Source organism: Scyliorhinus canicula, chromosome 13 (assembly GCF_902713615.1).
Source record: "Scyliorhinus canicula chromosome 13, sScyCan1.1, whole genome shotgun sequence".
NCBI lineage: Eukaryota > Metazoa > Chordata > Chondrichthyes > Carcharhiniformes > Scyliorhinidae > Scyliorhinus > Scyliorhinus canicula.
In genome coordinates this window covers 96,755,204-97,043,561 of record NC_052158.1, presented here as the reverse complement: position 1 = coordinate 97,043,561, position 288,358 = coordinate 96,755,204, and positions in this window count along the sequence as shown.

Below are 288,358 nucleotides of genomic sequence, written 5' to 3'. Positions count from 1 at the left end.
GGGTGGAAGAGACAGTTATATACATGAGGTAAGAGCCATACTTGATGGATGTTGTTAGTAGGTGTGCGGTTGTGGTGTAGTGATAAGAGCAGTGCCTGGCACTAATGGTGCAGATGAGAGGAGATGATTAGATTTGAAGATGAATTCACTGACTTTGTTTCAGTTTCTCGATGAATGACTCCTGGCATTGATTACCATGATAATCTTGTTCCACTGCATTCTGAGTATTTGTTTGAAGAGCCTCCCGGCCTGCATAGCTACACCACTCCCCCGCCACACCTCAGACCACTCACACACCTCTTCTACCAAGAGGTCCAGCTGTGCATCATTTCAGAACCTTATAGCACATTCCTATTTTTGAGCCATTAATCAGTGTTTTGTTTTGTCACTCTGATTTGTGCAGGGATTTCCACCACCTACTGCAGCCACCTCCCCATGAAGTGCTGCCGATTAGCGTTAACCTGTGCTAGCCTCCCACAATTTTGATCCCTCACTGATGTGTGCAGCCACCCAATAGTGTAGTTATCGCTGACTGCACACTACAATCATGTAATGAGCAAACTGCACAAAATTGGCATACTGCCTACACACATAGTACAGGGACAAGGTAATCTAGCATCATGAGTCCAGTGTCTGTTTCCAGGGGCTGTCCTGTTTAGCCCCCATAATCCTTCAGTTCAGTTCATCTTCACTCGTCCATTCACAGAACTTGCATAATTTGAATTATTATAGATTCTGCCTGAATCATTAAATCTTCCAAGAGCGGTGAACAGAAGAGGTAACACTTACCAGACGATAAAGCTCCGAAAGATTCCTCTCTGGATCTGTAAGACAATGCAGCAAAATACTAAAATATTAATTTAGCATTACACTCAAGTGCTGCTCAACTGCAGCCAGCTGCATCTCTCAGATGCTATTTTCATAGACTCTGCAGAACATTCGTGATCATTTACCACCATTTATTCTTCAAAATTATCCCATTTTGATGAGATCTTCAGCAATTTTTTTAATGCTAATTAACAAAATATTAACTGCTCATTTTAAAACACATTACAATATATTTATTATTTATATATTTATTGCTCTGCAGAGATGAGGTATATTAAGCTTCAATCTCATGTAAGATTATTAATTTTGTAGTTGCATCCTTCAGTTGTGAAATGACAAATTAAAGTTACTATGGTTGTAAAGCATTTTAAAGACTGTGATTACACCCCTCTTGATCTGCTGATCTTCTACAGAAGTCCAGTTATATGAGTGTATTTCAATCCCCTGCTGCAATTTTTGCAGAAGATTAGCAGAGACGCTAGAATAATGGTATAAAATTGTAGGTGAAAGATTAGGTGACCACTTGTAGAAATTCTACTCCACACAATTTAAAGTCCTAGAATCAACCTTACCGTCCCCTTCAAGCGTTTTACAGTTCATCATGGTGCTTATATATGGTTGCAATAACATATTTTTAATTAACACCAAGTCTTCATTATACATCTCAGCTCTGGAATACGGTTAGATTTATCTACACTGCATTATAATTTATCCTGCTTGCTTTTAGTTCATTAGATTACTTTGTCTAAAACCCCTTTGAATGTAATCCGTATTCCCCACTGAAGTATGGCTCAGCATCAGTAGCAAACTACAATATTACAAATAGCCTCTTCCATTAGGGTGTAGAGAAACTCTAATGTTTATTCCATTTTTTCCACTTCCAGGAGTCTTATTCATTTATCATCAGCTTTTGCTTTCTAATTGCTTTGTCAGGTTTCAATGCATCCAGTTAAATTGTCATTGTGTTTTGAAAGTCTCATTTGTATACCCATTGACACCTGAAATCCCAAGATGATTGTATCCATTAGAGAGCCTCAGCCTGTCAATCTAACTGCTCAAGAATTCCTACAGATTACATGAATTTTCGCTTTCAAAATCAATGTGACTATTTCAGTGCCTATGCTTTAGGTGAAGGTTGATACCTTTCCATAACAATTTCTTAGCACCTTCCCTCCCACTGATATTAGACAAACTACCTGATGTGGCCTTTGTCATGATAGCGTCGCTTTAAGAAATGTTTGGCTGCTCATGTTACTGCAGTGATGTCAGAGTGTGGGTGGAGCTGAGCTTTGAGAAAAGCTTGGGTGTGCCTGTGGTTTTTTTTTGTTTCGTTTTCAGTGTTGGAGCTGAAGCCAGACAAAGCAGGTGTACTGTTGATCTCTCTGCCATGAAAAGACTATCTCTTGATCATTTGGTGAATTCAGAATTATAAATGTTTTCCGTAATGAATGTAAACCAGATGTGCTTCTGTTAAAAGGTGTTTCTTTTGTCTTCTGGATGTTGTTTGGGAAGTTATGAAGGATTAGTTAGTGTTTTATTCTTTGGGGGTTGTATTTGAATTAATAGTTGCTAAGATGTTCACTGTATGTTTTAAAAGGGTTAACTTGAGTTTTTAGAATAAACGTTCTTTTGGTTTAAAAAATACTTTTCCATTTCTGTTGTACCACACCTGTAGAGTGGGCCGTGTGCTTCCCATACACAATCTATTAAAAGTTGTGGGTCAGGTGAACTCCATGATCCACTTTGGGGTTCTCTAAACCCTGGCCCATAACAAATTGGGGGCTCGAGGGGGATAAAAGTTTATCTATTGGATTAGCTTAGTGAACGTAAAGACAGTGAGGGTGAGCAAATGGTGGATGCTTTTCAGGTGTGGTATTTTAGGTTAAGGAGGGAGTGTGTAGTGGACAATGGCTCTTTCAGAGGCTCTGAAGTTTTTGTGGGTGGAGACCGGCACACACAGTACCTTACAGACAGAGACTAAAGGCAGTCTGTTAGAGTTGTCAAAAGCATTGCAGTTAACATTTCCTGACAAAATGTGAAAAAAGTAGGTAATTATGGTGGTGGCTAATCATTTAAAGTTGCCTGAGATACAGTTTGACTAATTGGAAATGGCAAAATTTCAGTTACAACTTAAACAAATGGAACATGAGAAAGAATTAAAGCAGCTTGAATACGAAAGAGAGAGAGAGGAAAAAGAAAAGGAGAGAGAAGAAAGGAAAAAAGAAAGAAGAGCCCAAGCAGAAGTAAAAGAAAGAGAAAGGGAGATACCGATCAGGGAAAAAGATAAAGCGAGAGAGTTTGAACGTCAGAAAATGGCCATGAAACATGACAGACAGTGAAAATTGGCAGATGTAAAGGGAAACGTACAGTTGGATGATAGTGATGAGGATAGTGAGAAAGAGTGTCATAGTCGAAGGCTTGGTGGGAATCTATTTAAATATGTCCAAGCATTGCCACGGTTTGATGAGAAGGACGTGGAAGCCTTTTTCATTTCATTTGAGAAAGTAACTAAACAAATGAAGTGGCCACAGGACATGTGGGTATTACTGATTCAAACAAAGCTGGTAGGTAGGGCTAGTGAAGTGTTTGCATCACTACCGGAGGAGGTATCTGGGACGTATGAGGAGGTGAAAAAACCCATCTGAGGTGCACTGTGCCTGAAGCCTACAGACAAAGGTTTAGAAATTTAAGGAAATAATTTGGTCAAACGTACATGGAGTTTGAAAGGCTCAAACAGAGTAATTTTGATATGGGGATAAGGGCTTTGAAAATAGACCAAACTTATGAAACTCTCAGAGAAATTATACTTTGGAGGAGTTTAAAAATTTAATTCCTGATGTAGTGAGAACTCATGTGGAAGAGCAGAGAGTTAAAACTGCAACGTGAGCAGCAGAAATGGCAGATGATTATGAATTAATTCATAAATCAATGCTTGGTTTCCGACATCAGTTTCAGTCTGTGAGGGATAGAAACTGGGAACATGAGAAATACTCAAGTGGTAAAGGTAAAGGTGATCTGATGGGAGATAATAAGGGAGATAATAAAAAATAAATCCAGGAGGATGGAAAAGAAATGAAAAGTTTCAAATGTTTTCACTGTAATAAATTAGGCCATGTGAAGTCACAGTGTTGGTGGTTGAAGAAAAGCACTGGGAAGGCTGATGTGGTCAAACAGGATAAGACAGTGGGCATTGTTAAAGTGGTAAAGGAAAGCCCAAGTGAAGCAAAGGAGGTGCAAAAGATTGTACAGCCTGATCAAGAGGTGATTGATAAGAAGGTGCCAAATCTCTTCAAAGAATTTACTTGTGTGGGTAAAGTTTACTCACGTGTATCAGGAGGAGCAGGTAAAGAAGTCACAATTTTAAGAGATACGGGAGCTAGTCAATCTTTGATGGAAAGAGATAAGGAGTTATGTAGTTTGGGATTTAGGGTGAGAGGAGTAGTGTTATATGAGGTAAGATTGGAAAGTCCAGTGAAGAGTGGTGAAGTGGTAGTAGGGGTACCACCTAGAGAAACTATCTTGTCCAGGAATACAGTTTATCTTGGGTAATGATATAGCTGGATCGCAGGTGGAGCGATGCCTACTCTGGTTGATAAGCCAGTGGAAAATCAGACAACTGAATTGTTGAAGGACGAATATCCTGGGATTTTTACAGATTGTGTAGTAACAAGGTCGCAAAGTCACAGGTTAAGACAAGAGGAGAAATCAAAGAGTGAAGATGAAGTCGAAGTGCAATTATCAGAAACGATTTTTGATCAGATGGTAGAAAAGGAACAAGAACAGGTGGAGGATAAGGCGGATATTTTTAGTTCAGGAAAATTGGCGGAGTTACAACAGAAAGATATAGAAATAAAACGGATGTATCAGAAAGCATACACGGAAGAGGAATCTGAGTGTATACCAGAGTGTTATCACCGTAAAAGTGATGTCTTGATGAGAAAATGGAGAACTTTACACATGCAGGTGGATGAAAGGTGGGCAGAAGTTCATCAAGTAGTATTGCCGGGAGGGTATAGAAAAGAGGTGTTGCGAGTTGCACATGAGGTACCAGTGGGAGGTCATTTGGGAATAAGGAAAACTCAAGCTAAAATACAAAAACAGTTTTATTGGCCTGGACTACATAAAGATGTAGTTAAATTTTGTCAATCATGTCACACATGTCAAGTGATGGGGAAATATCGAGCGATGATAAAACCAGCGCCCTTAATACCCATTCCAGCATTTGAGGAACCTTTTACAAGGGTCCTAATTGATTGCATAGGACCCCTTCCTAAAACGAAAAGTGGGAATCAATATCTTTTGACTATAATGGATATGTCTACTAGGTTTCCAGAGGCTATTCCAGTACGTAATATTACAGCTGAAAAGATTTTGGAGGAGTTACTCAAATTCTTTACTAGATATGGACTACCCACAGAAATACAATCGGATCAAGGATCAAATTTTACCTCAAGGTTATTCAAAGAAGTTATCAATAGCTTAGGAATAAAACAATTTAAATCAACTGCGTACCATCCAGAATCGCAGGGAGCGTTAGAAAGGTGGCATCAGACATTAAAGACAATGTTGAGGGCTTATTGTCAAGATTATCCAGAGGATTGGGATAACGGAATTCCATTCGTTCTGTTTGCAATTAGGGATGCATCTAATGAGTCAACCAAATTCAGTCCTTTTGAACTAATTTTTGGTCATGAGGTAAGAGGACCACTAAATTGATGAAGGAAAATTTGGTGACTGAGAAATCAGAAATTAAATTATTGGATTACATGTCAAATTTTAGGGAACGATTAAATAGAGCTGGTGAATTGGCTGGACAACATTTAAAAGTTGCACAACATGTGATGAAATGGGTAGTGGGCAAGAAATCTGAAGTTCGTAGTTTTGCCTGTGGAGATAAAGTTTTAGTATTGTTACCAGTGGGTTACAGTGTTACAGGATTACTTAGTGTTGTATTCTTTGGGGGTTGTATTTGAATTAATGGTTGCTAAGGTGTTCACTGTAAGTTTTAAAAAGGTCAACTCGAGTTCATAGAATAAACATTGTTTTGCTTTAAAAAATACGTTTCCATTTCTGCTGTACCACACCTGTAGAGTGGGCTGTGTGCTCCCCATACCACAATCTATTAAACATTGTGGGTCAGGTGAACTCCATGATACCCTTTGGCGTTCTCTAAACCCTGGCCCATAACACCTTGAGAATCGGGACACCCAGCATCGATAAGAAAGCCTGTTGCAAGCTCAACACATCTGTCATTGACATTTTAATGCAGGCAGCTCATTATGACTTTGCTTCCCAGTTTGGTATTGATTATGCAGCAGCAACACAAATCCACATGATGCAAACTCAACTCCAGTATTTTAAAGGGCCAGTCCAAAAGTTAAATTTGGAGAAGGCGTGGTTGGAAACAAGAGATATTGAGGGGGTGAAAATACATTCAAAATAATCGAAGTCTTTGGCAAGCTTCAATGGCATTTCCCTCAATGTACTACTGGGCACAGTGAGGAGACAGACAGAGCTGCACTTCCATCGCAACAAAATGAAGAAACTAGCTGCTGCTATGAACAAGGTATGACTGGAGGTGGCCCATGAAAGCAGCAGCAAGATCATTGTGCTCCATAATTGCAGGAAGTAAGTGAGTGACTTAATCAGCTCAGGAAAGATTAATGCAGTTGCATATTCATCTACGTCCTGTGAATGTGTGCATCACTCCATCCCCTCACTCTATCTTGTCAAGTCTACGCCATCACAAAACTCCTCATGCTCACTTATCTTGCAATGTACCCGTCCTTCCCTTTTAAGCAATTTCTTAGCTCCATTTCTATCTCTCCACCATTCTCACTCACACTCTGCCTTCTGATATTTCCTGCAACTCCCTGCTAATCAGTTAGTGTGCTGTGCATATGCTATTACAGTCAATCATATGTGTGCTTTTCCACTTCTTTTAGATTTTCTTGCTATCATATGAGGAGGAGGAAATGTTGGAAATCAGAGGCTTTTAGGTATCCCAGGCCCTCAAAGAAGGGAAGGTGGGAACCTCATCTGGTGACACAATCACACATCTGCGACCCGCATGCCATACAACACTCAGTTAGATTAACTTGATTTCAACAATGAGTAAAAATGAATAATATTTACGTGATAAGTTAGAAATTACTTACCTGCATGATAATTATTGTCTTTTTTCTGCACTCGGATTCTCATGCATGTGTTAACATTCTTGGGCCTCGTGGGCACTAATTCTTGGAGGTGCTGGTACTCTTAAATGTGCATTTTAACAGGCTCTTCCTTACGATGGATTAGCTTATTACTCATACATTGGTGAGACAGATAGTTGGGCTTCACCTGGTGACTCACCTTCTTCAGTGAGTAAGAGCAGAAAGTGATAGCAAGGGCAGCTGTGGAGAGTCCATCTGGAAGGATGCAATCCTCTCCAAGCTCTGAGAGTAAACTTTCAAAGGAAATAAAAGTGGACTGTAAAAGGCACGGAAGGGGAGCACAATGGTTAGCAGGGTTGCTTCACAGCTCCAGGGTCCCGGCTTGGGTCACTTTCTGTATGGAGTCTGCACTTTCTCCCAATGTCTGCGTGGATTTCCTCCGGGTGCTCCGGTTTCCTCCCACAGTCCAAAGATGTGTTGGTTAGGTGGAGTGGCCATACTAAATTGCCCTTAGTGTCCAAAAAGGTTAGATGGGGTTACTGGGTTACGGGGATAGGTGGAGGTGTGGGCTTAGGTCGGGTGCTCTTTCCAAGGGCCTGCAAAGATTCGATGGGCTGAATGGCCTCCTTCTGCACTGTAAATTCTATGATCTTTCATAAGCATGTAAGAAAGAAAAAGATCAGTGAAGACAAATGTAGATCCCTTCCAGTTCAAATTGGGAGAGTTGATAATGGGGAACCATGAAATAGTGGAGCAATTAAACACTACTTTAGTCTATCTTCACAGAAAAAGACACAAATAACTTCCCACAAATGCGAAAGAATCAAGGGTCCAGTAATAAGGAGGAATTGAAGGAAATTAGTATTAGTGAAAGAATAGTGCTGGAGGAATTAATGGGACTGAAAGCTGATAAATCCCCAAGACCTGATTATCCACATCCTTGGGTGCTAAAGGAGGTGGCCATGGAAATAGTGGATGCATTGGCTGTCATTTTCAAAAATTCTGTAGACTCTGGAATAGTTCTGGCAGATTGGAGAGTGGCAACTGTAACCCCCCACTATTTAAAAATTGAGGAAGGGAGACTGGTTAGCTTAGCATCAGGGGTAGGGAAATTACTGGAATCTATTACAAAGGATGTGATAACAGGACACTTCGAAAATATCAACAGGATTAGATAAAGTCAACATGTATTTTTAAAATTGAAATTGTGTTTGGCAAACCTGCTGGAGTTTTCTGAGGATATTACCAGCAGAACAGATAAGGCAGAACCAGAGGATGTGATATTTTTGAATTTTCAGAAAGCTTTTGATAAAGTCCCACTATAGGGGTTAGTGTGCAAAATTAAAGTGCATGGGATTTGGGGTAATATATTGGCACAGATTGAGAATTGGTTAACAGACAGGAAACAGAGTAGGAATAAATTAGATGTTTTTTCAGAGTTGAAACAGGTGATTAGAGGGGTCCCGCAGGGTTCAAGTTTGGGCCCCCAGCTATTCATAAAATATATCAACAATTTGGATGAGGGAATCAAGTGTAATGTTTCCACGTTCGATGATGACACAAAACTAGGTGGAATTGTGATTAGTGAGGAGGATGTTAAGAGACTTCAAGGTGATTTAGACAATTCGGGTGAGTGGGTAAATACATGGCAGATGCAGTATATTGTTGATAAATGGGAAGTTGTCTACTTCGCGAGGAAAACAACGGCAAAGTATTATTTAAACGGTGACAGGTTGGGAAATGTTTTTTTTTTTAATCATTTTTATTGAAAAATTTTGAATTTGTACAACAACATCGAACCATAATAAAATACCAACAATAACAATAATGATAGCAATCATAAACATTCGCCCCTCCTCAATGAACACAACATATTAACAACAACTTAAATTAACACAATACTAAGTTACATAACCGTAGAAAAAAAATAGAAACTATAATAAGGAATACCCCGCCCCCAGCCCCCCCCCCCCCCCCCCCCCGCCCCGGGTTGCTGCTGCTATTGACCAAAATACTTATCTTTGAGCCAGGAAGTCCAGAAAAGGCTGCCACCGTTTATAGAACCCTTGTATTGATCCTTTCAGGGCAAATTTGACCCTCTCCAATTTTATAAATCCCGCCATGTCACTGATCCAGGTCTCCACACTTGGGGGCCTCGCATCCTTCCACTGCAGCAAGATCCTCCGCCGGGCTACTAGGGACGCAAAGGCCAGGACACCGGCCTCTTTTGCCTCCTGCACTCCCGGCTCCACCGCAACTCCAAAAATCGCCAGTCCCCACCCTGGTTTGACCCTGGATCCAACCACCCTCGACAAAGTCCCCGCTACCCCCTTCCAGAATTCTTCCAGTGCCGGGCATGCCCAGAACATATGGGCATGATTCGCTGGACTCCCCGAACATCTGGTGCACCTGGCCTCACCCCCAAAGAACCTACTCATCCTAGTCCCGGACATGTGGGCCCGGTGCAGCACCTTAAATTGGATGAGACTAAGCCTCGCACATGAAGAGGAAGATTTGACTCTCTCCAAGGCATCCGCCCAAGTCCCGTCCTCTATCTGCTCCCCAAGTTCCCCCTCCCATTTAGCCTTCAGCTCCTCCACTGACGACTCCTCCACCTCCTGCATTACCTTATAAATATCAGACACCTTCCCCTCTCCGACCCACACCCCCGAAAGCACTCTATCCATCGCCCCCCGCGAGGGCAGCAAAGGGAATCCCTCTACCTGTCGCATAGCAAACGCCTTTACCTGCAAGTATCTGAACATGTTCCCTTGGGGCAGCACAAATTTATCTTCCAGTTCCCCCAGGCCCGCAAACCTCCCGCCAATAAACAGGTCCCTCAGTTTACTGATGCCCACCCTTTGCCACCCCCTAAATCCCCCATCCCCAGTCCACAGGACTGCACCATATATGAACTGGGAGGAACATGAAGAGTAAGCTTTCTAATTGCATGAGGGTATGCAGATCAACGTATGAAAAAATGTTTAATGGGATGTAAGCGTCGCTGGTTAGGCCAGCATTTATTGCCCATCCCTAGTTGCCCTTCAGAAGATGGTGCAGTGGTGCCTTATTGTGGTCAGTGACTTGGAGGGGAACCTCCAGGTGGTGGGGTTCCCAGGTATCTTCTGATATGGGCCAAGTACTTTTGCTGCTTCTTTGAGGTTTAAACTGAGGCAACCGAAGCAGCGACCATCCCAATATGATTCCAAAAATTTCTAAAAGGTAGAAAATGATCTCTCAACAAGGGCAACGTGAACAGACATTTTCCCAATACTCCTTAAGAGTGCAGTTGCATACTGACTATTTTTTGATGTATTTCCATTGGATTGAATCAATCACATCAATTCTGTTGTGTTCCTCCTTGCGTCCACTGGCAAATTTCAGGAAATCTGGAAACGGATAGATGCAGCATTGATGCTATGTTGAAATATCACTCAATTTAAGCAGTCATAACATGTTAAAAGATACCCTGTGTGGGATTTCGCAGGCCCGTTAACCGTGGGTGAAAATCCCTTCATTGCCGCTAAATCACACACAAGACCAAAAATGGCATTTGTGTTGGTGTCATTTCCAATCAGGATCTTCCAGGGCCCTCCCCAATGATGTGATCAGGTTCACACCCAGGAAAGGTGCAAAACTAATTAACATGAATTTTAATCCAACACCATGGACATAGCATTGTTTATTTTTTTTAAAAATATTTTATTGAAGCATCTGTAATTTTCACAGTTTAACATAATGACATTTCTAAAACAACCGTGTGGGTGAATGCACAAAATACCCTAAAATAACAACCAACAATAAACCACGTACCCCGCTTCTTCCGCCCTATCCCCAATTGCCCTCATGCTAAATTTCCTGTCCTTATTTAACATTACCATGCCTCCTATTTCCACCCCCCCCCCCCCCACCTTTTTCCCTTCCCCTCTGAATGCTGACGTTCAGTTTTTCTTAAAGAAATCGAAGAACGGCTGCCAACTCCAGGCGAATCCCTGTATTGATCCTCTTGGAGCGAACTTGATTTTCTCCAGACTGAGAAACCCTACCATATCACTGACACACACTCCTGATTTTGGGGGCTCCGAGTCCCTCCATCTCAACAAGATCCGTCACTGGGCCACCAGGGAGGAGAAGGCCAGGATATCGGCCTCCCTCCCCACTTTGCCCCGAATCTTCCGACACCCCAAATATTGCTAATTCTGGACTCGGAGTTACCCTACCTTCTAGGACTTCCGACATAACATCAGCAAATCCTTGCCAGAAATCTCTCAGTTTCGGACATGCCTAAAACATATGAACATGGTTGGCCAGGCTTCCCCCACACCGTCCACATCTGTCCTCCACCTCCTCGAAGAACGTACTCATCTGAGCTACCATGTGGGCCCAGTGGACTACCTTGAACTGAATCAAGCTGAGTCTCGCACAAGACGAGGATGCATTTACCCTTTTCAAGGCTTTTTCCCACAGTTCAGTTTCCAGCCCCCCTCCTAGCTCCTCTTCCCACTTCCTCTCCACCTCTCTGACCGGGGCCCCTTCCCACTCTAACAATTCCCTGTATATGTCCGAAATCTTCCCACCTCCAACCCCTGATTTTGACAGCCAGCACTTTATCCTGTAGTCTCCTCAGGGGGAGGTGAGGAAAGCTTGGGACCTGCCTCCGTACAAAGTCCCGCACTTGAAGATACCGAAACCCGTTCCCACCCGGCAAATCAAACTCCTCCTCTAATGTCTCCAAGGTTGGAATGCCCTCCCGGGTGAATAGATCCCCAAACCTCTCAATCCCTGCCCGTTGCCATACCGTAAAGCCCCCATCCAGCCCCCCCAGAACACACCGGTGATTGTCACAGATCAGTGACCACACTGACACCCCCTCCAGTCTGTTGAATCCATTTGGGTGGAAATCAGGAATAGTAAGGCGAAAAAGTCACTGATAGGAGTAGTCTATCGGCCACCAAATAGTAACGATATGGTGGGGCAGGCAATAAACAAAGAAATAACTGATGCATGTAGAAATGGTACAGCAGTTATCATGGGGGATTTTAATCTACATGTCGATTGGTTTAACCAGGTCGGTCAAGGCAACCGTGAGGAGGAGTTTATAGAATGTATCCGCGATAGTTTCCTAGAACAGTATGTAATGGAACCTACGAGGGAACAAGCGGTCCTAGATCTTGTCCTGTGTAATGAGACAGGATTGATTCATGATCTCATAGTTAGGGATCCTCTCGGAAGGAGCGATCACAATATGGTGGAATTTAAAATACAGATGGAGGGTGAGAAAGTAAAATCAAATACTAGTGTTTTGTGTTTAAACAAAGGAGATTACAAGGGGATGAGAGAAGAGCTAGCTAAGGTAGACTGGGAGCTAAGACTTTATGGTGGAACAGTTGAGGAACAGTGGAGAACCTTCCAAGCGATTTTTCACAGTGCTCAGCAAAGGTTTATACCAACAAAAAGGAAGGACGGAAGAAAGAGGGAAAATCGACCGTGGATATCTAAGGAAATAAGGGAGAGCATCAAATTGAAGGAAAAAGCATATAAAGTGGCAAAGATTGCTGGGAGATTAGAGGACTGGGAAATCTTTAGGGGGCAACAGAAAGCTACTAAAAAGCTATAAAGAAGAGTAAGATAGAGTATGAGAGTAAACTTGCTCAGAATATAAAAACAGACAGTAAAAGTTTTTACAAATATATAAGACAAAAAAGAGTGGCTAAGGTAAATATTGGTCCTTTAGAGGATGAGAAGGGAGTTTTAATAATGGGAAATGAGGAAATGGCTGAGGAACTGAACAGGTTTTTTGGGTCGGTCTTCACAGTGGAAGACACAAATAACATGCCAGCGACTGATAGAAATGAGGATATGACAGGTGAGGACCTTGAAAGGATTGTTATCACTAAGGAGGGAGTGATGGGCAAGCTAATGGGGCTAAAGGTAGACAAGTCTCCTGGCCCTGATGGAATGCATCCCAGAGTGCTAAAAGAGATGGCTAGGGAAATTGCAGATGCACTAGTGATAATTTACCGAAATTCACTAGACTCTGGGGTGGTCCCGGTGGATTGGAAATTAGCAAACGTGACGCCACTGTTTAAAAAAGGAGGTAGGCAGAAAGCAGGAAATTATAGGCCAGTGAGTTTAACTCCGGTAATAGGGAAGATGCTGGAATCTATCATCAAGGAAGAAATTGCGAGGCATCTGGATAGAAATTGTCCCATTGGGCAGACGCAGCATGGGTTTGTTAAAGGCAGGTCATGCCTAACTAATTTAGTGAAATTTTTTGAGGACATTACCAGTGCAGTAGATAACGGGGAGCCGATGGATGTGGTATATCTGGATTTCCAGAAAGCCTTTGACAAGGTGCCACACAAAAGGTTGCTGCATAAGATAAAGATGCATGGCATTAAGGGTAAAGTAGTAGCATGGATAGAGGATTGGTTAATTAATAGAAAGCAAAGAGTTGGGATAAATGGGTGTTTCTCTGGTTGGCAATCAGTAGCTAGTGGTGTCCCTCAGGGATCCGTGTTGGGCCCACAATTGTTCACAATTTACATTGATGATTTGGAGTTGGGGACCAAGGGCAATGTGTCCAAGTTTGCAGATGACACTAAGATGAGTGGTAAAGCGAAAAGTGCAGAGGATACTGGAAGTCTGCAGAGAGATTTGGATAGGTTAAGTGAATGGACTCGGGTCTGGCAGATGGAATACAATGTTGACAAATGTGAGGTTATCCATTTTGGTAGGAATAACAGCAAACGGGATTATTATTTAAACGATAAAATATTAAAGCATGCCGCTGTTCAGAGAGACTTGGGTGTGCAAGTGCATGAGTCACAGAAGGTTGGTTTACAAGTGCAACAGGTGATTAAGAAGGCAAATGGAATTTTGTCCTTCATTGCTAGAGGGATGGAGTTTAAGACTAGGGAGGTTATGTTGCAATTGTATAAGGTGTTAGTGCGGCCACACCTGGAGTATTGTGTTCAGTTTTGGTCTCCTTACTTGAGAAAGGACATACTGGCGCTGGAGGGTGTGCAGAGGAGATTCACTAGGTTAATCCCAGAGCTAAAGGGGTTGGATTATGAGGAGAGGTTGAGTAGACTGGGACTGTACTCGTTGGAATTTAGAAGGGTGAGGGGGGATCTTATAGAAACATTTAAAATTATGAAGGGAATAGATAGGATAGATGCGGGCAGGTTGTTTCCACTGGCGGGTGACAGCAGAACTAGGGGGCATAGCCTCAAAATAAGGGGAAGTAGATTTAGGACTGAGTTTAGGAGGAACTTCTTAACCCAAAGGGTTGTGAATCTATGGAATTCCTTGCCCAGTGAAGCAGTTGAGGCTCCTTCATTACATGTTTTTAAGGTAAAGATAGATAGTTTTTTGAAGAATAAAGGGATTAAGGGTTATGGTGTTCGGGCCGGACAGTGGAGCTGAGTCCACAAAAGATCAGCCATGATCTAATTGAATGGCGGAGCAGGCTCGAGGGGCCAGATGGCCTACTCCTGCTCCTAGTTCTTATGTTCTTATATGCTGCCTCCTTTGCCCCCACACCCTCAGGGCTGCCACCTCCACAGGACTTGTGGAGTACCAAGCCGGCGAGAATGGCAAGGGCCATCAGTAAAGCCTCCAGACTCGTACCGTTGCAGGATGGTGCCTCCATCCGCTCCCAAACCGACCCCTCCCCCACTACCCACTTCCTGACCATCGATATGTTGGCAGACCAGTAATCAAGCTCGGGAGAGCCAAGCCCCTTCCCCGCGGGCCTGTTCCAGGAGTGTCCTCTTTACTTTTGGGGTTTTACCCGCCCATATAAACCTCGATATGAATATGATATATTCATACTTCTGAAAAAAGCCTTTGGGACAAAAATCGGGAGACACTGAAAAAATAAAATCAATCTCGGAAGGACTGTCATCTTCACCGTCTGCACCCTCCGTGCCAGCGTCAGTGGGAGCCATCTACAAAACTCCCTTCTCATTTGATCCACTGCTTTGCCCAAACTTAACTTGTGAAGCTGCCCCCAATCCTTGGCAACTTGAATCCCCGGATACCTAAAGCTCCTCCCAACCACTTTAAAAGGTAGCTCCTTCAGCCTCCTTTCCTGCCCCCGTGCCTGGATCACGAACATCTCGCTCTTTCCCATATTTAACTTATAGCATGAAAATCGCCCAAATTCTCCTAATACCTTCATGATTTCAGTCATCCTCCCCACCGGGTCCGTGATATAAAGCAGCAAATCATCTGCATAGAGAGAGACTCTGTGTTCCACCTACCCCCCCCCTCCCCCTCCTCCCCCCCCCCCCCCCCCCCCTCCCCACTATACCCCTCCAGGTATTCGCTGCTCTCAGAGGCATTACAAAGGGTTCTATGACCATAGAAAACTGTAATGGGGAGAGCGGGCATCCCTGCCTTGTTCCCCGACAAAGAATAAAGTATTCTGACCAAACTCGGTTACTTCTGACATTTGCCACCAGGGCCTTGTACAATAGCCTGACCCACTCCACAAATCCATGCCCAAACCCAAACCTGCCGGAAATATCCCATAGATACTTCCACTCCACTCGGTCAAAAGCCTTCCCCCCGTCCATGGTAACTACCACCTCAGCCTCGCGCCCCTCCGCTGGCATCATAATTACATGAAGAAGCCGTCTAATGTTGGATGTCAGGTGCCTGCCCTTTACAAATCTCTTCTAATCCTCCCCAATTATCTCCGGGACACAATCTTCTATTCGAGTGGCTAGGATCTTTGCCAATAATTTGGCATCTACATTTAAGAGGGAGATTGGCCTGATCGATCCACAGCTCTCCGGATCCTTGTCAGGCTTCAGGATGAGAGAAATTGATGCCTGTGATAATGTTGGGGGGAGGACTCCCAGCTCCTTGGACTCATTAAAAGCTTTAACCAGGAGCGGCTCCAGTAATCCAGAGAACTTCTTATAAAATTCCACTGGGAATCCATCAGGTCCCGGGGCTTTACCCGATTGCATCGCCCCCAGTCCATCTATTACCTCCCCAAGCCCAATCGGGTCCCCCAGGGCCTCCACCAGCTCCTCATTTACCTTCGGGAACTCTAGCCTCCCTAGGAATTGATTCATGCCCTCCTGCCCAACCGGGGGTTCCGACTCGTATAGCTGGCTATAAAATTCCCGGAACAATTCATTCACCGCTCCCGGGTCCATCACCGTCATTCCCCTCAAATCCTTTATTTTCCCTATTTCTCTCGCCGCCTCCTGTTTCCTCAGCACCCTGCTAGCTTTCTCCCCGTGTTCATATATTGCCCCCTTTACCCTCCACAGCTGACCCACCGCCTTTCCTGTGGAAAGGAGCGTAAACTCCATTTGAAGTCTCTGACACTCCTTCAGGAGCTCCTCATTTGGAGACTCTGAATATCTCCTGTCCACCTGTAAGATTTCACCTGTCAGCTGGGACCGCTCAGTTTTCTCCCTGTGGGCTTGAATCGAAAGACATTCCCCTCTAATGACCTCTTTCAGCATCTCCCAGACCATCCCAGCTGCAGTCTCTCCCGTGTCATTGATCTTTATGTACCCCAGAATGACCTCTCTCACTCACTCACAGATCTCCTCATCCGCTAATAGCCCTGTATCTAGTCTCCACCGTGGGCGCTGGGACATTCCCATGTCTGCCCGTAGGTCTATCCAGTGTGGTGCATGATCTGAGAGCACAATTGCTGAGTACTCAGTGCCCTCAACCCCTGCTAATAGTGTTTTATCTAGCACAAAGAAATCTATCCTTGAGTACGCCTTATGTACATGGGAGTAGAATGAATATTCCCTGCTTCTTGGTCTCTCAAATCTCCACGGATCCACTCCTCCCATACGCTGCATGAACCCCCGCAGTTCCTTTGCCATTGCTGATAGCTTCCCTGACCTAGCACTCAACCAGTCTAACCTCGGGTCCAGGACCGTATTAAAGTCACCCCCCATGATCAGCCGGTGCGACTCAAGGTCTGGACTCTTCTCCAGCACCTTCCTGATAAACGCAACATAATCCCAGTTTGGGGCATATATATTCACCAGCACCACTGCCATTCCCTCTAGCTTCCTGCTAACCATAATAAATCTGCCTCCAGGGTCGACCTCTATCTTTCCCCACCTCAACTGTCACCCTTTTATTAATCAGGATAGCCACTCCCCTTGTTTTAAAGTCCAGTCCTCAATGAAACACTTGCTCGCCCCATACCTTCTTTAATCTAATTTGGTCTCCCAGCTTCAAGTGTGTCTCCTGTAACATGGCCACGTCCGCTTTTAACTGTCTCAGGTGTGTGAACACACAGGCTCTCTTAACCAGCCCGTTCAGTCCACGAACATTCCATGTAACCAATCTGTTCAGGGGGGCTTTTGCCCCCCTCCCCTGTCGGTCAACCATGACCTTTCCTCGGCCAGCTCCAAGTCCGTGTTCCGCACCTCACTTGATCCGCCGGCAGCGACCACCATCTGATCGCCATCTCCAGTCTCCTAACTGTCCCTTATCCATCAACAGCACCCCCCCTCCCACTCCCCCCCCCCCCCCACTTCGGCTTTCCTCAGCTCTCCCCCCACTTTGCTCCCGTGAACCAGCTATCCAGCTAGCTCAGCATCGCCCACCCTCTGGCGTCAAAAAACCTGCTGACTGCCAGATTTGATCACACCTAACAATAACACAAAACTCAACACAGTAACAACAATCCCAAAAATCAAATAAACCATCCCTGACCGCACAGGCAACGAGGCAAACCCCTCACCTTGTAACAGTTTATTTTGAGTCCCATCACCTCCAAACAGAATCAAACACAATAGAGGTTTTAAGCAGCTTAAGCAAAATTATTTATGCAAGAATCAACCATCTTTCTTGCAGAAACTAAAACACCCCATTGCATCTTAAAAGTTATTTCCTCTGTAATCCAGTACATAAAACAATAAATCAAAATCAAATTACACAAGTTGGCGAGAGAAAAGAAAAAAATAACACCAAAACACGTTTCTTCCCGAACATTGCAACTTAACTCACAAAATTAATAGACCAAAATTTTAAACAAGACAAAGCAAAACACAGAACCATTTTTCTCTCCTCCCCGCCACCTCAAACTCAGACCACCACAGTTTGAGTTTAAAAAGTCGTTAAACCAGATTGCCAGATTGTACCCCTACCCCTTTGACCGATTCTTATCAGTCCCATCACCTTCAAAGAGAATCAAACACAATAGAAGAAACTTCACGCGGCTTAAGCGCATTGTTAACGCACATCTTCAGCCCTCATCAAATTTCCCACCAGCTAGGGGTGACATCACGCCGGTGTGAATTACGACTGCTTTTTAAAATGGGAACCAATCGCCATAGACATAGAACATAGAGTGCAGTAGGAGGCCATTCGGCCCATCTAGTCGGCACCGACCCATTTTAAGCCCTCACTTCCACCCTATCCCTCTGACCCAATAACCCCTTCTAACCTTTTTGGAGACTAAGGGCAATTTAGCATTGCCAATCCACCTAACCTGCACGCCTTTGGACTGTGGGAGGAAACCGGAGCACCTGGAGGAAACCCACGCAGACATGGGGAGAACGTGCAGACTCCACACAGACAGTGACCCAGCAGGGAATCGAACCTGGGATCCTGGCGCTATGAAGACATAGTGCTAATCACTACACTACCGTGCTGCCATGACCTAAGCCCGAGGGAGTCCAGAGGGACAGAGCCCACTGGCCAGCTCAGGGGATGGATTACCCAGGGGGCTCAGGCGTGGGACATGTTGGACAGGCTGTCTCAACCTCTGGAGTAGCTGTCCAGTAAGCTTAGGTGTTTCGGCATTACAGCAATGAAACCACTGAATGAAGCAGCCTGAATACGGAGGGTTCATATTGCTCTGTCTATCAGTGAAGCATGAAGCACTTGTGCCATCTAATATTCCTGAGACTCATGCTCTCTCGTTAAACAAATTGGCCATCAAGAGTTAACACTTCGCAATGTCAGCTGCTCACAGTCTCAAAGTCAAGGAATCACATGAATAATCAGGGTGCGGGCTCAACACTTGGTTGCGTGGGATCAAGAGGCACAGGACTTGCTTCTCTGCTAGAGCCCCAATGCCTGCCAATGATGAACCAGTCTCCCCCAAGGCAGACATCACAGTCCAGCTGACCCTGGCAATTCTGGAGGAGCGAACATTGAACCCTCCTGTACGTTGTGAGTACGATTGTTCCCATCTATTGTGTGCCATCATGCCCTGAAAGTGTGAGGGCTGAATGTTAATGATAGCACCACTGGGTTTAGATGACGTGCCTCTCACGGCTGAGTACCTGGAGGAATGTAGAGGCATGGAGAGGTGGGAATGAGATTTACAAGTTTGGGAAGTGTGAGAGGATGAGGTAGAATATCTCCATGTTTGGCATCGATCCTGAGTGCCGGGGAGTTCTGATGGATGAGCGATAGAGGTGTAATACATTGAGCAGTATGGTGGGTCATGCAGTGGGAGGAGATGTCGTGTGAAATTCATTCAGTGAACTTGACCACCTACGTGAGATCTTCTTGTGACACTACTGCCAGATTCTCCAATCCAAATGCCAGCAGTTCTCCCCGGCCACCTGCTCCCCATCCCTTTTGTGGGTTGTCCTCAAGGGCATTCTGGCCCCTGTGGGCCTATGTCCTTTCTCATCCTGCTCACTTTTACCAATGTCACATCCATTCACCCAGGAATCCTCCCTCTGCCCTTTTATTCCATTTTCCACATTTTTTAATGCTCAATGCGATTTCCCTTTAAGAGGAACAGATTGCCTTTAAGAAGAGCAGGCTAACTGTACCATGTGCTATTAATACATGGCCGATAGGCCCTCTCCTGAGCGCAGAGGCAGCTGGCAGTGAGAAGAGGCATGAACAGTGAGTCAGACATTCAGCCTGACACCTCAATCAATGTAGTGGAGGCAAGAGTCCAAAACATGCTTCCCATCTCCAAAGCAAGCAGGGGCCCATACCTGAAAAACAGCGGAAACCCATTTTTGTCTCAGGTCCCTAAAATAAGCTCACCCATTTCTTCATTTATTCCTTCAGGATTCTCAGGGACCACTCAAGAGCATTGTAAGATTGATTTCAGACTGACATTTTGCCTAGAATTTAATTCACCGTTATCTGGTAAATAATTTGCAGGCCTCAAAGGTACCCAGGACACCAGCAGTTTATGTGATTCAGTATTAGTCAATCCATTATCCAGCAAACACTAATACAAGTATGACGGATGTCAGTTTGACAGGGGTACACTGGTATTCCATGAAGCATGTATGAGTGAGAGGATGTGGTTAAGGCAAAGAGTAAGCAGAAGATCACTATCCAGGGTGCAACCATGGGTGTAAATGGGGCTTGCATTTAAAAGAAGGATGATATGAAAGGATCGTTATATGCTCTAGTCATTGGAGGCCATGCCAAGCACTCTAAATCCCACTGATGCTTATGAAGGAGTCCACTCCAGGGCCTGTGTGCTACCATTCAGCAGAACTACAGTGAGGTACAGAACATGACACCATCTTCTGAGAAGCCCCATGTCCACAGAGACCTTCAACCTAGTGAAAGACTCTCATAGGAATGCTCAGGCAGCTGTCACAGAGGTTTCAGCTTCCAAGTGGTTGCATGCTTGTTTCAACATGATGAATAATTAATATGAGATGCTTTAAGATGATTTGTGCTTTATTTACTGTGATTCCACTGGCTGCATCTGATTTAAGTAATCGGCACACTGCGTCATTTGCTGATGTTTCAGAAGACGCAAGGGGTTTTGACTGAGAGGGTCTTCAAGATCTTCTACAACCATGTGCACCTTCCTTTCTTTGTCTGGTACTCCAGGTTACATTAAAATAGTGGTGTCATGGCAGCTGCCCAAGAAGAGGGTATTCGCTTGCGTGATCCTGTTTTAGCGATCACAGCCAAGTGCACATTTATGGAATGGAAGCCCTTGCAGTTTGTGAAGGGCACACAATTGCTTGCAGGGATCCAAGATGCCAGGCAGTGACAGCAATGAATTTTGGGGTTTCTGTCAGTCGAAAAATAATTGCACAGTCCTCTTATTCTGCTACCATTTGCCATGGGGAAAATGAAGTAATTATTTGTCTGGTAAGCAAAGCCTCAGGCTTGATACATTTTTGAACTGCAGATTGGCTGATACAGCTGATCTTTCCTGCAGCGGTTTAGAATGAGCTGGATGAATAAAAGTTCAGAGTTGCAGTGACCTTGATGGTCACAGACAGTGCAATCCCTTGTTGCAGAAGTTGGCTATTTGTCAGATTCTGGTGACTTTACAAGTGTAGCACCTCCCTGAAGAGAAGCTGCAGTTTTTTTCTCTCACATTTCAAAATGGATGTTTCTCAGCCTTTCGTTGTAGTTTTGTCTGCAGAAGAGACCAATTTGGCTTTAGCCTACCTTCCGCCGCCTTTTAATTCTCTTCTCACTTCTCCCAAAAGGCAAACATGGAAGAATCCCTATTGGGAGGCTCGTCTACAAATGGTAAATCAAAAACAAATAAAAATCTGATCGTCAAAAATTCTTCGCAATGCTGTTTAATATTGACAACAGCACAAAGGTACAGAAGATGCCACTTAATTTATTTTTTCTCAAAACACAAGAGACTCTCCTTTAAATGCTGTTTACTTGTGACCCCAGAACTATATATGAAGACATTCCATGCAAATTATATTACGAGGAAAAATAAAAGCAAATTTTTGTGTTTGTGTGTGTGCGGGGGCAAATATATATCCATTAAAATAAAATGTTGTATTACATTATTGCTCTGTGCATTGCTGAATGTGTAGTGATCTGGTGATATTTAAACTCTGATAAATTTAAAGTACCCAGCACCCAATCCACACAGGCCACAAGAAAACTTAACTTTTAATCTCTTGGGTTTCTCCACATGACATAATTTATTGACTTTTATTAGAATTGCAAGCATGATTGAATTCTCATTTAAAATCTGAAAAATGGAATTGTCAAGTGAGGCCATGGAAGAGTCAGACAAACATGGGGGTGCATAGCCAATGAACTTTGCCTTCAAACCAAAAAAATACTTCATTGGTTCAACAATTTCACAACAAGGAAGGCAGAACAAATTTGATTTATCATTTAAATTCTGATTCTGAATAGATTTTCACACTGACTCAAAATGGCTGTCTAACGTAATCACACCACACAGAAAGTAGTAATATCTTCAAAATCTCCGGCAGAATGAAAATGTTCTGCGATTTTAAGCTTACCGATGGTGGAGACTAATAAACGAGTGAGTACATTCATTGCAAACATAAGTGTTGATGACAACAAAATTGGCACATCAGATTATTTATCACAGTTTCAATTGCTATTTAATTTCACAAATGTATGCATCTATAAAATTATTTCTTACATGAGAACTTTACCTCCTTTCTTTAATGTCTAGTTTTCCACCCCTTTCTGCTGTCAGATCTTCTGATCCTGCCGATGGTGACTCCCTCATGGTGTGTTCCCCGGCGGCATGGCCTATGGCAATCCACCTCTGCCATTGGAATAGGTGCCGTGGAGGGGGGGAATTCCTGCCTCACATTTTCCATTCATAACATTCCCTGCAGATTCACAACAAGTTTCAGAAATAAAGATTCAATCAAAAGATCTGCAAGTCTCTACCGGCACCGGTTGTGTTCACTGTTGTATTCAGTACCTGTCTGCACTGCAGCTCGTTTCCAAACAATAATACTTCCACTTCACCTGGTTTGATTCTTGTCTATCTAGTCGTAGCCAGAGTATCACTTGCAATGGCTTATTTTCCTGCTCCCTCCCCATAATGCCCCAAGGATCTATTCTTGGCCCCCTTCTATTTCCCATCGACATGCTGCCCCTTGGTGGCCTCATCCTTGAGTGACCAGTGTGATATTCAACAATGGCAGTTGTGACATTACACAGCATGTAAAGAGTTAATGTTAGGTTATGCCTAGCCACTAGAGGGAGCTAAGAGACAGTGCTATATATTGCACAGGCTCTTGGAATACTGGGGGAGATTAGGTTGGAGTTTGAGGAGATTCGATTCATAGTGTATTGCAGAGCTAGTTAAAATATAATTGTTATAGTTAATAGATGTAGATAGTGTTAGTGAGTGTAGTTTAATTCTTATGTGTATGTTTGCTGCTTGGAATAAGTGCCGAATTCACATTTAAAATATAGTTAGTTTAGTTCTTTAAAAAGAGCTTTGTGTATCTTTGTGATAACTACGTCTACCATTCTGGAAACCCCTCACAAAGATCACCACAGCAGTGTTGCAAAAATAGACAAAACCAAATCAGCAACCCCTTTCTCACCCACTGACTTTCACTTCCATTGACTGAAATTCATTGGGGTTTAAAGCTGGCTGACAATTCGTTATCACTGCATTACCATGGAAATAGATTGTCACCTGCAATAAATCATCAATTTTTATCAAGAAAGCATGGCTGCGTTTTTAAAAAATAAATATTTTTATTAGAATTTTCCAATCTTAACAATTTAACAACTCGACAAATAAAAAACACAAACTTTATAGAGTGAGACTCTTCTTATGTACAATTTACATGTATCCCTTTCATCGGCCCTCCCCTCTTTCCTTGCTCCCCCTCCACCCACCATTCCCTCCTCACCCCATTGATAGTCGGGTTCCATCTTTCACCATGAATGTGCATGTTTATATTCTTTCTTTCATTTTGTGGTTGTTGCAGTTACCCCTATGGCTTTGCTGGAGGGGGCTCTTTGCCCGTCCCTTGCTCCTTTCCTATGTCCATTCCTGATACTTCCCTGGGTTCCTTCCTTGCCACCTCCCCCCCCCCCCCCCCCCCCCGCCCCACCCTTGTTCCTATCTCTTCTGTGTCATCTTGTCTGCCCTCATTGATCCACCTTCACCCTTTTCTTCCTAATCACTATTGGCTTCGAACAGGTCTTGGAACATGCTGATGAATAGCCCCATGCTTTGTGGAAGCCCTCGTCTGACCCTCAGATGGTGTATTGGATCTTCTCCAGGTGGAGAAATTCTGTCAGGTCTGCCAGCCAGTCTGCAGCTGTGGGTGATGCTGCTGATCACCAACCGAGCAGGATTCTCCAGCGTGCGATTAAGGAAGCAAAAGCAAGGACATCGGCCCTCTTCCCCATGTGTAGTTCTGACTGGTCCGACCCCGCAAAGACTGCCACTCTCGGGCATGGCTTCACCCTCACCCCCACAACCTTGGACATCGCCTCAAAGAAGGTTGTCCAGAACCTGACAAGTCTGGGGCAGGCCCAGAACATGTGGGTGTGGTTGGTCGGGCCTCCCTGGCACCGTTCGCAACTCTCCTCCACCTCTGGAAAGAACCTGCACATTCGGGTTTGAGTTAGGTGGGCTCTGGGCACCACCTTCAACTGCATGAGGCTTAGCCTAGCACAGGAGGAGGTGGAGTTGGCCCTTCTCAGTGATTCGCTCCAGAGTCCGTAACCCACTTCCATCCCCAATTCGTCCTCCCATTTTCATCTGGCTTCATCCAGCGGTAGTCTTGCCCGATCCAATAACCATCCAGAGATGTTCCCACAGTTCCTCCCCTCCTTACTGTTCCTGTTTATTAGTTCCTCCAGTAGTGTGTCTCTCGGGTCCCTGGGTATCTTGCTGTCTCTTTGCAGAGAAAGTGTTAAATTTGCAGGTGTCGGACTTCCTGTCCTGTTGGTAGTTCCAGGTCTTCCATCAGTTCACCCAAGGTCGTGAGTCTGTCTGCTGTGTAAAAGTCCCTGACCGCGAGCATCCCCCCATCCCGTCTCCATGTTTTGAAGGTGGCATCGAGCATGACTGGTGGGAATTTGTGGTTTCCGCAGCTGGGGGCCATGGGCGACATTTTGGTTATCCCGAAATGTTGCCTCATTTGGTTCCATGTCTTCAGTGTGGCTGCCACCACTGGGCATGATGTGTACTTTGTCAGAGGGGATGGGAGCGCTGCCGTGGCGAGGGCTCGGAGGGTTGTTCCATTGCAGGAGGTCTCCTCCAACCTCACCCATGCCGTGCTGGACTCACGTATCCATCCCCTCATCCTCTCAGCCGTAGCTGCCCAGTGGTAGTATTATAGATTCAGCAGGGCCAGACCGCCCATATTTTTTCCTCCTTTGCAGTGTCGATTTAGGGATCCTGGGATTCTTACCCCCACACAAACACCATGTTCAGTTTGTCTGCCTTATGGAAAAAGGCCTTGGGGATGAAGATCGGTATGATCTGAACAGGAAGAGAAACATCGGCAGTACGTTCATCTTGATTGTCTGCACCCTCCTCGCATCCCATCTCTGCAGGTCCTTTTTAACGTCTTCCGCCAGACTGGACAGATTTCACTTGTGGATACGTGCCCAGTCATGGGCTATCTGGATCCCCAGGTAATGGAATTTGCTTTCGGCTAGTCTGAATGGTAGTCCCTCCAGCTCCGCCCCTCCCCCCATTTGGGCTCACTGAGAGTGCCTCGCTCTTGCCCAGGTTGTGTATGAAGCTCGAGAAGTCTCTGAACAAGAGATGTATGATTGCTTTCAGGCCATTCTGTGAATCCGGAACATAGAGGAACAGGTCATCCGCAGAGAGTGAGACTCTGTGCTCTCTCTGTCCTCCTCTTTGAACACCCTTACAGCTTTTCGCATCTCACAGAGCAATCACCAGGAGTTTAATTGCCAGGGCGAACAGGAGCGGGGACAGTGGGTATTCTTGCCGTGTGCCTCTGTGCAGCTGGATGTATAAGAGCTGGTGGTGCTGGTCCATGTGCTCGCCTTGGGGGACTTGTACAGGAGTTTCACCCATGAGGTGAACCCTGTTGCAAGCCCAAACCGCTTGAGTACCTCAAAGAGGTACTTCTACTCGATTCTGTCAAAGTCCGTTCTGCGTCTAGGGAGATGATCACCTTTGGTGTTCTCTCCCCGGGGTGGGTCATTATTACATTCAGCAGCTGCCTGATGTTCACATTTAGCTGCCTCCACTTAAATCCTGTCTGGTCCTCTGTAATCATCTCCAGTACACGGTTCTCCGTCTCTTAGCCAGGACTTTCGCGAGTATCTTTGTGTGTATGTTGAGCAGCGAAATGGGTCTGTGTGATCCGCATTGTGTTGGGTCATTGTCTTTTTTGGGTATCAGCGATATTGTGGCCTGTGTTAGCGTAGGAGGCAGGGTGTCCCTCACTAGTGAGTCTGTTAACATGTCCCTTAGATGTGGGGCCAGAGCTAATGCAAATTTTTTATAGTGTTCACCGGGAACCTATCGGGTCCCGGTGCCTTCCCCGCCTGCAAGGAGCTGATGCTCTCCATCATCTCTCCCAGTCCGATTGGTGCTTCCATTTCCCCCTTGCCTATGTTCCTCCACAACTGGCATGTCCAGCCCATCGAACAACCATTTCATATCCGCGACCCCGTCGGGGGGCTCGGAGGGCCCTCAGTAGAAGGTCTTGAAAGCTTGGTTGACCACTTTTTGCTTGGTTACCAGTCTGCCTTTACTATCCTTCACCTGGTCTGTCTCTCTCGTGGCTGTCTGCTTTCTCAGCTGGTGAGCCAGTACACAGCCAGCCTTGTCCCAGTGTTCATAGAAGGCCTCCATGTCTGTCGGAATTGATGCACTGCTTTCCTGGTGGATAGTAGATTAAATTCCATTTGTAGCTTTTTCCTCTCCATCAGAAGCTCTACGGCCGGGCTCAGAGTACTTTCTGTCGACATCTAGAATGGAGTCAGTCGATTGTTGCCTGGCCGCCATCTCTTCCGTGTCTCTACGAAACTTGTAGGCTATAATCCCTCCCCTAATCACAGCATTCAGTGCCTCCCAGGACGTGGAAGGTGAGACTTAGTTACATACTCGCCTATTGCCTGTGATGTTTTCTGGCAGAAGGCCTTGTTGGCCAAGAGGTCCGTGTCCAGCCTCCTTGTGGGGCATTGGGCACAGCCTGCCTCCAACATCACATCCATGTAATCATAGAATCATAGAATTTACAGTGCAGAAGGAGGCCATTTGGCCCATCGAATATGCACAGGCCCTATGAAGGAGCACCCAACTCAAACACACACCTCCACCCCCATCCCCCTAACGCAGTAGTCCCACCTAACCTTTTGAACATGAAGGGGCAATTTAGCATGGCCAATCCATGAAACCTGCACATCTTTGGACTGTGGGAGGAAACCGGAGCTCCAGGAGGAAACACACGCAGACACGGGAAAAATGCAAACTCCACTCAGACTGTCACCCGAGGTCAGAATTGAACCCAGGACCCTGGAGCCATGAGGCAGCAGTGCTAACCACTGTGCCACCGTGGAGTGTGGTCAGAGATTACTATCATGGAGTATTCCGCCCTTATTATTCCTCGAAGCACCAATTTCCCCACTGCAAAGAAGTCTATCTTTGAGTATACTTTGAGCACTGGCGAAATGAACGAGAATTCCTTCTCTCCGGGGTGCAGAAACCGCCATAGGTCCACCGTTCCCATCTGCTCCAAGAATGTTCCCAGCTCCATAGCCATGCTTGTTTTTTTTTCCCCATTCTGAGTTTTGAACGCTCCGTCAGAGGGTCCTGTACAAGTTAAAGTCGGCCCCCATGATCAATCGGTGTGTGTCACCAATGCCGGGGATTTCCACCATGGCCTTCTTTATAAAGTCTGTGTCATCCCAGTTGGGCGCGTATACATTTACCAATACTCCCGGTATCCCATCCAGCCTGCTCCCTACTGTCTGAAGGCAGCCCAAGGACCAACTCTATTTTCCCGTCCTGTTCCTTTGGTGTTCCTTCCCCCCCCCCCCCCCCCCATCTCCTTCCTCTCTGCCTTACCCCATCCCTAACTCCCCCTATGGGTTCCCCTTCCCTGCCCCCCCCCCGCGCCCCCCCCCCCCCCCCCCCCCCCCCACTCTCCGGCCGGGCACTCTCTTCCTGCTGGGAGGTGTGCAATGGCCCCTTGCTGTCTGTCTTCCCTGGCTAACTATCCCTGCTACTGTGGTGGCACTCCTCTCGGGTCTGGTCTAGCCCCTAGTTTAAGCCAGCTGACTGTCCGTTTTCCCAGCCTGAACCCTCACTTGTATTTCTCTGTCCTCACTCTCTCCTGTGACCCGGTCTTTTGGATCAGAACGAGGCAGTACAGTCCTCTGCAAACAGGATAACTGTCCACTGAGTCTCTCTTTCTTCAGTGATCCTCCTCTGTTCAGTCTTCATCGCTGTCTCGCCTGTCCCTTGTCCAGGCCGTTGGTCTGCATGAATTTGTTTACCTCCGCCGGGGTATTGAAATAGTGTTCTTTGTTCTGGTACATCACCCAGAGCCTGGCTGGGAGCAGCATACCAAATCGCACCTGTTTTTATAAAGGGCGACTTTGCCTGGTTAAACCCAGCCCTGCATTTTGCCAGATCTTCCACCAATATCTTGGTAAATACGGATTCTGTGCCCTTCCCAAGTGCTCGCTCCAGCCTGTCTTGCCCACCGCAGGATCCTCTCACAATCCTGATATTGGTGCAGCTTTGTGATGATCGCTCTGGACTGCTGCCCCACCTTGCGTTTCGGCCTGAGCGACTTCTGATCCCTGTCGAGTTTTGGCGAGTTGGGGAAGCTGTCTCTCCCGAAAAGGTTGCCCAACATTTGGGCAATGTAGTCCGTCGGGTCTCTACCCTCGATGCCTTCTGGCAGGCCCACAATCAGAATATCCTGTCATCGGGACCTGCTTTACTGGTCCGCAACTTTCCCCTTTAAACTCCCTTGGGCCGCCACCAACCTTTTCACTTCTGCCCCCAGGATGACAATCCTGTCGCTCTGGTCCACTGAGGCTCTCTCAGGTCATGGATCGTCCTCGTTTGTGCCTCCACTCTCTCCCCAACCCACCGATTGGCTTTTGCAGGTGACCGTCGCCTCCGTCATTGCCACCTTGACCGCCACCTGGATTTCGATCCTGATCGCCTCTTTCATGATGATCAGCCGCTTCATGAGGAAGGTCTTCAATCCATCTCCAGATGGTGGAGGGGAGGCTGATGCTCGGGGTGATGGCCTCCCTCTCTCCTGGGTAGCCGGGGCCCCCTCTCCTCATGGGTTCACTGGCTCAACCGCCTGCTGCTTGTGGTCCTTTCTGCCATTTCTGCTGTCGCTTCGACCCCTCGAGCTCCCATTCACTGGCATTTTCGTGTGGTTGCTTTGTTTTCGCTGTTGAGGTTAATTTGCCTTCAAATATTCGGGCAAAATTCACCTAAATGTGCCTATTTGGTTCTAAGCCTGGAAGAGAGTCACCTGATCTGCAACTGCTCAGCACATCACTGTCACTGGGATCTGAACATAGCTGCTTATTAACTGTTATTTAATTTGTGATTATGGGCTGATTAATGATGGAAAGTGATCATAGAATGCAAAAAAATGCCATCAAAAATTTTAGAATTTAATAACGTCAAGTTGTTCAACCTGTTTTGAGGGCATTATGATTAAGTGACATATCAAATTGAATCCCTCATTCTACAGGTTCACAGGTAAAAACGTATGTTTTATTTGATGTGGCAGAAGGTCAATGCCAAAGGTTTGTCACTGGATTTGAAGCTCACAGATACCTCTTTCTTAGCTGTCCTCCAAGAGTTGGGGAGCTTGGCTGAACCTACCCCCCTGCTACTGTGGGCTTGTGTCTGTGCTGTGACCACCAGGTTGCAAGACCAGTGCTAAACCCATCGAGGTGTATGTACCTGAGCTGGTGGAGAGTACAAGTGAATGTGTATCTGCCCTCTTCGCTCTGTCCTGGCTCCATTTTGGGATGTAGCTGGGAAGGGAGTTCTCTTCCTACTCCTCTGGTCTTCCGTCGCTTCCTGGAGGCACCTAGAAGTGAGATAAGAGAGCGCAAGTGACAGCATCAGCTACCTCCAACATGGAGGCACATTCAACCCTCAGGTTTACATTAAATGGATAAATCCTGACTAGGTGGACACCCAAGCCCAAGTTCCCCATCGCCAATGCTTCTTTTGTGCTCAGCTCCTGTAAGCTCTGCGCCCTTTCCTTAAACTCTGTGAGCCCTCCGACATAGTCGCCATCACTCCTGTCTTCTCCCATTCCGCATGGTTACATTGAAACTTCTCCTGCTCAAAGAAGAGAATGCTTGAGGGGAGTTGCATGTTATATCAGTTGGGACATTGGAATTTGGTTCATTCCTCATTCATCCCTTCATGAGGCAGCCCAATTTGTCTGGCAGGTTATCGCAGAGTTATGAACTAGCTCCCTCCAGAGTGCTGAACAAATCCACAGACAAGGGGAAAGCTCATACATGCAGGCACGTTGGGGAGGCTGCCAGTTCCCTCTGTGCCTAAGCCTGGTCCCTCTCTTTTCCTCCACCCACCCTGCCACCCGTGTCCATGCAGTGTCTCATGTCTGCAGAAGGGTTAATTAGGCAATGCACTGACGTTGGGCTTTGAGGCAAGGCATGCCGCTGCCACTGATCCCTGGACCATGATATATTGGATTCTTTGTGGTTTCTCCGATGATCAATGAGACTTACCTTGGCAGAGCGAATAATGTTGTTCATCCTCTTGTGACATTGAGCTGCTGACCTCCCGTGAAGCCCTGGGCATTTACGGCATCCGCCAGCTGTACCCATGCTGCATTTGTATCCTTGCTAGAACTCTTCCTATCATCAGCCAAGTAGTGAACATCCCTCCTGACATGGACATGGTCGAGGAGGGCGCACAGGGAGGCATCACTAAAGTTGGGTGTCAGGCCTTCACCTCCCCTCCCTGACATATCAATAGCTAAGTGTGACAGTAAGGATTCCAGGTGCCTTTTACATAAATTGCCTGGATATGATGGCAGGGTACGTGTCATCAAGCCCGCCCCGCCACGGAAGATGGCGCCAAGCCCCGAAATGCATAATTAATGTGGGTGGGGCGGGACAATATGGCATTGTTTTCATTGGTCCCTGCAGTGGGAATCATTCCCTGCCCCATCACTCCAAAGGGATTTAAACTCAGGTGGGAGAATTCCGCCCATAGATTTCATAGATTTACAGACAGAAGTCTGCGCCGGCTCTTGGAAAGAGCACCCTAACTAAGCCCACACCACCACCCTATCCGCGTAACCCAGTAACCCCACCCAACCTTTTTGGACATTAAGGGGCAATTTATCATGGACAATCCACCTAACCTGCACCTCTTTGGACTGTGGGAGGAAACCGGAGCACCCGGAGAAACCCACGCAGACACGGGGAGAACGTGCAGACTCTGCACAGACAGTGACCCAAGCCAGAAATCAAACCTGGAACCCTGGAACTGTAAAGCAACATTGTTAACCGTGCTGTCCAATATGCGTGCAAGTTATTTTAAGCCAGGTTGGCACTTTTTCAGATCCGAATTTGCGTTAGTGTTGGCTTATTTGGATGACCTAAGTTTCAATTCAAAATGATTTTCAATCCAGTAGGGTTTACTTATTCTGTTTTTACACAACACAATGTTATGGAGCACTTCATCAAAGTGACAGAATTTTTAAAAAATACAATAAAAAGAGCTATAAACTGTTCCTTAGCACGGCTAATGCTTGTAGTTGAATTTACTGAATCAGTAGAGTTATATTTGCAGGACAAATAACAGAACGCAAGAATGCTGGAATTTTTCCATAACACTGGAAGTTGCTAATTAGGCTGTAATGAATTGGAGGCCAAGAATTTGAATAGGGTGTCATCACCACTTAGAAGTGCTAGCACCTAAATCAGTCTCTCTAATAAAAACCACAACAATCCATTTTAAACTGCTTTCCCCATCCAAGAAATTAAAGGAAGGGAGAGGTGATGGCAAGAAAGTATTTTCTTTAGGTAACTATTTATCTAAACTCTAATTTAGAGTTTTAACCACAAAATAACATTAAAACAGAAGTGACTTCAAGCTGTTTTTAAAAAGTTATAAAAATAAATAAATGGGGTAAGTACATAGAACTAATTCATTAGATATAATTTTTTTTAAATAAATTTAGATTACCCAATTCATTTTTTCCAATTAAGGGACAATTTAACGTGGCCAATCCACCTAGCCTGCACATCTTTGGGTTGTGGGGGTGAAACCCACGCAGACACGGGGAGAATGTGCAAACTCCACACAGACAGTGACCCAGAGTCGGGATCGAATCTGGGACCTCAGCGCCGTGAGGCAACAGGGCTAACCCACTGCGCCACCGTGCTGCCCCTTCATTAGATATAATTGAAAGAATTTCTGTTGATTTAAACGCAGATAGGAATTTGGTAGGATCAGAGTCGTGTCTGATGCACATGGGCATTCATGATCTGGACTTGCCTAGACTCCTGTGACATGAATACTTCTCTGTGTGATGTACAAATGTTGCATTTCTTGAGCAAAATGTAAGAGTCACAGGATACATATTTTAGCATTTGGGACGGAGTACGCTGAAGAGTGAATTATGGAGGGTTCCTCGGAGCAGAAAGTCAGGTGAAGACGACTGAGGACTGTCAGCAGACGGAGATAGAAACTACAGGTGAGGGTAGGAAGGGAAAAATCTCTGGAATTGGAATTGTTACAGTGAGCAGACCTATTTAGAAATGGTGATATGGATGAAATGGGTCACGAAGTGGAAGATAACCATGGTCAGCCATGCGGCACTGAAGAGAAGCTGGTTACCCATGGGGCAAATGGCACAGCGAGTAAGAACAGGTGAGTGCTGAGAGTGGGCTTCAACAACGACACGGTAGCACAATGGTTAGCACTGTTGCTTCACAGCGCCAGGGTCCCAGATTCAATTCCCAGCTTGGAGCACTGACTGTGCGGAGTCTGCACGTTCGCCCCGTGTCTATATGGGTTTCCTCCCGGTGCTCCGGTTTCATCCCACAGTCCAAAGATGTGCTGTTAGGTAATTTGGACATTCTGAATTCTCCCTCTGTGTACCCGAACAGGTGGCGGAATGTGGCGACGAGGGACTTTTCACAGTAACTTCATTGCAGTGTTAATGTAAGCCTACTTGTGACAATAAAGATTATTACTATATAGTCTGGGGATTGATAGTTTCTGTGGTAGACATGATCCAGGGTCTCAAATGGCGCATTGTTTTCCAGGTGCCTGGATTCAGGAGGCTCTGTAAAGGATAGGCAATGCAGCCAAATGCAGTCATTCATGTGGGAAATTATGACATTAAAGTAAGTTCAAGATAGTGCAAGGGGATTTCAAGCTTTTAAATTCCACATTAAGAACCAGCATCTTCAGGGTCGTAGTGATTTCTGGATTATTCTCAGTGCCATGCATATGACCAGACATTTTGCTTTGTTAAAGCGTTGCTGAAAAGGTGATGTAATAGAGGCAGAGGCTTCAGATTTTTTTGAGAACTACAATTAACTGAAGGTTGCCTGGGTAGGATGACCTTTACCTGAAGCAGAAAGGCACAAGTATTCTTGCAGAACAGGAATGAAATTGGACAGTGGAGAATGACAATGGCAAGAGAAAATCCAAACAATGGTATAGAACTTGGTCATCGAATACTGAGTACTTCAGCAGAAACAAGTATCAGGGTCAAGTCTGAGCTACGACCATCTGCTTCCTTCTAATGTGAGATAAGGAATTTCACCCTCAAAACTCTTACAAAAAAAAGGACACGTGCCTCTTGAAACGATTGAAAATTGTAATTAATATCTTTTTAATCTATTTTGGATTGAACAAAGCCCAGTGGTCTACCTTGGATGATATTAGTTTGGTAGTGAGCTACTTCAGTCTCTAATCTTTTACCAGTGAGGTTTAACCTTTATAAACCATTAATATTGTTGACAGGGCTTTTCTCTCCAACAGAAGAGGATCTAAATATCCACCCTTGATTTTAAACCATTGCTGACTCCCCTACTATCAACATTCTGGGGATTACCGTTGACCAGAAACTGAACTGGACTAATTATATAAATATCGTGATTACAAGAGCAGGTCAAAGGCTGGGAATCCTGCAGTGAGTAACACACCTCCTGACTCCCCAAAATCTGTGCACCATCTACAAGGCGCAAGTCAGGGGTGTGATAGAATCCTGTCCCCTAGCCTGGATGAGTGGAGCTCCAACAACACTCCAGAAGCTCAACACCATCCAGGACAAAGCAGCCCACGTGATTACCACCCCTTCCAAAAATATTCCATCCCTCCATCACTGGTGCACAGTGGCAGCCACGTATACCATCTATAAGATGCACTTTAGGGCCTCACCAAGGTTTTTTAGGCAGCATCTTCCAAACACATGACCACTACCTTCTAGAAGGACAAGAGTAGCTGGGGACACCATCACCTGAGGGTTCCCACCAAGTCTATCACCATCCTGACTTTGAAATATATGATGATAATAATCACTATTCCTTCACTGTCGAGGGGTGAAAATCCTGGAATTCCCTCCCAAACAGCACAGTGGGTATACCTACACCTCAGCAACTGCAGCGGTTCAAGAAGGCAGCTCCCCACTACCTTCTCACAGGCAGCTAGGGGTAGGCAATAGATGCTCGCCTAGCCAGTGATGCCCCCATTGGCCATGCTAAATTGCCCTTAGTGTCCTAAAAAATAAGGGGGGGGGGTTGTTGGGTTACTAGTATAGGGTGGATACGTTGGCTTGAGTAGGGTGATCATTGCTCGGCACAACATTGAGGGCCGAAGGGCCTGTTCTGTGCTGTACTGTTCTATGTTCTATGTTCTATAACAGATTTTTTTTCAAAAAAACTGTTACAGACTGGAGAGAGAGATGGGGTAACTTTTTCCCTTTACCCACCTCTCAACCGGTTGCAGCAAAACATATTTCAAAGTGTTTAACCCCTTGAGTACTATACATTGAGATCTGATACAAAAGAGGTTTTCTGATAAGTTTTAAATCAAACAAGGGAAAATGTATGCAACAAATACCAACTCCGCATGCGTGCATGCATGCACACACGAAAAGATGATTTTCAAATATGTAGCATGTACATAGATTACTTAAAAGTGCCAAATGTCAAGATGATGAGGGGGATAGATAGAATGGACGTTCAGAGACTATTTCCTCAGGTGGATGTAGCTGTTACAAGGGGGTATAACTATAAGGTTCAGGGTGGGAGATATAGGAGGGATGTCCGAGGTAGGTTCTTTACTCAGAGAGTGGTTAGGGTGTGGAATAGACTGCCTGCTGTGATAGTGGAGTCGGACACTTTAGGAACTTTCAAGCGGTTATTGGATAGGCACATGGAGCACACCAGAATGACAGGGAGTGGGATAGCTTGATCTTGGTTTTGGACAATGCTCGGCACAACATTGAGGGCCAAAGGGCCTGTTCTGTGCTGTACTGTTCTATGTTCTATTACTCTTTCTCCATGAAAGCCATTGAAAGCATTGCTGTCTGAGAAATCTCCTTTTAGCTCGCTGAGGGAGGGAAATGAAGGTCAGAGGTTTCTGGTGATAAACTCAAAATGATACTCAAGCAGTAGTTTTTTAGTCAAAATTGTGGTCGAGCCTCTAATGGAGACTATAATCTCGCACATAAAACAAATTAGTCCCACTTCTGTGCCCATGATGGATTTTTCAAGCCGTGTCCTCTTTTGTGCTGGGAGAGATGGCTTCCCTCTGGCATCATATCCCAGACTAATCTACTCTGGGTTGTCCTTAGAATAAATAAGATATTTGCTATCGCAAACCAGTTTCTGACATTTTCTTTGATGTTTTCTGTTGTCCACACAATGGGTTAATGGCAAATGTAATTGTCACACAATGAGGGATGATGAAATAATTAGCGCCTACGTGTGATAAAGGGAATCCTTTGTAACCCTCGTTGTTAGATTTCAAGTCTGCAGACACCAAATCTGGGGCAACAATTGTATTTAAGTTTCTGTAATTATCCAGACAATATAACTATAAATACCACGTGATTTTGCATCTTGATACTCTTCAATGTAAAGTGCTCCATCAAGACATTTACATGGGCTGGACCCTGTGTTTGGGAGAGTATGCTCTCCCACCAGAGCTGAATCACTTCTGGCTCGTGTTGTCTCTGAGAGCAGTGCCCAAAAGCGATTCACTCTCCTCAGCCATGCATATTTATGCATGGTGGGGGATTGCAAGGGATTCTGGGCCCGATTACTTTCCTGAGCCGCTATTTTGAGTGGGCCGCCTGATCACCCGGTCCAGCACCCACCTCCCGCCGCAACACAAATCCTCCCATCCCCACTGATGGGTAGGGGCATCCACCACTCCTACCCCCACCCGACCACAAGAATTAATGGGTTACCTCCCCTACAAAATGCTGCATGAGGATGACACACAATCCCCCATGACCGCCCACCAGAGACACCCACCAGAGACCCTCTCGCATTTCAGAGAACCCCCAAATATCAGAGAACCCCCCATAACAGGGAAGCCCCATAACAGACAATCCCCATATTGGATTGGATTGGATTGGATTTGTTTATTGTCACGTGTACCGAGGTACAGTGAAAAGTATTTTTCTGCAAGCAGCTCAACAGATCATTCAGTACATGGAAGAAAAGGGAATTAAACAAAATTCAAAAAAATACAAGAAAATACATGAGAATACATAATAGGGCAATACAAGATATACAATGTAACTACATAAGCATTGGCAACGGTTGAAGCATACAGAGTGTAGTGTTAATGAGGTCAGTCAATAAGAGGGTCATTTAGGAGTCTGGTAACAGTGGGGAAGAAGCTGTTTTTGAGCCTGTTCGTGCGTGTTCTCAGACTTCTGTATCTCCTGCCCGATGGAAGAAGTTGGAAAAGTGAGTAAGCCGGGTGGGAGGGATCCTTGATTATGCTGCCCGCTTTCCCCCGGCAGCGGGAGGTGTAGATGGAGTCCATGGATGGGAGGCAGGTTCGTGTGATGGACTGGGCGGTATTCACGACTCTCTGAAGTTCCTTGCGGTCCTGGGCCGAGCAGTTGCCATACCAGGCTGTGATGCAGCCCGATAGGATGCTTTATATGGTGCATCTGTAAAAGATGCCTGTATCTTTGCACCAACAACTGTTGTTGATAGTCACCAAAAAAATAGTCACCTGTAAAAGATCCATATCAGAGAACCCTGCCTCCCCGCCCCCCTCCAATCAGTCACCCCTCCTGGAAGCTAAAGAGCAGTCCAAGCAGAAAGAATGGAAAAGGAAATGTATTGTTCACTTGAGCAGCAGTTTGGGACCCCAAAGAAAGTTTTATCAGCTAATATTATTTGAAAAAAAAACATCTGACACTTAATATGTTGAAGTGTTAAATTTAAAAGAAAGCCAGTCATCAATTTTACACATCAAACTGTGGCATACAGACTGCCTCGAAAATCATTCCGCGATCAGAACGAATTTTCCTATCACCCATTTCAAATATTTCACCATCTGTTTTCCTTTTAAGAATTTTACAGGTAATTCAATTTATTTTCACAAATGTGCCTGAGTGTGAGGCAATCATATTTCCCTCCACTTTCCTTTGATCAATGTCTTTTTAAGCTTCATCGATTGCAAAAAGGCCTTTTTTTTTATTAAGCAACTAGTTGGTACTGCCTAACATGTCAATACGCCCGTCTTTTCAAATCATTAATAAATAAACAACAAACTGTAGATATTGGAAATCTGAAACAAAACCTGAAAAGGCTGGCCAGGTCTGTCAATATCTGCAGGAGAGCAAATCAATTGGCATTTCAGGTGTAGAAATCCTTATAATTGGAAGAAATGACAGATAAATGACAAAGAAACAGAACAAAAGGAACCAACCCACTACATTCACACGGGCACTCCTGGGGTGACGCAGAATCGTCTGTAAATGTTGTTTAAATGAGAAACCTTTTGGTGAAGTGGCTAGAATTACTGGAAAATATTGTCTTCTGGTTGACGAAAGATGCTAAAGCTGTAGATCAAATTGCAGCTCCAATGTTCTTGAGATAAAAGCAGGTATCACACTGTTCTGGGATTCGTAAATTATGCAAATCTGCAGTTACGCATCCACCGCCCCCGCGCTTGCACTCCCACTCAGTTCTGAGCCTGCCAGCTGAAAATGAAGGCCGGTAAGAGCGCGACCTAGTTATCTTTTACAAACTCTAACATGAGCCAACAGTGTTACGGCGCTACTGAGAACAGGCAGTGCGTGTTAGCACAATACTCGGCACTGCTGTGGAAGTGAAGTCTCAAACACAGCCTACTGCACCAGCTGACAGTTCTATTCTTTGTCACTTCATACCAGCCTTTTCGGAGTTAGGGCTGTCAAAGTGGGTTACTGTTGGGTTGAAAACTCATGTCAGTTGGTAACTGGGCTGTGACTGCAAGCATTCCGCATCCTTAGCAGCTGGTCATGGAAGTGGATAACTATGTCGGGATTGAATTCCCTCTTGTTAATGGGTCTGTGTGGAAGAAAAGGTATATTTCAGCTAATTTATTGGTAAAATTAGCAATGACACAAATTACACTCTCCCAATATGTTTTTTTTTAGGTGACTATCAACAACAGTTGTTGGTGCAAAGATACAGGTATCAACTCTGGTTGAGTTGTCTGATTGCATGCTTTGTTACTTAGCAACCTGCAAATGTTGTCAGTCGTGTTATTCGTGAAGAAGCCTCCTTTTTACAACCCTTGTTGATGATGGCAAGCACCACATTTTAAAATTGTTGAACTTGGGAAATACCTTTCAAGCTGATCCATGAGTGACAGGAAAGGAAATTCCTGCAGTTTCAGAGTGCAAAGTTTATAATCTCCTCGTGCCTGGAACTGCTAAAATGACAGAAGCACTTCATATTCACAAATGCAATGACCATACATTGTTTAATTTCACAAATGTTCTATCATCAGCTTTCGATAAGCACACACCTAAATCTGAGTGCAGAATTTAAAGTTACAGAACCACTTCACACTGTCTCCCATATTGTGAAAAAAGGTCTGTTTGAGGCCCAGCAACTAAACAGAAAATCCTGATTTGAACATCAAATATTCATAAGCTATCAAATTTTCAATAAGCCAAACATGAAATGCAGTCGCTCCATTAGTATACTTGACAATATCAGCACTGTTTAGAAAAAAGGAATCTGCACAACGTTTGTGTTCATGTGGATTTTTAAAAGGGGCTCCTGTTTGTGTTTAGATTGAAATGTTTAAAGAGAGGGCCAAGTAGCTCACAACACACATAATTACTGTTTTTATCGGCAGTTTGTAGAAATCTTGATCCTCGGACTAAACTAATTTAAGAGCCAATTATGAATTTCTCAGAACTTCAACTGTTTGCAATTTTGAAGCAGCCAGCCTGAAGACAGCAGAGGGAGATTTCTCACCAGCTGTAATGATGAAATCATATCGATTTGCAAAAATGAGAATTATTTTTCCTGCTGGTAAAAGTTATGGATACAGATATTGAGTTGAGGTCACCTCCTGAACGCTTCCAGTTCCTGCGGTCATTGCGCGCTGTACGAACAAAGAACAAGTAAAAATTACAGCACCTGAACAGGCCCTTCGGCCCTCCAAGCCTGCGCCGATCCAGATCCTCTATCTAAAACTGTCGCCTATTTTCTAAGGATCTGTATCCCTCTGCTCCCTGCCCATTCATGTATCTGTCTACATACATCTTAAATGACGCTATCGTGCCCGCCTCTACCACCTTCGCCGGCAATGCGTTCCAGGCACCCACCACCCTCTGCGTAAAGAACTTTCCACATATATCACCCTTAAACATTTCCCCTCTCATCTTGAACTCATGACCCCTAGTAATTGGGTCCCCCACTCTGGGGAAAAAGCTTCTTGCCATCCACCCTCTCTATACCTCTCATGATTTTGTAGACCTCAATGAGGTTCCCCCCTCAACCTCCGTCTTTCTAATGAAAATAATCCTAATCTACTCAACCTCTCTTCATAGCTAGCGCCCTCCATACCAGGCAACATCCTGGTGAACCTCCTCTGCACCTTCTCCAAAGCATCCACATCCTTTTGGTAATGTGGCGACCAGAACTGTACACAGTATTCCAAATGTGGCCGAACCAAAATCTTATACAACTGTAACGTGACCTGCCAACTCTTGTACTCAATACCCCTTCCGATGAAGGAAAGCATGCTGCATGCCTTCTTGACCAATCTATCGACCTGCGCAGCCACCTTCAGGGTACAATGGACCTGAACATCCAGATCTCTCCAGGGCTTTTTCATTTACCGTATAATTCGCTCTTGAATTGGATCTTCCAAAATGCATCACCTCGCATTTGCCTGGATTGAACTCCATCTGCCATTTCTCCGCCCAACTCTTCAATCTATCTATATTCTGCTGTATTCTCTGACATTCCCCTTCACTATCTGCTAGTCCACCAATCTTAGTGTCATCTGCAAACTTGCTAATCAGACCACCGACACCTTCCTCCAGATCATTTATGTATATCACAAACAACAGTGGTCCCAGCACGGATCCCTGTGGAACACCACTGGTCACAGTTCTCCATTTTGAGAAACTTCCACTACTACTCTCTGTCTCCTGTTGCCCAGCCAGTTCTTTATCCATCTAGCTAGTACACCCTGGACCTCATGAGACTTCACATTCTCCATCAGCCTACCATGGGGAACTTTATCAAACACCTTACTGAAGTCCATGTTATATATATGTGTGTGTGCATTATGTGTATTATATATATGTGTATTATGGCAGCAGGCCTGCGGGGTATTCCGAGCATTTTCACTTTTGAAAGATTGGGTGAAAATTTGTGCCCTCTCGCGTGGTGAGCTTGCTGCTTGGAGGGGCATTTAATCAGGCAGGAGGTTGGGACCCCGCTGCCTTCCCGCCTTCACCCTGATTAAGACTGTGGCAGAAAGGGCTGTGGATGGCTTTCCTGCCCCACCACCAATTGAAGCCCTTATGTGGCTATTTAAAGCCCAGTTGAAAGCTTTGTCCTGTTGCCGCAGGCATTAAATCTGCCGTGGGTAAGAGACTCTCCATGCGTGAAGCGTGACAAACAAACATGCAGGCTCGATGTGGGAGCTGCTTGTTCAAAGGCACTCGGTGGCTGATTCAGGGACACAGCATCAGGAAGAGGGGGTGAGGGAAGCTGCTGAAAGTCACCCCCCTGCCTTTTTTGCCGGCCCCCTCCACACTCTCACCCAACCTCAACTACTTCCAACTACTTCCTTCGTGGCACTGCCATTCAATAGAAGTGTCAGCCTCTGCCGAAAGCTGCCAATTAAATCAGGTGAGATTTCTGCTACCAGGGGACTTGATCGCCGTGCCTACCACCAGCCTGCCAAGTGCCTGCTTGGCACACAATGCCGTGGACTTTCCTGAAAGAGGTGACATTGGGCTCTCGCTGGTTCTCCACCTGGTAATCGAGATTCAGGGTCACCTTCCTCTGCAAAATTCAGCCCTTTGGTCTGTGAAGAAGCAGATTGATTGCAGTAGCAGAACCAGGAGCAACCTTTCCTCTTATTTTGTCTTTGTTGGGCGAGGTCTGTTGGTGTCATGGTACATTTCAGGGTTGCTGCACAGCTGTGAACTCATGCAACCAGTATTGCACAGATGGGCGGCATGGTAGTATAGTGATTAGCACTGTTTCTTCACAGCACCAGGGACCTGGGTTCGATTCCCAGCTTGGATCACTGTCTGTGTAGAGTCTGCACTTTCTCCCAGCGTCTACGTGGGATTCCTCTGTGTGCTCTGGTTTCCTCCCGCAAGTCCCGAAAAACAAGCTTGTTAGGTGCATTCTCCCTCAAGTATCCGAATGGCGCTGTAGTGTGGTGACTATGGGGTTTTCACAGTAACTTCATTGCAGTGTTAATGTAAGCCTACTTGTGATAATAAAGATTATTATTATTAGACTCTTTCTACAATTTTAAGCATTCATTAACCATTCGCCATTTTGTCACCTTTGGTGCCTGATGCACGATCAATAACTCCCGAAGCGAGATTGTAGGACAATTGAAGGCTTTATTGAACTAGATGTTTCCCCCAGCAGCGCAGGTACAGAATGCAGCAGCTGGGGAAACACAGACTCTGAAACTCCGCCTTACTGGGCGGAACCAGCAGGCAGGCTTCACCAATGATCTTACAGTATCAGGTACCTCCAACACCAATGATCTTACAGCATCAGGTACCTCCAACCTAGGTACCGTAATACCCCTAATACCAACTACCAGAGTGCCCAGTATGAAAATCAACCAAATTCCAATAAGTTGGTGTGGATAATAATGCAGAGGCAGTATCTGAGTGGGGGACTGGAGTGATAACAGGCGTGAAACAAAGAACAAAGAAAGGTACAGCAAGGAACAGGCCCTTCAGCCCTCCAAACCTGTGCTGATCATGATGCCCTAACTTAAAAAAAAACCCTTCTGCCCTTATTCAGTTCATATCCCTCTATTTCCCCCCCTGTTCATGTCCCCATCCAGATGCCTCCTAAATGTTGCTAATGTGCCTGCTTCCACCACATTCTCTGGCAGCACGTTCCAGGCACCCACCACAGAAAAACTTAACCCGCACATCTCCCTTAAACATTCCCCTCTCATCTTGAACCTGTGCCCTCTTGTAGTTGACACTTCCACCCTTGGAAAAAGCCTCTGACTATCCACCCTGTCTATGCCTCTCATAATTTTGTAGATCTCTATCCAGTCACCCCTCAGCCGAAACAATCCTAGTTTATTCCACCTCTCCTCATAGCCAACACCCTTGAGACCAGGCAACATCCTGGTGAACCTTGTTTGCATCATCTCCAAAGCTTCTACTTCCTGATAATGTGGTGACCAGACCTGCACACAATCCTCCAAATGCAAGCTAACCAACGTTTTATACAGCTGCAATATGATTTCCCAACTCCTGTACTAAACAAGGAAGATCGTGGAGTGTACAAAAAAGCCCACTTTTGAGAGAGACCTAATTATTGTTATACTTGCATATGATGTAATTTAACCCCTGGATCAATACAAAGATCATCTTAAAAATAGACACATCTATTCCCACATCTAAAGATGCAGACAAATCAGTGCTAATATCTGTTTCCATACCTAATTTGTCCTGGAACAGGTCGCTAATGTCAGAGGCTTTAGCTTGATGGGCACCACTCCACAGCAAGCATGGCTGACCTGCCCTCAACATTTTTCATGGGTGTATCAGACATTTAACAGGATGATAATCAACTTGTTTGGCTGCTTTATGAACGCAACTGCCATGGCCATCAAGTCCTGAGGTGGGATTCGAAGCCAAAGCTTCTGGATCAGAGGTAGAGGTGCTAACTCCTGCACCACAAGTCCTGCATTTTAAAGAGAAGAGAGGAAGAAACATCAATTTTGGGATCAGGGCTCCCATGTCATGTTCCTTTGTGGATACTTCACAATGTATCAGCAATGCACATGTGTTGCAATATTAATTGGAAATTAATTTCATTGGCCCAGTCATGGTTGGCATCAAGTTGGCAGGTGCAGGAAGGAGGTGGTACACAGGACGTTGCTTGAAAATAGATTTAAAGGCCTAATTGCAGCCATTGTGGCTGTTGCCATTCAATGGACGGAGAAGCTGAACAGAGGGCATTGTGTAAGGAGCGCCCCGTGCAAGGGTAGCATTCTCTTTTTCTGATGCCTCACTTGAGATCATTTATGCTGGAAGGGATAAAATCATTGAGGAATGGCATATTCCCTTCCATGACAAAGTGACAGGAGAAAGACTGCAAGGTAAAACAAGAAGACTGGGCTGGAGGTGGCTTGTGTGGTTAGCAGCAGGAGATGAGACAAAGAATTGAGTCCAGTGCAGGAAACATTTCAACGACCAGATTAGGTCTAGTAATGCAAATCGAAAGATACCCAGATGGCATGCCTCCTAGTGCAGTCACCAGAATGCAAAAGGGAAGGGCATCCTGAGGGCACATAGATTTCTCCTAACTACTGAAGCAGTTTTGATGAACAATGAAGTTAGTTCATTATTGAAGTGCTGTAGGCTGCAGTGAAAACTGCTGCTTCAGGCACATGAAGAGCTGAAGGTGGCTAGGAGAGGCATTGTCCTGGCATCTTTCTTCACCTCACAGGTCAAAGAGAGAAAAATGGCATGTTTGGATAGTGCATGTTTGGATCTCACATTACTGACACACTTTGAGGAGCTGGTTTAGTCAGAGTGGCAAGGCACTGGGATGTTGAAGACAGAGAAATGGTCGTCTAACATAGACAGGAAATCTCAGATCTCCAGGCTAAGGGGATACATGGCAATCCTCCCATGAAATATGCTGCCAATGTATAAGAAGTCATCTCATTTTAAGCAGCAGTGGCATTTTTAGACTGCACTAATTTCTCATCAGCATCAACTCCCACAGGGCCGACTGCAGATGGGGATGAGTTTTCCGATGGCCAACATGTTCTGGAGTAGTCAGATGAGGAAGAAACATTGGAGTTTGCACCACCACATCTTTATTGTGTACCCTCCACCAGTGCAGAAACTCACATCTCAGTGGGTCCTCATGCAATGTTATAAATTATGGCACAAGGTGAAATGCATATTATTCAGAGCTGGAGGATTCAGTGAGGCATGGTTAGCTGGAGGCACTCCCCTCAGACGATGGAGGACAGGTACTCAGTAGGGCGAAGTCATGAAACAGGAAGTTCTACCTGTTGAACCAGTGTGTAATATGTGCCCACATAATAATAATCTTTATTGTCACAAGTAGGCTTACATTAACACTGCAATGAAGTTACTGTGAAAAGCCCCAGTCGCCACATTCCGGCGCCTGTTCGGGTACACAGAGGGAGAATTCAGAATTTCCAATTCACCTAACAGCAATTCTTTTGGGACTAGTGGGAGGAAACCGGAGCAGCTGGAGGAAACCCAGGCAGACCAAGGGAGAACATGCAGACTCCACACAGACAGTGGCTCAAGCCGGGAATCGAACCTGGGACCCTGGTGCTATGAAACAACAATGCTAACCACTGTATGCAGTTATCTGAGGCACGGTGGAGTAATGGGGTGAGAATGGAAGAGTCCATTCATCTCATATGTTCCACAGTGTCTCAGTGCTTTGAGCGTATGAGCTGCTCCATTAAGAGAGTGGCCAACCATATGGAGTTGTATCACTCAATGAAAAGTCATTGACGTTATCCTGTTTCACTCTCCATAGATCCTGCCTGACCAGCTGAGTATTTTCAATTTCAGATTTCCAAAATCTTCTGCATTTCACTTTTGAACCTCTGTCTAAAACTGTGTTGTGCCAGTTAACAACTTGTAGTTGCAGGCTTAAATAGCGTGGTTATACAGAGGTAAGGTGGTTTGATGGCAACAGGCAGAAATAGTGTAAATGTTTTGGATGACATATTGGTTTACACATTGGTCAAGACTGAAAAAAAAGGTGAATCTCAAATTGCCATTACAATTTTTCTATAGAATCATAAAATCCATACTGTGCAGAGGGAGGCCATTCAACCCATCGAGTCTGCACTGTGAGGCAGCAGTGCTACCCATAAGAAATGTAAACGACATTGTGTCTGTGCAGATAAGAAGTCAATGGAAATGCCAGAATAATGATCACGAGGGACTTCAGTTACTTAGACACTGACTGTAATAACAGCAGTGTAAAACCTAAGACATGGTGCTTGTTCTTAGAGACAAGTAGGATTGCATCCTAATGCAATTTGTTGAACAGCTAATGAAGTCAGAAGCGATTCTGGTCCCAATCTTTGAAATAGGCCAAGTACAGAAAACAAAGCTGAAGCATGTATCTGCAATCCAATGACTCATCTGATTTGAAATGCACATGAGGTATAAATGACAATAGTACAAAGAGATGACACATCAAAGAGCAGACTTTGATAGAATACAAAATGAGAGAAAGAAAGTTGATTGGAACCGAAGAAGGTACTCGAAATATAGGGAACATAATTTGAAACCAAGGAAATGAGAGAGCGTATGGGAAATCCAGGTATTACTTATTCACACAAAGAGGGCCAGATTCTCCTCTGGCGGGATCTCCATCGCCGCGCAGGCAGCGCTCTCACGCCTGGGGATTTCCTGACGGCATGGGGAAACCCCATTGGCCGACTGGCGGGACGGAGAATCCCGCTGCTGGCGGGGGGGCGCCAGGGCGGAGAATCCCACCCAACATGTTAAATTCAGCAGCTGTTTCATAATTTTAACAAAAATGTATTTTTATTGAAGATTTTTTCATTTGAACTAAATAACATAAAATATAAAACAGATGCTTCAAGTTTCAATATACAAAGAACACAATCAGCAAACAAAAATACATCCAATCCTAATCCCGCAACAATAAACAAAATCTGAAAAATCCCTTAACAGCTGACAGTAACTAGCTCTTTAAAAAATGAATGGCTGCCATCTTCGGTAGAATCCTTCTACCGACCCCCTAATAGTTTACATGACCTTATCCAAGTATAGAAACTCAATGAAGTCACCCCAAGCCGAGGCACTGGGCTGTGTTGAGGACCACTACCCAAATAGAACTCGCCTCCAGGCTATGAACTGGGCAAAGGTGAGGACATCCACCGTCATCCCCGTCTGCAGCACCGGCGAGTCTAATCTCTTATTTAATGAGGAAGACACCAACATTTTCTTGGTCTTTCTGATGCCGCGATGAAATTGCTCTTGGCAGAACAGTGCTCCAAATAAAATAGCAATCAGACTACAGTAGTCCCCCGTTATACCACGGGTGTTGGGGTCCAAGACAGCCACCCGCATTGCATCCGAGCCGCGGATAGCCTACGAAAATTTTGAAAGAGCAACACATGGCCAGATAATGTTCTGCTGCGGGAAGTGAACCTATCAGGGTAGTTTCAGGTATTGTGGATGTCATAGCCTTACAATGTAAGAATGGAAGGGCGTTTTAAATAAAAAACATCAAAGCTCTTTCAAGTTTTAAATTTATTAAAAAATACCACTCAAAAATATATACAATAATACATAAAATAGCACTTACAAGCATATTTTAAAAAATCATTAAAATCACATGAAAAAGTCTGTGAGTTTCTTTTGGCACATCCCCTTCCTCATCTTGACTTGTGCTTGCCTCTGGCAGATCTCTGTTCACCACTGATGGTAACTGCACCTATCCCATGTCTTTTCTGGAACCGATGGAGCCAACCCTTGCTGGCTACGAAATTGGTGTCCTCTGGGTGGAGCTAGTGATGGAACTTCTCAGCCTGAGTCCTGATGATCGGTCCAGATAGGGGGGTGCCACCAGACTGTTCCTGGACAAACCAGGCGAACACAGCCTTCTCCAAGTTAATGTCACTAGCGGTCCTTGCCTTTTTCCTGGCAAGCCCTTCACTCTCAGAAACTGTCTCAACATAAGTTCTCAAACTGTCCTCATCTTTCTCCCACCCACGGAGGGTTGACTCTGGCACACCAGTCTCTCTGGATAATTTTGCCTTTGTTTCGCCGTTTCTAATACGGTCTATCAAATTTATCTTTTCCTTTACTGTGTAAGACTTGCGCTTAGGCATTTTGTATTTATACGCTTTAATTACAAATCATCGCGGCTATTTATCGCGGCTAATCGGGCTAATCATCGCGGCTAATCGGAATGACAAACAAGTTCACCGGCTTAAAAAGGTGTTGTTTCAAAAAGAGTGAAAAAAGTTGGGGTCCATAAGCACCCCCGCCGTATATCGCGAACCGCGGTATTGCGGGGCGCGGTATAATGGGGGACTACTGTATACCATTAAAATAAATAATGTAAATACATTCAAAATATAACTAGGTTTGAGCTGAATTAGATAGCTAATTAAGATGCGGGAATTGCAATACATGCTAGGTTAAAGTGACTAGTTAAAGATGCTGGGAGGTAACCCAAGGCTAAATGCACTTTCAGTGGCTGCACGCTTCAGCAGGGAACCCCAAGCTCAAGTGACACTAGCACTGTTGTGTTATGCTTCTTCACGTAGCATAAGCTGCTTCCTTGATATATACTCTGACAAAGCAAGGTTCGGACTTGGAGATGGTTTAACACATTTATTGAACAGTTAACAATTCTCCTACTTGGGTTAGACTCTCGTGCTAATCTTACTGTAGTAACTCAATCCAACTAACCAGTATGCTCTAATCCATGCGGAGGGTGTGATGCTTCCTGTTCTGTCCCTGTGTCTCTCAGTGTCACCTATGGAAAGAGAAAGAGTATGTGTGCCCTGTCCTTTAAATGGGTAGCCCCCTTGTGGTAGTGTCACCTCTGGGTGTGTCTTGACTGCCCATTGGTCGTGTCCTATCTTACTGACCTATTGGTTGAATGTCTGTGTGTAATTATATCTCTGGTGCTTCCTCTAGTGTTTATTTAGTTCTAGTGTATTCATATTAACCTCTTGTGTATTTACAGTGCCCTAGTGTATCTACATTAACCCACTGTGTATTTACAGTGATGCATATCACCACAAGCACCAGTTGAAGCTAGTCTATACTACTTAAAAAGCCAGGCTGTACCTCCTAAAGGTAAGAAGCATTCTGATGCAGCTAGGGCTGGAACTGGTTACAGGAGAGTCGCAAGAACATATAGAAATGGTGTTAAAAGTAAATTACTGCGGATGCTGGAATCGGAAACAAAAACAGAAAACACTGGGCAATCTCAGCGGGTCTGACAGCATCTGTGGAGAGAGAAGGAAGCTAACCTTTCGAGTCCAGATGACTCTTTGTGAAAGCTTGAGAGAACTGGACAAATGTCAGATTTATACTGTTTTAGGGATGTGAGGTGTGGAGCCTTGGGCTGGATCGAGGGGCAGCAGTAGGTGGAGACTGACAAAGATGTTGTGGACAGAAAAATAAGGAATGTGATTAAGGCTAAGAAGAGTGATGATAGTGACACATAAAGAGATTAGAATGTGTGAATGATAGAACAAAGGTGAGCAGTGTGTCAAAGGGCAACTAAGAACAGAGAACAGATGGCACAAGTGGGGTGGGAGGAAGGGGGGACAATGGAGAGGGAAAAACAGATCAATAGAAGAAATGAAAATAAATTGATAGAAATAAAAATAGACACATTGCTCACCTTTGTTCTGCCATTCACACATTCAAATCTCTCTAATTATTTTATTATTTAAAAAAAAAATTTTTTATTGAGATTTTTGAAAAATGTATTACAACAGAACAATAATAATAACAATAACAATAATAAACACCCCCAGCACCCATGACAACACATATAACGAACCCCCCATCCCCCCAAACCCAATAAACAACAGAATAAATTAAGTTAACATAAACAATGCCCCCCTAAACCGCCCCCCCCCCCCCCCCCGCCGGGTTGCTGCTGCCGATGACCTAGTTCCCTGCCTTTGAGCCATGAATTCGAGGAAAGGCTGCCACCGCCTAAAGAACCCTTGTACTGACCCCCTCAGGGCGAATTTCACCTTCTCCAGCTTAATGAATCCCGCCATGTCATTGATCCAGGTCTCCACGCTTGGGGGTCTCGCATCTTTCCATTGCAACAAGATCCTCCGCCGGGCTACTAGGGACGCAAAGGCCAAAACACTGGCCTCTTTCACCTCCTGCACTCCCGGCTCCACCCGAACCCCAAATATCGCGAGTCCCCAGCCTGGCTTGACCCTGGACCCTACCACCCTCGACACCGTCCTCGCCACCCCCTGCCAGAATTCCCCCAGTGCCGGGCATGCCCAAAACATATGGGCATGGTTCGCTGGGCTCCCCGAACACCTAATGCACCTGTCCTCATCCCCAAAAAACCTGCTCATCCTCATCCCGGACACATGAGCCCTGTGCAGTACCTTGAGCTGGATGAGGCTAAGCCTCGCACATGAAGAGGAGGAGTTCACCCTCTCCAGGGCGTCCGCCCATGTCCCCTCCTCAATCTGGTCCCCAGCTCCACTTCCCACTTAGCCTTCAGCTCCTCTACCGGCGCCTCCTCCACCCCCTGCATCACCTGGTAGATGTCAGACACCTTTCCATCCCCGACCCACATTCCCGAAAGCACCCTATCCCTTGCCCCTGCGGGGGCAGCGAAGGGAACCCCTCCACCTGCCGCCTAGCAAATGCCTTGACCTGAAGGTACCTGAACATATTCCCCTGGAGGAGCTCAAACTTCTCCTCTAGCTCACCCAGGCTCGCAAACCTCCTGTCAATGAACAGGTCTCCCAACTTCCTTATGCCCGCCCTGTGCCACCCCAGGAACCCGCCATCAATGTTCCCTGGCACAAACCGGTGGTTCCCCCGCAGCGGGGCCTCCACCGAGCCCCCCACTTCCCCCCTGTGTCGCCTCCACTGCCCCCAAATCTTGAGGGTTGCCGCCACCACAGGGCTCGTAGTGTACCTCGTTGGAGGGAGCGGCAACGGCGCAGTTACGAGTGCCTTCAGGCTCTTGCCTCCACAGGATGCTATCTCCATCCGTTTCCATGCTGCCCCCTCCCCATCCATTACACATTTGCGTATCATCGAGACATTAGCCGCCCAATAGTACCCAGAGAGGTTGGCAGCGCCAGCCCCCCTCTATCCCTGCCCCGCTCCAAAAAGACCAGCCTCACCCTCGGAGTCCCGTGCACCCAAACAAATCCCATGATGCTGCTATTCACCCTCCTAAAAAAGGCCCTCGGATTGAAAATGGGGAGGCACTGAAACAAAAACAAAAACCTCGGGAGCACCGTCATTTTAGCGGACTGTACTCTACCCGCCAACGACAGCGGCAGCATGTCCCATCTTTTAAACTCCTCCTCCATCTGCTCCACCAACCTAGTAAAATTAAGCTTATGAAATGAAAATCGCTTATTGTCACGAGTAGGCTTCAATGAAGTTACTGTGAAAAGCCCCTAGTCGCCACATTCCAGCGCCTGTCCGGGGAGGCTGGTACGGGAATTGAACTGTGTTGCTGGCCTGCTTTTTAAAAGCCAGCGATTTAGCCTGGTAAGCTAAACCAGCTTATGCAAAGTCCCCCAACTCCTAGCCACCTGAACCCCCAGGTACCTAAAACTCCTCACTGCCCTTTTTAACGGGAGCCCACCAATCCCCTCCTCCTGATCTCCCGGGTGTACAACAAACAGCTCACTCTTGCCCAGGTTCAACTTATAGCCCGAGAAACTCCCAAACTCAGCAAGAGTATCCATCACCTCCGGCATTCGCCCCACCGGGTCTGCTACATACAGCAGCAAGTCATCTGCATAAAGTGACACTCGGTGCTCCTCCCCACCCCGCACCAGACCCCTCCACCTCCCCGACTCCCTGAGCGCCATGGCCAGAGGCTCAATTGCCAACGCAAAAAGCAAGGGGGAAAGGGGGCACCCCTGCCTCATCCCACGGTAGAGCCTGAAGTACTCGGACCTCCTCCCACTTGTCGCTACACACGCCATCGGGGCCTCGTACAGAAACCTCACCCATTTAATAAACCCCACCCCAAACCTGAACCTCTCTATCACCTCCCACAAGTACCCCCACTCAACCCTATCAAAGGCCTTCTCCGCATCCAATGCCACCACAATCTCCGCCTCTCCTTCTGCCGCCGGCATCATTATCACCTTAAGCAGCCTTCGCACGTTAGTGTTCAGCTGCCTCCTCTTCACAAAACCCGTCTGATTTTCATGTATCACCCCCAGCACACAGTCCTCTATTCTAGTTGCCAAGATCTTCGCCAGCAACTTGGCGTCCACATTCAGCAGTGAAATTGGCCTATATGATCCACACTGCAAGGGGTCCTTATCTCGCTTCAGAATCACGGAAATCAGCGCCCGTGACATCGTCGGGGGCAAACCTCCCCCCTCCCATGCCTCGTTAAAGGTCCGAACCAACAAGGGGCCCAACAGGTCCGCGTATTTTTTATGAAATTCAACCGGGAACCCATCCGGTCCCGGCGCCTTCCCCGACTGCATGTGGCCAATCCCTCTAACCAGCTCCTCCAACTCGATCGGCGCCCCCAGTCCCTCCACCTGCTCCTCCTGAACCCTTGGAAATCGCAGCCTGTTCAAAAAGCTCTCCATTCCCCCCACCACCGGCGGCTCCGACCGGTACAGTTCCCTGTAGAAGTCCCTAAAGACCCCATTGACCTCTGCCCCCTGCCGCACTACATTCCCACCCCTATCCTTCACTCCACCAATCTCCCTAGCCGTGTCCCGCTTGCGAAGCTGATGCGCCAGCATTCTGCTCGCCTTCTCTCCATATTCATAGACTGCTCCCTGCGCCTTCCTCCACTGTGTCTCCGCCTTTCTGGTGGTCAATAAATCAAACTTTGCCTGCAGGCTATGCCGCTCCCCCAGCAATCCATCTCCGGGGCCTCCGCATACCTCCTATCTACACTCAGCAGCTCCCCCGCCAGTCTCTCCTTCTCCCTCCTCTCCCCCCTCTCCCTATGGGCTCGGATGGAGATCAGCTCCCCCCTAATCACTGCCTTCAGAGCCTCCCACACCATCCTCACCCAGACCTCCCCAGTGTCATTGGCCTCGAGGTACCTCTCAATACATCCCCGGACCCTCCTGCACACCTCATCAGCCAACAACCCCACGTCCAGACACCAAAGCGGGCACTGGTGCCGCACCTCCCCCATCTCCAGATCCACCCAATGCGGAGCATGGTCCGAAATTGCTATAGCCGAATATTCGGCATCCTCCACCCTCGGCACCAGCCCCCTATTCAGGACAAAAAAATCAATGCGAGAATAAACCCTGTGTACGTGGGAGAAAAAAGAGTACTCCCGAGCCCTCAGTCTCCCGAACCTCCAGGGATCCACTCCTCCCATCTGGTCCATAAACCCCCTCAACACCTTGGCCGCCGCCAGCCTCCTGCCTGTCCTAGAACTAGAACGATCCAGTGGGGGATCCAGCACCGTACTGAAGTCCCCCCCCCATGATCAGGCCCCCCCACCTCCAGGTCAGGAATGCAGCCCAACATACGCCTCATGAAACCGGCATCATCCCAATTTGGGGCATACACATTTACCAACACCACCCTCTCCCCTGCAGCTTACCGCTCACCATCACATATCTGCCGCTACTATCAGCCACCACCTCAGACGCCTCAAATGCCACCCTCTTCCCCACCAGGATCGCCACCCCCCGTTCTTCGCGTCGAGCCCTGAATGGAAAACTTGCTCCACCCACCCCTTCCTCAGACGAACCTGGTCTGCCACCTTCAGGTGAGTCTCCTGAAGCATGGCCACGTCCGCCTTCAGCCCCTTCAGATGCGAAAACACCCGGGCCCGCTTAACCGGCCCAGTCAACCCCCTCATGTTCCACGTGATCAGCCGGATCAGGGGGCACCCCGCCCCCCTCCCCCGTTGACTAGCCATAGCTAATTTTATTATTGATTGTTTATGTTATGTATATTACTTATTTGAATTAAAATGTTTTTAAAAATACATTTTTAAAAATTGATGTCAGAGACAATCATAGGACACAACTGTTTATTATTTTAACTTTTTCTAATTGGACAATTTCTGTTATCTCTGGTGTGTTTTTGTGTGCGTGCGCGTGTGTGTGCATGCGCGTGTATGTGCATGCGTGTGCATATGCTCCTGAATGACTACATAAGAGCTGAATGCTTGACATCGCATTTCTATTATTTTTATTCAGAGCTGGTGGTTAATAAATTTGCTCTTTTTTTAACTCAAGAAAACCTGGTTTGATTGGCTCATTGCTCACAGCCTAAATAGTGTTATACCCTTCATGAGACGCACAGGGACACCTCAATTGACATCCCCACGGGACTCGTGAACTACAAGCTCCTTCGCTGCCGGGTGGAGGCCCTCCCGACTGGGGCTCGTAAATCTGCCTAATAAAAGCCGGCCTGAACTGGGACCAGCATGATCGGCAGTCCCGGTTGGGACATTTGGACTCTAAGCCTTTACGTTTGTTGTTGAATTAAAATTCATTTGAACTTACCTTTCCGGGCCTCTTGAGCTTTTATACTGACGACAAGGAAAATAACAACTGTGATTCTGGATGTCCTAACCACACCAGAATACTTCAGCATAAGTGCAAGGTCAGCAATATTTTTAACATGCAGCTTTTTGGAAGGCTAGAGTCCTTTGACGCAGGCGTAGAAGATTGGGCCCAGTATACCGAACGGATGCGATATTTCTCCCAGGCAATTTGTATTGTTGGAGATGACCAGCAAAGGGTATTACTCGTGACCACTTGCAGGGTCCCAACATTCAGCATTAATCAAGAGCTTCTGGCATAGTGCGCACTTTAATATGGCTGGGCAAACCCCTGGGGGATCAATTACAGAGTTTTTGATGCGCATTCGCAAGTTAAACAAGGATTGTGACTTTGGCCCATCCATCCCAGGGATGTTGAATGATCATGTAGTGTGTGGTATTAACAATATTGTGACTCAGAGGAAGCTGTTAGTGGAACAAGCCTTGGATCTGAGGGTAATATTAAGGGTAATAGAACTGTTGTCCTCCCATGAGAATGTGGAAAACTGGGTCCAGGATTCCATGGCTTACGACATACGCAGCATCGGCCAGCCTCCATTCCGGCGCATGATGCCCCCCTCCCACACCCCCCCCCCCCCCATCCACCCCAAAGCTTACGGGGTACCAAGACCCGGTTGGCAACTTAAATCGGGGAATCATTGACCCTCATTGGTACCATGGTGATCCTGGTTACGCATGGGCAACAGTAGATTAGGCCAGGGTTTTTCAAACTGCGGTGTGGGTGTCGGGAGGGTCATGGACCGGCTTTTAATTTAAGAATCCTAGCCGCAACCGGCTTTTAAATATAACAATGCAGTCTTCCAACTAAAAGCAACGGCAGTAAGATGACAGTAAACAGGACCTTCCACTTACTCCAGGCTATGCACAGATGATTTGTACACAAAGTTGGCCACAGGTCACTCATTCATGAAGCTAGACATGAGCCAGGCTTACCTCTGGTTGGAATTAGATGCGGCATCACAAAGATATGTCACCATCAACACCCATGGGGGTTATACGAGTACACCCAGCTCTCAGTTGGGGTGTCATCAGCGTGTGCGGTTTTCCAGCGGGCATTGGAAAACATCCTCCAAGGGCTTCCCAGGGAGGCTGTCTACCTGGTTGACTTGCTCATTACTGGAGCCACCAAGAAGGAACAACTGGAAGTGGTCCTCCGACGGTTTTCCGACAGGGTGTCCGCCTGAAGGGGTCAAGGGCGTCTTTCAGGCAAAATGTCACAAACTTTGGATACCATGCCGATACAGACGGGTTGCAATGAAGGAAAACGTTTGAGCTATCAAGGGAGCACCAATGCCTGAGAATGTAATGGAGCTGAGGTCGTTTGTAGGGCTCGTCAATTATTACAGGAAGTTCATCCCAACCTAGCTACCTTGTTAGCGCCCCTGCACCCACTATTATGGGTGGCATGGCAGCACAGTAATTAGCACTGTTGCTTTATAGCACCAGGGACCTAGGTTTGACTCCTGGCTTGGGTCACTGTCTGTGCGGAGTCTGCACATTCTCCCCGTGTCTGCGTGGGTTTCCTCTGGGTGCTCCGGTTTCCTCCCACAAGTCTCGAAAGACGTGCAGGTTAGGTAATCTGGACATTCTGAATTCTCTGTGTACCCGAAAAGGCACTGGAATGTGGCAACTAGGGGATTTTCACAGTAACTTCATTGCAGTATTAATATAAGCCTACTTGTGACACTAATAAAGATTTATTATTATTTATTAAAGAAGAAGCTGAAATGGACGTGGAAAGCGCTTCAGTGGAATCATTCGCCAGAGTGAAATGAAAATTGTTATCATCCAAATTGTTGATGCACTATGATCCATCAAAGCCACTGGTCATCCTCTCCATATGACATTAGGGCAGTGTTGTCTCACTGGTGGGACGATGGGAGAGAACGGCTGATATCTTATGCGACTAGAGCCCTGGCGGACGCAGAGCACCACTATGTGCAAATTCAGCAGGGAGGACTGCCGTGCTATTTGCAGTAAAGAAACTGCATCAGTACGTCTATGGGTGATCACAGAGCATAAACTCTTACTTGGCATTTTTAAGGAAGACAAGATGATACCACCAATAGCTTTGGCCAGAATCCAATGATGGACATTGTAGTTCGTGGCGTATGAGCAGACCATTGAACGTGATCCAGGAGCACAGATCGCACATGTGGATGTCCTAAGCTTACTCCCACTGCCTTTAAGCCCCTGTCGCTGCCAATAGCACACAAAGTCGTATTGACATGGAATTTTATGAACACTCTTCTTTGGCTGCTACACAAACCTGCATGTGGACACAAAGGGACCCTACATTGGCAAAATGGTGTCATATGTCCTACATGGCTACAAGGGAAAGCCCCAGAGGAACTGCCTGGCTAAACAGGAACATCAGTGTGGAGGACAGCATCCTCCTGTGGAGAGCCAGCGTGGTTATCCCATGGCCAGGCCAGTGCGCAATCTTGCAAGATTTGCATAGTGGGTACCCTGGTTCCCAAAATGAAGGTGCTCGCAAGGAGTTACGTGTGGTGGCCAGTGTTTGATGGTGACATTGAGGGAATGGTGCTGCAATGTATGGCTCGTCAGGAACAGTGGAAGCTCCCTCCATCAGCCTTGCTCGACACTTGAGAGTGGCTGGGATTTTTCTGGTTCAGATTGCCTGCCATCATCTCCAGGCCCTTTGTGTAATCATGCTCCTTATAAATGCGCACTCAGGGCGGCATGTGGCGCAGTGGATAGCACTGGGACTGCGACGTTGAGGACCCGGGTTCGAATCCCAACCTGGGTCACTGTCCGTGTGGAGTTTGCACATTCGCCCAATGGCTGTGCAGGTTTCACCCCCAAAATCCAAAAGATGTGCAGGTTAGGTGAATTGGCCCTGCTAAATTGCCCCTTAATTGGAAAAAAAAATAATTGGGTACTCTAAATTTATAAATAAATAAATGCACACTCCAAGTGGGAGAATGTGCATTGAATGTCTTCCACCACATTGCAAATCACCGTTGAGATGTTGTGCCAATCCTTCAACACCCATACGATCCCAGAGGTGCTTGAAATGGACATTCATATCTCCCTTTACCAGCAAGTAATTCTAGGTGTTTGTGCACACCAATGGGGTGAAAGACATCTGAACTTCCACATACCACCCATCCTTCAACAGTCTGGTTCAGTGGGCAGTCCAGACATTTAAACAAGGCATGAAGAAAGAGACGGCAGGGCCCATCAAATAAAGTTGGCATGGTTTTTCAATTACCGAAAGACACCGTACATCACGACTGGGGCAGCACCGGCAGAATTACTGATGGGCTGACATCTCCGGACCCTCCTGAGTTTAGCGTTCCCAGTCTTGGCGGGAAGGTGGAAAGGAAGCAGGACCTCCAGAAGAAGTATCATGATCACCAACCGGGGGGGCTGTTCATGTTCGGAATTTCGGGGACGGCGCGCAATGGGGCCCAGGGACAATAAATAAATAAATAACCTTTATTGTCACAAGTAGGCTTACATTAACACTGCAGTGAAGTTACTGTGAAAAGCCCCTAGTCGCCACATTCCGTTGTCTGTTCGGGTACACTGAGGGAGAATTCAGAATTCTAAGTGCAGAGAATGGGACCAATTCCATACATGATCAGTACGAGAGAGCAGGCTGTGCGGAAGCACGGGGTCCACCTCAAGGGCAAGTTGCATGACCCACAGGAAGCCACGTAGATGAATCCGTATCTCAACCACCCTGTCTGTTGTCCTTTTGCCAAGAAGCACTTCTCACCAGGGACCTATATCCGGACCAGCAGGATATGAGATATTGACACAGAATCCTCAGGGCTCTCGGAGGACTTTGTAATCGGAGACGGGCCCCAGACTGGGCTCCTCCGGTATTCTACATGAGAAAGCCACTCTCTGACACGGTACATGAACCCTGACCCGGCCCTCCAGCTGCTAGAAACATAGCCACAGGTGAAACAGAGATGGAGACCTCCTATGCAATCTGTTGCAGAGGGGGCTTTGGGGAGGTGGGAAGTGAGATCGAATAACTCATGAGACACATGGGGATACCTCATTTGACCCCCCCCCCCCCCCCGACCCTCATGGGACTCGTAGAATACAAGCTCCCTCGCTCGTGGGGCGAGGTCTGCTCAGCTGAGGCTCGTAAACCTACGCAATGAAAGCTGGCCTGGACTGGGACCGGCGACATGATCAGTAGTCCTGGTGGGGCCTTTAGACTGTATGCCATATGGCGCCTTTGCTTTTGTTGCAGAATTAAACTTTGTTACTACCTTCTTGGGCCTCCTGAGCTTTTATAAATCGGTAAATACATTTGAATTCGGAAAAGGCTGTATCTTGAAAAATAAACTGAAATGTTTGTTATTACCAACCAAGGAGGTTAAATCGAGAGGAAACAGTTCACCCCAATTCTCACCTGGACATAACAGTCACCCAACCTCTTAGTCCTACAGTGGAACCTAAATTGATGTCATGAAACAAGCTGAGATTACTGACATTATGGCTCTGGGTGTCATCATTCAAAGGCCTTTACAGTCCAAAAATCTATCCTCTGACAGATTACTAGAATTGCTGTGAGTTAGGATATGAGTTAGGGGCAGGGTGGATGGGAGTTAGGTGTGAGGTGCGATGCTCGGATGAGCCCGAGACTGCTTTTCTCTATCTCTCTCTCTCAAGATGACACCATTCATGCTTCGATCTCTGTCAGTCCAATGTCTTTGTCAGCGCCTTTTAGGGGCCGGTTTAGCTCACTGGGCTAAATTGCTGGCTTTTAAAGCAGACCAAGCAGGCCAGCAGCACGGTTCGATTCCCATACCAGCCTCCCCGGAAAGGCGCCGGAATGTGGCGACTAGGGGCTTTTCACAGTAACTTAATTGAAGCCTACTCGTGACAATAAGCGATTTTCATTTTTTCATTTCATTTTGTCAGCCAGCTAGCTGAGGCTGCTCTTCCCAATGCTGAGGTGGCACAGTCCAAAGCTCGGTCTTCTCCAAAGAAGTTTCTCAAGCGCATCCTGCAAGCCATCTGCAGTAGCAGACAGTGAAATTCAGCAGCCTTTCACCAGCCAGGCTGCAGCCATTGGGTGGCACTAGGCCATGAAAGGGCACCACAAGACCAACAACAATCGAATGAAAAAGGGCGATTAGTTCAGTTTTACTGAATGCGAATGCTTTATTGGTAAATTTAGTATGGAAATGTTTGTTTGTGATGGCCTTTATTTCAGGAATGCCGCCAGGAAGGTGCTGTGACAGTTTGTAACTCAGGGATGGTAAGAAGGAGGAGGAGAGGATTTTGCTGGCACATCCACGTTCAGTACAGGCTGGCTGAGAGCACCAAATTCAATTCAGATTTCTGTGGATAAAACCCCAGATTTGCATTCACAAGCTGGAAATTTAAAATAGAAGCAGAAAATGATGGAAATAGGAAATACAAATGCTAGAATGCAGGTCAGGTTTCTCTGGAGAGAAACAAAGTTAACATTTCAGGTCGAGATAACCCTTGACCAGAACGATGAATGTGCATTCGATGGCTTGCACAATGCTCAAGCTCACTACATATGTGCTCTTCCTTCTCCTCTCTATTCTAAGAGAAGACGGTGAATAATAGTAATATTATTCCTGAGGGAGAATTCAGAATGTCCAATTCACCTAACAGCACGCCTTTCTGGACTTGTGGGAGGAAACCGGAGCACCCGGAGGAGACCCACGCAAACACAGGGAGAACGTGCAGACTCCACACAGACAGTGACCCAAGCTGAAAATCGAATCCGGGTCCCTGGCGCTGTGAAGCAATAGTGCTAATCACGGCACTACAGTGCTGCTGAAATTCTCCTCTCCTGCCATGCAGAGCACATACAGTAAACACGGTTTGTACATCATTAGCAGGCCCGACCTGGTATTCACCAGAGCCCCATTCCCCATGATTCTCCACCTCCAATGGACTGTTCCAGATGGCGCAGTTCACTTCTCCTTTTAAAAATCGTGAACCCGGCTGCTACCTGCCGGAAGGGCATCAGTCGGCTCACCCAGGACAATACCCACTGTAGCTCCTACAGGGGCCCCGGGTGGCAGACGCCGAGCGTATTGCAGACATCGGCAGCACCAGCCAATGGTACTGTGGCAGCAGGGATGTGCACCAGGGCCAGAGGTTGTGTGGGACATGAGTTAGTGCCAGGGGCACAGTGATGCTTCCTCACCCTGGCCGTCCTGAGGAGGTTGTGCAGTTTTTCCCAGCTGGTGGGTCCGGACGGTGTTGCCCATGGCACTGACCGCCTTTGACACCTGTGCCCAAGCAAGGCGAATGGCAGCGGCTGGTAGCCTCCTAACCGGGCCAGGGTGCAGGGTCATCCGCCTCTCCTGCACCGCGTCCAGGAGCGTCTCCAGCTTGGTGTTGGTGATGCGAGGAGCTTCTCTCCTCGCTGCCATCTTGTTGGCTGGGATGGTCTGTGTGGGGAGTGAAGTGTCTATATGTGGTTGCAGTTTGTCAGCCTCCTGAGTGTCAACCATGAATCCCGCAGTTTCTCATTGGAATCGACTGTGTTCCACGTGGCGCTGGTGCTAGTCCCTTAGCCGTCGCTGAATTGGTCCAGGTGTGGTGCTGGTTTAGGTGTAGTGGAAGTCCACGAATCCTGCAGCAGCATCAACACTTAGTCTCAGAATCCAGCCCATTATCTTTCGCAGTTGCAGGATCCATACCTGTGCCTGTCCACACCTAAACAGCCGACTGATCATTTTAGTGTGTTTTAATAACTTTGGTCTCAGAATTATACTATTAATAGCTTTGGTCTCAGAATTATACAATTAATAATAAACAAACTCACTTGGGTGTGATTCAATTCAAAATCAAATCAAAACAAAAAATAATGGACTGTGGATCAATCAGCTGAATGATTTGTTAACACGTTGTATGGAGCTATTCCTGTGGAAGGATCATTAGGGTGGCAGGTTGGCACAGTGGTTAGCACTTCTGTCTCACAGCACCAGGGACCCGACTTCATTTCCGTCTTAGGAGACTGTCTCTGTGAAGTTTAAACATTCTCCCCGTGTGTGCGTGGGTTTCCTCCGGGTGCTCCGATTTCCTCCCACAGTCCAAAGATTTGCAGGGTAGGTGGATTAGCCCTGCTAAAAATTGCCACTTTGGTAAGATAATGTAACCTTACCGAAGTGGATAGGGGTGGGGGGGGGGGGGGGGAGTGGGCATAGGTGGGGTGCTCTTTCAGCGAATCAGAGCTCGGACACTCAAATGGCCTCCTTATTGATTATATCTTACCTCAACTCAGTTCCAGTTAAGACACTTTCCTAAACCATTAACCTGTCTCAGGTGATCATAATCATGTTGTGAATTTCTGATATTTTACATTTCTATTACAGATTTCTATTCTTTTTTGTGTAATACCTTTGCCATATGGCGCGATTTAACGAGACAAAAAAACTGAGGGCGCGATTCTCCCAAATCGGGAGAAATCGTAAGGCTGCCCCTTCCCGACCGGGAACCGATTCTGGTCCCCGGTCGGGGCTAGCAGCCCGACGCCGTAAGCTCCGGCATCACGGGCTTAACGAATTTCGTTAAGCCCGCTTGCCGGAGTTAGCGCCGGCTGACGCGTCATATGACGTCAGCCGCGCATGCGCGGATTGGAAGACTCCAACCCACGCATGCGCGGATGACGTCATCGCGTATTTGCGCGAAACCCGTGCATGCGCGGGCCGGGATGCCCCTCAGCCGCCCGGCGAATGGATACTGCGGGGCGGCGGAAGGAGAAATAGTGCGCGGGCATCGGGCCCGCTGCCCGCGATCGGTGCCCACCGATCGCGGGCCCATGGCACCCTTGGCACGGCCGTGGTACTGCCGTGCCAATCGGTGCCATGGTTATAAAAAGCGAGTTGTTCCCGCCGTTTTTACGAACGGCCAGACCAGGTGTGTTTGCCGTTCGTAAAAACAGCGTAAAGGGCTGGGACTTCGGCCCATCTATCAGCTGTGAATCGCTGCCGGCCGTAAAATAACGGCGGCAGCGATTCGTGTCGGGAGTTGGGCGGGGGGGGGGGGGGGGGGGGGGGGAGTATAGCGGGAGGGCGGGAAAAATGTCGGGAAGGCCCTCCCGCTATTCTCCGACCCGTCGTGGGGGGTGGAGAATCGCGCCCTATGTCCCTTTTTGGGTGCTTTTAGCAGGACGTCTCTCAGCACCTGCAACAGCAAGAAGCATTGTGCTATTTAACAGCACTTTGCCGTTGTTTTTGCTTCGGCGAGGTACACCAGCTGAGGCCGGACTTACCTCATTTCCTGCAATGACGAGCACAGCTCACTAGTGCAGGAAGCCCGCAATTGGGGCGCCATTTTAATTTGCCACCCCGATCTTTCGATTCACCCCTCAGCCACTCTGGCCTCCGCACCCCTCCCACTGCACCCAACCTACTGGGGAGGAGGGGGGATGATGCCAACAAACTGCAAGCTGCCAGTGGCACAAGTATGCGCCTGCCCACCTTCGTGCTTGTCCCCATATTGGGCAAAAATCCTGCCCCATATTTCACTCCCATTATCTGTGCCTGAGCAGACATTCCATGTTTTGTAGGGTACCCCCGGCTACGACATCCACAATGGCTTTAAGCAAACTCAAGGCGTCATCAAATTTGAATGATTCTCATCCCTACTCACTCCCACACTAAAACTATGATAAATGCTTCAGTTTGTGCTCATTTCAGCCTTTGATGTTTCAGGTCTTTGCCACCAAATCAGGCTCACACACAAACTCCCATCTCTTTTCACTAGCTTTGTCATTTTCCGACAGTAAATCCCGTGGGATTTCATTATTTATACGGACAAATCGTCAACCCCAGCAAGAATGCAGCTTAAAGTGTCAGAAGCAAGATATTAAATAAGGCTTGCTCAACTGATTCTCTCTTGGGTTTTACATTTTTATTTGCCCGAAGGAAAAAAGGATGCAAAAGAATGAAAAATTATAAGGTCACATGAAATATTGTAAAAAAAACAATAGCAACTGCAATACTTACCATAATTGTTCGACATGCTTAATTTGAAGATTTCTCTCAATACCCACTGGCACAGTTCCAATATAACTTTGTGAAGACAGTACAACAACTAAAAAAAAATAGCAACTCACTATGGGATGCCAAGGTAAAAAAGGGTTTCTAACCAAACAATGAAAGAACAGTATTTTTTTAGGTCACTGCAGCATTTTTCCTAAAGTTGGTGTTCACTTTTTCAGGTTGCAAATACAGGCTCAATGTTGTTCTCTGTGCTGTCAGGCACTAAACTTCCATTCCAGGTAGGTCCCTGAGGTGGGGACCAGTCTCGGGTTGTGACATTGCGAGACACAGGCCAGACACACCCATGACTATTTTTGCCTCTGTCTTCACAATAGAGGATAATTTAAAAATTCCAAAACTGCACTTAATGCAGAGGAACTTGGTGCAATTTTGTCCTTCATTGCTAGAGGGATGGAGTTTAAGACTAGGGAGGTTATGCTGCAATTGTATAAGATGTTAGTGAGGCCACACCTGGAGTATTGTGTTCAGTTTTGGTCTCCTTACCTAAGAAAGGACGTACTGGTGCTGGAGGGTGTGCAGAGGTTAATCCCAGAGCTGAAGGAGTTGGATTACGAGGAGAGGTTGAGTAGACTGGGACTGTACTCATTGGAATTTAGGAGAATGCAGGGGGATCTTATAGAAATGTATAAAATTATACAATACTAAAAAAACTATAAAGAAGAGTAAAATAGACTATGAGATTAAACTTGCTCAGAATATAAAAACAGATAGTAAAAGTTTCTACAAATATATAAAACAAAAAAGAGTGGCTAAGGTAAATGTTGGTCCTTTAGAGGATGAGAAGGGAGATTTAATAATGGGAGATGAGGAAATGGCTGAGGAACTGAACAGGTTTTTTGGGTCGGTCTTCACAGTGGAAGACACAAATAACATGCCAGTGACTGATAGAAATGAGGCTATGACAGGTGAAGACCTTGAGATGATTGTTGTCACGAAGGAGGTAGTGATGGGCAAGCTAATGGGGTTAAAGATAGACAAGTCTCCTGGCCCTGATGGAATGCATCCCAGAGTCGTAAAAGAGATGGCTAGGGAAATTACAAATGCACTAGTGATAATTTACCAAAATTCACTAGACTCTGGGGTGGTCCCGGCGGATTGGAAATTAGCAAACGTGACACCACTGTTTAAAAAAGGAGGTCGGCAGAAAGTGGATAATTATAGGCCAGTGAGCTTAACGTCGGTAGTAGGGGAGATGCTGGAATCTAACATCAAGGAAGAAATAGTGAGGCATCTGGAAGGAAATTGTCCCATTGGGCAGACGCAGCATGGGTTCATAAAGGGACGGTCATGCCTAACTAATTTAGTGGAATTTTTTGAGGACATTACCAATGCGGTAGATAACGGGGAGCCAATGGATGTGGTATATCTGGATTTCCAGAAAGCTTTTGACAAGGTGCCACACAAAAGGTTGCTGCATAAGATAAAGATGCATGGCATTAAGGGCAAAGTAGTAGCATGGATAGAGGATTGATTAATTAATAGAAAGCAAAGAGTGGGGATTAATGGGTGTTTCTCTGGTTGGCAATCAGTAGCTAGTGGTGTCCCTCAGGGATCAGTGTTGGGCCCACAATTGTTCACAATTTACATAGATGATTTGGAGTTGGGGACCAAGGGCAATGTGTCCAAGTTTGCAGACGACACTAAGATGAGTGGTAAAGCAAAAAGTGCAGAGGATACTGGAAGTCTGCAGAGGGATTTGGATAGGTTAAGTGAATGGGCTAGGGTCTGACAGATGGAATACAATGTTGACAAATGTGAGGTTATCCATTTTGGTAGGAATAACAGTAAAAGGGATTATTATTTAAATGATAAAATATTAAAACATGCTGCTGTGCCGAGAGACCTGGGTGTGCTAGTGCATGAGTCGCAAAAGTTGATTTACAGGTGCAACAGGTGATTAAGAAGGCAAATGGAATTTTGTCCTTCATTGCTAGAGGGATGGAGTTTAAGACTAGGTAGGTTATGCTGCAATTGTATAAGGTGTTAGTGAGGCCACACCTGGAGTATTATGTTCAGTTTTGGTCTCCTTACCTGAGAAAGGGCGTACTAGTGCTGGAGGGTGTGCAGAGGAGATTCACTAGGTTAATCGCAGAGCTGAAGGGGTTGGATTACGAGGAGAGGTTGAGTAGACTGGGACTGTACTCGCTGTAATTTAGAAGGATGAGGGAGGATCTTATTAGAAACATATAAAATTATAAGGGGAATAGATAGGATCGATGCGGGCAGGTTGTTTTCACTGGTGGGTGAAAGCAGAACTAGCGGGCATAGCCTCAAAATAAGGGGACGTAGATTAAGGCTGAGTTTAGGAGGAACTTCTTCACCCAAAGGGTTGTGAATCTATGGAATTCATTGCCCGATGAAGCAGTTGAGGCTCCTTCATTATATGTTTTTAAGATAAAGTTGGATAGTTTTTTGAAGAATAAAGGGATTAAGAGTTATGGTGTTCGGACCAGAAAGTGGAGCTGAGTCCACAAAAGATCAGCCATGATCTCATTGAATGGCGGAGCAGGCTCGAGGGGCCAGATGGCCTACTACTGCTCCTCGTTTTTATGTTCTTATGTTCTTATTATGTAAATGGAAAGCAGATTCAAAATGCATCTGGGCAGTGGGATCTGAGTGCCTTTGTTCATGAATCGCAGAAAGTTGCTATGCAGGTACAGCATGTATTATAAAAGGCAAATGGAATGTCAGCATTTATTGCAAAAGGCCTGGAGTATAAAAGTAGAGAAATGTTGTTGCAATAATATAAGGTGTTGGTGAGATCGCATCTGGAATATTGTGTCCAGTTTTGGCCTCCTTATTTGAGGAAGGATGTGGTGGCATTGGAAGCAGTTCAGAGGACGTTGACCAGATTGATTCCGGGAATGAAAGGGTTGACGTATGAGGAGAGATTAAACAATTTGGGCTTATACTCGCTGGAGTTTAGAAGAATGAGAGGAGATCTGATCGAGGCGTATAAAATACTAAGAGGGAATGATTTAGTAAATGTAGACCAAATGTTCCTCCTTTCGGGGCAAGATAGAATGAGAGATTGAGATATAGGTTGAGAGACGTTAAATTTAAAACCGAGACAAGGAAGAACTACCTCTCGCAGAGGGTGATGAATTTGTGAAACTCGCTGTTCTATAGTGCGGTGCAGTCTGAATCATTAAATGGTTTCAAGAAGGAGATCAATATATTTCTGATAAGGATTAAAGGAATATGGGGAACAGGTAGGCAGGTAGATTATAGCAATGATCTGATTGAATGGCGGAGCAGGCTCAAAGGGTTAAATTGCCTATTTCTGCACCTAATTCCTATGCTCCTATGTTAACTGAATGGCCAATTAAAGGCAGGGAGACATCTTGCCATCCAGTCAGATATTCAGGTGCTTTTCACAGTAACTTCATTTGAAGCCTATTTGTGACAATAAGCGATTTTCATTTCATTTCATTTTTCAGGGCAGATTCCCCAGGTTGGAGAGCCAATGGGAAGCCCCCCAGCAGCCACATTTCAGCAGCCCCACTAGACCACGTGGAAGCTGCTAATCTGAATTATGGGAGAGAGAGAGACAGAGAGCGATGGAGGATGTTAGATAAAACGTTTAATTGTTTAGAAAGCAGCCACAACTGACTTTATGGGTGTGGGGTAATGTGGTGGGGTGGGGGATCCCTCATAGTTTCACACATGGTCCCTTCTCCTGACCTGGGCCCACCACGTTGGCCTGGATGCGTCCAGGAAATTGAAAATTCAGACCCCATTTCAAGATGCAGAACGGGTTCTCCATTTATAGAAGCATGATCCTCCTTCCTGTTGCAGTTTCAGTCTTTCAATGTCATGAGATTAACCTCGAGCGACCATACCACATGTGTTGATGAGTCATATGGTGACTTGTCTCAATTTGAATTCATCATGACAGCTGCTTATAAACAAGATAGACTTGCATAACCATGTGTTGTTGATTGAAAATGAGCTGAATGTTCAGAGAGTGGCATTGTGATCATTTAGATCGTGGCAATGAGCAATGGAGCTTGTAAGATCACGAGTACAACCGACAGTCCGCTGGAATTTCAAAACGCTTGCCACTTTAAAATTCCACAGACCTTTCATAATGCTGCCGTTTGTCCATTGGGCAGGAAATTAAATTATTTGCTTCAGCAAACAAGGTATCCATTACTAAATTTATAAATCTATACACTGCAGATTACCTAATGGAGTTGATATTGTTAATGGCACTTTGGAATGATCCCGTAGCATAAAGATATGTGATTCTGTGACATTCACAGTTACTGGAGTGTTATAGCAAAGGACGGGGTTTTTGGCTGCCGATTGCTTCCAGCATGTAATACAATTTAGTTACACTCTTCCTTGTGGATTACCACCAGTTCAAGCAATGTTTCTCTGATCTACTAAAGCACTCTAAAAATGTAGCTGTGATGTTACAAGCAAATACCTCTGAGTTAGAAGGCTTTGGTTTCAACTACTCTGAACACTTGAGCATATAATCTAGGCTAACACTACAGTACAGTACCGAGAGACTGATGCACTGATGAAGCTGGCGTCTTTCAGATGAAAGTGCCTCAAAGCACCTGTTTGCAATCTCAAGATGCACGTAAATGATTCCACAGCACTATTTAATGGCACTGTTTGAAGAGGTACAGGAGAGTTATCCCAATATCCTGGCCAATATCCCTCAGCCAACATCAGTAACGGTTTATCTAATGATGTATCTCATTGCTGTTTTTGGGACTTTGCTTTGCACAAATTGGCTGCCACATTTGTCACTAGAACAGTGGCTGCTCTTAAAAAGTATTTCTTTGGCTGTGAAGGACGTTGGGAAATCCCCAAGGGTCTGGCAGGAGTTATGTAAATACAAGTGCTTCCTTGATTTGCCTGCTGTTATGTCACCGTGGGCAAGTACATGGTCAATTCCAGCACCATGTGCCCTGGAGACACAACACAAGTGAATTAACCAATAATTTTTATAAAAATTCCCGAAGTCTTTCACCCTTGGCTGTCCAATAATTACCAGGTTTGTAAGTTGAAACACAGTTACTGTTTATTTATACCAAGAACTATCATGAAATGTGCAGTAAGTACAACTGGATAGCAACAAGATAATACCTACTACCCACTTTAATTATCCCACCCTCTCCCACATACACAAGACAGGCAAACACAGAGGGGTGGAAAGAGGTAAAAATTATAAGGATGAAAGTCAAAAGATAAAAATCTTTGCTTCAGGCAGCACGGTGGTGCAGTAGGTTAGCCGAGGTCCCAGGTAAGATCCTGGCTCTGGGTCACTGTCCGTCTGGAGTTTGCCCATTCTCCCCGTGTTTGGGTGGGTTTCGCCCCCACAACCCAAAGATCAGGGGCAGCACGGTAGCATGGTGGTTAGCGTCAATGCTTCACAGCTCCAGGGTCCCAGGTTCAGTTCCCGGCTGGGTCACTGTCTGTGCGGAGTCTGCACGTCCTCCCCGTGTGTGCGTGGGTTTCCTCCGGGTGCTCCGGTTTCCTCCCACAGTCCAAAGATGTGCGGGTTAGGTGGATTGGCCATGCTAAATTGCCCGTAGTGTCCTAAAAAAAAGTAAGGTTAAGGGGGGGTTGTTGGGGTACGGGTGGATACGTGGGTTTGAGTAGGGTGATCATTGCTCGGCACAACATCGAGGGCCGAAGGGCCTGTTCTGTGCTGTACTGTTCTCTGTTCTATGTTCTATGTGCAGTCTTGGTGGATTGGCCACACTGAATTGCCCCTTAATTGGAAAAATGAATTGGGTACTCTAAATTTATTTTTTTTAAATCAAAGAAAAATCTTTGCTTCAGATGGTGGTTCTTTAGCATGCTTACCTCACAGCTTGCTGGTTGTTCAAAGTCTGTTTGAATTAAAGGCACAGGCCACTGCTTCCATCTGCGTGAATTAAAGATACAGGCTGCCTTAAAGATTTCTGTCCATAAATCATCCATGGTTGAAAAAGGTAACAGCAAAAATAAAAGAAAGGGAAAATAAAGAAATACAGAGGGAATAGTCAGGAAAAACAGGAAGGACCTGTACACTGCTAATTGATCTTCTAAAAAATACAAAGAGAAGAGATGAGGAGAGATTTTGCAATCCTGGGTTCCATTCTTTGGAATTTGAGATTAGGGAATGATTTGGTTGAGGTTTTCAGAATAGTGCAGATAGGAAATAGGACATTCACCCCCCCGAGTTTGCTCTGCCATTCAATAAAACTATGGCTGATTTGATTGTCGCCTTAACTCTACTTTCCTGCTCCAATAACCCCTGATTCCCTTGTCAATCAAAAAGCTGTACAACTCAGACTTAAATACATTGAATGACTCAGTTTACACTGTGCTCTGTAGAATAGAATTACAAAATACTAACCACCCTCTGAAGGAATTCCTCCTTATCTCCAGCATATATAGGAGACCCCTTATATTGAAACTGTGCCTTTAGTTGTAGATTCCTGTAGGAGGGGATACATTCTCTCAGCATCTAGCCTGTCAAGTCATCTCGGAATCTTTTTGTTTCAATAAAATCACCCCTCAGACTTCTAAAATCCAATGACTGTGGACTCAACCTGCTCAACTAATGGGGAGGTGGTGGCATAGTAGCAATGTCACTGAACTAGTAATCCAGAGGCACTGCATAATGCTCTGAGGGTGTTTGGAAATTGTGATGAAATGAAAATGAAAGGAGCCTGTAATTGGGAAGACGTTTTGATGGTTGTATGTTTAAAAAACAAAACCTGTTTGAAAATGGAAATTAAGAGTAAGGTTGGCTGGGCTGGTGGAACTAATGTTATGATCTGATAATAAGCCTAACAACACAACTTCCGGTGGCGGCGGGTAGGAGGAAGACACATGTTGGAGGGCTCGCGCCCGAGAATTGATTTCTCGGAGTTTTGATGCCCCATCCCAGGAGCAATTTTTGATTAAACAAGGTTAGGGAGGCACAGAGCAGAGAGATGTCCAAATCTCGAAGAAAAACGGCTGTGAAAAAGGGGTTAATGACGGTCCGCCGGTGGGTGGAAAGGTCGGCTCAGGAACTGGAAGGAAGGTGGAGGCTGGGGCGCCGGGTGAGGTCTCACTGCTCACGGCAGAAAGGATGGCTGAGGTGATGGCCGTGGAACTTGAAAAACAATTCACAAAACACATAGAGGCAATGAGGAAGGAGATGGGTGAGGTATTGAAAGTGGAGGAGGCGATTGCCCCGGTGAGGTTGGCGGTATCGAGCGCAGCGGCTGAGGTGCGGGAGCGGGGTGAGACACCGAAGGACGTGGAAGAGGCACTATCGCAACACAGTGATCAACTCACCTTGATGGGGAAGGAGCTGCGGAGGGTGATAGAGACCAACAAGAGTCTGTGAGCCAAAATGGAAGACATGGAAAACAGATCCAGACGGCAGAATCTGAGGATCGTGGATCTGCCCAAAGGGGTGGAAGGCCCGAGGTTGACGGAGTATTTTGCCACGATGTTGGTGGAGCTATTGGGGGAGGGGGAATATCCCCCTTGATACGAACTGGATTGGGCTCATAGGTCCTGGAGGCCTAGTCCAAAGGCGGGTGAGCCGCCAAGAATAGTGACTGTTTGTTTCCGTAGGTACCACATGAAGGAGAAGGTCCTGTGCTGGGCAAAGCAGAAGCGGGAGGTGCAGCGGGCTGAAGCTAGTATACGTATATACCAGGACTTTACGGTGGAGTTGGCGAGGAGGCGGGCGGCCTTCGGCCGAGTGAAGACGGCACTGTATAACAGCGAGGTGCGGTGCGACATAGTGTATCCAGCTAAGTTGAGGGTGACTTACAAGTCCAAATACTTTTATTTTGAGACGGTGGAAGCGGCGGAGATGTTTGCGAAGACAGAAAGTCTGTGGCAGAACTGAGAAATGGGACTGAGGAATGGTCTTGTACTGAGGGTTGGGGGTTAGTATTTAGCTGTGTGTAGCTTTATTTTTTCACTGCATGTTGTTGTATGTACTAAATGAGTCGATGTTGTCTATTTGGACAAGGTAAGAGTTGTGACTGTCCTTTGCAATGATGATTCTTTGGGGCTTGTGTGTTTATGCTGGGGTTGTGTGTTAAGGGGGATTTCTTTGTTTTCCTGAGACCGGGTAGGGGGGAAGGAGACCCGGGCGGGGGCCTCCACGTTGGCTTGTTTAAGCCAGCCAGTGAACAGGAGTGAGATAGGGGAAGGGGCTGCAGCCATCAGAGCCTGGTGGAACAGATTTCGATGAGCCTAGCCGGGGTGAGAAGTTGGGGAAGGGACAATACTGGTTGAGGTGTTTTCGAGAGGAAGTGGAGGGGAGGAGTCTGGGAGGAGGGGTGGGGGGGCGTTTACAATTCATGGGTGTCATTCACGGTACTCTTTCAGGGATGATCTTTTGAATAGCATTGAATATTAGGGGAAGGGAGGGTGGCGTTTGGTGGGTGGGGGGGGGGGGGGGGGGCGGTGGACTATACATGTTTATGGTGACCATGGGCGATTCCTGATTCCTTTTTTGTGATTTTTTAATTTGATGCTTATATTGTCATGTGCGCTGTTGTGTGGGTATTGGTGGGAGGATGGGATCGTTGTTGTTAATAAGGGGTTTGACATTGTATCAGTTACCGTTTACTATTTATTGGTGGGGGTAAATTTTGAAGAAAATGTGAAAAAGAATGAAAACATAAAAAAAAAAGCCTAGCAACACTGTAAATATGTGTTTAACACAGGGAAGTTGATAACAATGAAAAATAGAATGTCAAGAGCTGTTAAAGCTGTTAAAAGTTCAAAGGAGACGATGGGAGTGTTGGTAGAACCCCCATAATCCCACGGGAACAACTTGGTTATTTTCCCTGAGCCTCATGGTGCACGAACTCTCCCGCTGACGGGCCTCTGATCCTCAGCCAGCTCGTTAATTCCACAGGATAAAATCCGGCTCGGGTAGGAGCAAAGGTTCCAGAACATTCCCAGCTGGGTCTTGGATTATTGCTTGTATATGCATTTCCTGAACCAAGAGTTGGAAGTAAACCTTTTTGACTTTCCTTTCCAGCCTCTTCCTTGATTACCATCAGTGTGCATTTCACAATTACATTCTAAAAGGTGATCTCACAAAATGGAGGTAATTGAGAGTGATTTCAAAGAAGGTTAGTTCGGTTAAGAGACGATCAAAAGGGAAAAACAGTATATCAGAGCAAATTCACCCAATCCAAGCGAGGTGTTTTAAGAGTACAACCCACAGCCATGAAGCTGTGTCCACTCTCAACAAGCTGTGTCTGGACAAAGGCCTGTTTGAAAAACCAATTTTCTAAATCCAGCACTGAGAAATGTAGGGCCTGGTACGGTTGCTATTGCTGGATTTTGCCTATAGTTTTTAAAACCAGTGAGAGGTTGTTTGGGCAAGTTTAGCTCTGATGTTAGGAAAAAGAGGGGGTTGGAGCTGGGTAATTTTAAAGATATTGCATGTAGCTATTTATGTAGTTAAGTGTTATGAGCCAGGGTTTATAAAGTCCAAAGTGTATTATGAAGTCCACCTGACCTACAAACGTTATGTTGAATTTGGCTAGGATGATCACAAGAGCCTTGCCTTCAGGTGTGATTCAACAATTTTCCGTGACACTTTAATCAACACAAATGTTATTCTAAGAACTTAGTTAACATTCATATAAACACACAGCAAGAATTTGTATCAATTGCAAACATAAAGACCCCCACAGCTACAGTAATCTATGTATAACACTTACTGAATTCCCCCTAACTGATCCAATTCAAAAACAAAATCCCATAAACCAAAAATCCTTTTCAAGGACATGGCCCCAGCACTCTACATTCTCACTTGAATAAGACTGGCTTTTACTGAGATTCTGATCTCGTCTCTCCAGCAGGTTTAAATCTTCCAGAAAGCAAAGTATATCTTTTAAGTTACCAAAGCAGGTATCTATAATCAATGTTTTTTTTTACTGGAACAGATATTTAAAATAAAAATAGAGAAAGACAGGCCAAACACCTCTTTTCTGTGTCTGAGTCCACAGCAGTGAGAAATACAAGAGAAACGAAAACCTTCACAGCCACAGCTCAGCTCTACACACAAAATGATATCACTGAAGCCATCTGATAAAACAACAACCTTTCTTAAAGAGACACTCCGATGACACCTTCCCCCAAGAAAAGAAAATACGCCATCAACTTCAACTTCATTTTTCACCTTTTCACTTGCCTATTCTTAACACTTGACAATGAACATACATTTTAAAACATTAAAACAGGAAAACATTTGTAATAATACAGTCCATTTTAGTTCTTTGTTTTCCACCATTGAACTAGCTTCTCTTCATCACATTCGTGACAAAGCATCGGCTATCACATTTTCGCGTCCTGCCACATGTATAAGTTTTAAATTAAATGGCAGTAATAATAAACTCCATCCAAACAGACTGGCATTTTTATTCCTGAATTTCTCCATAAATGTTGATGGATTATGAACAGTATATATAATGTATGAGTCTGTTTCAGACGAATTGCTGGTAACATAAATGTTAAAATATTGCAAAGCCAGCACCAAGCTCAAAGTCTCCTTTTCAATCGTCGAATACTTCCTCCGGTGATCATTTAATTTTAGGGAAAAATATCCAATAGGCCGCTCTATTCCTTTGCCATCTTCTTGCAAGAGCACAGCACCTATGCCCACATCACTCGCATCGATAGCCACCTTGAATAGTTTTGTGTAATTTGGGGTGGCTAACACAGTAGCAGTGGCTAACAAAGCCTTCAGGCCGTGAAATGCCTGGTGACACTCCGCCGTCTACTGAAATTTGCTCTGCTTCTTCAGCAAGTCTATCAGTGGAGCAACCGCGCTGCTAAAATTCAGCACAAATTAAGGATAAAAATCACTTATGCCAGAAAATCTCATTATTTACCTTTGTGCTGAGGGTATTGGAAACTCCCCAATAACCTTTGTTTTCACATCCCATGGAACCATTTGTCCATGTCCAACTGTATGGTCAAGGAGTGTGACTTGGGCTTTTCCAAACTCACTTTTGGCTAGGTTTATCACCAGACCCACCTCCGAAGTCAATCGAATAACTCATTCAGATGCTTCAAATTTTCTTTCCATGCCTGACCAAAAAACACCAGATCGCCTATGTACACCGCACAATTGGGTAATCCTGAAATGACTGCTGGTTAACCGTTGAAATATGGCTGGGGCGTTTTTCATGTCAAATGGCACAACTTTGATTTGGTATATACCATTTGGAATCACAAAAGCTGAAATCTCTTTCGCCCTTTCGGATAAAGGTGCCTGCCAGTAGCCTTTCAGTCAATCCAGTTTGGAGATAAAAGCTGATTTTACCCACCTTCTCAATGCAGTCCTCCAACCATGGGATAGGATAAGAGTCTGTTCTTGTAACTGCATTAACCCTTCTATAGTCCATACACAATCGTTTGGTACCGTTCGGTTTCGGTACCATCACTATGGGCGAGCTCCATTGGCTGCAACCCACTTCAAATATGTCATTTTTAAGCATACTTTCAATTTCTTTTTGAACCTGTACCAATTTTAGAGGGTTAAGTCGATATGGATGTTGTTTAATTGGAACAGCATTTCCCACATCTACATCATGTATAACTATTTTAGTACTTCCTAACATATTTCCACAAACCTGTCCATGTGATATTGTAACTCTTTCAGATCAGTTCGCTTTTCCTCTGGAAGGTAACTCAATAATTTATCCCAGTTTTTAAGAACATCCTTGTTATCCAATTTAATTTGAGGAATATCAAATTCAGAGTCATCTGGATTTGGTTCTTCATTTTGAGCTGGAATCCCAAAAACCTCCTCCTTTTGCTCTCCTTCCCTTTCAAAGTACCTGTTAAGCACATTCACATGACAAATTCGGTGAGTTTTCCTTCTATCTGGCATTCTTCCCAAATAATTCACCTCACTCAATTTCCTTTCAATCTGATAAGGCCCACAAAACCTTGTTTTTAAAGGTTCACATACCACTGGTAATAATACTAAAACTTTATCTCCCCTGGCAAAACTACAAACTTTTTCTCTCTTGTCCATTGCCTGTTTCATCACATGTTGCGCAACTTTAAATGCCATTGAGTCAAGTCGCTTGCTCTATTTCATCGTTCCCTAAAATTTAACACGTAATCCAATAATGTAGTTTCAGACTGCTTACTTACCAATTTCTCCTTAATCAATTTAAATGGTCCTCTTACCTCATGACCAAAAATTAGTTCAAAAGGACTGAATTTGGTTGACTCGTTAGGTGCATCCATAATTGCAAACAGTACAAATGGAATTCCTTTATCCCAATCCTCAGAATAATCTTGACATTAAACCCTCAACATTGCCTTTAACGTCTGATGCCAACTTTCTGATGCTCTCTGTGATTCTGGGTGGTGCAGTTGATTTAAATTGTTTTACTCCAAAGCTATCCATAACCTTGAATAACCTCGAGGTAAAATTTGATCCTTGATCCAATTGTATTTCTGTGGGTAGTCCATGTCTGGTAAAAAAAATAAGTAACTCCTCCACAATCTTTTTAGCTGTAATATTGCGTACTGGAATGGCCTCTGGAAAACTAGTAGACACATCTATTATTGTCAAAAGATATTGATTCCCAGTTTTCATTTTAGGAAGCGGTCCTACGCAATCAAGTAAAAGGCTACTCAAATGGTGGAATCGGTATTAAGGGTGCTGGTTTTATCACCACTTGAGGTTTCCCTATCACTTGACATGTGTGACATGATCCACAAAATTTAACTACATCTTTATGTAGTCCAGGCCAATAAAAATATTTTTGGATTTTAGCTTGAGTTTTCCTTACTCCCAAATGATCTCCTACTGGTATCTCATGTGCTACTCGCAACACTTCCTTTCTATACCCTACCGGAAATACCACTTGATGAACTTCTGCTCACTTTTCATCCACCTGCATATGTAAAGGTCTCAATTTTCTCATTAAGACATAATTTTTAAGGTATTTAAATGGGATTTTCCTAAAATAAAAATATCCACCTCATCCTCCACCTGTTCTTTTCCAACCATCTGATCAAAAATCGTTTTGATAATTGAACTTCAAGTTTATCTTCATGCTTTGATTTCTCGTCTTGTCTTAACCTGTGACTTTGCGACCTTGTTACTACACAATCAGGAAAAATCACAGGATATTCATCCTTCAACAATTCAGTTGTTTGATTTCCCACTGGCTTATCAACCACAGTAGGCATCACTCCCACCTGCAATCCAGCTGTATCATTACCCAAGATAAACTGTATTCCTGGACAAGATAGTTTCTCTATTATTCCTGCTACCACGTCACCACACTTCACTGGACTCTCCAACCTCAACTTATACAATGGAACATTACTCTTCTCACCGTGAATTCCACATATTACCACCGTTTCTAGCAATATAGAGCCATTGTCCACAATACACTCCCTATTTAAACTTGAATAGCGAAACATTTAGAAAGCACTGGCAGGATCAGTTAGAATCAGCATGGATTTATGAAGAGGAAATCATGCTTGACAATTCTGTTGGAATTCTTTGCAGCTGTAACCAGTACAATTGACAAGGGGGAGCCAGTCGATGTGGTATATTTGGACTTTCAGAAGGCGTTTGACAAAGTTCCGCATAAGAGATTATTGTGCAAGATTAAAGCGCATGGGATTGGGGAAGTGTATTGAAGTGGAGAGAAAACTGGTTGGCAGAGAGGAAACAAAGAGTAGGAATTAATGGGTCTTTTTCATATTGGCAGGCAGTAACTAGTGGGGTGCCACAGGGATCGCAGCTGGGACCTTAGCTATTCACAATTTATATTAATGATTTGGATGAGGGCACAAAATGTAACATCTCAAAGTTTGCAGTTGACACCAAGTGGGTAGGAACGTGAACTGTGACGAGGATGCAGAGATCCTACAGCATGATCTGGACAGGTTGGGTGAGTGGGCACATCAATGGCAGATTCAGTATAATTTGCATAATTGTGAGGTTATTCACTTTGGAAGCAAAAACAGGAAGGCAGATTACTACCTGAATGGTTGTAAATTGGGAGAGGGAAGTGTGCAGCGGGACCTGGGTGTCCTTGAGCACCAGTCGCTGAAGGTAAGCATGCAGATGCAGCAGGCGGTAAAGAAGGCTAATGGTATGTTGGCCTTCACTGCAAGAGGTTTCGAGTACAGAAGCAGGGATAGAACATAGAACATAGAACACTACAGCGCAGTACGGGCCCTTCGGCCCTCGATGTTGCGCCGACCTGTGAAACCATCTGAAGCCTATCTGACCTACACTATTCCATTTTCATCCATATGTCTATCCAGTGACCACTTAAATGCCCTTAAAGTTCGCGAGTCTACTACTGTTGCAGGCACACCCCTACTACTCTCTGAGTAAAGAAACTGCCTCTGATATCTGTCCTATATCTATCACCCCTCAATTTAAAGCTATGTCCCCTCGTGTTGGTCATCACCATCCGAGGAAAAAGACTCTCACTGTCCACCCTATCTAACCCTCTGACTATCTTATATGCCTCTATTAAGTCACCTCTCAGCCTTCTCCTCTCTAACGAAAACAACCTCAATTCCCTGAGCCTTTCCTCGTAAGACCTTCCCTCCATACCAGGCAAAATCCTAGTAAATCTCCTCTGAACCCTTTCCAAAGCTTCCACATCCTTCCTATAATGTGGTGACCAGAACTGCACGCAGTACTCCAGGTGCGGCCGCACCAGAGTTATGTACAGCTGCAGCATGACCTTGTGGTTCCGAAACTCAATCCCCCTGCTTATAAAGGCTGGCACACCATATGCCTTCTTAACAGCCCTATTAACCTGGGTGGCAACTTTCAGGGATTTATGTACCTGGATGCCGAGATCTCTCTGTTCATCTACACTACCAAGAATCTTGCCATTAGCCCAGTACTCTGCATTCCTGTTACTCCTTCCAAAGTGAACCACCTCACACTTTTCCGCATTAAACTCCATCTGCCACCTCTCAGCCCAGCTCTGCAGCTTATCTATGTCCCTCTGTATCCTACAACATCCTTCAGCACTATCCACAACTCCACCGACCTTCGTGTCATCTGCAAATTTACTAACCCATCCTTCTACACCCTCTTCCAGGTCATTTATAAAAATGACAAACAGCAGTGGCCCCAAAACAGATCCTTGCGGTACACCACTAGTAACTGAACTCCAGGATGAACAATTGCCATCAACCACCACCCTCTGTCTTCTTTCAGCTAGCCAATTACTGATCCAAACCGCTAAATCACCTTCAATTCCATACTTCCTTATTTTCTGCAATAGCCTACCGTGGGGAACCTTATCAAACGCCTTACTGAAATCCATATACACCACATCAACAGCTTTACCCTGATCCGCCTGTTTGGTCACCTTCTCAAAAAACTCAATAAGGTTTGTGAGGCATGACCTACCCTTCACAAAACCGTGTTGACTATCGCTAATCAACTTGTTCTTTTCAAGATGATTATAAACCCTATCTCTTATAACCTTTTCCAACATTTTACCCACAACCGAAGTAAGGCTCACAGGTCTATAATTACCAGGGTTGTCTCTACTCCCCTTCTTGAACAAGGGGACAACATTTGCTATCCTCCAGTCTTCCGGCACTATTCCTGTCGACAAAGACGACATAAAGATCAAGGACAAAGGCTCTGCAATCTCCTCCCTGGCTTCCCAGAGAATCCTAGGATAAATCCCATCTGGCCCAGGGGACTTATCTATTTTGACATTTTCTAAAATTGCTAACACCTCCTCCTTTTGAACCTCAATTCCATCTAGCCTGGTCGACTGAACCTGAGTGTTCTCCTTGACAACATTGTCTTTCTCCAGTGTAAACACTGATGAAAAATATCCATTTAACGCTTCCCCTATCTCCTCTGATTCCACACACAACTTTCCACTACTATCCTTGATTGGCCCTAATCTTACTCGAGTCATTCTTTTGTTCCTGATATACCTATAGAAAGCCTTAGGGTTTTCCTTGATCCTATCCGCCAACGACTTTTTGTGTCCTCTCCTTGCTCTTCTTAACTCTCCCTTTAGGTCCTTCCTGGCTAACTTGTAACTCTCAAGTGCCCTAACTGAGCCTTCATGTCTCATCCTAACATAAGCCTTCTTCTTCCTCTTGACAAGTGCTTCAACTTCCTTAGTAAACCACGGTTCCCTTGCTCGACAACTTCCTCCCTGCCTGACAGGTACATACTTATCAAGGACACGCAGTAGCTGTTCCTTGAAAAAGCTCCACATTTCGATTGTACCCATCCCCTGCAGTTTCCTTCCCCATCCTATACGTCCTAAATCTTGCCGAATAGCATCATAATTGCCTTTCCCCCAGCTATAATTCTTGCCTTGCGGTATATACCTATCCCTGCCCATTGCTAAAGTAAACATAACCGAGTTGTGATCACTATCACCAAAGTGCTCACCTACATCTAAATCTAACACCTGGCCGGGTTCATTACCTAGTACCAAATCCAATGTGGCCTCGCCCCTTGTTGGCCTGTCTACATACTGTGTCAGAAAACCCTCCTGCACACACTGCACAAAAACTGACCCATCTATAGTACTCAAACTATAGTATTTCCAGTCAATATTTGGAAAGTTAAAGTCCCCCATAACAACTACCCTGTTTCTCTCGCTCCTGTCGAGAATCATCTTTGCAATCCTTTCCTCTACATCTCTGTGATGTGTTGCTGCAATTATACAGGGCTTTGGTGAGGCCACACCGAGAATATTGTGTGCAGTTTTGGTCTCCTTTTCTGAGGAACAATGTTCTTGCTCTCAAGGGAGTGCAGCAAAGGTTTACCAGACTGAGTCCAGGGATGGCGGGACTGTCATATGAGAAGAGATTGACTAGGTTAGGATTGTTATTGCTGGAGTTCAGAAGAATGATGGGGATCTCACAGAGACTTATAAACTTATAACAGGACAGGGTAGATGCAGGGAAGATGTTCCCAATCGTGGTTGTGTCCAGAACCAGGGGTCACAGTCTGAAGATTCAGGGTAAACCATTTCGGACAGAGAAGAGGAGATATTTTTCTCACCCAAAGAGTGGTGAGCCTGTGGAATTCATGACCACAGGAAGTAGTTGATGCTAAAACATTGAATATATTCAAGAGATGGCTTGATATAGCATTTGGGGAGAAAGCAGGATTAGGTAATTGAGTTGAATGATCAGCCATGATCATGATAAAAGGCCTCCTCCTGCTCCTATCATCTATTTATCTATATGTATCTATGAATACAACATCTGAAAAGCAAACACAAATATGCTCACCCCTCACTGTCTTTAAGTTCACTCAGCCAACCCCAATCATGAAAGATAGACTTTTATCCCACAAGCCCCCAATTTGTTATGGGCCAGAGTTTAGAAACTCCAAAATATATTATGAAGTCCACCTAACCTACAACCTTTATGTTGAATTTTGCCAGGATGAGCACAAGAGCCTACTCTTCAGGTATGATTCAACAGTCTTCCGAGGCACTTTAATCAAAACAAGCTTTATTCTAAGAACTTAGTTAACATCTATATAAACACACAGCAACAATTTCTATCAATTACAAACATAAAGAGCCCCACAGCTACAGTAATCTATGTATAACACTTACTGAATTCCCCCTTAACTGTTCCAATTCAAAAACAAAATCCCATAAACCAAAAATCCTTTTCAAGGGCTTGGCCAAGCACTCTGCATTCTCACTTGAATAAGACTGGCTTTTCGTGAGATCCTGACCCCGTCTCACCAGCAGGTTTAAACCTTCAGGAAAGCAAACTATATCTTTTAAGTTACCAAAGCAAGTAGCTATAATCAATGTTTTATTTACTGGAACAGATATTTGAAATGAAAATAGAGAGAGAGAGAGACAGGTCAAAACACTTCTTTTCACTGTCTGAATCCACAGCAGTCAAAAACGAAAGAGAAACTAAAACCCTACAGCCACAGCTCAGCTCCACTCACCAAATGACATCACTGAAGCCATGTGATAAGACAGCAATCTTTCTTGAAGGGATATTCCCATGACATTAAGCACATTTCTAATCAACTTTCTTGTTGTGGGTTTTATTGTTTAACCTGGTGAAGCTGCAATGCAGGACTAATTGCAGGCCAAATAACGTAAGCAACACATGTGATAGACAGAGACAAATGATCCAATAATCAATAGCTCAGATCCAAGATCTGCACCCTGCCACAGTCAGTTGCAAATGTTGGTACACAATTAAACAACTAACAGGAGGAGGAGGTTCCAGAAATATCCCCATTCACAATGATGCCGGAGCCCAGCACATCAGTGCAAAAGACAAAACTGAAGCATTTAAAACCACCTTCAGTCAGAAGTGCCGAGCGGATAGTCCATTTTGATCTCCTCCAGAGATCTCCAGCATCACAAATACCAGTCTTCAGCAAATTCGATTCACTCCATATGATATCAAGAAAAAGCTGAATAAACTGGATGCAGCAAAGGCTATGGGTCCTGACAGCATTCTGGCAATAGTACTGAAGACTTCTGCTCCAGAACTAGTGGTGCCCCTCACCAAGCTGTTCCAGTACAGCTATAACACTGGCATCTACAGACAATGTGGAAAATTGCCCAGTAATGTCCTGTGTACAAGAAATGGGTCAAATCCAACCCAGCCAATTATCACCCTATCAGTCTACTCTCGATCATCAGTAAAGTGGTGGAAGGGTCATCAACCGTGCTATCAAGAGGTACTTACTCACCAATAACCTGCTCACTGCTGCTCAGTTTGTATTCTGCCAGCGTTACTCAGCTCCTGACTGTTATGTCCTGGTGCTTGGCCGGACAGGATTAGTGCACTAGAGAACGTCTCTTTCATGACTAGTTGAATATAAAACGTGGGTCAAAGAACAATACGAAAACTATCAAAATCTACTGACTACTAAATTACTATTTTTAAATTATTTAAGAGCTACTCAAATATGACTATCCACTACGACCATTATCTCCAGACTCCCCGACGTAACAGTGTCACATGGTTGTTCTTTACTGCCACCTGCTGGTTGGAGGTCGTATCTGTTAATATTTACGTGATTGCTTGTGCATATCATCAGACTGACCTCATTACAGCTTTCGTCTTTCGACAAAATAATTGAACTCAAGAGGTAATTTGAGAATGACTGCCCTTGACAAGAAGGCTGCATTTGACCAGGTGTGCCATTAAGAAGTCTTAGAAAAATTGGAATTAATAGGAATTAGGGGAAACACCCTCATACCTAGCAAAAAGGAAGAGGTTGGGTTGTTGGAGGTTAATCAACTCAGTCCCAGAACAGCAATGCAGGAGTTCTTCAGGATAGTGTTCTCGGGCCAACCATCTTCGGCTACTTCAACAATGTTATTACGTGCATCATTATAAGGTAAGAAGTGGGATGTTTGCTGACAATTGCACAAAGTTCAGGACCATTCATGTGTCCTCAGATACTCAAGCAGTCCTTTTCCCTCGCAGCAAGACCTGGACCATACCCAGGCTTGGTGTGATAAGTGGGAAGGTATATTCAAACTGCACAAGTGCCAGGTAATGACCACTTCAAACAAGAGAGAATCTGACCATCTCCCCTTGTTATTCAATGGCATTACCGTTGCTGAATCCCCTCGACATGCTGGGGATTACCATTTACCAGAAATTGAATGGGGCCAGCCATATAAATTATGTGACTACAAGAACAGGGTGGGGGTTAGGGATTCAGTGGCAAGTACCTCACCTTCTGACTTCCCAAAGCTTGCCAAACATCTGCAAGATACAAGTCAGAAGTATGATGGAATACTCTCTACATGCCTGGATGCAGCTCCAACAACACTCTAGAAGCTTGACACTATCGGACAAAGCAACCCGCTTGATTGTCATGCCATCTGCCACCTTCAATATCTACTCCCTCAGCCACTGATGCATTGTGGCAACAGTGTGTATAATCTATAAGATGCACGAAAGCAACTCACCAACGGTCCTTAGACATTACCTTCCAAACCCGCAATCTTTACCACACAGATGGACATGGGCAGCAGCAACATGGGAACACCTGCACCTTTATGTTCCTTCCAAGCCACACACCATCCTGACTTGGAAAGATAGTAAATATACTTGGCCAGTTGGTCCTCCACTGTCACTGGGTCAAAATCCTGAAACTCCCTCCCTAACAGCACTGTGGGTGGACCTATATCATATGGCATGCAGTAGAGGATCAAGAAGGTGACTCACACCATCTCCTGAAGTCCAATTAGGGGTGGACATTAAATTCTTGTCCATCCAGCGACACTCATATCCTGTGGAAGAATAAAAAATCTTGCCTCATAAAACAAACCCCTCATCACAGGTATCATAGAATCATAGAATCCCTACAGTGCAGAAGAGGCAATTCAGCCCATCGAGTCTGCACCAACTCTCCAAAAATAGCGCTCCACCCAGTCCTCACTCTCCTGCCCTATCCCAGTAATCCCACCAAACCTGTAAATCTTTGTACAGGGGCAATTTAGCATGGCCAATTTACCTAATCTGCACATCTTTGGACTGTGGGTGGAAACCGGAACACACCTGTTTGATTACTCCTTTCTTATTTTTATACTTTTAACCAAGAGAAACTACTTCTCAACGTGGAGACAATTGGAACCAGAACTTTCAAGAATTAAATTAGACACTCTTCTCCACCCAAAGGTTGGAAGTTTTGAACTATCTTTCATTGATGCTCGATCAATTGTAAATTTTCAATCAGGGATATATAAATCCTTTTTATTGAAAGGTGTTAAGGAATATGGGGCAAAGCCGGATATATGGAATTAGTGAATAGTGTGGACCAAGATCAAGTGGCTGAATGGTCTGCTCCTGTTCCTAATAGTACAATGGCCTTCTCATCAGCAAATCTTTCATGCTACTATTGGTGAACTTGTGGCCAGAATGCTGGTTCCACAAATGTTGTCAAAATAATCACTCAGCAGTTAAGCGAGAAGGAAGCAGAGAAAGTCTCAATTCTTCTATCGGTTTTAGGCAGGACTTTGTAAAAGAACGTGCACAGCAGCAGAGGCATTAGCAACCCTGGATTCTCATTATACATGGGAAAGCAGATGAATTAGCAATAACCAGGTGTCAACACTGCAAAATTGTAGGAAAGACATTAATAGTTCAGAGCTCATGTTGGAAGTTGTTAAGTATTATACTTGTTGGAATGAAATGCCTTTGGAAAATTGTTTTTGGTGCAAAATGGCCAGAGAACCCATAGGATAATTGTCCACTTAAATTTCCAGTCAGTTGCTCCCACTTGCATCCATTTTTTGTGCAAAATCAAATGGAATGTTGGTGCTTTGAATTTTTTGGGGACTCTTATGTTTATCATATCTTTCAGTTCTGTGCTGATTCTTTTAAAAATTTGGCAATGCTTATGAAAATTCTATTATGAATTTGTGGAATACTTTTTCGCTGCAGTTAACTATCGAGCCAGCAGCTTCCTCCTCCTCCTCCAGCATCACCACTTGCTTCTCTTCACACTGTATTGTGACTCACCTGATGCTACCTCCTCCTGCTGACTTAATGCATTTTTTGGGATGTGTGTATCAGCTTACTTGCAAAGGTTGCTAGGAGTGACACAGGGGTGCCTTGAATTGTTGTTTTTTTCCCCAGTCTCCTTGCCAGTGTTGGCAGTCTGCTGTTCCAGGTCTACTGAAAAGTGACTAATCTTACAATGCTATCTCCAGAAAACACATTGCAGCACAGTAAAAGCGTGAACTGCTATCGGATAGACTCTACTTGGACATTCAGCACCCTTTGGTGCAAAATGGTCAGAGAGCCCATACGATAATTGTCCACTTAAATTTCCAGTCAGTTGCTCCCACTTGTATCCATTTTTTGTGCAAAATCAAATGGAGTTTTGAATTTTTTTGGGATTTTTTTGAGAGAAAGATTTGGCAGAGAAGGCCATCTACCCTTTACAGAACTTGTTGGGGTTACCTTCCAGTTGTCACATTGGAGGACGCAAGCCGTGGCAATATTGTCTATAAAAGAGTATTGAGGAGGCAAGAGAAGGTGTGCTACAGGTTTCCTCCAGACGAAAGACCAGCTAATGGTGTCCAGTTCTTATACTTAAACACCTGCATTTTATTTTCACATAGGTGTGCAAACTTCTTCCTCTTTAATTCTCTGTCTGAAAGCAGGTCCTTGGTCATTGTTTGTGGAGGCAAAGCAAAGTGCTGTGATTTTTTTTCATTCTACAGATGGTGGAAGAGGCAGCTCCCCAGTCTATCTCAGCCAAAATGGGAATAAAACCTCACACTGCTAGTATAATGCTTGCTGCTGAGAAAATTGAGCGAACTGGACTCTCGTGTACAAATATACAAATATATGGGAATAGATTTTTGCTTTAACACACAGGCATTAAGATATAGCATACCATCATCTGTGTGTTCTGCCGTTTTGATGTCAGCATCGAAAGTGGCACTTGACCTTCCCAGATTATTTTGTAAGAAACATAAAGGTTGAGAAGATATCTTTAACTCTTTCAATTTTCCTCCACATAAATGTCGTCCATATTTAGCACTTAACATGACCACAGGATGTCCCATAGCACATGCAGCCAAATTAAGTTTGCAAGTTTAGTTACTGTTGTGGTATAGGAAATACTCACAAAGATATCAAGGACACTTTAAAATCGATTCCCTAAAATTAAACAGAATAGCAGAATACAAGAGAGCAGGCAGCGGTGAGGAAGTAAATGTGTCAGTGTTGATATTCACTAATCAGAAAAGAAGGTGAAATGTTCAATGACCCCTGGTGGCAGAATGTGAGTGCAGACATCCATTATCACAGAGAGTCTGACAGCAAGAGGAAACCTGAGCACAGACCTTTCATAGTGCCTTTGTCTGCAGATGGATGTTATTTCATAAAACTGTTAAGCAAGTGTAGAATTGGCACAATACAAACACACTGTATCAGTAATTTCAGCTCATTACAGCCATTTGGCACCTTCAACCTCCATCATCATAATTAAATAAATATTTTTCCAAGTAAAGATTGCTTAACATCTCATTAGTTGTAACTGACAACATGCGTGAACCTTCTATATGAGCTTCTTAATCATTGATTGGTGACTGAACTAAAAGCAACTTAATGAAGGAAATTATTTTTGAGACTGCTGTGCAGTTAGCCTGAAGTCATGCTACATGGAGCTCTGTGGCAGATTGCATCTGTCTCTGACAATTTACTACCTTCCAAGAAACATTTCAGAGCAAAATTAAGAATAACAAGAACCAAACTGCTGAACAAACAGGATCTATCACAAAGCTCAAAAAAGATTTTGAATCTCCCCCATCAGTGTCAGTCATGCAGTTGTTGGATTTATTTTAGTGGACATTATTTTTTTTTAAAATGTCTGCCTCAAACATTAGCAATGCAGAACAGCGTGGTTATTTGTTTGACGTTAAACACCTCAGTAATTTAAGCATTATAGTTTTGGGCAAATTTATTTTCCAGTTGCTTCGTTAGTTTACCAAACTTGTACTTACAGAAATTGGAATGAAGCACATGGGTGTTCTGCTGTGAACGTCTTAAAATCACCAATGAGTAATCTTGTGGCAGAACTCTTCAGGCAATCCATCACCGCTTCCAGCTGCAACATCCACTAAAAGCAGATTCTTTCCTGCCAGCCCTATCAGCTGCCTTAATCAGGTTGCTAGGTGCAGTGTCCTTGAACCCCATCTCTGTTAACCTACCCAAATAGACTACTACTGGTCGATTACGCAGCAGCAATTGAGTCAGGAGTAGAAGCCTTTCTGACCATTTTATTTCCTAGATGGCTGATTATTGCAAAATGATAACTCCAAATGAGAAAAATACAAGTCGCTTGTGGAATAAATTCTTTCCTTTTCAGGCAGTATTTTAAGATTCCAAGTTGAAAGATCCACATTAAGGCAGGCACTTCATGAAAGCCACAGTGTTTGGTCCAACTGGTAAACTAGGCTTTTTAGTTCTTTGAGGATATTTCCATTGAACAAAAAGAAATCCCTTTAAATATCAATAGATTTCACCCTCCTGCAATGAGGTTCTATCATATGTAGCTCAGAAGTAAACTTCCTGGGGGCTTCACCTGCTCCACTGCTTGAGCTTTGGAGGAAATTCAGTTGAAAGTTGGTTTACCTGAAACAGTGGCCAGGATTTTTCGCTCCTGTGTTTGCCACGGGCGGAAATGGCGCTGGGGGCACAAAATATTGCGAAAGCCAAAAATTGGGATTTAAGAAGACGAGATTTCCCACAGAAATTGTCCCATTTCCACCCCTACCCCTTACCCCCTACCTCCCCACCCCCCGGTGCTGGCGTAATACAGATCCTGCACAGAAAGGTCAGGAAACTGATTGAAGTTTGTGGTGGCTTGAGAAATACACTGGAAGCTTCGAGTAATTAACAAAGATGCGTCTTGATGAAAGGCAAAGGCAGTCAATTAACAGGCACAGAACACGGTGCAACAGGTCTTAGCCAAAACAGAAAATGCTGAACAATCTCAGCACGTCTCACCACATCTGGGGAGAGAGGACAGAGCTGACGTTTCGAGTCTGGTTGACTCTTTGTCAAAGTTGGAGGGAACTGAAAATAGGATGAGATTTATACTGTTGTGGGGTGGGGCTGGATAGGGGGCCAGCAATATTTTTAAAAATGTATTCATTCATGGGGTGTGGGCATCACTGGCTGGGCCTGCATTCATTGACTGTCCCTAATTGTTGTGAACTGAGGGTAGTTAAGAGTCAACCATATTGCTGTAGATCTGGAGTCACATATAGGCCAGACCAGACCAGGATGGTAGATTTCCTTCCCTTAATGTTCCTGAGGCACATTAGGGGCACGGTAGCACAGCGATTAGCACTGTTGCTTCACAGCACCAGGGACCCGGGTTCAATTCCCGGCTTGGATCTCTGTCTGTGCGGAGTCTGCACGTTCTCTCCGTGTCTGTGTTGGTTTCCTTCCAGAAGTCCTGAAAGGCAGGCTTGGAGGGTCCTCAGTCTTTGGCCCATTATCAATTCCGCAAACGCCACCCCAGTCGATATGCTGTGTGGTTGATAGCTAAACATGAGCTGAGCCAACTTTGTCTCAATGGTTCCCGCTTCCTGTTTCTTCATGCCTCTCTTAAAGGCCTGTACGACCTACTCAGCCAGGTTGTTTCAAGAGGGATGGTATGGGGCTGTCCAAATGTGTTTTACACCGCTCGACTTAATGAAGTGTGATAATTCCTCGCTCGTAAAATTATCAGTGCCGAGCACTTCAAGATGCCATGGATACTAAACAAATGGTGCAACTTGTCAATGGTGGCCCTTGAAATAGTGGACGGCATGCGGTAGATGTCCAACCATTTTGAATGGGCGTCAACGAATAGCAGAAACATTGACGCTTGAAAAGGTCTGGCAAAATCGGTGTGTAACCATATCCAGGTCCGGTCTGGCCACTCCCAGGGGTGAAGAGACGCTGCTGGTAGGAGCTTTTGATGATTCTGACATGCAGTGCACTGCTTCACCAACCTCTCGATGTCGCTATCAAGTCCTGGGAACCATACGTGGCTAGTGGTGAGCATCCTCATCTTGGACATTCCCGTATCCATTGTGCAGGTGCTGTCATATGGCTTTCCTGTCTTGGCCCAGGACCAGAATACAGGCTCCCCAGAGAAGAATGGTATCCTCTATGCTAAGCTCTTGTTGCTGAGTCGCAAAAACGTGTGTGCTTTAGGCAGTCTCCCCTGTTGTCCCTTGTGCAGGATGATGTGTCGTAACTTCGTTAAGGTCGGGTCCTTTTGTATCCACTCTCGAATCTGCATTGAGATCCTCCATGCGCATTGGGTACCTGTCCAACCAAGAGGCCTTGTTCATCATCAATTTGTAATCACTACACAGGTGGATGTTTTTGTTCCGGCTTTAGCACCGGGACTACAGGCACTGCCCACTCCGCAAACTGCACAGGACAAATAATTCCCAGACTTTCCAGTCGGCTGAGCTCATCATCCAACTTTGACAAGTTGGGAACTGGGCAGGCCCTAAATACTTTGGCTGGGGTTCTGGCTCTGTGTAGGTTTTGACCATGGCTCCCTTTATTTTCCCCAGACCATCCTGGAAAACTTCTGGGTATTTCCCTTGGAACTCGTACAATCCCCCAGAATCCATCTTGGAAATATGCTGCCAGTCCAGGTGGAGCCTCTGCAACCATTCACGGCCCAACAGACTGGGTCCATGTTCTCATACTACTACCAGCGGCAAATGAACAGATTGCTGTCCATAGGCAACCGGAGGTGTTGTCGTGCCCGTGATGGCCAATGGTTCTCCCGTGTATTATGCCAAATGTGCCTTAGCGTCCCTTAGGTCCAGTTAGTGGATCCCTGTGTGGACTTTCCGGTACGTCTGGCTCTGGTTAGGCGTGTCCCCCAACCAGGTTGACACATTTGCTGGAGGATCTGGTGTTCCTGTTCCCCACGGTTCCTCCAATCACAGCACCACTCTGAGTCCTTCCAAGGCTCATGGGAGATTTCTCACCAGGTTACAGAGGCCTTCGGCTAACATGTCTGGACTCCCTTCTCCACGTTTCTTGTGAGAGGGCTATCTCTATGGCCCTTTTCAGGTCCCAAGCTAGCAACTTACTTTGGGTCGCCATGTTATTTATACCACACACAAGACAGCCCCTCAGCATCTCTGGAAGGGATGGCCCATAATCACAATGCTCCGCTACCTTGCATACGCCTGTGAAGAACCTGACTCCCCCAGGGTTCTCCCGGCTATGTTGAACCTGCACCTTTGTACAATTATCTACGCTTTGGAGTATTCTTGCCCAACATGAGTGTTACCAGTTTGACAAAGGTTTAGGAATCTGGGGCCAGAGAGTAGGTCAGGAATTTGATGACGCTAAAGGTAGGGCCCCCAACGTGGTCAGGAGTATCATCTTTTTTTTTATAAATGTTTTTTATTCAGTTTTCATGTTTTATATTGAACAAATTACAAATTGTTAGAGAGAGAAAAAAAAAACACGCAAAAATTAACATATATATTTACAGGTGAGCATCTTCGTAGTAATAACTGTGGCCTCCCCCTCTTTGCCGGCATACATATTTTACATTCCCCAACATGTTTATTGGCATTTATTTAGTTTGGTTTTGGGCCTTAGCTAGCCATCAAACCCCCGTAACGAGCCCGTAGCCCCCCCCCCCCCCCCCCCCCCCCCCCTCCCCGCCGGCTACCTTCCCCCGACTATTCTTCCTCTTGTACGTTGGCCACAAACAGGTCCCGGAACAATTGCATGAATGGCTCCCACGTTCTGTGGAAGCCGTCGTCCGACCCTCGGATGGCGAATTTGATTTTCTCCATTTGGAGAGAATCCGAGAGGTCGGACAGCCAGTCTGCAGCTCTGGGCGGTGCTGTTGACCGCCAGCCAAACAGGATTCTACGGCGAGCAATCAGGGAGGCAAAGGCAAGGGCGTCCGCCCTCCTCCCCAGGAATAGATCTGGCTGGTCTGAAACCCCGAAGACCGCCACTATCGGGCATGGCTCCACCCTCACCCCCACCACTTTGGACATAGCCTCGAAGAAGGCTGTCCAGTACTCCACAAGTCTGGGGCAAGACCAGAACATGTGGGCGTGGTTGGCCGGGCCTCTTTGGCACCGCTCACATCTGTCCTCCACCTCCGGGAAGAACCTACTCATACGGTTTCTCGTTAAGTGGGCTCTATGTACCACTTTTAGTTGCGTCAGGCTGAGCCTTGCGCACGTGGAGGTGGAGTTGACCCTATGCAGTGCTTCGCTCCAGAGTCCCCACCCTATCTCCATCCCCAGGTCGTCCTCCCATTTCCTTCTTGTTGCGTCCAGTACGGTGTCGTCCCTATCTACCAGTCGGCCATACATGTGACTACAGTTCCCTTTCTCTAGGATACTTGCGTCCAGTAGGTCTTCCAGTAGTGTCTGTCGTGGCGGTTGTGGGTACGTCCTTGTCTCCTTTCGTAGAAAGTTTTTGAGCTGCAGGTACCGTAGCTCGTTCCCCCCAGCTAGCTGAAAATTCTCTGTCAGTTCGTCCAGTGTTGCGATCCTGTCGTCCGTGTATAGGTCCCTGACTGTCAGTGTCCCCCCGTCCTGTCTCCACCTTTTGAAGGTGGCGTCAGTCAGTGCTGGTTTGAACCTATGGTTGTTGCAGATGGGAGCCTTGTCCGACATTTTGTTCAGGCCAAATTGCTGCCGCAGTTGGTTCCAGGATTGGAGGGTGGCTGTCACCACTGGGCTGCTGGAGTGTTTTTTGGGTGGGGATGGGAGTGCTGACGTGGCGAGGGCCCGGAGGGAGGTCCCCATGCAGGAGGCCTCCTCCGCACGCACCCACTCGGCTTCTGGCTCCTGGATCCATCCCCTTACTCGCTCGGCTGTTGCCGCCCAGTGGTAGAATTGTAGATTCGGGAGGGCTAGCCCACCCCGGATTTTGTTTTCTGTAGGACCTTCTTTGGGATCCTAGCATTTTTACCCCCCCATACGAACGCCATGATAAGTTTGTCCAGCACTATGAAGAAGGCCTTGGGGATGTAGATCGGAATGGATCTAAACAGGAAGAGGAACCTGGGCAATACGTTCATTTTGATCGTCTGGACTCTTCCTGCGAGGGAGAGTGGGAGTGTGTTCCATCTTTGCAGGTCCTTTTTTACTTCCTCCGCCAGGCTGGTGAGGTTCCATTTGTGGATCCCTTTCCAGTCATGGGCTATTTGGATCCCCAGGTAGCGGAATTTATGTCGGGCTTGTTTGAACGGCAGCCCCTTTAGTGCTGCCCCCCCCCCCCCCCCCCCCCCCCCCCCCCCCCCCCCCCCCCCCCCCCCCCCCACCCCCCCCCCCCCTTGCTGGTGTACTGGGAAGATCTCGCTTTTGCTCATGTTGAGTTTGTAGCCCGAGAAGGCTCCAAACTCTTTCAGGAGCGCGATGATTCCGTCCATGCTGCTTTGTGGGTCCGAGATGTAGAGGAGCAGATCGTCTGCATAGAGTGAGACTCTGTGCTCTCTGCCTCCCCTTCGGATCCCCCTCCAATTTTTTGCTGCCCTGAGCGCAATTGCTAGCGGTTCGATTGCTAGTGCGAACAGCAGTGGGGACAGTGGGCATCCTTGTCTGGTGCCCCTGTGCAGCTGGAAGTATTGGGAATTGGTATTGTTGGTCCGTACACTCGCCATGGGGGCGTTGTATAGGAGTTTTACCCACGCGGTGAACCCTGTTCCAAGCCCGAACCGCTCCAGTACCTCTATGAGGTATTTCCATTCGACTCTGTCGAAGGCCTTTTCTGCGTCCAGGGAGACGATCACCTCTTGTGTTCTCTCCCCGGAGGGGGTCATTATCACGTTCAGCAGGCGCCTGATGTTCGAGGTGAGCTGTCTACCTTTGACGAAGCCCGTCTGGTCCTCTGTGACCACCTCAGTTACACAGTCTTCTAGCCTTTTGGCTAGGATTTTGGCCAGTATTTTGGCGTCTGCGTTCAGCAGAGATATGGGTCTGTATGACCCACATTCCGTTGGGTCTTTGTCTTTCTTAGGTATCAGCGAGATTGAGGCCTGTGCTAACGTGGGTGGCAGTGTGCCCCTAGCTAGCGAGTCTGTGAACATCTCCCGCAGGTGCGGGGCCAGCGCTGTCGCAAATTTTTTGTAGAAGTCCGCCGGAAATCCGTCCGGTCCCGGCGCCTTCCCCGTCTGCATGGAGCTGATACTGTCCATGATCTCTCCCAGTGCTAGTGGTGCTTCCAGGTAGGAGTATCACCTTTTGGCGGTCAGCTCCTATAAGGGTGGCACGGTAGCATAGTGGTTAGCACTGTTGCTTCACAGCGCCAGGTTCGATTCCTGCTTGGGTCACTGTCTGTGTGGAGTCTGCAGGTTCTCCCCGTGTCCACGTGGGTTTCCCCCGGGTGCTCCGGTTTTCCTCCCACAAATCCTGAAAAATATGCTTGTTAAGTGAATTAGACATTCTGAATTCTCCCTTTGTGACCCGAACAAGCACTGAAGTGTGGCGACTAGGGAATTTTCACAGTAGCGTCATTGCAGTGTTCATGTAAGCCTACTTGTGACAATAATAAAGATTATTATTATATCTGAAACAAGTAACGTTTCCAATCAGCATACTTGGTCCAGTCTTTTATGCTCACGTCTCAAGTCTCCTGAAGAACAGCATTGTAAAATTTGTTCTGACCTTGCTCCCTTGTATTATAATCACAGGAGTCCCAAGAAGGATTTAAACTTAGAGGTTTATTAAGTAAATAAATGCTAAGGCCACAAAGCGGCAGGCAGTACATCCAGTTCCAGCTGGGACAATCCGATGATGCTGGTTCCCATCCTGGCTGTCTTTTTTCGGTCCGATTGACCTCAGCCCCTCAGCGGGAGAGCTCATGTTCCATGACCTCCATGCGAGATCAATTGGGTCGTCCCCATGGGTCTCGTGGGGATTATTACTGGGTTGAGTCGACAATGTTCAGTTTCTTTCCAAGCAGTGCTTACAGTGAGAGAGAAATGGAGTCAGTAGAATTGGCTGTGATCGTTCCCTCTGTGAGACAACAAAAACAACAAAATCATTGGCATCTGGTTCTCCAGAGGCAGTATCAGAAACCTGAGGGGTGGAATGGCCTGCTCCACAACCAGAGGGGAGACCCCTGAGGGAGGTTGATAGGAGGCACCACCTTTGTGTAATCATATGCAGACATCTAACCAATGGATCATCAGAACAAGACACAACCAATGGGTAATCAGAACATCCAGCGGTGGCATCACCACAAGAGTGCACCATACGATCACTATAAAAGGACAAGACACACAGGCCCTGGGCCCCTTGCACCGGCAGAAACCTATAGAGCAAGACATGTGTAGTTAGCAGCACAGCCACACCATTCCATTAGAGCAAGTTCATATAGTTAGTCGAGTGTACTGTGTTACCTGAGTCAGATCAGTAGAGTGTACAACTCATTTAGGAGCTTTGTTAATCGCTCAATAAATACGTTCAACTTACCTTGAGGTCTGGAGTATTCTTCAACAATGCCTACTCCAAGTAGCGGCTTATGTTACTCAGTAACATAACAACACACTTTGGGCTAGAGTTTAGAGAAGGCGCCTAATTATTTAGGAGCTGTGAGGGAACCAGTGTTGGAGGAGACGCCGCATGTCAAATTCATTGCAGTGTTAATGTAAGCCTACTTGTGACAATAATAAAGATTATTATTATGTCAAGGGACATGGTCACTCACCTGCTCCAGGAGCTTGTATGCCATATGGTATTGCGGGCTCCCACTGCCTGCCACCCTGAAGGTGATTGCCATCCTGACCATTTATGCAACTGGCCAGTTTCAGGGCTCCACTGGTGACCTTTGTAGCATCGGCACAGGCCTCTGTGCATTAGTGCATCAGGGAGGTCAAGGATACATTGTTCATGAGGGCTCACAGCTTCATAAATTCAGACCCATGCCAGGCTAGCCAGGATGTGAGAGGCATGGTATTCTCACAGATAGCTGGCTGCCCATAAGTGCAGGGAGGCATTGGCTGCACATAAGTGGCTCTCTGATCCGTAGTGCATCAAGGAATCCCCTTTATTAACCGCAAGGACTTCCACTCCCTGAACATGCAGCGAGTATTCGACCACACAAAGCATATCGTACAGGTATGCGTTAGGTTCCTGGGAAGCGTCCATGACATCTTCATTCTTGGCCAAGTTATTTGAAGGGGCAGAGTGGCTAGTGAGATGGCACATTCGGATAAGGGGTACGCCGTGAGGATGTGGCTGATGGTACCTGTGTGGAGGCCACAGAGTGCAGCAGAGACCCAATATGATGAGGCTCATCTAGCCACTCACGCTTTGATTGAGCATGCTGTTATGATGTTGAAGATGTGGTTCCAGTGCCTGGATCGGTCTGGTGGAACCATGCAATACAGTCCCAGAGGGTTTTGTGCATTGTTGTTGTGTGCTGTGCCCTCCACAACCTCGCACTTCAATGGAGAGAAGAGCTGGCTAAGAAGGAGATGGATGCGTGACATATCTCCTTTGATGGAGGGCGTAGATGTGGTCAATGAGGAGGTAGCTAATCACAAAGACATGAGGGAAAAGTGGAGGTGGAGCCTAGCAGGGAAGACAGCTGAACAGCAATGGCAGGGGTTTTGGGGGGCTATTCGGGAGGCACAACAAAAATTCATCCCAAGGAGGAAGAAACATGGGAAGGGGAGGCCAAGGCAAGTCGAGGACAGCATAAAAGCAAAGTAAAAAGCCTAAATGTGACGAGGGTTAGTGGGAAACCAAATGATTGGAAAGCCTTTAAAAGCAAGCAGAGGACAATGAAAAATGCAATAAGGGAAGATAAAATATGAGTGTAAGCTAGATAGTAATATAAAGAAGATTGCAAGACTTTGTTTTGATATATAAAAAGTAAGAGAGAGGAAAGAATAGACATTGGACCATGGAAAATTAGGCTGGAGAAGTAGTAACAGGAAACAAGGAAAAATTGCATCAGTCTTCACAGTGATAGACACCAGTGGCATACCAGAACTTCAAGAGAGTCAGGGGATAGAGGTGAATATAATGGCCATCACTAGGGAGAAGATGCTGGGGAAACTGAAAGGTCTGAAAGTGGATAAATCACCTGGACTGGATGGACTAACCCCAGGTTTCTGAAGGAGATGGCCAAGGACATTGTGGAGGCATTGGTGGTGATCTTTCAGTAATCACTGGAGGCAGGGATGGTCTCAGAGGTTTGGAAAATGGCTGATGTAACACCCCTGTGTAAGAAGGGAGGGAGGCAGAAGATAGGAAATTATAGTCCGGTTAGTCTGGCTTCGGTCATTGGTAAGATTTTAGAATCTATTATTAAGGATGAGATTGTGGAATACGTAGAAGTGCATGGTAAAATAGGACTGAGTCAGCACGGATTCATCAAGGGGAGGTCATGCCTGACAAATCAGTTAGCATTATTTCAGGTGGTAATAAGGAAGTTAGACAAAGGAGAACCAGTGGGTGTGATCTATTTGGATTTGCAGAAGGCCTTTAACAATGTGCCTTACTGGAGACTACCAAATAAATAAGAGCCCATGGTATTAGGGGCAAGTTACTGGCATGGATAGAGGATTGGTTGACTGGCAGAATGCAGAGATTGGGGATAAAGGGATCTTTTCAGAATGACAGCCGGTGACTAGCGGTGATCCGCAACTGTCAGTTTTGGGATTACAGCTATTCACGGAAGGAACTGAGGGTATTGTTGCTAAGTTTGCAGATGAGACAAAGATATGTAGAGAGACAGGTTGTGTGAAGAAGCAGGGAGACTGCATAAGGGCTTGGGCAGTCTAGGAGAGTGGGCAAAAAAGTGACAGATGGAATATAATATGGAAGAGTGTGAGGTTATGCACTTTGGTCGGAAGAAGAGAGGCATAGACTATTTTCTAAATGGGTAAGGTTTTGGAAATCAGGAACACAAATGGTCTTAGGAGTCCTAGTTCAAGATTCTCTTAAGTTTAACATGCAGATTTAGTTGGCAGTTAGGAAGGCAAATGCAGTGTTGACATTCATGTCAAGTGGCTAGAATACAAGGACTAGTACTATTAAGGCTGTAGAAGACTCTGATCAGACTCCATTTGGAATATTGTGAGCAGTTTTGTGCCCTGTATCTAAGGAAGGATATGCTGGCCTTGGAGAAGGTCCAGAGGTCGTAATACTGATCCCCGGAATGAAGCACATATCTTTTGAGGAGCAGCTGAGGACTCTGGGTCTGTACTCGATGAAGTTTAGAAGGATGAGGAGAGATCTTATTGAAACTTACAGGATACTGAGAGGCCTAGATACAGTGAACTTAGAGAGGATATTTCCACTAGTAGGAGAAACTAGAACCAGAGTGCACAGCCTCAGACTGAAGGAACGATCCTTTAAAACTGAGATGAGAAGGAATTTCTTCAGCCAGAGGGTGATGAATCTGTAGAACTCAATTACCGCAGAAGGCTGTGGAGGCCAAGTCACTGAGTGTCTTTAAGACAGAGATATATATGTTCTTGATTAAAATGGGGATCAGAGGTTATGAGGAGATGGTAGGAGAAGGAGGATGAGAAGGGGGAATCAGCCATGATTAAATGGCGGAGCAGACTCGACGGGTTGAATGACCCAATTCTGCTCCTATGTCTTATGGAAGCACTGGAGGAGGTAGAGGAAGGCAGTCATGCTGTGGCGAGGGCTAAAAGGGGGTGAAGAGCTCAGGAAATCCTGATGGTCATGATGGCCAAGATGAGGTTGATTATTAGAGCCCCAACATGGGTATGGCCCTTGCTGACTCTTTGCTGGCTTCGCTCACTCAAACCAGATATGGCCCATGTCGTGAGAGAGCAGTGGTTTCCTCTCATCACAACAATGCAGGAGGGTGATGGTGACTTGCAGTGAGGACAGAGCATTGCTCCTGAAAGTGCTACTGTGAATGTTTGACTCCTGTTTGGCTGAAGGCAGCTCCCTGAACTCCCAAGGACCAGGGTGATTTCAGGGCAATATTATGCATGCAGATTCATTTCTCCTGATGCAGGCTCCTCTATAGTTATGGATGCCCCTGTGAATCAGTGCCACCGCTGCCAGAGGCACGGTTTGAGTAGGATCCAGACACTGGGATCAATGTGATGAGATCAAGGTTTCCCTAAGACTGGGTTGATTGATGGGCTTGACCATTGTGTGGGGTGCTCTGCACTACTTGGAGGACACTGCAAATGCTTATGTGCTGGGTCAGTGTGAGGGAATGTCAACCAACAAGCTGCCTGCATTGCAGAAATGTGATGGAGGAGACTCTGTGTGGGTACCAGCCTACCAACCTTTCAGTGTTGAATGGATGCAATTGTCTCAGCAGTGTTTTATGGAAAGATCTAACGAGAGCAGGGAGGCACAAATAAGGTGAGATTTAATACATTGACAAACGTGGTTTAATTCTTACATAAGTGCTCGTCATTTACTTTTTTTTTAAAATAATTTTTATTCAAGTTTTTCAATAACAAATTTTCTCCCCACAATTTAAAGCAAACAAGGCGTGTTTCCACACCAACACAAGAAAAGAACTCACCCCCCAAAATAAATAATAACAAAAAACCAACAGCAATACAAGAAAGAAGAAAATAACAACATAGCAAACCCACCGCCGCAAAAACAAACCCCCTAACCATCCCCAAACCCCCCCCCCCCCTCCAAGTTGCTGCTGAGACCGTCCACTCTCTACCCCTTCGCCAGGAAGTCGATAAAGGGCTGCGACCGCCGAAAGAACCCCTGTACCGACCCCCTCAGGGCAAACTTCATCCTCTCCAACTTGATGAACCCAGCCATGTCGTTGATCCAGGCCTCCGAACTCGGGGGCCGCGTATCCCTCCACTGTAGCAGAATCCTGCGCCAGGCTACTAGAGACGCAAAGGCCAGAATGCCGGCCTCTCTCGCCTCCTGCACTCCCGGCTCCGAAGCTACCCCAGCCAGGCCTGACCCTCGACCCGACCACTTCCGACAAAGTCCCCGCCACCCCCTTCCAAAACCTCTCCAAGGCCGGACAAGCCCAGAACATATGGGTGTGGTTCGCCGGGCTTCCAGAACACCTCCCGCACCTGTCTTCCCCTCCGAAGAACCGGCTCATCCTTGCCCTTGTCATGTGAGCCCTATGCAGCACCTTCAGCTGAATTAGGCTGAGCCGTGCGCAAGAGGAGGACGAATTCACCCTCTCCAGGGCGTCCGACCACGTTCCATCTTCAATCTCTTCCCCTAGCTCTTCCTCCCACTTCGCTTTGAGCTCTTCTACTGAGGCCTCCTCCTCTTGCATCAGCTGGTAAATAGCCAAGATCTTTCCTTCACCGACCCACGCACCCGAAAGCACCCTATCTTGCACCCCCCTTGGCGGCAGTCGCAGAAACTCCGCCACCTGCCTCTTAACAAATGCCCTGACCTGCATATGCCTAAAAGCGTTCCCAGAGGGGTGGTTCCACTTCCCCACCAGCTCCTCCAGAGTCGCGAACTTCCCATCCAGGAAGAGGTCCCCAAACTGTCTGATGCCTGCCCTGTGCCAACTCCCAAATCCCCCACCCGTTCTCCCCGGCAGTGATTGCCCCGTATCAGGGCCCAAACTGAGGCCTTCACTTACCCCCTATGCCGCATCCACTGTCCCCAGATTTTAAGGGACTCATGGAGTACTTTGCCGGGGGGCCCACAGAACGGCCCCTGAAAATCGGGAAGCCGGCGTCGGTGAGCCAGGGTGGGATTTGCGCCTCCCCCCACCTGAGGCCTGTTTAGGGGCCCATTGTATTCTTCTCTTTGAAGTTAAGGTATTTTTTGAGTCATCGGTTAGCTGAGGTCTGTATAAAAGACAGACAGACAGCGCACACAGTAAGCGAGCACTCTTCCAGGAGACTCATCCGTAGTGAGACTCATCCAGAGTGGGGGATTGAAACTTAGCAATTTGGTGCAGTGAGGTAATTCGGTGCAGAGTGTGAGGAGGTGCTTTTTAACCCTGGTAAGTGACTGGTAAGTAGTCTCTCTTTTTCTTTTCATTGTCTAATTTATTTATTTTTAATTTGAAATTCTAGCTGTTTAAGTTTACCAAGGGTTTAAGACATGGCAGGAGATCCCAGACCCGTGTCATGCTCCCCGTGTGCGATGTGGGAGCTCAGGGACACGTCCACTGTCCCTGGCTCCTTCACGTGCAAGAAGTGTGTTCAGTTGCAGCTCTTGTTAGACCGCTTGACGGCTCTGGAGCTGCGGATGGACTCACTTTGGAGCATCCGCGATGCTGAGGAGGTCGTGGATAGCACGTTTAGCGAGTTGGTCACACCGCAGGTGAAGGTTACTGAGGGAGATAGAAAATGGGTGACCAAAAGAAAGAGCAAGAGTAGGAAGGCAGTGCAGGTGTCCCCTGCAGTCATCTCCCTGCAAAACAGATATACCACTTTGGATACTGTTGAGGGAGATGGCTCACCAGGGGAAGGCAGCAGCAGCCAGGTTCATGGCACCGTGGCTGGCTCTGCTGCACAGCAGGGCAGGAAGAGAAATGGCAGGGCTATAGTGATAGGGGACTCGATCGTAAGGGGAATAGACAGGCAGTTCTGTGGACGCAATCGAGACTGCAGGATGGTATGTTGCCTCCCTGGTGCAAGGGTCAAGGATGTCTCGGAGCGGCTGCAGGACATTCTGGGGGGGGAGGTGAACAGCCAGCTGCCGTGGTGCACATAGGCACCAACAATATAGGTAAAAAACGGGATGAGGTCCTACAAGCGGAATTCAGGGAGTTAGGAGTTAAACTAAAAAGTAGGACCTCAAAGGTAGTAATCTCAGGATTGCTACCAGTGCCACGAGCCAGTCAGAGTAGGAATGTCAGGATAGATAGGATGAATGCGTGGTTCGAGAGATGGTGCAAGAGGGAGGGATTCAAATTCCTGGGGCATTGGGACCGGTTCTGGGGGAGGTGGGACCAGTACAAACCGGATGGTCTGCACCTGGGCAGGACTGGAACCGATGTCCTAGGGGGGGTGTTTTCTAGAGCTGTTGGGGAGGGTTTAAACTAATGTGGCAGGGGGATGGGAACCGATGCAGGAAGTTGGAAGGTAGTAAAACAGGGACAAAAGCAAAAGAAAGGGGAAAAGTGCAAGGCAGAGAAGACATAGTCAAAAATCTAAAAGGGCGACAGTACAAGGTACAGTGACTGAGGGGAGCTCAGTGAATAGGCCCAGTAATAACAATAGGAATAAAACTGGAGATGTTAAGATTCAAAACAAAGGTAAAAAAACCAACATAAGTGTACTTTACCTGAATGCTCGTAGTATTCGGAATAAAGTAAATGAGTTGATGGCACAAATCATCGTAAATGACTATGATTTAGTGGCCATTACTGAAACATGGTTAAAGGATGGTCACGACTGGGAGTTAAATATCCGAGGGTATCAAACTATTCGGAAGGACAGAGTGGATGGTAAGGGAGGTGGTGTTGCTCTGTTATTTAAGGATGACATCCGGGCAATAGTAAGGGATGACATCGGTGCTATGGAGGATAAGGTTGAATCCATTTGGGTGGAAATCAGGAATAGTAAGGCGAAAAAGTCACTGATAGGAGTAGTCTATCAGCCACCAAATAGTAACGTTATGGTGGGGCAGGCAATAAACAAAGAAATAACTGATGCATGTAGAAATGGTACAGCAGTTATCATGGGGGATTTTAATCTACATGTCGATTGGTTTAACCAGGTCGGTCAAGGCAACCTTGTGGAGGAGTTTATAGAATGTATCCGCGATAGTTTCCTAGAACAGTATGTAATGAAACCTACGAGGGAACAAGCGGTCCTAGATCTTGTCCTGTGTAATGAGACAGGATTGATTCATGATCTCATAGTTAGGGATCCTCTCGGAAGGAGCGATCACAATATGGTGGAATTTAAAATACAGATGGAGGGTGAGAAAGTAAAATCAAATACTAGTGTTTTGTGTTTAAACAAAGGAGATTACAAGGGGATGAGAGAAGAACTAGCTAAGGTAGACTGGGAGCAAAGACTTTATGGTGGAACAGTTGAGGAACAGTGGAGAACCTTCCAAGCGATTTTTCACAGTGCTCAGCAAAGGTTTATACCAACAAAAAGGAAGAACGGAAGAGGGAAAATCGACCATGGATATCTAAGGAAATAAGGGAGAGTTTCAAATTGAAGGAAAAAGCATATAAAACGGCAAAGATTGCTGGGAGATTAGAGGCCTGGGAAATCTTTAGGGGGCAACAGAAAGCTACTAAAAAAGCCATAAAGAAGAGTAAGATAGAGTATGAGAGTAAACTTGCTCAGAATATAAAAACAGACAGTAAACGTTTTTACAAATATATAAGACAAGAACGAGTGGCTAAGGTAATTATTGGTCCTTTAGAGGATGAGAAGGGAGTTTTAATAATGGGAAATGAGGAAATGGCTGAGGAACTGAACAGGTTTTTTGGGTCGGTCTTCACAGTGGAAGACACAAATAACATGCCAGCGACTGATAGAAATGAGGCTATGACAGGTGAGGACCTTGAGAGGATTGTTACCACTAAGGAGGGAGTGATGGGCAAGCTAATGGGGCTAAAGGTAGACATGTCTCCTGGCCCTGATGGAATGCATCCCAGAGTGCTAAAAGAGATGGCTAAGGAAATTGCAGATGCACTAGTGATAATTTACCGAAATTCACTAGACTCTGGGGTGGTCCCGGTGGATTGGAAATTAGCAAACGTGACGCCACTGTTTAAAAAAGGAGGTAGGCAGAAAGCAGGAAATTATAGGCCAGTGAGCTTAACTTCGGTAGTAGGGAAGATGCTGGAATCTATCATCAAGGAAGAAATTGCGAGGCATCTGGATAGAAATTGTCCCATTGGGCAGATGCAGCATGGGTTCGTAAAGGGCAGGTCATGCCTAACTAATTTAGTGGAATTTTTTGAGGACATTACCAGTGCAGTAGATAACGGGGAGCCGATGGATGTGGTATATCTGGATTTCCAGAAAGCCTTTGACAAGGTGCCACACAAAAGGTTGCTGCATAAGATAAAGATGCATGGCATTAAGGGTAAAGTAGTCGCATGGATAGAGGATTGGTTAATTAATAGAAAGCAAAGAGTTGGGATAAATGGGTGTTTCTCCGGTTGGCAATCAGTAGCTAGTGGTGTCCCTCAGGGATCCGTGTTGGGCCCACAATTGTTCACAATTTACATAGATGATTTGGAGTTGGGGACCAAGGGCAATGTGTCCAAGTTTGCAGATGACACTAAGATGAGTGGTAAAGCGAAAAGTGGAGAGGATACTGGAAGTCTGCAGAGGGATTTGGATAGGTTAAGTGAATGGGCTAGGGTCTGGCAGATGGAATACAATGTTGACAAATGTGAGGTTATCCATTTTGGTAGGAATAACAGCAAACGGGATTATTATTTAAACGATAAAATATTAAAGCATGCCGCTGTTCAGAGAGACTTGGGTGTGCTAGTGCATGAGTCACAGAAGGTTGGTTTACAAGTGCAACAGGTGATTAAGAAGGCAAATGGAATTTTGTCCTTCATTGCTAGAGGGATGGAGTTTAAGACTAGGGAGGTTATGTTGCAATTGTATAAGGTGTTAGTGCGGCCACACCTGGAGTATTGTGTTCAGTTTTGGTCTCCTTACTTGAGAAAGGACGTACTGGCGCTGGAAGGTGTGCAGAGGAGATTCACTAGGTTAATCCCAGAGCTGAAGGGATTGGATTATGAGGAGAGGTTGAGTAGACTGGGACTGTACTCGTTGGAATTTAGAAGGATGAGGGGGGATCTTATAGAAACATTTAAAATTATGAAGGGAATAGATAGGATAGATGCGGGCAGGTTGTTTCCACTGGTGGGTGACAGCAGAACTAGGGGACATAGCCTCAAAATAAGGGGAAGTAGATTTAGGACTGAGTTTAGGAGGAACTTCTTCACCCAAAGGGTTGTGAATCTATGGAATTCCTTGCCCAGTGAAGCAGTTGAGGCTCCTTCATTACATGTTTTTAAGGTAAAGATAGATAGTTTTTTGAAGAATAAAGGGATTAAGGGTTATAGTGTTCGAGCCGGAAAGTGGAGCTGAGTCCACAAAAGATCAGCCATGATCTAATTGAATGGCGGAGCAGGCTCGAGGGGCCAGATGGCCTACTCCTGCTCCTAGTTCTTATGTTCTTATGTCCTCTGGGTTTCTGTCATCCTGCGTGGTCTGATGAAGACATGTGTGCTGGAGAGAGTGGATGAGTGCACTGGACAGGGGTTTATATAGGTGGCTGGACCTTCAAGCCCGTCAACTGATGGTGGGTGGGTGAATTAGCTGCTGGCCTGCTAGGAGATTCCGAGCGGTTCTCGCTTGTGCATAATTAATGAGGTTCCAGGTGCAGAATCTGGCGAGGATTCCATGTTTCTGCCCAGCGGGAAATCGTCCGGTGCGAATCTGATTGCAATCTTCCCGCAGTTTGTCATTTTTTGGATGGCGGGGAGGGGGCATGTTTTGTACTGGAATTACGAGGGACTGAGCATAACTACGCCGGTAGGTCAAGGGTGCCCCGATCTCAAAGTTAAGTGACAGATTCTTCCCCCTCCAGGACATTGTGACCCACAAGGGTAATACCCCCAATCCTTGACCACACAGGGAATACTTAATGTTGCCACGAACCAACACAACCATCAACCTAGTTTGTTACTATCTTCAGAATAATGTACACTTCATTTAGAAGGAAAGGAACTTTTCATAAGCATCAGATTTATTTAACATAACACCACCCACTGACCCAACGGGATACAGAATCAAAGATGCAGACACAAATGAATGGGTGTCTCTAGCACAGGTTAAGAAAATTGCATCTTGCCTGTTGCTCGTTTTGCTAAGTGTGCTTTACACTTAATTGCTCTGTTTAATCACCTTGCTCTAGAGTCGCCAGGTATCTTTATGATACCACCCACGAGGTTCAAGTTCAAGTGCTGATCAATAACTCAATACACCAGTTAGTAAGGTTCAAATCAAAACACATTTATTACATACACAGTCAATCGCTACTCATGCATAAAGTACTACAGAACTAGATTATTTCTACCACTAAAGGCCAATACTTAGCTTTGGAAAAGGAACCCACTGGGTCAGGGAACAATGGCCTCTCGTTCGATCCTGAGACTGCAGGCTTCCACCTGTTATGGACTAGGGTTAGGAGCGCCTATCTCGTAGCGTGTGTTGACTGGACACTTACTTGTTGGTGCAGCTGCTAGGCAGGTCTCTGTCAAGGGTTGTTTTGAGCTGCTCAGAGACCCTGCCAAGAAGAATGAATTGAACTTGGGGACTCTAATTTATAGTCCCCAGGGGCTTCACGCCCTTTTGGGCAGACCCCGTATCTGGTTCCAATTGATTGGACCATGTTCCAATCGATTGGTTTGATTTCCCCAATACTGGGGCTGCTCTCTGATCGCTGGGCGGTTCCTAAGTGTCCGTTGGCTTCTTTTGTTTTGGCTCCTGCTGGCGCCGAGGAGTCTGGCCTTGCCTCGATTATTTTAACTGTTGCTATTGTTCCCGGGGATCGCTCATCAATATGCAGATGGTCGTCAGTTTCAGTGCTGTCTGCTTTTCTGCAAGTCTAATATACAGGAAGCTTGGCATTCTGCTTGCTTCCCTGTACCTGTCCATTTTTCCCTGCGTTCTTAGCGAATCTCCATTTGAAGTCGGGAAGTGGCCAACCCAGGTGGCTACAAGCCTGAAAGGGGAAGATTTGGGATATTTCAGCCGAGAAACTCTGGAAAATACAGCAGTACCACAGACCTCTGGCTGTGCTTGCCCCTTTTTGCATATAGCCTGTCGAGATGTGTCTTTAGACATTTAGAATCTGCTGACACTCAGAAGGCAGACTCAGGATGTAAATAATGCATAGGTGGAACCTGGAAGACACCACAAAGAACGTCGCTTTCACAACAAGAGGACAAAAGCGGTCAGCTTGAAATTTAAAACCATTTGGAACACTTAAACTCAGTTGGATTGCTTCCCAGAAAATGTTATCACCGTCATTTGTCTGACAGGTTCATCGGGATCTCTTTCGTAGTTTAAGGCCATCTCTATGTGTGCAATTTTCAGCAGTCAAGAAATGTTAAGTTATTATTGTTTCTTCTGTCATATCTGCTGATTCATCACTGGCAGCTATCGTTCTGTCCACTCAGAACTAAATAAGATTAATGCCAGTTGCACATTATCATCAAAAGATAATAATGCTTGAAAATGGAAGATTACTCTTAGTCAAGTCGGACAAAGATCCATTTTGAGATGGGAAATTGAATAATGTTATATGTGTAACATTTATTAAATAGAATTGAATATAGGTGACAATCTTAGTAAGAGTTAAGATTAATTCGAAACCGAAGGGATAAAAAGTATATACTATTGCTGTATATGCAGGTATTCTCTGACATTTAACATAAGATAGGGCATTCAGATTAAATAAGGTAGACAGGGTTTAGAGAGTCTTTATGCTTAAGACATGCTTTAGGACTAAATGGGCACACGATTATGGGACTGCATTTAGAGTTTAGCTAAAGAGAATTTAGAAATGGCAATAACTAGAGCATTGTCGTCTATGCCTTTGCACGAGGATGATACTGAGACTCACATATTCTTGGATTTTCTTTATTGATTGAGAATATAAATGAAAGGAGTTATAAATCAAATAATCAATTGTACAAGTGAAATGAAAGTAGAAAGTTTGAAGTCAGTGTTAGGACAAAATGAAAGGTAAACAGAGAAATCATGATGGGATTAGATTCCAGAATGAGAGAAAATTAGAATATAGTGGAATATTAAGGCTTAGTTATCATATTGGTCTGATGTATCTCGTTCAGTCTAGATTAAATCAAATATAAATTTTAAAAACTAGGTCAGTTTTATGATTGCCATTCTTATATTGAATCAGCAATGTGTAAATTTCATTTGTGAAACCTCAGTACCCAATTGTTCATCTTCTCAAAGACAGAAATTGGCATTCGGAATATATATATGTACTTAAATGTTATCAGTGTATGATAACACTGATATTTCATTATGGAAGAGTAGATAACACGTCTGAGAGGACTTTAATGTTGGCAATGGGGGTCCCGTTCAACAGCTGAAGAGCCAGTGAGAGCCTTATGTTGCCTCACTTTTGGAGGATTCGCCTCCTTTTTTTCCTTTATAAATTTAGAGTACCCAATTTATTTTTTCCAGTTAAGGAGCAATTTAGCATGGCCAATCCACCTAGCCTGCATATCTTTGGGCTGTGGGGGCAAAGCCCAGGCATACACAGGGAGAATGTGCAAACTCCACAAGGACAGTGACCCAGAGCTGGGATCGAACCTGGGACCTCGGCACCATGAGGCAGCAGGTCTAACCCACTGCGCCACTGTGCTGCATGGATTCACCTCATTAAGTTCCACTTGACTGGGCAGCAGCAGTTCTTCCCCAGGATTAAGAACCCTGGAGTGGAAGTCCTGCCCACCAAGAGCTGCTACCCAATCAGAGGCTGGAAGTTAATTGACTAGGTGCTGGCTTGAATAAAAGTTAATTGAACACTAAGTAGCACTGATTAGGTAATCTGCCTTGGAGGAATCATAAACAGTCATGTTCAAGGCATTGCTTGGTGACAGCAATGAGGACGTGATGGTTGCTATGGACAATGCCCCCACCCAATTTCCAGAATCACTAAATGACCCAAGCCACAGATGAGCCATGGTGGAGGTGGGGTAGCAGAGTGTGAATATAGAAGAGAGTGATGAGCCACAAGGGCAGGTGGGTAGCACTCAGTGCGCACCCCCGCCCCACTCTCATTGCCAACTCCCCCTTTTAGGCATTAAGTGCCTTTGAACAATTGATTCGCCGGACGCCTACAAGCAACCCCAACAGAAAGTATGGGCTAAATGTGCTGCACACAAACATGGGAGATGACCGAGGTGATCTCCTCTCGTCTGGGAAACATATCCATACACGTGTTTCAAAGACCTTTGTCCTAGTGCTCTGTGAAAATTGAAGTTAATTCTGGATACATTTTTAAAATTACCAGAAAGCACAAGGAACATTTTTCTCATCGGGTTTAAGACTCTATTACATTCTACACAATGGTAAAAGAATTTCAATTATCATTAGGTAAATGGTTTGACCTAGGTGCTGGGTTGAAAAAAAGTTAATTGAACACTTAAGTAGCACTGATATGGTAATCTGCCTTGGAGGAATCATAAAGAGTCATGTTCAAGGCATTGCGGGACATTAACATCAAATCAAACTCATGATCTACCTGACAGGAAGGTGAAAACTGGAAAATAAACCATTTTGAGTGATGATTTACGGTCAACACGATGAGCACCAAATAAAATAAAGTACCAATTAATATATGATACGCTCCTACATTACCTACTTCTCCAACTCTCCGCCCATTTCTCTTGTAATAAATTAACAGCACTTAAATTGAAATAGTGAATTGAAATAGTTCTTTTTGACGGCACAATAAAATACAAATTTGCATATTCAGAAACCAAATCACTCCTTGTTTATTCATATTAGATCAGTAAGGATAGCCAAGTCATTAAGGGGTGACATAATTTAATGACATCTCACATCTTTCACTAACCAGACAATTAATCACTTTGCTTCCTCATCATTTAAAATTTAACTGATTACTATAAAAGAAAACAAATGATTTTTTCAGTTTCCATTCTGTAACTTTATGAATTATACCAATATCCTTTACATAATTTGTAATTAAATGCAGCTGGAAGTGTATTACAGTGCATTCGTCCATCCATCTTTTGAATTGCGGTTGATTAATCACAAGCTTACATCCTCAAAGGTTGAAGACAGACGGCCAGCCTGCCAGACAGCAAAAGATATTTGCCAAGTATTTGTTGAAATAAATGCGTTAAAGACTAATTTACAGGCAAATTTGGAGTTGAAAAGTTGTTTTACGGTAGGGTTTATTTTAACTGGGTTCTCTCATTGAAAACTGTGTTGCAGCAACCTTAAAAGCAGATTGCTGTACATATCACTCCGAGATGTCAGATGCGGAGATGTGGTCGGATGGAAGTTGGGGAGATGACGACATGCATGACCAAAGGGCCACATATGAGGAATATTTTGAAGGTGGAAGTGAGGCAGCAAGGCAAAAGGGTTTTAAGAAATGAGTCCCAGAATGAAGACAATACACCACAATCTTGGAATAGAGAAAGTGTAAAGCAGGCCGGTAGGAGGAGATTGGGAGGATGGGCACTCAAACTTGGGTTGGACGACAGTGGCAGTATAGTGGGGCACAATCATAAAGAATTTGCACACAAGAACAGAAGCTTTTGATCTCAATGCACTGGACAATAGGGAGACATTGAAGGTTAGTAAGGACAGAAGTTAGGGGAGGGAATCTGAGGGGAGAATTAGTTGCAGGCATTTTATAGTGAAAGAATCACCTCCTGATTTTTTTAAGCCTGTCCATCTTTATAGGGTATGTCAGGAGTGTGATCTTTACTAGTCTGAATGTGAGCAATTTCAAAAACACTCAGCAGCATCCAAGACAGAGCAGTCCATTTGATGAGCCCACCTCATCCACTACTTTAAATATTCACCCCCTCCATCTCTATCTACTTATTCTGTAAATTGTACAATGTTTATTTGCATAAGGTAAAGAGGTATCAAGTTTGTAATTTTCTGCCGTTGAAACTTTACAGGTCTGGATGATTGACACTTTTATAAGGCTATAGTAAAATAAGTTTATTTTTAGAACAAAGAAAGCTATGAATGAATGACTGTTTTTTAAAGCTTCTGCGCAACTGCTATTGTAACAAAGGGGTTCATTTGTTCTGAACAGAGTGTACGTTGGGTCAATGGGTAGACATGGAGGGTATGTGGTGGGTGGAGTGACACAGGTTGGTAAGGGGGTATGGGTAGAACCTTTTGAATTTTTCTCCCAAAACGTATCCTCATCCATATTATGGTTCCTGAGAATTTGGAGGGCAAGTGAACTACAACTCCATGAAAAGCTTAACCAACTCCACAAAATGTGGGGGACTAGGAGATGCACATCCCCGCAATGGAGCTGGTCAGGTCAGGAATGCAGGGTGCGGACTTGCAGCACCTGTGGAAAAATATCTTTAATATTGTTATTATCAGGTGCACTGAAGATGAAATGTGAAAAAAAATGAAAATATGGAATTCTTAATCGTGGCTTACTTCAGCGGAAGCCAAATTATATTAAATCAATATTTTAATCTTATTCTAAGAGACTTTCAATGAAACCGTAAACTAACCTTTGCCGTCAATTGTATAGTTTCCGGCAATCAAGTCATTGTACTTGCATTATTGATCAGATTATGATTATAACAATAAAGGAGACTTTGAAAAATTAATATTGCAAGCAGTCCCACACAGTAATTAAGGATTTTTTAAAATCAATAGGTGGCATAAAAATGCAATGCATTCAGTATGATTGATAACAATAATGCCAGAAGTACAAACTTTTTATGAAACTTTGATCAGCAGTAGGGCTAATGAAGCGCGAGCAACTGCAGATGCTGTTTCAGACAAAGAGAGAGAACTATGGATATTGACAGTAATTCAGAATTTGTGATTTAAGGATTAACTGATCTCCCACTTGTGACAGGTGCATTGTAAAATAAATCTATGCTATAGATTTGCAAAGCTTTATTCGTGGCATACAATTTTGCTGAACAGACACGTGTTGGAGATAGTGCTGTAACACTGGCGGCTCAGCACTGACAGTATAGGGCACTGCAAATGTATCTCTAATATCTCCCTTTCAATGTGTTTTAATTACACTAATACACTGAGCTTTTGATAAAATGGAGCCATGATTACTATTACAAAAGCAAAACATTTGAAACCTTAAATCAAATCACCCCTTAACTTTTTTTTAATTTCAAGGAATACAACCCCAGTTTGTCCCTTCTCTCCTCATAATTTAACCCTTGGAGTTCAGATACCCTTCTGGTCAATCTATACTGCACCCCCTCCAGGGCCAATGTGACACATTGGTACTGCTACCTCACAGTGCCAGGGATCGGGTTCAATTCCAGCATTGGGTGACTGTATGGAGTTTGTACGTTCTCCCTGTGTCTGCGTGGGTTTCCTCTCGGTGTTCCGGTTTCCTCCCATAGTCCAAAGATTAGGTGGATTGGCTATGATAAATTTCCCCTTAGTGACCAAAAGTGGGCAGGTTAGCTGGGATTATTGTGTTAGGGGCCTAGGCAGCTTACTCCTTCAGAGGGCCTCCTTCTGCACTGTAGAGATTCTATGGATCCATCCTAAGGTGTGGTGCCCAGGACCTCTCACAGCACTTTGTGTTTTCTGGCCAGAGATTTATATAGCTGAAGCATGACTTCTACATTTCATTTCATTCATTTCCCTCCTCTAGATAGAAAAGTCAGCATTAATTTTGCTTTTTTGATTGCTTTCTGAACCTATCCATAACATTTTCATGATCTCCCCCAAATCTCTTTGAATATTCAGCGTTTCTAGCCTTTCACGATTTAGAAAGAATGCTGGGCAGAATTCTCCGTCAAACAACGGCGGAATTTGAAAACGGGAGTGGGCACAGAATCGCACGTTAGCCGAAAACTAAGCTCCAGGCGCCCGATGGAATGCCATGCTCTGGTGCCTCGACAGCAACGTCAGTGCTACTCCACATCTACAATAAACACCCTTGACATATCATTAATGAGCATGACTTGGTAATCTCTTTTGGTCCCTCCACCCCCAGACCCCCCCTTCAGGCCCCTGCCTTCAGCCACCCCCCTTTTCAAGCCCCTCCCACATCCCCCTTTCATTCTCCCCTTTAGTTCCCCAAAGGCTCTTCTCCCCTTAGTTTCCCCCCGACTCCCCTTCAGGTCCTCCCTCCCCATCCCCACCTATGTCCCTCCTCCTCAGGCCTTACCCCTTGGCAATGCCTCATGGACCTTGAGGGGAGTAAATGGAGTGAGTATCATATCTACACTTACTTCCAAGGTGCCAAGAGTGCTCACATTGGGGGTCTTTCCCAGGATGGGGGTTGTGTGGTGGGTTGCCCTCTGAGCTTTGAACGGCATTTTATACATTCAAGTTCAGTGCTCTGACTGAGTGCTGCCTGGTCTTTCTACGAAGCTCATCAGAACAAAAAAACAGCCTCTCTAAAAAGAAATAGTGATTAGAAAGAACACCTGTTCAATTAAAGAAGAACTTCAGAGTTATAAAAAGAAACAAAGCTAATCTCTCCTCTGAAATAGCCTTGGCCAATCAATAAAGAAGCTTGCAAAATGTAATGGATTGTGAAATTGAATGTAAACAATGCATTTCAAGGCTTTTAGGTTTCTCAGCATACCCAGAGGCAATGAAATTAACTGTGAAGAAAGCACAAAGTTTTCCAACACATCAACAAAGGGAAGACTTTTGCATTCATCTGCCAGAGCTTTGACATGCTGGGAGAGATTTTAAAGAGTTCCTACACATCTGAGGGAAGACTTTTAACTACAACTTGACATAATAAAAGACAGTTTAATGATTTTCAAAGCTACAGAGGGAAGACCTGTCACACGAACTCCATCCTGGGAGAGGCCCCCAATCTGAGCTCCTCCAGCCCAGCCCGAGTCACCCCTTCAGACACCCACCTCCCTGAAGGACCCCTCAGCACCCTGGAGGTAAGTGTGGAGAGGATACTCACTCCCTCTCACTGCCCATGGTGCCTGGCCCCTGCTTGTTCACGACCAGGTGAGATTGTGGGACTTCCAGCTGGGGAGGTGGGGGGGGGGGGGGGGGGGGGGGGGGAAGAGGGGAATCAGGAAGTTGAATCATTTGGCCTCCAACCTGGTAATGATATTTAACTTCATTTAAATGAACTGCAATCAGACTCTTGCCTGCTCTCGCAATGAACCCGATCAGAGCGGGGGGAAGGAGCCAGGAGATTCGCAATGGGTTTGACGCTCGGCGAGAAGTCCATTTTGGCACTCATGCCCAATTCACCAGGCCATCGAGATTTCCACCTGGGGTTAGCAGCCCCGGAGAATCGCGGCCAATGTGTTTTTCCTCATTTGTTAGCTACGCCACCCCCAGACAGCGGTTTCCCCGCCAACTGTTGAACTTCTGATTCTCCTGTGTATTGCTCTTCTTTTTCTTTTCAAACTCAGCCCCTTCATGCAGCTTTTCACCTGGAGGCTGAGACAAATAGAAAAAAATTAATTTTTTATTATCCCATCCCTCCCCTCAAATTCCCTTACTCACTAAACGTTCCGTAATTACGTCAGTACTAGCTGCACTCCATGCCACTGCACTTATCCTCTTTTATTTATACAATGGAGATTCAGATGAGTCTCTGACGTCCCTTTGAGTGCATTCAGCTAGCTAGTAGTACAAGCCATATTTGGCTGAAGGTTACATTTTTCTAAATGCGGAGGCCATCGAAAGTTTACTTGCTGTCTGCCTCAGCGGAACTTGGTGCAAACAATAAATGCATGATTATAAAATAAGGACAAGATGCAAAGATGCACCAGCGTGATGTTCATTAGTCTCAGTTCGAGCTTCTCTTTCTCAAGCCTCCATAGTCATTAATGTATTGCTTGCATTTCTGAAGATTTTTGAAACATTTGCACAAATTTAATAACAAAAATTAGGTAAACATTCCAGATGATAACAGGTTTCATGTTTAGTCCACGCCTGAATTTCTGATACTCACTACAAGTGAGTTTTCCCAGGGCAATAGAAAGCCGGGGATCCAAATGCCTCATATATTTATATTTCTCTCAGGAGGTAACTTATGTACACTTCTAGCTGCTAATAAGTATTGCTGAATATCGTGACCTTCAGTTCGTTGTGTTTTTCCTGTTTTGGAAAGTCTGAGATATATTTTCTTTGCCAAAGTATATAGAGGCAGGCAGGTTTCAATAAGATATATTTTTGCATGTAATGCAAGTCCACCAACAGCGCATTAAATGTTTTAGCTTGCTAAGGTTTGGAACCAATTTGTGCTCAAGCATTGAAATAATGGGCGCGATTTAACCACCTTGTTGCGCCCAGCATGGTTCTGGGTGGGCCGGTGAAACAGCGGGAAAGGCCAAAATTGAGACTTAGGCTGGGATAGAATCAGTTTACCATCAAAACACCTGCTTCCAATGGTGAGTTCCGGATCTTGCCCAAATATGATGAGCATATCATCAACCCCAGTTTGCATAAATTTAAATCTCATCAGCGAGATTTACGGTGAATGTAACCGTCTCCCAGGAATGAACCGGCTTTCCAGTGAGAAATCTCACGTCTTTTAGTACTCCTTTTTAAAAGCGTGAAGCTGGCACAATGGCTGCTGAGGGGAACCGAGGTAGTGAGTAACCAGTTCCATTTTCAGGAATAGAATCATAGAATTTACAATGCAGAAGGAGGCCATTCGGCCCATTGAGTCTGCACTGGCCCTTGGGAATAGCACCCTACTCAAGCCCACGCTTCGACCCTACCCCCGTAACCCCACTTAACCTTTTTGGACACAAAGGGCAATTTATCATAGCCAATCCACCTACCCTGCTCATCTTTGGACTGTGGGAGGAAACCGAAACACTTGGAGGAAACCCACGCACACACGGGAGGAGCATGCAAACTCTGAGCAGACATTGACGCAAGCCGGGATACGAACCTGGGACCCTAGAGCTGTGAAGCAACTGTGCTAACCACTGTGCTACCATGCTGCCAACTCAAAGCATGCAGCTCAAAGGCACTGGAGCTGCTGCCCCACTGCTGAAGGTGGAAGGGGGTCTTCAGGGGAGTAGGGTTTGGCCGGTGGACCTCTGGGGGGGGCAGGAGGTGCAGGAACGTTCATCTGTGAGGCCATATTTAAATATTGTGGATGCCCATAACAGCATGTGCCACAGGAAACTCCGTCTCCACAAAGAGTCAGTGTGACACCTGTGCCATGTCCTCGCAAACGTGCCACCCAGTGGAGGAGGATAACATGCTCTCCTGGTGACTGTGAAGGTCACCGCAAGCAGGGACCTGTGCAGCGTATTACAAGTTACAGCCCACAAGTGCAACTGTGAGGTCACGGATTGCCTGTATGCTCGGGCAGCTGACTATATCAAATTTGAGCTGGATCAAGCACACTAAGATGCCCATGCTGCAGGATTCTCCATCACACCAGGATACCCCAGGTCAAGAGAGTAATTGATGGCACCTTGTTACCTTGTGCACACCAGGTATCAGGGAGTGCCCTTCATTAACAGGAAGAGCTCCACTCCCTGAATATTCAAACACATGTCCACCCACCGTTGATGCCAAAGTTTGACTCCTGTCTCCTGCTGACAGCCGACTTACACCCATCCTGGTACCAAATCAAAGATCCACTCTCTCTTGATCTTTCATGGTCTTCTGCTCCATCTAAGTGCAAATCCAAGATGCACATCAGAGATGGAGGAAGCCTGCTGTTTTTCACGACCTGTGGTCTTTGATTTCCTTGGCGGATGTCCTTTGGAGGGCTTTGGCTGATTTACTGATGTCACTGGCTTCGCTGTGCTGCCCTGCTCTGCCCAGTCCCTCATGCGCCGATGTTAGGATGGCAGGATTCAGAAGAACTGACTGCCATCGTCTCCTTGGTGGTTGGCCTTGGGATGGCCTCCAGCGCTTCCTCCTACCTGACAGCGCCAGTTGAGCATGGTGGTCTCCATGGGATAGACAGGCAATTGGAGTGAGCTCCAGAGACCTGTGCATCATCTGCTCTGCCAGTCCTCGTGGTTTCCTGATTGTCAGCACCACGTGGCAACGCCCTCCATGATGGTCCTCAATGACAGGGCCATGCTCTGGAGTGCCTTGGCAATGTCCACCTGCGTATGGGACATATCCCTCATCAAGTGGGACATGGTTGAGGCCCTCAGCCACAGGCTGAGCCATGCCTTTGACATCATCATTCAAGATTATGGGCGACAAGGTGTTGCTGCGGTCAGCACTGCTGCCTCACGGTGCCAAGGACCTGGGTTCAATCCCGGACCCACTCCACCCCCATAACCCAAAATGATGTGCAGGGTGGGTGGCTTGGTCATGCTAAATTGACACTTAATTGGAAAAAAATAATTGGGTAATCTAAATTTAGAAATAAAACACCACTCAAGATGCTGGCCTCGTGCTCCAGGGGCAGGAATCTCCGCAAACCGGCAGGGCAGGCCACTGCGGTGCCGAGGAGTGGCGTGAACCACTCCGGCATTGGGCCTCCCCGAAAGTGCGGAATCCTCCACAACTTCAGGGGCCAGGCCGGCGCCGGAGTGTTTGGAGCCGCGCCAGCCGGCAAGGAAGGGCTTGGCGCCACGCCAACCGGCGCTGAAGGTCCTCCGCCGGCCGGCGTTGGTTGGTGTATGTGCGGAAGCGCCAACGTGTGCGGGCATCATCCCAGCGCATGCGCAGGGGGTTCTTCTCCACACAAGCCACGGTGGAGGTTGACAGCGGCCGTTGCTTGAAAGCAGCTCCCCCTTATTAGCGGCGAGACGCTGAAGCATGAGTCTGGTGAATTAGATGGCGAGAACCTTGTGAGGCTAATTTCTGGCAATAAGTGTCATTATAATCTCGTCACTGCGGCCGTCAAGAAACACCCCATCAATCGTGCCCAAAATGACACTAGAAATTATTCCGCTAATTCGGGCCCAACATATGTGTGTCTACTTTTTTGATGATCATGAATTCACAACCACATTTGGAGTGGTTGCAAATAAATGATGTGATGAACACAAAACCAAAACTTGAAGAACTGCGAATTGGACTCATTTGTTTTTTAGATACTAATATTGCATTGTAAAATAATACAAACATCAGTTAAAATGTAGAAAGCTGAACTTCAGCTATCGGAACATTTTAGCCACCATAATGAATTCTCTGGCAAGATAACAAAGAAACTCGTCCTTGAAAAACAGAACAGCATTTGAGAGATAATCCTTCAGAAAATCAATGATGTGCCTGCATAAGAAATATAGAATCATAATGAAGAGATGATGCGATGTATGCAGCTATACCAAAACCAAGGTGTTCTGCATGCTGATGGAGCATTGACAGGCTGCAGTGGAACCTATCACCTAGGAAGAATTGAGTCAACGATTGGCGATGTTTGCAGACCTTTAGCAGACAGCGATATCTGGGGATATCCAGCTTATCAGCACAAGAGACCTTTTTTTTTCAGTGCAGAAGGAGGCCATTCTGCGCATCGAGTCTGCACCGGCTCCTGAAAAGAGAACCCCACCCAAGGTTAACACCTCCACCCTATCCCCATAACCCAGTAACCCCACCCAACACTAAGGGCAATTTTGGACACTAAGGGCAATTTATCATGGCCAATCCACCTAACCTGCACATCTTTGGACTGTGGGAGGAAAGCGGAGCACCCGGAGGAAACCCACGCACACACGGGGAGGACGTGCAGACTCCGCACAGACAGTGACCCAAGCCGGAATCAAACCTGGGACCCTGGAGCTGTGAAGCGATTGTGCTATCCACAATGCTACCGTGCTGCCCTTCCACTGGAATACTTCCATCTCTCAAATAACAAACCACAAGATGTAATTCAATGACCATGATTCAGCCATGTAAATCAGGAGCTGCAGAATATATTGAATATAAAGAAGCATTGTTGTTGGTTCTCTTCCTGCACCGAGTGGTGCACAAGGCAAACTTCCATCTGTTCCCATAGCTAGATTTTAACTAGAGCAGGTTGCCAGGCTGTCACCAGAGGCTTATAGCCTGAGGGTCACCACTCCACATCAAGCATGGCTGATCAGGTGCATCTCCCATTCTTACAACCTGCCATGTTGGAAGGATTTTGACGTTAGATCCTCAAACTGTTTGGCCACATTAAGAACACACCTTCCTTGGTCACCAAGTCCTAGGTTGGGTCTCAAACTCAGAAACGTCTGGCACAGAGGCAGGGACACTACCTACTGCACCACAAGACCTCCTTTGACAAGAGTTAGTCCAACTATATTCACCAAGGCAAACAGGGCAAAGTTGAGGTCGTTCCAGGGCAAGGGAACGACACTTCAATGCCACACTCCATGTGGTGATATCATGGTTATGTTGTAATTCACCGACTGACCACTAGGAGTCTCATTAGCATATAAGTGAATATTAGAGTCAGATGACCTCATACTGATGAGGGAGCTGGGAGAGTGTGGTTTGTGCATGTTCGTATTGTTATTCATCTGTTGTTTTGTATATATTTAATCCACAGTTAATGTTTATAAATCATTGAAAACTTTAGCTACGAGTGTTCTTGTCATATAAATCAGGCCATCCGACAAGAACATTACACTCCATTCTCAATGTACAATTAAGTATCAAACAGTCATGTTTGAAGTCGAAGGTGATTACAATTCCAAAATACCCATCGAACCATTTTTTAAAATCTGGCACAATATTTGTCTAAACGGGGTGCTTGTTTCCCAACATATCATTAAATATAAGTGGAATGTCTTTAAAAGAGTAATGCTAAACATGAATAATAATAATAATTCTGGCTTCTTAATAATTCCTCATTTTAATTGCTCCACCATTGACAGTGTGCCAGGGCCTGAAGCTCCCTCTCCAAATCTCTCCACCGCTCTCTCCTTATTGAATATATTCTTTAAAACCGGTTTTTGGCATCTAGCTAATGTCTCCATTGGTGCCAAATATTGTTTTATAATGTTCCCATGAAACACCTCGGGATGTTTTACTCTCTGAAAGGTGCCATATAAATTCAAGGTGTGTTGCTGTTGTTGTGAAGTCAACAAGCTCTGCTCAAACAAGTATGGCCCTAAATGGATTAACAAATATATTAGAAGCGAAATAAAGAGAATATGGTTGATACTTACTCTTGAGAAAGGGGGAGGATCACTGTGATGACTGCAGAAAAATGCAGAAGCACATGAAAAGAACGAACAGCGGGGCAAACTAAAACTTGGAAAACAGTACAGTCATTGAGGCTATAAGCAAAACATCATGTACAACAAAGGGACACTCAGGGAACCGACAAAACTAAAGATACAAATAGGGGAAAGCGTGTGGATTCTCAACAAGAGCACAAACTCAAAATTATTGCTTCTTCCCTGAATTCACAAGAGAAGACCAGCAACACCAGCAACTTGCATTTATATAATACAATTAATGTAGTAAAATGTCTCAAGGCACTTCACAGGAGCATTTTTAGACAACATTTGACACCAAATCATGCAAGGAAATATTAGAACAGGTGAACAAATAGTTGGTCAAAGAGCTAGGTTTTAAGGACTACTTTAAAATGTTAAAGCCTGCCTTAAAGGAGAGAGGGAGGAAGAGAGGCAAAGAGATTTCGGAAGGAAATTTCAGACAAAGGTGTCCCAGTAAAATCAATGACTTTACTATAAAACAGGTGAAAATCTGAGACAGCTCAAATAAACTTAAAACAATAAACTCCCTCCTCGGGTTAATTGTGCTTCTTCCCGAATATTACAAGAGTCAAGGAGAGAAACTTGTGGGGTATCGACAAACATTATAAGGGAGGAACAGACAATGAAGCGATACCAGTAGCTTACAACTTGGATAATGTAGTGCCCCTAACAAAGTGTGACAAATCAGAGCCAGACAGCTAGGCACCCAAAATTCCTAGTTTGGATAAGGGCGCAAGTCATTTTTCTGCCGCAGGAATTCTTGAAAGGGGCAAACGTATGGCAGAGAAGTGACCCAGTATAATTTCCAATCAGTTTCACAGAGCACTGAGAAGGCCACATGCAAATGACGGATGATGTAGCCATCCGAAGGAGTAGGACACATCTTAGGAAACCATCAATGAAGGGGGCAGTACTTAGGTCGAGGGACATTGATCACAAAGGTAGATTGTAGAGGCTTTCGGCCATGTCTTAGGACCCAGTGGATAGATTACAAAAAGAGTTTTCACTCATGAGACCTTCCCTACATTCTGCATTATCCTCGGAACACATTCCATTTAATTTAAAAAAAAATACTGAGCCATGACCTGGGGGCTGCACAATGGGCTCCCTGATGAGAAATTTGTTTTACCTGATTAATCTGTTGGAGGAATAAAAAAGGAGCAATTGGAAGCTGCAAGGAATGCCAGATTAATGAGACAGTAGCAGAGTAGGCCCAGATCCATCAAGTCAGAAGTATAGAGTCAAGAACACTTTCCAAAATACGTCTCAGTAACGGTGTCTGATGATGCTGCACTTCAGACATAAAGCTTTGGAGAAGCTATTTTCACCAGCCAGATCTATAATCAAAGTCTACAGCATGTACAACCCGTACTCTGGTACAGTTAATGACTACAGCTCTCAAATTCTATGCCATTCCACAGGGAACATTTCATATGATCAACCAATTTAGTGTGCTCATCTGTTCAAGTCCTAAATGCTGTCCTTACCAGGGCAGCTCATACAGAATTCAATGGCGCTTCTGCAAAAAGGAGTGAGAGGGCCAACCTTTGTTTTTACCGAATTGTCGGCCCCAGGTTGTTGGGCAATGATTGCACCTATGCAGTATTATTTGCCTCAAATGCAACCCCTATATTATATGAACCATGAATGCTTCCAATTCCTAAATACACAGTTCATCTGCAGTAAAAATGATAACTTATTCATTGAATGTAAGTTGAATAAAAACATGCCGAAAATGACCATGATTTATTTTATACTCAAACAAAGGCAATTGTTCATTTTGAAACAAAGGCAGTCTCAACATAGCACATTGTTCATGACACCTCTTTGTAAGACCACCAGTGGTACAAACGAATGTCAGATTTAAGGAAAAGTGAAACAACTGGCATTTATATAGCACCTGTCATAACCCTAGGAAGTCCTACAGCCCTTTATAACCAATGAAGTGCCCATGAAGCCCAGAAGAAAACCTAGTGAATCAATGAACCATTCAAAGGAAGACCTATGTAGGTCCATAGTGCCTTACAAGGTGTGCCCAGCATTTATTATGAATTATGATGCTTTGTTGTGTGCTTCAAAACTTTGCTTTGAGAATAGGACTGGTGATAGCTGTTCTAGGGTTTACCACTCCTGATGTGGATCTGGCTCATGATGAACGGGAAGAGTGAGCTGTGAAACATGTAAGTGCAGGCTGAATTATCCTGCAGCCATGGGACCCCTGACATTGGGACCATATGTAGGCCCTGATCCCACACATGGCCTTAGGATTTCTACTGGAGCAACCTTACATGAAACGAGCTCCTGGCTCCTAATTATCCGGCTCCATATTTGCTGTCCACTTAAAGACATGGACAGACCAGGAAAGTAGGAAGCCCAATGCTGTAGCAATGCTGCTAGAGAAGAGGGAGACTGGGGCAACTCTGACCTCACAAGTAAAGATTCTTCAGCCACTCCGAAATCTGTGCTGAGCACTGTGACCACCTGATGTTGCCAATTAAATCAGCTACCCACGACCTGCCATTGTGAGGCACATTGTTGCCAGGATGCCAGTTTCCGACAAAGTGGAAGGATCATGCAATGCTAGAAAGTTGCAACACCAGAGAAAAATGTCCTTTCAGAGGGCTGTTAATTGGTATCATGGCCTGCCTATGTTGGTGAGGTGAGCTGCCAATTCCTATGGCAGCGAGGCCCTGGGAAAATAGCTCAAAGGACAGACAGTGTCACAGAGCAATCCTAGTTGGGTTTCCCAATCCTCGCCCACCCGCTACCTCTAAACCCACCTCTGTGAGACTGAGAAAATTAATGTCCTTGGAAATATTAAAATCCAATGCAAGCTTTATTCATAACTGGCTTAAAAATAACAAAGCAAGTTACATAGCAAGCAAATTACCTTGCCCCTTTCATTATAAAGCAACCTTATCCAGAACAGGTTCCAGCAATGCCTCTCTATTCAGGCATGTGCTGTGCTGGTAAAGTCCTTCCCAAGGAGAGTTTCCCCAGATCTCCTTCTCGGTGGAAAGTTACTTATTTTATATCTTTTCTTATTTATCTTTCCTTATTGCTATTCGAATGGGTGTGACAGTTGTATTTCTCATCATTCTATCCCATACACTTCCAACACTCTTTGATTCAAAACAACTGGCGAATTAGATGTCTTTTATCCTGCAAATTAGCTTTAGACAGTTCTTCTTTTCTGAACAGGGCACACGTTTTCTTATGAGGTTGGTCAGCTGCCCATCACTAGAAATTTGGCAGTTCTGAAGCCTCTTCTGTAACATTGCACCTCTTTTGACATTAGCTCACTGGGCTAATCGCTGGCTTTGAAGACAGACCAAGACAGACCAAGGCAAGCTAGCAGCACGGTTCAATTCCCGTAACAGCCTCCCCGAACAGGCGCCGGAATGTGGCGACTAGGGACTTTTCACAGTAACTTCATTTGAAGCCTACTCGTGACAATAAGCGATTTTCATTTCATCTCTACTCCTAGCTCATTTGCAAATTTATGTTCTCACAATTAGTGTCCCGTTTGTACCAAGACAATAATCAGGCTTCCTTGACTTCTACTTTTCTCTTGGCCCAAATGTTTATCTTTTACACAAAATCTTAATAGCTGCTCTTTACTCCAGTGAGCTTACATACAGAAGTTACACTACTACGTTAATAAATAAAACTTGAGAATTAGCATTGCTCTAGTCTCGCATATAAGGTAGATTATTGTGCCAATGACAGGCATCTCGGCCACTGGCTCAACAACTAGTAAGATACCTGCTTTTTATTTTAACGGGAGGCCAACTGGTAGTATGTGCCAATCAGGCAGTTGACAAGTGTCACAATGATGGATCATCAGGGCTGTTGTAGGCTGCAAAGAGACATTGATAGGATGCAGAGCTGGGCCGAAAAATGGCAGATGGCGTTTAACCCTGATAAGTGCGAGGTGATTCATTTTGGTAGAAAAAATTTGAATGCGGATTACAGGGTCAACAGCAGGGTTTTGAGGAATGTGGAGGAACAGAGAGATCTTGGGGTTCATGTCCACAGATCTCTGAAGGCTGCCACTCAAGTGGATAGAGCAGTGAAGAAGGCTTATAGTGTGTTAGCGTTTATTAACGGGGGCTTGAGTTTAAGAGTCGCGGGGTTATGCTGCAACTGTACATGACTATGGTGAGACCACATTTGGAGTATTGTGTGCAGTTCTGGTAACCTCATTATAGGAAGGATGTGGAAGCATTGGAAAGGGTGCAAAGGAGATTTACCAGGATGCTTCCTGGTTTGCAGGATAGGTCTTATAAGGAAAGGTTGAGGGAGCTAGGGCTTTTCTCTTTGGAGAGGCAAAGGATGAGAGGCGACTTAATAGAGGTTTATGAGATGATAAGGGGGATAGATAGAGTGGATGTTCAGAGACTATTTCCTCGGGTGGATGTAGCTGTTACAAGGGGGCATAACTATAAGGTTCAGGGTGGGAGATATAGGAGGGATATCCGAGGTAGGTTCTTTACTCAGAGAGTGGCTAGGGTGTGGAATGGACTGCCTGCTGTGATAGTGGGGTCGGACACTTTAGGAACTTTCAAGCGGTTATTGGATAGGTACATGGAGCACACCAAAACGACATGGTGTGGGATAGCTTGATCTTGGTTTTGGACAATGGTCGGCACAACATCGAGGGCTGAAGGGCCTGTTCTGTGCTGTATTTTTTCTATGTTCTATGTTCTAAAACCACAAATTACATACGGACACATTTAACTTTTAAATAAACATGGTTTTAAAATTGGACATTACAAGCTAAGTATGGCTAAGTATATTAAGTGACTGTCTGAATTTCTCCCATGTGAATTAGAGTAAGACCTGAGGGGAAATGGAATGTCAACCCTTTTTTTGGACAGGAAAATATCAAAGAAAGAAGCAACGGAGTGTAACCTCATGTGGAGATATTAGAAGTTGATTATCATTATCGCAGGAGTCACTTCCTGCAAGGTATGTCTCAGAGCTGTTGTGGGACACACACCCCCCCCCCCCCCCACATTCCAGAAATACGCAGGAGACTGGGATAAAAGGTCAGCTGAAAATCTGGTCAGCGTGGACTAGTGCAGGATGTGTTAGAATCTGTGTCACAGAAAGAAGGAAAGGCAGCAGAGTCTCTCCTACTTTGGCAGGTAAAATAAAAGTGTCTCTCTTTCAGATTGAATCCAATTTTAGGAAACATCAAAAAAGGCTTTCCAGAGTCTGTACTGCTGAAGTACAGTAAATATCCACTTTCGATGCCAATGCTTTGCTGGGAGAATTGGACGAGATTACTTTTGGGGATTTCAAGGTTTGTCCCTCGAAGTGTTAAAAGATATATCTTGGCAATTGGATGTAGAGATCCCGTTGAATGAGGTAAAATGTAAAATGTTACACCGTGTGGCCCAAGATTACCTCGTGAATACAAAGCAACTAAAAGAAACAGAATTGCTAAGAATACATTTACACCTCTAAGAATTGGAAAGGGAAGAAGTTGAGAGAGAGAGAAAACGAGACACGAGGAAAGGGAAAGAGAGGAATATTATCATAGGAAAGAAAAGTGAACCAGAGGAAGCTTTCCAAAGAGAACAGAAAGAGAGACAGGAAAGAGTTCAGGAATGGTGTAATGAACTCCAGTTGGCTTTATTGGTTGGCCAATTGGAGTATGAGCTCCCTCAATGATAGCTCATTGAGGGGGCCCATATAATCACCTGTGTAGGCTTTGTGAGAGTCTTAAGTTGACTGGACTGCTAGCAGCACTGTTTGTAGCTGCTCCTGTAATATCGTTATTGTAAATAAATATTGGTGTGGTGATGGAACTCCTGCCTCCCGTGGGTTACTACAAATGGGAAGAAACGTCCAAAGAAAAAGGCGTGAACTGGAAAGGGAGATAAAAGCGCCCAAGACATCCCATCAAACAATATTCGCAAGCAGTCCGGAAAAAAGCACAAATCAGAAAATGCTGAAAGAGCTGGAGAAAGCCAGCAGAGATTTGTAGAAATGCAGGGAACCCAGGAATGGGGGCAGTAGAGCCAGTAAAGGTTGGAGTAGCTTGTGGGCTACGTTCAATCAAAAAGGCAGACACACACAAAGTCTGCAGTAAGGCAGAGGGCTGGAGAGTATTCAAGGGCTCCAGAGAAGGCAATAGAACCAGTGAGGGTTGGAGCAAAGAATATACAAAGGTGAAGTTACTGAGGGTCCAGTCAAAACCAATGGAATGTAAACCAGGCAAAGAGGATGACCTGGAAATTGACTTTGTAGGTATATTTTTTGTAGAGTTAAACAGGGGGCCAGGCGAATTCTGACACAAGTGGACACTGAGAGAATAGCCACACTCAGCTGCAGAGTTATTGAAAGTTAAATGTGCCAAAGACGGGTCAGCAGTAATAGAAGAGGTCCACGAGGGGCTTGTAAACAGGAGGGTAGGCTAATAATCTGTTTGGCAGACAATTTAATGCAAAATTTAAATGGGGGAAAGGCCAGACAGAAAGCCAAGAAGCAGATCATGAGTGAGATGCTTCACTAAGTTGAAGAGCCACAAGGGACCACAGCAGGAGCCGAGCGGCCACTTGGAAGCGGCAATGTTCAAGGAGATTTGGATTGGATTGGATTGGATTTGTTTATTGTCACATGTACCGAGGTACAGTGAAAAGTATTTTTCTACAAGCAGCTCAACAGATCATTCAGTACATGGAAGAAATGGAAATTAAACAAGATTCAAGAAAAGACAAGCAAATACATGAGAATACATAATAGGGCAACACAAGATAAGATTTGGAACAGGTTAAGGAAATGCAAATACCCAGGACATCAGAGAGCGCTAGTGTGCTGGTGTTCTACTTGATCAATGGCTTCATGATAAGTGTGGAACAGAAAAATTCCCAAATAGGCCAGGGAAGAGTGAACGTGATGCCCCACTTAATTAAAGAGCCAGAGGGCACAGCACCCAAAGTTAGCCCAGCCCCTCTGAGTGAAGGCATCCCCACAGATATAATTAGACAGAACAGGATCAGAGGAAGGGGTCACACATTAGGCAGAACACTGTAAAATGGAGCCTGCACCCCTGTTGGATGAGCAGGAGGTCTGACTGTCGCAAACCTTCCTTTGATCTTCAGAGGAGGGACGCCATGAAAGTCACTGAACACATAAGCCATTGGGGAGGAAACTACTTTGCCCTGATTTGAATCAAAAGAAGCTTACACCTCCATTGGGTGAGCAGGAGGACTGACTACGCAAAACATCCGTTTGGAATTTGGAGGCAGACTCCAAGAGATTCCAAACTGCTTCCTGAGCCACTGAGGAATATGCTGCACCTCCATTAGAGGGCAGTGGCCTTCCAGGGGGCATGGAACATGTTAGGAGTGCATGGCCACTGTGGTGAATGTATTTTGCCAATAATCCACCATTGTATTTGTATCTATGCTGTTGCCCTTGTATTTGTATCAGTGCTATGCTGTTGATGTGGATCTGGCTCATGATGAACGGGAAGAGTGAGCTGTGAAACATGTAAGTGCAGGCTGAATTATCCTGCAGCCATGGGACCCCTGACATTGGGACCATATGTAGGCCCTGATCCCACACATGGCCTTAGGATTTCTACTGGAGCAACCTTACATGAAACGAGCTCCTGGCTCCTAATTATCCGGCTCCATATTTGCTGTCCACTTAAAGACATGGACAGACCAGGAAAGTAGGAAGCCCAATGCTGTAGCAATGCTGCTAGAGAAGAGGGAGACTGGGGCAACTCTGACCTCACAAGTAAAGATTCTTCAGCCACTCCGAAATCTGTGCTGAGCACTGTGACCACCTGATGTTGCCAATTAAATCAGCTACCCACGACCTGCCATTGTGAGGCACATTGTTGCCAGGATGCCAGTTTTCCGACAAAGTGGAAGGATCATGCAATGCTAGAAAGTTGCAACACCAGAGAAAAATGTCCTTTCAGAGGGCTGTTAATTGGTATCATGGCCTGCCTATGTTGGTGAGGTGAGCTGCCAATTCCTATGGCAGCGAGGCCCTGGGAAAATAGCTCAAAGGACAGACAGTGTCACAGAGCAATCCTAGTTGGGTTTCCCAATCCTCGCCCACCCGCTACCTCTAAACCCACCTCTGTGAGACTGAGAAAATTAATGTCCTTGGAAATATTAAAATCCAATGCAAGCTTTATTCATAACTGGCTTAAAAATAACAAAGCAAGTTACATAGCAAGCAAATTACCTTGCCCCTTTCATTATAAAGCAACCTTATCCAGAACAGGTTCCAGCAATGCCTCTCTATTCAGGCATGTGCTGTGCTGGTAAAGTCCTTCCCAAGGAGAGTTTCCCCAGATCTCCTTCTCGGTGGAAAGTTACTTATTTTATATCTTTTCTTATTTATCTTTCCTTATTGCTATTCGAATGGGTGTGACAGTTGTATTTCTCATCATTCTATCCCATACACTTCCAACACTCTTTGATTCAAAACAACTGGCGAATTAGATGTCTTTTATCCTGCAAATTAGCTTTAGACAGTTCTTCTTTTCTGAACAGGGCACACGTTTTCTTATGAGGTTGGTCAGCTGCCCATCACTAGAAATTTGGCAGTTCTGAAGCCTCTTCTGTAACATTGCACCTCTTTTGACATTAGCTCACTGGGCTAATCGCTGGCTTTGAAGACAGACCAAGACAGACCAAGGCAAGCTAGCAGCACGGTTCAATTCCCGTAACAGCCTCCCCGAACAGGCGCCGGAATGTGGCGACTAGGGACTTTTCACAGTAACTTCATTTGAAGCCTACTCGTGACAATAAGCGATTTTCATTTCATCTCTACTCCTAGCTCATTTGCAAATTTATGTTCTCACAATTAGTGTCCCGTTTGTACCAAGACAATAATCAGGCTTCCTTGACTTCTACTTTTCTCTTGGCCCAAATGTTTATCTTTTACACAAAATCTTAATAGCTGCTCTTTACTCCAGTGAGCTTACATACAGAAGTTACACTACTACGTTAATAAATAAAACTTGAGAATTAGCATTGCTCTAGTCTCGCATATAAGGTAGATTATTGTGCCAATGACAGGCATCTCGGCCACTGGCTCAACAACTAGTAAGATACCTGCTTTTTATTTTAACGGGAGGCCAACTGGTAGTATGTGCCAATCAGGCAGTTGACAAGTGTCACAATGATGGATCATCAGGGCTGTTGTAGGCTGCAAAGAGACATTGATAGGATGCAGAGCTGGGCCGAAAAATGGCAGATGGCGTTTAAACCCTGATAAGTGCGAGGTGATTCATTTTGGTAGAAAAAATTTGAATGCGGATTACAGGGTCAACAGCAGGGTTTTGAGGAATGTGGAGGAACAGAGAGATCTTGGGGTTCATGTCCACAGATCTCTGAAGGCTGCCACTCAAGTGGATAGAGCAGTGAAGAAGGCTTATAGTGTGTTAGCGTTTATTAACGGGGGCTTGAGTTTAAGAGTCGCGGGGTTATGCTGCAACTGTACATGACTATGGTGAGACCACATTTGGAGTATTGTGTGCAGTTCTGGTAACCTCATTATAGGAAGGATGTGGAAGCATTGGAAAGGGTGCAAAGGAGATTTACCAGGATGCTTCCTGGTTTGCAGGATAGGTCTTATAAGGAAAGGTTGAGGGAGCTAGGGCTTTTCTCTTTGGAGAGGCAAAGGATGAGAGGCGACTTAATAGAGGTTTATGAGATGATAAGGGGGATAGATAGAGTGGATGTTCAGAGACTATTTCCTCGGGTGGATGTAGCTGTTACAAGGGGGCATAACTATAAGGTTCAGGGTGGGAGATATAGGAGGGATATCCGAGGTAGGTTCTTTACTCAGAGAGTGGCTAGGGTGTGGAATGGACTGCCTGCTGTGATAGTGGGGTCGGACACTTTAGGAACTTTCAAGCGGTTATTGGATAGGTACATGGAGCACACCAAAACGACATGGTGTGGGATAGCTTGATCTTGGTTTTGGACAATGGTCGGCACAACATCGAGGGCTGAAGGGCCTGTTCTGTGCTGTATTTTTTCTATGTTCTATGTTCTAAAACCACAAATTACATACGGACACATTTAACTTTTAAATAAACATGGTTTTAAAATTGGACATTACAAGCTAAGTATGGCTAAGTATATTAAGTGACTGTCTGAATTTCTCCCATGTGAATTAGAGTAAGACCTGAGGGGAAATGGAATGTCAACCCTTTTTTTGGACAGGAAAATATCAAAGAAAGAAGCAACGGAGTGTAACCTCATGTGGAGATATTAGAAGTTGATTATCATTATCGCAGGAGTCACTTCCTGCAAGGTATGTCTCAGAGCTGTTGTGGGACACACACCCCCCCCCCCCCCACATTCCAGAAATACGCAGGAGACTGGGATAAAAGGTCAGCTGAAAATCTGGTCAGCGTGGACTAGTGCAGGATGTGTTAGAATCTGTGTCACAGAAAGAAGGAAAGGCAGCAGAGTCTCTCCTACTTTGGCAGGTAAAATAAAAGTGTCTCTCTTTCAGATTGAATCCAATTTTAGGAAACATCAAAAAAGGCTTTCCAGAGTCTGTACTGCTGAAGTACAGTAAATATCCACTTTCGATGCCAATGCTTTGCTGGGAGAATTGGACGAGATTACTTTTGGGGATTTCAAGGTTTGTCCCTCGAAGTGTTAAAAGATATATCTTGGCAATTGGATGTAGAGATCCCGTTGAATGAGGTAAAATGTAAAATGTTACACCGTGTGGCCCAAGATTACCTCGTGAATACAAAGCAACTAAAAGAAACAGAATTGCTAAGAATACATTTACACCTCTAAGAATTGGAAAGGGAAGAAGTTGAGAGAGAGAGAAAACGAGACACGAGGAAAGGGAAAGAGAGGAATATTATCATAGGAAAGAAAAGTGAACCAGAGGAAGCTTTCCAAAGAGAACAGAAAGAGAGACAGGAAAGAGTTCAGGAATGGTGTAATGAACTCCAGTTGGCTTTATTGGTTGGCCAATTGGAGTATGAGCTCCCTCAATGATAGCTCATTGAGGGGGCCCATATAATCACCTGTGTAGGCTTTGTGAGAGTCTTAAGTTGACTGGACTGCTAGCAGCACTGTTTGTAGCTGCTCCTGTAATATCGTTATTGTAAATAAATATTGGTGTGGTGATGGAACTCCTGCCTCCCGTGGGTTACTACAAATGGGAAGAAACGTCCAAAGAAAAAGGCGTGAACTGGAAAGGGAGATAAAAGCGCCCAAGACATCCCATCAAACAATATTCGCAAGCAGTCCGGAAAAAAGCACAAATCAGAAAATGCTGAAAGAGCTGGAGAAAGCCAGCAGAGATTTGTAGAAATGCAGGGAACCCAGGAATGGGGGCAGTAGAGCCAGTAAAGGTTGGAGTAGCTTGTGGGCTACGTTCAATCAAAAAGGCAGACACACACAAAGTCTGCAGTAAGGCAGAGGGCTGGAGAGTATTCAAGGGCTCCAGAGAAGGCAATAGAACCAGTGAGGGTTGGAGCAAAGAATATACAAAGGTGAAGTTACTGAGGGTCCAGTCAAAACCAATGGAATGTAAACCAGGCAAAGAGGATGACCTGGAAATTGACTTTGTAGGTATATTTTTTGTAGAGTTAAACAGGGGGCCAGGCGAATTCTGACACAAGTGGACACTGAGAGAATAGCCACACTCAGCTGCAGAGTTATTGAAAGTTAAATGTGCCAAAGACGGGTCAGCAGTAATAGAAGAGGTCCACGAGGGGCTTGTAAACAGGAGGGTAGGCTAATAATCTGTTTGGCAGACAATTTAATGCAAAATTTAAATGGGGGAAAGGCCAGACAGAAAGCCAAGAAGCAGATCATGAGTGAGATGCTTCACTAAGTTGAAGAGCCACAAGGGACCACAGCAGGAGCCGAGCGGCCACTTGGAAGCGGCAATGTTCAAGGAGATTTGGATTGGATTGGATTGGATTTGTTTATTGTCACATGTACCGAGGTACAGTGAAAAGTATTTTTCTACAAGCAGCTCAACAGATCATTCAGTACATGGAAGAAATGGAAATTAAACAAGATTCAAGAAAAGACAAGCAAATACATGAGAATACATAATAGGGCAACACAAGATAAGATTTGGAACAGGTTAAGGAAATGCAAATACCCAGGACATCAGAGAGCGCTAGTGTGCTGGTGTTCTACTTGATCAATGGCTTCATGATAAGTGTGGAACAGAAAAATTCCCAAATAGGCCAGGGAAGAGTGAACGTGATGCCCCACTTAATTAAAGAGCCAGAGGGCACAGCACCCAAAGTTAGCCCAGCCCCTCTGAGTGAAGGCATCCCCACAGATATAATTAGACAGAACAGGATCAGAGGAAGGGGTCACACATTAGGCAGAACACTGTAAAATGGAGCCTGCACCCCTGTTGGATGAGCAGGAGGTCTGACTGTCGCAAACCTTCCTTTGATCTTCAGAGGAGGGACGCCATGAAAGTCACTGAACACATAAGCCATTGGGGAGGAAACTACTTTGCCCTGATTTGAATCAAAAGAAGCTTACACCTCCATTGGGTGAGCAGGAGGACTGACTACGCAAAACATCCGTTTGGAATTTGGAGGCAGACTCCAAGAGATTCCAAACTGCTTCCTGAGCCACTGAGGAATATGCTGCACCTCCATTAGAGGGCAGTGGCCTTCCAGGGGGCATGGAACATGTTAGGAGTGCATGGCCACTGTGGTGAATGTATTTTGCCAATAATCCACCATTGTATTTGTATCTATGCTGTTGCCCTTGTATTTGTATCAGTGCTATGCTGTTGCCATTGTGGGATTCCCCTATGGGCCATTGTATGGCATTGTCCACAGGGGAACATGTTGGGGCATGTATGGGCTCCACCCATGGCTCCTCCGCTTGAAGGGAGGTATAAAGAGCAGTTGACCTGTAGGCGGTTCTCAGTATTGGATCAGTCGCAGGCAGGCACTGTTCTAAGTTTATTAAAGCCACGGTTTACTTCTACTCTTGTCTCGAGTGAATGGTTGGTCGCATCAATTTAATTAACTTAAACACAATTATGGAATCGGCCCTCAAATCTGACCGACTGAAACTCGATCCGCAGGCCGCGGAGGCAAAATAAATTTTTTCGCACTGGCTCCGCTGCTTCAAGGCCTATCTCACAGCCTTCTCCACGCCTTCCATCACCGACGAACAGAAGCTGAGCCTCCTTCACGCACGGGTGAGCCATCGAATCTCTGTTCAACTCAACGAGGCCTCGTCCACGCAGACTCCCTCGCGATGCTCGAACACCTCTATATACGGCCCGTGAACGAGGTCTACGCGCGACACGTCCTCACCACTCGCCGCCAGCGTCCCGGGGAATCGGGAGAAGACTACCTACGCGACCTCAAAGTCCTTGCACACAGCTGCAACTACCAGACCGTTACGGCCACTCAACATATGGAACTCGCCGTGTGAGACGTCTACGTGGCGGGAGTCTCGTCCAACTACGTGAGACAGCGCCTACTCGAAAAGGGGTCTCTGGACCTGGATCAGGCGATAAATTTAGCCTCCTCTCTGGAACCAAAATCCCTACATAAGGAGGTTAGAGCAGAAGCCGCTACAATCCCAACAACTGGACCTGTAGAAATGCCTGGGTTTGAACCAGCACTTCATGGCTTACAGAGGTAGGCAGAGCCAATCTGACCAGAACGGCTCAGCCCAGCAGCTAAACAAATGTGCATAGCATCAGCCTTTCTGAAAGACAGCAGAAGGTTAAAGTCAGGGAGAAACAGACTGCTCCAGAGCAGCTTCGCTATTAGCAACCTGGAGGCTATCAGCCAGGCATCACACCCAAACCCCTTTGATCATTCTTAGTCCAGTGACACAGCAAAGGACTCAAGGTTACCAATCGGAAATTATGATAAGACAAAGAACCTTGAGACCTGGACATAAAGCTGATCTGTAAATGAATGTAACAAGCACACTTGAAAAGAAAACAATGCAAGCAAGATACCCCCAGGGCCCCAAATTAGTCTTGGGTCATCTGGGTATTGACCTTAGCTAAGAGAATGGAGAAGGATGTGTGTTTATTGTTCTATTTTTATCCTTTTTGTAAAGAAATGAGACTGAATCTCATTTCATTCCTGAGAAGATGGGAAGTGTCAAATGCCATTCGAGGGTCTTTCCCTGCAACCAGGAACTCGTGGTCGGAGGTCCCTCCGACACAGAGCTGCTAATGCCAATTGGAGACTGGCAGCACCACTGGAGAGGCAGCAACTGCTAGAGGAATGACAAACTCCCAAGGCTCAGGACTCAGCCCACAGGTCACTGATAATGCCAAGAGGGGTTGATGCAGTGGGGAACAAGGGGAAGCAAGTATCTGGGCTGGTTCTCAGTGGGCTCCCCCTTCCTCATGCCAGGTCTCTCTATCAGGCACTGCATATATTTGAAAGACAGACCCCTCTTGGAGCTGGCAAGCAAACACACTCGGGTTTTCTTATTGTGAACGCCGCACAGTGAGCCCCCCACTTGCCAGCCACTCGCTTAATATCAGCAGGGACGGTTTGAGGTTCTGAAAGTGGCCCTCACCCAACCACTACCAAACTGCTATGGGGGAGGGCACAGGATCATACCTATAATTTCTAATGAACTTTCATGAACCTGCATTAATTTAGCGACAGAATCCCTGCTGATTCTGCTGTAACCCTAGCGAATCAGACATGTTAACGGGCGCGATTCTCCGCCCCCCACGATGGGTCGGAGAATAGAGGGAGGGCCTTCCCGACATTTTTCCGACCTCCCGCTATTCTCCCTCTATTCTCCCCCCCCCCCCCCCCCCCCCCCCCCACGGCCGCCCCACGACACGAATCGCTGCTCGCCGTTTTTTATGGCGAGCAGCGATTCTCCCCTGGCCGATTGGGCGAGTTCCCAGGCCTTTACGGCCGTTTTCACGAACTCCAACACACCTGCTCTCACCGTTCGTGAAAACGGTCGCAAAGTGCCGTTCTGGAGAACCATGCCACCGATTGGCACGGCCGCACCACGGATTGCAGCACCGTCCAATCCGCGCATGCGCGGCTGACATCATAATTTGCGTCAGCTGCCATTAACCTTGGCGTGCGGGCTTAGCGAAGTTCGCTAAGCCTGCGATGCCGAGGTTCACGGGGCCCTGCTGCTAACCCCGACCGGGGAGCAGAATCGGGTCCCGGGAGGGGGCGCGGAGGCTGCCGTGAAACACGACCAGTTTCACGGCAGCCTTCACGACTCTCCGCATTTGCGGAGAATCGCGCCCATTGAGTTCTCTTCATTTTATCTAACTTTATTTCCCAACAGAACAGTGACAACCGCTGTGTAACAAATTCTTTTGGGAAACAGTCACAGATGAACCTAGCAACATTATTCACAAGGTTCAGCCCAAAGATCCATCTACTCTCATCAACCTCTTTATAATCTGTGGAAAATCCTGTCCCTTCATAGGCAACTGTGATATCCTAAACTTGAGGCTCTCATCAACATGCTCACTGTTCCCCATCTTCATGCAAAGCCACCAAACAGTCCTTACATTGAATATTCCACAGATTTATCACAACTAAAAAATGTCATCATAAAACCATGCTTTATGGTGGAAATGATTTGATATGTTGAGTGGAGGGCTGTAACCACCAGATTAATTGAAAGAAAAACTGAACAGCAGAATTTTGATTAACTCAAACAGCAGCTCCTAAGATGGTCAAGAATTTATATTGTTATTTCCCACAAATTATAAAGTCATTAGGAAGGAGCTGGGCTGTCTACAAGAAACATATGAGAGATAGTCAATTTCGACGAGTGTAAATGACCCACCTACTGAACAAGTCACCAAACATCCAGACATAATGGGCCGATCTAACGGAAAGAAAAGAGTCCCTTTCTGTGCGGGACACCGCTATCGAAAGGCACTCATTTCTTCGAGCCTCAACAGGGAACTCCCTATCAGTGCCGCAGTGAGTCACATTTCCTGCATTGAGGAGCTCCACCACTTTTAATTGACGCTCCGATCCCCAGACTACCCCCCTCATTGCCACAACTCACTTTTTGGAACGTCCTCGAGCGCCCACCCCTACCTCATAAGGGCAGGGCACCCTGGGCCTGATCTTTGGCTTGATCAAAATGTCACCTTGGCACTGTTGGATTGGCACCCTGGCCCTGACACTCACAGCCTGGCAGTGCCATCTGGGCACCCTTGCAGTGCTAGGCTGGCACTGTCAGGGTGACCTGGTTGCACTGCAAGAGCGCCAGGATGGGATGAGCTGTGCCAGGGTATCACCCTGTCCAGAGGCCAACCATCTGGGGGCCTCTGATCACCTGGGAGACCCCTCCCCCCTTCCACCCAGAGGCTGTTCTGCTTCATCCTCGTTTGTGGGGACCAGTGCTAAATGGTGCCCAACTGGGGTCTCCTCAGCGAGGTCGGTAGATCCAGCGTAGATATAGTTACGTGCGCTGTTATTGTGGGTGGGATCCAGATTGTGACATCTTGCGAGGTCATGTTAGACCTCAAGGGGCATAACGAATATCGAGTATCCCAGAAAAGACTTCTCACAGGACTGGGACAGGACGTGTCCGGTAAATCACTCCCATTTCTGTCTATTCAGCTGGCTGTGGACAACGCTATTTGATTCAATCACTTTGGTCAATGAACCTTGGCTGAGAAGCAAACTCCACTGGATATAATCTCATCATTTTTAAACAACGGACTTGGTATCAGCTTGCTATGACCATGTCTGGGTAACTGACCAGTTTTGGGAAAGGAGGATATGTGATTAGTAAGCTAACCCTTTTTGTTCTTTGAGAAATTATTTCCATGGACGGCTAGAGAGAGACCAAAAAGACCCCAAATTGACTTGATCTCTCTCATTTTCTCTTTCGTTCTCTCCATCTGCAGGCTTGTTTTTTTGACCAGCTGCAGGCAATGTCTTAAATGTCAACCGAGCAGCTGCTGACCTCAGAAAAAAAGACAGAAATTGTACATCGCCATCTTTAAATCATCTCAACGCAGTATCCAAAAGACCATCAAGTCCAATCTGAAACCATTCAAGTTATCAATCTACAGGATTCATATACAACTGACTTTTTGGGATGCAACTATTTAACTTACCCCCCCCCACCCCCCAATTTGTAACTTACTTTTTGTGTGTGTGTGAAAGAGTCGGTGCATTTTTATTTTTATTAAGATTGTGTGTTAAGTATAATAAATACTATATTCTTACCTTTAAAACTTACAAGAAAACCTGTCTGTGTGCCTTTTACAGTCACAGCGCTCACATAGTTAAACACTCACTGAATTGGCAAGCAAATTGTTTCAAAAAGATACTGAGAGGTGAAGGAAAAGGGAGCCAGATTTAACTTCTCTGACTGGAACATCATGATTCTGTCACCATGCACACCACTTGCAGGATTTTCCCTGGGCATGATTCTCCAACCTCGTTATGCTCTCGCTCGAACAAACCGAGGCCGGTGAATAGCAGAAAACGGGAACTGCGCCAGGCGCCAAACAGTTTGTGATGCAACCGGCCGGCTCCAATTTACGAAATCGGGATCTTGCCGTAGCGTGGTGAGAAACCAATTATCACCACTGAAGCCCTATTTCCAGACAATTAAAGGGAGCCGCCCCTTATCCAATGGCCTCCCATCATTCATCGGCCTCCCCAGCAAGTGGTCACGTTGGCACCAATTAATGCTCCTTTTTAAAACCAAGCCAACCCCTGGATCGTGTGTAGACGTTCTGGGGGCAATCCTTGTCTGCCCTACCAACCACCCATAACCCCCACTGACTGCCGAGGCTTCTGGCCGTGCAGCTGAGGCTATTGCTAATAGGGAATTGGAAATCATGGACAAGTGAGCATTTCACACAACCCAAGTAGATTCCCATGGGTAGGCGGGCCATGTAGCATGTGGGAGTCATTGCCTAGAAACCCAATCAAACCTTGATGCCTGGACACTGTGGGAGGTAACACCACACACGCAGCAGCCAACATCTGAAAACCCAAGGGATGGGACACAGCTCCGGGGACATGTCCACGGCCGGAGGGTGGGTGAGTGCCACGGGGAGAGGACGAGCTCCCGGTCCTGATTACGTTGCGAGCGGGTGTCCGGGGTACAGGCTCTGGGACCGGTGAGGGGATCCCGCTCCGGCCAGCTGTGCATGGGCAGGGCATTCTCGGTTGAGGGGGGAACTCATTGGGGGTTTTGGATGGTTCCGGGGGAGGGGGGGGGGGGATCTACCGATGTTTGTCAGTCTAACACTCTCTCTCAATGCCTTACAGATACTGAGCGCTACGACAGGGACTTTGGACTCAGACGTTGCCCGAGTGGTGCTGCTGATTGCCCGGTCGGCCAGATGGTGGAGACGGCTGTAGTGTTCTATGGTTCCTCTGTTCATAAAGACATGCACATAACATGTATGTGGCCTCCATAACCTCGTACAACAGTGGGACAATGAGCTGGAGGTTGGTGATGGGGAACATGTGGCCACCGAGGAGGAGGAGGACAGGGATGACAAGATGGTGCTAGACCTTCAGGGGCTATCTATGCCATAATCTGACTTCTGCCTGTCTGCTGAGTGCTCGCTCACAATCATCACCTGCACGCTGTGTGATCGGGGACGGGGAGTGTTGCCTGGAGAGATGGGCCAAGGGTTCAGAGGTCGGCTTCCATTGAGGAAGAAAGTGACATGGGGGTCATACTGGTTGTGTTCAAGGATTCTTATTGTGTATTATGATTCCCCACTCTCCCGACAGTGCTGCCCCTCCCCCACCCTCTCATCCTCCCCACCGGGTTCCGGGTTGGCCCCGCTGCCCTCTCCTCCTCCTCAGTGCCCATATGGCCTTTGGGTTCACTTTGGGGTGGAATGTCACTTTGTTTGAGTCCCGGCTGACCCTAGATCATCAAGCTTTGCCAGCTCTGGCAGTCCCCCATGGTCCTGCCCATCGTGTCGACGCCGTTGGTAGTGCTCCTCAGTGACTGGGACAGGCTCCGTAGCACCTCAGCCATTCCCATCTGCGAGCAGGCCATGTCCCACAGAACCTCATCAAGGTAAGCCTGGTAATGGGTGAAGTTCCCCAGTGAATTTGACATTCTGTTGAGACCCTCCGACATGGTCTTCACCGACAGCGCGACGCCTTGGACACCTCCACTACTGGTGCCGGCATTGTGCACCAGGCTCTCCACTGCGGTCACCACCCTAGCAGTCTTGGTCTCGGTGTCACACATTGCCGGCAACATTTCCTGTGCCCGTAGCCTCTGGGATTTCTCCAAATGGCTATGGACCTACTGGAGTGTCACTGACACCTCCCTCTGAATGTCATGGCCGCACGCTACATCTCCATTAGTTCTGGGATGGCCTCTTCCACAGGCTCAGCATCAGGCTGGGACCCAGCTGGGTACCGGGTTCCAACAGACCTCTGATGCTGTCTAGCCTGAGGGTTCTTACCTCCACCTGATGTCATCATCATCAGTGTGGTGCTCACCAGATTGTGCCCCAGAAGCCTGACCACTAACATTTCCCACTGAGGTGTGTGTATCTGCGCTGGTGGAGGGTGGGGAGGACAGCTGTGACGCAACTATTTTGAGTCTTCCTCGGAGCTCTCTGTGGTGTTCTCATTGATTGATTGATATTTATTGTCACATGTACCGAAGTACAGTGAAAAGCATTTTTCTACAGCCAAGGGAGCGTACACAGTACGTACATAGTAGACAAAAGAATAATCGACAGAGTACATTGACAAATAGTACATCAACAAATAGTGATTGGTTACAGTGTGGAACAAGGGCCAAAAAAGAGAAGCGTAGGGCATCGTAAATAGTGTTCTTACAAGGAACAGAGCAGTCCGAGGGAGAGTCACTGAGGAGTCTGGTAGCTGTGGGGAAGAAGCTGTTCCAATGTCTGGATGTGAGGGTCTTCAGACTTCTGTATCTTCTGCCTAATGGCAGACACCAGATAGAAGAGGGCAAAGCCTGGGTGTGAGGGGTCTCTGACAATGCTGTCTGCCTTCCTGAGGCAGCGGGAGATATAGACAGAATCAGTGGGAGGATGGCAAGCTTGTGTGATGCGTTGGGCTGAGTTCAGCACACTCTGTACTTTCTCTATAGTGATCTTGGACCAATCAGTTGCCATACCAGGCTGTGATGCAGCCAGATTGGATGCTCTCTATGGCACATCTGTAGACGTTTGTGAGAGTCTATGCAGACATGCCGAATTTCTTTAGCTTCCGGAGGAAGTAGAGACGTTGTTGGGTTTTCTTGTCTGTTGCATCAATGTGAGTGGACCAGGACACACTGTTGGTGATGTTGACCCCCTGGAACTTAAAGCTATCGACCCTCTCCACTTCGGAGCCATTGATGTAGATGGGGGGGGGGGGGGCGTCATGCTATGCTTCTTGAAGTCAAGGATCAGTTCCTGGTCTTTCCAGCATTTAGAGAGAGGTTGTTTTTGTTACACCATGCAAACAAGTGATTTATCTCCCTCCTGTAGTCTGGTTCATCATTGTTTGAGATACGGCCCACCACAGTCGTATCATTGGCAAACTTATAGATTGAGTTGGAGTTGAATCTTGCCCCACAGTCATGTGTGTATAGGGAGTACAGTAGAGGACTGAGCACACATCCTTGCGGGGCCCTGGTGTTGAGGACTGTTGTGGAGGAGGTGCTGTTGCCTATCCTGACTGATTGCAGTCTGTTGGTGAGGAAGTCAAGGATCCAGCCGCACAGGGTGGGGTCAAGTCCAAGGTTGCAGAGTTTGGTTATTAACCTTGTCAGGATAATGGTGTCGAAGGCGGAGCTGTAGTCTATGAACAGTTGTCTGACGTAGGTGTCCTTGTTTTCGAGATGTTCAAGTGTTGCTTGTTGTGCCAGAGAGATAGCATCTGCTGTGAATGGGAGGCTAGAGACGGGTCCACTCGGGCTGGGCCGGCTCCATCTGCTGGAGGACCTGTGGGATAATGGACATATGGTCAGTGGGAGGGATGGGTCAGTCAGTAAGGCTATAACAACTCACGTTTGACAGATCCTTTGGCCGGGGTCCAGTGGTTCCTCACCTCTGTGGCGTCCATCAGCTTCCGCATTGGTGACCTTCTGTCCTTGGCAACTCCAGTCACCTCCAGGTTACGCTCCTTGACTTTGGTGAGGATTCTTATGTCGGCACTCCACTGCCAGTCTGGGCTCTCTCCTGGTGATTGTGGGAGTGCTTTTACTGAGGAGACACAGAGGAGGTATTGTTAGCCATCCGCGTGGTTCACAGTGGTGGCAGTGGTGGTGGGAGGGAGAGGGTAGTGACGGAAGGGTTGGGGGTTGCATGGAGAGTTGAATGCTTGCGTGGGAGCGGAATGGTCTCGGGTCAGTGGGATGCATGGGTGTTGGTGTCTACTCACTCGTGCTGCCTGTTTTCCTGCACTGGAGGACAGTCCTCCTGGTCACACTCCCGGCGCTCACAGATGCCACCACCTCATCCCAGGCAGCACTCGCTGCCCTATGGCTGACTCTCTGTGACCCTCGGGAGAAAAGGACATCCCTCCTGGCCTATACTGTGTCAAGGAGCCTTCCCATATCTACATCCCTGAATCTTAGGGTCAGTCTCCTGGGTGCTATTATTGCGAGCTGGCTGGGGTTGCCAGAGCAAGTGCTGCTTAAGTGCTGCTCGACCTTGTTAGTGGGGGGCTGGTGAGCTCGATGCTGGTGAATCGGCTGGCACTATTTGAGGCGATAAGCCTGCGGGGCCTCATTAAGTGGACCAATTAACATTGAATAGCATTGCTGGCCTCACTGGGCCAAGCGGCGGGAACTCGCAGCAGTTCCCGCACGCTACCGCACGTAGAAATCTTTCCCGAAAATCACGTCCCCTGTCTTTTTGTAACATTCTCTTAAGTAAATACATTTAAAGGGAGCTAGACAATTATATATGTAAAAGAGAAAGGAATACGAGGATCTGCTGACAGGGTAGGGTGAGATGGGAGTTAGGTGCTCACATGGAGCATAAACTCTAGTATAGATCTGTTGGGTTGAATGATCTGTTTCACTGCTGCACATACGATGTAATGCTATGTAAATATGAGGAAAGGGACAGGCAGCGAATAGACTGAGAAATAAGAGAAATGTTACGTGTTCTCACAAATCAGTCAAGGCATAGCGATTTGCACAGCTCCCTTACCAAATACCTGGCCACAGCAGAAGACAATTATTGCACTTCTTTCTGTTCGCGTGGAGCTAAATGCTGGATGTCGGCATATCCTCCTGCAGAGTGCTTGGCATGCCCTGTCATCGTGTTGTTTTCTCCTGCAGGAGGAGTGCATGAAGTTAATTGGGTGCTGCAGTCTCCAGATCCTGCATAATCAGTCAGGATTTGTGGAATCGATGGCAATAATGATAAGTGTCAGAGAGCAAGCAGCTAGCTTATGAGACTAGTATGCTAGCATGCATTTCCAGATACATTTCATATGGGTACCTCCAATTGACTTTGCTTCTGGGAAAAGGACCATGTGATACCCTTCATGTGGAGTTAAGTACTCGATATTGGCAAATCTTCCTCCAGCATGTTTGGCATTAAAAAAATGACTTTGATTTACTGAAGAATTCCAAGTCATGGCAGCTCAAAACATTTTCTTCCCTGAGGGCTTGTTTTAAGATTGAATGCGAAACACGCAGCAAAGATGATTTTACATCAACTTTAAATAGGTTTTGCATCGCTGAGATTACAGAAAAACCTGAACGGAGAATACTTAGCTATAGATGGAGCAATACTGAAGATTCTTTTCAATGGCCAGTACCTTTTCAGGTCAGCTTTGGAAGCTGGTGGATGGTGGGGGTGGGGCGGGGCAGGTAATTTTGTAATTTGCATGTCGGTTTGGCTCTCCGGCGCATTCACACCGCCCCCCCTCCCCCCTGCAATTCCGCTGGGAACCAGTAACCTGCATCATGGCAAGGGAGCAGTCAATTAGGTTAACCAAGGCATCACAGAGGGGACATTTCATGGGCATGTTCCTGACGTAGATACCGGCAAGTAATCAGCCCAGCAGCTGCCAGGAAGCAGCCTCATCAGAACGGGGCAGAGGTCCATCAATGCCTCCCATTATGAGACTGCTGACATGAAAACCCATAGCCACAAACGCAAACAATCCTGTGGAATGGGTGCCCCCCCCCCCCCCCACTCACTTGAAACCGGTGACCCTGATAAGCTGTCGTTATTTTTGATTTTTAAACTTTTAGCAACCTTCAGACCCCGACCCCCCCCCCCCCCCCCCCCCCGACCACCATTTTGAAGTGACCTTGTGATACCGACCTACCTCAGCAACATATATTCCCTCCCCCTGGACAGCTGTCCAGTGCTGTGGGTCATCTAATTGGATCTTACTCCATGGGAATCCGCAGGGAATTTTGATTGATGGCGAACACAGAGCAGCCTTTTAATCAGGGAGCTCTGAGTCTTATGGATGCCTGGCCAGAACCCGCAACATTTTTTTTATTTTTGAGACTGCGGAAAGATCAATTCACCCAGGAGTTGATTGTATGAGAACGAGTGCTTGGTTATTTTTGCAAACAAAACTTTATTAAAACAAAGGAAAAACAATATTTAGACTTTTAACTTTGAACCTAACAAGACCAGTTTACATGTATCTTTTAACTCTAACACATGATTTCCCATTGAACAGCTCATAAAATGACCATACAGCACTCCACTCCACTTATGTAGGCAGGCAAAAATTATACATGCATTACGTATTCCTGCTGTTAGTGCAGCTCCTTCAGACCCCTTTCTGAAAGCCTATCTCGGTGGCAGCTTTTCATGACCTGTCCCGGTAGCTTTCCAAATCCTTCTGCACCCACCCACCTCCCCCACCCCACCCCCCCCCCACCCCACACCCCGCCCCACCCCCCCCCCCCCACACACACACACACACATGTTTGAATAGGTTTCTTTTTCTCTCATGTCCAGCCCCTCAAAAAATGGTTATGTCCTGGAGTGTCCAGACTTGAACTCATCACTAATGTCTGGGATTTTTATTTTCCACTCCCGTTTACACAAAAGAACAGGGCTGTGCTATGAATATGTAACTAACCTCCAAAAGAGGCCATCAGTCCCTGAATGGGCTAATGGCTGGACAGGTTAGAGTGTCCCAGAGGACAATGGATCTGGGGCGAATCATCTCGGCTGAACAGGGGTATGCTGTTTATTCCCATTTAACTCTGAATGGGACAACATAACTCAGGCCAGGTGTGGGCATAAAGGTCTGACTCAGTGCTAGCAGTTTTGCCCTCAGTTTGTTAGCCTTTTAATTGCCTACTATATCGTCAATCTAATTCCCTAACATATCTCTAACGTAACACCGAGAAGGAATGTCACAATGGTGCGCCTTGGACCTGTGTGGCCAGGAGCTAGAATTTGTCCCAACGCCTGAAATATTTGAAAGGCCATAAGATTCTGCCTGACGCATTGTCGTTGCCCAATTCTTAGTTTGAAAATGTTCTTTGTTGAGATAACTAAACTTCTTTTGACACTTCAAGGGGTTTCTGAAGGGATAATGAAGGTCTCATCCGCAGACACAGCCACTTCATTACCATCTGATGGGCTTATGCCTAATATTCCAACAAAGGTTTTAATTTGGACCAGGAGCACGTTTTACATCAGTCTCCCAAAGGTTAGAAACTAACTTTATTTTTTGGTCCTTTAACTCCGACAATTTGTCCCACTTCCACTGAGCTCTTTAAATCAGGAATCTGCGCCCTTGCTTCATGATGAATTCCATGGTTTCCTGCAGCATATCTGCCCTCTACTGACACTGATTCCCGACACTTGTGCTGCAGTATTATTTAAAATGAGCTAACCCAGAAAGTGTGAGCTTTCCTCTGATTACAGTGAACAGGTCTCCTGCTCCACAGCACTTACTGGACGAATGGGCCCCGGAGCAATTTTCAGGCCATTATTATTAGCCAACGTCAATTTTTGATATTCTTTCCTGATGTCATTTTCTATTTTAAGTATCAAGACCAAGCGTTTTAAAAGCAGTAAACAAATAGAAGAAATTCTATTTCTGATTTATTGATCCTTTCTCCCCCAAAAGGGATTCGTTTCCATTTTCACAAAGCCAGTACAGTCTCATTGTAAAACACATTTCACAAAATCTGGCCCCATGTTCTGCTTGATTTTCCAATCTTTTAATTTCAATGGGCAGAAAATAATATGCAGTCCATGCCTAATTTTCTGCTATGCACTGCTGAAAAGCAACATCCCTTGCCAGCAGCATGAATTCAGAAAATTATCTCTTCATTTTCACCCTTTTTCATCCAGGAAAACTTAAAAGCAAGTAGATAAAATAAAAAAAAGGCAGATCTCAAGATGCAGACTCAAAACATGCTCAGTAAGGGGAACAGAAGGATGTGAATAAGCAAGGGATTCTTTTTTCATTTATTCTTTTAAGATGTATGGGCATCACTGGCCCAGCCAACATTTATTGCCCTTCCTGATCTCGCATTTTGAGAATGGAATCCTGTGAGACCTTGAAAACATACGTTAGATTTATTTTTGAACATTTTATTAGCTGGCGATCAGTGGTGGATTATCGAATCATAGAATTTACAGTGCAGAAGGAGACCATTCAGCCCATTGGGTCTGCACAGGCCCTTGGAAATATTATCTTACTTAAGACCATGCCTCCACCCTATGCCCGTAACCCAGTAACCCCACCTAATCTTTTGAACACTGGGGGGCAATTTAGCATGGCCAATCCACCTAATCTGCACACCTTTGGACTGTGGGAAGAAACCAGAGCACCCGGAGGAAACCCATGCAGACATGGTGAGAAATTGCAAATTCCACACAGTCACCCGAGGCAGGAATTGAACGCAGGTCGTTGGAGTTCTAACCACTGTGCCACCATGACGCCCACATAGCCAGTCCACAACGACTTACTTGAATTGCTTACATTCCAAAGAGCCTGTCTTGCCCGGCTTTCTGAATCAACCGGGTAAGGCAGAAGAAATAAAGCAGCTTCGGCAGCAAAGTGCAAAAGGAACAGGGCGAAGGAGGGCACACCACCTTTTTACAGCATTAGCTGCTAAAAATGAATTGGGTTAAAGGTTCCATTGAAAGGGAGAAGGTAACATTTTAAGATAAGTGAATGGAATGTGGGATAGGGTTTGGACATCGGCAAGGGGATCATGTAGCCACCTGGGGTGGCCACGTCCCGATACCAAAATGGATGCCTGCAAAGAGTACAGGGAAAATTGGCCAGCCACAGGAAAAACAAACAGGTGCAAGGTTTCCTGTGTATTAAGATTTGCAGAACCCAGACAGAACCGAAACCAATAGCCATCTACATACTAATGAGCGATCCCCAGAAACAATCAGAAACAGTGAATCAATCGGGACCAAACCAGGCTCCCCGGCGCCAGTGGGAGCTAGGACAAAGGCAGGCCAACGGTCACATAGGGCCCGCCCAATGATCAGGGAACAGCTCCAGTATTGGAGAAATCGATAAAAACGATTGGGACATGGTCCAATTAATTAGGACCAAGTCCAGGGGCCGCCCAAAAGGGCGCGAAACCCCTGGGGACTATAAAGTAGAGTCCCCAAGTTCAGTTCGCTCTCTTGGCAGCTCTCAAAGAACTCTTGACCGTGACTCTCAGCAAGGAGAGACCTGCCTAGCAGCTGCACCAGCCAAGTAAGTCTCCAGTCAACGCACGCTATGAGATAGACGCTCCTAGCTACTATTCCATACCAGCTTGAAGCCAGCAGATTCAGAACCGGACAAAGGCCATTGTTCCTCTGACCTGGTGGGCCATTTGAAAGCTAAGTATAGGCCTTTAGTTGCAGTAATAGTTTAGTAAGTAGAGTTTTATGCATGAGTAGTGATTGACTGGATGTATAATAAATGTGTTTTGGTTTGAAACTTACTAACTGGTGTATTGAGTTAGTGATCAGCACTTGGCTCTGAACCTCGTGGTGGTATCAGAAAGATACCTGGCGACTCTAGAGCAAAGGTTATTAAAACAGAGCAATTAAGTAAAAGCATAATGAGCAACAATCAAGACATGTGAGTTTGGGTCAGAACATGAGGGTAATGGTGTGAAGACTCGGGTCGGGCGTTTCAAGACATAATAATAATAAAATAAAAATCTTTATTAGTGTCATATGTAGGCTAACATTGAAATGAAGTTACTGTGAAAATCCCCGAGTCACCACATTACAGCGTCTGTTCGGGTACACAGAGGGAGAATTCAGAATGTCCAATTCACCTAACAAGTACGTCTTTCTGAACTTGTGGGAGGAAACCAGAACACCCAGAGGAAACCCACGGAGACATGGGGAGAACGTGCAAACTCCGCACAGACAGTGACACAAGCTGGGAATCGAATCCAGGTCCCTGGCGCTGTGAAGGAACAGTGCTAACTATTGTGCTACTGTGCCATCCATTGGGGGGGGGGGGGGGGTTGCTCAAGACCTGGGGGTGTTGGGTCAGACATGGGCGGGTCAGGTCGTACGTCATGGTGTGGGGTTGGTGGAAGGCCATGACATGGTGGGGTCGGATATTGAAGGGGGTCGGGTGTGGGGGTTGGGATATGGGGGGCCCGGATGAAACATTCAGGTGTTAGGACCAGACATTAGGGGGGTGGGGTGTGTGAGTTGTGCCAGTCATGGGTGAACTGAGTGGGAGGTTTGGGGTTTAGGTCAGACACGGGGGGAGTCAGGCGGACACTGCATGTGGTTGAGTAGAAAGGTTGGCCTTCAGGTCAGGGAGGGTGTATTCAAATCGAGTGGGGATGTTCTGTTCGGGGTTTGGGGGGGTGGTAGTAGTCAGGGTTGAGGGCGTGAGTGGAGAATCCTGTATTTGTGGTGGGGTGGGCAATACTGTGTGGGGTGGGGTGCTTCTTTGGGGAGGTGTTTTGGATCTCCTCGAGGGTCAGCATGTGTGGGTGTGTCCTGTGCAGGGCTCCACCTGGGTGTTTAAAACAGTCACACTGAAGTTAAGGTGCTTTCCTTCCTTCTAACTCTTTCAGAATAACCATGAGTGTAAAACTGGAAAAATCATCCGAAATTAGTGATTTACATTGCTTTGTCGGATGGTTGCCAGCTCAGCACAATTGTCCACGGACGTTAACCCTTGTGGACAATTGCCATGTAAACCCTTACATGGGAACTTCTAAGGAGTGATTCTCCAGTGCACCATTGGGTTCTCCCCATATACGACACTGGGAAGCCAGAACATTATGGCCTGTGGCCTTTGATGTTTCTATTACTTTTGAAGATTTGAATCCTCCTGACTCCCTAACGCAGTTCCATAATCTACAAAGCAGAAGTCAGGAATGTGATAGAATACTTCCCACTTGCCTGGATGTGTGCAACTCCTGACGACATTCAACGAGCTCAATCCCATCCAGGACAAGATCAGCCTGCTTGATTGACATCCCGTGTACACCTTAAAACATTTACTCATTCCACTCCACCATCAATAGCAGCAGTGTGTACTATCGACACGATGGACTGCAGCAACTCATCCTTCAACAGCACCTTGCAATCTCACGATCTCTACCACTTGTAAGGACAAAGGCAGCAGATGCATGGGAATGCCACCCTCTGTTCCAAGTTGCACACCACCCTGATCTGGAAGTATAACACTGTTGCTTCACTGTCACGAGATCAAAATACTGGAACTCCCACTGTAATCATACAGTGGATGTGCCTACACCGCATGCACTATAGTGATTCTGGAAGGCAGCTCACCACCACCTTATCAAGGGCAATTACTATAACTGGAAGGTGAAAGTAAAAATGGATGTAAATTCTCAAAGATAACAAGAAGGTTAATCCCTCCATGGAGCTCCTAGGATCACTAAACAAAACAGTTTTCATGTGTTTTCATCTCATTTGTATGGATATTTTTGTTTAAGCAACAAACACCGATGGCATCATCCTCTATAATGACTTGCGAGGATGATTAAGTTTGACTTTGTGAGGAAGTTGAATTAACTCACAGCTGACGCTTAAATACCTGAGGTTAATGATTAAGGTTGATCTAGCTCCCAATTGTGACATTAGTATTAAATATTTAAATAACATTGATAAACATGACTTTTTTTGTTCCTGTGTAGGTTTTAAAACGGGTTTTGGAGAGAGGAGTAATTGTTTAAATATTAATTAAAAGGTTAATTAAAAGTCACAGGATGTAAGCGGAACAACATCATTGCAAATTGGAAGGAAGTTAATAAAGGGTGTCCAAGTAAAATAGGAAGAAATTTCAGGTATTAGAAATGCAACATATTTACAGAGGGCTTTGATTTCCTACATATAAAACTTTAATTAATTTTAACAATGAATCATATATCATTCAGAGAATGGAAAATGCTACAAAGATAAAATTTAATTAATTAGATGTAGGTAATGGGTTGTTTAAGCTTTTTTCACTTAATAAATATTGTTAAAGCTTTTTTTAATTTAACAAATATTGTCAATTCATGTTTATTGACAATAAAAGATGTTTGAGAACTTACTTTGATATAACGCGAATGGAACTGATGCATAAACAAAATACCTCAGATGCTGGAAATCTGAAATAAAAATTCCAGCAAATCTAAGATACACAAAGGCAGGTCAGGAAGCATCTGGGAAGAGAATTAACATGCCAGTCTGTGACCTGTCATCAGGTCACATCTGGTGAAAGTCATTGGACGGAATTTCCCATTCTGGAGACTGAGTACAGTGGATGGCGGAAAAGTTAGCATGATTCCCACTGGGAAGCAGGTCAGATTAAAATATGCGATTTTCTGTTTTTGCATTATGCATCATTGAATCTCGCCGTGGAGCTGGCAGAGAATTGTCCATTCTGCTGTTACCTCATGTGATTGAAGGCCCAGGCGTCATATTCAAACGGCACCTGTACGGACATCCACTCACTGCAGTCCAAGTGTGTTTTTTTGTTCTCCTTCTACAGGGTGCCCTGTAATAATTCCAGGTGAACCCAGGCTAGAAGGAAGAAGGTTTATTCCACATCAAGAATGTAGTGATATTCAGATATCAACATACATGATCAATGTCTGTAAATATAGCAAGGTCATTTCAACACTACATGGCTCACAGTCAGATACTATAAGAACTGGATTCCTGCCTTTCCCAAGTCAGATGATGATGATGGTGCAGATGATTTAGAACAGTGAACAAGCAAGACATAGAATAGCTAGAGTGAGAGAAGTTAGAACTAGTTTGTTATAATAGTGCATAGTTATCTGTTTTGTACTTTATTTCTTTATTGTTAGTTCAGTATTGAGTAAAAGGATTCACAGTTTATTATTTTATTACTCATTAAATAGTTAATCTTTCAACAAGAAGACTATTGGTAATTTTATCATCCTGGTGGATTCAAGACTAATATATATATTTTAGATAAGTAATTATTTAAAATATAACAAAGAAAAAGCCGCAGCCATGGTGTACAGAGCAAGCATTTCAGCCCGGGTCTATCAGGGACGAGCGAGTTCCCATTGGGTGGGCCACTACCCGCTCAATGCAGGAACTGGTACTCCTTGAAGCCCAAAGGGATCAATCAGTGATCTCCCATGGTCTTTGTAAGGGCTATAACATGCCCAAAAGAATCAAATCCTCAGCTCAATGGTTCAACGAAGCCTCCCTGGGGATTGTGTCTTCCCCCCCCCCCCCCCCCCACCACGATTGTCCAGGAAAGATGGGAGATCCTCTTCCCTTGGGATGGGAACAGGGCTTCCTACCACCTGACCATGCCAGCCTGGGGGCAGGTTGACAGGGAGGTCCATGATCGTGGCCAACAATAAAGGAATTTTCGGCAGTGCAGGAAAGAAATGAATGATCTGATGCACTGTGCCGGGGAAGTGAAGTTTCTTCTCACTCCAATCTCACTCTCTCAGAAGGGCACCAGGCATTCTAAGGGTTAGAGTACACAGGGATGTCGCATGCTACCAACAGATGGGTCATCAGGACTGAATGCCTGCCAGTCACACAAGTTTTCGTACAAACGGCATCCTTATCCCTCCGACAATAGAAGGGAGAGAGCCAAGACCAGATGGGGGACCCCAGAGTTGAGGACACTTTCCTCCACAAAGAGAAGACAGAAGATCTTGCTGGAGGTGGTGCAGCTCGTTCCTGGACTGAAGGTGAGATGGGACCCTCTCAACTAACCATTGCAGGTCCATCCAGTATATTTTGTCATATTTGGACAATGACTGCGAGTGACCTAGAGTGCAGGAACCTACTATTCATCTCTAAATATCTCTCCTCCCTATTCCAGCCACAGGCAAGAAAAGACAGAAGAAGACCTCCAGCAAGCACCTCTGCCCCAGCCCCCAGACCACCTTAGAAAAGGATGCCAAAGATACATTAGATGAAGACCCGTCAGTGCGTTCACTTGCAATCTCCACCAGCACAAGTATACACAACTTGTTGAGTCAAAGTTCTAGAGTAGCCTCAGGTTCACAATCTGATGATCACCACAGAGACACAGCTCCACAGCTGGCAGAGGCAGTGACTCTTGGAGAACTGCTGGAGTCCAGCCTCTTGCTGATTCCAAGTCTGATGATGAGCCTTTGAACTCGACCCCTGAGAGAAATGTTGGAGACGCAGGGATAGACAAAGGATCATCAGGCAAAATTGTCAGAGGCCATCACCAGATTGAAATGGAGGATGGAGGAGTCCATTCCCATTCTGTCTGCTATTGTGACTCCAGCATGTGAGTGCATTAAAGTCTTCATTGGAAGGGTGGTGGCTGCCTTGGAGAAGTAGCTCTAGCAGTTTCTGCCGGATTTGCATTCAGATCTGTGTACCACCACTCTCGCTATGGATGTGTTCCAGCTGTGGCTAATCCAGAGGTGGACAAGGCACCTCGACCACCCTCCAGGTACACCATTTTCTCGAGGGGTTAGGGAGGGGCAGTCCAGAGAGGAAGAGCTCCAGCCAGATGCCCAGTGGCACCCACTCAGGACTCTCCAAAGGTGTACTACCACTCCAAATCTCTATTGCCTGTGACTCCATCAACTCTAGCAGGTAAGCCGAGGGAGGTGCACTTGCCCTAGAGCAGGAGGCTTTTGGCAACCCAGAGCAATCAAGCCTTGGGCCACCAGAGGATTTCCACCAAAGTCATCTCAGCAACAGAACCAATTAATTATCTGGCTGGCTCCACCTCTTCTGCACCTTGACATGGCGGTAGGCTCAGAAAATGTAAGAATTTTTGAATACATAATGGTGGTATGGCTATTCAGTGACTATCTATAATCTGCACTATTGTAAATCGAGTTCACACTTATCTTTCTTCAAGACTCAGGTATTGAATGGCCAATCGATGTGATGCAAGGTCTCGCATCCATTCATTGGTCCGAAATGCAGCATCAATCGTACCAATTATTTCCCATCTCGATCCTCAGTTCCAGTAACCTTCGCTCAGCCTGATCTCAGTGAACCACCTTTATTTTCACATCTGTGACTTTGACAAAGGTGCTGGGCGCGATTCAACCACTGTGTTGCATCTGGCGTGGAGCCAGGCCAATTGCGAGTCACCCAACTCACTCCACCCGGTGCGATCTTGGTCATGCTGTTCCTGGACATGATCCAGATCTGCATATTTAAATAAGCCATTCATCTAATTTAAATACAGCGATGCAGCTTTCACCCGGCACCCGGGAGTCAATGGCCAATGCCTGCGAGACCTCGGCAGGGTGCTGTTTAGCACTGGTATCTACAAACATACACCAGGCATGATGACACCTCAGGGTGTCTTTCAGGCCATTAGGGACCCTTAGTGGTTCAGGGTAGGGCAGGGTAGTACCATGGCACTCCCCCTAGAACATGGGCACCTTGACATTGCCAACTTGGAACCCTGGAGGCGCCATCAGGGCCCCAGCAGTGCTTTATGGAAGCCTACTGTAAAGCTTCTGTGCAAATTGATATGGAATTCATTGTTGAGCTTCATGAGTGTTGTTGGAGCTGCATTCAGCCAGGCAAGTGGAGAGTATTCCATTACATTCCTTACCTGTGCCTTGTAGATGGTGGACAAGCTTTAGGGGGTCAGGAGATGAGTTACTCGCCGTAGGATTCCTAGCCTTTGACCTGCTTTGGTAGCCACAGTATTAATATGGCTAGTCCAGGTCAATTTCTAATCAATGGTAACCCCCAGGATGTTGATTGTGGGGGATTCAGTGATGGTAATGCCATTGTAAATCAAGGAGCGATGGTCAGATTGTCTCTTGTAAGTGATGGTCAATGCCTGGCATTTATATGGTGCGAATGTAACTTGCCACTTGTCAGCCCAAGCTGGAATTTTATCAGGTCTTATTGCATTTGGACATGGACTGCTTCATTATCTGAGAAGTCCCGAATGGTGCTGAACATTGTGCAGTCATCTGCAAACATCGCCACTTCTGATCTTATGATGGAAGTGAGTTCAGTGATGAAGCTGAAGATGTTGGGCCTAGGACACTCACCTGAGGAACCTGATTGACCTCCAACCACCTTCCTTTGTGTTAGGTATCATTATAACCAGTGGAGAGTTTTCCCCTAATTGACTTCAGTTTAGCTAGGGCTCCTTGATGCCATACTTGGTCAAATGCTGCCTTAATGTGTACTGTGTACATTCCCTCGGCCGCAGAAAAAGACTTTTCACTGTACATCGGCAAATGTGACAGTACATCAAATCAAATTCAAGGGCAAACACTCTCACCTCACTTCTGGCATTCAGTTCTTTTGTTCATGTTTGAGCCAAGGCTGTAATGAGATCTGCAGCTGAGTGACCCTGGTGGAACCCAAACTGAGCGTCCATGAGAAAATTATTGCTGAGCACGTGCTCAGCATTGTTGATGACTCATTCCATCCCTTTGCTGATGATGGAGAGTAGACTGATAGGGCGGTAATTGGCTGAGTTGGGCTTGTCCTGTTTCTTGTGTACAGGGTACTGCTGGGCAATTTTCCACATTGCCGGGTAGATGCCAGTGTTGCAGCTGTACTGGAACAGCTTGGCTAGGGGTGCGGCAAGTTCTGGAGCACATGTTTTCAGTATTATTGCCGGAATATTGTCAGGCCCCATAGCCTTTGACGTATCCAGTACCTTCAGCCATTTCTTGATATTACATGGAGTGAATCGTATCGGCTGAAGACAGATATCTGTGATGCTGAGGACCTCCGGAGGAGACCGAGATGGATCATCCATTTGGCACTTCTGGCTGAAGATTGTTGCGACTGCTTCTGCCTTGTCTTTTGCACAGATGTGCTGGGCTCGTCCATCATTAACGATGGGGATATTTGGAGAGCCGCCTCCTCCAGTGAGTTGTTTAATTATCCACCACCATTCACGGCTGGATGTGGCAGGACTGCAGAGCTTAGATGTGATGCGTTCATTATGCAATCTCTTAGCTCTGTCTATTACTTGCTGCTTATGCTGTTTGGCACAGAAGGGGTTGTTGTTGCTTCTTCAAAATGGCACCTCATCTTTAGGTATACCTGCTATGCCTTCCTACACCCTTCATTGAGTCAAGGTTGATCCCTGGCTTGGTAATGGTAGAGTGGGGGATTTGCCGGGCCATGAGGTTACAGGTTGTGGTCGAGTGCAATTCTGCTGGTGATGCTGGATCATGGTGCCTCATGGTTGCCCAGTCTTGAGTTGCTAGATCTGTTCGAAGTCTATCCCATTTAGCACAGTGGTAGTGCCACAAAACTGTGGAGGGTAACCTCAATGTGAAGACGGGTCTTTGTCTCCACAAGGACTGTGCGGTGGGCACTTCTACTGATACTGTTGAATACAACTGTGTAGCTTGCTTTAGCTAGTCCATAGGGCACTTAAGAGCCAAACCCATTGCTGTGAGTCTGGAGTCACATTTATGCTTGACCAGGAAAGGATGGCAGATTTCCTTCCCTGAATTATATTAGTGAATCAGATGTTTTTTAATGACAATCGACAATGGTTTCCTGGTCATCATTAGACTTGTGATTCAAGGTACTTTATTAAGTTTAAATTCCACCACCTGCCATGGTGGGATTTAAACTGGGGTGTCAGATCATAACCTGGGTCTCTGGGTTACTGGTCCAGAGACAATACCGCTACTCCATCACTTCCCTGACTAAATTGCCCCTTAGTGTTCAAAGGTGTGCAAGTAAGATGGGGTTATGGGTAGGGCGGGGGGAGTGGCCCAGGTAAAGTGCTCTTTCAGAGGGTCAGTGCAGACTCTTTTTTTAAAATAAATTTAGGGTACCCAATTATTTATTTTTTTTCCAATCAAGGGGCAATTTAGCATGGCCAATCCGCCTACCCTGCTCATCTTTGGGTTGTGGGGGTGAAACCCACGCAAACACGGGGAGAATGTGCAAACTCCACACGGACAGTGACCCAGGGCCAGGATTCAAACCCGGGTCCTCAGCGCCGTAGGCAGCAGGGCTAACCACTGTGCCACCGTGCTGCCCCTGGGTCAGTGCAGACTCAATGGACTGAAGGGCCTCTTTCTGCACTGAAGGAATTCTATGACCGTGCAATTGTTGATTTCATAGAATCCCTATAGTGCAGAAGGGGGCCATTCAGCCCATCAAGTCTGTACCGACCCTTTGTAAGACCACCCTACCTAGGCCCAATCCCCTGCCCTATTATTGCAACCCCACCATAAGGGGCAATTTAGCATGGTCAATCCACTTAACCAGCACACTTAGGATAGATAAAAATGATTAGTGTTTGTGAGATGGACAATGTCAAAGGCCGTAATGAACCTGATGCTTCGGCACATCTCCTGCATGTTTAGCAGGATCTACGAAGAAGAGAAGTTGCCATTCATTGCTGTGTCGATATTGACTGGGCTATGTCTCTCCCAAATGCCAAGGCAATGCAGGATGTAGACTTGGAAGGCTTCTGACGAACGCAGGGTCATGAGTGCTTGTGAATAATCAAACAATGGTCCTGTTGAGCCACTCTCTGTGCGGACAATGTGAACATAATTCACAACATTGGGTGCATGATGTCGATTAACAGGTCACCGTGTCCTGATGTCCAAAGGTATATTGGGTCTCAGGAGCACGTTAAGGCCTCTGCATTATTCAACCATGAGAGCGGGTGATTGGAGAGATGGTGCTGCCTGGATGTTGCTCGCTCTTGAGGTGATCAAGTGTTAACTATTGACAAATGTTTTTCCTCTTTGCCCCACCTTGCTAAGCAACTGGCATACTGGGATGAGCGCATTCATGTGTGCAATGACACTTCAGCCATTTCAAAGATGCCATGTCCCCTTGTAGTTTGAAAGGACTGCACCATGTGAGTTGCTTGAGGAGGTGCACTAATGCAGGAATAGTCACATTCCACACCAGCCACGTGATCCCTAGGTCACTGAATTTCCAAGGATGACCCCATCTTTAGAGGTGAAGGTGACTCATGCTGCTTCTGTGATCATTGTGAGATTGGTGACCTTTTGTGACATTTTGATGTTGACAATGGAGGTTTTCCTGTGACCCCTGCATCAATGCCTGGTGAGAATTATGAACACTTGTCCTCTCCTTATTCCTCTGAAAACTAGTGGCAATGAGGCTGTCACAGGCATGCCTGCTGTGTGCTGTGTCACGCCAGTGCAATGATAACCTCACGTCTGAATCCTCAGCCTCTTCAGATTCATCCCCTTCCAAGTCCTCCCCATCTCAGGATGTGTCAAACTCCTCCAAGTCACCCTCTCGCAGCACTACGTTGTGCACGGTTCAGAAAAAATTATGATGCCGGACGATTTTTAGGGTGAACATTGGAGAGCCCCACCTAATTGGTCGAAACAACGGAAACGCATCTTAAAAAGGCCAATAGTTTTCTCTATTGCCATGAGGCTCTGACTCTTTAATTTTAAAAACATGACCTTTCAACTTTCAAATGACTGGAAATTTAGCAATTTGAAACAAGACAGAATTAACTATTTAACGATACAAGGCCGACTTCCAAGATGAAGGTTGATAAAGCAAACAAGACACCCTCGGGGAGTGTGAAGAGATTAATATTTCCTATAATTCGGAGACCTGTCAGAATTTGCCACTGTCTAAGGAAGGGACATTAAAACGCAAAGAGCTGGATATTGAAATAATGGCTCCCATAGACACACCCACCCAATAGTCCTTGGAAATAGACAATGGGTGAAGTATTACAGGCCAGGCACCAGCCACGGCAGAGATTGCAGAAATTCATCATTAGAAGAGACAGGCCCATCTGTACATCAACTTTGACTAAGACCAGGTGACTGGGAGATACCACAAAGGTCACTGATGCTGCCCTCAAATGAGCCACTGGCGCCAGGTCCCATGGGCTTTGCCAAACATAGCTGGCTTTACCTAGGTGAAGGACATCATTGACTTTACCCACGTGGCTCTGCATTCCCATGACGGTATGTGGTGCTGTTTATGAGCCGCAAGGGATTCTATTCTCTCAATGTTCAGATCGTTTGTGACCATGCCATACCCAATATGCAGGTGTGTTCCCATTTCCCATGGAGTGTTCATAACAGCTACATCCTGGGATGCTCACAGATCCCAGCCGTATTCGAGTGAGAGCAAGCAGCTGGAGAGATGGTTCCTCGGGGACAAAGGGTACTCAGGAGGTGGCTGATGATGCCAGTGCAAAGGCCCTAAGCACTCGCTGAGATTTAAAGAGATTTAAAAGTGTATCACAATTGTGATAAGCATTGTGATACCAGAGGGGAGCCTGTCAGCATCACTGTGAAAAAGATTGAGAATGGTTTTGGTGCAATGATACACCCTGATTGACAATTGTTTTTGACGTGGATCTGTGGTGGAGCCATTACACAGTACTGTTATTTGCACACTGTCATGTAGATAATATTTATCTGTAACACCTTCCACATTCTAACCACCCTCTCAGTATAGATTCTCCTGAATTCTGAGTGTGTTTGCTGATCGAGCAGGTGATAGGCCAGCTCAAGATTCTACTCTGATGCCTAGACTGATCGAGGGAATCCTTCAGTACAACCCCCAGAGGTGGACAGACTGTCACATGTTTTCAGCCGCCGGCATCCCCATGACGAGAGAATGCTGGTAGACATGAGGGGCCTGACCATGGAGGAGGCCTGGGATCCCGTGCCAGGAGCTGTGTGGCATTACTGCATCATCAGTGTAGGAGGAGGCGGAGATATAACGCTGCCGTTCTCTCATTGCACAGGGAGGGGGCTCTGAGTTTGTGCAGGGGATTGCGGAGCATAATGCCATGTGGTAGTGGAGGTATTTTATAGGTGAACAAACTGAATTTTAATGCAAGCTAGCTTTTACAATGGTGACTTTTTCTACTAGTACCAAGATTCACACATGCCCACCAGGTGCCTGGTTTTCACCCTCCTGCTACATCTACATGTATTCCCAGGATCCACAGCTGAGGTTAAATTCCATGCCCTGGTGCCTGAGATGATTTTGACAGGCATTCTCCAGGGGGGCCAGGATCTTGAGGGTAAAGGCCTGTTTATAATTGTTGTAGTGCTGCCCTCTGTCATAATATCCACTCATGTATAGAATGAGATGCAGACAGGCAGTGATTGACACACAGGATGACCAATGAACACACAACACAGAACAACCAATCACCAGACAGGATTCGACCACTATAAAGCCCACAGGGCATTAAGACTCTCTCTCTCTCAGGACCCAGCTACTGAGACAGTCAGAGGGCACAAGTTAGTGAGCACCATTACCATGCGGTAGCTCGTAAGTCTGGTCAAGCCAGTAAGAGGTCATCAGTTAGATTAGTAGAGTGTCAACCCACAGCTGAACATGTACAGCAGTCCACGAGTTAAATAAAACATTGTTGGATCATCTCCTGTGTCAGACGTCTGTTTCTAGCTTCACTGCATCCAGTTGCAGTCAACGTCAAACCAACCTGCCTAACACATCATGGTACCAGAGTGCTATTAATCCTAATGAACCTACCTCGAGTGAATCTGCAACGACCAGCAAGCAGCCATCCAGCAAAATGGAAAACATCCAGCCTCCTCCGCAGCTCCGCATCTCCGGCAACCTCGCCGCCAATTGGAAAAACTTCAAGCAAAAGTTCCTCCTGTATATCGAGGTCTCCAACCTCGAGGCAGCATCGGTTGCCAGGAAGATCGCGCCATTCCTGTTGACTGTGGGGGAACACGCCATCCATATCAACTACTCGCTTACGTTTGCCGATGGCGAAGACAAGACGAAGTTCAAGACAGTTCTGCTAAAATTCGACAGCCACAGCGACATTGAGGTGAATGAGAGCTTTGAACGGTACATCTTTCAAAAGAGGCTTCAGGATGAGGATGAACCTTATCAGTCCTTTCTGACCCATATCCACATCCTAGCGCAGTCATGTAACTATGACTCGACGGCTAATTCCATGATCTGGGATCAGATTGTTTTCGGGGTCCACTCCGACTCCCTGCGGCAGCAGCTCCTCAAAATCTAACAGTTGACCCTCTCCGTCGCTATTGAGACGTGCATAGTCCATGAGCATGCCAAAAACCGTTACTCCCACATGAGGGCGGCAGAAACTGCAAAACTGGCCTCCCACGGGGCAGAACGGGTGCAAGCCATTGCAAAAATGCAAGGCCTGAGCATCGAGGAGAGTGGCCGTTTTGCGCGCTTTTCCCGGGTCCCCACGCATGCGTGCCGCGACTGGGTGGACGACGAGTCCAAAAACCCTAATGTAGAGGTGCATACGTCGGCCGACCGCACTGCGCATGCGCGATGGCGCACGGAATGTGCTGATGTCAGCGTCATGACGTGTCCAAATTGTGGCTCCGCCCATTAAAAGCGGCAATGTCCAGCCAAAGGACAGCGATGTCTACAGTGTGGGAAGCCTGCCCATTACGCGGCCTTCTGCAGGTCCGCTCCACCGATCATCAGCCAGCTATCCCAGCTGCGGCGCAGAAATGTCCGCTCGGTACAACAAGGCATGCATGATTCTGACAGCCCAACAGACCTCAATGCTGACTGCCTCGAGTCTCCATATCGGGTGGGCATCATAACCACACATGAGCTGGTCTCCACCGCACCTGCAACACCTTTCGATCCTCAGTGTGGATCCCGACGATGAGTGGTGTGCTGTCCTCACAGTCAACCAGGCTCGCATCCAATTTAAACTGGACACCGGCGCGTCTGCGAACCTCATATCGCAGTCAGATCTCGACAACATCTGTGACCAACCAAGCATTCTTCCACCAGCATGCCAGCACCTCGACTACAGTGGCAATGCCATAGCTGCCAGTGGATCGTGTCAGCTAGGGGTATCTCACAAGGCAATCAAGGCAACATTACGATTCGAGATTGTCCAGCCTGACAGGGCGTCCCTGCTCAGTGCTCGCGCCTGCAAGCTCCTGATCTGGTCCAGCGCGTCCACACCATGTCCTCGACACCGGCGACTGCCTCGTCCGATGTGAATCTCCGCCGAGATAGATGACATTCTCACGCAATACCACAATGTGTTTGATGGAATGGGCACGCTCCCATATCGCTACAAGATATTGCTCAAGACGAACGCCACCCCAGTGATCCATGTACCTCGCCGGGTGCCGGCTCCTCTCAAGTATTATCTAAAAAAGCAGCAACTAGACCTCCAAGACCAGGGCATCATATCAAAGGTCACGGAACCAACAGACTGGGTCAGCTCCATGGGTCTGCGTAAAAAACCCTCTGGTGAACTCCGCATTTGCATTGATCCCAAAGACCTGAACTGCAACATCACGCAAGAGTGCTACCCGATCCCGAAGCGTGAAGAGTTAACCAGTGAGATGGCTCATGCCAAATTCTTTACCAAGCTGGACGCCTCCTGTGGCTTCTGGCAAATACAGCTGGATGCGTCTAGTTGGAAGCTGTGCACGTTTAACACTCCGTTCGGCAGGTATTCCTGCAACCGCATGCCTTTTGGTATCATATCAGCTTCTGAAGTACTTCATCGCATTATGGAGCAAATGATGGAGGGCATCGAGGGGGTGCGCGTCGATGTGGACGATGTGATCATCTGGTCCACAATGCCCGAGGATCACATTGCTCACCTCAAACAGGTCTTCCAGTGGATTCATGAAAATGGCCTCCAGCTCAACAGGGCCAAATGCTCATTTGGTCGATCCGCTATCAAGTTCCTGGGTGACCACATTTCACAGCAGGGTGTGCAGCCTGATGCTGACAAGGTGCTGGCGATCAACGCCATGAAGACCCCGGAAGACAAGAAAGCAGTCCTCCGCTTCCTCGGATGGTAAATTTTCTTGGGAAATTCATTCCCAATATGGCAGCCCACACCACGGCCCTCCGGCACCTCGGAAAGAAGTCAACAGTGTTCCAATGGCTGCCCGCACATGAAAAGGAGTGGCTTGAGCTGAAGGCGAAGCTCACCACGTTCCCAGTATTGGCTTTCTTTGACCCAACCAAGGACACCAAGGTATCTACTGATGCAAGCCAGGACGGCATTGGGGCGGTGCTCCTCCAGCGAGACGACTCCTCGTCCTGGGCTCCAGTGGCATATGCCTCCAGGGCCATGACGCCGACTGAGCAACGGTATGCCCAGATCGAAAAGAAGTGCTTGGGTCTCCCGACAGGAATAGTCAAGTTTCATGACTACGTATACGGTCTGCCAAAGTTCACGGTGGAAACAGACCACAGGCCTTTAGTCCACATAATCCAGAAGGATTTAAATGACATGACACCTCGGCTGCAGCGAATTCTTCTTCATCTCCGTCTATATGACTTCGAACACATCTACACACCGGGTAAGGAGCTGGTCATCGCGGATGCCCTATCCCGATCTATCACCACGCCGTGTGAACAGGGCGACTTCATCTGCCGCATAGAGGCACAGGTGCAGTTGTGTGCCAGCAACCTCCCAGCCACTGATGAACGAATGGTCCAAATACGCGGTGAAAGTGCCAAAGATCCTCTACTGCAGCTCGTGATGCAACACCTCGCCCATGGTTGGCAAAAGGGGCAATGTCTCAAGTTCTTTAATGTTAAGGACGAGTTAATGGTTGTTGAGGGAATCCTTCTTAAACTAGATAGGGTCGTCATTCCTCAAAGCATGCAAGCTATGGTGCTCCGACAGATCCATGAGGGTCATTTTGGGGTCGAAAAATGTCGACGCAGAGCTCGGGAGGCAGTTTATTGGCCGGGCATCAACCAGGACATTTCCGACATGGTCCTCAACTGCCCAACGTGCCAGAAGTTTCAACTGGCTCAGCCCAAGGAAACACTGCAACAGCACGAGCTTGTGACCTCTCCGAGGTCTAAAGTGGGGGTAGACCTCTTTCACGCCAGTGGGTATGGTTACGTGCTCCTGGTCGACTACTTCTCCAGCTACCCGGAGATGGTGAAATTGTCGGATCTCACGTTTAGGTCCGTCATCAAAGCCTGCAAAGAGACGTTTGGCAGACATGGGATACCACTCACACTAATGAGTGACAACGGTCCGTGCTTTTGCAGCCAGGAGTGGTCTGATTTTGCACGATCCTACAACTTCAGACTCATCACTTCAAGTCCCCATTACCTGCAATCAAACGGGAAGGCCGAGAAAGGGGTCCATATTGTCAAGTGGTTGTTGTGCAAGGCTGCAGACTCAGCCTCCGATTTCAACTTGGTGCTGCTGGCATACAGGGAAACCCCTCTGTCAACTGGTTTATCTCCGGCGCAGCTGCTCATTAACCACAACCTGAGGACGATTGTTCCAGCCATCCATATTCCAGACCTTGACCACCTCACGGTGCTGCAAAAAGTGCAGCAATCCAGGGACCAGCATAAGATCACGTATGATGCTCATGCCATGGATCTGCCTGCCCTGGCTCCAGCAGATGTTGTTCGCTTCCAGTTGCCTGAGGGAGGTTTGTCAGCCCCAGCTGTTGTCGTCAGGAAGGCCGCCCCAAGGTCTTTCATTGTTCAAATGGCTGACGGCTCCATTCTCCGGCGCAACAGGAGGGCGCTGCGACGAGTTCCCCGCCCACCACCTGACCGCATTGCTCCGCCGGTTATCATGCTTCCTCCGGACATCTCCTGCCATGAGGCCACTGATCTGCCAGTGATCCCACCTGTCCATGAGACCACCGCGATGGCAGCAATCCCACCTGTCCATGAGACCACTACAATGGCAGCATCCCGCCTGTCCGAATGCCAGCGTCTCCTGCTCCACCTCTGCGGCGATCGACAAGAATTCGTCGCCCACCTTAAAGACTGAATCTATAGACTTAACTCTTGTAAATTATGTATATTCTGTATCTGCACGATAGACACCTTCCCATGTGCATATGTTCATTCATTCCCCACTTGTACATAGTTATGCATGTATATGCAGCCACGTTCCAAAATTTATTTAAACAAAAGGGAGATGTCATAATATCCACTCATGTATATAAATAGATGCCGACAGGCAATGATTGACATACGGGATGACCAATGAACACACAACACAGAACAACCAATCACCAGACAGGACACCACCACTATAAAGCCCACAGGGCATTAAGACTCTCCCTCTTTCAGGACCCAGCTACTGAGACAGTCAGAGTGCACAAGCTAGTGAGCACTATCACCATGCGGTAGCTAGTAAGTCTGGTCAAGCCAGTAAGAGGTCATCAGTTGGATTAGTAGAGTGTCAACCCACAGCTGAACATGTACAGCAGTCCACTAGTTAAATAAAACAGTGTTGGGTCATCTCGTGTGTCAGACGTCTTTTTCTCACTTCACTGCATCCAGTTGCAGTCGAACCAACCTGCCTAACACATCACCCTCCTCAGAGTATGGAGCTGGAGGTGTGTGCCTCACAGGGAGCGGGGTGTCACTCTGACTTGTGAATTCCTATTATTGCCTGCACCATGAAATTGAAGCCTCGCACCAGGAGCTCATACCCTTAGCCATGTAGGCCATGACCTGAACCATGGAGCGGATATCGCCCACCATATTGCATTGTGGACACCACTCTCGCAGTGTTGGCTTTGTTGTATTAGAGTGATGGCACAATCTCCTCGGCCAGAAGGCGATGGGACTTCTCCAATCAACCTTGCATTCAATGAGGAATGCTGTCATTCCTTCCAGATACTTGTGACTCTGTCTTTGTAGCCCCAGCAGCGCTGGGATGGCCATAGCCAGGGGCACATCATTGACCGGGTCTCACCAGAGTCCTGGGCTCTGACATTCCTTTGAGTACCAGATTCCTGGAATGTTCCTGCCTCTTCCAGTTGTGAATCTTCAGCTATGAGGTACTCACCAGTGAGTGACGCAGAAGCCTGCCTCCTACTTATTCCTACTGCTGGTGGAGGGTGTGGATGATAGCTGCAACACCTTTTCAATTCTGATCTCTGAGATGCCTCCTTTGGAGCTGCTTTGGTCTATGATGTCCAGGGTTCATGAGAATAGTCCAGGCTGGTCTTCTGATTAACCTGCAATGGAAGAGAGGTGGCATAATTGCAGAACTGCCAAAGAACAGCGATAGAATTTTTTTTTACATCAGGCTGAACCATGGCTGGATGTGTTGAGGATTCTCACTTGTGTCTTTCGCTCCCATCTTGCCCTTTGCGCAGGTGCGGTCCTGCTCCTTGTTGGCCAGCTCAAGGGCTCATTCCTCAAATTTGGGTTAGGGTCTTGAGCTCCAGCTTCACCCCAGATGTCTGTGCCCGCTCATGTCAATTGGGCTTGAACTTATTCTGTAATGAGACAGACAGGAGAGTGTGGATGGGGGCCATGTCAGGTCAGATGGTAATGTAGTCTAGCATGCTTTGGGCGTGAGTGACAGCTAGGATGTGAGGAGCAGAGGAGCTGCTGGAAGTATAAAGGGGCAGGGGACGCATCAGTATGACAAGCTGGGTAAGAGTAAGATCACAATGGAAGTGTGAAGGATATGTTAGGGGATGCTATGGAACAAATGAGAAGGCAGACTTACCCTGGCTGCATGAAAAGGTCATTCATCTTAAGACCATAAGACATAGGAGTGGAAGTAAGGCCATTCGGCCCATCGAGTCCACTCCACCATTCAATCATGGTTGATTTCAACTCCATTTACCCGCTCTCTCCCCATAGCCCTTAATTCCTCGAGAAATCAAGAATTTATCAATTTCTGTCTTAAAGACACTCAATGTCCCAGCCTCCACCGCCCTCTGTGGCAATGAATTCCACAGACCTACCACTCTCTGGCTGAAGAAATTTCTCCTCATCTCTGTTCTAAAGTGACTCCCTTTTATTCTAAGGCTGTGCCCCCGCGTCCTAGTCTCCCCTGCTAATGGAAACAACTTCCCTACGTCCATCCTATTCAAGCCATTCATTATCTTCTCAGGAGACTGTAGCCCTGTCCTCTTGTGCAGTGAGATGGCGCTCACAAATGGGGCTGCAGCCTCCTCGCCGGGAACGGTGACTTTGCCGGCAGAGCATCTGCCCGATCGAGGGTAGAGGGTCTCACACCTCTGTTGAACCCCATCCAGCAGCTTGCTGAGAGCACCCTCTGTGAAACATGGTGCAGTCTTCCTGACAGCCATCACCCCAATTGGACTTGGAACAAGTGCGAAGGAGGTGTTTAAATGGGGCACCTCATTGATTGCTAGGATTAAGTTGTAGCGGGGTGGCCAAATCCGAGGCAGACCACTGCAGGCGCAGTGTGAAATTCATGTAAAAAAAATTAGGTTGAATAAACAGCAGCTTTTCCTGATGATTGGGTGGGTGGGATTCTCTCCGGTTTTCTCACTCAGACTGACACTGAAAAAATATGAGAAAATTCCACCCAATGTCTGCTGACCTCCAAGGCCTGGATAAACATTGCCAGGTGCCCGCTACTTATATAAAGCCGTGAAAGTGAATATTCCAGTTACCCACCGGCGGGTCTCTTAATTTGGAGGGGGGGGAACTGAATTTGAGCGAGTTGGTGTTTTGATGAAAATTCATGAGATGCCGATGAATTCCAATGTGGTTCACGAAATAGTTCAGCGGGAAACTGAACTGACATTTAACCCCATCCCTCATCAAAGTCAGGAGAACAAAATTCCAAAATAATTTGCCGCTGGTGGAAAACTGACTTTTTCCTTCACGCTTAATTTAGTGCCTCCGGCAGCCATGATTACCGCTCCTGACAGGAGCAGAAAATTCTACCCATTGATTTGATACTTGAATTTAATTCCTTTTACTATAGATGCTGCCTGATTAACCTGAGTATTTGCCAGCATTTTCCATTTTCATTTTGTAAAATAAATGCAAATTTTAAATGCAGAAATTACGAATTATTTGAAAGATCAGTTCATGTCAAATTGGTGTGTAACAATTTAAAATTGAATATTTATTGATTTTATGACAGTAAAATGAACTGCAAGCATCACAAAATTAAAAGTCAAAGTAATAAATTATAATAGAAGAGTACAAATATGAAATTGCACCAAATTAACTAAATGGCAAATTAGCTTTGGAAAATGAATAAAAAACAATCTTAAATAAGTTAAATGGCTTCACCTAATATGTGTGTTGGGTGAATAGCAATTGGATACTCACTATTCAATACAGCAAGTTGCAAACTTAATTAATTTGTGTGATAGATTATAATTAATTTCAGAAGTGGAGTGTTAATGATCATATTCCACTGGGAATAGATTTTTAATTTATGTAATAAGTAAGACTGATATATTGCTATTACATAATAATGAATTTCTTTAAGTGATCAGTTGTAATGTTAATGAACTAATATATTTGTTATTAACTAGTGATAAAGAATTCTGATAACTATTGTCTAATAATATAACAACAAACACAGAATAATTAATAGTTAACTGTGAACCAGATCCACCAAACGAGACAATTTTTGGAAAGTTGGCATTGTTTAACAAACAAGAGTTAAATAGCTCAAATGAATGAAAGGAAGTTAACCAGAAATCCTTAATTTTTAAGAAATTATTAATAACTCCAGGAAGAAGCTCATTGAATTGGGCAGGTTGAAGGGGAAGAAAATGGTTAAATGTCCTGACAAGCCTGATGTACCAGACCTGCTGAATTCAGGCAACTGAACAGTTAATTAAAAAAATGATTTTTGCAGGGTCACTGAGTGCGATTAATGCCTTCACAATTGATACACTCCTGGGTGTTGCCTTTTACAATCTAAATGTCCATCTTCCTGCTCTAACAACAATGCTGCAGTCCTTTGCATTCAGCATAGGTACAGCAGTTGTGATGGCCAATGTGAAAACATAACTGCATGCTGTGTTGGACCAGTATTTATTTGTTTTTATACATTTGTTAAATCTCTCCTACTCAAGCCATCAATTTGTATTTCAACAAATTACATATTAATGAGGAAGTCAGCGATTCTCGGAATGATGTAGTTGTGCTTTACATATTTACAAAACGGATGTGTTGCCATTGAACTTCAGGACCACCGTTTTTTTCAGAAATTGCACTATGTGGAGAAAGCAATGCATTTTGCAATTTATGTATTCAGGTTACAAGTCCAAGGAAATAAGCTAGTGCACTGGAGGGGAACTCAAAAAAATATTTCACTCTCTAGGGTAGACACCGCAGTTTCACTTTAAACACTTAAAATTATTTATATGGTCTGAAATGGGAAGTTGTATTTTGGAACAGGGATGCATCGATAATAATAAGAGTGTCATTTCTAAAGGAATTCAAGTTTCGGACTTGCATAATGCAGTTATTTCTCAAATTGCGCTGATATTTGGTGACGTCAATCCTGCTGTGTCTAAATTAGTGCGTGTAATTCCACGCCTGTGCAGTACTGGCATAAATGCAAAAAATTCACATGTGTTGATCTTTATGGATGCGTCAAGTCTGCCCCCTTACTCACTTCCTATGCTTTATTTCCTCTGTTAACCCTGTCCATTTTGATTTAACTGAAGATGATGAGATTTCTTGTTATCTGTACTTAACAAAGCCAATTAAGATTGATCTGGATCGCTATTTGAATTTACAAATGCTAGTAATGATTACAAAGGGGAAGATGATAATTAAATGTTGTGCCACTTTAAATCTATGCTTGTTACTATCTTATGTCTGAATCGGTGCCAGACAGTTTTTTCATTATTCTGTCCACTGATACATTTAATTTAATTTAATTACCCGAAACAATACTCCATCTCCTTCTCTGCAGGAAAATACTTCTATGACTCCAGAATTACCCCTGCAGGTAAGGGTAATTCTGGACTCCTTTTCATCTTCAGCCTAACTCTTTCACGCACCCCAATTGACCTGTAATAATGAGCAAGTTGAATTTATCGATTTCTTTTTTCTTTAAAATTGAGCCTGCCTGCCGGGCTGCCTTAGATTCCAAAAGAACCCTTTCAGAATTCCTACCTCAGCCTTGACCCCAATCGTACAATATTGTGTGACTTGTGTACCATCTCTCCTTCCTTCCTCATGAAATTCATCTCCATGGAATCTACCACCTGCTCCTCAACCTGCTCTTGACTCAATTCTTGACCCCTGCAATCAGTCCATTGATCATTACTGTCACTAAACACACCATTTCCAAAGGCATTGTTCGCCCATCAAATTGGTTGCTCTCAGTTTTAAACAGGGGGGCTCAATAGTTAAAATGGAGCAGGTGGCCAACCCACACCTTTCCTGCTCTTACCTGACCATTTTCAATTTGATAAAAATGACATTGAGCGAAAGAAGGAAATGTAAAAATAGTTGGCCAGGAGCTTACTCCAAGATGTGTGTTGCAAGGTGGTTCTTAAAGGAGCAAAGGGAGATAGAGGGAGAGAAAAAAGATTAGGAGAAGAATCCCGCAGCATGGGTCCTAGGTAGCTAAAGTCACATCACCACTGTGGAGCAAAGAGATTGTCGAGCTGAAGGGAGCTATTGAGACAGGGGACCCTGTGATCATGAAGGGTTTTAAATACAAGATGAGAATTTTAAATTGAAGATATTTCAGCACCTCGACCCATTGTAGATCATTGTAGATCAATGCAAACATGGGAGATGGGCGTTGGGTACGACATGGACAACAACATTGTGAATGAGCTGATAGGACTCAGAGGAAAGGATTCTAGTGAAATGAAGGATGAGAGATTGGACATGAACTTGAACAGAAATCGAAAACTGTGTATTCTTGAATGGTATAATGAAAGGAACTTTTGGAGCTGATTTTAATTTTTGGCAATGGCGATTTTGAATCAGCCACCCAACATTACCCATTTCACACTATCCACAAAAGTTAAAATCTCTCCCATTGAGTTTTCACTGACATTAATGTTTGCATTCCTGTAGCGTGGTAGCACAGTGGTTAGCACTGCGACTTCACAGCTCCAGGGTCCCAGGTTCGATTCCAGGCTGGGTTATTGTCTGTGTGGAGTCTGCACGTTCTCCCCGTGACTGCGTGGGTTTCCTTTGCTTTCCTCCCACAGGTCCCGAAAGATGTGCTGTTAGGAAATTTGGACATTTTGAATTCTCCCTCAGTGTACTCGAACAGGCGATGGGATGTGGTGGTGAGGGGCTTTTCACAGTAACGTCATTGCAATGTAAGCCTACTTGTGACAATAAAAGATTATTGTTATATTATATTTGCACAAATAACCTGAGCACAAACAAGCAATTGTAAGAGTCATTCATAAAATCAATACAAAATTGAAGAGAAACCTCTCCATCCGAAAAGAGTGGTCAGAAAGTGAAATTTGCTATCACAAGTTGAGAAAAATTAATTGATGCTTTTAAAGGAAAGTTCAATAAGTGCATGAGGGTGAAAGGATTAGAAGTGCATGCTAATAGATTAGATGAAGAGGGTTAGAGGGGGGGCTCATATGGAGCATAAACACTGTCAAATCCAGTTGGGCTGATTGGCCTGTGTCTGGCTTGATGTAATCCAATGTAAGTTCTGGAAACACTCAAGGATTCAGTCAGTATTTGCTTCAGGACCATCTCTCAAAACATTAAGCGTTGCCTAATATTAACCTGACTGTTCTCCCAGCAAATGCCACTTCAGTTTAATACCTCAGCTGAAAGATAGTAGCATCAATAATTCAACACTTGGGTCAACACTGCACCACTAGATTTGTACTGCAGTCTTGGGAATGTGTTTGAACCATGACCTTCTGACTCTGAAGCAAGAGTGCACAAATTCAGCTAAACTGCCACCCACGTTTTAACCAATAGAGCTCCTGTCCCATGCTGAAGAGCATTTTTAAAAATATCTATCATAAACAAAGGCAAATATAAGCCTAGGTTATGATCAATGTCTTAAGAAATGTTTCATTCTGACTTGGCTTGTAATATGGGAAAAGCATTGGTCCAAATGTTGCTGGACCAGAACCTCTGGCAACATGTGCCATGTATGTACTTTATTCCATCACCTTCCAGCTCTAATTATTGTGGGTCACAAATTTCTGGAAATGCGAAAGGATGCACTGGTACACCTGAAACTTTGATAAGTTCTTCGAAAAGAAATAAAGAAAGGGAAAGAAAGATTGGATTAAGAGAGCGATGCAGGATGGAATCTTCCCTTCCCACCAGTAATGCAAATTCTGATGGTTAGGGCACATAATTTGGTGTGCAGGAAAAGTCAGTGAAGCCAAAATCCCTTGAACAAAATTTTAAAAGTTATCTACATCTGATGCTTGCTCATCAAAAGGCCAACTCGCTGGAATTATGTTGTCCCTCCAAATTAAATATATCTCAACAGATAATTGGAGCATTCTGTTTTGCATCTGTAAAAACGTAGCCTGCACCTGGTGAGCTCCACTTCCTCCTGGACTCGGATGTCAGTAATGCTGCTCTTACCTTCCTTTCACACTGTCACTGAGTTATATCAGGGGCTGGATTCTTCGATTTTGCGGCTATGTCTGGAAAAGCGTCTGGTCTTACGACCAAAATGTTGTGCAGCCCCGCACTGTCTTGTTATGCTCTTGGCGTAGCGTAAGCTGCTTCCTTGATGTTCACTCTGACAAAGGAAGGTTCAGACGTGGAGATAACTTCAACACGTTTATTAAACTATTCACAATTCTCCTCCTCGCATTTGCCTCTACTGTTAATCTTTCAATAGCTACTCAGACTGACAAACCAGTCTGCTACAATCCACGTGGTGGGTGTGATGTTGAATCAATCCTGTGTCTGTTCTCACTGAGTGTCTCCACTGGAAAGAGGAAGATCATGTGTTTTGTGTCCTTTATATATGGATTGGTGTAATGCCTCCCGTGGTAGTGTGACCTCTGTGTGTATCGTGAATGCCCATTGGTCGTGTCCTTTCTTACTGACCTATTGGTTGAGTGTCTGTGTGTCCTGTCTCTGGTGCACCCTCTAGTGTCTAGATAGTCTACGTGTACTTACATTAACCCCTTGTGTATCTACAGTGATGCATATCGCCATACGCACCAATGCTCCGCCCGGTGGGGGGCTAGCAGCCTCGCCACGTAAGGCTTTACCTGCAGATACAGAGACAGAATGGCCAGGTCTGTGGCCGCGCTTGCGCACAATGGCATTCTACGACGGCCGTGCCGTACAGGGCGCCAGCTGCGTGCAGAACCGGACTGCCAGATAGCCCCCCCTGTAAGCCCCCTCGCCACCCCGGACAAGCCCCCACTATTTTGAGCCAATTGAAGGGTCACCTTATTAATTTCCTGTTCAAGCTGTGGAGAATAGGGCTCAGCTGAGTGCTGGATTCTCGGGTCTAATGGACAATTAATGAGTTTTGCTCCTTTACTAATGGTGGGCATTCAGATGAAAACCTTTTAGGTTTAGGTGCTGCAGTGAAGTTAGTCTTATTGACTATCTAATTCTCTCAGAGGCATGTGAAAGTGAAGGAGGATCAAACAATCAAGGTCCACGGCTGACGGACAGAAGTTAAATTGTCACTACAAGCCTCAATATTCCCATTTTACTGGACATGCCTGACAAGCTACCATGCTTACATTCATGACATAAGTACAAGGCTTGGGGGCAGCACAGTGGCGCAGTTGTTAGCACTGCTGCCTCACGGCGCTGAGGTCCTAGGTTCGATCCCAGCTTTGGGTCACTGTCCGTGTGGAGTTTGCACGTTCTCCCCGTTTTTGCGTGGGCTTCACCCCCACAACCCAAAGATGTGCAGGATAGGTGGATTGGCCACTCTAAATTGCCCCTTAATTGGCAAAACTGAATTGGGTACTCAAAATTTATTTTTTTTAAAGTACAAGGCTTTGGTATCAATAATTAGTGCCTCGGTTACTGGAAGCAAACTGACAAAATCCTGAATTAGTGTTATAGTGCATGGGTGTATTAACCCACACCAAGATTCTTGTTCTGAGGAGGGCATGTTTAGCCCAAGGGTAGACCAAGGTCTTGAGACTGAATTCCTGGCTTGGAAATGGAGGGAGATGATCCAAGGGGAATTAGCAATCATGGCCCAAGTCTATTCATTCACAGATACAAGGAGGAGTGGAGAATGCAAACTTGCACGTGGTGCTTCCTTGTTGAGTGCCGTGATTAGAATCAGGGGAAGAAGGGTTCACTGCCAATTGACACAGTTCTGGGAAGACTATCAACCTGAGGAACAAGAGGCAGCAGGGCGCCAGGAATCTCTGGATGCTCCAGAGGAAGGGCAGAATCCACATAGATGTGTGGCGCAACCAAGAGTTTATGGAAGACGTAGCTGATACATGAAGATATACGAAAAACAGTGCTGTAGGCACCTTTGTTTCTTTAGCGATGTGAAAACACACATATCCCACTCTCTCCATGAGGGACCCATGCCACAAGGACTTGGAGGCCATCCCATGCCAATTGCCAAGAAGGTGACCACCACATGGAACACTTTTGCCAACTGATCTTTCCAGGGCTTCACAAGGGGCCCTTGCCGAATCTCACAATCTGTGACATACAAATGCGTCAGGGAGATGAATGGTGCCCTTTTAATAAAGCTCACCATTAAGTCCAGTTCTGCATGAAGTAAGTCAGGCTGCCAGAGCTATTGGATTTGCTGCAGATTGCAGGTTTCCTGTGAATCTAGGGTGCCATTGACTGCGCATGTGCAGCCTTCAGTACTCCCTGGCAGCAGCCTGTGAGATTTATATACAGAAAAGGATTTCACTCTCTGAACCGAGCTCATTTGTCATCACAGAAAGCGGATAATGCATGTGTGCACAAGGCACCCAGGAAGCTCTCACAATCTTGACTTATTCGCAGATGCCACAGATCTTTGAAGGGATTCAGCATAGAGCATACGCTCCTCAGGAACAAAGAGTAACATAGAAGACCTGGCTAATGATGCCTATTCATCATCCGCATGGTTCAGCTGAAGAGAGATGCAAATCAACACATTCAAAGATCAGAAAAAGAGCAACTGTGACCTGCACACCATGGCTCTGGCCATAGGTGCATTCCAGCAGCAGGTTACGTGAGAAGGGGACAGGGTGCCTCGACTTCCAGGTGCCACTCTCAATGGCTCAGGGTGGGATCATCAGGAACCAAAATGGAGGGGGAGTACCAGCTTGGCATCCTGGGGCTCCATTCAGGACACTCCAAGCATTCCCTGACACCCGAACTTCCCTCTGCCTGCGACCCCAGTAATTTCAACAGGTCAGGCCGAAAGGGGCACATCTTCCCCAGAGAAGGATGCCCTTAACAGGTCATGGCCTTGTGCCACCCGAGAATGCCTGCCAAAGACATCTGCGAAAGCAGGCCATAGTGACACGGTGGCACAGTGGTTATCACTGTTGCCTCACAGCTCCAAGGATCCCGGGTTCAATTCCAGCCTCGGGTGATTGTGTGGTTTGCACTTTCTCTCCATGTCTGCGTGGGTTTTCTCCGGGTGCTCCGGCTTCCTCCCACGGTCCAAAGATGTGCGGGTTAGGTGGATTGGCCATGCTAAATTGTCCCTTAGCGTCAGCAATGTTAGGTGGGGTTACTGGGATACGGGGATAGGGTGGAGGTGTGGATTTAAGTAGGGTGCTCTTTCCAAGTGCCGGTGCAGACTCGATGGGCCAAATGGCCTCCTTCTGCACTGTAGAAATGCTATGATTTGGACTGGGCATCTGGGATTTCCAACACTAACCACAGATGGTGTCATCATTATTGTTTGTTGCACCCTGCACCACCTTGCGCTGCAAAGGGGAGATGTGTTGACTGAGGTGTGGTGTTCTTTGTGTTGCTTATTTGGGATGGTTGGTATAGTGTTCCACAAAGACCACAATATAGCTTTTACTTAAACAAAGCTATGATTTTATTCACACTACTAAACTGGGTTTCGACACTTAGTCCTTAAGAATACAGAATTGATCAATAACACTCATCCACTGCTAATATCAATACTGGTATAAACTATAATCTAACCTTCTCACACTAACTTCTCTTATGACCTTCACTACTATCTCCCGCATACACTCCTCCCCTAAGGTCTAGCAGCACAACATTGTGGGCCGAAGGGTCTGTATTGTGCTGTTCTATTTCATGTTCTATGTTCTATCACTGCTTGATATAGTTGTATCTGCAGCTCCCTGTGGTGGCTACGCATGACACTACATTAACCCTTGTAATGCTGATAGTTATGATAATACCACATGTGGTGAATGTAACTCTGTAATTCACACTGTGATATATATATGAGACCGTACGATTGTAAGCGCAGTTGCGTTGCCCGACCACTAGGGGGAGTAGCTCTGGACCACGACGCCAACCTCTACCATTTTCTCCAGACGGCTCAGAAACTAAACCTCACCTATAACAAGGAGAAATGCGTTTTCCGCACGACCAGACTAGCCATCCTCGGCTATGTTGTAGAAAACGGAGTCCTGGCTCCCGACCCGGACCGTATGTGCCTCCTCTTAGAGCTCCGTCTCTCTCATTGTCCCAAGGCCGTCAAACGGTGCTTGGGATTCTTTTCGTATTACGCCCAGTGGGTCCCTCAATATACGGACAAAGCCCGCCCACTCTTTAAGGCCACACTATTTCCCCTGTCAGCTGAGGCGCGCCAGGCCTTCAACTGCATCAAGGAGGACATCGCCAAAGCGGCCAAGCGGGCGGTGGATGAATCCATTCCCTTTCAGGTTGAGAGCGACGCCTCAGAGGTAGCTCTTGCAGCCACTTTAAATCAGGCAGGGAGACCAGTCGCATTCTTCTCCCGTACCATCTCCGCTTCGGAAATCCGACACTCAGCAGTCGAAAAAGAAGCACAAGCCATTGTGGAGGCTATTCGTCACTGGAGGCACTACTACGCAGGTAGGAGGTTCACCCTCATCACCGACCAAAGATCGGTTGCCTTCATGTTTGACAACTCGTAAAGGGCAAAATTAAAAACAATAAAATTCTGCGGTGGAGGATTGAACTCTCCATCTATAGCTACGATATTAAGTATCGACCGGGGAAGCTTAACGAGCCCCCAGATGCCCTATCCCGCGGGATGTGCGCCAGCATGCAGAACGACCGCCTGAAAGTCATCCACAACGACCTCTGTCACCCGGGGGTCACCCGGCTCGCCCACTACATCAAAGCCCGAAATCTGCCTTTCTCCACTGAGGAGGTAAAAGCTGTCACCAGAGACTGCTCGATCAGTGCAGAGTGCAAACCGCACTTCTATAGACCAGACAGGGCTCACCTGGTCAAGGCTTCTAGGCCCTTTGAACGCCTCACGATCGATTTCAAAGGGCCGCTCCCCTCAACTAACAGAAACGTTTACTTCGTAAACATCATAGATGAGTTCTCCCGCTTCCCCTTTGCTATCCCGTGCCCCGATATGACCTCCCACACAGTCATTAGGGCCCTGCATAGTATCTTCACCCTGTTTGCTTTCCCCAGCTACGTACACAGCGACCGGGGTTCATCCTTCATGAGCTGCGTCAGTACCTGTTCGACAAGGGCATCGCCTCGAGCAGGACTACCAGCTACAACCCCAGGGGGAACGGGCAGGTGGAGAGGGAGAATGCGACGGTCTGGAAGACCGTCCTACTGACCCTCCGGTCCAGGAATCTCCCAGTCTCCCATTGGCAGGATGTCCTCCCAGACGCGCTCCACGCTATTAGGTCACTCTTATGCACTGCGACCAACCAGACCCCTCACGAGAGGGTCTTTATCTTTTCCAGGGGCACTACCACGAGGGTCTCACTCCCGGCATGGCTGAAGACACCGGGCCCTGTACTCCTGAGGAAGCACGTCAGGACGCACATAACTGACCCTCAGCGCCCCCAGTCTCCAGTCGAACCAGACGGGTATGGAGCTCGGACGGAATCACCCCCGGAGTCCGCCATCGTACCCCAACCCACAACACCCATCCAGCCACCGCAAGAGGCTGCAACCCCGCTGCTCCGCAGATCGCAGCGGACGACTCAACCACCGGACAGACTCAATTTATGAACCACCACCTCCGCCGGATTTGATTTTTTTGTAGAGGGTGAAAGTGGTGAATGCAACTCTGTAATTCACACTGTGATATATATATGAGACCGTACGATTGTAAGCGCAGTTGCGTTGCCCGACCACTAGGGGGAGTAGCTCTGGGACTGCTTAGGGGTTTGTACAGGGCTCCACCCTTGGCTCCGCCCATGGCTCCTCCCCCTGGACTGCTGTATAAATATCGATGCCAAAGCCAGCCGACCAGTTCATCGAGAGTTCAACGTGTACAGGCTGGCTCTGTAGTAAGTAGATTAAAACCACTGTTCATATCTCAAAGCACGTGTCTAGTGAATTGATGGTCTCATCACCACATGAGGAAGATTTTGAGAAGTCATTATTGACATAGCAGTCATAGATCATAGAATTTACAGTGCAGAAGGAGGCCATTCGGCCCATCGAGTCTGCACCAGCTCTTGGAAAGAGCACCTGACCCAAGGTCCACACCTCCACCCTATCCCCATAACCCAGTAACCCCACACAACACTAAGGGCAATTTTGAACACTAAGGGCAATTTAGCATGGCCAATCCACCTAACCTGCACATCTGTGGACTGTGGGAGGAAACCGGAGCACCCGGAGGAAACCCACTCACACACGGGGAGAATGTGCAGACAGTGACCCAGGGAATCGAACCTGGGACCCTGGAGCTCTGAAGCAATTGTGCTATCCACAATGCTACCGTGCTTCCCACATTGACAGTCATTGACATCTTTCCATTATAACTCTGCTGAGGACTCAGGGGATTTGCAAATGGATCACTTTGAGAACATGACTGTCCTTTGTACGGTCTGGGTCACAAAGGTCGTTCCTTCTATATACCCAAAGTCAATTAGTGCACTGTCATGCAATGATTACCAGATCAAGTTGTGTGTGGCACCTTTACACAAAGAGCACAGAAAGCACGACTGAGCAGCTGTCGGGGTCCAATGTAATATTTTAATATTGATGTAGGTAATTAGATGGCTTCATCAAGCTGAACACATCCTTCCGACATCACACACTCGGACCTGTCTTGCAGACACTTTTGAATTTCCTGATTTTTTTTCCTTGCTTCACTTGTTTAGTGCCATGCATGGAGAGATTGAGAACTTAGCACGGAATAAAATGCAGCTTTAAGCATGGAGATGGCATGGAAGCCATGAACTCACTCTCATAAAGTAAATGCTATTGCAAATTACACACTAGAGAAATGAAAGCAATGTTAGTCACAACTACCACTTGTGCCAAGCACAAATAACAGACATCAGCAGCAGGATGATCACTCACCATGAGCACTTTTCCAGAGCCTGAAGCAGGCCCTTCTGAGATTTATGGTTGGCAGGTGTAGTGGCCAGCCATCAGTGTCTCAGAGGAAGTGCATTTCCTGACATGTGGATGAAAGGCTGCTCATCTGGTGAGATTGTGTGAGAATTTATGCATCTGAAGCTCAAAATGGAAATTCATTGCGGCGGGGGGGGGGCTCCATTTTGGAACCTCAAATAACCACACAACAATGAATCTAACTAAATGTAAATTGAATCCATGATACATGGAGAAGGATTAATGTAAAATATATTTACAGAAGTGCAAAGTCAAAACAATTAGGGAACATCCTTGCCACCAAACTGCATTCAAAATGTCTTAATTTTTCTCACCTTACTGCTAGGTCCAGGTGCAGCCCTATCAAGGCAAGGTGAAGGCAGACTGTTGCCTGCTACGGCCTGTTTTCTCAGATGTCTTTGACAAGTCTCCACTGGTGGAACGTAGCCTTGATCTGTTAAGGGTATCCTTCTCTGGGGGAGGTGTGCTCCCTTCAGTCTGAACCCTTGGTGTGTCCTGAATGGAGCCCCAGGGTGCCAAGCTAGTGCTCCTTCTCCATTTTGGTTCCTGATGACCCCTCCCTGATCCGTTGAGACCCTGGAGGGAGTTCGAGGCACCCTGTCCCCTTCTCACGGAGCCGCTGCTGAAATGCACCTATGGCTAGAGCCATCGTGTGCAGGTCTAAGCGTAAAACAGGCAAAAATCAATGGACCTGATCTCAAACGTTTTCACCGCCCTTCCAGAAGAGCCTTAAATGTACTTGCATGCCAGAGCCATGACATTGGAGAGAATATGATGGGACTCCTCCATCTTGTGGTGCAGTCTGGTGATGGCCTTTGACAATTCTGTCTGATGTTCCCCTGCCTGTCTCTGCATCTCCAACATGTCTCCTCTGGCCAATTTCAGACCATTTGCTTCACTTGGGTGGGATAATTTTCCTCGTCACCTGGCCTGGAGTAAGTGAATGGCTGTCGGGTGCCAGGACTTTTGAACCCATGAGGTAATGATGAGGCAGGCGACTTCCTTCCCACTCTTCCATGAGATTCACCGAGCTCCTCACTGCTGCATAACTAATGACATGAAAAGTGGAAGGTTGCGCATTTCCGCTGTCCTGTCACCCAGCAGTAATCATATCGGTGAATAACTTTCTCTGCACCCAGTGAATTAAGTCGCTGGTGCGCCACACATGACAACCCGAAAGTGCAGCCATACAGGCATGCATACAGGAAGCATGTGGTGTTTGCTGGATGTTTTTATTTTGACACTTGAAGCCCTGAGCTGCGCTGGAGCAGCTGAATGAAAAATCCAGCCACAGCGTGAACGTGGGCCACTTACCCCGATTTTCAAGGTTTTTACACCCTTTTATTTACACTGAAAGCTTTCGGTCGAGCATCGGCAGGAGACTTCAAGAGACATACTTTTGTTCAGTTGATGTTTTATATTATTCATTGCATTTATAAATATGTTTAAAATGCAAATAAAATGAAAGGGATGTCATAATATACACACAGGTATATGATGGAGTGCAGGCAGGCAGTGATTGACACACAGGATGACCAGTGAACACACAGAACACAGCAGCCAATCACCAGACAGGACACGACCACTATAAAGCCAGAGGACACTAGTTTTCCCGTTCTCTTGGGAGCCAGCCTCTGAGACAGTCAGAACCCATGAGAAACAACTAGAACTTACACCGTGTGCTAGTAAGATAGTCTGGTCAGGTTAGCCTCAGGTCTCCAGTCAAGTCAGCATAGTGTCAATCCACAGTTAAAGTATGTATGATAGGTAAGAGTTCAATAAAATCGAGTTGCATTTCTTCAAGTGTTGGAAGCCTGTCTCTCTCATTGCTGCAGTAAACGCAGTCCTCGCAGACCCAGTTTACCCAACACATCAAGGGACATATATATTAAAGTTTAATTTGTCATAAGACTGCTAATTCAATTACTGTACAAAGTGAGTTTGAAGTCACAGAAGGTGAAAGAATAATTTTTTTTGTCACAAGGATGTTGATTCCATTAAAGGAACTATAATGGGTAGAATGCGGCGATCACTTGCTAACGGATATGATTCCCCACCTAAGATACTCCGTTTTACTGGTCACGGGTTCTGTGAGTCCTTGCGTGGTTGATGAGCCCAATCCTAGTGCCGCATCTTCAATCACTCACTTGACAGAAGTTTCCAAAAGGTGGGATCGGTCCTTGAATGCTAAGTCGCGAGTATTCCTTTCTCAGGCTCCTTCTCCAGGTCTCCTCTTGCCTTGGGTGTTCTTCAAGAATTGTGACCCTCCAAACAAGAGGTTTCTCCAAGTTGATCTCTTCTGAGCAAAGGTCTCCTAGGCATTGATGTATATGTTCCATTTATTGAGCTCTTTGAAGGGCTTCCTGTGTGATCCTCGGGATCCTTCCTTGAGGTGGGTGAAGAATATTTGCTTTGGCAGTCGGGACTCTGACATCCTCAGCATATGGGCGGCCCAGCGGTGTTGGTTTCAGATGATCATGGTCTCGATATTGGTGCTATTGACTCCTTCAAGGACACTAATGTCAGCATGCCTCCTAGCTGATTCAGAGCTAAAGTACATTTGGATTTTGCAATGTATTTTAAACTGAGTTGTTTATGAGTCTCCTTGATGTAATTTTCATCGTTAGACGCCTCAGTGATTACTTCAAATGCTTTAACTAAGTTTAATGCCTCAATTGATTTATGTAAGGTAATGTGTATATCTGTCTGTCAGGTATTGCAGCAAATTAATCATCCACACCAAAGAGTGTACTGTGAAGGATATCCCAAAATGATATCAGAGGAGATTGTGCCAGTACACTGCACTTCAGCAGCTGCTGCTTTCAGACGTTGAGCTTGTCAATGAACACTTGATTTGTCAAAACTCTTCCCTTCCTGCCTCTTCCTTTCCTTTCAACTTCTCTCCCTCCCTCCTATCTTCCTTCTGTCCCCGCTCCCCTTCCCCTCTTTTCTCTCCCTCCCCCCTTTCCCCTCTTCCCTCCCTCCCCTTTACAAATAGATGGAACTGTTGTTTAAGTGAGAAAATATATTTTATTGCAATAAATTTGCAAAAGTTGAGGTTGTTTAATGTTATTGTTCAACTGATAAAGTTAAATGTTAAGTTAAATGTTAACTGGTTTCAAAGATTTGCATTTATAAAATTACTTTTGTCAATAAATGTTTTAAACTTTACAAGCTTCTACAAATGTCTCACTGAAACATCAGAACATAACATTTAATTATGAGATAACTATAAATGAACAAGATAATTGAAGTAAACAAGGCAGACGAAACATATTCAACATGGTGGCACACTGGTTAGCACTGCTGCCTTACAACACCTGGGACCAGTGTTGAATTCGGACCTTGGGTGACTGTGTGGTGTCTGTACATTCTTCCCTTGTCGGCATGGGTTTCTTAGAACCATGGAATAGAACCATAGAATTCCTACTGTGCAGAAGGAGGACAACCGGCCATCATGCCTGCATCAACCCTCTGAAAGAGTATGCTACTGGGGTCTACTCCCCCGCCCTGTCACCGGAACCTAACCTGTACATCCCTGGCACGAAGGCCACTCCACCTATCCTGCATATCTTTGGACGGAGGAATCCCACACAGACACAGGGAGAACATATATACTCCATACAGTCACCCAAGGACTGAATTGAACCCGGTTGCTTCATAAAGGGGCGGGGCTGCACGCCTCCTGTGCTGCGCTGGAGCCTGCTCAGGCTGTCGCGCTGAAGGCCCGCGGTTTCATTTGGATGAGGAAGATCTGTCGCAATATTGGAGCGCAGGTAATTGCGCATTTTTCGCTTTTAAAATCGTCAGCCTCTGGCTTCCTGCCGCCTGCCGGAGGGAAGGGGCCATCAACCTTTACGCTACCACCAGGCTTAATCTCCAGAACGGGAAATACTGCTCAAAGAGACAGGCATGTAAAAGAAGAAATGTCTGAAAAACTGCTGAAAATAATTGACTATCTGCAAGAATGAGATTCCAGTTTCAACTGTTTTCTTTCTAGGTGTCCAGGTTAAGTAGCACATCAAGAGCATGAATTACACCGTTAATTGTTCCCCGTGCATGAAACAGTACAACGATGTTGTACGGTAAGATTAATTTATACTTGTGGCACAAGTGCAGCAATATCTTGAAAAGGGGATGTTATCGGTGAGATCCCACTTTGCAAGTCTAACGAGAGAGCAGTCAGCAATTGGTGATAATTTGCAAATCAGTACATTTCGATGTCTCTCCTGCAACACAAATTTCTATTTTTATGCACCAAAAATGATTTTTCCGTGCACACGCTGTAATTTTCCCAGCAAGATCTGGCCCAGACTTTATTCTTTCTGGCTCAATTTGTATTTCATAATAATGAAGCTTATCTTCTTCTTCAGGCCTCTGCCCGAAGGCAAGTCTGACTCACAGCGGCACAATCTCCATCTTGGCTGGAGGGTAAAGAGACAGACCCTGGATGCACCCCAGCCACATCAAGGATCGAATCCCAGGCTGTTGGCACCAATCTGATCCACGGCGGCCATCCAACCACCTTCTCTTGGACTCCGGCTTTCTGAATGCTGCTTATACATTGGGTTAATGACAAAACATTATAGCAATCACTCACAAAAATAAACACATTTCAGCAAAATGTTATTTTGCACAAACAACAAAAGCTGCAACGTTTTGATGGAGCTTTTGTCCCTGTAGGCACTGTGCTTCTTTGTGGAATGCATATATTTAATAGCCTTCATTTGACCATGACATATTTTTTTTAATTAAAAAAAAACTAAATATTAAACTAAATATTAAGCATCCAGATTATGCCAAAGGCACACTGATATTATTGGCATTATACTCATACATATCAGAGTAAAATATAGTTGCCTTTGTCAATATTCAAGATTGACTACCCATATTTCTAATGGTAGACATAACCTTTTCTTTCTTAATTTCACACTGACACAAGCTAAATTTATTCCAATTGTTAGTATGGAATAAGGTGTGTGCTGAGAGAAAGGGCAAGAAACATTTGGACGGTGAAATAAGAAATTAAAACGGCAGTTCAACATCTCGATGAAATTGGTTGATAACTATTTTCAATTAAATTTAATGGAAATGTAAGTTATGTGGAGTGTGAAACAGGCTGTCAATTAATTATCACCCATTTTCAACCACTCCAGACCAGTTTTACCCCTTCAAGTCTTATGGCTTGTTTACAGATACATTTAAAACACCATCAACCGACATTAAAAGCTGGTGTCCTGATATTGCTGCTTTCAGGCATTGTGACATTGCTGACATTTCAAAACATGTTTGACCCCCAACTGCGCCAGTTTATACAGATGACCATGAAGACTAATCTTAATTCCAGGGGACTGGGACCGGAAGGCAGCATACTCTCCTGATTTCAGGAGCCGGAGACTCAGGCAATTTTAAGTCCTGGGCACAACATGTGACAAACCTGCCCAAAAGCAACAACTTATCAGCAGGTGGGAATGGAGTGTCAGGCAGCAAGATGATGCTGCCAGGAGGAACCAATTTGAGAACTCACGTAAATCGCAGAGTGGCGGTAGTTGTGGGGGGGGGGGGGGGGGGGGGGGGGGGATTTAGGGCTGTCTCTTAAATTTTTAAAATAAATTTAGAGTATCTAATTTATTTTTTTCCAATTAAGGGGCAATTTAGCATGGCCAATCCACCTACCCTGCATATTTTTTTGGGTTGTGGGGGCAAAACCCATGCCGACACAAGGCGAATGTGCAAACTCCACACGGACAGTGGCCCAGAGCCGGGATCAAACCTGGGATCTCGGCACCGTGAGGCAGCAGTGCTACCCATTGCGCCACCGTGCTGCCCTCTGCTGTCTCTTAATTGCTCAGCTTGTGCAGGGTTGGGGAGTGGGAAGGAATCATTGGCAGGGAGACCTAAACCTTCCTTGTGGACACTGAGGAGCATTCCTGCTCTTCCTGACACCACGTGGCAAATTATGAAAATGTTTTTTAAAGGTGTATTAGAACATAGAGTGCAGAGGGAGGCCATTCAGCCCATCAAGTCTGCACCAACCCACTTAAGCCCTCACTTCCACCCCATCCCCGTAACCCAATAACCCCTCCTAACCTTTTTGGCCACTTAGGGCAATTTAGCATGGCCAATCCACCTAACCTGCACATCTTTGCACTGTGGGAGGAAACCAGAGCACCCGGAGGAAACCCACGCAGACACGGGGAGAACGTGCAGACTCCGCACAGACAGTGACCCAGCAGGGAATCGAACCTGAGACCCTGGCGCTGTGAAGCCACAGTGTTATCCACTTGTGCTACCGTGCTGCCCAGTAGGTGGGGCCAGGCGCAAACTCTTTCTCTCGGTGCATGTGCCAAATACCAGAACTGTAGCCCTGTTGAGGGCATTAATTGAAATTGCAATTGGGTCCCAATTTAAGCTAAAGCTGATCTGCATATCTCATGAAGCCTTCTTGGTTGCCAGAAGACCAGGCCTATTTAAAAGGGATCTGGATGGAGTCGGTACATTAGGATTAAGTATGGAGACTATATTTCGCTGAGAATAAGGTAGAAGATTCAAATAATGCTCCTGGTATTTTGCCTAGAAATAGGTGGAATAAGTATTTTGCTGTCTGACAATTGCCCAGATTCTGAGTGAACCAAGGACACAGGAGACTGGTCCTGGACGGGAGAATTCCTCTGCATTCGTGGAATAGTCATTGAGTAAATGTATACTTAAACAAGCGTCTTATAATTCATGTTGGAATGATCTGGTTTAACAATTTTGCTTTTTAAAAATGCTTAAGTTGACCAATGGGTGAGCGTTGTGTAAGAGGTGTCTTTGTAAACATTGTGATCATTCTGTATAAAAATAGACTGATTGGATAGTAAGATCGTCGGACTAGATTAAAAACAGAAAACTCTGAAAACAAACACTCGGCCTGGTAGCATCTGTGGAGAGAGAAATAGAGTTTTAATGTTTTGAGTCTTTTTCAGAGTTAAAGAGAGGGAGAAATGTGATGGATTATGTAATATATAAGATGGGATGTACAGCTGGAGTAGGGTAGAAGATCAGTGGTTGGTGGGAGCGAGGAGATATTGTGGCAAGATGTGTAGATCACGATACAGAGGAAACATTAATGGCAATCTAAAGAGCTATAGACAGTGTTAATAGTGGCATAAAGATAAGAGAGCAGAATGTGCAAATAGGAGAATAAAGGTCAGTGCTGAGTGAAAGCAAAACTTAAGAACAAATGGCAGATGGCACAGAAGGAAGGTGGAGGGTTTCCTTTGCATTGGGATGAAAACTAATTTTGTTGAACAAGAGGGGTTAAAGTTGAGGTGAAAAGTCTGAAGTTGTTAAACTCAGTGTTGATCTCTGAAGGCTGTAACATGTCCGATCGGGAGGTGCTGTTCCTCCAGTTTGTGTTGGGCTTCAATAGAACATTGCAGCAGGCCAAGGATGGACAGGTGGGCATAAGAAGAAGAAGGTGAGTTGAAAAGCAAGAAATGGGAAGGTTAAGGGCAGGTGAAGATGATCTGCAACATGGTCACCCAGTCTGTGTTTTGTTATAGGCCAGGGTTTAGAGAACCCCAAAGTACATCATGGAATTCATGTGGCCCACAACTTTTAATAGACTGTGGTATGGGGAGCACATGGCCCACTCTATAGGTGTGGTCCAGCAGAAATGGAAAAGTATTTTTTCAAGCAAAACAACGTTTATTCTGTGAACCCAAGTTAACCTTTAAAAGCATATAGTGAACATCTTAGCAACCATCAATTCAAATGCAACCCCCAAAGAATACAGCACTAAGTAATCCTTAATAACTTCCCGAACAACATCCAGAAGACAGAAGAAACACCTTTCAACAGAAGCACATTAAGTTTACATTCACTACCGAGAACATTTATAATTCTGAATTCACCAAATGATAAAGAGATAGTGTTTTCATGGCAGAGAGATCAACAGTACACCCGCTCTGTCTGGCTTCAGCTCCAACACTGAAAATGAAACTAAAACACACCCTGCAGCAAACAGCCTAAAACAAAAGTAAAAAGCTGGCAGACAGCCCAGCTCCACCCATACCCTGACATCAGTGATAAACACTCATTTCTTAAAGGTACATTTCTTAAATACCCATTTCTTAAAGGTACATTTCTTAAACACCCATTTCTTAAAGGTACTCTCACATAACAGTTCAGTGTCTTCAATGTAGATTAGACCATATTGGAAGCAGTGAACACAACAGCCCAGATTGAATGAGGTGCACGTGAATTGAATCGAATTTGATTTATTGTCATGTATACTGAGGTAAAGTGAGAAGTATTGTTGTGCGTATAGTCTGGACCAATCATTCCGTACATGAAAAAACTTCGGACAGGTATAAATACCCAATGTAAATACATCGGCACAGGCATCGGGTGAGCATACAGAGTATTGTACTACTCAGCAGAGAAGATGTGTGAAGAGATGTGTTCAGTCTATAAGAGGGCCATTCAAGAGTCTGGTAACAGCGGGGAAGAAGTTTTGGAACCTGTTAGTGCGCGTTCTCAGACTTATGTATCTCCTGCCCGATGGAAGAAGTTGGAAAAGAGAATATACCAGGAGGGAGAGGTCTTTGATTAGGCTGCCCACATTCCCAGGACAGCGGGAGGTGTAGACAGAGTCAAAGGATGTTAGGGAGGTTCGCGTGATGGACTGTGTTATGTTTTGGTGCTTGGTTGGTAGGAATGATATACAATAGAACACCTAGTTCTTGACAAGTTAACGTAGTTTATGATAAAATAAATGCGTGGTAAAGATAACTCTAAGAAATATATTTCACACTACTAATACTGATTAATTATCCAAGACCTACTGCAAGTGTAACTATCCGCTGACATGCCTATCTCCCAATTCCTCGAAGTGTAGAGTCACGTGGTAGATTTATGCTGCCACCTGCTGGTCGGAGGTCATTTACACCATTATATATATGATTGCTTTTGCGTTGCAGGTACATTAGCTCGTTCCCCCTGGCTAGCTGGAATTTCTCCGTCAGTTTGTCCAGTGTGGCGACCGTCGCCGGTGTATAGGTCCCTGACTGTCAGTGTCCCCTCGTCCTGTCTCCACCTTTTGAAGGTCGCGTCAGTCAGTGCTGGTGTGAACCTATGGTTGTTACAGTTGGGAGCTTTGTCCGACATTTTGGACAGGCCAAGTTGCTGCCGTAGTTGGTTCCAGGACTGGAGGGTGGCTATCACACCAGGCTGCTGGAGTGTTTTTTGGGTGGGGATGGAAGTGCCGCCGTGGCGAGGGCCCGGAGGGAGGTCCCCTTACAGGAGGCCTCTTCCCCGCGCATCCATTCGGCTTCTGGCACCTTGATCCATCCCCTATTTGCTCGGCGTTGCTGCCCAGTGGTAGAATTGTAGGTTTGGGAGGGCCAGCCCTCCCATTGATTTTGTTTTTTATAATACCATCTTTGGGATCCTAGCATTCTTTCCCCCCCCACCCCCATACGAACGCCATGATTAGTTTGTCTAATGCTTTGAAAAATGCCTTGGGGATGTAGATCGGGATGGATCTGAATAGGGAGGTACCTGGGCAGGACATTCATTTTGATCGTCTGGACTCTTCACAAGGGAGAGTGGGAGTGTGTTCCATCTTTGCAGGTCCTTTTTTACTTCCTCCGTCAGACTGGTGCGGTTCCATTTGTGGATCCCTTTCCAGTCATGGGCTACCTGGATCCCCAGGTAGCGGAATTTGTGTCGGGGTTGTTTAAACGGCAGTCCCGTTAGTGCTCCCCACTTGTAAGTGTACCGGGAAGATCTCGCTTTTACTCATGTTGCGTTTGTAGCCCGAGAAGGCTCCAAACTCTTTCAGGAGTGTGATGATTCCATCCATGCTGTTTTGTGGGTCCGAGATGTGGAGGAGGAGGTCATCTGCATAGAGTGAGACGTGCTCTCTGCCGCCCCTTCGGATTCCCTTCCAGCTTTTAGCCGCTCTGAGCGCAATTGCTAGTGACTCGATCGCTCGGGCGAACAACAGCAGGTACAGTGGGCATCCTTGTCTGGTGCCTCTGTGTAGCTGGAAGTATCGGGAGTTGGTGTTGTTTGTCCGTACATTCGCCGTGGGAGCATTGTACAGGAGCTTTACCCAGGAGGTGAATTCCGTTCCAAGCCCGAACCGGTCCAGTACCTCTATGAGGTATTTCCATTCGACTCTGTTGAATGTTTTTTCTGCGTCTCGGGACTCAAAAACTTCCTACGAAAGAAGACAAGGACTTACCCACAACCGCCACGACATACATTACTGGAAGAGTTACTGGACGCAAGCCTATTAGAGAGAGGAAACTGTAGCGACATATACAACCGACTGGTAGAAGGGGCTGACACCGTACTAGACGCAACAAGAATGAAATGGGAGGAGGACCTGGGGATCGAGATAGGGTGGGGACTCTGGTGCGAAGCACTGCATAGGATCAACTCCACCTCCATCTGCACAAGGCTCAGCCTGATGCAACTAAAAGTGGTACATAGAGCCCACTTAACAAGAACTCGTATGAGTAGGTTCTTCCCGGAGGTGGAAGATAGATGTGAATGGTTCCAAGGAGGCCCAACCAACATGTTCTGGTCTTGCACCAGACTTACGGGGTACTGGACAGCCCTCTTCGAGGCAATGTCCAAAGTGGTGGGGGTGAGGGTGGAGCCATGCCCGAAAGTGGCGGTCTTCGGGGTTTCTGACAAGCCTGATCTATTTCTGGGGAGGAGGGCAGACGCCCTTGCCTTTGCCTCCCTGATGGCCCGCCGTAGAAACCTGTTCGGCTGGCGGTCAGCAGCATCACCTAAATCTGCAGACTGGCTGTCCGACCTCGGAATCTCTCCAAATGGAGAAAATTAAATTCGCCATCCGAGGGTCGGACGATGGCTTCCACAGAACGTGGGAGCCATTCAGCCAATTGTTCCGGGACTTGTTTGTGGCTAACAAACAAGCAGAAGAATAGCCAAGTAGCCAGGAACCAGGGGAACGCAGCCAAAGCATGAGAGGGAGAGATAGACCGGGAGAGGGTGGGGGGGCAACTCAATCTAAGAAGAAGGAAAGGTGAACTACGGGGGGGGGGGGGCGGGGAGAGAGAGAGAAGAGGCACGTAACAATAGAGGAAAACCAGGGAGGTAGGTGGGAGGGGGGCTTGGGGAGGGGGGGTGAGGCAGGGAAAAGTTAACCAACTTGACATCCACAGGAACAGAGAAAAAGGATAATACTGCCGGAAGACGGGAGGGCCGTGTGAAGCGGCAGTGTTCACGAGAATACAACGGCGGCAAAATCCGTCCGGGAGAAGCGAGGGGCAACACCGGCACCAGATCCATTCAAGGATTGCCCTCCGGAATTGTCTCACTGGCACAAACAGATGCCTACTTATATATTTATATATCATATCCTGTGTACATAATGGCAAATATACTCTGTTCAAAAATCCAATAAAAAACATTTATTAAAAAAAAGATTCCTTTTGCATATTTTGCATATCATTACATCCCCTTTCGTTTGGAAATGTAACAATTCACATTCACGACTTTGTTTTATAACACAATATGATATGTATAATTCTTTAGAACATATAACTATTTACAGTCCTTCACAAACTCAGGCCGGGATTCTCCTATCCCACGACGGGGTGCCCATCGGGTCAAAGAATCCCCGGGGGGAGGCGTGAATCCCGGCATGCCCTTCTGACACCGGCTGCCCTATTCTCTGCCGCCATTTTCCGGGGGCAGGCGGGATTCCCGCCAAGTCGGTCAGGGGCCATTGACAGTGGGCCCCCCGCACCCCCCCCCCCCCCCCCCCCCCCCACGGGATTCTCTGGGCCCCAATGGCCTGAGAGGCCGTCCAGTTTTGACCAGTCCCGCCGGCGTGAATTACTCACCTCACGCACGGCGGGACCTGGCAGGTAAGTGTGTGGGAGCGGCCCTGGGGTGGGCGCAGGGGGATCCAACCCTGGGAGGGGGGGGGGGGGGGCGTGGGGGGGGGGCATGGTGGCCTGGCCTGCGATCAGGGCCTACCGATCCTGCGGGCGGGCTGTTTCTGTGTGGGTATTCTTTCTTCCAAGCCGGGCCCCTGTAGGGCTCCGCCATATTGCCTATGGGTCGGTGCGGAGAAGCGAACCCCCGCACATGCGCAGAAATACGCCGGCCCGTCCGCGCATGCGCGAGATCACGCCGGCCATTCTGCGCATGCACGAACTCACGCCAACCACGCCGTCGTCAACCTAGCCCCCAAAAATTTGGAGAATCCCTCACTTTCGGGGGCTGTTGACGCCGGAGTGGTTGGCGCCGGTTTTCCTGCTAGCGTGGGGACATAGCCCCATTATCGGAGAATCCCATCCTCAGTCTCTCAGGTTTACGTCTTTCTCTTGTTGATCTTCTGAGCAGCGGTTGAACTTGTGACCTTGTTTCATTTTCATTTGTTGTTGCAGTTGTTTCTTGTTCTTCTTGAATTTGTGCATTTTTACTTTGTTCTGGCTCTATACGCTAAATGTTTATTTTTCAAATATCACAGGATTGCTCAGAATGTCTTCTTGTGGTTCCATAACAAAAGGTCGCTGAACCTTCAGCAAGGCTTTCCTGTTTAACCTTAAGACTGTTCTGTCACCACTGATGATCAGATACGAATGAGGACCTGCCTGTTGCAGTACCTTAGCATACTTTAACCAGCCGTTCCCGTCTGGATCTTCCAGCCTGACTGTGTCATCTTGTTGCAATAAGTTGGAGGCTTCTTGTGGATTTGTCATCAAATTTTTTTTGCCTTCTTTTTTGAAAAATTAGTTTCCTCTCTAACCTTTGATTAACTGCTTCTTTCCGCAGTTTGAACTGAAGCTTCCTACACCATGTGCAGCTGTTCACAGTTTTCCACCATTACTTGAATATCGTGGTTTATGCCTGGCCAATAAGCTGTATCCTTGGCTCTTCTCTTACACTTTTCTATTCCCAAGTGCTCTTCACGGATTTTTTAAATCATTGAACTTAATGATTGTGGAATTACAATTATTTGCTGTCGAAGCAAAAACCCATTTGCTTCACTTAATTCTGCCCTAACATTATAATAGCTGGAGCAGGAACTGTAAGGCCATCCCTAGTGGAGATATTTTATCACCTTTTGTAAGTCTGTATCTTTGCTCGTTTAGTCCTTTATTAATCTTGATTTGTTATCAGATACTGGAAGGAATTCAGTGACAAGATTCACATGGGCTTGAACATCCTCATTCATCTGGTGTATCTCTTCCATGCCTGTGGCTTGAGATAGTGCATCAGCTACGATGAAATGCTTGCCTGGCATGTAGATTAGATCAAAATCATATCTTTGTTGCTTCATCATTATGCGCTGTAACCAAGGGGACATCTCGTTCAGACTTTTTTTAGCTATTGCTGTAAGTGGTCTGTGGTCAGTTTCCACTAAAGGCATTGGTAGACCATAGACATTGTCATGGAATTTCGTCAAACTATTAATTAAACCTCAGCAATCTTTTTCAATTTGCGCATTCCTGCGTTCCGTACCTGACATTAACATGGAAGCATGGGCAATTGGAAGACAATTTTCATCATTGTTTTGTTGCAATAACAGGGGCAGCGCCATAGCACAAGGGGCAGCATCGTAGCACAAGTGGATAGCACTGTGGCTTCACTGCGCCAGGGACCTAGGTTCGATTCCCCGCTGGGTCACTGTCTGTGTGGAGTCGGCACGTTCTCCCCTGTGTCTGCATGGGTTTCCTCCGGGTGCTCCGGTTTCCTCCCACAGGCCAAAGACGTGCAGGTTAGGTGAATTGGCCATAATAAATTGCCCTTAGTGACTAAAAAGGTTAAGAGGGGTTATTGGGTTGCGGGGATGGGGTGGAAGTGAGAGCTTAAGTGGAGCTTAAGTGGTGCAGACTCGATGGGCCGAATGGCCTCCTTCTGCACTGTATGTTCTATGTTCTCTGTTCTAACACCGTTCCCAACCCATCTTTCGAAGCATCTGAAGATATTTCCGTCTTCTTTGTAGAATCGAAAAATTTCAGCACTGCCGCTGTTGTCAATCTTCTCGTAATGCTTGCTATTCCTGTTCATGTCTAGTTGACCATTGGAATATCAAGTTTTTCTTGATTGTTTCTCTGAGGTGTTAGGTTTTTGCTGCGAGATTAGGAATACATTTTCCAACAAAATTAATCATTCCGAACATCCTAAGTGTTCCTTTTTTGTTATTGGGCTAATGCATATTCAGGATTGCCTTCATTTTTTCTTGATCAGGTTGTATACCTTTTGCATTCTCCCTGTGTGTGCATGGGATTCCACCGGGGGCTCCAGTTTCCTCCCACAAGTCCTGGAAAGACGAACTGTTAGGTCATTTGGACATTTTGAATTCTCCCGAATAGGCGTCGGAATGTGGCGACGAGGGGATTTTCACAGGAACTTCATTGCAGTGATAATGGAGGCCACTTGTAACAATAAAAATTATTATTATTTCCTAAGAATGTGATAGTGTTAACACCAAATAGACACTTGGTTTTGTTCAACTTTGAGCCATCCTTTTTAATGCTCAGCACTCTGAGAAACCTTTTGTCATGTTCTTCTCATGTTGATCCCCAGACGATTATGTCGTCAACATATACTCTGACTCCTGAAATTCCTTCAACGATGTGTTCCATTGCCCAATGGAAAATCTCTGATGCAGAAATTATACCAAATGGCATCTGTAAAAAACAATATTGCCCGAATGGAGTGTTGAAAGTGCACAGCTTTGTGCTTTTTTTGTCTAACTTGAGCTGCCAGAAACCTTGTGAAGAGTTTAGCTTACTAAAACATGTTTCTCCTGAGATCTCACATGTTATTTCTTCCCTCTTCAGTATCAGATAATGTTCTCTTTTAATGTTGAGGTTCAGATTTTTGGGGTCCATACAAATGCTTAGGTTGTTATTTCTCTTCTTAACACAGACCATAGAGTTTACCCAATCTGTCGGTTCTTCTATGCATTTGATTATGCCTAAAGTCATCATCCTTTCTAGCTCATCCTTCAATCTGTCTTTCAATGGAGCTGGTACATGTCTTGGTGCATGTACTGGTTGCGTATTCTCTTTTAACTGGATATGATAAGTGAAAGGTAAAGTGCCAAAGCATTGAAATATCTCAGGAAATCCTTTCAGTATGGAATCTACTGATGCATTTTGTCTGGTTGCAGCACAGTCTGCACTGTAAACTCCTTTAACCAACTCAAGTGCTTCACACACTTCCACTCCTAGTAGAGATTCACATTCTGCCTCTATAATAGAACATTTTGCTGTGTGAACTTTGACAGAAATCTTTGGATCCTCACTGTCTTCAGGTGATGTCCCGGAGGACTGGAGAATAGCCAATGTTGTTTATTTGTTTAAGAAGGGTAGCAAGGAAAATCCAGGGAACTACAGGCTGGTGAGCCTTACGTCAGTGGTAGGGAAATTACTGGAGAGAATTCTTCGAGACAAGATTTACTCCCATTTGTAAGCAAATGGACGTATTATCGAGAGGCAGCATGGTTTTGTGAAGGGGAGGTTGTGTCTCACTAACTTGATAGAGTTTTTCAAAGAGGTCACACAGATGATTGATGCAGGTAGGGCAGTGAATGTTGTCTATCTGGACTTCAGTAAGGCCTTTGACAAGATCCCTCATAGCAGACTGGAACAAAACGTGAAGCTATACGTGATCAGGGGTGAGCTGCCAAGATGGATACAGAACTGGCTAGGTCACAGAAGGCAGAGAGTAGCAATGGAAGGGTGCTTTTCTAATTGGAGGGCTGTGATTAGTGGTGTTCCACAGGGATCAGTGATAGGACCTTTGCTGTTCGTAGTATATATAAATGATTTGGAGGAAAATGTAACTGGTCTGATTAGTAAGTTTGCAGACGACACAAAGGTTGGTGGAATTGCGGATAATGAAGAGGACTGTCAGAGGATACAGCAGGATTTAGATCGTTTGGCGACGGGCAGAGAGATGGCAGATGGAGTTAAATCCGGACAAATGTGAGGTAATGCATTTTGGAAGATCTCATGCAGGTAGGGAATATACAGTGAATGGTAGAACCCTCAAGAGTATTGACAGTCAGAGAGATCTAGGTGTAGAGGTCCACAGGTCACTGAAAGGGGCAACACAGGTGGAGAAGGTAATCAAGAAGGTATACGGCATGCTTGCTTTCATTGGCCGGGACATTGAGTATAAGAATTGGCAAGTCATGTTGCGCTGTACAGAACCTTAGTGAGGCCACACTTGGAGTATAGTGTTCAATTCTGGTCGCCACACTACCAGAAGGATGTGGAGGCTTTAAAGGGGGTGCAGAAGAGATTTATCATGATGTTGCCTGGCATGGAGGGCATTAGCTATGAGGAGCAGTTGAATAAACTTGATTTGTTCTCACTGGAACTACGAAGGTTGAGAGGCGACCTTATAGAAGTCTACAAAATTATGAGGGGCATAGGCAGAGTGAATAGTCAGAGGCCTTTCCCCAAGGTAGTAACTTTTCCCAATTATTAGGGGGCATAGGTTTAAGGTACAAGGGGCAAGGTTTAGAGGAGATGTGTGAGGCACGTTTTTTACACAGAGGGTAGTGGGTGCCTGGAACTCGCTGCCGGAGGAGGTGGTGGAAGCAGGGACGATCGTGACATTTAAGGGGCATCTTGACAAATACATGAATAGGATGGGAATAGAGGGATATGGACCCAGGAAGTGTAGAAGATTTTGGTTTAGACGGGAAGCATGGTCGGCACAGGCTTGGAGGACCGAAGGGTCTGTTCCTGTGCTGTACCTTTCTTGGTTCTTTGTTTACGATTGATACTCGAGTGCGTCACTGCATTAATGGTCTGAGCTGCCTCTTCTATCTTCCTGCCAACATGTTTGAGATTCAAAGTCCTAATCTGCTGACAAATTTTAATAGCATCAGCAAGCTGAAACTAATTTTCTCTTAACAGGTTCTCAAGTACATTTTTATTACAAATCCCGAACACGATCTGATCGCGACTCATCGTAGACTGTAGGGTAGCAAAATTACACGACAGCGCCTTCAACTGCAAATTGGTCAGAAAACTATCAAACGATTCGCCTACCTTCTGGGTATGCATGCAAAATGTCTCAAATGTCTGGTTTTTTTTGAGTGCAATGCTGGTAGAATTGCTTTACAACTTCCTCAAAGTTCTTGCTATTGAACACGAACATATTAAATATTTCTGTTGCTTGTGGGCCTGCCACAGTCGGGAGCAACGCTATGCGCCTCTCGTCGGGCTGTGCCTGCAGATCAAGGGCACATAGATTGTAAATTGCTGTTTGAATTCACAGCAATTCTCATCTACATTACCAGTGACTCGAAGCTGGTGTGGTGCCTTCAGATCTTCTATCCTGGACTTTGAAATCATGCAGTGCATTGAGTACTAGTTGCCAGTAATTCACGAGGTTGGGAGAAGATTTTTTTCTTTTTTACCTTCTTCTTCTTCTTCTTCGGAGTTATCTTTAGTTGTTCAGATCTTCAAAGAATCTTGTTTACTTAGTAGATCTGCAGTCCTGGTACCATGTTACATTCTGGTGCTTGGCTGTTAAGAATGATGCACAGTAGTTGACCATCTTGTTCTTGACTAGTGAAAGTATTTGATTAAAAATTAAATGCGTGGTAAAGATAACTATAAATTACTAATACTGATAAATTATCCTAGAGCTACTGCAAGTATGACTATCCACTAACGTGACTATCTCCCAATTCCTCGAGGTACAGACTCACGTGGTAGATTAACACTGCCACCTGCTGGTCGGATGTCATTCACATCATTATATACATGATTGTTTATGCATATCATCACAAACTGAGCTATGTGTAGTTTCTTACGGTCTGGGACCGATAAGTTGCCATCACAGACTGTGATGCAGCCAGATAGGGTGCTTTCTGTAGTGCATCTGTAAAAATTGGTAAGAGTCAATGTGGATTTGCCAAAGTTTCTTAGTGTCCTGAGGAAGTATAGGTGCTGTTGCGTTTTTTTGGCTGTAGCGGTGACATGGCTGGACCAGGATAGATTGTTGTTGATGTGCACATCTAGGAATTTGAAGCTGTCAACCATCTCCACCTCAGTACCATTGAAGCAGACAGGGTGTATATGCTACTTCACTTCCTGAAGTCAAAGATCAGCTTCTTCATTTTGCTAAAGCTGAGGGAGAGATTGTTGTCATTACACCACACCACTAAGTTCTCCATCTCCCTCCTGTACTTTGACTCATTGTTGTTCGAGATCCGACCCACTGTGGGTCAGGTCATCACCAAATTAGTAGATGGAGTTGGAGCCAAATTTTGCCACACAGTTGTGAGTGGATAATGAGTATAGTAGGAGGCTAAATACACAGCCTTGCAGGGCCCCGGTATTGAGGACATGAAGCGCTGTCTCACCTGAAAAGGGTGTTAAGGCCCTCGGATGGGGAGCAGAGAGGAGTTAAAGGGGTAGGGGGGTTAAGGGAAGGTACCATGGGATGGGGGTGTGGATTTCCCATTGAAGCCCCCCCCCCCCCCACAAAAACAATCCTGTTCATGCTCGAAGGGTATAAGTTTGGGGTTTCCCATTGTTTGCATGCTCCACTACTGGGGAACCCACAGTGAGAGGTCACCATTGGCAAGTCTTAGATGATCCTGCCAGAAGGAACAGCTGGAAAACCCTGGGAGGGATTCTGTGATTCTGAGGCTAAGTGTTGACGCTGTCGGAAACGCTGTCTCGTTTCTCGAAGACGTCAAACACGGCCTCAGGATCAGCAATTCTGGCCCCTACAGGAGGCCAGCATGGCACTGGAGCGGTTCACGCCGCTCCAGCTGCGGATCCTGGCACGAACTGGGCATCGCGGGATCCGCGCATGCGCAGTGGCGCCGCCACCCACGCGGGCATACACATTGGCTCCCGTCAATGCGCCGACCCCGACGCAACATGGCGCAGGGCTACAGGGGCTGGCGTGGAGGAAAGGAGGCCCCCAGTCAGAGAGGCCGGCCTGCCGATCGGTGGACCCCGATTGCGGGCCAGGCTACATCGGAGGCCCCCCCCCCCCCCCCCACGGGGTAGGTCCGTCCTCACAGGCCGCCCCCTGACTCTTCCACACCGTGTTCCTGCCGGCTGAGAGCAGGTGTGGAAAGCGCCAGCGGGACTTGGCTTTTGTACAACGGGCGCTCAGACCATCCCGGGAGGGGGGGGGGGGGGGGCTGCGTAGAGCGATACCCGACCGGCGCTGCGCCAACCATGCCTGCACCAATGCTGATTATGCGTGCCGCCGTCGGGGCGGTGTGACGCGATTCGTGCCGGTTGCGGTGATTCTCCGTCCCGGCCCTGGGTTGAAAGATTCCCGTCTCCTGTCCCTGGTTTTAAAAGGGAATTTACAGGATAATAGGGATATAGGGTGAGTTTTTAGTGAGTTAAAATCTCACACATAATATTTACAGAAGTTTCAAGAATCATTTGCTACCGTTCTTATATCATTTGGTGAATTTTCATTGTTGGAAATTGCTGAAGGCCCATTAACCCTCTTGCCCATTTGCTTGATATATGCCAAACTCTATGCTCGCAGCCTAAATTTGCAAATATTACCCTTACATCTGCATTTTAACATTCCTCTCGACATCCATGCTCAACATTCCTCTCTGAAACAGCACTTCCAAAACAAAATCAAAAAACAGTCATTCATCTCAAATTTTACAGGGAATGGAATGAATGATAATGACAGTCACATGAAATTAGGGTAAAAGCTGAAATATCACAAATAAACATAACAAATGTATTTTGCAATGTTTTGGAGCTCTTTGTGGCGATTTGCCATTCTGCAGATATAAAATTATTTTTTCAGGGCCAGAAAGGTTGCTCTGCAATGATTATAAATTTAGCAGACTTTAAAAACGCAGGGACATTTCATTCAACATGGTGAAACTTTTACAAGGGCACTTGTAGTGGGAGTAATTGTGTATTCAGATCAGTGGCCGCCTGGAATACTTCAAACGTTTATGCCCCACTTGCCCCACCACCACCCGGGCTTGAATGCAGACAGGGTGAGCATATAAATAGCTGGTACGGCAGCAGTACCTCCTCGTTCCAGGTGCTCTTTTACCACGTCAGGGAACATTTCAGGCACCCAGTAACCCATGGGCTAACTGAGTTCTTAAGTGGGAAATTAACAGACACTTAAAGGCCTCCTCCTGTTGCCATTGGATTCACTTGTGGCTGGCAAGGCAGCACTAGGTGTCCAACCCACCAGGTGAAACCTGGCAGGCCAGTTGCCAGGCAAGAGGTCATCCATTTCAGGATTCCCGTGACAATCAGATGGCCTTCTCAAGGTATACCCCCTCTACATTTCACCCTCTGCTCTTTCCAAATCAGCCCCCATCCCCACCGCCAGGGCCTCCCAGGCAAGACCCCAGGCTTATCTCACAGTCTGGGCTCTGCCACAACATCAGTTGACTTGAGGACTCCGTGCAGTACCCGCTGTGTCCACCGCTCCTGGAGCCTTGCTGGGACCAGAGCTCTGCCGGTCATTTGATTGACCAGCAGCTCTGAGGAAGATCTTCCTCTCTGATGAGGGAAGAAGGCCCACTTTCAGCCAATAAAAAGCTTAACAACAAGGGTGGCACGTGGCACAGTGGTTAGCCGAGTGGACTATGGCGCTGAGGACCCGACTTCAAATCCCAGCCCCGGGTCACTGTCCGTGTGGAATTTGCACATTCTCCCTGCGTCTGCGTGGGTTTTACCCCCACAACACAAAGATGTTCAGGTTAAGGGGATTGGCCATGCTAAATTGCCCCTCAATTGAAAAGAAAAAGAATTGGGTACTCTAAATTTATTTTTAACAAGCCTAACAACTGTTAAGTGGCTCCAGAACAAGCTGGCAAAGCAAGGGTCGGCTGGGCCCTGACTTTTATGCTGGATTTAAGCCCCAAAGTTTTCTGCCATTTTCATAACAGTAATGACAGTGAATGCTGAGAGTTTGCCATCATTAATAATTCAAACTCAAACCAACAGGATAAAAAGGATTTAGAATCAATTCCATGTTTTAAATCTTCTAGATTGTTCTATGCTTTCTTTAAAAAGAACCGCACGTTTTTGTGTACATTCAGCGCTAGCTTGTGCAAGATCTTAATTTAATTTTCTCTTTCCTTGCTCCTATTTGCTGCCTATTTGATTTGTAACATGTCTGCAATTTTTCAATTTGAAAAGTTTACCTTCTGCTGCACTACTATAAATGATATCACATCTTTGCAGAACCTCTTCAGGGTATTATGATCAATTATGGCTAATATTCTTTCCTCTCTGAAATATTGCCTGAAACTTCACGTGGTCTAGATAATTGCTTTAGACTTTTAGACGCGATTGTTTGTCTTCGTCTTACAATATTCTATCAGCCTTTCAGTGCATGCGTGCCCTCAAGTCCACCTCTCTGCTGTTTGGTAATATAACAATATATTTTGCCTGGATAAAAGGATGAATGCCATTCATTACTTTCAGCGGCCACTTGAAACAGAGAAAGTGGGATTTCACATTACTTTGCTGAGTCACATGTCCCCTACATCTCATCCCCACATAATACTTTGCCTTCTTCACTATAGAGTATACAAGTGACGACCCAAAAATGGCTGTAAGTCAGGAAGTGTGAGGGAGGGAAGGACTCAAGAAAATTATAATCACCAGGAAAGTGGTATCATAGAATCACAGAATTGTTACGACACAGGAGACCATTTGGCCCATCGTGTCTGCACCGTCTCTCCAAATGAGCATCATGGTTTTGTGCCAGTCTCCAGCCTGTCGCTCGTACTCCTGCACATTGCTTCCATTCAAGCCATCATCTGATTCCCTCTTGAATGCCTTGACTGAACCTGCCTCCACCACAATTCTGGGCCATACATTCCAGACACGAACCACTCCTTGCATGAAAAAAGTATTTTCTCACATCATGTTTCCTTCTTTTGAAAATCACTTTAAATCTGTGCCCTCTCGTTCTTGATCCTTTTATGAGCTGTTACAGTTTCTCCCTATCTACTCTGTCCAGCCCCGTCATGATTTTGAACATCTCTATCAAATCACCTCTCGGCCTTCTTTTCTCCAATGAGAATAGGCCCAACCTCTCCAATCTATCCTCATAACTGAAGTTTCTCATCCCTGGAACCATTCTTGTGGTGCTGCGGGTAGACAAGTCCCTGGATCCTGATGGATTTCATCCGAAGGTCTTAAAAGAAGTGGCCGGTGGGATAGTTGATGCGTTGATTTTAATTTTCCAAACTTCACTCGATTCGGTGGGAGGCTCCATTAGATTGGAAAGCAGGAAAGTATAGGTTTATTAGCTTAACATCTGTCTTATGTATTCTCATGTATTTTCTTGAATTCTGTTCAATTCCCTTTTCTTCCCATGTACTGAATGATCTGTTGAGCTGCTTGCAGAAAAATACTTTTCACTGTACCTCGGTACACGTGACAATAAACAAATCCAATCCAATCCAATCCTTAGGGAAAATTCTGGAAGCTACTATTAAAGACTATAACAGGGCACTTAATAAATTTCAGGTAATCAGGCAGAGTCAATATGGCTTTGTGAGAGGGAAATCAGGTTTAACCAATTTATTGGAGTTCTTTAAACAGGTGCTATGGATAAAAGGGATCAATGGATGGACTGTACTTACATTTTCAGAAGACAATTGATAAGGTGCCTCATCAAAGGTTATTTCAAAAAATAAAAGATTATGGTGTGAGGGGTAACATACTGACATGGATAAAGGTTGGCTAGCTAAGAGGAACATAAATGGGTCATTTTCTGGTGGGCAGGATGTGACGAGAAGTGTGCCACAATGATCAGTGTTGGGGCCTCAACTCTTCACAAAGATCTGGCAAATGGAGTATTATGTGGAAAAATGTGAGGTTGTCTATTTTGATAGGACGAATAAAAAATAAACTTATAATATGTGTGATGATGACATATTTTCACAAAGCTTCCTTCAAACCATTTGAATAATTTTTGATAATGATCTTTCATCTATCTTAACATTTGGTTCAACTTAAGAGAGCTTTCTCTCACTCTTTCTGTCTGGATTGTTTCTATTGTGCTGACTGTTAAATGTGGCCTCAGCAATGAAACCCTTGTCATTGGTTGTCTACTGAGAAACAGTTCAGCTGATGTTCTGCTGGTTGTAGTGTGAGGTACGTTACAGTAAATAAACAAAACGATTCGCAAATTTGTGATTCAATGACACCTAACATTTCTTCCTGTTTGTATCCAGCATTTGCTTAACAAGAGCACAGATAACAATTTGCACTGTGCGCTCTGCTGCTCCATTTGAAGCAGGCGGATACATTTGAACTCTGGTGTGCTTTGTCCCCTTCATTCTCAGGAATTTTACAAACTCTTCTGAATAAAACTAAGGTCCATTGTCAGACACAATTTCCTCTGGGAACTCAAATGCAGTAAACAAACTATGTAGAATTTTGCCACTTCTTCAATTCTTTGGAAACCCCTCAACCACTTTGAATGGCTATCTATAACAAGAAATAGTTGTTGGGCACTAATTACTCATTTTGAGCAGGTTTGGCAGGGTGATTCCTGCCGGGAATTTGGGTGCGATCCAGTCCGGTATTCACCCGCGCTTAGTCATTATTTGGAGCTTTGGAAAATCCTACATTTCTTTCTGCAGTGAGGAACTAAAGTTGCCAGCAAGACCGGCTCCTCAGAGATCGGGATGGCATTTATAAAGGGTGCCCAGATCTCAAAGTAAGGTTGAGAGTTTCCCACACCCATGAGCATCGTGACTCCCCCCCATCCCCGCCACCCCCTCCCCCCACCACCCTGCCCCCCCCCCTCCCCCCCACCCACAGCCATGGTAACACCCTCAACCCTGGAGAGGCAACCTCACCCACAATCACTAAACATCCATGTGACAAGCCGCCCACACCACCCAGGCATGAGCGTGAGCGTGAACTGGCCCGACATCACCCCACCCGCCCCCTCAAGTGAGCATGACCTGCTATTCGATCGGGGAGGGCCCCCACCGCATTTAGGGTCCACCCCCTTGCAGCACCCCCCCTTTCAAGTTTCTTCTTCACCCCCCCACCAGCCACTCCCACCACCCTCCATAACCCCCCATTCATGGCATGGCTCCTAACAGGTTCTGCCCCTTGGTAGGGTCAACCTTCCACCCCACCACCGAGAACCTGGGCACTGCCCCTGAAATCCTGGTAGTGTCACCCTGGCACCCCTGGCTAGTGACTACTGAGAGCCAGGAGAATGTGGCCTTAAATCTGCTGTTCATATTTAAATGAGCCTAATTACCAATTTAGATATAATTATCTGCATCACACCCAGTGAGGGCATGATCCAGATCGTGGCGGGCATAGCAGGTCAGGTGCATTGCGCTTGGCCTGGTGACTGCTGCAAAACCCATTTTTGGCCTCTACTGCTATGCCCCCGATGCAACAGGATCGGTGCCCGGTGAAACATGTTGGGAAAACCCTCTTTTCAACTTCTTAATATGCTCTCCATTGACTCACTGTGTCTTCTATTCCCTGATCCAATCTGGCCCATCAAACAGAGCTTCTCACTGGACTCTTGGTCAAGCTCTTTTCTAGGTGTAAATTACATAGCAACTGCAATCTGTAGCTTTCAGGAATTACAACTCTCGCTCCCACATAAACACAATGTTTACCAATTGATAACTCATTGCTACCCATAAAAAATGGCCTGACTTCTTTATCCAGCAACTGTGTTGAACAGTCAGTGATAATACAGTCACATACCCTTACCAACAAGTGGTCCCTAAGAGTTGTTCCACCAATGTGATCTGCTGTGACTGGCAACTCATTTATGTGTGAAAAGAAAAGTACATCTTCCCTGTTGGGCTTGACCTCTGATGGGGATGGTAATATCGACTTTGCATCGGCATTGCAATGATATTGTGATTATCTGTACTCAATGTAGTATTGATAAATACACAAAATCAAGTCCATTTCTGCATTCGAGCTGCATTTCAAATGGATGCTGGAGACTTTAGATTCAATATAGCTGTCAGTGGCTGATGATCAGTTTCACATTGTGAAACTATGAGCATACAAATATTTATGAAATCTTCTTACATCAATAATCAAATACGTGGGATTTTCCAGTTCCGCCAGTCACTGGACTGCAAAGACCTACCCAAGGTCAATGGATCAGTTGCTTGGCCGTCGCATTCTCTGTCCTGCCTGCGGCAATTCCTGTGGTGGAAAGGACCGGAAGATTTAGGCCTATGTTTTAGGTTCTACCTGAACATAACATGGGCAGCACAGTGGTTAGCACTGCTGCCTCACAGCGTCAGGTGACCAATTCCAACCTTGGGTGACTGTGTGGGTTTCCTCCGGGTGCTCTGGTTTCCTCCCACAGTCCAAAGATGTGCAGGTTAGGTGGATTCTAAAATTGCCCCTTAGCTGGTTTTAAGCTGTTTGCCTAACAGTACTTTTAATGAGATTTTGCAACTCTTGAAGCGATGTGAAAAAACAAGTAGAAAACACTGTGCTGTTGCTTAGCAATCGGGATTGGAGAGAGAGTCACAACTGTACAAGGAAGCAGCTTTCTACAGAAAGTGCCAGAACAAATCGGACATGGAAAAGGGAAAATAGCAAGTTTCAAACTAAAGAGGATGCCAGCATTAGGAGAAAGAATCCAAGAAGACCTTTTATTCAACAGGAAAGAACACGAGTCAGAGAAAAGTCCTATGAAGTAAAGTCCAAGGTAAAAGACAGAGTTGCAGGGAACAGATATAAAGCACAATAGGCTTGCGAGATGCCAGATCAGTGGAAACAGCCAAAGGTTGGTGGTCCGTTTAGTCAAGTCTGTGAAATAGTGTTGTTCTGTTTGCATGGCTGACAATCTAGAGAGAGAGTGTGGAAGGCGATCCAGGGGAGACGATCATTTGAAGGGGTGTTTGAAATGATGGAAGTGGATCCTTGTTGAAGATGCCCATGTGAAAATGTAGTTTGAAAGGAAATTGCATGCCAAGTTCTTCGAGAATAGAAATTGGAAACCTAAGTTAAAAGACAGAGCTTCAATTAGACCATAAATATAAAAGCAAATTACTGCTGATGCTGGAATCTAAAAGAAAAACAGAAAACATTGGACAATCCCAGCAGGTCTGACAGCATTTATGGAGAGAGAAGGGAGATAATGTTTCAAGTCTGGATGATTCTTTGTCAAAGCTGGAGATAACTGGAAACAGGGTCAGATTTATATTATTGTGGGGGTGGGGGTGGGGAGGGGGTGGAGCAGTGGGGCTGGATAGGGGACCAACGATATGAAGCATGAGCTGTGGTCATTGTGGTTCTGCAAGTAGAGCAAGAGGTGGCAGTCAACGATAGCCTTGGTCATTGCGATAAGTTCAGAATCTCACTGGAGTTCGGCTGACAAGCCCAAAGGAGGGGGAAGGGGAGCAGGGAGTGGGGTGTGGGGGATAGTGAAAGGGGTGAATGTGTGGAGGCAAAACTATGGAAAGGGGCTTTGATTGACACGGGGGCCAGATAGATAACACCCCTGACCCCTGACCTGTACTGACCAGCAGCCCACAGAGTTAAACCACCCAACGTGTCCCCCACCGCCCATAAATCAAGGCCGGGCAGAGTGGGTGGACTGGCATCATGTACTCCACTAATGACACAGTGGTCTAATCTACACGTCCATTGTAGATTAATGCCGGTGGTCGGGCTGTAATATTACTGACCTTCAAAACCATCGTGCTCACTTTGCCTGCTTGGCTCTGGCAAGAAGGAATGAAATGAATTTATCTCTGTTGAATTTATTATGCAACTCTGTGCCTATTATGCAACTGTGGACTGCAAATTGCAAGATATTGCAAATGTCTCGAGTACTGGTCTGGAAGAAGTCACACGCATAAAAATGTACAGCTACAGTCACCTTTATAGCCATTGGCAATGCTGTCCTTGCCCTGCTGTAAGGTTGGAGCTTTGGATGCAGCAGTTCATTGCTAAGGCCAGTTATGACTTTGAAGCAAAGAATGAAGGTGACCAGTGAAGGAATGTGGGAAGGTTTTGCAGCTGCCTGTAGGTTCTCTGCGAACACTATCTGAGATTCTATCCAAAAGAACATAATGCCATTCCACAGAACGTAAGAGTTCTGGCAGCTCACAGATTAACATTTCATTATTAACTTGAAGAGTTTTTGTCCTAACATCACACACAACAGTAAGTTTTCTGATGCCGTGCTTTCAGCTATACTTAAAGGTTGTATGGATTAAAGATGTACAGCATTTTATCATAGAGGGGTACAACACTGCAGCATTGATTCTCCAATCTGTCTTCCCTGTGGCAGCGCTTTGCTGAATTTGCCTGTCTATTTTAATACTGTGTGATATTTCTTTTGATTTTTGTAGGCGAGACATTGCCTAATGAAGCCCACATGATCAGAGCTGAGATCAAAATCAATATACTCTTGGAAAATTGTAATGATCAAACAAATCTCCCTGTAGATCACTCCTGCTGTAGCTCGCTATTCACTTCATGGGCAGAGTTTTCCGGTTCTGCCAGTACAGGAATCGTGGTGGACGGGAACACAAAATTGAGCGTGAGGGCAAAAGTCAGATTCTCGCTGGTGGGGAAAAAGTTTTGAATTTTCCCCTCGTGATCTTCATGGTGGTCGAATGGCGGGTCGACTTCCCCGCTGATCCATGTCAGGGACCTTATTTGCATGAATTACCATGCATGAATACTGATTTAAACTACAACGTGCTGTCATGTTGCTCCGCTGCTGTGTCAGATTGTGGAGTGCACGTAGATCACCACAAAGCAGGAGACCCTCTGGGGGGTGTACTGCAGGGCACCGCTATAACGGTCAAGGCATTGAAACCGCATTTTAAGCAGCCTGATGCACCACTCAATGACAGCACAGGGGCAACGTAGCCCTTATTGTATTTGTCTCCACCTGGTCCAGATAGAATTAACGATTGTAATATGCCACACAGATCTCCACTCAAGTCCTGGAATGGCCTGCGGCATAAACATTTAGGGCTGCTGTGACCTACACAGCCACCAGGACTGGGTGTCTGCGAGGACGTAGCACAGGTGCTGCACTGTCTCAATGTTGAGATGGAGTCTTCTTCTGCAGCATATGCTCTCCACCAGCTCAGAGAAGGACCAATGACGCCTGTCCACCTCGGGCCCCCTCTTCTGGCTCCCTCTTCAGCCTGATCGATGGCTAGGTATTCAGAGTGTACGGCGGTCCCAGGGGTGCCACTTCTAGCCTCTGTTTGCATTACTGTCTTCCATGGCCTCTGTCCACTTCAGCTTCTACAAACACCGCAAGAGCAGCCTCCGCTGAATCCATACCAGCAAACGTTGTTCTGGAAGGAATTGGCGAAGGAGAGAGACCGACAATCAGTTAGGGCTTCCATTCCGGAAGCCTCAAATCCGTCAATCCTCCCCCACCCTTACCATGACTGTCCTGCCCTCTCTCAGAGTGGCCTCTAGTGAGCCAGTTGTTCTGACAAACCTTGCTCTGCACAGTTACCTCTGGCAACATCGGGAGCCCCTAGATCCCAGAACTCTACTGGGAACATTAGAGAGGTCGTGCTCAGCTGCCCTCCGCCAATCCACACATTTTAGCCGGGATAATATCCTCAGTGGTGAATCCCTGTTCCTTTGTTTTGGATTGTTGGCAGCTGCCTCTATGGTGTTGACAGACCTAGAGTACAGGCAAACTGTTCAGGCATCAATGGTTGTTGGACATGCATTGAATTAATCACACTCTGAGACATGGCACCTGTGCCTTCAAGGAGGCACTTGAGAGTTGAGGAGCGTGAAGTGTTCTCACAACTAACAAGGCCCTGTCGCCGCCCCTTATCCCAAGGGTCACACACTGACCTGAAATGTTCCAGAAACCTGACCAAGCACATGCCCCCTGAAGGGCGGCCACTGAATGCAATGTGCAATGCGGAATCCTGAATGTGACAGTCGGAGAACAAGTGACTTTACAATGCAGTTTGGGCTTACTCCAACTCAGATAGGGAGCTGGATTCTCCGATCCCCGACGCCGAAATCGGGTTTGGCAAAGGGGCGGAGAATCTCCGATGATGACGAAATTAGGGGCAACGCCACTTTCACGATGCACCGCCCCAGAAAAGCAGCGTACTCTAGGAGTACGCTGCAAGCAGTAGCCTCAGCCTCAGGCCGTTGCCTGAGGCCAGCCCCGTGATGCTCCGACCCCGACGGTCAATTTCCCGATGGCGTGGGACTCTCATGGTCACACCCGTCGGGAACTCAGCGTGGCAGCTGTGAACTCAGTCCAGCGGTGCCAAAGGCGGGAGAGGGCCGATGCGCAGGCTAAGGTGGCATACTTCGGGGCTGGGGGCACTGTGGAGGAGGGGGTGGTGGGCGATCGGGGCGTGCGATAGCCGGCCAAAGAGGGGACTATTTTGCGGGCGGAGTCTGCGGGCTGCATATGCCATGAAGCACGGCATGGCAGGCTGCCGCTGTGCACATGTGCGGCCATGGACCCTGCAATGCTCCAAGCCGTATCGGCAGCTAGAGCTGGGAGCTCTACGCTGCCTGTCTGTTCGCCTCCCCACCGCCGGAGCAGGGAATCAGTGGCTGATTTGCGCCAGTTTTCCTGAGGCCTGCGATCAGTTGGCGGGACTTTTATAGGACTAGTGACTCATTTGTCCAATTCGTAAGATGACATGGTGTGTTTTGGACATAAAGACAACTTGTTTAATGTAAAAGCCTGAACCAGACAATGTTCAAATGTAAATAATGTCTTGTCTACATGATCTACAATGACTACTTGATTTCCCAACCGGGCAGGGTCAGCTCCAAAGACCTTTCTCTGAGGTTGTGCTATCCCAACGTGTTGACTAATAAATTACCTAGGTCTCCTGAGATTACATAGAATATACGGTGCAGAAGGAGGCCATTCGACCCATCGAGTCTGCATCAACCCACATTAAGCCCTCACTTCCACCCTATCCCCGTAACCCAGTAACCCCACCCAACACTAAGGGCAATTTTGGTCACTAAGGGCAATTTATCATGGCCAATCCACCTAACCTGCACGTCTTTGGACTATGGGAGGAAACTGCGGCACCCGGAGGAAACCCACGCAGACACGGGGAGGATGTGCAGACTCCGCACAGACAGTGACCCAGTGGGGAATCGAACCTGGGACCCTGGCGCTGTGAAGCGATTGTGCTATCCACAATGCTACCGTGCTGCCTGGTATTTTGTATAATAATCTGTTCTACAACACAACCAGAATATCTTCTGCAATTACTTCTCCATTTTCCCCCAATCCACATCCCGGTGCATTGTGCTGCCCCTTCTTGCTTTCTTTCTATTCTTTATTTACACAAAGGCTCTTGGAAACATTGGTCTCAATATGTACATGGAGGTGGAGAGGGAGTACCAAAACATGTTGGTAGGGAGGGAGCGACCTGAAATCCCAGGATATTGGGTGCCTGCTAAGGTTAACAGCAGGGCATCATTATTGTTTTGTTGGAACTATTTTCCACCCAGCAGCTGGTCAGATTGACAGTTTGGTCGGCTACTGGAAGGGAATAGACAGTGGTAGAGGCTGCATTTAGGGGTAGTCCTTGGTAACCGAGAAAGATTATGGATCGTGCGGAGGTTTATCTGGCAATCAAGAGGCAGGCCCTGGGATAAATCACAGGGCAGAAGGAAGCTGGGGGCCAGGGAATCACACCAGCAATCGAAGGATAGTGGGTACAGACTTCAGGTATTTGTGTGGAGGTGGGCATCAATCGGGGTTTAAGGTTAGCTTGAGAGGATGGGAGAGTCATCCTGGCCCCATAAAAAAGCATTTGGCGGAATTATTCTGCTCAGCCCACTTCCAATTAGCTGGTGCACTTTACTTGCCCAACAAAATTGGCCAGACAGCAATAAATTTAAATGCTGTTCTTAAACGCACCGTGGAAGGTGATTTTAAATGTATAATTCTTGAAAGAGGATCATAGACACTTCATGCAACCCATAAAAATTGTGGCAGGAATGTGACCCTTTCCTTCCCATTATGGTAGGAATCAAAACTAGTCACCTACACAATACATTCTGACACACCAACTTGTAAAGAAGTAAATGGGAAGGTATCTTACAGAGGTCCATAGGCAGTAGGTGGAACTGAATTACTTTATCCAGATAATTACTTCCATTTAATTCTTGGACAAGCTGACAATCCAGTAAAAAGCAATTTCCGAACACATGTCAGGAAGCATTTCAAAAATGACTAATATTTAAATGATTCACCTGACAGGATAATGGAAGCAAAATGTCTGCCACCACCCTTGACAAAATGACTATTGCTGTGCTGTCTAACTGAACCAACATCAAATCATTGATGTAAAAGATTTCTTCAATCTCCCATTACTAAGATTAAAACCATCCTATCTGGCTCATCATCCCCAGTAACTGCTGATTCAGTCATCATCATTCCCAACTGTTTATTCAGACTGAACGTTATGGTGCCCTGCCTCTGTATCTGCATCCTGAGCTTCAAGCCTCACACCCCATTTAATATAAAGAGTGCAGGGCGGCACGGTGGCGCAGTGGTTAGCACTGCTATCTCACGGCGCCGAAGATCCGGGTTCAATCCCTGCCCCCAGTCACTATCCGTGTGGAATTTGTACATTCTTCCCGTGTCTGCGGGGGTCTCAACCCCACAACAAAGATGTGCAGGGTAAGTGGATTGGCCAGACTAAAATGCCCCTTAATTAACAAAAACATTAATGTAAAGAGTGCTTTATTTCTACCTTTCTAATATCATTCATATTTGTCCTCCCTTCATCTCAAAGCTACTTTGCCATATTTTCACAATTCAGTCTTAACATCACTAAAGTTCTCACACAAACTCAAGGAGATCTGGAAATTTGCACTTCCATCATATGTTACCAAGAGAGTCCACTAGGCTTATCCTTCTCTGGAAGCCCATCGTCTCCCATTACAAAATATAACTGTTCTTGAATGATTACCTTTTCATCTAACCTTGCCGGGCAGAATATTTTTCCCTTTGCTTTGTTGCTCAAGTCAGTCTTGAATTTATTTTAAAGTATCCAATTTTTTCCAATTAAGAGGCAATTTAGCGTGGCCTATCCACCTATCCTGCACATCCTTTGGGTTGTGGGGGTGAAACCCATGCAAACATGGGGAGAATGTGCAAACTACACATGGACAGCGACCCAGAGTCGGGATTGAACCTGGGACCTTGGCACAATGAGGCAACCGTGCTAACCACTTATACCACCGTGCTGCCCATAACCCATTCACGTAAGTTGACTTTCACTGCAGTATTTGTAGCAGTGCATAAATTTTCCCTTGTGACTGAATGGTCAGAACTGAATGACCAGCAGGATGCTGACACCCAGTGTTTCCCACTCCCAGCCTCCCCACCCACAGTGTATGGTTTGTGAAAGCCCCTGAGCCCCTATTGGACAAACCACCCTATCAGCTGGTACAAAGGCAGTTAGGACCCTAGAAAGAGCACTCACATTGCAGCCCATCAGGCTACTAATCTGCCTATGAATCCTTTCACTATCCTCCAAAGGAAAAGGTTGTGAAGATATAAAAATATCCCTGTGTCCCTGACGTCCAGGGTTGCCATGGTATTGGTGAGAACTGCCTTAGTTTGTTGCAGGGCACTGATTTAATAAGATGGTATTTAAAAAATGTAATAAAGACAGAAAATGTTGGCAAAACTCAGCAGGTTTGCCAGCATCTGTGTGAGCCAGAAACAGAATTAACGTTTCAAGTCCATATGACTCTTCCTCAGAGTAAGAAGTGGAAATTATTTGAGGCCAGCTTTGGAGACCATCACTCATGCCACTCTGTACAGGCATCCAAAGTCCAAAACAGCACCACTCCCGAATAAACCCAGCAGAAATGAACATTTCCGTCTCACTATTTCTTGGTAACTGTTGAGTGCACTAAGCTATGATTTAAATTCTAAAGCTTATGACATTGTAAAAATACCACAAAGTACAAATTTTATTCCATTTTCAGGCAGTTGCACCTGCCTCTTGTCTCGATGTTACAAATTTGGATTTGTTGCAGCTTTGTTTCAGCTACACAGGCTCAGTGGTACCAGCCACTCTCTGTTCACGTAAGTTAACTCTTACTGTAATATCTGTATCGAGACAACAACGTCTCTGACCCAACATTCAAAGCCAGAGCTCCAGTCTTCACTTCTTGGAACTGTCTGAACTCTGCACCTTCTTATTCATGTGCCGGAATGCAACAATTGAGTCAAAGGCTCAATCCTATGCATAGAGATTCCTAGTGCTGAGTGTTACAATGGCACAAGTGAAGGGAAACGTGTGCAAATAATTTGAATACATCTGCAAATGTTCAGGCAGATGTTTCCTGCATTCTTGTTTGTTTCCAGCAAAAATCTGGGAAATGGGGAGCTATTCCCAATCCAAATTCTTGCCCTTAGCCGGTGGAGATATCCTGGGTAATCCTACATTGCACAAATGAAAGCAATGAAGGATACCGGTCCATATTTCAGAATAATTAAAAGTATTTCAATTCGGGAATGAATAGCACTTTAACTGCTAGAAGCTCTTATACTATTTCATTTTAAGGCAAGATTTGAAAAATTAAATAAGGAAAGAAAAGCATACAGAGCCTTTTATAACCACAGAAACTCCCAATGCAAAACTTTTTGAAGTGTAGTTGCTGACCGAATGTAGGAAGGAGGGAATGGGCTCTCGCCTTCCCTTAATATGAATTGGCCACAACCATTAGAGCATAAACGAATATTGGTTGTAGTTCAAAACTCTGGTGAGACCAGCCATTCAATAGCACAATGATTTATACAAGACATAGGAGCAGAATTAGGCCACTTGGCCCATCAAGTTTGCTCCGCCATTCAATCATGGCTGATATTTTCTCATCCCCATTCTCCTGCCTTCTCCCCATAACTCCTGATCACCTTATTGATCACAAACCTATCTATCTCTGTCTCAAAGACACTCAGTGAATTGGCCTCCACAGCCTTCTGCAGCAAAGAGTTCCACAGATTCACCACCCTCTGGCTGAATAAATTCCTCCTCATCTGTTTTAAAGGATCATCTCTTTAGTCTGAGATGGTGTCCTCTGGTTCTCGTTTTTCCTACAAGTCGAAACACCCTCTCCACGTCCACTCTATCCAGGCCTCTCAGTGTCTTATAAGTTTCAATAAGATCCCCTCTCATCCTTCTAAACTCCAACGAGTACAGACTCAGAGTCCTCAAACATTCCTCATACGACAAGTTCTTCATTCCAGGGATCATTCTTGTGAACCTCCTCTCGACCCTTTCCAAGGCCAGAACATCCTTCCTTAGATACGGGACCAAAAACTGCTCACAATACTCCAAATGGGGTCTGACCAGAGCCTTGTACAGCCTCAGAAGTACATCCCTGGTCTTGTATTCTAGCCCTTTTGACATGAATGCTAACATTGCATTTGCCTTCTTAACTGCCGACAACCTACATATTAACCTTAAGAGAATTGTGAACAAGAACTCCCAAGTCACTTTGTGCTTCTGCTTTCCGAAGCATTTCCCCATTTAAAAAATAGTCTAAGCCTAAATTCCTCCTTCCAAAGTGCATAACCTCACACTTTTCCACATTATATTTCATTTGCTACTTCAATACCCACTCTCCTAGATTGTCCAAGTCCTTCTGCAGCCCCCTTGCTTCCTCAATACTACCTGTCCCTCTACAGAGCTTTGTATCATCTGCAAACCTCACAACAGTGCCTTCAGTTCCTTCCTCCAGATCATTAATATATATTGTAAAAATATTGTGTGTATATTGTGGACCCAGCACAGACCCCTGAGGCACACCACTAGTCACTGGCTGCCAGCCTGAAAATGACCCCTTTATCCCCACTCTCTGCCTTCTGCAGGTCAGCCAATCCTCTATCCATGCAGGATCTTACATTGAACACCATGAGCTCTTAACTTATTTAACAGTCTCCTATGCGGCACCTTGTCAAAGCCCTTCTGGAAATCTAAATAAATCACGTCTACTGGTTCACTTTTGTCTAACTTCCTTGTTACCTCCTCAAAGAACTCTAACAGATTTGTCAGACACAACCTCCCTTTGATAAAGCCGTGCTGACTCAGTCCTATTTTACCATGCACTTCCAAGTGCTTCGCGATCTCATCTTTAATAACAGACTCTAAAATCTTACCAATGACCGAAGTCAGGCTAACTGGCCTATAATTTCCCGTCTTCTGCCTCCCTCCCTTGTTAAACAGTGGTGTTACATTAGCCACCTTCCAGTCCTTTGGGATCCTTCCTGCCTCCAGTGATTCCTGAAAGATCATCACTAATGTTACCACAATTTCCTCAGCTATCTCTTTTAGGACCCTGGGGTGTAGTCCATCCGGTCCAGGTGACTTACCCACCTTCAGACCTTTCAGTTTCCCCAGAACCTTCTCCTTAGTAATGGTCACTGCACTCACCTCAGCCCCCTGGTTCTCCTGAAGCTCTGGCATCCCACTAGTGTCTTCCACCGTGAAGACTGATGCAAAGTAACTCTTCAGTTTGTCTGCCATTTCTTTGTTTCCTATTATTACTTCTCCAGCCACATTTTCTAGTGGTCCTATGTCTATTTTTGCCTCTCTCTTACCTTTTATATATTGAAAAAAATCTCTTCCTATCTTCCTTTATATTACTCTATGATGTATGTCTGCCTTCAATAAAAACCGTAAGCTATAAAGCTGAGGATTTTTGCAATTAAACAAATTCATCCTAGCTCAGGATCTTGAAGGGAGGGGAATGCTGGTCACAAAGCAAGCTCTTTCCCACTGAGCAACTATTTTAAGATCTATTCCTGTCATGCTTTCTTTTTCTGTAGATTGGGAATATGCCAGTCAGATTCTTGCCAATTTCAGCTGTACCCAGATAAACCCAGGCACCTTGCTGACTCCTTGGGCAATGGGCAGAGCAAGGTGCCCATGTGAAATCTGTCAAATTATTTTCAATAAACTGAAAAATCTAATATATTTATGGAGAGTAAAGGTATTTAGCACATCAGACTGAGTACTGGTATGTGACTGCTGAAGTCTCTATTCAGGCGGTAATTTGATTGTTTCTTTAAGTTTAAAATAATCTTTTACTCCAACTTAGAATTCTATATTACCCTTTAAATTCTCTACATTTATTTGCTTCACTTTATCTCTAGCTCAGCTGCTGGTGAAAGAAATCCTTGTATATGATCTTCTGTCTCTGTATAGCCTCTGATGTGAGTATGAATGATGCCACATTCTCCTTGCTTTTATCCTTGTCACATCCATTTCAATATCAATGTCATCCTCCCCTTCAAAAAGAAGAACAAAGGCATTTCTAGAGGGAAATTCGTGACTTCCTAAAAGTTGACTTAAATCTTTGTAAATGTTAGTGCTCAGTATATCAACAGAATCAGTTAGTGCATTTCAGTCTTTCAAGACCCAAAGGTTTTAAGCATTACTCCAGCAATGGCTCCTACACTGCATTCTGATTCTAACTGTACATGCTTTGGTAGTCTTGAGATGGGATTCTCTGGTTCCCCAGTCGTGTGTTTCTCGACAGTGATGGGGCTTTATACTCCCGCTTGTCAGTGGGATTTACCAATGAAAGCACCCCATGCCGCCGGGAAACTCACTTGCAAGGGTACGCTGCTGGCGAGAAAAGAAAATTCCAATAGCCGGGCAGCACGGTAGCATAGTGGATAGCACAAATGCTTCATAGCTCCAGAGTCCCAGGTTCGATTCCCAGCTTGGGTCACTGTCTGTGTGGAGACCGTACGTTCTCCCCGTGTGTGCGTGGGTTTCCTCCGGGTGCTCCGGTTTCCTCCCACAGTCCAAAGATGTGCAGGTTAGGTGGATTAGCCATGCTAAATTGCCCTTAGGGTCCAAATTGCCCTTGGGGTTACTGGGTTATGGGGAAAGGGTGAAGGTAGGGCTCTTTCCAAGAGCCGGTGCAGACTCGATGGGCCGAGTGGCCTCCTTCTGCACTGTAAATTCTATGAAATCTATGAACTCCAGCCTTGGTGTTTCCTGGGTCTGATGCATTCTGCTGGAAAATTATCAACCTAAAACATTTCTCTCTCTACAGATGCTACCTGACCTGTTGAGTGTTTTGAGCATTTTAAGTTTGTAATTCAGATTTCCAACAGCTCCAGTGTTTTGCTTGCAAATATACTTTATTTTCTCCTGCAGAGAAACTGGTGGAGCAGACAGATAACTTTGCAAAGATTGCAGGCTTCTCCAAGATGCAGGGTGCCATTGATTGCACGTGTGTAGCTTTGCAGGCTTCCTGTGTCAAGGCTGAGAATTGTTCCAGCTAAAAGGGATTCCACTCCCTCAAAGTTCAGCTGGTGTGTGACCATATGCAGCATGTCATGTCGCTCAATGGCCCTGTAACCTGACAGCAGCATGATGCTTTCATTCTGGGGTCGTCTGCCACGCCATCTATATTTCAGCCACAATGACAAAGTAGAGAGTGGCTACTGGGCGGCTATGTGACAATGTAACTCAATATTCCAGTGTACAACCTATGCACATACGCCATACGTATTGAGTAAAAGGCATACAGCCACATGAAAAGTAATTGAGTAGTCCATTGGAGTACAGACACATAAGCTGCCAGAGCCATAGAACCATAGAATTCCTCCAGTGTAGAAGAAGGCCATTCGGCCTATTGAGTCTGTACCACCCCTGTGAAAAAGCACCTTATCCAGGCTCACTCCCTCACCCTATCCCCGTAACCCCACCTAATTTATGGGTCAATTTTATTCTGCAGAGGGGGCAGGTTGTGGTCTCAGGTAGGGGACAATGCTGATTTGATATCTAACTTGCCATTTTTGACCTCACAACACTTGTAAAATTCCTTCCTTATAAATGCATAGTTGGTCATGTCTTTAACTGTATGACAGAGCCCAACCCCCCCCACCCCCCCGCCACCACCAACCAGTACTAAATAAAGGCATTAAAATCGAAATAGTAGGTGAGGTGCTTTTTACTAGCTACTTGATGTTGCAGAGTTAGTGGAAAGATTATCTAATTGGGGGAGCTGTGAGAAGTTGTTCAAGTCAGAAGGGAGTGGTGCTGGACATTTGGAAGGAGCTGTCTGCTTCTGAAAGGCACTAGAGTACACCACTTGCTGCAGTTGACCTTGGCTGCAGCAATACAGATTCAGCAGGGAGGCGTATTTACACAGGGAGCAGGAGGTCTCTCACTTCGAGTCTTCAGGGAATACTTCTCCAAGCTCCACCTCAACCAGGAGTGGTGTGTTCAGCAACTGTACTTCATCAAGTAGGTGATCACTGAACTGTGTCTTCGCCTCTAGCCAGGTCTACAGCCACAGAGCAAGGCAAGGATAGCAATGCCAAAGGCTATCAAGGTGACCACAGCCCTGGATTATGACAACAGTGGGTCCTTCCAGGTCAGAACAGGTGGAATTGTCAACATATCTCAGTTTTCTAGGCTCAGGACTTTCCCCTTTGAGATACATAAAATCCAAAGAATCCCAGCAGTGCTGAAGGAGGCCATTTGGCCCATCGAGTCTGCACCAACCATCTGAAAGAGCAACTTACTTAGGCCCGCTCCCCTGCCCTATCGCTGTAACAGTGATAAAGGAGAAACACTGTCACACTTACTGTCACCATCTCATATGCTGATACCAATTTCTCTAGAAGGTGGCTTAAATGAGAGATCTACATGTGGTTAGACATTGAGAACAAGTGGCTTTCAGTCATGGTACGGAAGAAGAGTAACACAAGTACTAGATTTCACATAGGTTTAGCTGTAGGGTACCCAGGTAAGGACTCAGTTGGAGTGGGACATAGAAGAAGTTAAGTGCACATCCCCAATGCATTGACAGGCCTGCAAGGACGTCTGCAGTTAATGTTATGGAGGAGCAGAATCTTCTGCAGAACCTGGAGCTTATCCTTTCCAGTGTGGACATGGCGGCCAACACCCTTGTTGACCCAACCATGATGCAACATCTGATGGCCAATTTCTCAGCTGCCATTGCAGTACCAGCAGATGCTGTTCAATATCTTAGCTGCAGTGGAAGCTAACGGTGCTCAGCTTACTGCCACACAAGCTCAGGTTGCTGTTATCTGAGCTGCAGATAGAACTGTTCAAACAGGCTTTCAAGGTCTCACGGCACAATCTTCCCTCCAACATATCACGAGCATTTTTCAGATGAAGCTCCAGGGAAGTGGCAGTGGTTCCATGGAGCACAAACCTGCTGTCCTCTCTCAGCATGTCCCGCCAATGCCAATCTATCAATGCTTGAGCTGTTGCCTGTCAGCCAGCCCAATCAGCTGCCACCCTAGCCCCATACCAAGATGGTGCAATCTGAAGCCAGAGCTGAATAAGATGGTCCTGCAAGACTAGAATGCCCCTCCATGAAATTCAGCAGCCTTCCATGAGAATAATGAGCATAAGCAGAGACCTGGAAGACCGGCACCAAAGGAATACACAAGGGTCATTAGTTGATCTTTGTATGCAATGTGTTCATGCTTTCATTTATAAATTTGATGCGGAATATTTATTTTGTGCTGACTTTCTCTTTAGCTTTGTAATCAATCAAGCATTTTGAAGGTAGTAAATTAAGCTGGGATGGAAGTTAAGCTGTGAGAGTGTTGCTGAATAGAGAATTGCTGGTGCATTTATGGATATCATAGTCAAATGAGTTGATCACAGATATCCTAACCATAAAGGGGCTGAGTTGGATGTTTGTGCGCTTCATCTTCCACCTCCTCCTCCTCTTACTGTTCAATTGATCACCATAAAGCAGGTGGAAAGGGTTGTTTCCACATGATGACAAGTGATGTGTTGGGTAAGCTGGGTTTATGTGGACTGCGTTTGACGCAGTGTAGAGAGAGACAGACTTACAACACTTGATGAGATGCCACACAATTTTATTTAACATCTAACTATAATACATGCTTAAATGTGGGTTGACACTATGCTGACTTGACTGGAGACCTGAGGCTGGCCTGACCAGACTATTTGACTACCACATGGTGTTTGTACTAGCTGTTGCTCACGAGCTCTGACTGTCTCAGAGGCTGGATCTCAAGAGAGCGGGAAAACTGGTGCCCTCTGGTTTTATAGTGGTCGTGTCCTGTCTGGTGATTGGCTGCTGTGTTCTGTGTGGTCACTGGTCATCCTGTGTGTCAATCACTGCCTGTAGCATCATATACATGGATGTATATTATGACAAGTTTATGTAGGATGTAGCCGACTGCTATGAATTTTGACATCTTGTTCTGCAGAGTATTGCTGATATCCTTCCCGGTGGCACACGGGCAGCACAGTGGCACAGTAGTTAGCACTGGTGCCTCACAGCACCAGGGACCCAGGTTCAATTGCAGCCTTGGGTCACTGTCTGTGTAGAGTTTGGGCTTTCTCCCCGTGTCTGCCTGGGTGTCTTCCGGTTGCTCCGGTTTCCTCCCACAGTCAAAAGATGTGTAGGTTATGTGAATCAGCCATGCTAATATTGTCCAAAGGTTAGGTGGGGTTACAGGGATAGGGGCGGGGGATTTGGCTGAGGAAGGGTGCTCTACCGGAGCAAGGACCACTGCAGACTTGATGGGCTGAATAGCCTCCACCTGCGTTGTTGGAATTCTATGATTCTAATACTCTAGAGTCCATAGAATCCCTACAGTGCAAAGAGGCCATTCAGCCTATCAAGTTACACCGGCCCTCCGAAAGAGCATCTTATCTGGGCCTACTGCCCACCATGGTCAAGTAGCAAACAATGGCCTTCAGAATAATGACTTCAGTATAAAGCAAATGTCTATTTAGCAGAACTTAAATTACATCCTGCAGCTGAGAGGTATTGCCTTCATTTAATGATTGAAGATCGCGATGGCACGATGGCGCAGTGGTGAGCACTGATGCCTCACAGCACCGAGGACTCGGGTTCGATCCTGGCCCCAGGTCACTGTCTGTGCAGAATTTGCACATTCTCCTCGTATAAATAAACTTATTCAAGATAAACGATACTTACTCTTTATGAATGTTTATAGCTATTACCATTTACAAAATATATATATTCTTTCTTGGGGTATGAGCATCACTGGCTAGGCCAGCATTCATTGCCCATCCCTGGTTGCCCTCAAGATGTTGGTGATGAGCTACTTATTTGAGCCACAGTTGTACAGTCTTGACCAGGCATGAACACAGAAACTGAATACGATCAATTAAAGGTCCTGTAACTGGTATGTATATATTAAAGCATATGGCGAACTTGAAGAACTTCATGCATGCTGTGTTTCTAATGGACATGCTTTACTCAACTTCAATCCTTATGCTATACTCTCCAAAGACCATTTACATCCTCCAGCCATGTTCCCACTACCACCTATGAGAAAAGCCAATTGACATTTTGACAATTGAAAATCAATTGGACACGAGACGAAGATGTGATCCAAACAAAAGGCTTTAATGCACAAGATGTGTGCCCGGCAGCAGACGTACAGAAGAATGGCCGACTGCTGGGGAACACGGGTTCTTATATCCTGCCTTGTAGGCGGAGCTACCTACCTCTCAGCCAATCGGCTGAGAGGCACATGACTTACCCGGGCCAATGGGCAGCGAGTCCTCTGCACCAATAGTAGCTCACCTCTGAGGTACCGTAATACCCCTAGTCATACTACCACACATTTGTTGTATTGTCTCTTTTTTCTCCCAGGCAAATATTCCAAACGTAGTAATACAAGCTCTGAAGCTTGTGAGGCTCAGATCACTTGGGCCAGAGTTTGCAAGATAATTCACTGTCATGCTGGAAAGGCTAACTTGGCACATCGGAGTGTGACAAGATGCCAATAAAAACAAAAATTAACTTTGCTTCATCCCTCAGGCAAGAATTACTTCTCAACCGCTTCAGTGGTATAAACAATGTTAAAGATTAGACAGTGAGAAAGATCTGCATGTGTGTATCCATGCGTCACAAATCTTAATGATGCAACCTGCTGTGACCTGGTAAGCGCTTGACAGTGTTAAAATAAACCATTCCCCACACAAATTATTTCCCTCTGTCCATCAGCAATAATGTATCAAAGCAGGCATGCTGTTTAAAACAAAGTATTAGAGAAAGAAATCTCAGCATTTTTCAAGCCAAAAAAATAATTTCTATGTGGTTAATCCTTCCGGGTAAACTGAAAGGGGTTCCTTGCAGATCTTGAGAAAACAATTTGTGAAGCACATAATGAAAGAGAAGGATAATTAACGTGCCTGATCAAGAGGGAAAAAAAGTAGCTTCCCATTTTGGAAAGCTAATCTGAAAAATTGAGAGAACGCAGTGATTAGTTATCGGTTATCAGACTATTTATCTTGTTCTTGTGTGTCAATACAATGTGAGAGCTTTTTGATGCCACACTCAGTACAGCTCCAGGGTCCCAGGTTCGATTCCAGGCATCGGTCACTGTCTGTGCGGAATCTGCACGTTCTCCCCATGTCTGCGTGGGTTTCCTCTGGGTGCTTCCCCCCACCCCCCCCTCCAAGTCCCGAAAGACGTGCTGTTAGGTAATTTGGACATTCAGAATTCTCCCTCAGTGTACACGAACAGGCGCCGGAATGTGGCGACTCAGGTATTTTCACAGTAACTTCATTGCGGTGTTAATGTAAAACTACTTGTGACAATAAAGACAATAATTATTATTATTCAATCTGCGTGCTTTTGGCAACTGTAATATGTACCTTCTCAGTCAGCATGTGCTTTGGGGAATACACTGGTAGCTTCTGGATGTGTTTATGCATTTTTTGGGTCAGGGTCTTCTGTAGCATCAACACTAATGGCAAAATGGAGCCCAATTGCATGACTTGAATGTTTATTTCTCCCATTTTTAAATTCAGTTTTCCATTGTATCATAATTCCACATGGCCACTCGTGCCTGTAGCTTACCTTTTACCATGCTGTGAGCAAATAAGCATAGAGAGCTGGATTCTCTGGTCCCCTGGCTGAGACGGCATTCTCTGGTGGCGGGATTCTCTATTCCCACTGATTTTTTGTGGAATTTACCTTGAAGCCACCCCACGCCGCCGGGAAATCCACGGACAGGAATGTGCTGCTGGCGGGAGCAGAATGCTGGAATCTCTGAAATTGAGGCGAAGTGCTGACGCCATCATGAAAACCGTGGAGTTTCGCGACTGCGTCATCGGGCCCCCAGATGGAGCTATTCAACGGCCCACAAGGGGCTAGCAGGGGCAGAACGTGTAGCGCCCGAGGAAGCGGTCGCCGATTCACCGGGAACGTCAGTGATGCGGCTGCACTTAACCAGTCTCTCCCCCACACACAGCGTCACAGGCAAGATGGCCACCAGAAGAGCAGTTCCGTGATTTAGGGACGGCGAGTTGGAGATCCACCTGAATGCCATGGAGGGGAGGAGGCTAATACTGTATCCCGGGCCGGGTCGGAGATCGGCAGGCGCCATTGTGCGGCGTGCCTCAGCGGAGGTGGTAGACGCCGTAGACACTGTCGGGGCAGTGGCTTGGACTGCAGGCCAGCACCGAAAGAAGCTGCACTGCCTCCTCAGGGCAGCCAGGGTGAGTAACCAGCACTTTGCCCCTGCCACCAACCACCCAACCCCCCCACACACATGTGTGCCCACCACTCACTCCCAACCCCTCACCCCACACCCCTCACCCCTCACCCACACCCCCGCACCCCACACCCCCCATCCCCTCACCTGACACCCCCATCCCCTCAACCCACACCCCACACCCCACTCACCACCTCCTGCCTCACCCCCATCCGGCCAACTGACCATACATGCTGTCCTCTCTCTTAGAGGTCTAGTCGGTGATAGTCCCGGTCCGTCTGGGGCCCCCCGCCCCCAGCCAGTGCCAGGGCCGGTGCCCCCTAGGAACCCAAGCACAGACGGGTAGAGCAGCCGGAACACCAGCCCTATACCCGAGACGAGCCAGGGGACAGACACTCAGGACACCATGATCCAGGGGACAAACACGCAGGACATCACGACCCAGGGGACAAACACACAGGACATCACGACCCAGGGGACAAACACACAGACACCACGACTCAGGGGCCGGCAGGTGACAGACACAAAGTACACCACGACCCAGGAGACCCCAGCCCTCAGGTGCAATGAGGACATTTATTTTCTGGCACTGCTGTCCCCTGCACCCTCCACAATCTCAGGGACTATCACCTCCGTTGGGCAATTTAGTGACGAGGCTTCTGGGACACTTTCTGGTGAGCACCACACAGCCATTCCGGTGCAGCTGGTGGACGAAGGAGCAGCCAGGTGACCGGAAGGTTGGAGGGCAGCCCGGCTCAAGCAACCAGCTGCCGCCCACAAGGTCCCGGGCTCCAGGAATACCCATTCCCACCTGTAGTTCCGGTGCAGTCAGAGACCCAGGGACGAGAGGAGGGTGTGACGGCCGGCTTCCAGCACTGCAGACGCAGGTGAAGGAGCCCAACCACTTGCAGAAGCAGGGCATGGTGCCCGTCATGCGTGCCACCCAGGCCGAAACCACACGGGTGCCGTCCGCGATTGAGGCAATGTGGGCGATGTTGTCGGACATGGGTCAGAGTTTGTAAGGCCTGGGGCATTCTGTGCAGGCAGGGGCCATGGCCCAGACAGGGCTGCCCTCTCACAGGCAACCATGTGCCAGAGTCAGCTGCAGATTGCAGCTGCTCATCAGTATGGCCCGGTCACAGAAGGCCATGGCTGTGAGAAACGACGCCATTGCCCAGTTGCTTGCCGGCGTCACACAGACCCAGAAGGAGATGGCCTAGTTCCAGATGGAGGTGGCACAGTCCCAGAGGGAGGTGGCACAGTCCCAGACGGGCTTGGCACACTCCCTGTGCTCCATGGCCGTTAACATACAGACCCTGGTCGATACCAGAGTGGACATCCAGGACTGGCAGCGGCAGGTGTCGGGCGGGCCTCGGGGTTTGGCTCCGCTCGCACCTCTGTCCCACAGAGAAGCTCGGGGCCATCGGGCACCCCGAGGGAGGAAGAGATACTGTGGCCCGTCCTGGTGACTCCTGCAGGGGAGGTACCAGAACACCGCAGCACCTCGGACTCCTACCATCCTGGCCCTGCTGCATCAGGCGGGCAGCGGGCAGAACGGGTTGGCACCATGCCGCCCAGGACGTCTGAGGAGCAGCTGGGCCCATCCAGACCGGATCGCCCCAAGAGATGTGCGCCAACGGGGATCCTCGTCGCAGGGCAGGGATTACAGCAGTCCGCTTCCACTCCTGCTGCACCATCTGGGGAATCACCTAGGTGTAGTGTTAGGGCCGGTAAAGCCAGAAAGCTAGACACCAGTTGAGTTGGCATGGGTGCAGGGCACAGTCTAGTTAGAGAGGGGAGGGCACAAACTCTACACATTTGTTCACAATAAACACCTGTAAACACCTATGAAAGCTGCCTCTGTGCTCTTTCTGATGGGTGTTGGGCGGGGCGGTCAGTGCTGGCCACTGGGATTGGTGGCTGGGAGATGGGTAAGGCGTAGTGGGTGCACCGTGTACCCGCCCCCCGACAGTCCCTATCACCCTGTCCCCAGCTGTTCAACAGGACTGGCCAGCTCCGCATTCAGGGATGACCCAGGTGGGAGGTTCCATTGTGGACATGAGTCAGACATTGTCTAACAATGTGGAGCACGACGCCCATCGCAGAGCGGGCTGTCATCATCCTCCATCCCATGGACCAGACCCGCTGTCACGGCCACCCAGTGACCCAGGTTATGCCGCTGGTATGTATAATGGAGGGGAGTGTTCATGTGGGTGGTTCGGTAGTGTGGGATGTGAAGGTGTTCGATGGTGAAGGGGTGTGGGATTGTAATGTCCGTGCTCCTGCTGAGCAAACCTCCCCCCCACAATTGGTGAAAGGTGTGTCGACTAAAGATGACCGTGCCGATAGTGTAGTGCAACCTCCCGTGCCTGACCTACTTCCATGTCCCTCCAATTGACCCCGCCCCCGCCCCCTCCTCATCTGACGAAGCTCCTCATCCTCTTCCAGCACATTGCCCCTCTGCTGGACTATGTTGTGGAGGATGCAGCAGACCACAACGATGCGGCCAACCCTCCTTGACTCATACTGGAGGGCCCTTCCGGAGGGGTCCAGGCACCTGAAGCGCATCTTCAGCATCCTGAAGCACCTCTCCACCAAACCCCTGGTTGCACAATGGGCATCATTGTAGCAGGTCCCCACGTCGCTCTGTGGCCTCCGTACAGGCATCAACAGCCATGACCGCAATGGGTAATCTTTGTCGCCCAACAACCAGTCCCACACCCAGGGTGGGACTGACCCTCGAATATGTCGGGGATTACAGATTGTGCCAGCATGCCCGGGCACTGGGCGCAGAAGTGCAGCTTCCTCATCTGGTGATCACAGACCACCTGAACGTTCGTGGAGTGGTACCGCTTTCGGTTTGTGAACCGGCCTGTCATCCGCTAGTGGCCGCAGGGTGACATGCATCCCATCTATCACCCCCCGGACTTGGGGCATCCTGCGACGGCAGCGAACCCCGCTGCCTGGGCATCCTGGTGGGCAGGGAACTGGATGCAGCCGTCCGCCAGGGCATACTGGGAATCCGTCATGGATTGCACCTGTGCGGCGATACCTGGGAGATGCCGGACAGGTCCCCACACGGCGAATGAAACTGCCCCGTGGCATAGAAGTTCAGGGCGGACCTTGACGGCCATCGGGAGAGGTGTCCCCCCCCCTCCCCCCGCCCACTCCCACGCGGTACCATGGGCGGGCCATCATGTGGCAGATGTGCCCGAAGGTTTCCCGGCTCATCTGCAGTCTCCTCCTGCATGCCCGGTCCGAGAGTTCCTCGAAGCACATGTGGCGCTGGTACACGCGGGGCCTCATCAGGCACCTCCTTGACACCACAACCACCTCCTCCCCCTCCCCATCCTCCTCATCCTGTTCCTCCTCCTCCTCCTCGGCCCTTCAGGCAGGTGGTCCTCCAGCCTGAGTGTAAGCCACGTGCCCCTCTGCAGCTCGCTCCTCTGCTGCAGCCTCCGCCTCTTCTCTGAGCCGCCTGCGCTGCCACAGGGTTCCATGCAGGGCAGCGGCCCCGCCACAGCGGTCAACCTCGCTAGGTGGTGATCAAACATTATGATCTGCAGGAGATGAGGGGGGGAAATGTTACCATGGAGCATAGACCCGTGCACAACCAGGTTCCATGGGCTACATGGTCGCCCCGTTATCATCGCGCACCCCAGCCACACATGTCACCCAGCCGTGCTCCATCGGTGCCCCACTCCTGGCGGCCGTCCCTGCTGCCAAGGCCACCGTTTGATGGCATTGCCATCACTGGGGGCTGATGTCGGTGCGGCCCTGGGACTTTCCCCCAGTGGGTGTTGCTGGTTGAGTGGGGTGGCCGGGGAGGTGGGGGAGGGCTGGGGGAGGGGCACCCACCCATCTAGCCGTTAATCCTGCGTTCACCCAGGGGCTGGGGTGGGTGGCCAACAAGATGGCCGCCATAATAGGGCTCAGTGTGTGGGCACCGCCCTATCATGGTGGGGACTCCCCAACTACTCAGCCTGTCCCCCCCCCCCCCCCCCCCGCTTCCCCTCCCCTGGCAGCCCCCCCACGCTCCCCAGCAGAAAGCACGGCCAGTGTCCGTTTTGGGAGAACGCAGTTCCCCCACGCCGACTCCCGTAGCAGCCTCAGCCAGCACGCCGGTATTATGAATTTTTATAGGTGGTTAGAACCAAGCCTTTGGGAAATCGGCCCATCCGGGCTGCAGAATTGCTGAGACCCTGGAGAATCAGTTGTCGGGGTACTTGAAGCGATATCCGGGCACCGCGATTTTGTCGTGTGGGTGGGTCCGCGGAATCCATAATCGGCCCGAAGCCGGCGTCAAAACCGACTTCGGCATCGGAGCAAATTCTCTGGCCGATCGCATTTCGCGATTTCGGCGAGATGTCTCGGAAAAACCAGCCCAGAGAATCCCAACAGCCGGAGAATTCCGGCCTTGCACCATAAACACATCGGCCGAGATTCTCCGCCGACGGGATTCTCCATTTTACCGACTCCCGGGGTTTTCCGACTGCGTGGGGCTGCCCCGCAATGGGAAACCCCATTGACCGGCCGGTGCAACGGAGAATGCCGGCGGCGGATCGAGGCTGAAAAGTGGCGTGGCGGGGTGGAGAATCCAGCCCATCTAGTCTGCCTGACATCGCCACCCTTTCTCAAGTATTATCTATAAGTGTTATACCAAAGCATTTACAGCTGGTGCATGATTTGGCAACATGACAATATGAGGATACGGCATCACATACACAAATGGAATCAGCAATCTGTAGCTCAGAGCTTAACAAAAATGACTTTGTAACACAACATCAGAAAAGCACTAAATTAAATGATGTCCTTGTAAAGACAAAAATCTTGATCGGTGATGCTGAGGTACTTGACAAGTTAAAAGGATTTAAGTCAAAAGGATCTCTGAGTCCAGGTTGTATCTATCCCAGGATTTTGACATTTATCAGGAGGAAATCTGTGAGGCACTGGCTGTGTTAATAAAAACATCACTGGGTGCTGTGACTCAGGCCTGAGCCAGGCAAACCTTGGGCCTGTTTTGCTATTCAGTTCAATCATGCCTGATCTGTACCTCAAATCCATTTTTGTGCCTTTGATCAACATTTGTTTGCTTGGTTGATAAAAATGATTGATCTCAGTATTGAAAGTTTCAATTGACCCAGCATCTGTTTTGTGTGGAAAAATGTTGCCTCATTTCAGTCTTGAATTAAGCATGTTTAATACTCAAAGGTGAGGTGGAATTCTCCTCAGAAATGACTAAGGTCGGAATTCTCCAGCCGTTCACTGGCAACGGAATTCTTTGGTCCCGCCGGCAATGCGCCCCCATCCGTGGGTTTCCCGGGAGGGTGGGAGGCTTCAATGGGAAATCCCAGACAGCGGTGGGAACAGAGAATCCCACACCAGCAAATGGCCTGCTCCTAATGCAGCCAGGAAACATGCAGCTGGAAGGCTGGAGAATCCCGCCTTCAGTGTAATTTGGGACAGGAAAACCAGTGAGAATCCCGCCGGCTGACTGCTCTGGCACGATTCTCCTTGCAATTCTTGTTTTTGGAGCCTGGGAGGATTCCTGCTGTGAAAGAGACGGACAGCACCTCAAGATGCTGGCCAGGCTGGCTCCTCAGAGATTGGGCCATCATTTTTAAAGGGCTCATCGCTAGAACCCGAGGCCTCCCCCCCAAGTGCCCGACACTGCTGTGAAGTCACCGAAGGCCCGCCACCTTTATGGCTCCACCCTCCACGACGCCCCTTCGGGCCTCCCTTCATAACCCTTCCCCTTAATTTCCCCCCTTTGATGGCTATGCCCCTATCAGGCCTAGCACATTAGCAATGCTCTCTATGTGCGAGCCTGGCACCCTGGCAATCGTATCGAGCAATGCGAGGTTGGCACTTCCAGGGTGCCAGGGACAGTGTCAGGGCACTGCCAGTGGACTCCAAATCCCCGGGTGTGGTCATCACGTCTGGTCTCCATTGATGGAGTCCTGTAATGATTCCCCCCGGCCTCACGTTGCGTTGGCGGGGTCGGTGAATCCTGGGAGTCGGGAGACTCCAGCTAAATCGGAAACACGTAGATAAATTAGTTTAAATACTCATTTAAATATGCGAGTCTGGTTCACGGCCAACGAGGGCGTGAACCAGATTGAGGCTGATGTTGCAGGCCAGGAGCATCGCACTGGCGCCCGGTGTGAACCCTGTTTAGGGGTCCTCTCGCTATTCTCCAGGAATGGTGGGAGGTGTGCCAGGCACAACCTGGGTGGAGAATCGTCCCCGATATGTTTTATTTTCTATTTGATACTCCTGTGAGTGCAGCTCAATATCATATTGCTTTTAACTTTTGATTTAAAGCATTGTTTGTGTGCCATTAGAGAATAATGAGCTGTGACACCAAGATCTCTTTTCTGCAGGCTTCAGTCCGGTCCCCTACAAGGTGTCTCATAAGCATGGGTCCTAGCCAAGTGGATAAGATTGCACTTGTCCAAGTTAAATATCATTTGACAAATGTGAGCGTATGTCCCATCTGTACCAGTCTGACAAATGTTTGGCTCTGTAAGGCCTGTATTTGTCTGTGTTATGATCGCTCACTTCTGACACAGACTGCGCTAGATGCCATTTCTTTAGCAGCATAAGACAGAAACTTGGACCAAAAGGTTGGAGCCCATGAGATCCAAAGCAAAATTGCAAACAAAATTGACTTGTTAATAGGACGCAAATGGTAACGATGGATGGTTGCTTTTATGATTAGAAGCTTGTGGCCAGCAGTGTAACACAGGAATTGGTGCAATGACCTTGCTGTTTGTTATATACATTAACAACTTGGATGTGAACATAGAAGGTATAATTAGTAAGTTTGCAGATGACAAGAAAATTGGTAGTGTTGTTGATAGGTAGAGGATAGTCTTAGGCTACAGATTGATATTGATCAGCTGGTAAATTGTCAGAGCAATAGCAGATGGAATTTAATCCCGGTAATTTTGAGGTGATGCATACTAGGAGGTCTAATAAGGGTGGGATATACACAATGAACGGTAGGTCATTAGGGAGTATTGAGGAACAAAGGGATCTTTGTGTACAATATAGAAGCAGGGATGCCTTGGTACAACTTTATGAAACATTGGTTAGGCCACAGATGGAATATTGTGTGCAGTTCTGGTCACAACACCATCAGAAGGACGCGATTGCGCTGGAGAGGGTGCAGAGGAGATTCACCAGGATGTTGCCTTGGATGGAAAGTTTCAGCTATGAGGAGAGACTGGGCTGGCTGGGTTTGTTTTCCCTGGAGCGGAGGAGGCTGAAGGGGGTCTGATAGAGGTATACAAAATGATGAGAGGCATAGATAGGGTAGATCATAAGAATATTTTCCCAATGGCAAAGGTTTCTAAGACCAGAGGGCTTAGGTTGAAGGTAAAGAGTAAGTGGTTTCTAGGGGACCTGAGGAAAGGTTTTTTCACCCAGAGGGTGGTAGAAATATGGAGCACGCAGTCTGAGAGGCTATGGAGGCACATACACTCGCAACATTTAAGAAGCATCTGGATGGACAATTAAATCGCCAAGGAAGAGTAGGCTATAGACCAAGTGCTGGTAAATGGGATTGGTATCGATTGATATTTGATGGTCAGCATTGACATGGTGGGCTGAAGGGCCTGTTTCTATGCTATTTGACTCGATGACTCTAGATACAGACCATAATAACCATTATTGTAATAATGGTCAGCAAGTAATGCTTGTTAGATGTGAGCAGTGCCAATTTTGACATTGCTGACACAGCTGCAAGAAAGGCCATCATTAATATGATTTTATTGAACGAAATGAATGAAATGAAAATCGCTTGTTGTCACAAGTAGGCTTCAAATGAAGTTACTGTGAAAGCCCCTAGTCGCCACATTCCGGCGCCTGTTCGGGGAGGCTGTTACGGGAATCGAACCATGCTGCTGGCCTGCCTTGGTCTGCTTTCAAAGCCAGCAAGTTAGCCCTCTGCTAAACAGCCCCAGATTAAGAGCCAGGAAGCCAGCGGTAAGGCAAACAAAGATTTTAATCAAGGTCACATTAGATCTGCCCACAGCAGTGAACTATTTACATAGCACAGTGCTGTTGGGACAACCTACATGCCGGTTCCTGTCTGGGCCGGCCTTAATAATCGATTCCGGGGCATTTTGGGGATCCCAACCCTTTTTATGGCTTGAACCTTCTGCTCGACAGGGTGCAAGCCATCATTAACTGCCCTATGACCCAGGTATATCATAGCCTTTGCTTGGAAGATGTGCGTGCCTCTCTTCAGGCGATGTCCTCCCTGGGAAAACCATCTGAGAACCTCCTCTAGACTGTTGATGTGCACTTTTCCGGTGGCCTCCATGATGAGTACATCATCTAAATACACCGCCACCTTGGGTAGTCCCTGGAGGATGCCTTCGATTACACTTTGAAAAATTGCACTGTCCGATGAGGCCCCGAATGGGAGGTGAGTGTATTTGAGCGGCCGCCTGGGTATTTATAGTCACAGACTTCCACAAAGCGGTTTCCAGTTCTAACTGCAGATATACATGTACATTTTCATGAACGAACATCCTCCAGCCAGTTTTCCATACAAATCCTCCATGCGAGGCATAGAGTAATGGGCCAGGCAGGATGCCCTGTTTATAACAGTTAGTTTAGAATCCCCACAGAGGCAAAACCACTTGTCTGGCTTCATCACTGGGACCACAGCTGTGGCCCATTCCGCAAATCGGATAAGGCGTATGATGTCCAAACACTCCCGGTGATGCAGCTTGACATCTACCTAGGTGTGCAAGGCATAAGGAACAGGTCATGCCCTGAATTGCCTGGGCTGAACCTTTGGGTTTGCACTGATGCTTGCCTCAGCTCCATTTTTGCCCAGGCGCTCCTGGAATACCTCTTGATATTTTCCAAGGACTTCATGCAGGTTGCCAGTGCCCATCTGGTAAATCTGCTACCAATCGAAGCAGAGGACTCACAACCAATCACGCCCCAAGCAGGTTAGGTCCCTTGCACCACAACAAAAGGTAGCCTGACTGTTGGTTACCTGTGGGTCACTGGGGTCACGATGGTTCCTATAATGCTCAGTGGTTCCCCAGTGTAATCTGGTCATGGTGTCGCACAGTCTGAGTGGCAGGATTCCTTTGCAAAGTTGGCGGAAGGTTTGCTGGAAATGGCAGCCTGTGTCTATCTCCACCATTAGGCGGGTTGTCCATTCACCTGTAGTTTGACCTGATTTGGCACCACTTTCAGGACTGTGATGTCGTTCAGTTGCTTCCTATTGCCCTCCTCAGATAGGGCGACATGCAAGGCCCTGGCTTGGGGTGACCTCATCATTTGCCCAGGGCGGTAAGCTCTCTGCCGATTCTGGCAGTCTTGATTACCGCATGTTCTACAGCCACAGTCATGGCAATGTTGCCAGAATGCCCCCTCGTTCTCAGGGGAGGTGTCCCGCTGGTACGTGGCAGCTCTGGAATATTGAGCCCGGATGCAGCGTTGTACCTCGGTTGTCATTTTGGAGGTGACCTTGCCATTCAGGCACTGCCCTGGGATGCCACTGGAGTCTGGTAAGAAAATCGAGTAACTCTTGTGGACACTTTAGTCAATGGAACCTTGGAGATTTTGCACCCCTCTCTCTGCATTTTTGCAGGGCAGTGCTAGCTCAATGGCCCTTATGAAATCCAATGTCGGCTCCGTCAACAGCTTCCTCTGTATGGCCATGTTATTAATTCCACACACTAGCTGATCCCTCAGCATCTCGGAAAGGGATGGCCCAATGCTCAATGCTCAGCCAGACATCGAAGTTGGGGCAAGAAATCCTTTATTGATTCCCCTGAAGTTCGAACAGCAATGTTGAATGGCACCGTTGCATGATCACTGACAGTTTCCGCTCAAAATGGACACCAGCGCTACTAATTTATCAAATTATTTTGAATCTGCAGCAGCTGGGTACGTGACACTTTTTCTATGCTGAAGGTTGGGGCCCCGCAGGTAGTCAGGTGAAATTACCTTGAGTCAGCCCTCTCTCAAAATGCATTTGGCCTGGAAAAGTACCTCATCATTTTGCTGACTGAGCACAATCTTCCAGGCCTGCCGCAAAGGCCTTCAGTTTCCCGAAAGCGACATTTTAAAAAGTTAGTTCCGCGTGCATTGCTGTACGGCAATCTTCCAGAGTGGCTGGGACATCCAGAATTGGAGCTCAGATTTTTGTTCACCTGATCACCAGCATAAGGCCCAGGAAGCCAACGGTGAGGTGAACCAAGATTTTAATCAAGGCCACATTACATCTGCCCACGGCAGCAAACTATTTACATCGCACAGTCCTGTTATCAAAGGAATGGCTTAGAAGGTGGCCAGAAAAAGCCTGAGGTGCGGGGACAATTTATAAGCCAGCAAAGGAAGACCACCGAACTGATAAAGGAAAGGTAAAGAGAATATGGCCAGGATTTGTGATGCCTGGCACGGCAGGTCCCTCTGTGGCAGATACGATGAGCCAGCCAAATGTTCATTCACTTCAACGAAACTGGACAATACTGACGACGGAGAGGGGCTGAAAATCTCTTCCTATGAATGCAAGCCAGAGAATAACATAAAGGTGGATTATAAAAGTTTCTTTAGGTATATGAAAAGGAAAAGTTCAGCACGGACAAATGTGGTACCATTACAGGTGGAGGCAGGAGACTTTATGAAGGAGAATAGGGAAATGGCAGAAAAACAAAACGATTACTTTCTGTATTTTTTCATGAAGGAAGACCCAAAAAATCTCCCAGAAATATAAGAAAACCCAGTGACTTGTGAAAAAGTGGAACTGAAAGACGTTGGCCCTTAACTTCCAGCGGGAATCCCGACTCGAAGTCACTGCGCCGCACTGGAGCCTGCGCAGACCGGGATGCTGGAGGCCCCAGGCTGCCGAAGAGAAAGGAAGGTTGGACGCTTCATCGGAGTGCAGGTAAGTGTGCAAGTTTTGTTTTGAAAGTCAGCGGCCCATGGCTTCCTGCCGCTAGCAGGAAGTTAGGAGCCATCGGTATTTGTAACCAGTTAGTACTCAAAAACTTAATTGGGTTGGTAAATTTCTAGGACCAGAGGAGCAACATCCCAAGATATTGAAAGAGGTAAGACAGAGATGATAGAATCCCAACAGTGCAGAAGGAAGCCATTCGGCCATCGAGTCTGCACTGACCCTCTGAAAGAGGGCCGTAATCAGGCTCCTTGCAACCCTGTGTCAACACCTAACCCGCATATCCCTGGGCACCCAGGGACAATTTAGCGTGGCCAATCCACCTAACTTGCACATCTTTGGATTGTGGGAGGAAACTGGAGCACCTGGAGGAAACCCACGCAGATAAGGGAAGAACGTGAAAACTCCACACAGACAGTGACCCATGGCCTGAATTCAACCCAGGTCTCTGGCGCTGTGTGGCAGCAGTGCTAACCACTGCGCTACCAATGGATGCATTAGTGGTTATCTTTCAAAATTCTATAGGTTCTGAAAAGGTTCCAGCTGACTGGAAAGTAGCAAATGTAACACTGCTACTGAAGAAGGGAGGGAGAAGGTGGCTCCAGTTGGCACTGCTGCCTCTGCCCTCCATGTCTCCACCCCCTCACCCCCGCACCCCTGGCCCCATTGGTGGCCAGCACTGTGAGGGGCCTCTGGACCTGCCGCCTGTCCCTCATACCAGGGGTACCGTCAACTGGTACTGTCCCGTCCTATGTCTCCATAGGAACTACTGTGGGCGTTGCCCTGGGTGGGCGGGCAGGTATGGCAGAGGGTTGGGTGTGTGGTAAGGGGAGCACCCATACGGCCTGTGTGACTCTGTAGTACCAAGGTCCAAGGTGGGTGGTCGGTGGGTGCACAGCATGATGGCTGCCTTGCAGGCCGTCGTAATGGCAGTCCGAGACTGGACATCACCCCAGTCACGTGGGGTGTAATCCCAGCCACGTTGCCTGTTCCCTATCATGCCCCCCTCCCTTTTCCTGCTCTGCCAGGACCCCCCATCCCAACCAGAGTCTGGCCTGGCAGCCCAGAGTCACTCCTCTCTGTGCCCTACCCCCTCTCTCATCAGCCACGTTACCGGTTTCACCATTTTTAAAAGGAGAAGAGAATCGCGCCGTCGGGAATTCAGCCCGTCACGGAGGCCTTGGAGAGTAGTGGGTCGGGCCCGTACTGTTTACTGCACTTGCGTTCTGAAACACATTGACGCTGTGTCGAGGTGACGGAGAATTGCGATTTGGCGTCAAGCCGGAGCCCACCGTGATTTTGCCATCAGAACCTATTCTTCGTCCAGTTGCGTTTCCCGATTCCGGCTTCGGCCAACGGAGAATCCCGGCCAACGGAGAATCCCAGCCAACGGAGAATCCAGCCCATTATGCTTTACATTAATTTGATTCCGGGACAATTACTGAAACTCAATTTCAAAATGACAAAAGAATCAAACTGGTTATGCATAAAATAGATTGCATATCAATGATTTATAATTTTTCAAAGCCATTACAATATGCCCATTCTACTTGGTGAATGAACATCCTTCATTTTATATATTCCTGTATGCTTGAGTCAGCATTGCTCTTTTCGAGCTCAACACCTCCTCTTAACCTCACACAGCTGAGTATGCATTTTGCAGTAGGTAAGACACCCACCAGCACTTTTTAAATGAATCATCAATTGCTTACAGTATTTTGCTTTCGTACTTATATATTGGGCGCTAATTGCATTCTACTGGTTTAAGCTACAATTGTAAAAGTGTTTGGTAAGCTCCAGAGTTGTTTATGAATAGTGTGACACAGTCAGTAAGCTTTGCGCACGTGAAGTAGAGACAGCCTGAGTGAGACAGCCCGAGTGAGGATTGAAATTTGGTAATTTGGAGCAGCGTAGTAATTAAAGAGGTAAGTGGTGAATTTAATTTCAAGCTAGCTGGAGCTTCCCCCACCCTAATTGCTGAGTGGCAGTTATCTGTCAATCACCTGAAGCCTGCTGAGAGGCAAAGTTGTAAATTGCATTCTTCTGTTTCAACCTTAACTAGTGTGAGTCATCACAGTTTAGTGAGAAAGCTCGTATGAGGATTACAATTTGGTAATTTGGAGCAGTGTGGTATTTCGGTGCAGAGTGGCAGGAGATGCGCTTTCTCTTTCCTTCTGTTTTCTTTCTTCTGGCATTTCAGAAGCGTAGATGAGTGGTTGGACCGGTGGCATCTTGGGAAGTTAAGGTGGAGTCTAGGGGCAGCATGGTAACACAAGTGGATAGCACTGTGGCTTCACAGCTCCAGGGTCCCAGGTTTGATTCCCGGCTTGGGTCACTGTCTGTGCGGAGTCTGCACGTTCTCCCCGTGTGTGCGTGGGTTTCCTCCGGGTGCTCTGGTTTCCTCCCATAGTCCAAAGATGTGCAGGTTAGGTGGATTGGCCATGATAACTTGTCCTTTGTGACCAAAAAAAGTTAGGAAGGGTCATTGGGTTATGGGGATAGGGCGGAAGTGAGGGCTTAAATGGGTCGGTGCAGACTCGATGGGCCGAATGGCCTTCTTCTGCACTGTATGTTCTATGCTCTATGTCTATGTTTAAAAACCTACTTCAGGAACGCGGGTTTCCTTTTCAGGAGCGGAGCGCAGACGATCGGTTGGACCAACAGCATCTTGAACAGGTATGCAGGTAGACAGTGAATCTGAGGTTCAGACTGGGGAGAAGCTGAAGAGTGATGCCACAGGAGGGCCGAGATTAGATTGGCCAAGAGGGGAGCTGCTAAATTTGAATCTATCTGGTAAGAAGTGGTGACTGTTTAAGTAGTTTTTCTTTTCTTTTCATTGATCTATTTTTTTTTGGCATTGTCATTGTATAAGTTAATCTGAAGGTTTAAGACATGGCAGGATATCCCAGACCCATGTCATGCTCCTCTTGTCTAATGTGGGAGTTCAGGGACGTCCACTGTCCCTGGTTCCTTCACGTGCAAGAAGTGTGTCCAACTGCAGCTCCTGTTAGACCGCTTGACGGCTCTGGAGCTGCGGATCAACAATGCTGAGGAAGTCGTGGATAGCATGTTTAGCGAGTTGGTCACACCGCAGATAAAGAGTACTGAGGGAGATATGGATGGGTGACCAACAAGCAGAGGAAGAGCTGGAAGGCAGTGCATGCATCATCTGTGGTCAACTCCCTCCAAAACAGGTATACTGTTCTGGATACTGTTGGGGGAGATGGCTCACAAGGGAAAGGCAGCAGCAGCCAGGTTCATGGCACCAAAGCTGGCTCTGCTGTGCAGGAGGGCAGGAAAAAGATTGGTAGAGCAATAGTGATAGGGGATTCAATGGTAAGGGGTGTTTGTGTGGATGCAAACAAGACTCCAGGAAGGTATGTTGCCTCCCAGGTGCAAGGGTCCTGGATGTCTCAGAGCAGCTTCAGGACATTCTAAAGGAGGAGGGTGAACAGCCAGCTGTTGTGGTGCATATAGGCAAAAAACAATATAGGTAAAAAATGGGATGAGGTCCTAAATGCTGAATTTAGGGAGTTAGGAGCTAAACTAAAAAGTAGCACCTCCAAAGATAGTAATCTCAGGATTCCTACCAGCGCCATGTGCTAGTCAGAATAGGAATGACAGGATAGACAGGATGAATGCGTGGCTTGAGAGATGGTGCAGAAGTGAGGGATTCAGATTTTTTTGGGACATTGGAACCGGTTCTGGGAGAGGTGGGACCATTTACAAATCGGACAGTCTATGCCTGGGCAGGATTGGAACCAATGTCCTAGGGGGGTTGTTTGCTAGGGCTGTTGGGAAGCGTTTAAACTAATGTGGCAGGGGGATGGGAACCAATGCAGGAAGTCGGAGGGTAGTAAAGAGGGGATAGAAACAAAAGCCAGTAAGGAGAAAAGTGGAAGGCAGAGAAACAGATTGAACTGTGTTTATTTCAATGCAAGAGGCCTAACGGGCAAGGCACGTGAACGTAGGGCATGGATTGGTACATGGAACTGGGATATTATAGCTATTACTGAAACTTTGGTAAAGGTGGGGCAGGACTGGCAGCTCAATGTTCTGGGGTACAGATGCTATAGGAAAGATAGACCAGGAGATAAGAGATGAGGGAGAGTTGCATTTTTGATTAGGGACAACATCCCGGCAGTAGAGAAAGAAGATATATCCAGGGGTTCTCCCACTGAGTCTATATGGGTAGAACAGAAAAATAAGAAGGATGAGATCACTTTGATAGGATTACTATAGGCCCCAAATAGTCAGCGGGAAATCATGAAACAAATATGTAAGTAGATTATAGATAACTGCTGGAAAAATAGGCTGGTAATAGTAGAATCATCGAATTTACAATGCAGTTGGAGGCCATTCGGCCCATCGAGTCTACATCGGCTCTTGGAAAGAGCATCCCACTTAAGTCCACGCCTCCACGCTATCCCAGTAACCCCACCTACCCTAAGGGTAATTTAGCATGCCAATCCACCCAAGCCGGGAATCGAATCTGGGATCCTGGAGCTGTGAAGCAACTGTGCTAACCACTGTGCTACCATGCCGCCCCCAACATTTTCCCAACATTAACTGGGTAGCCATAGCACTAGGCTTTTGGATGGAGAAATATTTATCGAGTGTATTCAGGATGACTTCCTCATTCAATATGTGGATGGCCCGACTAGAGAGGGGGCAAAACATGACCTCCTCTTGGAGAATAAGCAAGGGAGGTGACGGAAGTGTTCGTGAGGGATCACTTTGGGACCAGTGACCATAATTCCATTAGTTTTAAAGTAGCTATGGAGAATGATAGTTCTGGCCCAAAAGTTAAAATTCTAAATTGGGGAAGGCCAATTTCAATGGAGGATTTAGAGAGGGTGCAGAAGAGATTTACCAAGATGTTGCCTGGTATGGAGGGCATTAGCTATGAGGAGCAGTTGAATTAACTCGGTTTGTTCTCATTGGAACAACGGAGGTTGAGGGGCGACCTGATAGAGGTCTACAAAATTATGAGGGGCATAGATAGAGTGGATCGTCAGAGGCTTTTCCCCAGGGTAGAGGGGTCAATTACTAGGGGGCATAGGTTTAAAGTGCGATGGGCAATGTTTAGAGTAGATGTACAAGGCAAGGTTTTTACACAGAGGGTAGTGGGTGCCTGGACCTCGCTGCCAGAGGAGGTGGTGGAAGCAGGGACGATAGTGACATAGAACATAGAACATAGAACAGTACAGCACAGAACAGGCCCTTCGGCCCTCGATGTTGTGCCGACCAATGATCACCCTACTCAAACCCATGTATCCGCCCTATACCCGTAACCCAACAACCCCCCCCCCCCCCCCCCCCCCCCCCCAACCTTACTTTTTAGGACACTACGGGCAATTTAGCATGGCCAATCCACCTAACCCGCACATCTTTGGACTGTGGGAGGAAACCGGAGCACCCGGAGGAAACCCACGCACACACGGGGAGGACGTGCAGACTCCGCAGACGTGCAGACATTTAAGGGGCATCTTGAGAAATACATGAATAGGATGGGAATAGAGGGATACGGACCCAGGAAGTGTAGAAGGTTGTAGTTTAGTCGGGCAGCATGGTCGGCACGGGCTTGGAGGGTCGATGGGCCTATTCCTGTGCTATACTTTTCTTTGTTCTTTATTCTTTGTTCTTTTGGCATTCGGCAGGAACTTTCAAAATTTGATTGGGGGAGACTGTTTACAGGCAAGGGAACAGCTGGTAATTGGGAGTCTTTTAAAAGGGTGTTAACTAGAGTTCGGGGTGAGCACATTTCTCTTAGAGTGAAGGGTAAGCCTGATTAAAAATTAGGAACCCTGGATTACTCGGGACATTGAAGCCATGGTCAAAAGGAAGAAGGAGCATATGACATTCATAGGCAGCTGGGATCAGGTGGATCCCTTGAAGAGTATAGGGCTTGTTGGAGTACAATTAAGAGAGAAATCAGGAGAGCAAAAAGGGGACATGAAATTGTCTTGGTAGATAAGGGCAAAGGAAAATCCAAAGAGCTTTTACAAAATAAATCTAAAGGGCAAAAGAGTGACTAGGGAGAGGGTAGGACCTCTTAAGGATAAACAAGGTCATCTATGTGCAGATCCACAAGGGATGGGAGTGGTCCTAAATAAATATTTCTCACTGTATTTACTGTTGAGAAATCACGAATGTTAGGGAATTTGGTGAAATAAAAAGTGATGTCTTGAGGAGTGTACATATTACAGAGAAGGAGGTGCTGGAGGTATTAAAGCGCATCAAGGTAGATAAATCCCTGGGACCTGATGAAATGTATGCCAGAACAGTGTGGGAGGCCTTGGAGAAGATTGCTGGCTCCCTAGCTGAGATATTTGAATCATCGACAGCCACAGTAGAGGTGCCTGAAGATTGGAGGGTAGCAAATGTTGTGCCCTTGTTTAAGGATAAGCCTGGGAATTACAGACCAGTGAGCCCTACTTCTGTTGTGGGTAAGTTGTTAGAAGGTATTCTGAGGGACAGTATCGACAGGCATTTAGACAAGCAAGGGCTAATTATGGAAAGTCAGCATGGCTTTGTAAGGGGAAAGTAATTTCTCACAAATTTGATTGAGTTTTTTGAAGGGGAAACCAAGAAGGTAGATGAGGGCAGTGCGGTCGACGTTGTCTACATGGACTTTAGCTAGGCCTTTGACAAGCTACCGCATGGTAGGTTGTTGCAAAAGATTAAATCTCACAGAGTCCAGGGTGAGACAGCCAATTGGAAGCAAAATTGACTTGGCTACCGAAGCCAAAGAGAGATTGTGCAGGGTTGTTTTCCAAACTGGAGGCCTGTCACCAGCGGTGTGCCTCAGGGATCGGTGCTGGATCCACTGTTATTTGTGATATATATAAATGATTTGGCTGAGAATGTAGGAGGCATAGTTAGTAATATTGCAGATGACACCAAGATTGGTGGCACAGTAGATAGTGAAGAAGGTTATATAAGATTGCATCAGGATCTTGACCAATTCGGCCAGTGGGCCGATGAATGGCAGATAGAGTTTAATTTGGATAAATGTGAGGTGATGCATTTTGGTAGATCAAATCAGGGCAGGACCTACTCAGTTAATGGTAGAGTTGGGGAAGGTTACAGAACAAAGAGATCTAGGAGTACAGGTTCATAGCTCCGTGAAGGTGGAGTCGCAGGTGGACAGGGCGGTAAAGAAGGCATTCAGCATGCTTGGTTTCATTGGTCAGAACATTGAATACAGGAGTTAGAACATCTTATTGAAATTGTACAAGACATTGGTAAGATGATGCATGGAATGCTGTGTTCAATTCTGGTCACCGTATTATAGGAAGGATATTGTTAAATTAGAAAGAGGGCAAAAGAGATTTACGCGGATGCTACCAGGACTAGATGGGCTGAGTTATAAGGAGAGACTGGATAGGCTGGTAAGTTTTTTCCCTGGAGCGTAGGAGGCTTAGGGGTGATCTTATAAAGGTCAATAAGATAATGAGGAGCATAGATAAGGTAGATAGTCAACATCTTTTCTCAAAGGTAGAGGAGTCTAGAACTAGAGGGCATAGGTTTAAGTTGAGAGGGGAGAGATACAAAAGAGACCAGAGGGCAAATTTCTTCATACAAGAGGGTGGCGAACATCTGGAACTGGCTGCCAGAGGCAGTGGTAGAGGCGGGTACAATTTTGTCCTTTAAAAAGCAGTTAGACAGTTACATGGGCAGGGTGGGGATGGATGGATATGGGCCAAATGTTGTCAAACGGGACTAGCTTAGTGCTAGAAACTGGATGGCATGGACAAGCAGGGCAAAGGGCCTGTTCCCTGCTGTAAGCATCTATGACTCTATGACATGCAGGAGGACATTATCCTGACTTCAAAGAGCCTGCATAAACTACCTGCTCCCACTCATGGGCATAGTATGGATCTCCTCCACGACAATGAGAATGTCAAAACAGGAAGAGGAAGGGGAGTGGGGCTTGCATCAGGAGGCCATATTCATCCATAGTGTTCAGGGAACTATTTCTGTACCTGACCCTCAGTGAGGAACAGTGTGTCAGGCATTTTTGATTCACTCTCAGTAAAATAAGTTACCTGAAGCCACGGAGCAGGATAAGGGTAGGATTGTAAGCTGTTGAAGGTGAATGTGGCCGTGACCATTATTGTGTCTGGCTCCTTCCAAGCTGAAGCAAATTATATTTGTAACATCTCTAATTTTATGGTCACTATTTGGTAAGGCAGGCCACTGAGGCTTTGTCTTTAATGACAGGAGAGTCCCCTCTCACCAGATAGAAGCAGGTAAATCAAGCATTCACCTTCATGAGAATTGTAGGTTTTCCCATGGTGCATTGACCACTTGCACATCAATTTGCAGTCATCACTGAGGAATGCTGCAAACAAAAAGCATTCCATGTTGTAATAATCTTGCAAAGGCCAGTCTTCTAACACCATACTCTTTTATTTGTGTAATGGTAAAGGTCGCAGCCACGGCTTACAGCACACAAGTCCAAACCTGAGGACCTACGCAATACTGACCCGGGTTGAAGAAGCAGATTTTAAACTCCCACTACTCGTTTCCTATTGGATGAGCTTCTGCCTACTCAATAAGGAAGTTCATACTCCATAACGTCCATGGGGAGATCTATTGATGATGCCCCATATCCTTTGTGGCCAAAATGACCCCCCCCCCCCCCCCCCACACTTAGAACCATTTCTCCTGTATACCCTCGCTGCAAGAAAGTCCCTTCTGTCACCTGGCGGGCGTTCTGAGATCAGCTGAGCGTTGGACCGGATCTGGTGAACTGAATTGGGGACGAATGTTTCCGGAGGGGGTTTCGAAGAGTTACTGATGTAAATTCCTCTCAGAGTCCACTTTAGTTAGTTCCTCTGCTTCCGTCTAAGAGTCGATGTCCATGTTATTGAGACGGACAGGTGCTGGGCTGGCTTTGAGCTGCTACCAAGTTAGGACAATGGCCACCTCCATGGCTGGTAACAAGGCTTGCTTTGGGGTGGACACCTTGACCCTGAAATAGTCCAGCTGTTTCTTTATGACCTTACCCAGGACCTTCAATTTGTATGACACTGGCGGCACGGTAGCACAGTGGTTGGCACAGTTGCTTCACCGCTCCAGCGTCCCAGGTCCGATTCCCAGCTTGGGTCACTGTCTGTGCGGAGTCTGCATGTTCTGCATGTTCTCCCTGTATCTGTTTCCTCCCACAGTCCAAAGATGTGCAGGTTAGGTGGATTGGATTGAATTGAAATTGCCCTTAGTGTCCAAAAAGGTTAGATGGGGTTGCTGCTTTACAGGGATCGGGTGTAGATGTGGGCTTAGATGGGGTGATCTTTCCATGGGCCTGTGCAGACTCGATGGTCTGAATGACCTCCTTCTGCACTGTAAATTCTATGATCTATGGCCCAGTTTTAGTTTTCTCCGTTATGATCCAAGGAACCAGCTTGAACCATCTCCAAACTTCCTCTCGTGAACCGGATCACCTGTTTTGAATGTTCTTTTGTTCTTGCAGAGTCGTAACTTCTTTTTTAGCTCTCTTGTTGGGACTCCACCCTCACAACGAAGTTTGGAATAATGAGCTTTTTGGTCTTAGTCTCACAAAAAGCTTCCGCCCTAATAGTTCCACTGGGACAAATCCTGTTGTTACGTTAGGAGTGCTCCTATAATCAAATAGAAAGTGCACCACTTTGGTCTCTATGGATACTGCAGGCTGTTTTTTTCATGCCAGTTGTAAAACTCACCACCGCCTTTTGCCAGCTCATTTGATAAGGTACTGTTCTGAGGTGCCAATGCCATAGACAGCATGATGTTTTGGAACTCACTATTGGTGAAAGCAATGTCATTATCTGAAACCAGGACTTCTGGGATTCCAAACATGAAGAAACTCTGTCGTAATTTCTCGATTGTTACATGGGAGGTTATTATGATTGTAGACCAGAACCCAACAGTGGCTAGAATACTGGACAGAACCCAAAATGTTTTATTTTAATTTTGTGAGGAAAGGATATTTCACTCCAGGAGATATTTCACGAAGAAATAGGAATATGGTGTATTAGAAAAAACACTATTACTAACACAGTATTAAAATCTCTAATATACCTCCTATTCTTTTTGAGAAAGAGATCTCTTGACACTGCTTTTCAGAAAAGATCTAACTCTGGTCAGATCCATGCAGAAATTCTGGCTGTCTACGTTCAAAAGCCATTTCAACTGGCTTGTTTCAGCTTCCCCTTGTCCTCAGACAAGTCTGCACTGCTTGAAAGACTGTAATTCTCTTTTTAACTAAACTACAGCGAGCATAGACCACACCATCTCACCAAATCTGTGAAGTCAGAGTTAAGGCTGGACCACCAGATGTAGCTCCTGGCAAGCATTTCATTTTCAATATTCCAGGGTGGTCAATATATAGTTCCATAAGTATCGATACTGCCCTGGGCGAGGGACACCTGCACGGGATCCCCAGCAAATGATGCCATCCTCCAACCCTGGGCTTGTGCTTCTCAGTTAGATACGGTTTCATTTCACCATTCAGGATCATGTACTTTAGCTTAGAGAGATTTGGATATTTTTGCATCCAGGCCTTAATTTGCCTTGCGGACACTGGCAAAGTCTCTAAAAGATTTAGGGTCATTGTGGCCTCTTGCACTGCTGGTAAAGGAGCCAGACTTGTAGGCAGTTGGAGGCGACTCAACGAATCGGCTTTGGCTATCGTGGTTCCCGGTAAAAGGTATTCGTAAACTGCAAGTAACAGGGCCCAATGCTGTATCCGGGCAGAGGTAATAGGGGAATTGCTTTATCCTCTTTAGAAAGTCCCAATAAGGGCTTGCGGTCAGTTACTATTCTGAACCACATGCCGTTGACATATTGGTGGAACCCTTTTACACCAAACACAACCATCAAGCCCTCTTTGTCAATTTGAGAATACCCCTACTTGGCATCTGAAAGGGTCCTGGATGCGTGTGCAATGGACCTTTCTGTTCAGTTGTTCCAGCAGTATGAAAGTATCACTCCAACACTGAGGGGGGGAGCATCACATGTCAAAACGAGTTCTTCTTCGGGTCAAAATGGGCCAATACGTTGTTGTTTAACTTTATTGAAAGCCTCCACCTGTGGCGCCTCCCAAGACCATCTTTGGTACTTCTGAAGTAGGATATGCAAGGGGATCAGTAAGGATTCAAATTTGGCATATATTTCCCATAATAATTTACTAATCCCAGGAAGGATTCATCACCATGAACTTTGGAATGTGGCGCATGCTGATGAGGCCACAAAAGACAAGCGAGTGTACTCATATGAAATGAAATTAAATGAAATGAAAATTGCTTATTGTCACAAGTAGGCTACAAATGAAGTTATAGTGAAAGGCCCTTAGTCGCCACATTCAGGCATCTGTTCGGGGATACCCTTTTGTGCGGGTTGATTGTAACATTCTTCAAGGAAGCCTCATCTAATTCAGGTTGATGATAGGTGTGGCTCATAGTCATCTTAGTGAATGCCTGACCACCTGTTAACTTGGCATACAGCTCTTCGATTTGAAGCATGGAGTACCTGTAGAGTTTAGAAAACCGCTTGGCGGTTAGCTTACAATCTCCACAGAGGTGGAGCAATTTGTGTAGTTTAAGGAAAAGGCCACAGCTGCGGCCTTCCCAGCGCACAATTCCAAGCCTGAGGACCTACAGAATATTGGCCTGGGTTGAAACAGTGGAATTTAAACTCACGCTGCTTGCTTCCCATTGGGCAAGCTCCCGCCTGCTCAATAGGGAAGCCCACTTTCTACGAAGCCCATGGCGAGATCTATTGATTATTCCCCCATCTCCTTTGTGGCCATAACACAATTCTTCAATGGCCAGCTTTCTGACCATACATAGCATATTATGCAGATCAATGCCCAGGATCCTGGCAGCAGCCATAATACTTTTAGCCTGCTACGCCTGCTGTATTAGAGTAACTGAGACAAATGAGAGGGTAGCTCTGGGCAACAAGGGTTATCCACTGATCACTTATCTCATGGCTCCAGTGCACAATCCCTGGACATGTGTAAAAAAAACAAATTACTGTGGATGCTGGAATCTGAAACGAAAGAAAAAATGCTGGAAAATCTCAGCAGGTCTGGCTGCATCTGTAGGGAGAGATAACCCTGCACATGTGGACAGCATGTGTATAATAAGAGACATGATTGAAGGACAACAATGTGTTAACTTCTGGTGTGAGATCCTGCTGAAGTTAAAAGTTTCAGTGGAAGCTTTTTAAATGAATTATCAACTGCTTGCATTGTTAAGTTATGCCATATTACATATAAACATCAATTAACCAATCTTGTGTAAACCTCTGTTCCCTGTAATCGGGGTACCTTTGCCTGTCCCAGTCCTCCTTTGCAATGCTCTCTCAGTGGTGCAGCACAGCTGGTGGAATACTGCTGAGCTTCAGTGGAGGAAACAGCAGATGACTTTACAGCACCAATTTTACAGCACTAATTGGGGACAACTCTGGCCCTGGTGGGCCTGTCTTCAACATTATCATCTTGGCTTGGATAACAGTAGTCTGCACTGGCTGGCACACAAGAAACAACAAGGAGCACCAGCAGAGTGACTATGATGGGAGGACGAATAATGTCATCCTTAGACAGGACAATGTGTTTGCGTTTCACAGTCAATACTGGGCTGGTGCCTCTGCAATTCTGGGCTATTAATGTAGAGAACAGATTGCTGGATTGCTGCAACACCCTGAAAGCCTTCTTGAAGGTTGGTGTCTGTGGTTATCATAGAGGTAGCCTGAGCTTGCATGGCAGAAAGGTGAACCTTCATTTCATAGAATTTACAGTGCAGAAGGAGACCATTCAACCCATCGAGTCTGGATCGGCCCTTCGAAAGAGCACCACACACAGGCCCACGGCTTCACCCTATCTCCATAACCCAGTAGCCCCACTTAATGTTTTTTGGACACTAAGGGCAATTTATCATGGCCAATCTACCTAACCTGCACGTATTTGGACTGTGGGAGGAAACCGGAGCACCCGAAGGAAACCCAGACACACATGGGGAGAACGTGTCGACTCCACACAGACAGTGACCCAAGCCGGGAATCGAACCTGGGACCCTGGAGCTGTGAAGTAACTGTGCTAACCTCTATACTACCGTGCTGCCCTATTTAAAGTTCATGGGCAGGATTCTCCCACAATCGGCAGGGCGGGCCGTACCGGCGCCAAAGAGTGGCATAAACCACTGCGGCGTCGGGCCGCCCGGAAGGTGCGGAATCCTCCGCACTTCCGGGGGCTAGGCCGGCGCTGGAGTGGTTGGTGCCGCACCAACCGGCGCCGAAGGGCCTCCGCCGGCCAACGCGAGTTGGCGCATGCACAGGAGCACCAGCGTGTTATGGCGCATGCGCAGAACCACTGCCATGATTCCTACGCATGCCCAGGGGGTTTCTTCGCCGCGCCGGCCATGGCGGAGCCTTACACAGGCCGGCACGGAGGGAAAGAGTGCCCCCACGGCACAGGCCCGCCCGCAGATCAGTGGGCCCCGATCGCGGGCTAGGCCTCTGATATACTGTTTTTCTGAATTTGCCTCTGATATCCTGTTTTTTGTTTTGATCTTCCCTTACCTGAACTAACCTTCTCAGACATTGCTTTGAATTACCTTTATTACATGAACTCACCTTTTAGAATATGAATGTGAAATTCAACCCCATCTTCCATTGTTATCCACTTGCCTTAGTTCTCTCTAGCTTTGACAAGGAGTCATCCAGACTCGGAACGTTAGCTCCCTTTTCTCTCCACTGATGCTGTCAGACCTGCTGAGATTGTACAGCCTCTGTTTTTGCCTTAGGTAAACATTTTCTCCCAATGATGCTTGGCTAATCAGCATACCGGGCAGCATGGTAGCACAGTGGTTAGCACAATTGCTTCACAGCTCCAGAGTCCAAGGTTCAATTCCCGGCTTGGGTCACTGTCTGTGCGGAGTCTGCACGTTCTCCCCGTGTGTGCGTGGGTTTCCTCCGGGTGCTCCGGTTTCCTCCCACAGTCCAAAGATGAGCAGGTTAGGTGGATTGGCCATGATAAATTGCCCTTAGTGTCCAAAAAGGTTAGGTGGGGTTACTGGGTTACGGGGATAGGGTGGAGGCATGGTGCTTAAGTAGGGTGCTTTTTCCAAGGGCCGGTGCAGACTCGATGGGCTGAATGGCCTCCTTCTGCACTGTAAATTCTATGATTCTATAACCTCTTGAGGTACTGCTTTCCAGGTCTCCAAGTTAGGCTCTTGACATTGACTGTCATGGTTATTTGGTCCCACTACCTTGTTAAAGGTATGGAGAGCTTCCTGGATCCTGCAGAGCAATTACATCTCTCCTGCTCTGAACCAACGTCTCACGAACAGAGTCAGAATATTTTGGAATCTCTGCCATGTTTTGTCTTTTTATGTCGAAGTGACTTTCAAAATGATTTCCACCAACAGCTAGTGACAATCCACACCCACTTTAACTGGTGAAAGAGGATTTAAGGAGTGCAGGCTAGCTTGAACTCATGCCCACCCCCATGCAATAGTGCCTGCTTAGACATGCAGTCAATTAAATAAGCAGAGAGCACAATGTATTATCTTCTCTCTTAATCCAATCATTACTTTTTCTCGCTATCTCAAAATTTAAATCCAATTTGATGGAGCTTTAACTTCCTGGTTTGCTGTCTGTGAGAATACTTCCATGTGATTGCCTTTTAACCCTACTTTGTCTCTGCTGCTGGATGCCTGGAAGTCCCCTTGACCTGGTACCAGATTTAAAAGGTCATGGCATCGAAATCACCTGATCTGTCTGAGTAACTTTTTAAAAGTTCAGCAGTATGTGTGTTGCTTCATTGTTGACAGTTAAATATCACCCATATTCTTTTCTTTGAGTGATTTCATGATTTGGCGTTTTGAAAATAAAATGACTTAAATCCACTAAAACATTTTTAAAAATTGATTTTTTAAATTATATCTCTTCAATGATTACAGTAGGATCCTTATCTCGTTACATGATATAACCATATACTGGTGGCGTTCAATATTATGCATGCTGTAACTAGCAGGATTATCTTTAAAGTTATAACATGCTCCTTATGCAGAATTAATATAGAAACAATTATTCGTTGAATCACAATCTATGATCTCAAATTGTATTTCAAAATATTGACAGAATGATGAATTGATGATAAGTTTCACTTTTAGATCTGTAAAAAAGTACGTTTGATTGTAAACTGAAAGGCAAAACGGATCAATGTGTTGAGTAGATAAAATGGCATGGTAAAGATGTAAAGAGTTGTCTTTGATCAATAATACTTTTCCAAATGCAAGGAGCAGAAGATCTTTTTATATGTGTAATTTATATGATTCTTTTGGTGAATCAGTTTGATATGTGAAAATTTAAAACAAACACTAGCAGAGGAAGGTAGATTTAGGATGGTTAAATTCCTTTATTGCTAAGAAATAGCAAATATACTGAGAGCGCGATAGAGGTTGGTTTAGAGGGGGGCAGAGGGAAAAAATGCTTGATCAGGTGGGAGGGTATGGGTGGGGTCTCACTGCCTTCCGCTCCCCTTCAATCGAGCTCTGAGCAGGAAGGGTAGAGGGTGGCCTTCCCGTCTGGAAGCTCATTGAGGCCCTCAAGGAGGCACTTGAGCACTTGAGGACCATTTGAGTGATCCTGTTGCTGCTGGTATTCAAGCAGCAGCGAGCAGGCACATGCTATGCTGGAGGACCACACAGCAAACCCTATCGATTTTAACTGCATCCCTCTGTGGGGGGGGGGTTTGTCCCTCATTCCCAGGAAGTCTGTGCCCAATCAAGGGACCCAACATCTGGAAAGAGGGGGCTAGCTAAAAGTCACCCTTTTCCCTTGTTTCCAAATTCTCTCTCCCCATCTCCTCGCTGGCAATGCACTTCCTGTGACCCCATCATGCCCGTACTCGCCTTTACCTGAGGATCCAGTATCGATCCTCAAGATAGGCCCGAGCGTCACTGTGAGTGTGGCCAAAGCTCCTGATGGCCTTGTTGATACTGAATAATGCCAATCTCTGGATGGTCAGCAGCTTTTGATTGCATAAGGGTCCCAAAACTGTCCAGAAACCTCTGTGATTACCTCATTATAGTCCCTGGCCTCCCATAGGGAAGTAACACAGGGTTTGTACTGGTTCTTCTATCATTGGGCAGGTCCCCTGTCGCCAACACTAAATTCTCTCCGAAATCATTGATTATTAAATCACTAAATTATTAAATCATAATAGATTTCCAAACTACAGAAATACAGAAATAAATCAGGCTCGGCAGGAAGGGGAAAAAGTGAAGTGTCAGAAGGCAGAAAAATAAAAGGAAATTGTTTAATGAAAGCACTGGTGGAAATAACTCACACTTGTTCGAATCAGAGCAATAAACCTGGGTAATATTATGATAGGAAGGAGCCCTTAACATTACTCTTTAAAGAGAATAGTGATCAGTATTGTATGCATTAACGCATTGAGTGAATGATGTGCTGTTACTTAATATTCTGCCTGTGCACGCAGCAAAAAAGGGTGGAATTTTCTGGAAAAATGGCACTGTTATTTTCGACGTGAAAATTGGTATGAAACCTACCAAAACACTTCTTCCATGTCATTGTGTGTCAGATTTAGTATATATTGTTCATTCACTCCGGTCAAATTCAGATGCCGCCCATCTTTGCAGAGTAACTAACATCATCCTCAGGACTGGTGCCAGGAAATGGTGCCATTTCCTCAAGAAATGGAACAAAGAACAAAGAACATCGAAAAGTACAGCACAGGAACAGGCCCTTCAGCCCTCCAAGCCTGTGCCGACCATACTGCCCGTCTAAACTAAAATCTTCTATACTTCCAGGGTCGGTATCCCTCTATTCCCATCCTATTCATGTATTTGTTAAGATGCCCTTTAAACGTCACTATCGTCCCTGCTTCCACCACCTCCTCCTGCAGTGAATTCCAGGCAGCCACTACCCTGTGTTTAAAAAAACTTGCCTCGTACATCTCCTCTAAATCTTGCCCATCGCACCTTAAACTTATGCCCCCTAGTAATTGACCCCTCTACCCTGGGAAAACGTCTCTGACTATCCACTCTGCCTATGCCCCTCATAATTTTGTAGACCTCTTTCAGGTCACCCCGCAACCTCCTTCGTTCCGGTGAGAACAAACTAAGTTTATTCAACCTCTCCTCATAGCTAATGCCCATACCAGGCAACATCCTGGTATCTCTTATGCACCCTCTGTAAAGCCCCCACATCCTTCTGGTAGTGTGGCGACCAGAATTGAGCACTATACTCCAAGTGTGGCCTAACTAAGGTTCTATACAGCCGCAACATGACTCGCCAGTTTTTATACTCGATGCCCCGGCCAATGAAGGCAAGCATGCTGTATGCCTTCTTGACTACCTTCTCCACCTGTGTTGCCCCTTTCAATGACCTGTGGACCTGTACGCCTAGATCACTCTGACTGTCAACACTCTTGAGGGTTCTACCATTCACTGTATATTCCCTACCTGCATTAGACCTTCCAAAATGCATGACCTCATTTGTCCAGGTTAAAATCCATCTCTCTGCCCAAGTCTCCAAATGATCTAAATCCTGCTGCATCCTCTGACCGTCCTCATAGCTATCCACAATTCCACCAACCTCTGTGTCATCCGCAAACTTACTACTCAGACCAGTTACATATTCCTCCAAATCAATTATATATACTACGAACAGCAAAGGTCTGAGCACTGATCCCTGTGGAACACCACTAGTCACAGCCCTCCAATCAGAAAATCACCCTTCCATTGCTACCCTCTGCCTTCTATGACCTAGCCAGTTCTGTATTGATCTTGCCAGCTCTGCTCTGATCCCGTGTGACTTTACCTTTTGTACCAGTCTGCCATGAGGGACCTTGTCAAAGGCCTTACTGAAGTCCATATAGACAACAGCCACTGCCCTACCTGTAATAATCATCTTTGTGACCTCCTCGAAAACCTCCAAGTTAAATGGAGGCCAGAACCTCCCAGTCAACAGCAGTGCTGCACGCATTGCCATTTCCTGCAAAAACTTTCCTGATCTGAAGCTACTGCACATTTTTTTCTGGGATCTTCCCATCCTGTTTCTCAGAGAAATGCACAAAATAACATCACCTGAAGAACTCCATCAGAGTAGAGTAGGACACATCCTCTATTTATGGCACTAGCAGCCAATTTTCAGGCAATTTTAAATGCCCAGTCTTTGCCTGTGTGTTAGTGAATGGATAAGTGGATGAATGAGGGAATGGGTGAGTGGGTAAATGGATGAATGAGGGAATGGGTGAGTGGGTAAATGGATGAGTGAAAGGTTGAAGGCTGAAGACCCGCACATCCAGACATAGGACCAGCTTCTTCCCCACAGCTACAAAACTGTTCCCTGTAAGAACAGTATTCATGACACCCTATGCTGTTCTTGCTCATGTATTTGCATTGTTGGCCCCTTGTTCCGCTCTGTAATCAATCATTGTTTGTCGATGTACCATTTGTCAATGTTCTCTGTTGGTTATTCTCTTTGTCTGCTATGTACGTACTGTATACGTTCCCTCGGCTGCAGAAAAATACTTTTCACTGTACTTCAGTACATGTGACAATAAATCAAATCAAAAATCAAAACAAAAACATTTTTTAAAAAATGGGTAAGTAGGTGAGTGTCAGGTGGGCGAGGTGGCTAGCTCGCTGAGTGTGTGAGGTGGATGGATGGAGTTGATAGCTTGGTGAATGTGTGAGGTTGATAGGTGGGTGGATGAAGTGGGTAGGTAGGTGAGGTGGTTAGGTAGATGAGTGTTTCAGGTGGGCGAGGTGGATAGCTGGGTGAATGAGGTGGATAGGTAGGTGATGTGGGTGAGCAGCTTAGTATTTAGATTAGGGATGTGGATGAGTGGATAGATGGATTAGTAGGTTGCTGCGTGAGTGGGTAGATCGATGACTAGCAAGCGGTTGAACTGGTTTTGTCGATGAGTCTATGAGGTGGATAGATGGAGGAGGTGAGGTGAGTGGGTGGATACGTGGGTGACTGGGTAGGTGGGTGAGTGCATTGTCAGTTCAGGTGGTAGTTGGATGGTCAGGGCCTAGTCAGATGGCTGAGTGGGTGTGGTGAGGAGAACGCAGTAATGGTAGTTGGGTCTGATCAGAGGTGGTAATCTGCTTGGGGGTTTGTCAGGTCGGGTTGGTTCCAGTAAGGGGGGGTAGTCAGGCAATTGGGGGTGGTGTTGTTCTTGTCAGAAAATATTGTTCTCAGTCTGACCTACTCTATGGTGTGTTCTCTACTCAAACTGGTACATTCTCATCACCGCATCTCTATTCATACTATTACTGAAAAATGACATAAACTCATTGCAACTATGAAGGGATAATTGAATAATTCCTCTGAAGGTTAAGCCTCTTCAACTACGGCAGTTCAAAATCATGATTACAACACTTTCCAGATCCTATGGATGGTTGTCAGCACATTTTATTTTCTGCAAAGCATTCCCCCTTTCCACTATTACATAATGCTGATTGTTAAGAGTGTATTCCTGTTGGTAAAGCTGAGTGCCAATAACAGGTCAGTGCAAGGCCCACAGGAACATGTCAGCATGATAGATATTTGTGAGACATTCTGGAAGACTTTAGAAGAGGGGCCAGGGGCAAATGTGAGAGCCATTTAGTTCTGTCAGTAAACGTTGGCACAAATGCTGGCTGTCAGCACGCAGGGCTAATGGTTGACGTTTGTGTTTGATGTAGCCCTTTCTAATAAAGTAATTTATTTTCCCTGTAGCTGTTTTTGTTCCTGTTCTCAGCCACCTCGCAATGAGGGCGAAAGCTCAGAACCCATGGCAGAAATCTAAAGCATCGGCAAGTTTATCCAGCAAATAGCTGAGCAATATGAACCAGCAAAACTCCAGTCCTTGCTGCCAGCTGATCTGAATTGGAAGGGCAGGGGGATTGCTACAGTTAGTTTCAGCATCCTGAGTTAGAGAACAGAAAAAGAAACAAGTCAGTGTTTCTACTCCTGTTTGGTAGCCTTTGCTGTGTAAACGTCACGTGAGGATGGGTTTAAGCGCAGCTGTGATTATCCCCGTGCGATAAAATAGCCTGCCCACTCTCCCTGTCAAGGCTCATTAGTGACAAATGGCCTCTTCGCCAAATTCTAGAGGGCAATGGTGATTAATGGAACCGTACATCAGCAAGGAAGGAATGATTGACAAAAGAAAAAGAATGGTCAGGAGTGTTTCTGAAGATTTGGAGTGTTCAAGGGGTTCTGCAAAGATGCCTTTCTTTTAGCTGCAGGATGTCTGAAGTGTAATTCTAACACAGCCCGAAAAGGTAGCTATTGACCTGCTGAGCATTATAAACCAGTCAAACCAGCCTGAACTCTGTGCATGACAAAGGTATTTTTCACTATGATGCATGTAAGTGTCAAACATAAAGTCTTGAGGCTGAATATTCTTGGCCTCAGCATGGAGGTGGGGGGATTGGGAAAATTGTACGGATTCATGTAAGGATGGTTTCCTGACATATTGCTGTCTGGCATCGGAGCCGCAGACTCAATCACCCAAAGATGGGTCCAAAGACAGGAACGGCCTCAAACAAAGCCCAAACTGTGTTGTTCGTGGCATTTTGTCTCCCTCCAATCCGAGGGATCTGCCTGCATGGCGCCTCTGAGATTTTATTTTCTACTTACCCCACCGAGGCACCTAATTGGTGAGATAGCCTCCTGATTCCTGATCTGACTTGGCAGCAGCCCCCTCTCCCATTGTCGCTGTTGAAACACTGACAGCAGCACCAAGAGCTTGCCTTCTATCCTTGATAGGACGATGAGCTCAGAGATGGTCAAATAAGAGGCGGCCAATTCAGAAACCATCTGCGGGACAAAAGTTCCTCATCAGGCCGACGTCGTGTGACTGGGGACTCTTGGATCCCAGAATCGGGATCCTGAAGCCTGTAAAAAAAGTTCTGCACTTGAAGTTGGTTGCACTGGAAGTTGGTTGTATCAGTGAAATAACATCCACCACGAACCTTTGATGAATCCAAGATGAATCATTTTAATTAAGATTTTAAAAACATAAATAGGCTTTGGGGGCAGACCAACGTTCTCTGAAGGTATTATGCAGAAGCAGAAAATGATAATATAAACTATGTTTTGAAATGAAAAAATAAGATGCCATCATATGAGCTGCCTTCCTGAGTAATGGGTTGCAGAAAGAATCCAATTATAGAGCATTGGGAAATGAGCAAATTGCACAGGTGAAAAAATTCAAGTGAATATAGACTTGTTGATGCAACACGGATATCGTGAAAGCAAACAGGACTAGTGAGCCAGCACCGTGGAAAAGATTAATTATTTTGTTTATGGGCCTGCATTTCTGGGAAAATAGATTATATTTTGAAAATGTTTAAAATACATTGTAGGTCATTAGAAGAAAACAAATATATATTGCTTTCATTGGACAAATATTTATGGAGAAACTCTGAATAATCTGAAAATTATTCCATTCCCATTTTCGTCAGGCAGGTTCAGTGAGGCTCAACGTCGGGCACACCATTTCCATAAATTAACATCTCATTATTAGGCCTCTGCGCCTGAATCATCCCCAACCCATGAGAAAGCCCAGTTACATCGGCATGAGGGCAGACCAGCATGAATCACGACTGGCCCCTCAAGGCATGCATTGCTTTGTGGGAGGGGAGAGAAGAGGGTGGGAGAGAGGGGTATGCCTGGGCACCGCACTGCTGGCAGTGGGGGCGGGGTTGGGGGGGTTTGTGGGAGGGGGTGTTGTGAATTTTCTTTTCATTCATTTATGAGATGCCAACATTTATTGCACATCCCCAACTGCCTTCCATTTCAGAGGGCATTTGAGAGTCAACCACATTGCTGTGGATCTTGTGTCACGTGTAGGCCAGACCAGGTGAGGATGACAGATTTCCTTTCTGAAGGGATGTTGGTGAACAAGATGGGTTTTTACAAAAATCAACAATGGTTTTCATTAGACTTTTAAATCCAGATTCTTATTAAATTCACCATCTCTGGATTACTAATCCAATAACATTACCACTGCGCCACTGCCTCCAGACATCTGTGCGGGAGGAGGTTCCATGTGAACTTTTGTGCACTGGGGCAGCCTTTTAAAAATGATTCCCGAACCTTCTAAAAGCTAAGTTGCTGGCGGGGAGGATTCAATCAGAACCCGCCCTGCCAGTGTGATGTTGTGGGACCCACCCCCTGGCCATTACATTCACTACATCCCAAAAGAAACCATGGAGAAAGGTGATGGTGGGGCTGGCAGCTTCAACGCCATTTTTCCTGCTCACTATCAGCCTTGCCCGATATTTGGGAACAGTAAGAAATCTTACACACCAGATTAAAGTTCAACAGGTTTGATTCGAATCACTAGCTTTCGGAGCGTACCTCCTTCATCAGGTGAGCTGCACTCCGAAAGCTAATGGGCGGGATTCTCCCGTACTCGGTGGGGCGGGGGGTCCCGGCGGGACAGAGTGGCGTGATCCACTCCGGCGTCGGGACGCCCCATAGGTGCGGAATCCTCCGCACCTTCAGGGCTAGGCCGGCGCCGGAGTGGTTGCGCCCTGCCGGCCGGCGTAGAAGGCCTTTGGCACCAGCCGGGGCCAAAGGGACTCTGCTGGCTAGCGTGGGTCCACGCATGCATGGGAGAGTCAGCGGCTGCTGACGTCATCCCTCCGCATGCGTGGGGAGGGGGGGGGGTTCACCTTTGCGTCGGCCATCGCGTAGGCTCACACGGCTGACGCGTAGGAAAAGAGCGCCCCCACGGCACAGGCCCGCCCGCAGATCACGATCACGGGCCAGGCCACAGTGGGGGCACCCCGGGGCCAGATAACCCCCCCCCTGCCCCCAGGACCCCGGAGCCCACCTGCACCACCAGGTCCCGCCGGTAAGGGACCAACTCTAATTTACACCAGCGGGACCTGCATGGAACGAGCGGGACTTTGGCCCATTGCGGGTCGGAGAATCGGCACGGGGGGGCGCTGTGAGCAGCCGCCGACCGGCACAGCGCAATTCCCGCCCCCGCCAATTCTCCGGTGCCGGCGAATTTGGCGGCCAGCGGGGGCGACATTCACGCCGCCCCCCCCCCCCCGGCGATTCTCCGACCCGGCGGGGATCGGAGAATCCCACCCAGTAATTCCAAACAAACCTGCTGGACTTTAACATGGTGTAAGATTTCTTACTGTGCCCACCCTAGTCCAACGCCGGCATCCCCACATCATGGTTATTTTGGGAAGAGGTAGACCATCATCAGTCTATACCATTGTTTATATTTCATAACAGTCTCCTTCTACTCGAAGGACCTATTTTCACCTTATCCCTCCCTATTCCTTTCCCCTTCATGTATGCATCAAACCTCCACATATGTATCCACTTTCTTTGCATTTATTGTACAAAGGAATTCCCCCGAATCATTTATATGATCTGTTACTGCCTATTTTGTAGATCTATCTTATATTTGGTGAACAGACCTTGCAAATGCTGTATGCTAATTCATTGATGCCTCTTCCTACCTGCCTGGACTGACCAAGAAATCATCATTTGGCAAAGTGTTACTGACTTCAACTATATTTGGCCCATGACCTACAACCGTATATTCCCCTGACCTCACATAGCCTGCTTTTACCTCCTTCCTAAGATGCAGAAAGAGGTCTGCTCTGATAGATTGAACACTTCAGCCTGTTCTTCTCTCAGATAACTGGTTCCTTCCAACCTTGACTCTGCTTTTACTGCTTTGTTCAGTCTCCACCAGAATGGCTTGCATGCCCCCCCCCCCCCCCACAATTACCTTCAATGGGGAGCCAAGCTGTCCACGACTGCGACCACTGTTCTTAGTCTGACGCTTGTTTCTCACATTTGGACAACTTCTCCCTTGACTGCCCAAATGTCTTCCAAATAAAATGTGTTGCTATGGGCACCACATGGATCCTGGTGATTCCTGCCTTTCCGTGGTATTTGTGAAACGCTCTTTGTTCCTGGCGTCCTCTTGTGCCCTGCTATATGCTTCCCGATATGTTGATGGCTTGCGGTGCTGTTTCCTGCTATTGCCTGGAACTAGAAAAATTCATCAACTCAGCTTCAAATTTCCCTCACTTCACATGTTCCTTTTCCAATTCTTTCCTTCCTTCCTTCTCTATTTTTACCTCTGTGGGCAGGCTGTTGATGAACATTCACTGTAAGAACACTGGCTCCGTCCGGTACCCTGACCAGTCATCCTCCAAACCTGCTTCTTGAAAGAATTCGATTGTATTCCCCCAGCTTCCCAGACTTGCTGCATCTGCACATTAAACGCACTTTCCATAACTGGAGGTTCGATGCATTGGGCGGGCAGGAAATTTTGGAGTGTGGTCAAAAATCATTTTTCCACCAGCGTAAAATAGGATTGCAATTTTCACCTCTCACCTCTTATGGTGACTCAGATTGTTCTCTGCACATGTTGGGAATGACATTTGGTTCTTGTCAATGCTAAGACCTAGCTAAGAAGAAACATGCTGCCAGCCCAAATTGAATTGCTATGCCAGCATATAGTTAGACTGACAACCGAATATAACTGATGTGCCCCTGGCGAATTACACTTCAATCACCACTCTGAGGTTTCCACACACAGCATTCACCTCCCTTTCACTGTGCTGCTCTTGTGGCTGCTCTAACTCTGTACCAACGGTGCTTAGGCAAGACCAGCAGGAAGGGAAGGTGGGGCAGAAGGCACACGCTTGAATGGGGTGGATGGTGAGAATAGGCAGAGGCAACTGAAGGAGTTGGCAGGCACCCATTTGATTGGGGGTGAGGTAACTGGAGCACAGGAGGGAAGGAGCAGTCAGGGACACATGACTTGAGGGGTTGTTGAAGGAAGAGGAGGGATAGATCCTGGGGCAGTGCGTACCATGGAGTCGGAGCCAGAAAGCAAAGGCAGTATGGGGGTACAGTATATATCATGTTACAAGGCTGTGCCTGGCACTCTTGTCCTGGTTCCAGTCCAAGGAGAGAAAGGGCCTGTCTGTACTTTGGCGGTAGTGCACAGCATGGTGTGTACAGCGGGGTCAGTCCCTAAAATATGCAGGTCCTGGCGGCTATGCATAGGGTTTCAAGTTGGGGAGTGGTGAGTTCAACATGGGACATGGGGACATTCACAGGAAACAGTTTGGGGACTTCTGGTGGCGACATGTAGGTGGAGGTTGCACCCGTTAGAGTGGCACCCATTAGAGTTCTCCGTTTTAGCCTTTTTCACCCTGTTTTTTGAGGGAACGTAGATGAAAATTGGTTCCCAATAATGTGTTAGCAGAGGATTCTGAAATCCCAACAAAAAATAATAGAAAGTCAAGGAACGAGCATTACTCAGCCAGTGGTCTCCAGCAAGAGTCAGAGTTTTGAGGGAGGAGAGATGGCGAGTGTAAGTTCTTCGGGAGGGGTTGCGTCCATCACGGTGGGAACATTGGCAAAGGTGATGGCGACGGAATTCGAGTATCAATTTGGCAAGCATTTTGTGTGGTGTGGGAGGAAGATAATGGAACTCTTAACATTCGATGAAGGATGCATTTGCCCCAATAAAGGAGCCTCTAGGAAAGACAATGTTGGCGTGGGAGCATGGTGAGGTGCTGAAGCGAGTGGAGGAAGCACCATCACATCATAGCGACAAACTCACCTCGCTGGAAGTGGAGCTGTCGAGGGTGGGGGAAGGTGGAGGACCTGGAGAATAGGTTGCGGTGACATTATCTTCAGATTGTGGGGCTGCCGGAGGGGCTGGAGAGCCAGAGGCTGATGGAGTACTTTGCAAGAATATGCGTGAAGCTGTTAGGGGAGGATGAAGTTGCCACCCACTACGAGTTGGATAGGGCCCTTGGGTCGCTTCAGGCAAACCCAAAGGTGGTGATAGTTTGCTTTAACAACTATAGGGTGAAGGTGAAGATCTTGAGATAGGCTAACTCAACAGTTAGTCATTGCATTAGTGAGAGGCTGGGTTCTAGTCTATTCCAAAGTAGGCAGCCTGACAGTGCACTGACTGAAGCTGATAGTGCCTGACTATATTCATCCAAACGTCAAACTCTCTGTCATGGCTGGGATCATGGTGATGATGGTAGGATTGGCAGAGGTGAGGGAACTGCACAGTTCCAAGGGAGGATGTGAGCATGGAATGCCTGGAATTAGTGTTGCTTGGGGGCATTACAATTATTCACTAGCTTGACGATAGAAAGTGATCATTGCAATGTGGTATTCACTCATGTCCTCAGACATGAGGAGTGTGGAATGCAGGCAGCAGGTAAAGATTCCCTTTTTCATGGCTTTCATGCAACTGAGGAAGAGAAGAAAGGTTCATTGGCATCAGGCAAGCCAAAGTCAGGCATTCCAAACAAGGAATGAATAGCCAGATGGAGAGATGGAGGAGCTGCACATCCCCTCCAGTGGGAAGGATATCCTAAGGAATAAGCTTGAAGGGAGCAAGGATGTTGAGCCCCACAGAAAGAGGCCATAGCATGGGCCATGCATGGCATGTGTGCCCTTGAGACTCTTATCGTCACAAGGTTCCAGGACGATGAGGATGACTATCTCATGAGACTCTTTCATCTGCACCCTGTATGCAGGCTCAACATTAACACCTACTTTGTTATCCTCAGCATCTCAATGAAGGACATCGATCCCTGAATGAGTAGCTACAACCTTGCACTGTGATGTCCTCATCTGTGGAATGCTAGGTAGCCTATGGAGCATGTTGCAATTCTGTCATGGGCTGAGAACTCCATCTACGCTCACTGTAAATCAAGTAGACATGGTACAGCCCTACCAAGCATTTCTCATGCAAGAATAATGTTCTGGAGATCATTCTTTAGGACACTGTGATCTGTCACTGTCAATCATGGATGCATATCTGTGAGTCAGGTCACCCTAATGTGCAGAGAGAGAGAGAGAGCTCCAGCAGCATGATTGTCTGATCATTGAGACATACCCATGACCCAGCCTTCATCTGGAGTGTCCCAAGTCGACGTCCGGCATCACCTTGGCATTTGGGTGAGGCGGAACTATTTTCCCCCCAGAACTCAAAACTGTGGCTGCCGTTACATCTTTCAGCCTTATACATCTATATTTTTTGCGCTGCAATTCTATTCACATTATTACTACTTCCTGATTTGCCTCACCTCTCACTCTTTGCAATGGCTTAACCCTTCTCCTTGCTTTCTGCAATAAGAATTAAATACATCGAACAAGCTCAGAATTGGATACAGAAGTCAATATTTCGATTGACTAAGCACACATGGAGCAATAGAAATTCATTTGCAACTGGATATAATGAAAAACCTCTGGCAACACTGCCAATCAAATAAATAAAAATGCAAATGTGGGCATGTAGTAGTTAAATCAAAAAGCAGAAGAATTATTTTCAGCAAAAGCATGAATCCATTGGTTCACATTGAAGGCATGTACAGGGAACATGTATCTACAAAACAAATTCTTAAGAAGCAAAATATCAGTAATATAGCAACCACATCTCAGACCATTAATGCCAACATGGGAATAGTTTCTAGTCTGCCTGATGGATAGATGTTGTTAGGAATGAAGATCTAGAATATTGACAGAAGTCTTGTTTGGTTGTAGTTGAGTTGAATTCAGATATGGGCACAATTGGGGAAAAAAAAGAGTTTGAAATAGACTGGCATTTGTGTTTGTTTTGTGGGGTGAATTTATGCCTAAGTTTACACCTAAAATCATTTGAATAAGTCCAGCCATAAAATGTCCGTTGAATCAATGCAATCGTGCTGTGTTATTGATACAACTCAATTATTGACCGGAACATTGCAAAAGGCAACTGAAGATGATTGAATTAATCAAATTTAAAATGAAAAAGTATTCAAGTAATTGTTTTAGCTGAAGAGCCAAATTTCAATCGACGGCTAGTCACAAGGCTTTGTATCACCGGTAGATCAATTGACTTAACTTGAATTCATTTAAACTAAATTTAAACTAATTTTAAGTAATAAAAAAATAATTTAAGGGATGTGGTCAGCTAGGCCAGCATCTATTGCCCATCCCTAAATGCCCTTGAGAATGTTGTGATGAGCAGCCTTCTTGAACTGCTGCGGTCCCCGGGGTGTTGTAGGTACACCCAAAGTGCTGTTAGCATGGGAGTTCCAGGGTTTCTACCCAGCGATAGTGAAGCAATGACAAGATATTTCCAAGTTAGGGTTGTGAGTGTCTTGGAGGGGAACTTCCAGGTGGTGGCCTTCCTATGTGTCTGTTGCCCTTGTCCTTTCAGGTGGTTATGGGTGTAGGTTTGGAAGGTGCTGCCAAAGGAACCTTGGTGAATTTTTACAGGGCATCTTGTAGAAGGTGTTCATCAGTGATAGAGGGATTGAATGTTTGAGGGGTAACAATCAAGTGGGCTGCTTTGTCCTGGATGGTGTCAATCTTCTTGAGTGGTTGTTGGAGCTGCACACATCCAGGCAAGTGCAGAGTATTCCTGTATACACTTGACTTGTGCCTTGGAAGTGGACAGGATTTGGGGAGTCAAGTGGTGAGTTACTCAGCGCAGGCATCATAGGCCCATAGCTTCCTGCTAGCGGCGGAAAGCCACAGGCCTCCAATTTTAAAAGAGAAAAATCCGCATTTACCTGTGTGTGGTGAATGTATTGCATTAACCATTCACCATGTATGTAACTGTATCACGCTGTTGCCCATGAGGGCTCCACCTATGGACCATTGTAAGGTAACTGTGATGTATCATATTGGTGCCCTTGTGGGCTCTGCCCCTGGCTCCTCACCTTGAGGTGAGGTATAAAGAGCAGTGGCCCTGTAGGCGGCTCTCAGTAGCAGAGCAGTCGCAGGCAGGCACTGTTCTAGTCGATTAAAGCCACAGTTTACTTCTACTCCTTGTTTCGTGTGAATTGATGGTCACATCAATTTAATCGACTACAACACCACAATGGAATCGGCCCTCAAACCTGACCAACTGGAACTCGATCGGCAAGCCAAGGAGGCGAAAGCGATTTTTTCGCACTGGCTCCGCTGTTTCAAGGCCTACCTCGCAGCCTCCCCTCGTCTTCTGTCTCCAACGATCAGAAACTGAGCCTACTCCATGCCTGGGTGAGCCGACGAATCTCTGTTCAACTCGAGAAAGCTTCCACCTTTCTTTACCAGTCAGTCTGGTCTCAATAAAACTCGAGAGGGATCTGTAGGTATGGTATTATTTATTTTTAAACAACTTGCAAGGCTGACCCACTCTATAGAGACTTAGAACACATATAGTCTCCTGAAACTCCCAAAGCCGAGTGAGACAGAGGACAAAGAAATCTTCTATACATATCATTCAAATGGCATCAGGTTTCACATATAAGATTCCCATAGGTCATCCTATACACCTCCTGACCTGGCCATATATCCTGATTGGCTCACTTCGCATTCCTCAACCCTGGGCCTCTTGTTACCCATCATTCTTTCCACCATCCTCTGGACGAGGCTCCCCTCCCCCCTTCCTGGCCATGCTTTGTTGAATTCCTTTGTTCATTACCATGCTAACTCACTACCATCAGACCGGTTCTATCCTCTACATTATTCTAACTAATTATCCCATTTTATATCACATTCGTTTGTTCAATTCCTCAGCTGGAGTCAGGTCCAATGATGTGGGACAGTGCCTACTCGAGAAGGGTGCCCTAGACCTGGAAGGGATGGTAAAGCTCGCCTCCTCTCTAGAAGTAGCGTTCCAAAGCCTCAATGCGTTCCCGTCGGATCTCGCGACCCCTCGTGGACCCCCGACCAAAGAGTACCGCAGGCCTGTGCTGTGCACTGCCCGCACAACACGGGGGTCTACCCTGCTATTTCTGCGGCCAGCATCAGCACCCCAGGCAGCGCTGCCCAGCCTGGAACGCGAACTGCAGCAACTGCGGGGAAAAAAGGACATTTTGCTGAGGTTTGCCTGGCGAGGTCCAAACCCTCAAAATCGCAGGCCCGTCCCTCAGACTCACAGGCCCGCAGATCCCGCAGTGTAGCAGCTTCCCTCTGGCTCCGCCCCCAGATGCATCATCGACCTCGTGCTGTCGATGGAGGCAGCCATCTTCAAGCCCGCAGAACGTGTGCGACTCACAGAGGCCGCCATCTTGGACGCCATCTCCCTCGCCACCCGACACGTGCGATCGACGGGGGCAACCATCTTGGGACCACCCCAGCACCTCCGACAACGCCGGCTACCTGCAAATCAGCGTGGTCACCCTGGACCAGTCGCGACCCAAAAACCTCCGGAGCTCCATGATCACCGTCCGGGTAAATGGACATGAAACACCTTGCCTGTTCGAATCCGGGAGCACGGAGAGCTTTATTCACCCAGAGATGGGTCAGACGCTGCTCGCTCCCAATCTTCCAGGTGCACCAAACCATCTCCTTCGCTTTTGGGTCGCACTCGGTGCAGATCCGGGGGTGCACAACCGCAACCCTAGCAACATAGGGTGCCGAGTACGTTGATTTTAAGCTGTATGTACTCCCTGATCTCTGCGCTCCTCTCCTGTTGGGACTAGATTTCCAGTGTAACCTCAAGAGCTGAACTCTGAAATTCGGCAGGCCCTTACCCCCACTCACCGTATGTAGCCTCGCGACACTAAACGTCGACCCTCCCCCGCTCTTCGCAAATCTCACCACTGACTGTAAGCCAGTCGCCACTAGAAGCAGGCGGTATAGCATTCAGGACAGGACTTCTTTCAGGTCCGAGGTCCAGCGACTCTTGTAGGAGGGGATCATTGAGGCCAGCAATAGCCCCTGGAGAACTCAGGTGGTGGTCGTCAGGACCGGGGAAAAGAACCAGATGGTTGTAGATTACAGCCAAACCATAAACCAGTACATGCACCTTGATGTGTACCCCCTCCCCCGGATCGCAGACATGGTTAACCAGATTGTGCACTACCGGGTGTTCTCCACGGTGGATCTGAAGTCTGCATACCACCAGCTCCCAGTCCGCCCGGAGGACTGCCACTACACGGCCTTGGAGGCAGACGGCCGCCTCTTCTACTTCCTCTGGGTCCCCTTCGGTGTCGCAAACGGGGTCTCGGTCTTTTAAAGAACCATGGACCGAATGGTGGGCCAGTACGGGCTGTGGGCCACGTTTCCGTACTTGGACAACGTCACCATCTGCGGCCATGATCAGCAGGACCACAATGCCAACCTCCAGAAATTTTGACAGACCGCCCAAACCCTTAACCTCACTTTCAACAAGGAGAAATGCAGCCCGCCCACTAATCAAGGCCACCACCTTCCCACTGGCGGCCGAGGCCCGCAAGGCCTTCAGCTGCATCAAAGAACAAAGAACAAAGAAAATTCCAGCACAGGAACAGGCCCTTCGGCCCTCCCAGCCTGCACCGATCCAGATCCTTTATCTAAACCTGTCTCCTATTTTCCAAGGTCTACTTCCCTCTGTTCCTGCCCGTTCATATACCTGTCTAGATGTCTCTTAAATGATGCTATCGTGCCCGCCTCTACCACCTCCGCTGGTAAAGCGTTCCAGGCACCCACCACCCTCTGCGTAAAAAACTTTCCACGCACATCTCCCTTAAATTTTCCCCCTCTCACCTTGAAATCGTGACCCCTTATAACTGACACCCCCACTCTTGGGAAAAGCTTGTTGCTATCCACCCTGTCCATAATTTTGTAGACCTCAATCAGGTCCCCCCTCAACCTCCGTCTTTCCAACGAAAACAATCCTAATCTACTCAACCTTTCTTCATAGCTAGCACCCTCCATATCAGGCAACATCCTGGTGAACCTCCTCTGCACCCTCTCCAAAGCATCCACATCCTTCTGGTAATATGGTGACCAGAACTGCACGCAGTATTCCAAATGTTGCCGAACCAAAGTCCTATATTACTGTAACATGACCTGCCAACTCTTGAACTCAATACCCCGTCTGATGAAGGCAAGCATGCTGTATGCCTTCTTGACCACTCTATCAACCTGCGTTGCCACCTTCAGGGTACAATGGACCTGAACTCCCAGATCTCTCTGTATATCAATTTTCCCCAAGACCCTTCCATTGACCATATAGTCCGCTCTTGAATTTGATCTTCCAAAATGCATCACCTCGCATTTGCCTGGATTGAACTCCATCTACCATTTCTCTGCCCAACTCTCCAATCTATCTATATTTTGTTGTATTCTCTGACAGTCCTCCTCGCTATCTGCAACTCCACCAATCTCAGTATCATCTACAAACTTGCTAATCAGGCCACCTATACCTTCCTCCAGGTCATTTATGTATATCACAAACAGCAGTGGTCCGAGCATGGATCCCTGTGGAACACCACTTGTCACCCTTCTCCATTTTGAGACACTCCCTTCCACCACTACTCTCTGTCTCCTGTTGCCCAGCCAGTTATTTATCCATCTAGCTAGTACACCCTAAACCCCATACGACTTCACTTTTTCCATCAACCTGCCGTGGGAAACCTAATCAAACGCCTTACAAAAGTCCATGTATATGACATCTACAGCCCTTCCCTCATCAATTAACTTTGTCACTTCCTCAAAGAATTCTATTAGGTTTGTAAGACATGACCTTCCCTGCACAAAAACATGCTGCCTATCACTGATAAGTCTATTTTCTTCCAGATGTGAATAGATCCTATCCCTCAGTATCTTCTCCAACAGTTTGCCTACCACGGACGTCAAGCTCACAGGTCTATAATTCCCTGGATTATCCCTGCTACCCTTCTTAAACAAAGGGACAACATTAGCAATTCTCCAGTTCTCCGGGACCTCACCCGTGCTCAAGGATGCTGCAAAGATGTCTGTTAAGGCCCCAGCTATTTCAACCCCCGCTTCCCTCATAACCTGGGATAAATCCCATCTGGTCCTGGGGACTTGTCCACCTTAATGTCTTTTAAATACCAAAAACTTCCCCCTTCCGTATGACAACTTGACCTAGAGTATTTAAACATCCATCCCTAGCCTCAACATCCGTCTTGTCCCTCTCCTTTGTGAATACCGATGCAAAGTACTCATTAAGAATCTCACCCATTTCCTCTGAGTCCACGCATAAATTCCCTCTTTTGTCTTTGAGTGGGGCAATCATTTATCTACTTACCCTCTTGCTCCTTACATACGAATAAAAGGCTTTGGGATTTTCCTTCACCATGTTAGCCAAAGATATTTCATGACCCCTTTTAGCCCTCTTTATTGCACGTTTGAGATTCGTCCTACTTTCCCGATATTCCTCCAAAGCTTCATCAGTTTTGAGTTGCCTCGATCCTATGTATGCTTCCTTTTTCATCTTAGCTAGTCTCACAATTTCACCCGTCATCCATGGTTCCCTAATCTTGCCATTTCTATCTTTCATTTTCATAGGAACATGTCTGTCCTGCACTCTAATCAACCTTTCCTTAAAAGATTCCCACATTTCAAATGTGGATTTACCCTTAAACAGCTGCTCCCAATCCACATTCCCTAGCTCCTGCCGAATTTTGTTATACTCTGCCTTTCCTCAATTTAGTACTCTTCCTTTCGGACCACTCTTGTCCTTGTCCATGAGTATTCTAAAACTTACGGAATTGTGATCGCTATTCCCAAAGTAATCACCAACTGAAATATCAACCACCTGACCGGGATCATTCTGCAATACCAGGTCCAGTATGGCCCCTTCCCGAGTTGGACTATTTACATACTGCTCTAAAAAACTCTCCTGGATGCTCCTTACAAACTCTGCTCCATCTACGCCTCCAACACTACACGAATCCCATTCAATGTTGGGGAAGTTAAAATCTCCCATCACAACCACCCTATTGCTCCTACATTTTTCTATAATCTGTCTGCATATTTGTACCTCTACTTCATGCTCGCTTTTGGGAGGTCTGTAGTAAAGTCCCAACAATGTTACTTCTCCCTTCCTATTTCTCAGCTCCACCCATATTGCCTCAGTGCTCGAATCCTCCATCGTGCCCTCCTTAATCACAGCTGTGATATCATCTCTGATGAGTAATGCAACTCCTCCACCCCTTCTACCTCCATCTCTATCCCTCCTGAAGCATCTATACCCTGGGATATTCAGTTGCCAGTCCTGCCCTTCCCTCAACCAAGTCTCAGTAATACCAATAACATCATATTCCCAGGTACTGATCCAAGCCCTAGGTTCATCTGCCTTACCTGCTACACTTCTCGCATTAAAACAAATGCACCTCAGACCACCTGTCCATTTGCGTTCGTCATCTCTTCCCTGTCTACACTTCCCCTTAGTCACATTGAGTTTATTGTCTCGTACCTTACTGGCTTTAGTTGCTGCTTCTTTACTGACCTCTAACTTCCTAATCTGGTTCCCATCCTCCTGCCACATTAGTTTAAAACCTCCCCAACAGTGTTAGCAAAAGCACCCCCTAGGACATTGGTTCCAGTCCTACCCAGGTGTAGACCATCCGGTTTGTAATGGTCCCACCGCCCCCAGAACCGGTTCCAATGTCCCAAAGATCTGAACCCCTCCCTCCTGCACCATCTCTCAAGACACGTATTCATTCTTACTATTCTTGAATTCTACTCTGACTGTCCTGTGGCACTGGTAGCAGTCCTGAGATTACTACCTGTGAGGTCCTACTTTTTAATTTATCTCCTAACTCCCTAAATTCTGATTGTCGGACCTCATCCCTTTTTTTTACCTATATTGTTGGTGCCTATATGCACCACGACAACTGGCTGTTCACCCTCCCCCTTTAGCATGTCCTGCAGCCGATCGGAGACATCCCTGACCCGAGCACCCGGGAGGCAACATACCATTCGGGAGTCTCGTTTTCGACCACAGAAATGCCTGTCTACTCCCCTTACAATTGAATCCCCTATGACTATAGCCCTGCCAGTCTTTTTCCCGCCCTTCTGTGCAGCAGAGCCAGCCACAGTGCCATGAGCCTGGCTACAACTGCCTTCCCCGGTGAGCCATCTCTCTCAACAGTATCCAAAACGGTATACCTGTTTTGGAGGGAGATGACCGCAGGGGACACCTGCACTGCCTTCCTTCTCTTTCTCTGCCTTTTGGTCACCCATTCCCTGTCTCCATCACCAATTCTAATCTGCGGTGTGACCGACTCACTGAACGTGCTATCTACGACCTCCTCAGCATTGTGGATGCTCCAAAGTGAGTCCATCCGCAGCTCCAGAGCCGTCATGCGGTCTAACAGGAGCTGCAGCTGGACACACTTCCCGCACATGAAGACATCAGGTGCTTCGGCCGCGTCCCTGAACTCCCACATTGCGCACGAGGAGCATAACACGGGTCTGGGATCTCTTGCCATTTTTACCCTTTACCTTAACTGATTACAAATATAGTATCAAATAATTAATAAGTGAAAGGAATAAAGATTTTACTTACCAATCACAATACTCACCAACACACGAAGAGTTAAATTTCTCCCAGCAACTGCTAACTGGAGCACTTTCCTTGCCAGCCAATCAGGTCACTGCTTTGCTGTGATGTCACCCTTCAAGGTAAGTTTTTAAAGAGATAAACTTACCTTCCCAACAACCACGGTTGTTTTTTTTTTGGTTAGAGGAGGAGGTAGGAGGTACAAACACTGAGGAAGTTTTTCAGGTTTAACTGTCACTTGACAACAGCCCCTTCACAAACCACCTTCAAATTACGCTGACCGCGCTGCACTATGCAAATCTCCCCGGAACAGCCAATCAGCAGCTCCGCTCTGCTGCCCTCTGCTGGATACTTGACTTCACTCGAACTCCTCGGGTCTCTTCCACATGTACACCTTCAAATTACGCTGACCGCACTGCACGTATGCAAATCTCCCCGGAACAGCCAATCAGTAGCTCGGCTCTGCTGCCTTCTGCTGGATGCTTGACTTCACTCGAACACCTCGGGTCTCTTCCACAAGTACACCTTCAAATTTCGCTGACCGCACTGCACGTATGCAAATCTCTCCGGAACAGCCAATCAGTAGCTCCGCTCTGCTGCCCTCTGCCCTCAAGGCGGATATAGCCAAAGCTGCAATGCGCGCAGTGGACGAGTCTGTCCCCTTCCAGGTGGAGAGCAACGTGTCAGAGGTCGACCTCGCCGCTACCCTCAATCAGGCAGGCAGGCCAGTAGCATTTTTTTCACGCACCCTCGCCGCCTCTGAAATTCGACACTCCTCGGTCGAAAAAGAAGCCCAAGCCATCATGGAAGCCATGCGGCACTGGAGGCACTACTTCGCTGGTTTACCCTTGTCACCGACAAATGATCGGTTGCCTTCATGTTCGATAATGTTCGGGGCAAAATCAAGAACAATAAGATCTTGAGGTGGAGGATCGAACTCTCCACCTATAATTACGATATAGTATAGCGTCCTGGGAAGCTCAACGAGCCTCCAGATGCCCTGTCCCATGGAACATGCAAGAGGACCGACTCTGGGCTATCCACGCTGACCTCTGCCACCAAGGGGTCACCCGGCTTCTCCACTATATCAAGGCCCACAACCTGCCCTACTCCACTGAGGAGGTCAGAGCCATGACCAGGGACTGCCCGATCTGCGCGGAGTGCAAGCTGCACTTCTATCGTCCAGATAAGGCGCACTTGATAAAGGCATCCCGGCCCTTTGAGCGCCTTAGTATCGATTTCAAAGGGCCCCTCCCCTCCACCAAACGCAACACATATATTTCCTCAACGTCATTGACGAATTCTCCCGCTTCCCCTTTGCAATTCCCTGCTCCGACATGACCGCCGCCACGGTCATTAAAGCCATAAGTCCGACCCCCTGGTTGAGAGGGTCTAGCTCCTATACACCAACCCCCAGTACGCCGACAGGATACGTTTCCCTCCAGGACCTAGCGCCCACAGGCTCCACTACCACCGCCACCCCAACTTACCCCACCCAATCTACATTGACCGGAGCCCCCGCCCCTACATGGCACCCGCAACCCCTTCCACCCCCATTCCCTCTTCACCGACCCACAGGAACGAAGCTTCGGAAGACACACTCCCGGAGTCCATGTCTGTACCCGCACCGGCAATGTCATTACCCACGCCCGCACGGATGAGTTTGACACCCGGGCCAGCTGTGATACTAGAGCTCCGGCGATCACAGCGCATGATCCGGGCGCCAGACAGGCTGAACTTGTCAACCCTTCACCCCGCCAGACTTCATTTTTTAACTGGGGGTGAATGTGGTGAATGTATTGCATTAACCATTCACCGTGTATGTAACTGTATCACGCTGTTGCCCATGAGGGCTCCACCTACGGACCATTGTTTGTTATTACCTGTGATGTATCATATTGGTGCCTTTGTGGGCTCCGCCCCTGGCTCCTCCCCTTGAGGTGAGGTATAAAGAGCAGTAGCCCTGTAGGCGGCTCTCAGTAGCCTGCAGTCACAGGCAGGCACTGTTCTAGTCGTTTAAAGCCACAGTTTACTTCTACTCCTTGTTTCGTGTAAATTGATGGTCGCATCACTGCGCTACGATGATGCGTCCAAACTTTCTTTCTCCACAGAAGCCTGGAGCCTCCAACAATCTGTGCAGACTCTAACGCAGCGCAGGAGGAGGGCAGCATACCCCCTTTTGATGTGGCCAGCTTGGGAATGCCTACTGAGACAGGCATTTAAACAATCAATTTAGATAGAAAATAACAGGTAACTTTTTTAACAAGCATTTTCAAGGTAGGTAGATTTTTTTTTAACTCTTTCTTTTAAACAGGCATTGCTATTGTTGTTAATTCTTTTAAAGTAGTTTTTAATTTTATTTTTTTACAATTAAAGGCAATTATTTATAAGTGAACATAGGTTTGGTTATTTGTTTTAGATCTGTGAAACTATTTAAACCTGCACCATATTATTATATAATTTAGTGTTGGCATACTTAAAATTTTTTGAAAGTTTTTTTTAAATTTAGAGTACACAATTATTTTTTTTCCCAATTTAGGGGCAACTTAGCGTGGTCAATCCACCTACCCTGTGCATCTTTGGGTTGTGGGGGTGTGACCCATGCAGACACGGGAAGAATGTGCAAATTCCACACTGACAGTGCCCCGGGGCCGGGATTGAACCCTGGTCATCAGCGTCATGAGGCAGCAGTGCTAACCACTGTGTCACTGTGCCACCCGTTCATATGTTTTACTTTAGATTATGGTTCTAAGATTTTAAAAGCACCCAAGAGTTTTTGCTGTCACTGTCCTTGTAACATTTGATTTTTTTTTTTTGTTAGGGTTTATTGAAGCACTGCAGTGCAGAAGAAAGCCATTCGGCCCATCATGTCTGCACTGAAACTCTGAAAGAGCACCCTACCCAGGCCCATGCCTCTGCCCTATCCCCATAACCCCATCTAACCTTTAGGTTCTAAGGGATAATTCAGCAAGGCCAATCCACCTAACCTGCACATCTTTTGGTCTGTAGGAGGAAACCAAAGCACTTGGAGCAAACGGTGGCAGCATGATGGCACTGTGGTCAGCACTGCTACAGTACATGCGCCAGGGACCCGGGTCCATTTCTGGCCTTGGTTGACTGTCTGTGTGGACTTTGTACACTCCCCTCTCCCCCCCTCCAATGTCTGTGTGTGTTTCCTCCAGGTGCTCTGGTTTCCCCCAAAAAATGTGCAAGCTAGGTGGATTAGTTAAATTGCCCCTTTGTGTTTACGGATGTACAGGTTAGGTTCCGGCGAAGCGTGGGGGAGTGGACCCAGGTCGGATACTCTTTCAGAGGCTCGGTGTAGATTTTATGGGATGAATGGCCTCCTTCTGCACTGTCGGAATTCTATGGTTCTAATCCATGGTAATAGGAAATCCATGCAAACACGGGGAGAATGTGCAAACTCCACACAGTCACCCAAGGTCTGAATTCAACATGGGTAGAACATAGAACATAGTACAGTACAGCACAGAACAGGCCCTTCGGCCCTCGATGTTGTGCCGAGCAATGATCACCCTACTCAAACCCACGTATCCACCCTATACCCGTAACCCAACAACCCCCTCCCCCCCTTAACCTTACTTTTTAGGACACTACGGGCAATTTAGCATGGCCAATCCACCTGACCCGCACATCTCTGGACTGTGGGAGGAAACCGGAGCACCCGGAGGAAACCCACGCACACACGGGGAAGACGTGCAGACTCCACACAGACAGTGACCCAGCCGGGAATCGAACCTGGGACCCTGGAGCTGTGAAGCATTTATGCTAATCACCATGCTACCGTGCTGCCCTTCCGGTCCCTGATGTTGTGAGGCAGCCGAGCTAACTAATTTGCCACTGTGTTAAATATGTTTCTGCCTTGTTTACTTCAATTATCATGTTCATGTATACTTTCTGCCTTCTTTACTTCAATTATCTTACTCATTTATAATTATCTCAATTAACTGTTGTGTTCTGATGTTGCAGTAAGACATTTGTAGAAGCTTGTAAAATTTTATATAAAACATTTATTAACAAAAATTATTTTATAAATATAAAACTTTGAAACCAGTTAACATTTAACTGACCATTTAACTTTATCAGCTGAATAATGACCATAAACCTGCCTCAACATTTACAAATTTATTTCGATAAAATACATTTTCTGAATTAAACCAATGGTTCCGCCTATTTGTTGGAAGGAGTGAGAGAAGGGAAGGGATGGAAGGGAAGGGAGGGAAGAGGGTGTGAAAAAGTGGGAAGAGGAGGGAAGGAAGAGGGGGGAAGGGGAGTGAGCGTGGGTAGGGTTTTGACATTTGTTAATTGACGAGCTCAATATCCGAAAGCAGCACCGGCTGAAGGGCAGTGTCCTGGAACACATCTCCTCTGACATCATTTCCGGATGTCCTTTGTCAGTACACTCTTAAGGGTGGGGGATTGATTCACTGCAATACCTGTCAGACAGATCATTCACATTAGCGTTCAGGAAGCTTGTTATATGAACTAAGGCATTAAACTTTTTAAAGCATTTGATGTGATCACTGAGGCTTCTAAGAATGAAAATTACCTCTGGGATATTCAGCTTAAAATACCTTGCAAAATCCAAATGTACTTTAGCTCTGAATCAGCTGGGGGGAACAGGCGTGCTAACATTAGTGTCCTTGTAAAGTCAATAGCACCAAGATCGAGGCCATGATCATCCAAAATGAACTCCGCCGGGCTGCCCATATGGGAGGATGTCAAGAGTCCCTACTGCCAATGTAAATCTTCTTCACCCACCCTCAAGGAAGAACCCCAAAAAGAGGAGGACAAAGGAAGCTCTCAAAGACACCTTGTATGCTTACCTCAAGAACTGGAACATAGATGGCAATGCCTGGGAGATGTTTGTTCAAAAGAGACCTACTTGGAAGAACCTCCTGATTGAAGGGTCACAATTCTTCAACAACACACGACGGCAAGAGGAAGCCTGGAAAAGGAGCCTGAGAAAGGAAATCCTGGGACTTAGCATCCAAGGATTGATTCCACCTTTTGGAAACTCCTGTCAAGTGAGTGATTCGAGGGATTGGATTCAATATTACGTGATCAGTCCTGTGAAGAATTAGGTCTAGTGTAGTTGGTATATAGCGTCCTCAAAGGATTGGATCAACGCTCCAAAAATTCTGAGAAAGTTATCAGCAAATTCAGTGATGTGTTCACTGATTTTAGTGCGCTACCATTTGCCAATGAGATACAATTTAAAGAAGATGCATGATCTAAAGCACCAATACAAACAATTAGACATGAAATTGCTGAAGATTTAGGACTGCATGACAATCTAATTTCTACCCTACCATTCGTATCAAATACAAAACCACAAGTTATCAAGAAGATAGAATAATGGGATAAATTCAATGGTATGTGTGAAACAAAAAAATGGTGATGCTCATACGGGCATGGCTTCCAAAGATACAGAAAACAATGGACAGCCAACCTGATCTATATCTTGCAAAATCACATTTCAAAGCTGTATCATTATCACATGGTTGACTCAGAGTTACTCATGAATAGAGGATTGCGTACCACACTTCCATACTTGGAAAATAAGAAGGAGAATGCAATGGTCTGCGGGAAATCCAAAAATTAAAGCAAAACCAAAGCAGTTCTATGATAGAGTGTCTAGAACATTACCACCCCCTGAGGAGAGATGGCATTGTGAGAATAGAAGATTCAGGCAATTGGCCGAGAAAAACATTTGTACTTGAAGAAGTAGCACCTCGTTCCTACAATGTACAGACAGAGGAAGGGTTGATTTTAAGAAGAAATCATCACGCACTCTTGAAAACCAAAGAGGACTTTCACAACAGCGTGATTGATGACGAATCTATGACAGAATCAATGTCAGCTGCAGTGTCAGATAGTCCAACAGTTCCTGAGCATGAGAATGTCATGGAGAACATTGAATCTACAAGCTCTGAGCAGCAAGGTCAAACTTTGGGAAGATCAACCAGAATCAAAAGAAAACCTGAGCGATTCAATTTGTAGATTTGGACTATTTGTACACACAATGCTTGCTGTTCTTTTGTATATATATTTGTCAAACCAGTTTTAAAGATTTTTAAGGAAAAAAAATAATACTGTTCGGCTCACAGGCTAATAATATCACATACTAATGATAATGTATTCCTTTCTTCCTTCAAAGGAAAGGGGATGTAGTGATATCATGGTTGTGTTGTAATTCACCCACTGACCACCACGAGTCTCATTAGTGTATAAGTGAATGTTAAAGTCAGGTGACCTCAGACTGACGAGGGAGCTGAAAGAGTGTGAGGTTGTTTGTGCATGTTCATACTGTTGTTCATCTGTTGTTTTGTATATATTTGACCCACAGTTAATGTTAAGAAATCATTTTTAGCTTTTGCCTCAAGTGTTCTTGTAATATAAATCAGATCATCCAACAAGAACATTGCAGCAGGGAACTCTGGTGGGGATCTCTGTAATGGGGGGGAGCTTCCAGACAAAGGTCTCTCTAATGGGGTTCTCTGGTAGGGGTCTCTGTAATTGGGGGGCCTTCCAGGCAGGGATCTCTCTTACGGTGTTCTCTGGTGGGGTCTCTGTAATGAGGCATTTCTGTTGGGGGCCTCTGTAATAGTGTGGATTCTGGTGGGTCTCTTTGTAATTGGGGGGTCTCTGGTGCAGGTCTTTGTAATTGTCTCAGGTGGAGGTTTCTATAATGGGGTGTCTCTGGTGCGCGTCTCTAATTGGGCGGTCTCTGGTAGGCATTTCTCTCATGCGGGTCTTTGGTAGAGGGGGGGATGTTTTGGTCACCCTCATACTGTGTGGGAGGGGGGTGTGAACCCAGAAAATTCTTGGAGGGTGGAGATTGCGTTCCGGGTGAGGGGGAGGATAACCAGCTGCTGAACTTCACTATCGCGCCCCCATTTTGAGTGACCAGCCTGGTAGTGGAATTCGCAGGAATCCCTCGCAATCCCTGCCATGCATAAGGGGTTGTGAATTGCTTCTGAATATGCGCTCCCAACAAAAATCAGTTGCAATTCAACTCCAGCACAGTTTCCCAAACAGAGAATTCCGGCCATAGTGTTTTAGCCACGACCACTTTCTGTGGTAACCAATTCCACAGGCTCACCACTCGCTGGGTGAAGAAATTTCTCCTCATCTCAACGCTAAATGGTCTAGCCCATATCCTCAGACTGTGACCCCTAGTTCTGGATACACTATCGGGAACGTCCTTTTGGTATCCACCCTGTCTAGTCCTGTTAGAATTTTCTAGGTGTCTATGAGATCCTGTCTCATTCTTATGAACTCCGGCGAAACAATCCTTTTTAAAAATAATTTTAGAGTCCCCAATTCATTTTTTCCAATTAAGGGGCAATTTAGCTTGGCCAATCCACCTAGCCTGCACATCTTTGGGTTATGGGGGTGAAACCCACGCAAACACAGGGAGAATGTGCAAACTCCACACAGACAGTGACCCAGAGCCGGGATCGAACCTGGGACCTCAGTGCCGTGAGGCTGCAGAGCTAACCCACTGCGCCACCGTGCTGCCCCCAGTGAGTACAATCCTGACAAACGCGATCTCTCCTCATATGTCCATCCTGCCATCCCAGCAATCCATATGGTAAATCTTCTCTGCACTCCCTCGAAGGGCTGGTTTAGCACACTGGGCTAAATCGCTGGCTTTTGAAGCAGACCAAGGCAGGCCAGCAGCATGGTTCATTTCCCATATCAGCCTCTTCGAACAGGTGCCGGAAGGTGGCGACTAGGGGCTTTTCACAGTAACTTCATTGAAGCTTACTCGTGACAATAAGCGATTTTCATTTTCATTTCATTTTTCATTTTCTCGAGCAAGAACATCCTTCCTTAGATAAGGAGACCAAAACTGCATGCAATATTGTCGGTGTGGTCTCACTAAGGCTCTGTATAACTGCAGCAAGACATCCCTGCTCCTGTATTTCAACGACCTCCAATTCATTGCAACTGTGTCCCACTGGTGTTGTCAACATTCCTGTGAATGTTCCTGATCAGCAAGAGCTGAGAACTCCTGAATCAACCCAGCCTGTGAGGCTTTGGAGACCAGTGAGGCTAGTTCTCCTACCCTTGAGGCAGTACATCCTGAACTGACACCGGCTGCCGACAACGTGACTGCACCAAAGGGATGTCAAGCCGATAGGCAAACTATTGAAGTCCAGAAGAACTCGAAGGTCCCCGGACAATTTGAAACTTTGATGAGCTCCTTTTCCTTTGGTGTTTTTTGCCATTTATGTAGACGTATCACATAGGTATTGGGTAAAATACTAGAAGGGATTTAAAGGGGTAGGGATGTGTTAGCGGGCTTGGCTGACCACGTGACCAGCTCGTAGCCAATTGCGTGGGAGCATAACACCGGCCAATAACGGGTTTACACAGGGCCCTAGGATCCGGGAGCCAAAGAGGCAAGACTGGAATTCTGAACTTAAAACAGAAAGTACTGAAAATTCCAGCTGGTGTAGTGTTATAACCCACGGGATAGAAGGAATTAGCCTCCCCATGAGTCTCGTGGAGTGCGAGCTCCCCCGCAAAGGGGCGGAGACCCCATGGATACTCTAATCAGCTGTAATATAAAGGTCGGCCAGTTTTGGTATTGGCACCCCAGATCCAACTGGTATCTGGAGAGAATTGTACAGACTTTAACTTTGTAATAGCCACTCGTCTCAGACTCATCGGTGGTCACTCAATGTAGCACCTGTTGAGAAAGAAATAGTCTCTGTTCCTCTCTGTACAGATGCAGCCAGACTTGCTGAGTATTACCAGCATTTTCTGTTTTTATTACAAAAATTACCTTGATCAATTTTTTCTATGGCCATAATTTCAAAGGTAGCAGCGCCCATTCAGAACAAAGAGCAGTGCCTCATTTCATTGTCAATAATGAACATCATTTTAGACAAAGTACACAGCATTCACAAAAATAGTGCACAACAAACCAATTAATTCAGCTTGCCCATTTGTCTGTAAATCCAGAGTTGTCGGGGAGAATGGGTTTAATGGGTACATTGGCACAGACATCATTGAATTATGCTTCATAATGCCTCGAGCCACATTTTGTCATGATTGTATTTGGTGGGATGAAGCAGTTACTTGCAATGATGAGTAGATATGAATTTGCTTATTTCAATTGACTGCAAAATGTTTTGTATCAATTTATTAGAAGAAAAGACGGGAATCAGGAGAAATGGTCTTGTGGCCTCTCCACATGCAGGCTAAATGGACTGCAGTGGGGCTGCAGTGGTGCTGCAAGGCATCACTTTCTAAGATTGGGTAGCTATTTCATGCATGGGCTGCATGGATAGTACCCCTGCCACTGAGAACCATGATCCCACTACATTCAGTGAGACAATTGTGAGCAGTTGAGGGTTCACTTACAGGCCAGTCCTCCGGCGAAGGCCCTGGGTACTGACCACTTGAGATTTCCTCCCATGCAGGGTTGGTTATCCTTGTGTAAAGGATGCTTCTCCTGGCCTCCAATGCATTGAGCAGCACTTCGAAGGAAGATTCACTGAGTCTGGGGGTCGAAGCTGTCTGTGATCGGCAGGCCGTCTCCTCCTCTAACGTTGGGTAAGTTGATGTCCGAGCACCTTTTAAATGTGGTGCCTGGATATAACGGCGTCGGGGAATGGAGAATCCCACCCCATGGATTTGAACACATGTTCCAGGCTGACACCTCAGTGTGGTAGTACTGTGAGAATGCTGTACTGTCAGAGGCTTTGGCCTTTGTGAGGTGGGTTAAAGCAGTTGCTCAGTTGGACACAAACCCTGACCCTGAAAGATCCCAGAACACTATTTGCAGAAGAGTAAGGCAGTCCTGTGAATGCCAGAAGCATAATTTTCAATTGACCAATAATACTGCAGCACATTATCTAGACATTTGTCTTCTTGCTCTTTGCGAGATCTTGCAAATTGCCTGTCATGTTTGCCTGCAAAAAAACAGTGACTGTACACTTAAAAAGGAAGTATTCCATTCACTGTAAAGCAATTTAGGATGTCCTGAGGATGTGAAAATGCTATATAAATGCAAATCATATTTTCCTTTAATTAGAATTCAGTTAAGTACCTGAAAGAATAGTGGGAAAACATAGTTAGCTGCTTACTCACCAGATTACTAGAGTTGTGACTGAGAAAAGCCACTTTGCTTGAAGCTATAAACCTTTCTGTGGGGATTTAGACCGACCGAACAGGACAGATGGCCACCTATTCAGACGTACCGACTGCATCAAATACAGGAGTAGGTGGTTTAAAACCAATAATAGCCAGTCACACAATCCTGAAATGGACTGATTCATATGCAAGGGCACTGCCAATACAGAGCACAGGGATATCTAGGGCTCCAGAGTCCTGGCAGGTTGGCATGGATATCCTGCAGTTAGCCAACATAATGTTTTTCTGCAAGGAAGGAGTGCTTCTTTAGGCGCCACACATCTGAAGCAAAGGTAGTAAGAAATAGTACTGCAGCAACTCAAGTACCAGCATTGTGCTTCACACAGTGAAGGAAATAAGTGCCTTGACTTCAAAATTATTCTGTGTATCTACTTGTGATCATATTTGTGACTTTGCACTTAACCATAGAATTCCTACAGTGCAGAAGGAGGCCATTTGGCCCATCTAGCCTGCACTAACCCTCCGAAAGAGGACGCTATCTGGGCCCATTTCCACAACCTATCCCTGTAAGCCCTTAACCCCAATTAGCCTTCACATTTTTGGACACTAAGGGGCAATTTAGCATGGCCAATCCACCTAACCTGCACATCTTGGACTGTGGGAGGAAACCGGAGCAGCCGGAGGAAACCCACGCACACATGGGAGAACGTGAAAAGTTCCTATGGTCACCCAAGGCCGGAACTGAACCGGGTCCCTGCCGTTGTGAGGCAGTGCTAACCACTGTGCACGGCTGCTTGTTTTGGAATAATTTTCTGCACGGTTGAATCCCTTTCATTCCTGTTTATCTGAATGAGAAGACAAAACAAAGGACGGCAGAGAAAGGGTTAACATGAGAGAATGTGTCTATGCTTTCTGAGGTTGAGAGGAATAAAACAGGATATCAGGGGGCTTGAAATGGTAACTGCTGAGAGGCCGATATATATATTCAAGACAGACATCAAGTATCAGGTGAAACAGGGATTTGTAAATAGTGTGGAAAAGTGGAATTGATATAAAAGTTCAGTCCTGGTTTCGATTGGCAGGCTGAATTTTCTTACATTCATAAGACTGCCCCATTCATTGTAATGAGGGTTTTTTCAGCTAACACGTTCTTAATTTAATTTTTAAAAATTCTTTCATGGGATGTGGGTGTCGTTAGCAAGCACCATTACTTCTTGCTCAGACCGAATTACCTTTGAACTGAGTGGCTCGCGAGGGCGGTTCACTTTTGTCGATTTGGAGTCACGTGTCTGTCAGACCAGGTAAGGACTGCAGATTTCTTTCCGTTGAGGGATACTCGTGTACCAGATGGGTTTTTACACCAATCAATGATAATTTCACTGATATATTAGACTTTTTGTTACAGAATTTTATTGCATTCAAATTCCATCATCTGCCGTGTTGGAATTCGAATCCAGGATCCCATTACACTAGCCGACTGCGATGGTAGGCAGACTATCATCTGTATATTATATGGGTAGTTCATCATTACTGTAAATTCTATGATCTGTGATCTACATGTGTATTATAAGTTGTATGTTTTACTGTTGTTACATACTGTTTTTACTGTTGTAGCATCCGACCAGCAGGTGGGGCAAGCACGGAGTCCCGGGACTCAGATGCACCATGTGTTCCTTTAGAAGGCATTTTTAAGGAGTTGATAGCAGTTGCATATTAGAGCAGCTCTGTTGTATCTTAGTGTAAGTTAGTGTTAGACATTTATTTCCAACTGTTTTCATCTTCGGCATTTTAGTCATTCTTAAGTTTACTGTTAGTGTTTGTTGATAAAACAAAGTCTAATGTTCTTTGTTCACATGGCAATATCAAAATTCTACATCAGCCCCATCAAAGAACATTGCGTGGTACCTTCGAGTGGATGTCAAAAGAGAACAGTTAGGGAAAGTTAAATAAGTAGAGAAGACACAAGAGAACAAGCGGAGACTCGAGAAAAAAAAATCAGCTGTAAAACATACTACCAGCTCGTCAATGCGAAATGGAAGCATTGAAGACTCCCAGCCAACTGCTCACGACTGGTAATGTAGATGCGAACTGGCGTGCTTTCAAGCAGCAGTTCATTTTTTATATGCAAGCTCTCGGTCTCCAAGAAGCTTTGGACGAGAGAAAATTAGTGCTCCTAATGACAGTAGCCGGTCCAAAAGCAATCGATCTGTGTAATACTTTTCAGTTCGCTTTGGAGGGAGTCAAGAAGAGCTCCTCAAAAATAATCCAGCAATTCGATAACTATTGATATCTGCAAAAGAATGAAACCTTCAAGCGCTATGTATTCAGGATGAGACTGAAAAAATTGGGCGAAACGTTTGACTGTTCTGTCACGGATCTACGTCTCAAAGAGCAGTCCTGCAATTGTGCAGATCTCCATGATTTATTGATAAAAGACCAAATTGTTTATGGTTTACAATGCGATAAATTACGCAAGCGATTGCTGAGGGAAAGCGATTTAAAATTAGCAGATGCCATCAAAATCTGCAAGGTCAGTGAGCTAGCACAAAAGCAAATTACTGAGATCCAGACCCGAGAAAGTGGCGGGAACAAAAAGGGTGCGACAGACGCCATCTTTGCTGTGTCACGGCAAAATCGGAAACGAGGTCTGGGTGGTGGTGACCATTTTAAAAATATTTTGTCCCATTTTGTCCCGGGACTCGGATGCACCATGTGTTCCTTGAGAAGGTATTTGTAAGGAATTGATAGCGGTCCCATATTAGAGCAGCTGTTGTATCTTAGTGTAAGTTAGTATTAGACATTTATTTCCAACTGCATTCATCTGAGACATTTTAGTTATTCATTACTGTAGTGTTACTAATAAATAACTTTGTTGATAAAACAAAGTCTAATGTTCTTTGTTCACACAAGATTCCCCATCAACCCAATCAAAGAACATTACAGTTACTAGTCCAGTTACAACACCCCTTAATTTAGTAATTGTATAAAGCAAAAATACCATAGTCAACAATGGATCCTGTCGCACAACTATTTGACAAAAATGTATAGCTGCTAATTAGTTTAATATCTTTGGCCTGTTATAGAGATTGCCCCAAAAATTCAGCTTGCGCATAAATGGCCACCCACCCAGGCCCTGCTGCTGCAGGCCAGCCACAGAATGGAAATTGGTGAGCTCTCAACAGAGTTGATAAGCAGGTCAGGTCTGTGGATGAGTGGTAAGTTTGTGACAGGGTTAATAGGCTTTCTTCTGCCAGAGCTTTTCTTGCGATCCAAAGAGAAACATGGATGCAACTCTGGGACCAGGAAAAACACAACCTTTTCGAGAGCAGCCTCCAGAATCTCTTTAAGGGCTGCTGGTCAGACAGTGAAATGGAGCACATGTGGTGCAGGCCCCAAATATTTGTGTCTGATTTTCATTTCGGATCCTACACTTGTAGGAGTCCAGGTTACTTTTCAACACACCTGTTTTCGATATTCAGGCTGCTCATCTTCCTTTCCAGTGCATCATTGTAAGTTGAATTTCTCCTATATTCTCTCTCAGAACACTCTTAAAATTGGAGTATTATCTCTTAACACAGGAAGTCCTGAAGGATTGGTGAAAAAAATATTGCCTGTGATATGAGGTTCGAGAGGCAATGCATTTTCTAAGGATTGATATATGTGTGACCAATTTGTAGAACTACTATGATAATTAAATGTAATTAAAGATAATTTGCATGGGGGTTCTTCTATCTGTCTCCTATAGCACCAGTGAGAAGCAAGAGAAAATAATTTTGAAAATGCATAAAGTACGAGTACATCATATTTCCAGCATTACCACGGTTTTTCCACCTCTGGCAAATGAATGGGAGAAGCTTCATAACATCTCGTTACTTATTAATCACTCCACAATGTTAAATCCAAACTACAGGAAGGAATAAAGCTGAATGAAGAATGTGGTGACTGTAATTGACCCAAATGAAGAACGTGATGCCGGTAATAAACACAAATAAAGAATGTGCAGTCCATAATAAACCTGACTGAATAAGTGTCTGTTAGTGGTGCCTGTAGTAAACCTGAAGGGAGAATGAAGAACGTGCAGCCTGGAATTAATCTGAATAGAGAATGTGCTTGCTGAAATGAGTCTGAATGAAGAATGTGTAGCATGTAATACACCTGAATGAAGAAGGTTCAGCCTGTAATGAACCTGAATGACTAATGTGCAGTCTGAAATAAATCTAAGTGGAGAATCTGGGTTCTGTAATGAGTCTGAATGAAGAACGTGCAGCCTGTAATAAATATGAATGAAGAATGTGCAGCCTGGAATAAGTCTGAATGGAGAATGTGGCTACTGCACTGAACCTGAAATGAAATGAAAATTGCTTATTGTCACGAGTAGGCTTCAACGAAGTTACTGTGAAAAGCCCCTAGTCGCCACATTCCGGCGCCTGTCCGGGGAGGCTGGTACGGGAATTGAACAGTGCTGCTGGCTTGCCTTGGTCTGCTTTAAAAGCCAGTGATTTAGCCCAGTGAGCTAAACCAGCCCCTAAGGGCTCAGATTTTAAATTAACAACTGTTCTAAATGCAATTGCTTTTTGTGAGGGTGAGTTCCAAATCTAAACCACCCTTTGCACGAATGAAGAATATGCAGCCTGGAATAAGTCTGAATGGAGAATGTGGCTACTGAACTGAGCCTGAATGAAGAATGTGCAGCCTTAAATGTAGGAACATAGGAACAGGCGAAGGCCATTCAGCACCTCAAGCCTATCTCAACATTTAATGAGATCATGCCTGATCTGTGACCTAACCCCATGTGGCCTTTGACCCATATCCCTTGATATCTTTGCCAACCAAAATCTATCGATCTCAGATTTAAAATTAACAACTGTTCTAAATGCAACTGCTTTTTGTGAGGGTGAGTTCCAAATCTAAACCACCCTTTGCGTGAAGAAGTGCTTCCTATCACCTCTCCTGAACAGTCTATCCCTAATTTTTAGATGCTGCCCCGTTATGACACCTTGGGCAAGTCACAGTCAGTTCCAGATCCACTCATCCCAAAATCACAACACAAGTGAATCAACCAATAATTCTTATAAAAATACCCAAATGGCTGGATTCTCCATTCCTGAGAATAAGTGTTGACGCCGCCGCAGGATTCATAGACTTCAACGACAGCAAAACTGGCTCCGCACCTGGACTGTTAAGGGGCAAGCACCAACGTCACGTGGAACACAATTGATTCCAATGAAAAACGGTCGGGATTCGTCGGAATTGCAATTGACACTCAGGAAACAGACAAGCTGCAGGCTCATTTACACACTGCACTCCACACACAGACTGTCCCAGCCAACAAGATGGCAGCAAGATGTGCGGCCCCACGATTTACGGATGCCATTCTGGAGATTCTCCTGGACGAGGGTGAGTAGGCAGCACCGTGCCCCTGGCACTAACCCCCGTCCCACACATCCGTAACGCTACTCCCTCCCCTTGCACTGTCCCCCCTCTTACCCCCCCCCCCCCCCCCCCCCCCCCCACCAGAGGGCTGTCGAAGCCCCAACCTGCTCCACATGCCGGTACCAATACAGGCCGCCATGGCCGGGTGCTCTGGTCACTGAGGCCACCAGCCACCCACCCCCTAGGCTGCATGCGCGTTCATAGAAGCATAGAATTTACAGGGCAGAAGGAGGCCATTTGGCCCATCAATTCTGCACTAGTTCTTGGAAAGAGCACCCTACTTAAGTGCATGCCTCCACCCTTTCGCTGTAACCCAATAACCCCACACGTGGAGGACAGGACAGGAGGTGGTGCTAACCATGCATGCCACCCAGGCCAACACCCCTGGGTGGCGTCCGCGGTGGAGGCATTGGGGGCGAGGGTTGCCTCCACCTCACAGGCAGCCATTGGCGCTACTCAATGTGGCCCAGTCACAGCGGGCCATGGATGAGAACGTCGGCGACATTGCCCAGGCGCTGGCCGCAGACACGAGGGAGGTGCCCAGTCCCAGACGAAGATGGCGCAGTCACTGGCTGATGTGTCACAGACCCAGAGGGTGGTGGCACAGTCAGTGGGGTGCACAGTAAGATGCTTGCCTTGCAGGTCATTACAATAATGGTCTGTGACTGGGCACCACCCCAGTCCCGTGGGGGGGTCACCCCGGCCACTCAGCCAGTTCCCCTGTGACACCCACCCCCCCTCCCCGGCTCTGACAGGGCTCCTCCCACTCCAGTCAGCCCAGAAAGTTTCCGGCTTGGCAGCCCACAGTTGCACCTCTCTGTGTCCTACCTCCTTTCTCTCCCCCATTAGCGCGGACGCCAGTTGCACAGTTTATAAAAGCACAAGTGAACCGTGCTATTGAGAATTTGGCCCACAGAGGCGTAGAATCGGGAATGCCCCAGAGAATACCGGGTCAGGCCCGCTAATGACATTCAAACAGTGTTTACAGGACGTGCATTCCAGAACGCATTGACACCGCTGTCGAGGTGATGGACAATTGCGAAATAACGTCAAACCGGCATCCGCTGGGATTTCGACCTTCGAACCAATTCTCTGCCCAATCACCTTTCCCAATTATGGCGTCAGCCAACGGAGAATTCCGCCCTCGGTCTTTGCCCCTTGGCTGCCCAATAATTACAGTCACCAGTAATGTAAATTTAAACACAATTTGTGTTCATTTATAACAAGAACTATCATGGGAAAATGCAGTAAATACCATTGGTTGGCTATCACCTAACCCTGACTCCCACTTTAACTGCCCCACCCTCTGCACACAAATACAAGACAGACGAACACAGGTGGGGGGGGGGGGGGGGGGGGGGGGAAGAGTGAAAGAAATAATAGGGATGAACGTCAGAAGATAAGAGTCTTTCCTTTAGATGCTGGTTCTTTAGCACACTTTCTTTACAGCAATTTTGCTGAATAAAGTCTCTGGTTCACAGCCAGTAATGATCTTCTTCATAGAATCATTCAGTCAGGATTCCTGTAGCTTAGGAAATGTAGTACTCACAGGAGCAGGTTTCCCGGCGAGACACCTTATTCGTCATCAACGTTCGCATTCAGGCCTCGATCTTTCTGGAGAGAGATTTGGTCGGTTCTGCTTTCACATTGGAGAGAGGGTCGGTCACTTCTGGGCTCTGCCTGTACATAGATTCCCTGCCAGTTCAGAACCACAGCCTTTCTGGAGAAGAATAGAGAGGGCAGGATAGCAGGTCCTTCCCTGGTGCTGCTCTGACCAAAACTGAAACCAAACTCAGGCCTTGGGACTCCAAAAAACATTCCATTGGAATCGCATCCAATCTCCTCTTGGGCAGGGCACAGCCTTGGGACCAATTCATTGGCCACCAGCCAAATCAATCAAACTGAGTCCCAGCCAATCTCTGTCAATGGTGCCGGTCAGCCGACAGCTCCATTTAGTAATCTTTATTAGTGCAATGAAGTTACTGTGAAAATCCCCTCGTCGCCACATTCCGGCACCTGTTCGGGTACACGGAGGGAGAATTCAGATCGCCCATATCACCTAACAGCACGTCTTTCGGGAATTTGTGGGAGGACACCCAGAATGCCCAGAGGAAGCCCACGCAGACATGGGGAAAACGTGCATACTCCGCCCAGAGAGTCACCCAAACCGGGACTCGAACCCAGGTCCCTGGTGCTGTAAAGTAACAGTGCTAACCACTGTGCAACCGTGCCACCCCAGACCAGCACAGTGATCTCTCCTGCTGCTTATATCCTCTGCTTGAATTAAAGGCACAGGCAAAATATCCATTGATCATCCATGTATCAAAAATGAAATGGCAAAATAAAAGAAAGGGGAAATAAGGGAATAAACAACCCTTAATTTTGGAATCTTCAACCAGTGTAAATAGTTTATCTCTATTTGCCCTGTTTTTCCCTGTTAATATCTTGAATACTTCGATCAGATCACCTTTAAACCTTTGAAATTCGAGCAAAAATAGGCCTAATATCTGTAATCTCTCCTCATAACTGGCCCCCTGAAGTCCAGGTATCATTTTTGTAAACCTACATTGCACTCCCTCCAAGGCCAATATATCGTTCCTGAGGTGCGGTGCCCAGATCTGCTCTCAGTATTCCAAGGGGGGTCTAACCAGGGTTTTGTAAAGCTGCAGCATAACTTCAGTGTCTTTATACTCCAATTCTCTGAGTAGAAATGCATGCATTCCATTAGCCTTTTTCGTTATTTTCTGCACTTGTTCATGGTATTTTAAGGACCTATGCACCTGAACCCCCAAGTCTCTTTGGACATCCACTGTACCAAACCTCTTCCCGTGTAGAAAGTACTCTGCTCTATCCTTTTCTGGTCCAAAACGGATATCCTCACACTTGCTGACAGTGAAGTCCATCTGCCACAAATTTGCAAATTCACCTCGTCTGTCAGTATTGCCTTGCAATTTTATGCTATCATCTAGACTGTCTACAATGCCACCTAACTTTCTATCATCAGCAAATTTGAATATATGACTTTCAATGCCATCATTCAAGCCATTAATGAATAGTGTGAATAATTGAGACCCGAACACACATCCCTGTGGTACACCACTAGTCACCTCCTGCCAATTAGAGTAATTACCCATTATCCCTAAACCCTGTCTTGTGCCACTCAACTAATTTCCTAACCATGCCAATAATTTTCCCTAAACCTTTAGTTAACAGTTTCTGATGTGAGATTTTGTCAAATACTTTCTGGAAATCCATATAAATAACATCCACAGATATTCCCCTGTCCACTACCTCAGTCACTACTTCAAAAAATTCAATGAGATTTGTCAGGCATGATCTGCCCTTCATAAATCCATGCTAGCTCTTCCTGCTCAACCAACATTTTTCAAGGTGTTCAATTACCCCATTCCTGATTATAGACTCCAGGGCCGGGATTCTCCGAGTCCACGCTGGGTCGGAGAATCGCCGGTGATGCAGGAAATTCCCGCCACACCACTTAAAGAGGCCCCAGTTGCGATTCTCTGCGGTCGACCGGCCAAATTCCCATCGATTTCCGCTGATACCAAGCTGGTACCACCCGGCGGCCCCGTGGCTGTCCTGGTGGGGGGGGTGGGGGGGGGGGGGGCAGGGGGATAAGACTCCGGGGGGGTCCTCCGCAGCGTCCAGGCCCGCAAATGGTGGCAACCGATCAGCGAGGGTCCGCGATCTGAAGGAAGCCTAAGTCCTTCCGCGTGGGCCCGCTGTAGGGCTTCGCCATGTTGTGCGGCGCCGGGGCAGAAATGGCCACAACGCACATGCGCCATCACGGAGACGGCCACCAAGAACATGCACCGGCGCAGAGATGGCCGTCGCGCGCATATGCAGACCCACGCCTGCAGTGCAGGACCGCGTATTGGCACCGGAGTGCTGTGCTTGTCGCCTGACGACTGCTGAAACCCTGGGATAGGAAGCCTGTTGACACCGGCGTATACCACTCCATTTGTAATTTCCAGACTTTCCCCATTCACACTCCTGGAAAAGTTGAGTCACATGTGAAATTTTCCAATCCAGGGAGACTACTCCTGAATCTAGGGAATTCTGAAAGATTATAGTTAGGGCATTTACAATGTGCTCCCCAATTCCTTTAACTCCTTTGTATCGTCAGGTCCTGAGGATTTGTCACCCTTCAGTTCCATTAATTTTCTCATCACTGATGGTATACTTACGTTAATTGTATTAAGTCCCTATCCTCGATCAACAACTAATTTTTTGGGGACTTGCCGGCAGTTTGTCCTCTTTTTCAACTGCAATAAACCTGAATGAAGAATGTGCAGCCTGTAATATACCTGAATGAAGAATGTGCAGCCTGTAATATACCTGAATGGAGAATGTACAGCCTGTAATAAACCTGAATGGAGAATTTACAGCCTGTAATAAACCTGAATGGAGAATGTACAGCCTGTAATAAACCTGAATGAAGAATGTGCAGCCTGTAATATACCTGAATGGAGAATGTACAGCCTGTAATAAACCTGAATGGAGAATGTGCAGCCTGAAATAAACATGAATGGAGAATGTGCAGCCTGTAATAAACCTGAATGGAGAATGTACAGCCTGTAATAAACCTGAATGGAGAATGTGCAGCCTGTAATAAACCTGAATGGTGAATGTGCAGCCTGTAATATACCTGAATGGAGAATGTACAGCCTGCAATAAACCTGAATGGAGAATGTACAGCCTGTAATAAACCTGAATGGAGAAGGTACAGCCTGTAATAAACCTGAATGGAGAATGTACAGCCTGTAATAAAACTGAATGAAGAATGTGCAGCCTGTAATATACCTGAATGGAGAATGTACAGTCTGTAATAAACCTGAATGGAGAATGTACAGCCTGTAATAAACATGAATGGAGAATGTGCAGCCTGTAATAAACCTGAATGGAGAATGTACAGCCTGTAATAAACCTGAATGGAGAATGTGCAGCCTGTAATAAACCTGAATGGAGAATGTGCAGCCTGTAATAAACCTGAATGGAGAATGTACAGCCTGTAATAAACCTGAATGGAGAATGCACAGCCTGTAATAAACCTGAATGGAGAATGTACAGCCTGTAATAAACTTGAATGAAGAATGCACAGCCTGGAATAAAACTGAATGGAGAATGTGCAGCCTGTAATAAACCTGAATGGAGAATGTGCAGCCTGTAATAAACCTGAATGGAGAATGTGCAGCCTGTAATAAACCTGAATGGAGAATGTACAGCCTGTAATAAACCTGAATGGAGAATGTACAGCCTGTAATAAACCTGAATGGAGAATGTACAGCCTGCAATAAACCTGAATAAAGAATGTGCAGCCTGTAATAAACCTGAATGGAGAATGTACAGCCTGTAATAAACTTGAATGAAGAATGCACAGCCTGTAATAAACCTGAATGGAGAATGTACAGCCTGTAATAAACTTGAATGAAGAATGTACAGCCTGTAATAAACCTGAATGAAGAATGTGCAGCCTGTAATAAACCTGAATGAAGAATGTGCAGCCTGTAATAAACCTGAATGAAGAATGTATAGCCTGTAATAAACCTGAATGGAGAATGTGCAGCCTGTAATAAACCTGAATGAAGAATGTGCAGCCTGTAATAAACCTGAAAGAAGAATGCGCAGCCTGTAATAAACCTGAATGAAGAATGTGCAGCCTGTAATAAACCTGAATGAAGAATGCACAGCCTGTAATAAACCTGAATGAAGAATGCACAGCCTGTAATAAACCTGAATGAAGAATGCACAGCCTGTAATAAACCTGAATGAAGAATGTACAGCCTGTAATAAACCTGAATGGAGAATGTACAGCCTGTAATAAACCTGAATGGAGAATGTACAGCCTGTAATAAACCTGAATGAAGAATGTGCAGCCTGTAATAAACCTGAATGGAGAATGTACAGCCTGTAATAAACATGAATGAAGAATGCACAGCCTGTAATAAACCTGAATGAAGAATGCACAGCCTGTAATAAACCTGAATGAAGAATGCACAGCCTGTAATAAACCTGAATGGAGAATGTACAGCCTGTAATAAACCTGAATGAAGAATGTACAGCCTGTAATAAACCTGAATGGAGAATGTACAGCCTGTAATAAACCTGAATGGAGAATGTACAGCCTGTAATAAATCTGAATGGAGAATGTGCAGCCTGTAATAAACCTGAATGAAGAATGTGCAGCTTGTAATTGTTGTTTGTAAGTTATTGGACGCTTCGACCAGTTTATCAGTAAAATGTTTTACTCAGCTGCTTTTATTTGCGAGATGAATGAAGGACAAACATCGGCTCACGATTCAACCCAAGTCTATTCACAAACGCAATTAAAGTTATTCTCCCAAATTATCCCAATATTATCTGCTCTAGATTCTAATGCTAGCCATGCCAGTGAACCTGATTGAGCTGTGAGTCCAATCCTCTGAGCCACAGTCACCTCAGGGTCCTCTTCTGCAGAGGTGGTTCTCACGCTCCTTTTCCATCTGCCTCTAGTTTGCCACCAAATCCAGTCATAGAATCATAGAATTGACAGTGCAGAAAGAGGCCATTCGGCCCATTGAATCTGCACCAACGCTGTGAAAGAGCACCCCATTTAAGCCCACACTTCCAACCTATCCCCGTAACCCAGTAACCCCACCCAACCTTTTTGGATACTAAGGGCAATTTAGCATGGCCAATCCACCTAACCTGCACATCCTTGGACTGTGGAAGGAAACCAAAGCATCTGGAGGAAACCCACGCAGACACTTAAAGAATATGCAGACTCCACACATGCAGTGATCCAAGTTGGGAATCGAACCTGGGGCCCTGGAGCTGTAAAGCAACTGTGCTAACCACTGTGCTACTGTGCTGCCCAGTCTGTAGTCTCCGTGTCAAGTCTTCACTCGGGAGCGTCTTTACGTGTCTCTTCTTATCCCCTTCTTTGTGCCCTTCCAGAAGTTTCTCTGGCCCTCAGCCAATGAGATCACTGGGCGGGGGTTGCAATACCTAATAGAGTTACCAATGGCAACTCTGCAGGGCACCAGGAATAACCCTCCATTTCCCCCCGCGATCCATCCTCACGTACATTGTCCGCAAGCATCCTTATCCCATATAAGGTAACAGTGGGAAATCAAGGTGCCAAAATGCCTGGCTGTATCTGGTAAATCAGCAACAATTGGTCCAACTGAATGGGCCAATTATCTCCAATCTCCTGATTACTGCATAAGCCCAGACATGCTCTGGCTTATCTGTCTCTGTCCAATATATTCATACTTGGCTGTTGCGTTCTCATCAGGCCTGCCTTTGGTTCTGACAATGGCTTAATTAAAAATGTCCGATTATGTGTCGGGCCTAAAATTCAGGCTGTTTGCCATTGTACCACAATCCTTCCTCTTGATTCAGTGAGCATCGGTGAACCTGATCAATCAACTCTAACCAAGTTCCCGGCTGGACAAGT